General features: G+C 48.2%; 12 protein-coding genes, 2 long non-coding RNA genes, 1 other non-coding gene and 1 pseudogene across 41 annotated transcripts; 10 read left to right on the forward strand and 6 right to left on the reverse strand.

The window, feature by feature from the left end:
• Positions 1-2,250: 2,250 nt before the first annotated feature.
• PLAUR (plasminogen activator, urokinase receptor) lies at positions 2,251-16,609 on the forward strand. Its single transcript, XM_066271887.1, is given in 8 exon segments — positions 2,251-2,411; positions 4,297-4,407; positions 5,518-5,661; positions 12,695-12,847; positions 13,834-13,968; positions 15,086-15,232; positions 16,054-16,211; positions 16,213-16,609. Coding segments are annotated over 8 exon segments (960 nt in total). The 5' UTR covers positions 2,251-2,356; the 3' UTR covers positions 16,270-16,609.
• LOC136332861 (small nucleolar RNA SNORA28) lies at positions 4,138-4,240 on the forward strand (annotated as a pseudogene).
• Positions 16,610-27,235: 10,626 nt separating the features above from the next.
• Positions 27,236-42,324, forward strand: CADM4 (cell adhesion molecule 4). The gene is made up of 9 exons (XM_066271888.1): positions 27,236-27,388; positions 38,209-38,355; positions 38,696-38,848; positions 39,102-39,236; positions 39,623-39,787; positions 39,894-39,984; positions 40,127-40,299; positions 40,648-40,776; positions 41,294-42,324. Exons 1-9 carry the CDS (start codon positions 27,325-27,327, stop codon positions 41,401-41,403), a joined length of 1,167 nt encoding a protein of 388 aa, XP_066127985.1. The 5' UTR covers positions 27,236-27,324; the 3' UTR covers positions 41,404-42,324.
• A 4,502-nt stretch (positions 42,325-46,826) lies between these two features.
• Positions 46,827-57,757, forward strand: ZNF428 (zinc finger protein 428). 3 transcript variants are annotated; one of them, XM_066271907.1, is made up of 3 exons: positions 46,827-47,125; positions 50,445-50,646; positions 56,015-57,757. In XM_066271907.1, exons 2-3 carry the CDS (start codon positions 50,571-50,573, stop codon positions 56,515-56,517), a joined length of 579 nt encoding a protein of 192 aa, XP_066128004.1. In that variant the 5' UTR covers positions 46,827-47,125; positions 50,445-50,570; the 3' UTR covers positions 56,518-57,757. The 3 variants fall into 3 exon arrangements, with proteins under 3 accessions (XP_066128004.1, XP_066128005.1, XP_066128006.1); XM_066271908.1 differs by having other exon boundaries at positions 46,827-47,106; XM_066271909.1 differs by lacking the exon at positions 46,827-47,125 and adding an exon at positions 47,129-47,234.
• On the reverse strand, positions 52,203-53,415 carry SRRM5 (serine/arginine repetitive matrix 5). Its single transcript, XM_066264861.1, is given in 6 exon segments — positions 52,203-52,590; positions 52,592-53,059; positions 53,061-53,214; positions 53,217-53,300; positions 53,303-53,360; positions 53,362-53,415. Coding segments are annotated over 6 exon segments (1,206 nt in total).
• A 5,073-nt stretch (positions 57,758-62,830) lies between the features above and the next one.
• Positions 62,831-66,782, reverse strand: ZNF576 (zinc finger protein 576). Of its 19 annotated transcripts, none has more exons than XM_066271895.1 (4): positions 66,596-66,782; positions 65,736-65,834; positions 63,972-64,028; positions 62,831-63,878 (listed from the first exon to the last, which is right to left on the reverse strand). In XM_066271895.1, exons 1-4 carry the CDS (start codon positions 66,705-66,707, stop codon positions 63,451-63,453), a joined length of 696 nt encoding a protein of 231 aa, XP_066127992.1. In that variant the 5' UTR covers positions 66,708-66,782; the 3' UTR covers positions 62,831-63,450. The 19 variants fall into 19 exon arrangements, 8 of the variants coding, with proteins under 8 accessions (XP_066127992.1, XP_066127997.1, XP_066127995.1 ...); XM_066271900.1 differs by lacking the exon at positions 66,596-66,782 and adding an exon at positions 66,194-66,579; XM_066271898.1 differs by lacking the exon at positions 66,596-66,782 and adding an exon at positions 65,955-66,579.
• A 12-nt stretch (positions 66,783-66,794) lies between these two features.
• Positions 66,795-76,951, forward strand: IRGQ (immunity related GTPase Q). Its single transcript, XM_066271891.1, has 3 exons — positions 66,795-66,941; positions 67,219-67,750; positions 70,360-76,951. The coding sequence occupies exons 2-3, from the start codon at positions 67,221-67,223 to the stop codon at positions 71,699-71,701; spliced, it is 1,872 nt and encodes a 623-aa protein (XP_066127988.1). The 5' UTR covers positions 66,795-66,941; positions 67,219-67,220; the 3' UTR covers positions 71,702-76,951.
• A 1,955-nt stretch (positions 76,952-78,906) lies between these two features.
• PINLYP (phospholipase A2 inhibitor and LY6/PLAUR domain containing) lies at positions 78,907-83,285 on the reverse strand. Of its 2 annotated transcripts, none has more exons than XM_066271905.1 (6): positions 83,152-83,285; positions 82,150-82,246; positions 81,165-81,281; positions 79,721-79,873; positions 79,335-79,478; positions 78,907-79,143 (listed from the first exon to the last, which is right to left on the reverse strand). In XM_066271905.1, the coding sequence occupies exons 2-6, from the start codon at positions 82,217-82,219 to the stop codon at positions 78,989-78,991; spliced, it is 639 nt and encodes a 212-aa protein (XP_066128002.1). In that variant the 5' UTR covers positions 82,220-82,246; positions 83,152-83,285; the 3' UTR covers positions 78,907-78,988. The 2 variants fall into 2 exon arrangements, with proteins under 2 accessions (XP_066128002.1, XP_066128001.1); XM_066271904.1 differs by having other exon boundaries at positions 82,150-82,295.
• A 328-nt stretch (positions 83,286-83,613) lies between these two features.
• On the forward strand, positions 83,614-116,897 carry XRCC1 (X-ray repair cross complementing 1). Of its 2 annotated transcripts, XM_066271889.1 has the most exons (17): positions 83,614-83,764; positions 84,709-84,801; positions 97,627-97,737; positions 107,447-107,605; positions 108,479-108,553; positions 108,653-108,758; positions 109,276-109,385; positions 109,459-109,570; positions 109,721-109,979; positions 110,290-110,406; positions 113,452-113,545; positions 113,711-113,843; positions 114,044-114,098; positions 114,192-114,331; positions 116,075-116,165; positions 116,529-116,604; positions 116,699-116,897. In XM_066271889.1, exons 1-17 carry the CDS (start codon positions 83,714-83,716, stop codon positions 116,810-116,812), a joined length of 1,896 nt encoding a protein of 631 aa, XP_066127986.1. In that variant the 5' UTR covers positions 83,614-83,713; the 3' UTR covers positions 116,813-116,897. The 2 variants fall into 2 exon arrangements, with proteins under 2 accessions (XP_066127986.1, XP_066127987.1); XM_066271890.1 differs by lacking the exon at positions 97,627-97,737.
• Positions 116,898-122,648: 5,751 nt separating this feature from the next.
• On the reverse strand, positions 122,649-126,111 carry ZNF575 (zinc finger protein 575). 2 transcript variants are annotated; one of them, XM_066271893.1, is made up of 4 exons: positions 125,485-126,111; positions 125,131-125,213; positions 124,509-124,616; positions 122,649-123,609 (listed from the first exon to the last, which is right to left on the reverse strand). In XM_066271893.1, the coding sequence occupies exons 3-4, from the start codon at positions 124,585-124,587 to the stop codon at positions 122,951-122,953; spliced, it is 738 nt and encodes a 245-aa protein (XP_066127990.1). In that variant the 5' UTR covers positions 124,588-124,616; positions 125,131-125,213; positions 125,485-126,111; the 3' UTR covers positions 122,649-122,950. The 2 variants fall into 2 exon arrangements, with proteins under 2 accessions (XP_066127990.1, XP_066127991.1); XM_066271894.1 differs by having other exon boundaries at positions 125,430-126,111.
• An 80-nt stretch (positions 126,112-126,191) lies between these two features.
• LOC136332331 (uncharacterized) lies at positions 126,192-128,048 on the forward strand. Of its 2 annotated transcripts, XR_010730627.1 has the most exons (4): positions 126,192-126,333; positions 126,670-126,775; positions 127,622-127,779; positions 127,921-128,048. It is a non-coding gene; the product is annotated as an uncharacterized lncRNA (long non-coding RNA). The 2 variants fall into 2 exon arrangements; XR_010730626.1 differs by lacking the exon at positions 127,622-127,779.
• An 8,371-nt stretch (positions 128,049-136,419) lies between these two features.
• On the forward strand, positions 136,420-152,993 carry ETHE1 (ETHE1 persulfide dioxygenase). The gene is made up of 7 exons (XM_066271911.1): positions 136,420-136,608; positions 136,923-137,067; positions 137,166-137,314; positions 149,260-149,389; positions 152,052-152,141; positions 152,538-152,654; positions 152,793-152,993. Exons 1-7 carry the CDS (start codon positions 136,528-136,530, stop codon positions 152,843-152,845), a joined length of 765 nt encoding a protein of 254 aa, XP_066128008.1. The 5' UTR covers positions 136,420-136,527; the 3' UTR covers positions 152,846-152,993.
• Positions 152,994-156,863: 3,870 nt separating this feature from the next.
• On the forward strand, positions 156,864-179,675 carry PHLDB3 (pleckstrin homology like domain family B member 3). 3 transcript variants are annotated; one of them, XM_066271912.1, is made up of 16 exons: positions 156,865-157,164; positions 157,690-158,045; positions 158,782-158,964; positions 159,084-159,221; positions 164,210-164,338; positions 164,568-164,732; positions 165,649-165,759; positions 165,880-165,963; positions 166,299-166,409; positions 171,727-171,826; positions 171,952-172,042; positions 172,127-172,214; positions 172,458-172,514; positions 177,358-177,577; positions 178,307-178,392; positions 179,265-179,674. In XM_066271912.1, the coding sequence occupies exons 2-16, from the start codon at positions 157,812-157,814 to the stop codon at positions 179,397-179,399; spliced, it is 1,932 nt and encodes a 643-aa protein (XP_066128009.1). In that variant the 5' UTR covers positions 156,865-157,164; positions 157,690-157,811; the 3' UTR covers positions 179,400-179,674. The 3 variants fall into 3 exon arrangements, with proteins under 3 accessions (XP_066128010.1, XP_066128009.1, XP_066128011.1); XM_066271913.1 differs by lacking the exon at positions 172,458-172,514 and having other exon boundaries at positions 156,864-157,164; positions 179,265-179,675; XM_066271914.1 differs by lacking the exons at positions 171,727-171,826; positions 171,952-172,042; positions 172,127-172,214; positions 172,458-172,514 and having other exon boundaries at positions 156,866-157,164.
• Positions 160,153-160,262, reverse strand: LOC136332673 (U6 spliceosomal RNA). Its single transcript, XR_010730839.1, has one exon. It is a non-coding gene; the product is annotated as a U6 spliceosomal RNA (small nuclear RNA).
• Positions 179,676-187,559: 7,884 nt separating the features above from the next.
• Positions 187,560-191,608, forward strand: LYPD3 (LY6/PLAUR domain containing 3). Its single transcript, XM_066271915.1, has 5 exons — positions 187,560-187,715; positions 188,267-188,398; positions 189,074-189,244; positions 189,532-189,693; positions 190,570-191,608. The coding sequence occupies exons 1-5, from the start codon at positions 187,628-187,630 to the stop codon at positions 191,064-191,066; spliced, it is 1,050 nt and encodes a 349-aa protein (XP_066128012.1). The 5' UTR covers positions 187,560-187,627; the 3' UTR covers positions 191,067-191,608.
• Positions 191,609-224,043: 32,435 nt separating this feature from the next.
• LOC136329338 (uncharacterized) lies at positions 224,044-229,237 on the reverse strand. The gene is made up of 4 exons (XR_010730178.1): positions 229,163-229,237; positions 228,839-229,030; positions 225,815-225,914; positions 224,044-224,263 (listed from the first exon to the last, which is right to left on the reverse strand). It is a non-coding gene; the product is annotated as an uncharacterized lncRNA (long non-coding RNA).
• Between the last annotated feature and the right edge of the window lie 33,750 nt (positions 229,238-262,987).

Raw genomic sequence — 262,987 nt, forward strand, 5'->3', positions numbered from 1 at the left:
GCAAGTGGCCAAGCTGGATCTCAAACTGGCCTAGACCAAAACCCCAACATTCTATTTCCCTGCCACACACACATTAACATTTCATTCAGTCTTCACGAAAACCCCGAGAGGGACCCCCTTTTCCCCATGAGGAAACTCAGACTTGGAAAGGTTTCTGTTGGTTCAGTGACCCAGCTAGGGAGTGGTCAGCATGACAACCACTGGCCTCACACTTATGATGAGTCTCCCTTCCCACCTCACAGAAAGGAAACCAGGGCCAGAATCTATAGTTGGGTGCAACAACAATACTAACGACAGTTCCAGCTTCTCATCGAGCACCAAGCACTGTGGCAAGCACCTTGGGTGCATGCTTTTATGTTCCAAGCACAGGAAGTGAGAGGGAGGCACTTATCTTTACTTTCCAGATAAGAAGGTTGAGGCACAGGGGCATTAAGTAACCTGCCCAAAGCCACACAGTTAGTGAGTAACTGGAATTTGAGTCCTCACAGTGTAGGGCCAGCCTCCACACTCTTAAGCCCTACTGCCTCTTAGGATAAAGGGGTTTGTTCGTTTTTTTTTTCTGTATTTTTCTGAAGCCGGAAACGGGGAGAGACAGTCAGACAGACTCCCGCATGCGCCCGACGGGGATCCACCCGGCACGCCCACCAGGGGGTGACGCTCTGCCCACCAGGGGGATGCTCTGTGGGGGCATCGCTCTGTTGAGACCAGAGCCACTCTAGCGCCTGGGGCAGAGGCCGAAGAGCCATCCCCAGCGCCTGGGCCATCTTTGCTCCAATGGAGCTTCAGCTGGCTGCGGGAGGGGAAGAGAGAGACAGAGAGGAAGGAGAGGGGGAGGGGTGGAGAAGCAGATGGGCGCTTCTCCTGTGTACCCTGGCCGGGAATCGAACCTGGGACTTCTGCACGCCAGGCGGACGCTCTACCACTGAGCCAACCGGCCAGGGCAGGAGAAAGGGTTTTTTTTTGGAACTTTTCTACCTTATATTTAAATGATTAGCTTAAGGCTTCGATGAATAAGTAAAAATGACAAGAGTTTCATCATTAGGATAGTGGTAGAGGTAGCTACTCCTTACTTGCTGCCCATTATGTAGCTCCCTTCCCAGTTCTGTTCCAGCCACACTGGCCTCTGGGCTATTCCTAGAAGGTCAGGCATGCTCTCACCTCAGGGCCTTTGAACTGGCTATTTCCTCTCTGGAACTCTTCACAGACTATTTGCCTGACTTCTTTCCTCATACGTTCAGTCTCTGCTCAAACGCCACCTGCTCAGAGAAGCCCCCCTGGATCACCCCACTTACACTGATTGCCTTGCCTGTACCTTGCACCTGCTTCAACCTGGCTTGTTTTTATCCATTTTATTTGTCACTGCTGACACAGTCCTAGATTAGATAACACATATCTATTCCCCATTTTGCTTTGTTTTTTGCTGTGATCCAGTCCTGGACCAGTGCCTGGCACTTAGTAAATATTGAAGGAGTTTGTTGAGTCCCCCACGTGGGCAGCAACTGTTCAGGCTCTCGCCTGCATTAAATTACTCTGATTGATCAGAACCATCCTGAGATGAAGGGACTATCTTATCTTTTGTGTTTTATTTCACTTAAAAAAAAACTTACTATGAATCTTTACAAACACACAGAAAAAGGAGACAAAATTACATATAAATTAACTTAATCTGATGGATACAAATCTTTTGCTATTTTGCCTTTCTTTTTCCCTAAAGTTTATTAAAGTAAATACAGACATCAATGACATTAACTTCTAAATATTTCAGTGAGTTTTAAAAGTTAAGAACAATTTCCCCACATAACCATAAAACCATTGTCATAACTACACTATGCACTTTTTGGCTGAAGTGTTTTAAAGTAAATCAAAGATATTATTTCAAGCCCAAAAAGTTTAGCATTCATCTCAAAATGATAAAGACATTTTCCCACATAACCACAATACCTTTGTCCCTCCTAACAAAACTTAAAAAAAATACTGTTATCTAATAATCAGCCACGAATTTCCCATCGGGACCAGTTTTAATCTCAGGGATGAGTTCACTCGCCCAAGATCGCACAGCAGAAAGAGGCAGAGCTGGAATTTGCACCCGCGAGCTGGGGACAGAGACGTGACCACTGCCGCGTGAGTCAGAGCAAAGCCAGCCCCCTTACTCCGCGCTGGCCACGCCCTGGTAAAGGAAGTTTGGCCGGGGTGGGGGTGGGGGGTTTGGGGAAGGAGGTGGGGCGCCCACGCATCTAGGGCTGACTCGCTCTTTCGCAAACTGTCTGGGAGGAGCCCCCGGGACCACAAAACGCTCTCCTTCCCGGGGCCAGACTCAGAGGTGCAGGGAGCCCGCGCACAGGAGCTGCTGCCGGACATGGGCGTCCCGCTGCTGCTGCCGCTGCTGCTGTTGGTTCAAACTTGCATTCCAGGTAGGGGCTGGGTCCCCAGCACCCAGCTGGGAACTGGATCTGAGGGCGAGGAAAGGAGGGAACGGGAAAAGAGGGAGGACTCGAGTCTGGCGAGCTGGAGGTGGAGTAACAGTTCTGCTACCTGCAGCTGCACGCGGCACTGTACCCGGTACACAGTAGGTACTCGGGAAATAGCAAATAGTTGGGCGAAGGCATTTTAACAATAGCCGCCGTTTCGTGAGTGCGCTTTTTATTCCAGGTCCTCCTAAACTCCTTACTTACTTGCAATTTCGAACTGGGCACACAGAACTGTATTTTAACTCTGTTTCACACAGAAGGAAACTGCGGCGCAGAGAGGTTAAGTAAGTGGTCCGAGGTCACACAGCCAGTCCTTGAGTCCGTGGAATTCTGATCACTGCAGGGGCGTCCCACTGCTCTCTCCACTCTGTCGAACCCCTCTCCCCAAACATCGGCAGAACAGCGCATTTTACACAAGGTCCACAGAGAGTCAGGCTGAGCCCTAGCCAGATAGCCGGGTTCGTTAAGAGTGTCATCCTGATGCTTAGAGGTTTATGGTTCGATCCCTGGTCGGGGCACATGCAGAAACAGGTTGATGTTTCTCAATCGTGCTCTCGCTCGCTCTGTATCCCTCTCTCATCAATAAAATTTAAAAGATTAATCAAAGAGAGTCAGACTGAGCGTTCCTCGAGGATGCTTCCCTTTACCCCCTAGCCACCGAACCCTCTCACCTCCTTTCCCTGGCAGATGTAGAGGGGAAAGAGTTGGCAAAAGTAGAGGAAATAGAGAAGGAACTGAATCAGGGCGGGCTAGGAGGTCGGGAGTGGTTTGGGGTGAGGAGTATTCGTCAGTGAATAACCCGGAAAACTCTCCCAACCGTTGGAGATCAAGAATGAGTAATGACTGTTGGACACCAAATTTGGGGGTGGAGGGGCAGGGAGCCACAGGGGATCCTGGTGGGCAGGGAACAGGCCTTGCAACCGGGCCAGCCTGCGGGCTATAGCCTCCGGGAGGAGCTAGGGGGAGGGGAGAGAACCTGGAGGAGGGAGGGGAGAGAGCTGCGGGGAGGGAGGGGAGAGAGCCTCGGGGAGGGAAGGGGACACTCGAGGGGAGGGAGGGGGACAGCCCCGGGGAGGGAGGCGGACAGCCGTGGAGGCAGCTGTGAGTGCCGCCAGAGTTGCGGTCAGAATCTCCCGAGGGTTAACGGGCGGGGTTAGAACTCCGGGAGGAGCACTGGGGAGAGGCTTTGGAGCGGGCAGAACCCGGGGAAGTGAGTGTGTGTGTGGGGGGGGGTGTAGTTAGTAATGGGCAGGGGGAACGGGGATGAAAGGTCAAGGTCCCAGAGTCTGGTGAGGCGGGTCGCCCCTGGGAGAGCGGGCAGAGTAGACCGAGGGGTGGGAGGGCTGGGGTGGCAGAGCTGGAAAGTCAGGATGGACAGAGAGGGTGGAGCTAGGTGGGACTCCCAGGGTTAGGCCCGGCACACGGACAGATTTCAAGGGAAAAAGAGCGAAGGCAAGATTTTCGGGAAGGATTTGTGGGCAGCGATAGAATCTGAGGAAAGGTGCAGAGATAGAACAAGGAGCTAGAGAGAGACCAGAAGTGGGGCTGATCTGATCTCAGCGTTGGGCTGGCGGAATGTGGGGCACAAACCTGAGGGCCCAGGGTTTGGAGACCTGGTCCCGGTATTGGGACATCAGGGCGCCAGAGGGGCATCCTGGCGCAGAGCTATAATAAACTCTCCTGCACAATTTGAGCTTGCTATACTAACAAAGTCTAACCTATTCGGGTACTCTCTCCTCCATGAGACAAACCTTTCTATATACTTAGACAATGTAAAAAAACAAACAAACAAAAAAACTCTCCCGTTGTCTCCTCCTTCTCCCTACAGCCACCTGGGGCCTGCGGTGCATGCGCTGTACGAGGACCGGGAACTGCCAGGTGGAAGAGTGTGTCCCCGGCCAGGATCTCTGCAGAACCACGGTCCTGCGCACATGGCAAGGTAAGCTCCCCCACTTGGGAGCCACAGGGAATACCAGTGACCAAGAAACCTGTCCCACCAGCGATCAAGAAAATAAAAAAAAGAAAAATAGAAAAAAAGAAAAAAAAAACACAAGGTGACTCTGTTTTATTCTCATAACATTTAAAAGTCTGACAATTGGGGTTGATGAGAATGTGAAGCTGCAGGCCCTGCTTTTAGGGGGCCAAATGGTGCAGCCACCCCACAGAGCGATTTGGCGATATCTAGTGTGTAGATGGAGATTAGAGTACCCTACAGCCAGCATTTCAACTCCTAGGAATACAGAAACACCAAAGAACCCTGGCTGTATGTGCCCTGGGACACATGTATGAGAATGTTCTTAGCAATAATGTATATGGTATGGAAAATTGGAAACACCTTGAAGTCACTCGGCAGCAGAGGAGAAAATTATGGTGCAATCACATAACGCAATAGTATGCAGCGCAGCAGTTTAAATGGGGAAACTAGAGCTGTGGGTATTAATGTGGATACATCTCAAAAACAGAAGGTTGAGAGAAAAAAAGCATGTTGCAGGGTATGATGCCTTTATATATAAAGTGTAAAATATGTCAAACAACAGTGTGTGTTGTTCTGCATAGAATGTGTGAGAATTACCTACTCCAGTGGTTGGCTCTGGACAGGACAATAGGGAATGTGATGGGGGGGGTAGCATAAGGCTTTCACTGTACTTTTTAGGTTTAGTTCACTTTTTAAATATTTGAAACAAATTTAGCAAAATGCTAATATTTTATAAAGTTGGGTGATGAATATACAGTATTTATTATCATTCTCTTATACTTTTGGGTGAGTTTAATGCATTTTCATTAAAAAATTTCTATTAGAGGCATCTCCCCACTAAGATCACTAAGCTGGGAGGGGGAGGTAGATGGATCTAGAAGGTCCCAGTAATAGTGTAGGCTCCCTGTGGGGATGTGCTGAGGGGGGTTAATTCTAGAAAAGACAGGGTTGGACCCAAACAAGAGTAGAGGCTGGGGAATCAGCCACAGGAATGGGTGACCTTAAGACCAGGAGTGTTTGAGGCTGGTTGGGCCCAGGGGAGCCTGTAAGGTGACAGAGATACATTCTGCACAGAAAGTGAAGAGCTGGAGGTGATGGAGACAGGCTGTGCCCACTCAGAGAAGACCAATAGGACCATGAGCTATCGGATTGGCATGCAGATCATCACGCTGACAGAGGCTGTGTGTGGCTCGGATTTGTGCAACCGGCTCCGCCCTGGTAAGTAGGACAGCCCTTGCCAGACCCAACCCCAGACTGTCTCCAACTCAACCCCATCGTCATCCCGGTCCTCTCCTCAATCCTCTGACACCCAACCCCAACTCCACACCTTCCCCAAGTCAAACCCTTTCTTAACCCAAACACATTTCCAGCCCAACCCCATTCCCAACCCCAACTTGGCCTCACCTCCAATCCTATCCCCAATTTCATTTCACCCCCAACACTCTCCAACTCAAAATCATTCTTATTCCAAACATTTTTAACCCCATCCCTAAATCAACTCCATTTTATCTCAAACTGTCCCCAATCCCAACCACAAACTCCTCCCCATCCCTAACCCTGTCCCTTCCCATATGTGTTTGTTTTGATGGGTGTTATGTGTAAGATGCAACACCTACCCTTAAGAGCTACACACACATTCACCCACCTGAGAGGTAGATGTGGTATCTCAATGATGATTTGTCATCTAACTTTTGCGATAGGACAGGGAATGGTTCAAACGATAAGATGCTAAGGGACCAGGATACAAAGACCAGAGTTACCAGAGACTCAAATTGCTTAAGGAAAGTCAAAGAGAAGAGTATCACAGGCTTCTGTGGCTCAGAAAGTTCCCTAGAATAGATGGTCCTTGATTTGGGCAGGGAAAAAGAATGGGAAGAAAGTTCCGTAAGTCCTTGTGTTGAGTTTCGTAGCTTCAGGCTCTGGTCAGTTTAAGAAAAAGACTTAGAAAGGTTTCAGCCTAACCAGACGGTGGCTCAGTGGATAGAGAGTCAGACTGGGACGCAGAGGACCTAAGTTTGAAACCCTGAGGTCACCGGCTTGAGCACAGGCTCACCCGCCTGAGTGTGGGGTCACTGACTTGAGCACAGAGTCACTGGCTTGAAGTCCAAGGTCGCTGGCTTGAGTAAGGGGTCACTCGCTCTATGTAGCCCCCACGGTCAAGGCACATATGAGAAAGCAATCAATGAACAACTAAGGTGCTGCAGCGAAGAACTGATGGTTCTCATCTCTCTCCTTTCCTGCCGGTCTGTCTCTATCTGTCCCTCTCTCTGTCTCTGCTTTTCTCACTAAAAGAAATAAAAAATTAAAGAAAGAAAGAAAGAAAAGTTCCAATTCCCCAAGTGTTCACAGAAGAGGAAGGGCGGGGAAGGCATAGATCACTGTTGGAGATAGTCAGACAGAAATTCTTCTTTCTGGCCATAATGAGGAAGGAAGCTGGTGTAGGCCAGTCCACTCGCAATGCCGTCAGTAGAGGAGAGCTTCTGTTTACTCTGCCTCTTTCTATTTCATCTGTCCTAAGCTCAAACATTTATCTGTTGGTGGGAACTGAAGTAGATGTTTGTTTTCAAGGAAGTGATGAAAGAGAACATCAGCTTCCTTTCCTGGCTAGACATGTTTAAGGAAAGCACTAATAATTGAGTCTGAGTAGGGCTTCTAATAAGAGATAATATTCAAAATATTTAACAATATCGATCAGTACAAAAGGCATTGATCAATTGGAAAAGACCTCTGGAGACCCCCTGCTGGGCCTGGTGTTACAAGCTGATGAATCTTGGAGACATGAAGATTCTAAAGAAAAAGTTGGCAGTGGTCAGGGGTCCACCAGAGAGAGAGCTTGGGGCAGCAGCTGTCAATTTAGAAATTTAATAACTGACATGCCTCTATCAGTCCCATTTCTACTGCGACCTTACCCTGCTTGTGGTGACTAGAACAGTGGGTTAGAGCAGTGGTCCCTAACCTTTTTTTGGGCCATGGACCGGTTTAATGTCAGAAAATATTTTCACGGACCGGCCTTTAGGGTGGGACGGATAAATGTATCATGTGACCGAGACAAGCATCAAGAGTGAATCTTAGATGGATGTAACAGAGGGAATCTGGTCATTTTTTTAAAATAAAACATTGTTCAGACTTAAATATAAATAAAACAGAAATAATGTAAATTATTTATTCTTTCTCTGCAGACTAGTACCAAATGGCCCACGGACTGGTACCGGTCTGCGGCCCGGGGTTTGGGGACCACTGGGTTAAATCACATCCTGTATGGAAATGATACGGGACATTGCAGTGACCAAGACAGCCTTGGTCCCTGCCCTGGTGGAGCTCCCAGTCCAGTGGAGGGAAGGGTGTGACAGACCGATTGCAAGAGTAATCAGAGCTGGGAGCTGGGGAGCACAGGCAGAGAGGTCAGGACCATGAGAGAGGGGACAGAGACCAAAGGGGTCCCAGTCATGGGGAAGCACAGTCCAAAACTGTCAGGACTGAGATGGGGGAAGCAGAGCCTGGAGTGATCAGGGCTGCAGTGAATGTAGGGGCTGTGAGACCCTCGAGGAGATACCTGACTCAGGTTAGGGAAGGTTTCCTACAGGAAGCAACAGCTAAGCTGGATCTTGAGGGATGAGTAGGAGTCAGACTGTTAAAAAGACAGTGGAAAGGGTTTTCTGGGCATAGGGAGCAACAGATACAAAAGTCCACAAGTGGATAGAAGTATAAGTATGGCTGGATGCAGGGGAAAATGGGGCCCGAGAAGCTGTTGAAATTGGCAGGGTCATATTACATAGGGCTTTCCAGGCTGTGGTGTGGAATGTAGACTTCATTTGGAAAATGATGGAAAGATGTTGTGATGGAGGGAAGTGATGATGGAGGGACGCGGTGATGGAGGGAAGTGATGATGAAGGGACGCGGTGATGGAGGGAAGCGATGATGGAAGGAGCAGTGATGGAGGGAAGAGGTGATGGAGGGATGTGGTGATGGAGGGAAGCTATGGAGGGAAGCAGTGGTGGAAGGATGTGGTGATGGAGGGAAGAGGTAATGGAGGGATGTGGTGATGGAGGGAAGAGGTGATGGAGGGATGTGGTGATGGAGGGAAGAGGTGATGGAAGGATGCGGTGATGGAGGGATGCGGTGATGGAGGGAAGAGGTGATGGAGGGAAGAGGTGATGGAGGAAAGAGGTGATGGAGGGAAGAGGTGATGGAGGGAAGAGGTGATGGAGGGAAGAGGTGATGGAGGGATGTGATGGAGGGAAGAGGTGATGGAGGAAAGAGGTGATGGAGGGAAGAGGTGATGGAGGGAAGAGGTGAAGGAGGGAAGAGGTGAAGGAGGGAAGAGGTGATGGATGCGGTGATGGAGGGAGGAGGTGATGGAGGGATGCAATGATGGAGAGAAGAGGTGATGGAGGGATGCGGTGATGGAGGGAAGAGGTTAAGGAGGGAAGAGATGAAGAAGAGAAGAGGTGATGCGGTGATGGAGGGATGCGGTGATGGAGGGAAGAGGTGATGGATGCAGTGATGGAGGGATGCGGTGATGGAGGGAAGAGGTGATGGAGGGAAGAGGTGATGGAGGGAAGAGGTGATGGAGGGATGCACTGATAGAGGAAAGAGGTGATGGGGGGAAGAGGTGATGGAGGGAAGAGGTGATGGATGCAGTGATGGAGGGATGTAGTGATGGAGGGATGCGGTGATGGAGGGAAGAGGTGATGGAGGGAAGAGGTGATGGAGGGAAGAGGCGATGGAGGGATGCACTGATAGAGGAAAGAGGTGATGGAGGGAAGAGGTGATGGAGGGAAGAGGTGATGGAAGGATGCGGTGATGGAGGGAAGAGGTGATGGAGGGATGCGGTGATGGAGGGAAGAGGTGATGGAGGGATGTGGTGATGGAGGGAAGAGGTGATGGAGGGATGCAGTGATAGAGGAAAGAGGTGATGGAGGGATGCACTGATAGAGGAAAGAGGTGATGGAGGGAAGAGGTGATGGAGGGAAGAGGTGATGGAGGGAAGGTAGGAAAAGAGAGACCAGCTTGGAAGTGGGTGAGACTGTCCAGGTGAAGCCAAAGGTAACTGCATTAGAGCGCCAGCCCTGCAGATGGAGACACGTGGATGGACTTGGGCGCTACTTACCAGGAGATGAGCAAGGTTTAGTGATAGATTACACACAGCAGAGCTTTTGTAGTTCTGGTCATGATGGAGTTGATTGTATTAGACTAACCCCCACCAATGACAGCTAGGAAAGTTGTCAAGTGAACAGGTAGTGGAAGTCGCTGGAGGGCAGCAGATGAAGAGAGGAAGTTGAGATACTATGGTCTTTGGACTAGGGAAGCACAAGAGTTGAGTTCCACAGACAAGCTGGAATTTTCCCTGAGCGCCTTTCCAATGTGGGGCTATGATGGGGAATGGAACTTGAATGGAAAGAGATTGTCACTAGGCCAAGAAGACAGAGGCAGAGTCTGGGGCTGCCAGAGTGTCTAGAAAATGAGAGGCAAAACCCTGGAATACTTGGAACCACAGAAAAGGGAGTCCCCAAATGTACAGACGACTTCCTTCAGGCATTGGCAAGCTATGCATGCATACGGTAACTCCAAGAAACTCAGCAGAAAACAGTATCTGGGAAGCTACAGAACTGAGCAGGGATTCCAGCAGGCACGGACGCTGGGGAGACCCAAGTTGCCAAGTTGGCAAGAAAGGCCTTGATAACCAACTCAGGCTTTTCTCCAAGACCGCGCCCTAGGAGTAGGGGCAAATCTGAATTGGAACAGCCCTGAAAAAGTCTGCTTCCCATCTTCAACAGAACCTAACCTTCTTTGGAAGAAGATACATCCTTTAGAGCCTTTACAAATTTTCATCTATAATGTCTGGCATCTAATCAAAACTTACAAAGTAACCTGAAGAAATTAAAAAGGACCTATTGACCAGAAAACCAAGAGAAAAATCCAACAACAGAAACAGACTCATAATGATTCAGATATTGGAGCTATTAGACAGGGAACTTTACAATAGCTATGATCAATCTATTCAAGAAAATAGAAGAAAGGATAAGTTTTAGCAGAACTCTGGAGTCCAATTTTTAAAAGAGTCAAACAGGAAATGTAAGACAGTGACTGAAATTAAGAACTCGATAGACGTGCCTAATAGAGATTAGAAGGAGCAGAGCCGGAGGATTAAAGAGCTAGCGGGCAGGGCAATAGCCTATCCAGACTGCTACCGGGATGTGCAGGGGCAGGGAGCCTACAGGTTTCTGCCCTGGAGGATGGGTGGGACCACCTCCGAGACGTGGAATTCAGGAAAAGGAGTTTCGGTTAGGGTATGTAGAGATTTGGGTGTTTGAGGGGTAGTCGGGGGCCTCCGGGCAGTTGGGTATATAAGTGTGGAGCTCAGAGAGAAGTCTTGCCAGGAGAGATTTATGAGCTCTCAGCAGGTAGATGGAGATGAGGCCGTGTCAATAGATAAACATTCACATGGGAGAGAGTGTGCAGCGTGAGAAATGAAAAGGGCCCAAGACAGAACCCTGAGGACCACCCACATTTAGAAGAGCAGCATAGGAGGAGTCCCCAGAGGAGAGCCCTGGGTGGTATGAGACAGCTATTTGGGCAATGATGGCAGTTCATGTTTTTATTTTTGTGGAATTTCCTGCGAGAAGACATGGGTTGTTGGCCTTTTAGTTACAGTATTTTTCTCTGGCGGGGGGAGGGGGGAAGATTTGGCCTTTGATATAATGGATTTACCTAATTACAGCTGCTGGCTTGCCAGTTGAGAGCCTTGGCTGAGACAGCCCTCTCATTTCTCTAAGACTTGGCCCAAACTCAGCTTGGCTTTCCGGGTTCAGGAAGGAGCAAGCATGCCAGGGTTGGGGACGGTGCCAGCCGAGGCCTGCACAGGGGAAGGAGCAGTGGATCCAGGGCGTAGTAATCCCTTCACTTGGCCTGACCCGGAAGGTTCACATGAGAAGCGAAGTCATCACAGATCAGTCAGGTGACACACTTGGGTAGTGTATTAATCATCTATTGCTGCATTACAAATTGCCCAAAAACTTAAAACAAAAAGAACATGCATTATTTCACAAATTTCTGAAGGTTAAGAATACGGGAGTTGGCTTAGCTAGATGGTTCTGGATCTTTCCTGTGGTTGTTGTCAGGATGACAGCTTAGCCGAGGTCATCTGAAGGCTCCCGAGGCAGCTTCACTCGCATGGGTCTGCTCGCTTGGCTTTGGCAGAGGCCTCAGTTCCCATCATACAGACCTCTCCATAAGGCTGCTTAGCTGTCCTTAGAACATGGCAACCAACTCCCCCTGGAGCAAGGGATCCAAAAGAGAGCTGGGGGACACTTGCAACGTCTTTTACGATCCAGCACAGGAATCACACACCGTCATTTCCACAGAGTCCTTTTGGTTGCCCAGGTCAGCCCTATTCTTCATGGGAAAGGACTGTACAAGGGCATAAATACCAGGAAGCAGGGATCACTGGGGGGTGTCCTGGAGACTGGCTACCACAGGGAACAATAGAAGAGTTTTAAGTAATTATTCAGTCACTCATTCATTCATTCATTCATTCATTTTTTGTTCAATATCCTCTCTGGCCCAGGCATTACCCTGGGTGATGTTGAGACACAGTAGTGACAAAGAATGGCCCTACTCTTTGGGGGCTCAGAGTCTACTGAAGGAAACAAGCCTGTCACCAGACAGGGATGACCCAGAGTAAGCATGGCTGGGATTGGGGAGCCCAGAGAGGCCCTGGAGATGACACCCGAAGAATGAGCAGGAGATGGTTAAGCAGAGAATAAGGGAACAGCAGATGCAAAGGCTAGGTGCTCTGGCATGTATATTTGGAGACTGTGGGAAGTTGTGTGGAAGTAGAGTCTGAGGGGCCAGTGGAGGGAGAGGTAGCCGGGACCCAGTCTGATGAGCCTTGAGTTCCATACTGAGAATTGTGGGTTTTATGCTGAGGGCACTGAGGAGCCCTGGAAGGATTCTGAGCAGAGAGGCAGGGTCAGAGTTGAGCATTAGAAACATCCTTCTAGGGCCACATGGGGATGCGCTGGGGCTGGGGTGAGAGTGGCGAGAATGCAAACCAGGAGGCCAGGGAGGAAGCTGGGTGTTGAGGGAGGTCTGAGCTGGACCTGGTTATGGGACTGGAAAGGAAGGAGCGAAATGGGTTCTAGAAAGATTCAGAAGGGCCAGGGCATGGTGATTGGCTGAAGAGTGGGAGAACGAGCTGGATCTCCAGGGCTCTCCTTGTGGACTCACCCTCTTGCCCCTCCCCAATCAGGCCGGGCTCGTACCTTTCCCCGAAGCCGTTACCTCGAATGTGTTTCCTGCGCCTCTTCAGACCTGAGCTGTGAGAGGGGCTGGGTCCAGAGCCTCCAATGCCGCGACCCCCAAGAACTGTGCCTGGAGGTGGTGACCCACCAGAACCTGGAAGGTGAGCCCTAACTTGCCAACAACTCTTCCTCTCTGCTTTGCTCCTCCCCAAGACTGGCTGCACTTAAATCCCCAAATAACAGGGATTTGAGCAAGTATAAAGTTCTCTTACACACAAAAAGTCCAGTGCTAGGAAGTCCCGGGCCACAAGGACAGTTCCACGGTCTCCGGAAACCCAGCTACTTTCTCATTTCCTACATATTGCTTCCATTCCCAGATTGCCTCGTAGTCCAGAATAGCTGCCCGAGCTCCAGCCTCATGTCCAAGTTCGAGGAAGAAGGAAGGTGAAAAGAAGGGGCAAAAATGGGGCCTCTCCTTTTGTAAGAGTTTTTCTTTCTGGAAGTCCCCTGAACCTTTCTACTTATATCACATTGGCCAAAACTTAGCTACATGACTGTACCTACTGAGGCTAGAAAATGTATCTTTTGGCTAGATTAAGGCTGGCCCGAAGACAATGAGGGCCCTTTAATGAAGGGTGAAGCAGAATGGACAGATGACTGTTGTGGTGGGCAAACCCCGCCTCAGCCCTTCATTGAAAATCTGACCTCTCGGCCCTGGCTGATTGGCTCAGTGGTAGAGCGTCGGCCTGGTGTGCAAGGGGTCCCGGGTTCAATTCCCGGCCAGGGCACACAGGAGAAGCGCCCATCTGCTTCTCCACCCCTCCCCCTCTCCTTCCTCTCTGTCTCTCTCTTCCCCTCCCGCAGCTGAGGCTCCATTGGAGCAAAGATGGCCCGGGCGCTGGGGATGGCTCCTTGGCCTCTGCCCCAGGTGCTGGAGTGGCTCTGGTCTCAACAGAGCGATGCCCCGGAGGGGCAGAGCATCGCCCCCTGGTGGGCAGAACGTCGCCCCCTGGTGGGCGTGCCGGGTGGATCCCAGTCAGGCGCATGCGGGAGTCTGTCTGACTGTCTCTCCCCGTTTCCAGCTTCGGAAAAATACAAAAAAAAAGAAAAAAAAGAAAATCTGACCTCTCTGCTCTGCCCCCCACAGGGAGTCCAAAGGATGAGCCTCACTCCCGAGGCTGTGGCAACCTTCCTGGCTGCCCAGGCCCTACCGGTTTCCACAACAACCACACCTTCCACTTCCTGCGGTGCTGCAACACCACCAAATGCAATGGGGGCCCAGGTAAGGGGCCAGAGAACCTGCGTGAGGCCTGGGATCTTGATGGGCAGGTGCGCTCGGGGACATTGCCGCCCTCTGTGAGGGAAACACGCCCTCTCTAGGTCTCTGTTTCCTCCTCTGAAAGGTGGGCATCGCAAGCGCTTCCTCAAAGGACTTTGTGGGAATTCAATGAGTCTATCAAACTTCACCAAGACCCACACTTGCTGCTTCCTATATCTTTTGATCCATCCACTGCTTACCACCCTAGTTGAAGCCACCATGACCTCTTCCTTAAATTGTTACAGTAACCTCCTCTCTGGTCTCCCTGATATAATACAGCCAATGTGCAGCACAACAGCAAGAAAGATTTTTGTAAACATATATGAGATCATGTCACTCTCCTTCCTCAAGCACTTTAACGACTTCCCCTTGCTCTTAGAATAAAATCCAAAGGCCATACTATGCCCTATGTAATTCCTCGCCCATTTGCCTCAAGGTCTTCATTTAGTTTCTACAACTGCTGAATGCCACCCTGCCTCATGGCCTTTGCACGTACAATACCCTCTTCTAGAAACATGTCTCCCTGAAGAGTTCAGCTGACTGGCTGTTTCTCACTCGGGCCTCAGCTTTAAAGTATCATCCTCAGTGAAACTTTCCCTGTCTCTCTCCTTCAGTATAATCTAGATCCATTGTGTTACTCTGTCTTCATAAAACAGTACAGTCTGACACACTTTCCGCAGTGATGTAAGAGCTCTCTATCTTTAAAGTATGGTTGCCACCACCACAAATAGCTATGGAACACTTGACATGTGAACTGAATTTTGAATATTATTTCATTATTATTAATAATTAAAATGTTGATGCAATCACATGTGGCTAGTGACTACCAATATGGGATGGTGTCGTTCTAAATTGTAAGTTCTCTGAGGGCAGGGACTTTTTCATCTTACCCAGCGTTTGCCCAGTGCCTGATCAGAAAGGGGCACAAGAATTGAGAGAGAGTATGTCATTCCAATGTCAACCACAAGGGGGCGTCATAACACCTTAGGCTCAGAGCTGCCTGTCAAAGCAAGGGAGGAGGACGCCCTTCCCTACACCCCCACCCTGTGTTAATTTTGCTTATCTCTTATCTTCTCCCAAGTCCTGGAACTTCAACACTTGCCACTGAATGGCCTGCAGTGCTACAGCTGTGAGGGGAACAGCACCCATGGATGTTCCTCTGAAGAGATCTCCCTCACCGCCTGCCGAGGTCCCATGAATCAATGTATGGAAGCCACAAGCACTAATGGTGAGGCCCTTTGGGAGACTGGGAGAGGACACTATTGAGGAGGGGAGGAGGTCTGCAAGAGGTCGTCGACTTCCAGTTTAGCTGGACTTAATTGAGGTGTATCTTCCTATGGGACTGCAAGGTCATCGGCTTGAATGTGGGGGTCGCTAGCTTGAGCATGGGGTCATAAACATGATCCCATGGTTTCTGGCTTGAGCCGAAGGTTGCTGGCTTGAGCAAGGGGTCACTCGCTTTGCTGGAGCCCCCACTCCCACCCCCAGGCAAGGCACACATGAGAAAGCAATCACTGAACAACTAAGGTGCCGCAACAAAGAATTGTTGCTTCTCATCTCTCTCCAATTTCTGTCTGTCCCTCTCTCTGTCTCTCTCTGTTTCTGTCACAAAAAGTATATTTATTGTTTTACTTTAAAATAACAATTAAAAACTCATTACACATGAACATATTTTTATGACAAAAAAAGACTACATTTTCCAAAATGAAAAAATTTAACAAGAAGACTGGCATTGTTCTACAGTTTTGCAAATCTCTTTATTGTCTGGCTTGCTGGAAGACAGCTGGATCCTCGTGGCTGCTTCTGCATTCGGTCTGTTGCAAATCACACGTCCTAGTGGTTCTGGAAAACACCACTGCATACTCATGAGAGCAAAAAGCCAAATGATGTTTTATCATTATTATGAGAATAATTCTGACTTCACAGGTCTTCTGAAGCACACCTAGAACTTCTGCTTTTGCCAGGTTATGTCCATCACAAGGTGGCTCATCACCCAGTGAGAAGCTCAGGCCCAAGACCTGGGAGTCTCACAGTCTTCTCTCTCCTCAGGGCCAGGGAACGCACGCTACACAGTAAGAGGCTGTGCAGCGCCCTCGTGGTGCCAGAGCCTCCATGTGGCTGAAGCCTTCGGACTGACCCATGTCAACGTCTCCTGCTGTTCTGGAGATCGCTGCAATGACCCAATGAGAGATATCCACCTCCGCAGGGGGGGCGCCCCCCAGCCCGGCCCTGCCCACCTCAGCCTCACCATCACCCTACTTCTGACTGTGAGACTATGGGGAGGCACCTTCCTCTGGACCTAAACCCCACACTCTCCCTGCCCTGGCTGGATCCAGGGGACCCTTCGCCCGTCCCTCAGCTCCCAGCCCTGATGACTTGCTGTGTGACTTCAGGCCAGTGTGCTGCTCCCTCTGGGCCTCAGTTTTCCCAGCTGTAAAAACACCTGTCCCATAGAATTATAAGAAGCAGAGGAGAAAGCCGGAGAAAGGCTGCAGGCCAGCAGAAGAATTGTCATTACTAATTTTGTTGCAGCTATTGTTATTATTAATTAATATTTGTTTTATTTAATATTTTATACTTATATAAAGATATTTCTACCAATGAATAGGGCCAGGTCTGCTCTTCTCCGTAGCGTCTATTTTTCAAAGGATGTATGGGGGGCACTCCTCCTCCGGCCCCTGGCATTAGGGGTCACATGGGCTCAGGCATTCGAGGCTCCCACCTTGGGAACAGTCTCATGTGGCCTTTACCCTGAGTTGCCTCTACATCTCATTCTGGGCTCTGAATGCAACCTTCGTACTCACCCATCTAAGGACTAACCTCCCAGTCACTTCTCCCAAACTGCAAAAGTCAAGGCTATTCTGTTGTTCTATGGAGACATGCCCGCCTTTCCTGCGGGCTGAGGTGCGAGATGTGTTGGGGAGAACCTGCCTGCCGGAACTCCCTCGATGCACTGCAGTGAGGAACAAGGACGGCACTACATTTCCCCTGATGCCCTGTTGCCAGGAGATAAAGTCTGGACTCTATTTCCTAGGGTCCCCTCAGACTGGCTGACAAAATCGCAGAGCTGCCATTTCAGTGGCACTCTTGGAGCACAATATTGAAGAGTTCGTGTTTTCTGTGGTTCACGGAAGCAACCCCACAGAGACAAAATTACATGAGCCCTATAGCAAATAAAAGAGATACGTCATCTTCCATGGTATTTGGGGCTAGGTGAGGAGCAGGGCTTCTTTTTAGGACCTCGTAGGAACACATATCTCCAACTGTCAGTTTGGTGGCTTAAAGAGACAGGGTCTGTGCCTCTACCTCTTGAACATGACAACTTTGATTAATTGACTCTGGTAGGAGTTGTGCCACGCCATGTTCTGGGCTGGGCTTTCAGGAGCTGTCTGGTTCTGGGGAAGCCAGCTGCCACGTGCAAGTTCTCCTACACTGAGACTGCCAGGCCGTGAGGACTCCCAAGCTGCTCGTGCACAGATGCCATATGGAGAGAGAGTCACAGATGTTCCAGCCATCTCAGCCCGGGCACCAGACAAGTGGGCGAAGGAGCTACCTTGGACATTGCAACCCCAGCAGATGTCTGTGCAGGAGAAGCAGGAACCCCAGCTGTTCTCATTTCCTAGGGCTGCTATACTAATAATTATTACAAACTGATAAACAGGGTGGCCTCAAACAACAGAAATTTATTCTCTCAGAGTTCTGGATGCTGAAATCCAAACTTGAGGGGCCGGCAAAGCCATGCTCCTAAAGTCTCCAGGAAGAAGTCTCTTCCTAGCTTCTGTGTGCAGCTGACAATCCTCTGCATTCATTGGTTTACAACTACATCACTCCCAGCACTGCCTCCATCGTCACATGGCTTTCTTTGTGAATGTGGCTATGTGGCTCCAAATCTCTCCTCCCCTTATAAGGTCACTAGTCATGGGTTTAGGGACCCATCCTAACCTAATATGACCTTACCTTAACTTAATCACATCTGCACAGACCCTATTTCCAAATGAGGTCACATTCATAGATCCTAGGAATTAGGACTTAAACATGTATCTTGACAGGACACAATTCAACCCACAACACCAGTTCACAGCCAGAAGCAAGGTTTCAGATCTATGGCTCCCATGAACTACCCATTCATCTCCAGCTGTTCAAGCCAGCCCATCTGGGCCCCGGGCCACTGGGGAGCAGACACGCACTGATCCTGCTGTGCCTTGCTGAAATTCCCGACCCACAGAATTGCAAAATTAAAAAGTTCTGTTTTTACACCAGTTCTGTTATGCTGCAGCGGTTAACTGGAACAGTCCTTTATTTGTTTGTTTGCTAACTCTCCTCATTATAATCTCCATTAAGGGCAAGGCCTTTTATTGCTCACTATTGTCTTCCCTGTGCCTAGAATAGCACCTGGGACATGGCAAGTGATAAGAGGAGGGAAGGAAGGAAAGACTACATCTTCTACACTATCTTACAACAAAAACTGGGCTAGGGCCTGACCAGGTGGTGGCGCAGTGGATAGAGCGTTGGACTGGGATGCGGAGGACCCAGGTTCGAGACCCCGAGGTCACCAGCTTGAGCATGGGTTCATCTGGTTTGAGCAAAGCTCACCAGCTTGGACCCAAGGTCGCTGGCTCAAGCAAGGGGTTACTCGTTCTGCTGTAGCCCCACGGTCAAGGCACATATGAGAAAGCAATCAATGAACAACTAAGGTGTCACAATGAAAAACTAATGATTGATGCTTCTCATCTCTCTCCTTTCCTGTTTGTCTGTCCCTATCTATCCCACTTTCAGACTTCCTCTCTGTCTCAAAAAAAAAACAACCAAAACTGAGTTAGGACTCTGTCTTGCGTGATGCCCTACAGCACAGATGATGACATTTTTTGAGATGTTCCATAGTTTAAAAAAGTTTTTTTTGTGAGAGGGACAGATAGGAACAGACAGAAAGGAAGAGAGATGAGAAGCATCAATTCTTTGTTGAGGCTCCTTAGTCTCCTTAGTTATTCATTATTGCTTTCTCATATGTGCCTTGACCTGGGGGCTACAGCAGAGCCAGTGACCCCTTGCTCAAGCCAGCGACCTTGGGCTCAAGCCAGTAACCATGGGGTTATGTCTAAGATCCCATGCTCAAGCCAGCGACCCCACGCTCAAGCTGGTGAGCCTGCACTGAAGCCGGCGACCTCGGGTTTTAAACCTGGTTCCTCTGTGTCCCAGTCTGATGCTCTATCCACTGCACCACCGCCTGGTCAGACCCATAGTTAAAATTGAGGCTAGTTTCACCTTTGTCATGATTCCCTCTGACAGAAATTGGAGGCTAGAATTACATCCACCATAGTGTCCTCTGGCAGAAATTGGAGGCTAGCACCACGTTTCCCATGATGGTTTTCAGCAGGAACTGAGACTAGGACTGCATCTCCCACGAAACCCAGTGGCAGAGATTGGAGGCTAGGGTTACACCTCCTATGATGCCCCACAGCAGATATTGAGCTAGGGATAAACTCCGCATAATGCTCTACACCAGAACTTGTAACCAGGACCTCATTATTAATGGCTCCTGAGATTTTGTTCAGGGATCTCACTTGCAAGAAGTAAAATCTATTTAAGCTGACATAAGCAAAAATGACAATGTTATTAGAAGATTAGAATCCAGGCAAAAGCAAGATCTCTAGGCCTCACTAGGGACAGGAAGAAATTGAAAAGCTGTGTATGAAAGTAAGGTTGTCTCCCTTTTGTAAAAGCTCTCTGCATCTCTGTCTCTGTCACTCTGCCTCTGTCTGTGTCTCTCTCTCTCGACTGTGTGACTTCTCTCTTGTAACGCAGGAAGCCCAGACTCAGAAAATCAATCTGGTGTTGTTGTGAGGTCCCGAAGGAAGCACAAGGAGGACCGGATGGAGAAGACACAGCCTTCATTACTTGCATGCGGTGGTAGCACTGATGGCGGCAGGTTGGTGACAGCCCCTCACCCCAGCGAGGGCGGCCAGTTATACAGCTAAGCCCTGGGCAATTGCTCAAGCAAAGCTCTTTGTGTGCAAGCCAGCAGGTGAGCAGGGGGTAGGGGAAGGGTATGTGCCATTCTGTGTTGTCCCCCTTTGTGCATATCTGGTGACTCAGTGCCACTGTTCTTAGTAAAACCTTACAGTTGACCATAGCACTACGTGGCTGGGGAAAGGGAAGGACGATATCCAGTATTGGCCCTACACCTCATGGGCTACTATTTTATTTTTTCTGTCACTCTACAAACAACCTTTTTTTGCTTCACACATAGTAGCCAACCAAAGATGCCCTTGAAGTGTCAAGTAGCAAAAACTACTGGGCCCCAGTTCTACATTTTTAGCAGACTCAGATGGGGTACAGTTTGGGTAAGGGCTCTGCCTGTGACCACCTGTGCTACTATGGCTAGAGAAGTTCACATCAAAGCACTGCATATTGCCTGACCAGGCAGTGGCGCAGTGGATAGAGTGTCGGCCTGGGATGCTGAGGACCTAGGTCCAAAACCCCGAGGTCACCGGCTTGAGCACGGGCTCATCTGGCTTGAGTGCAGGCTCACCAGCTTGAGCAGGGGGTCACCAGCTTGAGCATGGAATCATAGACATGACCCCATGGTCACTGGCTTGAGCAAAGATTCACCGGCTCAGCTGGAGCCCCCTGGTAAAGGCACATATGATAAAGCAATCAATGAACAACTAAGGTGCCACAATATGAGTTGATGCTTCTCATCTCTCCCTTCCTGTCTGTCTGTATATCACTCTCTCGCTTGCTCTCTCTTGCAACAACAACAACAAAAAAAAAGGCGCTGCATATAGCTGTTCAGGTTGCAAACAGGCATCCACTGCTCCTGCAGTTCTTGTGGCATGCAGCTCACTCTGCAGGAGTGGGAAAGCAACCTCTGTGAGAGAGAACTTATCACAAGGATGGGGAACACTGGAAAAGAAAACCATCACTTAGAATGTTTTAATTTGCAAGCGGGGCTGCCTGCCTGGATTCACAGGCAGTATGGTGACCAAGGTTGTATGTAACAGGACACACAACTCAAAATGATTGAAACAGAGGGGAAACTGATGATCTCAGATAACAAGAGATCATGAGTTAGAGCGTTTCCTGAGTTGATTAGTTCAATGCTTCCACTATGTCTTAAGGAAGTCACTTGTCCATCTCCTGGTCTCAAGATGGCCACCGCAGTTCCAGACATCACACCCATATTCAGAGGCAATAACAAAAAAAGCCATCTCTACTTCAGTCTCTTTTTTATTTTTTTCTTTTTTTTTATATATATAGGGTGGGGAGAAGAGGTGGAGGAGGGAAAAGCACTGGTGTGCTCCCAGGAGTGAGAGCTGCCTCTACTTGGGTATCTCTCTCTCTTTTTTTAATTTTTATTATTATTTTTTTTACAGAGACAGAGAGAGAGTCAGAGAGAGGGATAGATAGGAACAGACAGACAGGAACGGAGAGAGATGAGAAGCATCAATCATCAGTTTTTCATTGTGACACCTTAGTTGTTTATTGATTGCTTTCTCATATGTGCCTTGACCATGGGCCTTCAGCTGACCGAGTAACCCCTTGCTCAAGCCAGCGACCTTGGGTTCAAGCTGATGAGCTTTGCTCAAACCAGATGAGCCCGCGCTCAAACTGGCGACCTTGGGGTCTCAAACCTGGGTCCTCTGCATCCCAGTCCTACACTCTATCCACTGTGCCATCACCTGGTCAGGCTCTTTTTTTAATTTTTTAAGAATTTATTTTAGTGAGGAGAGCGAGAGAGAGAGAGCAGGAAACATCATCTCCCATATGTGCCTTGACCTAGTAAGCATGGGGTTTCGAACCAGCGACCTCAGCATTTCAGGTTGACACCACCTCATGCCAGGCAGAGTCTCTTTTTTTTTTTTTTTTTGTATTTTTCTGAAGTGTGAAGTAGGGAGGCAAAGAGACAGACTCCGCATGCACCTGACTGGGATCCACCCTGCAAGCCCACCAGCGGGCAATTTTCTGCTCATCTGGGGTGTTGCTCTTTTGCAACCAAAGCCATTCTAGTGCCTGAGGCAGAGGCCATGGAGCCATCCTCAGTGCTTGGGCCAACTTTGCTCCAATGGAGCCTTGGCTGCAGGAGGGGAAGAGAGAGACAGAGAGAAAGGAGAGGGGGGAGGAACGGAGAAGCAGATGGGTGCTTCTCCTGTGTGCCCTGGCTGGGAATCGAATCCGGGACTTCCACACACTGGCCGATGCTCTACCACTGAGCCAACCAGGCAGGTCCAGGGTCTCTTTGTTTTTGGGTTTTTTTAAATTTATTTATTTTTTACAGAGACAGAAAGAGAGAGTCGGAGAGAGGGATAGACAGGGACAGACAGACAGGAACGGAGAGAGATGAGAAGCATCAATCATTGGTTTTTCATTGCACGTTGCAACACCTTAGTTGTTCATTGATTGCTTTCTCATGTGTGCCTTGACCACCGACCTTCAGCAGACCGAGTAACCCCTTGCTGGAGCCGGCGACCTTGGGTTCAAGCTGGCGACCTCGGGGTCTCGAACCTGTGTCCTCTGCATCCCAGTCCAACGCTCTAACCACTGCGCAACCACCTAGTCAGGCTATCCAGGGTCTCTTTTTATAAACAAATAAATATTATCCCCAAAGTTACAGGCTAACTTGCCCTCATGTTTTATTTGCCTGAGTTGTTGCATATACCCATGGCAACCACTGGAAGGAGTAAAGGAACCATGATATTTAGCAAACTATTCTGACCCCACTCCTAGGCTCCCTCCCCCCATCACCTGGTTATCAAAAAGAGGTGTATGCCTGATTGTTTTAGGGAGGACCAAAGGGGGAGGGAAAGTGTATTAAGGAAAATAAAAACGTCCCATCTTCCTCCTGTACAGGAGAAACACCAGTTCTTCCCTACCGTGTCTTTCTCCTGTGTCACCCTTCTTTCTTTCTTTCTTTCTTTCTTTCTTTCTTTCTTTCTTTCTTTCTTTCTCTCTCTCTCTTTCTTTCTCTCTCTTTTTTTTTGACAGAGACAGAGAGAGTCAGAGAGAGGTAGAGATAGGGACAGACAGACAGGAAGGGAGAGAGATGAGAAACATCAGTTCTTCATTTGCAGCACCTTAGCTGTTCATTGATGGCTTCCTCATATGTGCCTTGACCGTAGGGGCTCCAGCAGAGTGGGTGAGCTCTTGCTCAAGCCAGCAACCTTGGGCTCAAGCCAGCAACTTTGGGCTTCAAGCCAATAAGCATGGGGTCATGTTTATGATCCCACACTCAAGCCGGCGACCCCGCACTCAAGCTGGTGAGCTCGTGCTCAAGCCGGATGAGCCCACACTCAAGCCGGCAACCATGGAGTCTCAAACCTGAGTCTTCCACATCCCAGTCTGATGCTCTATCCACTGTGCCACTGCCTGGTCAGGCCTGTGTCACCTTTTTTTCACACTACTAGCATACACACAACACTTCTGGTCACCAACTGTATGTGTGTGTGGGGGGGGGGTTTCCACACCAAGCAATTCTCTGAGACCAGCGGGGTGTTCTAACCATTTCACTCACTTCTGACACTATCTACCTGGAGATAACATGAGTCCCCATAGGTTAGGGGCCCAGTCCCACAACACCACTCCCCACTCCAGATGTCAATGGCAAGTCCAGTTTGTTGTCTGTACTTCTGACTAATTGGCTATAAATTAGAAGTTCCCATGACTACCTCTTCAGGGTTCATTAACTTGCTAGAGAGGCTCACAAATCTCAGAAAACAGTTATGTTTACCAATTTATTGTAAAAGGACATGTTAATGGATTCAGATGAACATCCAGAGGGAAAATATGCACAGGGCAGGGTGTATGGGGAGGGGCACGGAGCTGCCATGACCTCTCTGGGCGTGTCACTCTCGCCAGCAGCTGCGTATGTTCAGCAGCCCAGAAGCTCTCTGAGCCCCATGGCTGCGGCATGTTTATGAGGCCCCACCACATAGGCCCATAGGTCACTCACTCCACCTTTTAGCCCTTCTTCCTTCTTAAGAGAATGTTGAAAACTCCAAGCTTCTAATCACTGCTTGGTGTTTTAGGTAACCAACTCTCATCCAGGAGCCCAGAGTCACCTTATTAACACAAAAGGCACTCACCACCGAAGAAATTACAAGGGTTTTAGGAGCTCTGTATCAGGAACCAGGGACAAAGGCCAAATACATACTTCTTTTTTTTTCTTTTTTTTGTGTATTTTTCTGAAGTGAGAAGCAGGGAGGCAGAGACAGACTCCCACTGCGCCTGACCAGAATCCATGCAGCATGCCCACTAGGGGGTGATGCTCTGTCCATCTGGGACGTTGCTCCTTTGCAACCAGAGCCATTCTAGCGCCTGAGGCGGAGGCCATGGAGCCATCCTCAGCACCTGGGCCAACTTTGCTCCAATGGAGCCTTGGCTGCAGGAGGTGAAGAGAGAGACAGAGAGAAAGGAGAGGGGAAGGGTGGAGAAGCAGATGGGCATTTCTCCTGTGTGCCCTGGCCAGGAATTGAACGGGGGACTTCCATACACTGGGCCAATGCTCTACCGCTGAGCAAACCAGCCAGGGTCATTCTTTTTTTTTTTTTTTTAATTGATTATTTTAGACAGAGATAGAGGGAAAGAGAGAGAGAGAGAGGGAGAGAGAGAAACATTGATTTCTAGTTGTACTTATTTATGCATCTGTTGGTTGATTCTTTTATGTGCCTTGACTGGAGATTGAACCCACAACCTTGGCATATTGGAATGATGCTCCAACCAACTGAGCTACCTGGCCAGAGCAAATACAGATTTCTATTATCTCACAGAATGAACTGACTAGACTACAAACAAAGTCTGCACCAGCCCAAGAGGAACAGTCAACTGGTGGTATGTAGTACATTCCTTTCCCCTACCCCCCAAATCGTAGACACAGCAGCTGTCTCCCCAGATCATTTCTGTCTGAGACGAGATCGGGCGCGTTCAGGGTGGTATGGCCGTAGACACATTTCTGTCTGAGAAAGCTGATTTTACCTCTGGCCTGAGGGTAGGGAGAGCCTTTGGCCATGTCTAATTTAATCAGCATAGTCTCATTCTCTGGCCACTGATATTGGTTCAGTGATAGGGAAGTGATATCATTTAGACCAATTAGACACAATGAAAGGTTTTCCTGGGGAAAAATATTTCCCCTCTCTCGAGGGCTCTCTTCTCTCCCTTTCTCTCTTCCCACCTCAGGCTCCCTTAGTCTATTTCTCTGTCTTTTTCTCTCTCTGCCCTTCTCAAATGTGAAGGAAAAATGTGGCCCCAGGGGTATTTGCCAGTCATCCTGCAACATGAGGGGAGACATTTATTTTATTGAATATTTTATTTATTAATTTTTAGAGAGGAGAAAGACAGAAAGGGAGCAAGAAGCATCAGCTCATAGTAGTTGCTTCCCATATGTGCCCTGACCAGGCAATCCCAGGGTCTCAAACCAGCAACCTCAGTGTTCCAGGTTGAATAGCTTTACCCACTGCACCACCACAGGTCAGGCAAGGGGAAATATTTATTCTGAAGACAGAGATGGACTAAAGCCAGGCATATCTAAGACACTTTTCATATGTGAAACGATTCTCTTTCTCTTAAGCCAGTTGGGTTGGATTTGCTGTCACCTGCATGGAAACCCTAATGGATAAAGTATCCTGGAGTAGGATGGGAACAGGACCACCACTCTCATAATGTCCTCAGGTGCAAGAAATGATAGGATCCAAAGAAGAGAGATGATAACCAAACCAACATCTTGCAGGGCGCCCTGCAGCTGGAGCAAGAGACATTGGTTAGAGCCATGGGCAAGGAGACCTATAGGTTCTCGCGGGCAGAGACAACTATTAGCTACCCCCTAACCAAATCCAGGTTAGATATCTCTTTCCCACATCTCCTAACACACAGCCCTAGAAGAATTAGAAATGAAACAGCCTGACCACCTCTTTCCCCAGAAAGATAAACTGAGAATGAGAAAGGAATGGAATAACTCAAAGCTGTGGTTTGGGGGATATACAGGTTGATGGGAGATTTGGTCTAAAGGACAGAGAGAATGCTGGGAGCTGGGCACTGAAGTAAGAAATGGTGTCTGGAGCTGAATGAAGTCCCTTGGTGAGCCTGGATACAGAATATTTTGGTAGTGGTGGAGATACGTAACAAGCAGGGATTTTCATAGTTGGCATATCTCAATTTACCTGGTTGTCAAAGGACATGGGAGAGGCTGAGGTCTCCTACCTTCCATGGTTTCTCACTCTCCTTCGGTCTTAAGGATGGTAACCCTGCACCAGGTCTACAAGGTCTCACAGAGGTGGGCTCAGGGAGACCCACTCCACAAGAGACAGGACCCAAGTCTGCAGGAATGAGTCAGCACCAGAGATGGGAGAAAAGTGGGAAGGGCACACAGACAAGGAAGACAGCAAGGAAGAGTAGGGAAGTGGGTAGGGTAGCTGGACTCTAGAGCCTGGGAGGCATCCACAGGAGCCTATCCCTCCCTGAGACTCAGGACTCAAGCTTCTTTCCAGTTGGTTCACTTTCAGGGGGCCCCTCCTGGTCGTGATGCAGAAACACGGGGTTTCCGGGTCACGACAAGAGGGAGGGTGGGATCTGACCCCAGCTCAGCCCAGCCCAACTCAACCCTGCCCTGCCTGGGGAGCTCCTAGCCCTTCCCAAACACGACGCTGCTGCTTTCCCTCTCAAGGTGGCTCAGCTCATAGCCCGTCATGTGACACCTTCCCTCACCTGTCCACAGAACAATTCTCACACTCACCTTTCCCACGAAACCCGCTCACTCCCTCAGTGCTCACATGCTCTCCTCGCACACAGTCTCCCCTTTACACTGCGCAAACACCCAAACCTTCACTCAGGTACCGCGCCTCCCTCACCCACCCCCACACAGCACCCGCCCCTTCTCACAGCCTGCCGACAACACCCTCACACCCTCACTTTCACACGCACACGAACCTTCACACACTAACACTTTCGCACAATATTCTTACCCATGCACACACCTACACACTCTCACTTCTTGGCTCAGCACTCCCATCTCTCCCTCACCCAGCACCTCACATTTTCTCCAGCCCAGTCCAGCTCACACATTCCCCTGCACGCCCCGCCTGGCCGAGTTTTCCCCACCCCTGGGCGCCGCACCTCCCCACCGCCTCCCCGCCGGTGTCCTCTTCCACCCAGTGTCTGGTGGCGGGTCCAGGGGTCGCCATCTCCTCCTCCATCCCCAGCCTGGCCCCGCCCCGCCCGCCGTCGGAGCCCCGCCTCCAGGCGGGCAGGGGGCGGGGCGGGGGCGGGGCGGGCGGCGCAGGCGGTGCAGGTGCTGAACCGGGAGCGAGCGGCGGCGGCGGCGGCGGCGGCACCATGGGCCGAGCCCGGCGCTTCCAGTGGCCGCTGCTGCTGCTGTGGGCGGCCGCGGCGGGGCCAGGTAGGGTTGGGGGCCGGGACCGGCCGGCTGGGCTGGGGCGGGGGGTCGTGCCGCGGTGACAGCCCGGCCAGCGCTGGGCCGCAGAGGCCGAACAATGCGTGCGGGGCCGGGCCCCCCTCCCCGGGACAAAGCGCAGCGCGGGCCGGGAGCCGGGAGCGGGGGAGGGGGCGCGGGCCCTGGCCGCCGTGCCGCAGCTTCCTCACCCCACACAGGCCCCGATCCCAGTGGGGACAAAGGGCCCGAGACCCCCCCCCCCATCTCAGCCCGCCTTCTCCCGGCCGTTCCCGCTGTCCTTCTATCCGCTCTCTGCGTCCCTCTGTCTGCCTGTCTGAGTCCCTCAGTCTCTCCCCTTGTTCCCCTACCCTTGTCCTGTGTCCCTCAGTCTGGAAGTCCTGTCCCTCCTTCTGTCTGTCCCCCTTTCTCCTTGCCTCCCTCTCTTCCACCTCTCTATCCTGTCTTTGTCCCCCACCTCTGTCCCTTGGTCTTGTTCCTTTTTAGTGGGTCACTCTGTCCCCCATCGGACTCTCTATTCCCCTTCTCTGTCCCCTGTTTTTCTGCTCTCCCTCTCTGCCCCTGTCTCATTACCACCCTTGTTTTTCTGTCCCCGTTTCTCTGTCACCCATCTGTCCCATCCCCTTGTTCTCTGTCCCCTATCTTTCTGTCATCTGTTTCTTTAGCCCCCAATGTCACCTGTCTCTCTCATTCCCACTCTGTCAGTCCCACTGTCTCCCTGTTCCCTGTCTCTGTGATTCCCCTCTCTACCCTTACAACCTCTATCCTCGAATCCCCATCTCCATCTTCCACCCCTCCATCTCTCTGTGACCGTGTACCCCTGGAGAGGAATTAAGTCAGGCAAGGCATCCTAAAGGGCCCTGGAGAAATGTGTGTGGGTGGTGGTGGGGATAACTGTGTGGTGAACCTTGGCATGTGGGCACACACGTGGATTCAGCAAATGCCTCCCAAATGCACCCCTTCCCAGCCATTCACTCACCCAGGCCATGACTTACAGAGAAGCCCCCATCCAAAACAGCCATAGAGCCACTCACATACCTTTAACACACTCTGAGAATAGCTGGAGACTTTCAAGAAAGGGTGACCCTGAGACTAGGGACAAGGTCAGGAAATGTAACCCGCACACTCACACTTTCATTCTGTGTGCCTTGAACTTGCCACAGGCCACCTCTTCCCTGGTGGGTAAAGCCACTGTCAGGAGGAACGGAGGATTGGGAGGTGGTGGGGCCGAAGTGGGAGGGCTGGATTCTGTGGAGATTTGGGAGAGGAGTGTAACCAGATGGTACGGAGCTGGGGGCCTGGGTGTAAATCCTGATTCTTGCCATTTGCCACAGCAGCTGATGGCAAGCACCCTCCTCTCTCCAGGGCTGTTTGACTTTCTCTAAAGTATGGATGTTGAACTCAGTGATCTGAAAGGGAAGGAACTCCAGCTTGAACCCCTGACAAGGTGAGGGGCAAAGCTGACCTTTCACGTTCTACCTTGCTTTCTTCTGTAGTCCTCTGCCCTCGCTTCAGAACGTGCAGCAGAACCTCCTTTCTCTGCGACAGACGTGCCACAGTTTCCCAGATGAGTGCTTTGGTACTGTAGCTTCATTTCCATCCAATTTTATTTTCCTTTCTTCATTTTTTAGGCCCTAACAACGAGCCTCATAGAATCCTAGAACGAACAAACCCAGTAAACAAAGAACCAGAGGGTATTTTAGAACATTAGCATCTTTAGGATATAGAATCCCCAAATCTTTAGAATCTTGACACCTTTACAATTCTAGAACCTTGATGGAGTGAGCAGTCTAGCCTCTTGACATCTTTAAAATTCCAAACTCTTGGCCTCTTGGAGATCCTGAATCTTGACATCTCTGACATCTGGAATTGTGTGACTTTGGAGTCTCAGAATCAAAAGATAGAGCCTGACCTGGGGTGACGCGGTGGAAAAGCATTGACCTGGATGCTGAGGTCGCCGGTTCAAAACTCTGGGCTTGCCTGGTCAGTGCACATGTGAGAAGCTACTATACTAGTTAGTGCTTCCTGCTCCTCCTCCACCCCTTTCTCTCTCTCTCTCTCTCTCTCTCTCTCTCTAAAATCAATAAATAAAATCTTTTTTAAAAAGAATCAAAATATAGCCTAAGATTACCACCTACTCAGTTTAAGAACCTTTTTTTCCTTTTTTTTTTTTTTTTTTTGAGAGAGAGTAGAAGGGAAAGATACAGAGACAGAGAGAGAAACATTGATTTGTTGTTCCACTTATTCATGCTGTTATTGGTTGATTCTTGTATGTGCCCTGACCAGGGATCAAACTGCAACCTTGGTGTATTACAGCGATGCTCTAACCAACTCAGCTACCCGATCAGGGCCCAAGAATCTTTATCCAGCACTTCTGTCAGGTAGTTTTACCGGTTTGTCTCTTGTTTATTTATTTTTTTAGTTGATTGATTTTAGAGAGAGAAGAAGGGAGACAAAGGGGGGGGAGGTAAAAAACCATTGATTTGTTGTTCCACTTTTATGTATTCATTGGTTGATTCTTGCATGTGCCCTGGCCAGGAATCAAACCCACAATCTTAGCAAATGGGAACAACGCTGTAACTAACTGAGCCACTCATCCTGTCCCTTGTTTATAGCCACTCTGATCCCTTCTGTAAACTCTCTCTAAATCATGGGGCTTTCCAAGTTGGGAGAGAGCTGGTGTCAAGGAAAACACCCTGGGCTGGGAGATGAGGAACCAGGCCTCTGGTGTAACATTGTATCAGCTCCTGTCCCTCTCTGAGCCTCACTTTCCCTTTCTGCAAAGCATGGGTTTAGGGAGCTGGAGTACATGATCTCAGAGAGTCTTGTCTGCTTTCCTTCCCACCAGATGTTTCTGAATGGCTTGAGCCACTAGATTTCAGGGGGTGTGCATAGTCCCACATTTCCCTTTTAGTCACCCTCCTTCTTCTTTCACCTTGCCCAGCCAGCAGGAGTGGGGATGGAGATGGCATCCATTTGTGTCTTTTCAGAAACGTATTCTCCCTTTCCTGGCTCACTCATCTGCCACGAATAGCAGAAGATGATGAGATTTATGCCAAAAGAAAGAAGGGACCAGGATGGGCAGGCAAGAGGAAGTGAGAAAGAGAGATGGTTTGCCTGCGTAGAGATGCAGGCAGAGGGATGCACAGGCTAGAAACTGGAACAGAAAGGTGCCGAGGAACAGATGTCCAGATACAAAGAAAAGATAGAGAGGCTGTTAGAATTGGGGGCTTTGTGGAGAAGCTTGTTAATACCAAAGAATGTTTTCCTCCCAAGTGACTCCCTTTTCCTTACTAAAGTTCTGACCAGCCTCTCTGAAAACAGGGGGGCCTTCTCCTCATGGTGAGTCAGCCCCGGGTACAGGTCTTGGGAGGTTTCTGTCACTGACCCCCACCTACCCATGAGCCAGATGCCTGAGTCCTTATTACTGGGGTCAGATTCGTCAATGGATTCCAAGACCTTAGACACAGCAGGACTGGGGCCTGGGTGGGTTAATGTCGTGCGAGCCTGGCCTGTCCCCATCTTGGGGAACACAAAGACAGCTTTCTCTCTCTGGGTGGGGTGTGGGGGACTCGGAGACAGTCAGACTCGCCAGTGCCCAATGGCCTGTGGCACCAGGACACAAGCACCCACCAGTTCCTGCCTGTGCAGACCCCAGGCCCCTGGGTCCTCCGGGAACCAGGCACCAAGGCTCCTCCGCAGGCACCCTATAGGGCAAGAGGGCGGCAGCAGAGCCTGGCTCTTCTGGGAGGGGCTGAATAGAAGGCACTGGGGGTGGAGGACAGGACAGTGGACACTCAGTGCAGGCTTGCACCCTTCCCAGCAGGAATTCCTCCCCTGACCCCACCCCCGCCCCAGGGGGAACCTCCAGGACTTCCCCACCCCCTGGCTAGGCCTGAGGCCCAGAATCCAGGGAGTTCCGAATATCCCAGGAATGTGGGGGCCACAGGGGAGACTTTGTGTGTGAGGCTGCTGACTCACCCCTATGCCCCCACCTGATGCTTGGTCCCCAGATAGGAGGGGGACAGAGGGCTGGGGAAAGGCAGGATTGTGGTCCTGGGAGTTCAGGACTATGCACCTGGAGTCAAAAGTTTCTGAGAGAGGAGGGGGCTGGGGTCTTGGACCCCTGGGCCTGCGGGAGGAGAAGACTAGGGGTCCTGGTTATGTGTGTCAGAGGGAGGGGGGTCTGGGGTCTTGGAACCCTGGGTCTGAGGGAGGAGAAGGCAAGGGCTCCTGAACATGTATGTCAGAGGGAGGAGGGACCGGCCTGGACTCCCGGGTCTGAGGGAGGAGGAAGGAACTGCTGGTCCATACTCCTAGGCATTAAGGGAGGGAGGGGTGGGGATACACACTCCTGAGTCCTGAGAGAGGAAGGGGCTGGGGTCCTACTCCAGGTTTCTGAGGGAGGAGGGGCTTGGACCCTGATGCCTAGGTCCTACGAATACAGGCGCCTTCACAAGGCTGAGCTGGGGAAGAATTGATGCTTTGTGCAAGGATGTTCGGACTCCGCCATTGATGGGGGGCTGAGAGGGGGTTCGGTCAGGACGTAGGGATGTACCACTTCCCTAGGGGAGGAAGTTGGGGGAGGAGGCATGATGCCATAAGCCTCCTGGGGAGCAGAGACACCGGGGGTGGTTGTGACCTTCCAGGAACTGTGACCTTGAGACTCCCGTGGGTATTCGCTGACTCAGGACCCAGGAAGTGCTCCCCCACTTCTCTTAGTTTCTGTGGAAACATCCACCAGCTGTGTACCCTGGACCCCTGGCTCCTGGGTCCTGAAGGAGGAGGGAGCTAAAGGCCCAGACTCCTGGGTTTGATGGGGGAGAAGCTGGGGGCTGGGGACTTCCAGGTTTGAAGGAGGAGGATGCTGAGAACCCAGACTCCTGGGTCCTGCTGGAAGAGGGTGCTAGGAGCCTGGACTCCTGGTTCCCAGGAGAGGAGGCCGTGGGGCTGGATTCTTGGGTCTGAGGGAACAGAGTGCTGGATTCAGGGTTTCTACATGTTACTTGCTCAGCCACTGTTTCCCAAACCCTTCTGTGCCTTTTCCAGACACCATCCCATGACGACTCCAGGCTATCAACACAGTTTAAAGGGCCAGTGCCCTAGTCCCAAAAGCTCACACCCTCTCTGACCAGAAAGTCCCGCCTCACCACCCCTCAACCCCGAAACAAAAGCTCCTGGGACATTAATATTCCAAGCACAGACACTGTTGGTTACTGAGTCTTCAGGAGGGGGAGGGAATAAGACAAAAGCCCCCCACCCTCACCCCATGTGCACCCTCAAGCAGAGAGCAGGGGATAAATTTGGGGGGGTGCAGATCCAGAGGTCCTGATGGCTCTCCAGATAGGTTGAGTTTCTGTGACTGACTTATCCGGGACCCCTGAGCCTCATTTTTCACATCTGTAAAATGGGGGGGGGGGGCTAGCATGGGCTAGCTCTGAGGTCCAGGATCCATGGATAGGCTTCAAAATGCTTTTTTAGAAGTGCCAGAATGAGCAGACAGGCCAGTTTTCATGTGCTTGGGCAAGTTTCTGGAGGTTGTAATAATAGCAGCTCTGCAGAGAGGGTTCCCTGAGGTTAATCTCTATGAGGCAGGCACTGGCATCATGCCCATTTTACAGGTGGGACATCTGAGGTTCAAAAGGTTAAGCCACTTGCCCAAGGTCACACAGATGGCAAGTGGTCCAGCTGGGATCAACCCAGGTATTTAAAATGAGAGTAGTGCCCTGGTTGGGTAGCTCGGTTGGAGAGCATTGTCCTGAAGTGCAGAGGTTGCTGGTTCAATCCCCAGTCAGGGCACATTCAGGAACAGACTTATGTTCCTGTTTGTCTCTCTTTCTCTCTATCCCTCTTCCTCTCTTGCTAAAATCAATAAATTAAAAAAAAAAGATGAGAATAGTGATGTCACAAGTTTGTTCTGAAGCTGAAATGAAAGGCTGCCTGACATTTGCCACTCATTCATCAATTTCCCAGACATTTATCAAGTGTCAGGCACACTCCTAGGCACTAGGGGTACAACAGTAAACCCAATGGCTTATATCCTTGCTTCATTGGGGTGTATATTCTAGTGATAAGAGACAGACAATAAACAAGTGGGCAAATTAATAAAATAATTTCAGTGAAATTTCCATAAAAGAAATAAAACAATGGTGATAAAATAGAAAGTGTTCTAAAGGTGAATGATGGGGAGTGAGAGAAAGTCTAGTGTTCATATGAGCAGAGACCTGAATGAGAACAGGAGGCAGTCCTGGGATGATCAAGAGAAAAGAACACTCCAGGCAAAGAGAACAGCAAGTGCAAAGGCCCTGAGGTGGTAACAAGCTCAGCATGTCTGAAAGACATTAAGGCCAGTGAGGCTGGAGTGAAGTGAGGGTGACTAACTGAGACCAGGCCACATAGCACCTTGAAAACCCAGGGAAGTCTAGACTTTATTCTAAGTGTAATGAGCAGTGATCAAAGGGTTTTAAGCAGAGAGGTAAGTTGATCTGATTTACTTTTTTGGAAAAATCCATCTAGCTGCTGTATAAAGAATGACCTGGCAGGAGATAGGCATGGAAGTAAGGGCAGCCATGGGAGCTCTTAAAGGTCTAAGTAAGAGATGGTGTCATTGGACTAGAGTTCTGGTAGAAGATGTAGACAAAGGTGAATAGATTTGGAATATGTTTTAAATGTAGAATTGATAGATCTTGCTGATGGAATAAATGTTAGAGATGAGGGAAAAGGTAAGAACTTGTATGATTCCTGTTTTTTACCTGAGCAACTGGGTGGATGGTTGCGACATTTACTGAGATTGAGAAAACATGCAAAGAAAAACATTTGGATTGAACATCTTAAGCTTGATATTACAGGAGGTCATAGATAAATCCCTAGTAGTGGTTTAAAAATATAAGGCGTTATACTCAAATATAAAAGAAGCCCAGAAGTAGGCAACCAGGGCTTGCTTTTTTTTTTTTTTTTTTTTTTGTATTTTTCTGAAGCTGGAAACGGGGAGAGACAGTCAGACAGACTCCCGCATGCGCCCGACCGGGATCCACCCGGCACGCCCACCAGGGGCGACGCTCTGCCCACCAGGGGGCGATGCTCTGCCCCTCCGGGGCGTCGCTCTGCCGTGACCAGAGCCACTCTAGCGCCTGGGGCAGAGGCCAAGGAGCCATCCCCAGCGCCTGGCCATCCTTGCTCCAATGGAGCCTTGGCTGCGGGAGGGGAAGAGAGAGACAGAGAGGAAGGAGGGGGTGGGGGTGGAGAAGCAAATGGGCGCTTCTCCCATGTGCCCTGGCCGGGAATCGAACCCGGGTCCCCCGCACGCCAGGCCGATGCTCTACCGCTGAGCCAACCAGCCAGGGCCGGCAACCAGGGCTTTAATGGCAGCTCTACACCATCACCAGAGACCCAGGTATCTTCTAGTTCTTGGTTCCACCATCCCTACTGCCCTTGTCCTCATGGCTCAACATGGCTGCCAGAACTCCAGGTATCACCTCCTAGTTCCAAGCAGCATAAAGATGACCTGGTGGACAAGGAACTTGTCCCCCCTTTTAGGAAATCTTCCCCAGATTACCACATGACAATTTCCTTTATATCCAATTGGACAAAATTTTCACATGGCCTCACTTAGCTGCAAGAATATCTGGGAAATATATCTTTCTGCTAGGCATAGGGCAACCATAAAATACAATCAGGGTTCTTTGGCTAAGGAAAAAGGGAAGCATGGATGTCAGGATAGGAAGCTAGCTATTTCTACCTTCATCCCCTAGAATAAATCTTTTTTACCCCCCAAATAAGGTTACCTATCCTTCTTACAGGGAATAACACTTTTGATGGGATAGTACAGTGATTTGTGTCTACCTCCCCATTAATCTTGAAAGGCCCTCCAGAACAGGGACCTCAACTGACTCATTTCTGGGCATCCAGCCCTGGAAAACCTACCCACTGCTCAGGAAATACTCAAATGAATGAATGAGAGACTATAAGAGACATGAAGCAATAGTTAGCCAACAATTTAAAGGTAAATAACCAGATGTGATTATGGCTATTTCATGCTTCAGAACCTCCACTGGCCTTCAGGATAAAACCTAATCTCCGAGGTTGGCACTGGAGGCCCTCCACTAGCACATTCCACAACCCCCACCAATGCCAGCCACTTTGCAGCCAGACGGCCGAGAGTGGATGTGGATCTGGGATACAGAGTCAGAGATCTGGATACAGGCCCTGGCTCTGCCACTCTTGGGCTGTGACTTTGGGCAAGTCATTTTCTCTCTCTGGACCAATTGTCTCATCTGTAAAATGGGGATTGGAAGAAAACTGAAAATTGATAATAATAGTGCCTACCTTATTCAGATATGGTGATGATTAAATGGGAATTATAGGTAATGCCCTTAGCACAGAGTCTGGCACAGCAAGTGCCTAATAAACAGTAGCTATTGTGATTGTTATTTTGAAGATGACACTGACAATAATGATGGTGATGCTGATGATAATTAATCTCAGCTTTGAGCTTTATTCCAAGCTGTTTCCTCTGCTGGAAACACCCCCTTACTAATCGCCTTGTTCCTCTGTGGGGTTAATCAGGGCAGGTTAACTTCTATAATGAACAGCCCTGAAATCTCAGTGGCTTTACAAAAAAGTGTATTTCTCACTCATGTTACAGTTCTATGCACACAAGTCACAAGGGCAGTCAAGCAGGGCCCCAGGCTGCCAGCTTGTGATCCCATCCTCTAGGTTCCCTGGAGTCCCCTCTAGTCAGCATTAAGCAGAATGTGAGTGAGCCCTGGCTGGATAGCTTGGTTGGTTAGAGCATCATCCTGAAGTACAGAGGTTGCCGGTTCAATCTCCAGTCAGGGCACACACAGGAACAGATTAATATTCCTCTCTCTCTCTCTCCCATCCCCTCCCTCTAAAACCAATAAAATAAATATTTAAAAAAAGAAGAAGGATGTGAGTGAGCTAAGGCAGAATAGCTCATTGGTCAGGCCATCATCCTGATATGCAGAGGCAATCAGTTTGATCCCTGGTTGGGGCACATACAGAAGCAGATTGATGTTTCTGTCTCCCTTCCTCTCTTTAAAATCAATTTTAAAAAAAGAAAAGAAGGATGTGTGTGAGAAGAGCCAGTCTGGAAGGGGTGTTTCTCTCTTCTGCCTACACCCCATTGGCCAGAAGTCAGTCATATGGTCTCGTCTAAGTACAAGGGACCCTGGGAAATATAACCTAATTATGTGTTGTAGCATTTAACTTTAGGAGTTTAACAGACTGTCTAAAACTCAGTGGCTTTTAAACAATCATGTTATTTACTCCCAACTCTGGGGTCAGCACTTTGGACTAGATCAGTTGGGCATTTCTTCTGTTGGTCACAGCTGGGGTGGCTCATGTGGCTGCAGTCACCTGGTGGTCTTACTGGGGCTGGATGGTCCAGGGTGGCTTCACTCACATGGCTGGCAGTTGGTGCTAACTGTTCGCTGGGCTTCTCTCTCCATGCAGTCTCTCATCCTCAAGGAAGCTAGTCTGGGCATCTTCACTCAACAGTCTCAGGGCAGCAAAAGGGCATGAGTGGAAGCTACAAGGTCTCTTGAGGCCTATGCTCCAAAACTAGAATAAAATCACTCTTCGTAAATTCTTTTGGTCAAAGCAAGTCACAAGGCCTGCCCAGATCCCTAAGGTCTGAGTGCCTCCTTTAATGGGCGTCGCAGCAAAGTCACCTTACAAAGGGCATGTACAGGGAGGGACAGGAAGAACATTGTGGCTATCTCTGCAGACAAGCTACAACATGTGCCCAGGTGCAAAAGATGGGGTTTGGTAAACACATAGCAGTTCCCCACACCTGGTGAACTGTTTCCTCGAGATCTGGATCCAATAAAGCCCTCCCCAGAACCTTCTCGAGTAAACCATCTCCCTAGTCAGTCTTTTTTTGTTTTTAACTTTTATTAGTATTTATTTTATGCTGAATTTACTCCTGGGCCATAAGTTTTTGTTTCTTCAGTTTCTTCTGGGATATCTTATTTTTTCTATGAACCTCTTCTTCTGGCTTAGGAATAATCAGCTCGTTTTCAGTAAGGACCATCTAACTGTGACAGGGAGAGCTCATATATGGGTTTATCTGCTGTGAGCTCTGTAAGTTCTGTGCTGCATCTTGGGAGTTTTGTTCACCTGGATGTGCTCAATGCCCAGAGGATCTACATCTAAACCCTTAAGTCAGCGGTTTTCAACCTGTGGGTTGCGACCCACAGGTTGAGAACCGCTGCCTTAAGTTATACATTACAAAGTAGAAATGATCCCTGAAAGTATAGTCTTTTAGTTCAGCATTACACTCTGTGTGTGCAGTAAAAATTTAGCAATCTTTTTGGGCCACTGACCCTGTATCCAGCCCCACTGTTTGGCCTGGGCACTGCTCCCAACTCCACCAGGATAGAATGGCACACATTGCTTCTGTACAATGACATCCTTCAGGTACTTGGTGGCTTCTCGAATATGCATACTCTTAATGGCCTGGGCAGTTTCACGAGTGTTCTTAAAGTGAACACGAATATTTGAACCTCTTAATTTGCATAACTTTATAGGGTTTTCTGGATCAAGTGAATAGTGTACCATTGTCAGAAGTCACACATCTGGCCACTTTTGGGAAGAGTCCCTAGTTAGTCTTGGTCTCCCTTTCCTCTGGACTCCAGCTGGCAAGAAATGTTGGATGTGATAAACTGAATGTGAGGGGAAGGAGAGGGATTGGAGGTTTGGATGGAAGAGGAGCAGAGGGAGAGAAAAAAGATTGAATTGCAGCCTTCAACGAGTCTCCTATCCTGTCTCTCTGCCTGTTGGTCCAGGGGCAGGACAGGAAGTACAGACAGAGAATGTGACAGTGGCAGAGGGTGGGGTGGCCGAGATAACCTGCCGTCTTCACCAGTATGATGGGTCCATAGTTGTCATTCAGAATCCAGCCCGGCAGACCCTCTTCTTCAATGGCACCCGCGGTGAGTGCTGGGGTCCAAAATCCTGAATCTTGAAGGAGGAGGGCTGGGGCCTGATTCCTGTGACCTGAAAGAGGGCAGAGCTGACACTCTAGAATCCTGGGTCTGAGGGAGGAGGGACTGGGGGAGCCTGTACTCCTGGATCCTCACATAGCATGGAGCTGGGGGTTTGGATTCCTACTCCTGTGTGTGGGAAAGCCTGAATCATTCTGGGTCCCCAAGGGAGACACATAGATAATGGCCAGACAAAAGTGGCTGAGGGCTGGACTCTAAGCTCCTGGAGGAAGGGTGGAACTCCTGAGGCCAGGATTCCCCAAGTTCACTTCTGGTTCACTCTCTGTAGCCCTGAAGGACGAGCGTTTCCAGCTTGAGGAGTTCTCGCCTCGCAGGGTACGGATCCGGCTCTCAGATGCCCGCCTGGAAGACGAAGGGGGCTATTTCTGCCAGCTCTACACGGAGGACACCCACCACCAGATTGCCACGCTCACTGTACTGGGTAACCACCTCCCCCTCCTGCAACCCATCCTGTCCTCAGTTCTCCTCTGCTTATCCCTTATCCTGAGACCCTACCCTGGCTGTTTTTAACCTCCTGGATATCTGGGCCCAGGCAATATGGCCAGCCTTCCTGACCTCTGGACTCTGTGTTTGACCCTTTTCCCTTGGTCCCTGTAATCCCACAGCCTGGTCGCTTTGAACCCACCTGGATGACTCCCCTGACATCCCCCTTTACCCCCTTATCCCTGAGGCAGTGGCCCCAGAGAATCCCGTGGTGGAAGTCCGGGAGCAGGCGGTGGAGGGTGGCGAGGTGGAGCTCAGCTGCCTGGTTCCACGGTCCCGACCAGTAGCCGTTCTGCGCTGGTACCGCGACCGCAAGGAGCTGAAAGGTACAAGGGGTAGGAGGGGTGCCAGCGAGGGGCGGGACTCGAAAGGAGGCGGGGTTACCAGAGGCGGGGCTTGTGAAGTTTAGTTGTGGGGGCGGGGCTTGAAGAAGAGTGCACAGGTCTGGCAGGCATCAGACAAGCAATATGCAGCTGTTGAACAAATTGATAGATGAGAATACGTGGGAGTGAATGAGGGAGGAGCTTTGAGAAGGCACATGCAGGACTGCGAGCTTGGTTCAGGGAGGGTCGTCGTTTGGAAGACTAAAGGCGAGGCCTGCGGCTTAGGGGCGGGTTTAGCAAATAGACTGCTTTGAGATTGGCTGCGGGGGTCTCCCTTCGGGGGCGGAGCCGGAATCCTGGGCTGAAGCTGTGGGTTCCCGGCGTGGCAGGTGTGAGCAGCAGTAAGGAAAATGGCAAGGTGTGGAGCGTGGCGAGCACAGTGAGGTTTCGTGTAGACCGGAAGGATGACGGCGGTATCGTCATCTGCGAGGCGCAGAACCAGGCGCTGCCCTCAGGACACAGCAAGCAGACGCAGTACGTGCTGGACGTGCAGTGTAAGTGCCTGGCGGGATCCCAACGCCAGCCGCCCTTCCGCGGGAGGGTTCCTGACCTCACGTTATGGCCCTAACAACCACTCTCATATCTCACTTCTGCCCACAGACTCCCCCACAGCCCGGATCCATGCCTCCCAAGCTGTGGTGAGGGAGGGAGACACGCTGGTTCTGACGTGTGCTATAACGGGAAACCCCAGGTGAGCTGGAGCCCGGTACTCCTGGAAAGGGCTAGTAGGGACCCTCTTATTTGGAGATGCTACATATCTAGGTTCCTGAGAAGTAAAAATTGGGTGCTGGCACCTTCGTCCCTAACTCACACTGTACTTTACCCCCGTCCAGGCCAAATCACATCCGCTGGAACCGCGGGAATGAGTCTTTGCCCGAGCGAGCCGAAGCGGTCGGGGAGACGCTTACGCTGCCAGGCCTGGTTTCGGCAGATAATGGCACCTACACTTGCGAGGCGTCTAACAAGCACGGCCACGCGAGGGCGCTCTATGTGCTCGTCGTCTACGGTGAATGCTGGCTGAGGCGGTGTAGGGGCGGGGCGGGGGCAAGGACGGGGCCTCCCGGGGGTCTCTGCTTCAGTTCTCTGCGGGTGGGATAAGGAAAGGAGGCAAAGTGGGTATTAGCAAAATAACTCAGAGGCCTGTGGGGCAGTGAACAAAAACAGGCATTCATTAAGGAAGTGAAGCATCAGGAAAGAGGGAAGCCACAAGTGAAGGACCCACGAGGTTGCAGTCATTTGAGGAGCGTGGCACCTTAAGCGGTGCTGTTAGAGGTGGCGAGCGGAATGGTTTTAACAGGGGCCAGGCAGGGACCGTACTCTGATAACCTGGTCCTGTGCCCTGTTCTTCTGACAGACCCCGGTGCAGTGGTGGAGGCTCAGACGTCAGTGCCCTACGCCATTGTGGGAGGCATCCTGGCGCTACTGGTGTTTCTGATCATATGTGTGCTGGTGGGCATGGTTTGGTGCTCAGTACGGCAGAAGGGTGAGTGGGGCGGAATCTGAATTCAGCTAGGGGTGTGGTTAGTTGTGGGATCGAGGGAAAGGGGCGGGGCCTGGAGCCGGAATTCCAGAGAAAGCAAAGCCTAGAGACCCAGGATTCAAAACCCAGTGGGACCTGAGGCTTAGATTCCAAAAGGGGCGGGTCTTTCGCCCATGATTAAAAGGGGTGAAACATTGAAGCTGAATTAAGGTCGTGGGTTTGAATTAAACGATTTACCTTCCTAATTGCTGGATTCGTCGGGAGCAGAACAAGGGGGTGTCACCAACAAACCAGATAAGGGCTTATCTTTCTGTGAACTTTTGGCATCTTCCTAATTCTGCTTTACCTCTTTCTCTGCCCATTTTGCTATTCCCTGTTCTTGATTCCCTCTCCCTGTGTTGTTTCTCCCTCTTCATTCGTCTGATATTTGTCTTGTCTGTGTCCTTCTTCCCGTATATTTCTGTCCACTTCTGGGTCCACATATATGTGTCCTCTTTCCCGGGGGCCTGTCACCTCTCAGGCTCCTATCTGACCCATGAGGCCAGTGGTTTGGATGAACAGGGAGAAGCAAGAGAAGCCTTCCTCAATGGCAGCGATGGACACAAGAGGAAAGAAGAATTCTTCATCTGACCCCACCTCCATCCCAGGCCTGGCCCTAGGCTGGCGTCTACCACACTGCTAGCTGCAAAGACATTTACCAGAGTCTGGGATGGTGGGCATTTCCCCCCACCACTAACACCTCAGATGTTTGGGCAGGGATGGGAATGTCAGATGCCTGGGTCTCTGCAAGGGCCAGAAGCAAGGTCCCAGAGGTCTGGGTCCCCCATGGGGCAGAGGCCAAAGGTCCAGATCCCCCAAGTCCAGGGAAGGCGGTAGGGATTGGGTTGGGGGAAGATAACTGGGAGAAGGCCAGGGCCCCTAGGCTGCAGAACCAGGTCTTATAGGGAGGGGATCAGATTCTGGGAAGGGTGGGGTGGGCAGGGAAGGGGAACACAGATTTATTTGGGGGTCCCAGACCCCATGCCAGCCATTGTAGGAGTTCCACAGAGCTCTGGGCACCTCTTTGCAAAGCCATGTTTGCACGGTGGGGGTAAGGGTGGGTGGGAAGGGTGTGGAAACAGGGATTCTGTGTCTGTGTCATAACTTTGATGGAGGAGGTGAGGGAGACAGCCCCAGCCCTATTCTCCAATCCCCTTCCCCAGGTTCCTGGGCTCCCTTTCCCTCTACCTCCTCCACCCCACATCTGTCCCACCTATATCTGTCTTTCTGTCCACCCACTCCTGGGGGGCCTTCCCCATCTCTCCTCCAGGCCCCCAGGGAGGGGGAAAGGAGTTTAGGGGATGTGCGTTGGTCTCTATGGTTTTATATATAATATATTAAAAAAATCAAAAATCTGTATAAAATATCAGATTATGCCCCCTCCCTAATTCCTGGATTCCCCCCCCCCCTTTTTGTTCAAAAAAACCCAACCATTTTGTATGGGGCAGGGAGGGGAATGGGGAGGGGGGTTGGCAATCCCACTAACCACCATTAAACCGAGGAGAGAACACATGTTTGGGGTGGCTATGTGTCTGTCCCTCTGCGAGAGCTGCACCATGTTGGAAGGGGGACTGAACTAAGGAGGAGAGTGGGAGAGGAGTCACTGGTGAACAGTATAGGCCAAGAGAAGGTCTTTACCTCCCCAATGGCACCTTGACCCTCCTAGAGAGAGAAACGTGGGTTTTTTCCTAGACAAATCCTTCAGGCAAGTAGTCAGAATCTTATCTCTTCAGTAGCTACTGAGCTACCCTATCCCCACCCCAAGGCCTGGACCCTTCCCCTGGCTTACTCCCACCCCAGACACCAGTCTCCAGGACAGCTTTCAGTTAGTTACATCTCACCCTGATCCTGCCTTTCTCAAACCCTTACCCTATCTCCCCATCACCTCTAGATCAAGTCAAAGCCCCTTAGCCAGGCATCTCATTCATTTCTTTAAATTTTATTTTATTTTATTTTATTTTATTTTATTTTATTTTATTTATTTATTTATTTATTTTGTGGCAGAGAGAGAAAGAGCCAGAGAGAGAGCCAGATAGGGACAGACAGGAAGGGAGAGAGACGAGAAACATCAATTCTTCGTTGCGGTTCCTTAGTTGTTCATTGATTGCTTTCTCATATGTGCCTTGACTAGGGGCTACAGCAAACTGAATGACCCCTTGCTCGAGGCAGCGACCTTGGGCTCAAGCTGGTGAGCCTTGCTCAAACCAGATGAACCTGCGCTCAAGCTGGCGACTTTGGGGTCTTGAACCTGGGTCCTCTACGTCCCAGTCTGACGCTCTATCCACTGCGCCACTGCCTGGTCAGGCTTTTTCTTTAAATTTTAAATAAGTGATTCTAATTGAATATTTAAAAATATACCCTGGGCCCTGGCCGGTTGGCTCAGCGGTAGAGCGTTGGCCTAGCGTGCGGAGGACCCAGGTTCGATTCCCAGCCAGGGCACACAGGAGAAGCGCACATTTGCTTCTCCACCCCTCCGCTGCACTTTCCTCTCTGTCTCTCTCTTCCCCTCCTGCAGCCAAGGCTCCATTGGAGCAAAGATGGCCCGGGCGCTGGGGATGGCTCTGTGGCCTCTGCCCCAGGCGCTAGAGTGGCTCTGGTCGCAACATGGCGACGCCCAGGATGGGCAGAGCATCGCCCCCTGGTGGGCAGAGCATCGCCCCTGGTGGGCGTGCCGGGTGAATCCCGGTCGGGCGCATGCGGGAGTCTGTCTGACTGTCTCTCCCTGTTTCCAGCTTCAGAAAAATGCAAAATAAATAATTAATTAATTAATTAATTAAAATAAAAATATACCCTGGCCAGTTGGCTCACTGGTAGTGTCCATCCATCGTGTGGAAGTCATGGGATTGATTCCTGGTCAGGGCACACAAGTGACCATCTGCTTCTCTACCCCTCCCCTACCTTTTCTTTCTTTTTTCTCCTCCCCTCCCACAGCCATGGCTCTATTGGTTTGAGCAAAGTTGGCCCCAGGCACTGAGGATGGCTCCATGGCCTCACCTCAGGTGCTAAAATAGCTCAGTTGCCGAGCAATGGAGCATTGGCTCCTGATGGGCAGAGCATCGCCCCCTAGGGGGCTGGCCAGGTGGATCCTGCTCAGGGCACATGTAGGAATCTCTCTCTGCCTCCCCACCTCTCACTTATTATTATTATTTTTTTTGTATTTTTCTGAAGTTGGAAACGGGGAGGCAGTCAGACAGACTCCCACATGCGCCCAACTGGGATCCACCTGGCATGCCCACCAGGGGGCGATGCTCTGCCCATCTGGGGCATTGCTCTGTTGCGACCAGAGCCATTCTAGCTCCTGAGGCAGAGTCCATGGAGCCATCCTCAGCACCCGGGCCAACTTTGCTCTGATGGAGCCTCGGCTGCAGGAGGGGAAAAGAGAGACAGAGAGGAAGGAGAGGGGGAGGGGTGGAGAAGCAGATGGGTGCTTCTCCTGTGTGCCCTGGCCGGGAATCGAACCTGGGACTCCTGCATGCCAGGCCAATGCTCTACCACTGAGCCAACTGGCCAGGGCTCCTCTCACTTAATTTAAAAAAACAAATATATATGTGTGTGTGTATATATATATATATATATGTGTGTGTATATATATATATATATATATATATGTGTGTGTGTGTGTGTGTGTATGTGTGTGTGTGTGTGTGTGTGTGTATACACACATCTTAGTTTATGCCAGGTACTGCTCAAAGGTCTAGAGATGCTATGGTGAATAAAACGGGCAAACATTAGGTGTTCCAGACAGCTTAGCATTAATACATGATCCTGTTCAAGGTACTGTGGCCCCAAACTGAAAAAGGGTAACTCCATGTTTACCCTTATTAAGTTTTTACAAGGGAAAAATAACTTAATTTAAGTTTGCCATTAAGAGAAAATGCAGCCTAACCGGTGGTGGCACAGTGGATAATAGAGCATCAACCTGGGATCCTGAGATTTCAGGTTTGAAACCCCCAGGTGGCTGACTAGACTGAGGACTCACCAACTTGAGTGCAGGTTGCCGGCTTGAGCGGGGGATCATGTCAAGGTAGCTGGCTTGAGCCCAGAGGTTACTGCTTTGAAACTCAATGTCGCTGGCATGAGCCCAAAGGTCACTGGCTCTGCTTGAACCCCAGGTCACGGCACATATGCAAAAGCAATCATGTGCCACAACTATGAGTTGATGCTTCTCATCTCGGTCCCTCTCTCTTGCAAAAAACCCAAAAAGCAGAGAAAGGGGATGTAGAATACTATTTTCCGTTATTATGGAAAACTTCAAGCCTGACCAGGTAGTGGCACAGTAAATAGAGCATCAGCCTGAGATGCTGCGGATCCAGGTTCAAAACTCCAAGGTCTCTGGTTTGAGCATGGGCTCAACAGCTTGATCACAGGGTCACCGGCTTGAGCGTGGGTTCATAGACATGATCCCATAGTCGCTGGCTTGAGCAAGGGGTCACTGGCTCGGCTGAAGCCCCCCAATTAAAGCATGTATCAGAAAGCAATCGGTAAAATAAGGTGCCACAGTGAAGAATTGATGCTTATCTCTCTTCTTGTCTTTCTGTACTTGTCTGTCCCCCCGCCCCCCGCATAAAACAAGAGAAAATTTCAAACACAGAGAGAAGTAGAACAGAAAAATGAAGTCCATGCATCCTTCACTCCAGCTTCAGAAACCATCAACTCAGGCTCAATCCTGCTTTATCCACAACCCCACTCACTTCTCTGAAGCAAATCTCGGAGGTGCTATTTTAGAAAAAAACAGGGAAAGCCTCTCAGATTGACATCTGTGCCAAGATATGATCAGTTAGCACAAGAGTAGCTATTCCAGGATAGAGGGAAAAGCATTTTCAGACAAAGGGAACAGTAGGCACAAAGACCTGAATGATAGACAGGGTTTGATGGAAAGTGAAGCTAGTTAGGAACAGATAAATGACAAAGGTAGGTAAGGTCAGAGATAAACCAGACCTAACCAGCTGTGTAGGTCCTGGACCATGATAAAGAGATTGGACTTTTTCTAAGTATAATAGGATCCCACCATTGGAGAGATTTTATTTTAAAATTGATTGATTTTAGGGCGAGGGGATAGAAGCATCGATTTTTTGTTTCACCAACTTACACATTCATTAGTTAACTCTTGGATGTGCCCTGATGGGATCAAATCACAATCTTAGCAAATTGAGATGATGCTTTAACCAACTGAGTTTACTGGTCAGGGCCCCACTGGAGTTTTGAGCTGGAATATTTGTCACTTCCAGGAGTACCCTCAGCATAAAGTCTGAACATAAGGTCACCTGTAGGAGCCTTTCCCTTCTTTAATTCTGGGTTCCAGCCACACTATCTGCTTTCACTTCCTCAATCAAATCATGTATTACTTTTTTTTTTTTCCTTTAGGTCTTTGCCCTTATCTGTTTCCTTTGCCAGAGTGACTCTCAGTCCAGTTGGCTTCTATCAATCCTTGGCTTAAAGATCACCTCCTGAAAGCCTTTTCAGACTGGAGCAGGCACCTCCTCTGGCTCCCACAGCTTCCTATGCTCCATTCATTCCAAGTCTGACCACTCTGGGTTGTGGTTCTCATATGTGAATCTTTTCTTTCACTGGGGCACCGTAAAGATAGGGGCCGGGTATGTCTTGTTTAATGCGGAAACCATAGTGCCTGCTAGCAGAGGGCCTGGCACATAAAAGAGCAGTAAATACTTATCCTGGCTGGGGGAAATTGTGAGAATTGTTAAGGGTCCTGGCCCTTGAGCCGTCTCTCGGGATGCAAATCGATCCCTACTAAACCAAGGTTACCTACTTCAAGTTACTCCACAGTCCTTATGCATACGCGCTTTGTTCAGGCGCACCCCCCCCGCCTCACGAATGCTAATCAGTGGCCTCTCCCGGGGATATGCAAATCATCTCTTTCAGCTCCCGAGGCCTCCCGGGGTCCCGCGCTAAGATTATGCAAATAAACCGGCAGCAGGTTTGGAATCTGCAGCTTCCCCCACCCCCAGCGCATCCCATCTTATATAAAGGGCTTTCCTGCTCCGCACACGCACGCGCGAGCCCTGCAGTGTCCTGTTCAATCGGGTTGCGGGTTGTACCAAGTAAACCCGGACAGCGAGGGGCAAAGCCCGAAACCCCCTGCGCAGGCCTCGTGAATGGCCCGACTTGGATAGCCCCTCTTCGCACTGCGCGCTAGGAATGGTCCACCTCGGTGCGCAAGCGCCCTAGGCTCTTCACGGCCCTAGCGCTCCTTCCTATCGTACTTGCAGCGCAGGCGCCGCGTCCAGGCGTGCAGCCGCCGCCACCGCCGAACCGGAGTGGGGGCCGTCCTCGCCGGTGAGGGTCCGGGATTGAGGTGCGCGGGGCATGCTGGGAAGCGGGCGCTACGGCACCGCTGCATGATGGGAGTGACGGCTCCCGTCACGGGGGAGCCGGCAGCGGTCTTGGGCCGTGATGGCTTGAGGGTGAGACCTAGGCTCCCCTTTCTTTCCCAACACGACTACTCCGTGCGCCCTGGCGCATCCTGGGAAAACGGGACGCCCGGCCCTAAACATGTGGGAGTCGGTTCTCTAGTCGCTATAGATCTAGTGCACTCTGATAAGGATTAGTCTAGCGCCTTGTGGGGAACCGGCCCCTTTTGTTACACCCTCAGCTGAGTGTCTTGGAAACTTGGAGTGCTTCGACGTAGAGTATCTTGAAAGGTGGTCATTACAGTCCTGAGGCGTCCTGGGAAGAATTAATTGCGCAGGACATTATGGGGATTGGCCCTTATTAGGCCGTGTAACGTTTGGGTTTTTAACCCTAAAAAATGTCTGGTGTTTTAACCCTAGTGTTGTTGTTGTTGGGGGGGGGGTTGCCTATTATGTTCACGCAGGGCATCTTGGGAGTGAATTGCTAGAGGCTCAGGACATTGTGGGGTCTCGTTCACGTGGAATGAGGGAGCCTCATTTTATGCCCCTCTAAAGTCATGAGCCAGTCTGACTACTGTAACGGGACTTGTGCACCAAGGAATGCCTATACCCGACATCTAGAATGTTCTGGACGAGGCCTTGAGTGATGTGGACTTGGAGAAGAGTAGGTTGAGTGGTGAGCAATGCCTCCAGGTAATCTCATAGAAAGTCTTCATTGTTCCTAGTGTATGGCTGCCAGTTGAAATACTTTTTTTAAAAAATTCATTTTAGAGAGGGGGGAGAGAAAGAAAGAAGGGAGGGGAAGAGCAGGAAACATCAACTCCCATATGTGCCTTGACCCAGCAAGCCAAGGCTTTCAAACTGGTGACCTCACGGTTCCAGGTCACGCTTTATCCGTTATGCCACCACAGATCAGGCTTTTTTTTTTTTTTAATTGATTTTTTGAGAAAGAGGGGGAACAAACAGGAAGCATCAACTCTTAGTAGTTGTTTCCTGTATGTGCCTTGACCAGGCAATCCCAGGATTTCGAACCTACGACCTCAGCATTCCAGGTGGATGCTTTATCTACTGCACCACCACAGGTCAGGCCCTTGATTTCAGATAAACAAATGTATGCCCCAAATATTGCATGGAACATACTATGTATATTTATTAATTACTTGTTTATCTAAAATTCAAATTTAACTAGGTATCAACTGTTTTTAGCGACTAAATCTAGTAACCTTATCGTGACATAAAGTAGAATTCCCAAATTAAATGAGGCCTTATAGGCAAACAGAGTATTATGAGAACTGTACTCTGCCAATTGTGAATTTTCTCTGTCCTTAAAGCCCATATCCCAGTGTCTTGTAAGTTCTGCTGCTATTGATGCCAGCCCCTCCCATGTCCCAGCCTCCTTTAGAGGTCAGTTCTAATTTTTTTCTCTTTAGTCTCCAGCATTAAACTTGGCCCTGGCAGGGCCAAGCTCAGTTGGTTAGGAGCATCTTCCCAAACCAACAAGGTTGAGGGTTCAATCACTGGACAGGGCCAATGAGTGCATGAGTGAGTGGAACAACAAATGAATGCTTCCCTTCCCTCTCCCTGTCTCTTCCTGTCTCTGAAAATAAAAAAGAAATCAAGCTATGGCTGGATAGCTTGGTTCGTTAGAGCAGTGGTCAACAAACAGTACGATTGAAATTTCTTTTGAGAGCCATATTTTTTAAACTTAAACTGATCTAGGTATGTACATTGTTATTAACTTAATTAGGGTACTCCTAAGCTGGCCTTTGAGCCACACCCAAGGGGCCAAAGAGCTGCATGTGGCTCGTGAGCCGCAGTTTGCCTACCACTGGTAAAGCATCGTTCCAGAGCCCAGAGGTTGCAGGTTTGATTTCCTGGTCAGGGCACAGACAGGAACAGCTTGATGTTCTTGTCTCTCTCGCCCTGCCTCTCTCAAAAATAGTAAAAATAAAAATAAACTTGACCTCCAGGCTTTGAAGGGATGTGTATTTTACACTATTGTATACCTAATGTCCAGCACAGGCTTTGGCATATAAGAGGTGCAGCTGAGGCTGCCAGCACCTTCACTAATTTGTTCTGCCTAGCTGGCTCTCCTAGTTAGGAAGTGCAGTGGGAGGTGAGTGTTGAGTGTGAAGGTATTGGTGAAGAGTGAGAGAAAGAGGAGTTAGGCTTCTTAAGAGAGGCAGGGGTCGTATTTGAGCTGGGAAGAAGTACAGAGGTTCTTATGTAGTAGGTGAGCTTTGGAGGGTGAGTAGAAGTTCTCCAGGCTGAGAAGGGGGAAGGAGGACATTCCAGACAAGAACAGCAAGATTTGCTAAGATGTCAAAAGTCCTGACATGCACAGGAAGAAGTCTGGAATGGCTGAGGTTTATAGACTCAGAAGTGGGAGTAGAAACAGCCACTGTTAATTGAGTACCTGACATATGTGAGCAATTTATATGAATGAACCTACTGAATCGCCGAAAAACATTTTCAGCCGAGGGATCATTTTATGAGAGGTAGTATTATGTGGCTTTAAATCTTAGTTCATGTGCCTACCAGGTAATGTGACTTTGAGCTACTTCTTAATCATCTCTATGCCTCAGTTTCTTCATCAGTACAAAGGAGATGATCTGTTTCAGCGTGGTTATGAGGAATACATGAGTTAAGTGCTGGAAGCCCTTTTTGTACCGAGAAGGAAACAGGCTAGAGAAATTAGATCCTTTGCTTGAAGCTACACAGTGAGAATATGGCAGATTTAGGATTCAGACCTAGATACTATCTTGCCAAGGTATAAATTAATGTAGAATTAGGGCTGACATTCATAGACTAGCACAGCTGTACCAGTTTAAATATTTAAATACTTCTAGACTGGTTGGTATATCATCACTACACCAAGTAATCCATACCCTCTTCTGCCACTTTGGATCCTCCCCCAACCCCACACTTTTCCCATAGTCCAGGAACAGATTAATACCTGGCATAGGACCATGTTCCAATTTCAGTTCTGATTCATGCCCATGGCAGTACCCATCTTTAAATATTTGGAATGTTTTCCTTTCCCACCCCATTGAATAAGAACTACAAACAGCTTTGTTGCCCAGATTGGGAAAGTAAGGTCTGTATAGGGACAGGGCCTGCAGCCAAGGCCCAGTAGGCAATCAGGGACAGAGCTGAGGCCGTCTTTGCCTTGCCCCCATCACTAAGCACACAGCTGAGCCTGGGGAGGCAGATGCTACGTAAAAATTTATTGAGTCACCACAGGCTTTTTCTTTCCCTGTCCAGCATCCCTCTACCTGCTGGCATCCTGCATCAGAGAACTTGTGCGGAACTGTGACTGTGGAAAGCTGGCCAAGGAGGGACGCTGCCTAGCTGCTGCTCTGCTCCTGTCTCCTATCCCCTCCTCTGGCCATGACAGAGACCCGCGAGCCAGCTGAGACTGGGGGCTATGCCAGCTTGGAAGAAGATGATGAAGATCTCTCTCCAGGTGAGGTCGCCTTAGTGGTAGTGGTGTTGGCTTGAATATCATCCTGGGTTGGGATTGAGGCTGCACTGGGAAATCTTTTTTTTTTTTTTTTTTTTACAGAGACAGAGGGATAGACAGGGACAGACAGGAACAGAGAGATTAGAAGCATCAATCGCCCTGGCCGGTTGGCTCAGTGGTGGAGTGTCGGCCTGGCGTGCAGGAGTCCCAGGTTCAATTCCCGGCCAGGGCACATAGGGGAGGCGCCCATCTGCTTCTCCACCCCTCCCCCTCTCCTTCCTCTCTGTCTCTCTCTTCCCCTCCCGCAGCCGGGGCTCCATTGGAGCAAAAGATGGCCGGGCGCTGGGGATGGCTCCTTGGCCTCTGCCCCGGGCGCTAGAGTGGCTCTGGTCGCGACAGAGCGACGCCCCGGATGGGCAGAGCATCGCCCCCTGGTGGGCGTGCCAGGTGGATCCCGGTCGGCGCATGCGGGAGTCTGTCTGCCTCCCCATTTACAGCTTCAGAGGGGTGCAAAAAAAAAAAAAAAGAAGCATCAATCATTAGTTTTTGATTGCACATTGCGACACCTTAATTGTTCATTGATTGCTTTCTCATACGTGCCTTGACCACGGGCCTTTAGCAGACTGAGTAACCCCTTGCTCGAGCCAGCGACCTTGGGCTCAAGCTGGTGAGCTTTGCTCAAACCAGATGAGCCCTCGTTCAAGCTGGCGACCTTGGGGTCTCGAACCTGAGTCCTTCCGCATCCCAGTCCGATGCTCTATCCACTGCGCCACTGCTCGGTCAGGTTCCACTGGGGAATCTTTTTTTTTTTTTTTTTACAGACAGGGACAGACAGACAGGAACGGAGAGAGATGAGAAGCATCAATCATCAGTTTCTCGTTGCACATTGCGACTTCTTAGTTGTTCATTGATTGCTTTCTCACATGTGCCTTGACCGCGGGCCTTCAGCAGACCGAGTAACCCCCTGCTGGAGCCAGCGACCTTGGGTCCAAGCTGGTGAGCTCTTTGCTCAAGCCAGATGAGCCCGCGCTCAAGCTGGTGACCTCGGGGTCTCGAACCTGAGTCCTTCCGCATCCCAGTCCGATGCTCTATCCACTGCGCCACCACCTGGTCAGGCAGCCACTGGGGAATCTTGAGGGGGAATGGCGCCTTGTCTCGCTAGGCTTTCTGTTCAGAATGGGGCTTTCTGCCCTGCTAGGGGATCCTTTCCAGCTTAGACTTCTGGAGGTTGTAGATTGGCTGTAGTTGATCTCCTTGTTAGGGGTTCTAGACTGGCTGTGAGTGCTATCCTTTCTGGGGGTTCTAGATTGGCTATGTTCTCTCTTGCTAGAGGTTCTAGCTTGGCTGTGATCTCTCCTTTCTAGGTGTTCTAGATTGACTGTGATCTCTCTCCTTTTTAGGGATTCTGGAGCTCCTAGATCTGTTGTGATCTCTTTCCTTGCTAGAGGTTCTAGATTGGCTGTGATAACTTTTCTGTAGGTTCTAGGTTGGCTGTGAAATCTTTCCTTGCTGGAGGTTCCAAATCGGCCATGATCTCTCTCCTTGCTGGGAGTTCTAAGTCATCTGTGACCTCTCTCTTTACTGGGGCTTCCAGACTCCTTGCTGGGGGCTCTAAATGGTCTGTGACCGTCTTTGCTGGGGCTTCTAGACTGGTTGTGACTTCTTTCCCTTCTGGGGGTTCTAGATTGGTGCTGACTTTTTTCCTTGCTGTGGGTTCTAGACTGGCTGTGTCTTCTCATCTGGCTGGGAGTTTCCGTTTGGGTACAACTCTTTGACCTACTATGATTTCTCTTCCAACTGTCACTTCTCATCCTGCTGTGGGTCCTCTTCCAACTGCAACTTTTTGCCCTTCTGGGTGTTCTAGACTGGCTATGACTTCGGGTCCCGCTGGAGGTGCTAGACTGGCTGTGACTTCGAGTCCTGCTGGGTGCACTACCCTGGTTGTAACTTGACCATGCTGGACACTTCATTTGGGCTGTAACTTCGTTCCCTGCTAAAGATGATCATCTGACTAGAACTCTTGACTCTCCTCCGTGATGATGGAGACTGGCTCTAACCTACGTTTTCAAAGGGAGTTCTGGTGGGGCTATAACTCTTTGCCCTGTTGGGGGTTTTAGCCAGCCTGGAACTCTTCCTTACACCCAAGGCTTCTGGTGGGCTGTCACTCTTCTCTCTGCTCGTGTGTCTAGGCTGGCTCTCACTCCTTTCCTGCCTGTTGGTTCTTGGCCTGCTCTAACTCTTCCTCCTACTCTGTTTTTGCTGAGAAGTAGTTCTTACCCTGTTGGTTGTACCTTGTTTGGCACCCTGAGTTTTCATCCTGCGGGATGTGCTGGCCCTGCCAGGTGACCCCTCAGAGTTGCGGCTTCCCCTTCTGCCAGGAGTTTGGCTCCTGCTATGTGCGCCCTTCCGCGGATGGCATCTTCCCAGCCTTGCCAGCTTTGCTGGCCCTGGTGTCGGTGCTGGCTTTGCTGGGTGTTCTTGCCCTGCTGCTGGACTAGTAAGAAGGAGCTGTCGTTGTACTTTCCCGTTTGTTGGACTTCGAACTGCTTGGGCCCATGACCGAGTTGGGGCCGTTGATGGCTTAATGGGCACTGGAGAGCAGTTGAGCACTGCTGACTTAGTGGTCTTAAAAGAGGAAGGAGGCTTAGAAGACCCCATGGCATCAAGGCTCCAGTAGGTGCCAGGGACGTGCTGGACTCTGAGGATCTTGTAGATGTGAGAAGGCATAATGGGTGCAAAAGGGCTTATGATCCTGGAAGTCATAGTGGACATGAAAGACCTGGTAGCCCTGGATGACCACCTTTCACGGCCAACTGCATGAAGTCAGTGGCATTGAAGACCCTGGAGGGTAGGTGGGATGAGTCAGAGGTAGGAGGATAAAGAAGGTGGACCCTATCTCAAGCCAGAGATGTTTCCTCTGTTTCACAGCCATTCAGCAAATGTCTCCTAAGGCTAACTTGGGCTCAGCATGGCTGGGGCATAGACCAGGGCCAGGTCTCCTACCTTCCAGGAGTCTCCAGCCTCCAGACCCACATAGTCACTGCTTAGGTGGTCAAGTTGTGTTAGCGGGGCCCCGAGGAGAGAGACACTGGCTGCCTGGGAAGGTGAGTTAGGAGCTGGGGCCTTAGAGAGGAGCAGGAGTTTGCTGCTAGAGATGGGAAAGGTGGCCCCAGCTGGGAGAAGAGCAGAGGCCAAGACCTGGAGGAGGGAGAACTGGGCTTGGGGCCACCCAAGCAATGAGTCAGACAAAGTCCTTGCTTTGGGGGGCAGTTAATAAATGCACAAGTAGATGTTGTATAAAGTAAGTTGAGGAGAAAAATAAAGCAAGTGTTAGGGGCACAGAGTGCTGGGTAGGGATTGCTGGTTAGACACAGTGATCAGGTGTCCCTGAGAAGGTATCACTCACACAGAGATGTGGCAGAAGGGCAGGAGCAAGCCTTGGTCCATCTCCAGAAAAGCTGGCAAGGCCCTGAGGTGGGTGTGTGCCTGGGGTGTGGAGGGACAGTGAAGAGTGAGGTGTGGCTGGCCCCATTGTAATAGGGTCCCTCTGGGCTGCCAGGAGGAACGCAGGCAAGGCTGGTACAGTCCTAGAGGATACTTTTGGCAGGCTCCGCCACTGCACCTGCAGAAGCCCGTATTCCCACACAGCCACCAAAGTGGCGACTCTTCCCTCCTGGACCACTGCTGGTGTGGGCACCTCCCATAGTGACTGCTGATACCACCCTTTCCTGTGCTTGGACTTTAATTTTTTTTTTTTCAACCTAAACTTGTCCTAAGCATGTCCTTCATATGCATGAATCCACAGTACTATATCTATACCTAACACATCTTTTAATTCACTTAACTAGATATTTATATATACCATGCACTACATAATCACACTTTGGTCCCATAAGATTATAATGGAGGTGAAAAATCTTTATGGCCTAGTGACATCGAGCCACAGATGTAGCGCAGTGCATTACACAGATTCCACTGTGTTACAGCTGCCTACAGTATTCCGTACAGTAACATGCTGTGCTGTGTGGCCTAGGAGCTGTAGGGGAACAGAATTTGTCACCGCCAAATACAATTAACTCTTGACCAACGCAGGTCGGCTCAGGCTCATTCATAACTAGGGATTTTTCAGTTGACCCTCTTAGTGTTCAAGGGTCAACTGTAAGTCTCTTTAGCATAAGGATTATTTTAGGCCGGTTATTTTCAAGAACAGTAGTCATGGGAGAAGCTTTATAAACCAACTGGAAGTTACTCTTTATAAAAGGTATTTACATTTGTAAGGGAAATCTCCATTTGTAAAGCTGTCTCCTTTAAGTACCAGGAGGGGGGTGACTTTATCTCCAGAAACTCTGATCACTGCAGAAGACAGCGGCTTAAATCTGTGTAACAACCTAACCCTTGGTTGCTGCTCTTTCTGTAATCTGCCAGCTGACTTCCCCCACCCCCAAGGTCTGTGTCTTCAACTGAAGAAGGTGTTTAAGGTATTGCCTTCAGCCTTTTTGGTGAGTTAGTTTTCCTGAGTCTCTTCTGTGTATGGGGTCAAGGGTGCAATATGTATTACTAGACTTTTCTCTTGTGAGTGTCTTTATTACAGGGATGTCTCAGCCAAGAACTCAGAAGGGTAGAGGGAAAATTATTTTTTTCTCCCCACAGAGCAGTAGCCTGGTGTGTAGCAAGGAAGCTAGGCAGTCTAGATTTGTGTAAGTGCACTTTGTAAAGTTCACACAAGATTGCCTAATGATGCATTACTCAGAACATACCTTGTCATTAAGCGGCACATGACTATATAAAAATCACATAGATATATATATTTTTAAAAGTATATCAAAATACATATATACTGTGTATTTTCATTTTGTTAAATACTTGTACAAATGTTTGTCTCCCTAAAATGATCCAGCATAGGTCATCGCCCATACTTAGCTTTCCCTGTAAGAGCTGTGTGACTGGAGGCCTTACTTCTGTGCCTCGGTTTCTCTGTTTTTCACTTAGGAAGAAAAACATGCATCCCTCACGGGGTTGCTATAAGCATTAGTGAGTTAATACATGACAGTGGGCCTCTTCCAAAAGTGATGGACGCTGCTGCTGCTATTTTTGCTATTCCTACTTTTACTCCTATTTTGTCCTTATGAACTCCCTAAGATACAGTTCCTGCAAGATTTTCATTTACCTGCCGTGCAGACACTGAGCACCTACTGTGTGCCAGGCCCTGTTCTACGTGATGGAGAGCCATCTGGTGGGAAGAGCATAGTTGTGCCCAGGCCACCCTCTCCATCTGGTGGCAAGCCTGAATGGGGCTCGGGGAGGGGACAGCCACTGGGCACAGCCCTCTGTACTTTGATGCCTCTGTCTTTCCCTACCCACCCCCCTACAGGCCCTGAACATTCCTCTGACTCAGAATACACACTCTCAGAGCCGGACTCCGAAGAGGAAGAAGATGAGGAGGAGGAGGAAGAGGAGACCACTGATGATCCTGAATATGACCCTGGCTACAAGGTGAAGCAGCGCCTGGGCGGGGGCCGGGGGGGCCCATCCCGACGGGCCCCCCGTGCAGCCCAGCCCTCAGGCCCCCCAGCCCAGCCCTGCCAGCTTTGTGGCCGCTCGCCCCTTGGGGAGGCCACACCAGGCACCCCACCCTGCCGGCTCTGCTGTCCTGCTGCCACCCCCCAGGAAACACCAGCCCCCGAAGGCAGGGTCCTTGGGGAGGAAGAGGAAGAGCCGCCCCAGGCTGGGGAGGGCCTACCGGCTGGGAGGGAGGAGGAGGACGAGGAGGAGGACGAGGAGGGCACCTACCACTGCACAGAGTGCGAGGATTCCTTCGACAACCTCGGGGAGCTGCATGGGCACTTCATGCTGCATGCCCGGGGTGAAGTGTAGGCAGAGCCCCCAACCCAGGGAGCTTGGCAAGAAGGGGTGGGGTGGGAGGAGGGGGCTGAGGAAATTGGGTTTTAAATGGACCTGGGGACGGGGTTCTGCCGATCTGTGTTGTCTTAGCAGTAGATGTGTGAAGGCCAGAATAAAAGCTGAATTCTGTGTGTGTCGGTCCAGTGTGTGTTGTGTGTGTGTGTATGTGTGTTTATGCTTTAGTATGTGAGGCATGTGCCTGGGCATTCATCTACCCCTCATCCCCCCCTCGGCTCCTTCATGGGGGAACTTTAGGATCATTGTTGCCTAGAAATTAACATTTACTAAACGCCACGTTCAGTGTGGTTTCCGTGTACTTACTTATAGACCCCCTGATGACAGACTCAAACACAACAGAATTTTGTCTCTCGCTCACATAATAGTCCAGGGTGAGTGTTTCGGGTTAGCAAGCAGCCCTTCTCTGTCTGGCTTCTATAGTCATAGCTACATGTTCTGGGTGCTTCCTAGGTGCTAAGTGCTGGTCCAAAAGATTTCTATGTGTTGACTCACACAAGTTGTGCATCTAGGAACTTATAAAAATAGAACCTTAATTATAATCTCAGTTGCCACTTTCCTAGCACTTACAGAGTTCTGCATTTTATTTGCATGAGGTCCTCAGGTCCTCAGAATAACTGCGGTAGGGACGGTGATCCATTAATTCATTTCACGAACACCTTTTGAGGACCTGTATGTTAAGCACTGGGAGTATGCCTGTGAATAAAATAACATCCTTGTCCTCATGGAGCTCGCATGGAAGCAGAAAGGGGCCCTTGGCGGGGACAGGCAGTTAAGCAAGGTGGACAGAGCACGTGCTGGATAGCGGTGACGCTGTGGAGAAATATAAAGTGGGGAAGGGAGCCTAGTTGTGGAAAGGGGTTGCAACTTTAAATAGTATAGCCTTTCCTGGGGTGCTGACAGACTGAAGGGGGGGGGGGGGCCTCGCATGTCTACGGAACACATTCCAGGTGGAAGGAGGCAGGAGTCGACCTGAAAGGCCAGAGACGCTGGAGCAGAGTGAGGAAGGGCAGAGCTGGAGGGATGAGACTGGCGGGGAACACAGGGCCAGCTCCTTACAGCCTCGTGCCAACTTTGGCTCTCGCTCTTGAGATGGGAAGTGCTAATTTGCAGAAGCTTGGCACCAAAGCTGCTTTGAAAATAGAAGTCTAATTATAATGATAGCTACCATTTACTGAGCATTTACTGTGTGCCAAGCCCTGTTCTAAGGCGCTTTACGTGTGTTAACTCATAGAAGCTTGGCAACTAAGAACGTTCGAGAATAGAACCTGAATTACCGTAATGGCCATCATTAAGTCATCGCTCACAGCGGACCAGGCCCTGGGCTAAGCGCTTTACATGGACAATCGCCTCGGATTCTTATGAGGTAGGGACTTTTACTTATTTACTCATTCATTTAACAATTTTTTGAGCACCTCTGAGATGCAGGCACTATTTGGGAAGCTGGGAATAGGGAGGGAACATGAGGAACAAAGATAACTGCCTTTGTGGATGTTATACTGGAAAAGACAGCACTTCATTAGATGCTTATGTAAAATATAAAATATATACTGTTAGAAGGTAGTAAGTGCTGGGGAGGGGTGTGGGGAGACACGCGTGTGTGTGTGTGTGTCTAAGTATAAGAAACAGTTCCAAATAGGGTGGTCAGGAAGACTTCTCTGCAAAGGTGACATCAGTGCAGAGATCTAGAGGAGGGAAGGAGTGGACCTTGCAGCGATATGTGGGAACAGCAAGAACAGAGGTGGGGCCTGACCTGTGGTGGCGCAGTGGATAAGCATCGACCTGGAAATGCTGAGATCGCTGGTTCGAAACCCTGGGCTTGCCTGGTCAAGGCACATATGGGAGTTGATGCTTCCAGCTCCTCCCTCCTTCTCTCTCTCTGTTTCTCTCTCTCCCTCTCTCTCTCTCTCCTCTCTAAAAATGAATAAATAAATAAAAAATTAAAAAAAAAAAAAAAAAAACAGAGGTGGGGGCTTGCTTGGTGTGTTTGTGGTGGAGCACACGGCCAAGAGGCTGTTGCTGAGGAAGGCAGGGAAGAAAGTCAAGGTTACAGGGAGCAGAGGGCCAGGCCACGTAGACCATTTATGCTGACCTTGGCTCTCTCAGTCTGAGTCGTAATCCTTAGAGGCATGGGGTCTGCAATCCTGATCATTTTACAGCTGTTATGAATGGACCACGGAGAATTCGAGTTATCCCCTAGAGCAGTGTTTTTCAACCAGTGTGCCGTGACACATGGTCAGGTGTGAGTATAAATACATTTAGAAATTATATTATTAACTGTATGTATAATATGTACTGTGTTAGAGTGTCATTTTGTGTCACTTTGGTAGGTGGTGTGCCCCAGGATTTTGTAAATGTAAAAAATGTGCCGCGGCTCAAAAAAGGTTTTAAATCACTGCCCTAGAGGTCACAGCAAGTAACTAGCAGAGCCCAGGTTTGATTCCAGACAGCAGAGTAGAGGCACATGTTCTTAGCCCTGAAACCACACAGCGGAAATGGTAGTCTGGCTGTCTCCAGCTACCATCTGACTTGTGTATTTGGTCTCAACAGAGTTACTGAGGTTTTTAAAATCATATTGGTTATGAACATTTAAAAGTGGGCAAATTTCACATAGAACTGGAGGTTTCTGGTTTCTTTTGAAAAATTGTGAGCTCTAGATTGCTGAACCCAAAATCCTATGGGACAATAATTTGCTGGAGCTGAGTAAGGGTTACTATTGTTAATGAGGCATTTCCTGCCATGTGCCCAGTCCTTGTCATCTGATATCTGGACCTCCCTCACACCTGTTTACATCACTGATTTATTGTTACCTGTTTGGCCCCAAAGAGCATCTGCATTTGATGCCTGTTACAGGATCTTAGTCCAAAGCATCTTCAAAACTTGTACTTTTCATCCCAGAAGCTCCAAATCTCAGAACCGGGCATTTATTCACTGAGACTTTCATACCTACTATAGCTTAGTATCATTGAATCTTAGAATCATTAAAGCAGAAATGCACAGCCCATTAAAACAACCGGTGGTTGGAATTTATTTCCTGGGCAGCATGTATAAGCCCTCTTCTGCCCTAACACAAGGCTTTCTTTCTAAGCACAGATGTAGGGAATTATCCATTTGTTTGCAAAAATTTCTAAGGATCCTGAGAGACTGGAAATCAAGAGAGATCCCATTTGCTGCCAGAGGGGTATTCCATTCCTCTGGGCCCTGTCAGTATGGAAATCAAGCTAGGAATTCCAAAGAGAGGATTTAGTACAAGGAATTGGTCACACAAGTGTTAGAAGGCTGGGAGTGCAAGCGTGAAAAAGTCTCCCTCTACCACTGGGATACAGAAAGAGAGGTGAGATTACCAGAACCCAATCAGGTGCTTGGAGGGCAGGCCACGTGCTGCTGGTGCTTAACCCTCCAGAGGGGCATAGTGCCTTATGTGAAAATGGAAGGGTACAGGAAGGAGCCCAAAACAAGGTGAGGCCCTTTTCCCCTCCTCCTACCGTCCTTCTGCCCATGCCTCTCATGGGCAAAATTTAAGGAAGCCAGCTCTCCTAGGCAAGCTGGAGGCCGAGGCAGTAGGCAAACACACGTAGTCAGAGCGCTTTTTTTTTTTTTTTTAATTTCCTTGGTAAGCATTGTCCTAAGGGCTAGGGATATAGCAATGAGGAAGGTGTGACACTTGCCCTCAGGAGCTTGGATTCCAACATAAGGACACAGATTAATGAAATAAGTGTGATAATTCCAGGTGTTAAAGAATGCTGGGAAGAAATTAAATCAGGGGAAGGGTTGGAGGTGTTACTTTAGCCAGTCAGGTCAAGAAGGACCTCTCTGAGGAGGTGGCTTGCAAAGTTCTAGGTAAAAGCGCTCCAGGCAGAGGGGACACTAAATGTAAAGGCTCTGAGGCAGAAGCCAACCTGGCATGTGTCCAGAGAGCAGTGAAGAAGACAGCAAGGAGGGAGTGGAGATTGCTTAGTGGGCTGGGGCTCAGTCATTGTTGGGTTTTGTGGGTCTGGATAAGGTCTTTGGAAGTTATTTATGGGATGCCTTTGGAAGGTTTTAAATAAATGACAGTCTGGTAGGAGAGGAGGGCTGGGGGAGAAGGAATCAGATCCTTCAGGAGTTTAGAAGTAGAGGGTATCATAGTAACGAGATGGCAGTTGTGGAGGTAGGGGGGTGCAGGAGTCATGGTGATTTATTTAAGTTGCGACTCTCATTTGGCATTCAGGTGGCTATGATCTCATGTGGGGGCGTCTGAGGTTTGGGCTAAAAATAAAGATTTTGGTGTCACCAGTGGTGCTATTTAAAATCTTGAGAATCTATGACATCTGCAGAGTGTAGAGAGAACAGGAAGCCAAGGGAGCGCTTGGGCAGGCAGCGGTCTGTCTTGAGAGAGTGCAGGGGATTAGATCTTAGGCGTGGGCGGCGGGGGGGGGGGGGGGGGGGGGGGGGCTGTGGAGTGGTGTGAAGCCTGGCTCAGAAATGCCTGGACTTTCTCCAGGTGCCAGAGGAAATGTTTGACTTTAGTGAAGTTAGTATCTTGGGAAAATTTTTGGCCCACTGACCTTAAACCAGTTTCCCCATAAGTCACCCCAGGAAAAAGATCCAAGCTAGCTAGCACTGCCCAGCGCCTACATGCACATTCCTGCTAGAGGTATTTCCCAGGGCACAATCCTGCATCCAGGCTCAGAGTTGGTTGTATGTCTACTAGTTAGAGAAGGGGATGGCAAGCTTACTGTAATGGACAATATGGTGACTATTTCAGGCTTGGTTGGCCAGACATGCATATCTGCTGTCCTATGTGAAAACAGCCACACATAATGTGTCAATGAACAATAAAGAATTGTTCCAATAAAATTTGTTTGCAAAACCAGGAGACAGGCTAGATTTTGCTGTATTTTGCAGACCCATTTTAAGCTGTAGATTATGCTGCATGCAACAGGGACACACGGCATTTTAAACAAGGTAAAAAGTTGGTGTTCTAGGGCTAATATGATGGCTCTGCTGCATGGAGTTGACCAGGGACCCTGACTCCTGCTATCTTGTTGCTCCACCTTCCCACCTATTGCTCTCATGGTCCAAGATGGCTGGATACCCTGTCCATTTCTGGGCAGCAGGGTGGAGGAAAGGCATGTCCCTTCCTGAAGTTTGAGGATGCTACCCAGGAAGTTAGCCAGAGCTCAGTCACATGGCCACCGCTAGCTGCAAGGGAATCTAGGAAATGTGGTCTTTGCACCCACTTTGCGCCTAGCTAAAAATTGAGAGACAGCAATCATTCTTCTCTACCATGTCCATCCCACCTGTGGGCTTTAAAAACATCCCTCAATTTATTTTTATTTATTTATTTTTTTTTTAGAGAGGAGAGAGAGAGAGGGAGAGAGAAGGGGGAGGAGCTGGAAGCATCAACTCCCATATGTGCCTTAACCAGGCAAGCCCAGGGTTTCGAACCGGCGACCTCAGCATTTCCAGGTCGACGCTTTATCCACTGTGCCACCACAGGTCAGGCCAAAACATCCCTCAATTTAAATGAGTCTATGATTATTGTATACAGAGCATCAGTACAAGGGAGTGAAACCTTTTGATTTTACTCTAGGGGCAGGGCAGTTAATGCAAGGGAGTAAAACTAGCCTCGTGGAATTCAGCTGAGGGTGAGCTTTTCCAGAGTTGAAAATAGGATCTTAATGGGAAGTCGCCCAATATTGGCCAGATACGACAGGAAACAGAAGGTATCTCTGTGGGATCCCAAACCACTTTTCTCACAGGGCCAGGCCGGCTCTGCTCTGAGCTCCTCCAACTCATGCCCTACTTATGTAGCCTGGGAATTCCTGCTGAAAAGCCGGAGTTCCTTGTTTAGATACCCTAATGTAGAGCTTTTCCATCTTTAGATATGATTTCTGTTTGTTTGTGCTATCTCACCTACACATATAAAAAATATTCCATCAATAGATGGTACCTAAAGTTATTTAAATGGGCAGTAATTCATCAGGGGAGGGGGTAAAGCCACCCAGTGCCATGGCCCCTCAAGGGGGAAAGGCTTGCAGAGGGTGGGGAGGAGACAAGGACTTGAACTGTAATTGTCACGTGACTCACTACAGCTCCTCACTTTGCTGCTCATCCCCCAAAGCCCAAGCTGCTGTATGTCTGGGAGCCGCCTGGTGGCGTTACAGGCCAGCAACAGCTTGCCTGCCTGCCGCCATTCAGGCACAAATCCAGGGCAGTTTGCTCCTGTAGCCGATTTCCATCTCAGAGGAATTAAAGATGATTACACAATCCACAGCTACTTGTGATTTCAAATTATTTAATTGGGAATGAGGGAGGTACAAATACTTTTGTTTTTCTTTGGGGGGGGGCAGGAGAGAGAGAGAGACAGGAACACGGAGCTACTCCTGTATGTGCCCTGGCCGGGAAATTGAACCAGCAATGTTAGTGCTCCGGAACAATGCTCCAATGAGGCTCCAACCAACCAGGCTATCTGACCAGGGCTTAATTTTTATTGTTTTTTGTTTAGAGAAGAAGGGAAAGAGGGGAGGGGGAAGGGAAGTATTCATCTGTTGTTCAACTCAGTTGTGCATTCTTTGGTTGCTTCCTGTGTGTACCCTGACCAGGATCGAACCCACAACCTTGTCGTTTTGGGACAACACTCTTAAAAAACTGAGCTAGCCAGCCAGGGCCACTCATTTTTTATTTATTTTTAAACAAAAGATCTCATTATTGTCTGATTTCACTATTTCCCGAAAGTCTTTCTGTTTTCCAAAGACTGAAGATCTAAATTAGCATCTTCTGGGTCCTCTAGGAGCCCTTTGTCTTTTCAGAGTGGGAATCAAATTCCTCCCAGGACTCATCCCATATCAGAGGTGGGTCCCACCAGCCACAAAGCCCCCATTGCCCTGCGGAGGGCTGAAGCTGCACTCAGAGCTCCCCACGGGCATGCCGGATGTAGTGTTGATGTAGCCCAGTTTCCTGAGCAAAGTCCTGACCACACTCAGTGCAGGCAAAGGGGCCAGGAGGGGTGCAGGCCTCATGCACCTGGCGGTGCTGCTTCAGAGAAGTGGCCTGCCCAAAGGTTTTGCCACAGTCAGGACAGGGGAAGGTGGGCTGGGCAGTGGTGGGTGCACCCAGCAGGGAGGGCCTGGTGGCAGGACTGTGGCTGCGCTGGTGGGCGATCAGGGCCTTGGAGGAGAGGAAGGAGCGGGCGCAGGTGAAGCAGATGAAGAGAGCCCCCTGCAGCTTCTGGGCCACGAAGTCCGCTGGGTGCTCCCGCTTCATGTGACGCTCCTGGAACTTGGAATTGGCGAAGGTGATGAGGCAGCGGGTGCACTGCGGGGGCCCCAGATGGCCTGAGGGACGTGGGGAGAGGTCGGGGAAGGGCAGCAACAGTTTCCAGTCCCAAGCCCCAGAATCACGCCAACAGTGAACAATTCAATGCTTACTTTGTGCCGGGCTGTATGTCAGGGCTGGACAGCAGTACAGGCAAATTATTATTGGACCTGTTTTATGGATGAGCAGACTGAGGCTCAGAAAAGTTAGGCAACTTGCCCACAGTGGTGAGGTTAGGAAATGAAATGGAGCCAGGACTGGAACCCAGGAGTCTGTCCTTCCAATAGAGCTGTGTGATTAGAGCACAGCCTCTGGAGCCACACCGGCTCTGCTACTTCCCAGGAAAGTACAACAGTTTTCTCCTCTGGAAAATCGGGTCATAACCGTATCAGTATCTACCTGTGAGGGCTGTTGTAAGCAATAAATAAATCAATGAGTTTATATAAAGTGCTTAGCACACTTTATACAATGGTTTACTGATTATTAAAAATGAGAAAAGCAGCCCCCCAGCCAGAAGCTGGCTTGGCACTCCCAGACTTTGGCATTCTGTCGAGTATAAATTTCACAGACCATCCTCAAACAAGGCCACACTGACAATCAAGACCATGCCATAATAGCATCTGAACACAGATACAACATTAACATTGTATAAGCCACATGCCTGACCAGGCGGTGGCACAGTGGATACAGCGTCGGACTGGGATTCTGAGGACCCAGGTTCGAGACCCCGAGGTCTCCATCTTGAGCGTGGGCTCATCTGGTTTGAGCAAAAGCTCACCAGCTTGGACTCAAGGTCGCTGGCTTGAGCAAGGGGTTACTCAGTCTGCTGAAGGCCCACGGTTAAGGCACATATGAGAAAGCAATCAATGAACAACTAAGGTGTTGCAATGCACAACAAAAAACTAATGATTGATGCTTCTCATCTCTCGGTTCCTATCTGTCTGTCCCTGTCTATCCCTCTATCCCTCTGACTCTTTCTCTGTCTCTGTAAAAAAAAAATTAAAAAATGACCAGACGCCCCCTGTCCTGGCTAATACGCGTAGCTGCTGCTTTCCCAGTCACAGTTTGTGCCTTGTTTTGTTCCTCTACCTTCTAGATAAATTTAATAAGATAGCCAGCCATAGAGTTGCCCTGCTTCCTAGCCCCATCCAATCCAGAGCAAAACCCCTCTTCCTTGGACCCTCTGCAGAATCACCTACCACAAACCCAAACTATAATCAGTCCTTTGTAACACTCACTGAGGTGCCCCTATGATGTGTGTGCTTCCTCAGTGCAGTGACTACAGATGTGTTCCTAAGGGTCTTCGGCTGGAGGGCACTGACCCTGGCTGTCATTGTTACAAATACTTAACCTCTCTGCCTCAGTTCCCTCATCTGAAAATGACAAAACCAATTTTAGGAGGACTGAACCAAGATAACTAGTGCAATGGCTTAGCACATGTACTAATAGTACTCAGTAGGAGCTGATGCTATTATGTCAAAATGGCTACCTTCATTACCCTCAACCTTCCCTTTTTTCTGCTGTTACTGCAGCCCTGTGGGGTGCGTAATGCCAACCCCTTTTGACTGATAGGGAATCAAGGCCCAAGTTGCACTGCAAGTCTGGGACAGGGTGGAACTGGAATTTTGGGGCTCCTCTCCTGGTCTCTGCTGTTTCCTACTCCCAAGTCTCTGGATGCCACTTTGTCTCTCTGAACTGCATTCCATTCAGACTTCTGTGGACAAACCAGGATGGGTACATCTGAGCCTAATAAGGGTAAGAATGGAGAGTAGCCTTTCCTGGAAGGGCACCTCCCTAACTGTCTTGGACATTGAAATGCTATAGAAAACCTTTTAGCATCAGTTCCTGCACCCCACCCTCTGGCCAGCGGTACTCACAGATGTCGACTCCCTTACTGCGGGGACTCCTCTCTTTGGACGAATCCTGCTGCTCCATGGTCTCTTTGGGAAGCCGGTCCTCCATGGTGACTAGGACCCCTTTGGTCAAGAGCATGCATGATAGAATAGTAAATAAGATGAAGTCGCTCATCTGTCGCCAGCCTTAGCCCCCTAAACAGCCTTCAACCCACCCGAGATACCATCTCCTCGAACTCTAACCTGATAGAGCTCTCACTAGAGAAGCTTCAACTCTCCCAAAAGCTTCAATTCTCTGGGTTTGTGACTCTTTTTAGGGCCATCTCACCTGTGTGAAATCTAAGACCTACATCAAACTAGCTCCCTGAACTTAGAGCGCAGAACCGTTGATCTTTGACACCATCCTCATCCCCGTCTCTCCCACGTGTCTTGAGGTAGGTAGTGGTACCCACGCTTTAGCCCCCGTCTTCCCGGTGGACAACCTTCTCTGACATACTGTAGCTCCTCTGTCACCAGAGCCCCCGCCTCCCACGACTGCTTTCAGCGGCTGTGTCGGTAGCCTCAAGCACCGCCCTAGGCTCTCCTCTTCTCAGGCCGGGGGCCCAGGCCTCTGCTTTTCTCAAAACAGCAGTAGGCTGCCTTTGGTTGCTCCTGTCGCTGGTCACAGCGCCGCCACCCGAGGGAAGCAGAGTAGGGCCCACCGAGTCCCAACGTCCAGGTGGTTTCCACGCCCTTCGGCCTAATGAACCTCTGGAAGCCGAGATCCTAGACTGCCATCCGGCAGTAATGGAGTCATGCCCACTCGGTCCTCAATATTGGGAAGGGTCCTTCTCTAAAATAGGGTGCGTTGTGATGACGTTACGAGCAACTCCTACCGTACAGACCTAAGCTCACTGCGCAGGTGTGCTTGGCGCTCCTGGTGCGCAGGCGCTCTGCCTCCTCATTGTTCAAGGTCCTGCGGCAGCTGGAGTTGGGAAGCAAGCGCCCTGGGGCCATTCTGCGCAGGCGCTGCAAAGGGGCTGTGTCCCTGAGATCAGGCTTCCAAGACACACCCCCTTCTAAGAGGAGTGACGTCAGGTTAGAGCCCCCAGAACGCGTCCAGACTTCTCCAAATCCCGGCGCTCCAGCCTCTTTGGCCTCCGTCTGTCCTACTCCAGGGGCGGGGCTTCTCAGCGGCGCACCGACCGGCCACCAGCAACTTTGCCCTCGGTTGTGCCGGCTGTTTGTTCGGTTGGTGACTTGGAAGGGAGGAGGAGGGTCTGGATGCCGCATTTATGAGTTATTAAAGCAGAAAGGGAAACGCATACATAAAGAGAACCAGACAGAACTCTAGGTCTCTGGGGAATAGGGTCTAGGCGCCGGATTTCTAGGTCCTTGGAAATGATACTCGAGATTGGAAGAAGGGGGCAGGGTGGAGGGCTGAAGTCTAGGACCAGAGTGGGATGACAAAGAAAGAAAACGACTGGATGCTTCCTGACCCCGTTCTTCCCCATTGCTTGCTTTTCAGCTATGCCTCCACCGCGGGGTGATGTGACCGCCTTATTCTTGGGGCCTCCAGCCTCGGGAAAGTCCTCTCTGATTGCAGCGCTGTGCAACAAAGATGTGGAGGTGGTAGAGATCCCGGATGAACAGCCAGATCCTGGAATTCCTAGTCTGCGAGCTGCGGGCCCGGGCCTCTTCCTGGGCGAGCTGAGCTGCCCACCCGCAGTGCCAGGGCCCTGGGCAGCGGAGGCTAACGTGCTGGTATTGGTGCTGCCCAGCTCCGAGGGGAACGACGAGCCCTTGGCCCCAGCGCTTGGGGAGGCAGCGCGGGCCGCCCTGGCCCGAGGGACTCCGCTGCTGGCTGTGCGGAACCTCCGTCCTGGGGATTCACAGAGTGAAGCCCAGGCCAGGGATCAGACAGCGGCCTTGCTGGACAGTGCGGGTTTGGGAGCTGTGCCTCTCTACGTGCTACTGGCTGACTGCGGCAGCAGCGACAGCTGCAATGAACTGGAGCGCCTGCGGGCAGCGCTGCGGAGTCAGGCGGAGGCACTGCAGAGGTGAGCCTGGAGTTTCAGGGTGGGTTGGGGAGGCCTGGTCCTTTAGTGTAGACCTCACCCCGGAGGTGCTCATTAAGGTCTTTGAGATCCTACTCTCTGCGAGTTTGGGGCAGGCCTTAAAGGCAGTGGTGGAATTCAAATAATTTAGCAACCGGTTCTCTGCCATAATGACCATTTTGAGTTTAAAAAAGTGATGTACGGAAAGGTAGTTTATTACTTCATGCATTTAATACTTAAATAACAAAAAAGTAAACAAAATTAGATTATAAGAATTTTAAAATAATGAGAAAATATTGAATACCTGACAAAAAAACCCCAATGAAACAGTTAATCAATTTCCATATTGATTCCTTCTTTTTTTTAAAGTGAGAGGTGGGGAGGGAGGAAGGCAAAGAGACAAACTCCCGCATGCGGCCCCACCGCAATCCACCAAGCAAGCTCCTGTGCTCTGCCCATCTGGGGTGGTGCTTTGTTGCTTGGCAATGGAGCTATTTCAGTGCCTGAGGCAGGCCATGGAGCCATCCTTGGGGAGGAGGGGCAACCTGCTCAAACCTTCCTGAGCCATGGTGCCTGAGGGGAAGAGAGAGAGAGAGAGAGAGAGAATAAAGAGGGGTGGAGAAGCAGATGGTCCCCTCTTCTGTGTGCCCTGACCGGAATTCAGAATTGAACCGGGACTTCCACACCTGGGCTGAATGCTCTAGTGCTGAGCCAAATGGCCAAGGGCCCATATTGCTTTTTTTTTTTTTTTTGGACAGAGAGTCAGAGAGAGGGATAGATAGGGACAGACAGGCAGGAAGGGAGAGAGAATCTCTCTCCATTTTATTTTTAAAGACTTGATTCATTTTAGCCTGACCAGGCGGTGGCACAGTGGATAGAGCATCAGACTGGGATGCCGGAGGACCCAGGTTCGAAACCCCAAGGTTGCCAGCTTGAGCAAGGGGTCACTTGGTCTGCTGTAGCCCCCCTGGTCAAGGCACATATGAGAAAGCAATCAATGAACAACTAAGGTGCCTCAACGAAGAATTGATGCTTCTCATCTCCTTTCCTGTCTGTCTGTCCCTATCTGTCCCTCTCTCTGTGCCTCTGTCGCACACACACACAAAAGAGTAAGAACTGTAAATTTATGATTTCCACAATAGGCAGCTGCCCAGGTACCAACCTTAGAGAGAACCTTGATTACCAAGTGCCATTTTAAAAACTGGTTTGCTGAATTGAACAAAAAATTAGGCATCAGTTCTGCTGAACTGGTGCAAACCAGCTGAATACCACCACTGCTTAAAGGGATATCTGCCGGAGGCCCTGCACCTGAATTAAGGTCTCTGCCCTTAGCACAGGGTCAGCAGTGCTCCAGCCAAGCTCCAGTTCTGTGCTTGACCCTCTTCTCACCTAGGCCTCGCCCTAGCCAAGGGCCAACTGGAGGTCCCAACCTGTCATGCAGGTAGGTCCTGCCTCCAGTGAGTGCTCTGAGGTCACAAGCCCCACTCCCAAATAAGAATTCTAGAAGAGGCTAGGACCTATCATCCAAGTACAGCTTTCAGGCAAAAGTTTGAAGAAGGTCTCACCCTTCCACACAACTTGTGATCTTCATGAAGCGTTTACCTGAAGACTTGTAGTCTTGAATCTTCTTCATCTTCCCCATCAGCTTGGTTCTCAAGTGACTACAGTTACCCTAAAGCCAAACCCTCAGTGAGCTTCATTATTTCTGGGTGTCTTCCCACATTACCCTTCTCTGACCTCCTCTCATTTTTGTGCCCACTTGCTGGCTACCTCCTGAATTTTCTATCCCAACACATGGTCACCTCATTTTATAAACTTCAAAATGAGGGTTGGAGTGGGGCAGCCCCTCCTCCAGGCCAACTGCTCAGCCATTTTCTCTCTCCTTTTTTTAAATTTTCTTTATTGATGTAGAGAGAGCAGGAAGAGAGAGAGAAGGAGTGGGCGGAGGGGGAAGCATCAACTCACAGTTTGTATGTGCCTTGACCAGGCAAGCCTGGGTTTTGACCAGCAACCTCAGCATTCCAGGTCCACCCTTTATTCACTGTGCCACCACAGGTCAGGCTGCTCAGCTATTTTCCTTAGCCACGTCCCCCTGGTAAGAACTAGTGAATGAAGTTTCTCCCTTAATCTTTGCTCCCCTCTTTATACCCAGTGTCAGGAAAGAGCCCTCTTTGACCTTGCCCATGTGAATAGGTTGGACTTTCATTTAGTCCACAATAGTCTGATTCTGTTTTTGCTACAGGCCCACTCTCTGTGTTTTGCCCCCCTCCTCCAATGGCCTTTTCTTAACCTTGTAAGTCTTTCAAAAAAGCCTTTCCTCCAAAGACTGTGCCCCAGAGAAGATTTCGCTGGGTTCGGTTTTAGGCTCTGTTGGAAACCTAACCTTATTCAAGCTGCCCGGTCTTGGCTTTAAGTTTCTCCCTTTCCTTCAGAGCTCTGGTTTCTGTTTGTTGGGCCATCAACTGGCCCCCTTCATTTACTGCTCCTGCCTTGCTGCGGATTATTTGGAAAACTCCACCCTTGTCATCATAGCTTAGTCCTGGCCCCCTAGCTAGCTCTCCAGCCTTTAGCCCCTCTTCTGCCCTTGACTCCATCCCTTTCTGTCCCCACAGGCTCCTGCCTCCCGCTCAGGATGGCTTCGAGGTTCTGGGAGCAGCTGAACTGGAGGCTGTGCGGGAGGCCTTTGAGACCGGTGGCCTGGAGGCAGCACTGTCCTGGGTTCGTGCTGGCCTGGAGCGACTGGGCAGTGCACGGCTGGACCTGGCCGTAGCCGGCACCGCTGATCTGGGCCTTGTGCTAGACATGCTGCTTGGGTTAGATCCCGGGGACCATGGTGCTGCGCCTGCTTTGGTGGCCACTGGGCCCACGGCCTACCCAGCCCCAGAGCGCCCCAATGTGGTACTCTGGACCGTGCCTCTGGGCTTGGGCTCCGTGGGCACTGCTGCCACCCCCCACCCGACCCACTACGACGCCCTCATCCTCGTTACCACTGGAGCCCCCACTGAGGAGGAATGGGCCCAGGTCCGGTCCTTGGTACTACCGGATGCCCCGCTGGTCTGCGTGCGAACAGACAGTGAGAGCGAGGATCTGGAGTCTCCAGAAGTAGAAGAGAAAGCGGAGAAGCTCAGCGGCAAGAGCTTAGAGAATGCAGGCAGAGGGGGGTTGGAGGTTGCACGTAGCCAGGGAAGGGAGACACATGACATTGGATCATGGAAAGCAGACGTTGGGGAAGGTTCAGGAAACGCAGGCAGTGAGAATTTACAGCAGGTTGGCATGGGCACGAAGCAGTCGGGCCTTGGGGACTCCGAAGGGGCAGCTGCCTGGAGCCCGGAGGATGAGGCATGGGAGGTGCTGGAGGAGGCGCTACCGCCTGTGTTCCCCCTGCGGCCGGGCGGACTCCCCGGGCTCTGCGAGTGGTTGCGGCGCGCGCTTCCCCCCGCCCAGGCAGGGGCGCTGCTGCTGGCGCTGCCACCCACGTCACCGCGTGAGGCCCGAACCAAGGCTGCGGCGCTGCGGGCTGGGGCATGGCGGCCGGCTCTATTGGCCAGTCTGGCGGCAGCGGCAGCACCAGTACCCGGGCTCGGCTGGGCCTGTGATGTGGCACTTCTGCGGGGTCAGCTGGCAGAATGGCGGCGAGCGCTGGGGCTCGAGCCCGGAGCACTGGCCCGACGGGAGCGCGCTCTGGGCTTGGCGCCGGGGGAGCTGGCGAGGCGAACGCACTTCCCAGGCCCGGTAACACGCGCTGAAGTGGAGGCGAGGCTGGGTGCGTGGGCTGGCGAGGGCACCGCTGGGGGCGCAGCATTGGGTGCGCTATCCTTCCTGTGGCCGGCAGGTGGCGCGGCGGCCACTGGCGGCCTGGGCTACCGTGCAGCCCACGGCGTCCTGCTGCAGGCGTTGGACGAGATGCTGGCAGACGCGGAGGCAGTGCTAGCCCCTTCTGCGCCTGCGCAGTGAGAGGTGGGATGAGGACCAGGGCGGCCGGAGTGCTCTACGTCAGAGACGACTTCAAGTCCTGTTTGGGGGAAGGAGATTTGGGCAAACTGGCATGGGATGTCTAGGCCTCTGAAATGACAGGGGTTGTACCACCACATCTGATTCTGGTTTCTTGAGGGGGATCAGACTGGCTACTGGTTGGGATATGTGACTTCTAGTCACCTGGATTCCTGGGTCTTGAAGGGGAATAGAATCTGGGGCATTGGGTCTCCTGATTTTTCTGAGGATTACAGGGCAGGACCACCATACTGTGCCCTGAAGGGAGTTGAGGGGTTAGACTTCTAGAAAAGGGTATTATCTTAGTTTCCAAGGCAATAGAAATGGGATGTATTGGACATCCAGTTGTCTGGGGGTAGGGGGAATGAAAGCCCTGATTCCTATCGAAGTGTGTCTCCATGGTACTGGGGATTCCAGGATGGAGGAAAGAGTCTGGCTACCCCAGGGAGCTGGGAATCTTGGACTTCTGAGCCACAAAGGGATATAGGGTCTAGAGGTTTTTTGTTTTTTTACAGACAGAGAGTGAGTCAGAGAGAGGGATAGACAGGGACAGACAGGAACGGAGAGAGATGAGAAGCATCAATCATTAGTTTTTCATTACACGTTGCAACACCTTAGTTGTTCATTGATTGCTTTCTCATACGTGCCTTGACCGTGGGCCTTCAGCAGACCGAATAACCCCTTGCTGGAGCCAGCGACCTTGGGTTCAAGCTGGTGGGCTTTTTGCTCAAACCAGATGAGCCCGTGCTCAAGCTGGCGACCTTGGGGTCTCGAACCTGGGTCCTCTGCATCCCAATCCAACGTTCTATCCACTGTGCCACCGCCTGGTCAGGCTAGGGTCTAGGTTTTATAGGGGGATGGGTCTGCACACAGTCTCTCAGTTCCTCAAGAAGCAGTGGACTTTGAACCTTCACTGCGGAGGGACAGTCTCTGGGTCTCAGATTCCTGGCTCACAAGAGTGTGGACCTTGGTTCCTAATTCCTGGATGGTGGGAGGTCTGCATCTAGAGGAGAGAACGGGTTGAGGTGGGGGTGGGGTGTGTGTGCTGTGTAACAAGGTTAGAAACCCTGCAGTCTCTCTTGGGGATTAGAGAGATGTTTAATATTGGACCCCAACTCCTTTCCTAGCTGTTGTGGGGAAGATTGCCACTCAAAAATGAGGGGAGAAGACAAAAGGGGCATGGTTGTCTTTGAGGGTAACCAGACACCAGGGATGAGGCCATCTGGGTATGCAAGGGCAGGAACCCATACCTCAGAGGTGTCTTCTGCAAATCTCATAGATTTGGGTGCTGGAAACTGTCCATCTTTCTGTAACTGAGAAGAGCTAAGACTGCCCCCATTTCATAGGTGCTGAGTGATTTGGGAGCTCTCTGGGTGTCTGTTCCTCTGTCCCACTCTCCTTTAGAGGTTTCTACTTTTGGACTTGGTTTCTTCTATTAAACCTGAACCCTTTTTGGCCTTGGTATTTTGTACAGCTGCCTTTTTGGAGAAGCAGCTGTACTGCTGCACTACTCCAGATGTTTCTATGTTGGCTCCCATGGGCATGCTCAGGAAGCTCTGCCTTCTGGTATGTACAGAGAGTGCCACAGTGAGCAAGGGACCCAAAGGACAGCTGGGCATTGTTCCAGCCTGTGGGAATGTGCCATAAGTGAGGCAGAGACCACAGTGCCTGGAATGTTCTAGGCTGCCACCTAAATGCAGAGGAGCAGCCTGAGGTCAAAATTCTTCAGTGTCAAAAACAGAAAGTGGGGGTGCTGAGAGGCCATCTACTAGAATCTCTTTTTTGATAGTTGAGGAGAGCAAAGTCCAGAGAGGGCAGACTCTAGGCCCAACAGCACACAGCAAGGCCCTCTGTGTGATCGGTCCTTGCCTGTTCTCATTCTCTGCCCCACCCCATCCCCCAACCAGCTTGCTAGATCTTCCTTCTGATGCTTGCATGGGCCACCTTGGGTCCTGCCTCAGGACCTTTGCACTTCTGTACATGCTACCTAGAATGCTCTGCCCTCCAGGTTCCATGAGTGGCTCCTTTCGTCAGTCAGGTCTCAGCCCAAATGTCCCCTCAGGGAGGCTCTCCCTGACCACTCTAACTGAAGCAGCCTCCCCCCCCCCCCCACATTATTTATCTCAGTTGGTCAGTTTTCCTTGTAACAATTATTACTTTAGAAAATTATTTATTTACCTATTTATTAACGATTATCCCCTTATCTGTCTTGTTCTCTGCTCTACCCCCAGTGCCTGGAATAATGCTTGAAACACAGTAAACACTTAGTAAATGTTGCTTTAATTCATTAATGGCGGATCCAGGTCTGGAATGTAGATTGTTGGCTTCTTGTCACAAGATGGAAAAAGATTGAGATGAGAGGCACATCTAATGGGATGTGCCTGTCTGGGAGGTCAGGGGACCTGGAAAACAAGCACAGCTTTGCCACTGTCACTCTGGGTGACTTGGTCCAGTGCCTTATTTTCTTGCCTGTGAAATGAACATGCTGGATGACGACCATAACTATTTCTGAGGTCCTGTTTCCTTTGACAGCTCAAGACAAGGGTAACTGATCTAAGGGGCAGATACTTGAGGGCTGGCTCCTGCATCTCCAGCTTGAACTCCCACCACTGGCACAATTTGTCCCATCCAAATTGAGATGACCAAGATGGGAAAAAGCATTTGGCTCTATATCAAATGGCTCTAGGCATTGTCAAAGCTCTCAGCCTTAGGGGAATGAAATTCTATTAGCCTAGCTCTAGGGTCAGACAGTCCTGCTGACTTTGGGGGTGACCTTGGGCAAGTCACTCGGCAATTGCATCTACCTCTCAGAGTTATTGTGAGAAGTCGGTGCATGTACTTAGGTACATGCATTTTCTCGCATGTCATACTGCAGCCCCTCCTGAGAAACCTGGCACTCTGGGAGCTCAAGAGGTAATTTGGTTGTCTTTGCCCACCTGCCCTCAGCCCTGGTCAGCACCAAGATAACTCTAGTCTGGGCACCTTTGCTCAGAGTGCCCTCTTTTTCTGCCACCTTGACACCATCTCTGATTCCATCCTGTCTGACATCTCTGCTCTGTGCTCCCTGCTCCAGATTCCCTCTGCCCTTAGCCATGGGGATCATCTCTGAGAAAGCAAGACCCAGTTTTATTTGTGTGTGTCTCTGCCATTGGGGAGTGCTGATTGTGTTACTGTAGGTGATTATATATTGGCACTCTTGAGTGTCACAACTACCTTTTGTAGTGGTTGCCTTTTAAACCATGACTTTTGACTTGATGACATTGAGTTTTAGGTTTTTTGGAGACACAAGGTTGCTAGTGAGACATCTGTGTCTGGGAGCATCCAAGCAGAAAAAACAACCTCCCTTTTGGACAGATTATTGGCTGCCATTAGGGTGTTTCTATGTGGCACCTCTAAGCTGAAAGACTGTCAAAGGCAAGAATTCAAGGAAATGTGTGCTGAATCTTGGCATTGCCATCTGCCCGAAACAGAAGAGGCAGAAAGGACTTGAGGATGAGACAGTCTCATCACCTTAGCTGAGTTAACTCATTTCTGGATAATGATGGTGGGACTTGTGTCCATTGGGGTGAACCATGAAGGGGTGAATCAAGGGTGTGGCTGGCCTGTAGTGCTTTTTGGAGGAGTGAATAAAAATGAGTAGAAATGCCATTCTGTGTGTTCTTTTGGGATCTTAACTGGAGCTGGAAGCCTGGACTACTAGATCTGAGGGAGGAGGACATCAAGGGTGGGGCTCTTGGGTCCCAGGAGGGGAAGGACAGTAGGGGTTCTATACAGGAAAGACTCTCTTGGGCTGGAGTCAAGAGACTTTATTTGTATCTGAGTTTTGCCTCCCTGGAGATTGGGGTGGACCAGTGACTGTTTCGACCTTGGAAACTAATGATGGTAAAGCATCTTAGATCTGGAACCAGCTTGGCCCATTTATACCTCCAGTTTGTTCAGCCTCTCTGTAACCATGCCCTTGGATGGTCCCTGCTCATTCTCACTCTAGACCTGGCCATGTGATTTGCTTGGCCTCTGGGACATTAGGAAACATGATGCAGGCAGAGGCTTGGGAGGTGCTCATGCGCAGGGCCTTTCTCTCTTGCTGCCCTGGGAACCCCTGCCATCACTGCTATATCAGGAAGTCCTGGCTGATCGGCTGGGTGATAAGAGATATGGCCTAGTGGCCTTGATACCCAAACCGACAGCCAGCCAACCCTCTGAAACAGAGCCGCCTAGTTGACAGGCAACTGAACCCAGCAGCGACCAGCAGAAGTGCCCAGCTGATCTTAGACCAAATTGTCAAGCCATAGAATCATGAGCAAAATAAAAGGTGATTGTTCTAAGCCAATAAATTTTAGAGTGGTTTGTGACGGAGCAAAAGATAACTATTATAGGGAACTATTGTTTCCTCTGTGTACATAACCAAATAAATAAAATTTTGAGCTCTGCCACTTTTTAGCTGTGCAAGCTCTAATGTAACATCCCTTCTCTGAGCCTCGGATTCTTTTCCTGAAAACAGGAATGAGAATAATAGTGCCTATCACATGGAGTTGTGAAGATAAAATGAGAATGAGCCCCTAAGAAGCTGCGGTGCCATTCATGCTGTTTATGAAACATGTCCATGTCAGAGGGCAGGGTTGCCCTTCCTGGCCCCCATGGGCTTTGGTGGGACCATGTGACCAGCTACATCTGATGTGTCAGGTCACTTTTGAGTCGCAGCATTTAATCACCCACGTGAGATGGACAGTGTTCGACTTGGTTGCTGCTCTATGATGATAAGCAGAACACCTGTGGAAGGTGCCGAACATGCAGGTGAAGGAAGAATCAACCTTTTTGTGGGTGGGTATTTGTTCAGCAAATACTGTTCCTCTTTCTTTCATGGGAGGGAGAGAATACTCTCCTGTTCTTGTTGCTTTGAATATATGATTCATTTTACTCAATGGAATGTTAGCAGACCTGACCTCGGCAGGAGGCTTCATACACTTGGCTTTTGTACTCCTTTGATCTGCCAGGGAGCCACTGATCCCAGAAGATTGTGGAACCCCAAAGAGGAGAACTTGAATCCTCCCCAAACTATACCTAAATCAGTCAATGCACAGCCAGAAGCAGAACAGCCCCAGAAACCCACAAACCCTTACAAAAAGGAATGCTTGTTCTTATAAGTGGGTTTTAAGATGCTTTGTTAAACAGTGTTACAGCACATGGATTGACTAATACAACTTTGTCATTTTATTTTTTTATTTTTAAAAATTTTTTTAATTCTTACTTTTATTAATTTTTAGAGAGGAGAGAGAGAGAGAGAGAAGGGGGAGGGAGGAGCAGGAAGCATCAACTCCCATATGTGCCCTGACCAGGCAAGCCCAGGGTTTTGAACCGGCGACCTCAGCATTCCAGGTTGATGCTTTACCCACTGCACCACCACAGGTCAGGCCAACTTTGTCATTTTAAACCACTGAGATTGGGATGTCTTTGTTACTGTAGCTTAATCTAGTCCAGGGGTTGGGAAACTTTTTGGCTGAGAGAGCCATGAACGCCACATATTTTAAAATATAATTCCGTGAGAGCCATACAACGACCCATGTACGTAAGCATTATCCAATAAAAATTTGGTGTTGTCCCGGAAGACAGCTGTGATTGGCTCCAGCCACCCACAACCATGAACATGAGCGGTAGGAAATGAATGGATTGTAATACATGAGAATGTTTTATGTTTTTAACATTTTTTTAATTAAAGATTTGTCTGCAAGCCAGATGCAGCCATCAAAAGAGCCACATCTGGCTTGCGAGCCATAGGTTCCCGACCCCAGATCTAGTCTGTCCTGATCAAGGACAATGTTTAACACCTACTGATTAATAATCATTCAGTAATGACAGCTATTGTGATGATTACTATTCACTCAGCTATATTATCTCTAGAAGCAACACTGTCCCAAAGGTGCAAGGCACTGCATTAAGTACTTTTTCAGTTTTCTTTCATTTGAATCTTAAAATAACTCTATGAAGTTATAACTATTAATATCCACATTTTAAAATTTTTATTTATTTGGCCCTGGCCGGTTGGCTCAGTGGTAGAGCGTTGGCCTGGCGTGCAGAAGTCCTGGGTTCGATTCCCGACCAGGGCACACAGGAGAAGTGCCCATCTGCTTCTCCACCCCTCCCCCTCTCCTTCCTCTCTGTCTCTCTTCCCCTCCCACAGCCGAGGCTGCAAGCAAAGATGGCCCCGGCGCTGGGGATGGCTCCTCGGCCTCTGCCCCAGGCGCTAGAGTGGCTCTGGTCTCAACAGAGCGACGCCCTGGAGGGGCAGAGCATCGCCCCCTGTTGGGCAGAGCATCGCCCCCTGGTGGGCATGTCGGGTGGATCCCGGTTGGGTGCATGCGGGAGTCTGTCTGACTGTCTCTCCCTGTTTCTGGCTTCAGAAAAATACAGAGCCTGACCTGTGGTGGCGCAGTGGATAAAGCATCAACCTGGAATGCTGAGGTTGCCGGTTCAAAACCCTGGGCTTACCTGGTCAAGGCACATATGGGAGTTGATGCTTCCTGCTCCTCCCCTTTCTCTCTCTCCCTCTCTCTCCCCTCTCTAAAATGAATAAATAAAGTCTTAAAAAAAAAAAAAAAGAAAAATACAGAAAAAAATATATATTTATTTATTTATTTATTTATTTATTTTAGAGACAGAAACATCTATTTGTTGTTTCACTTATTTATGAATTCATTGGTTATTCTTGTATGTACCCTGACCAGGGATTGAACCTGGAACCTTGGCATATCCAGACAATGTTCTAACCAACTGAGCTACTCGGCCAGGGCCCAAGATATACATTTTGCCTACATGAAAACTGAGATAAAAAGAGGGGAAGTATCTCAGGAGAGGTGATTGTGGACTGTAGAGTCTGACTCTCGCTAGCTGTTTGACTCTAGGCAAATGACACCACAATCTGTGCCTGGGTTTGTTCATTTGTAAAATGGGGATAATAAATAATATCAACTTTAGAGTTGTTGTGATTATGAAATGAAGGATAGCATGGAAAATATTATGCACAGGGGCCCAGCTGGGAGTAATCCCTTAATACCAGATAGGGGTTTCCCTCTCTTCCTTACAAAGAGGAGGTCCCTAAGGGTTGAGTCTCCACCTTTCTGCAACCCACCTTCCCAAGATGCATCATGTCACAGAGACTCAGACTTGCTTGATTAATCTGTTTAATTTATAGGCACACAGGGAAGTGCAGGCTGAGGATAACTGGGGACCTCAAGCCACACATTCCTCAGTACTTCACTCAGCCCTGCCCGGGGGTTGGGGGGCTGGCAGGCAGTCTGCTCTGCGGAGGAAGTAGAGATAAGAAGCTGACGGCACCTCAGCCCCCGGCTTGGTGTTGCAGGCGCTCTCTGTAGCACAGCCGCGAGTAGCAAACTTGGTGTTGATGATACCTGGGGGGGGTGGGGGTGGTGTCAGAATGGAGCCAAGGCCCCCAACCCCTCTTTCCTCATGACCTAGGAATTGTGGTCCTGCTACCTCCTCACCAGTTCTCTGGGGTCACCATCTTCCCTAGAACCTGGAAGCATGGGCTTCCAGTTCTGAGGGCCCTGTGCCCCCCTCCAGAGACAGAGGTGCCGCTCACCAGCCTGCACGTTGCCAGCGAAGTAGATGCAGTGGGTTTCCTGGCCAACACAGCGGGCTGCCTGGGTCCCGGGGCACGTCTCCTGGAAGGGTACGATGCAGGCAGGACACTGGAGGCCATTCTCAGTGCGATTGTTCTCAGGAGCTAAGGATGAGGGTGGATTATAAGGTGCAAAGAGACTTTGAGGTGCTTCTCCCAACTTCACAATAACCCTGGGGGACAGCGGTTGCTCATGGACACTGCACTCACAGGAGCAGAAACAGGCTCGGCGAGCAAGGTGCTTGCTCAGCATCATAGTGCACAGCTCACGGCTGGTGAGGGCATACACAGTAGGCTTGTGGGGCAGGCTGGAAGGGATTTCCCACTCGGGCTGAGCTGGCACTTACGGGGCACGGAGCCGTGGTTGCAGCCGTCGCTCTGGCAGCAGTGCGTGTTGGACACCATGTAGTCCCTGGGGCCCATGGTGGTGGATACGAAACCTGAATAGCAGTCGCTGAACTTCATGCAGGCCTTGTAGGTATTCACTGAGTGGTGACCCTCTGCAGGATGGGGGACAGGCGGGGAGGGCTTGGGTAGTGTTAACCCCAATTGGGGTCTCTCCCAATTCCAGACCTCCCCCACCCTATGATGGTCAAAGATGGTCTCTTCCAGCCCCCCTAAAGCCATAACCCCTTATCTGCCTGGGGTACAATCTGGAGTGGTGTGTTAGGTAGCTCTCTTCACCACCTCAGTGCCCTGGCTGCTCCAAGCCTGTGTGAGATGCTCTCTTCCAGCCTGCAGAGGCTGGGGCGTCACTTCCCACAAACCATGGGATGCCAGCCTTACATAACCACTCTGCAGCACCCATATCCCTCTCTAGACCAAGTGGTCTCTCCCAGATTTCCTTATGGTCACTCCCCAGACCTCTAACTGATGGACTCTTGCTCCTCTTAGTCTAACCCCAGATCTTGCCTTAAGTGGTTTCTTCCAGTCTCCACTGCCTTCCCCTTCCCCACCTGTGGCTTTTTCCAACCCAATCTAAAGGTTTTGCCTCTCCACCCCACCAAAGGATGGTTTCCCATCCCCACCCCACCCCCCAGCTTTCTCTGCCCAAACCCCACCCCCAGGGTCTGTATCTCCCTCCTATACGGGGTAGGTGTCTCTTCAAGCCTTTCAGCCCCCCCCCCACTCGCCAACGCTGCCTAAGTAAGCAGTGAGGTGGTCCCTTCCATTTAAGTCATCCCCTCCTCTAGCATCGCACTCACCCGCCTTCCCCCCGCCCCATCTCTACTCCTCCATGCTTCGGGACTATCTTCCCTCTCCTGTCTGCTGTTGTCCCTCTCATTTCTCTCCTCTTACCCCAATATCATCCTCTTGTCAGGAATGGTCGCTTCCAGCCCCCACCCCGGATCCCTGGGTAGGCTGTTCTTCCCTCCCGCCCCCAATGTCCGCGCCCAATGTCTGGCCGGATCACATTCCTCCCAACCCACCCCAGCATTTTCCTTCTCCTCTATTCGCCACCATTTCTTCCTCCCCCTTTCCCTCTTGCAATCCCCACACTGTTGCGCCCCCACTCTTGCCTATTCTATTCTTCGCCTCTCACTACTCTGCTCCCCGTGTCCTTTCCTGACCTGCTCCTGCCTGAAAAAGTCCCTGTATCTGCCCCCATCTTCTCTTTTGGAGGGTCTCATTTTCAGAACCCCCTGACAACAACAGTTTCTATAGCTCCACTGAATTCACTTTCCTCCATCCACCTCGCGACAGTCTTTCGCTCTTCTCTGCCGCCCCCAACCCTGCTGATCCCTCCCGTTGTAGCCCGCCTCTCCAGGGTGTGACGCCCCGCGCTCATACTAGTGCTCGACTCCCCCACGATGATCACGCAGGCGTCCTTGCCGGCCTCGCAAGTCTTCATTTTTCCGCTGCACGTGGGCCCGGAGCCCCTACACACCTCGCAGCTTAGCGGGCACCCTGCAGTGTAGAGAGCCAAGCTGTAGTCCTGGGTGGTGTGGTCTAGGGACCACGGAGGTACGGTTGGGTCTGAGGGAGGTGGGACGGGGTCTCTGTCTTCCTGGGTGGGGCTCTGACCGCTGTCCAGGGAACTGTCCAGCGCTCTGACAGAGGACGCGCTAGTGATGCCAGCAAAGCTGCTTCCTGGGGCGGGAAGCGACTCCACCACGGAGCCTATTTACCTAATTATAAGGCTGAGGACTTTGGACGCGAGTCCTCTGAGAAAGCTGAGGGACAGGGAGGGGTCCTGGCGAAGGTTTCCACCTATTTTTGTGAAGCTTCAGGTCCAGCTAGTTCTTGGATGTGGAACCCTCTTTCTTGTAGAAACCGTGTGTAGGTCTTGTAGTCAGTAGGAGCTCATGAAGGGGCACCCGAAGCGGGGATCTGCATCCCAGTTCAAGAAGGGAGAGGGCCAGGAGGGCTGAGGGCATGAACTCCTTGGGCCTGAGAGAGGGGGCAGCTGGGGACCCAGAGCCCTGGGACCCAGGGAAGCTGGGGCTTGCCTGAATTCCGTTTTTAAAGATTTCCCTTTCTAGTCATGCTCTCATCTAATTTTCTAGAATTCAGATGTCTTAGTTTCAGACCCCTCCTGGGGGACAGAGAATTCAGAGCCCACCATGCCCCATACTTTCTTGGAGATCCAATCACAAGAACCCATTGAGCGTTTTCTCCCTTGGGGCCCCAGGCTTCCTCCTCCTTTAGCCTCTGCTTTTTGACATGATCCTGATTTCACAGGACACCTCCTCCTTCCCTCTGGAGCACCTTGCTGAATGTCTCCTAGTCCTTTCCTTCCTGAGGATACCAGGAGTCCAAGCCTCTGGTCACTTACCGAGACCGAGCAGGGTGCAGAGCAGTGCGAAAGCCAGCAGGGAAGTCCTGGATGTCATGGAGGGCCCCATGGTGTATGACCTAGCAGTGCTTGGTTCCTGCAATTATAGGAAGCTGAGGCGGGGCGGGTCTGGACTCACCTTCACCCTGGGGTGAAAAATATTTGAGGTAAGACCTCAGAGCAGGCCTCGGAGGCTCTGGGCTGGGGAGGCGGAACCAGAATCCAAAAGGGACATGGGAGTGCCCCCTCCTCCACAGGGACCCTAGGAGTCTGAGCTTCAAGTCCTCTCTTCCATCAGGACCCAGAGGGCACTTTCCTGTTTTCTCACATTCCTCACCCCTTTTTATTCTGGCCTGATGCCCAAGGCCAAAGTCAGGTCACTTAATTCACTACAGGTGTGGAGTGGCTACAAGGACTGAGATCCCTTCTCCCTTCTCCCTCTTCCCAAAGAGGCACCCTGTGTGGGTGGGAGCGCCCAGCATGTCCCAACTAGTCCTGCAGGGGCCAGGGAGCCATGTCTCCCTTCCCTTCCTGGCTCACACTCCTTGTTCTGTGTTCGGGCTGTCTCCAGCCTCTACCCGCCTGGGGCTGTACCTCTGGGTCTCACGGGGGACTGAACAAAGGGGGTGCCTGTACGGATAGGGACAGGGACAGGGACAGGGACGGGCGTGGTAGGAGACAGATGCCCACAGGTCACATTGGAAACTGAGTCATGGATGGGAGCACTTTAGGTTGAGCCTGTATGTCTGATTTGGGATCATGCTTTGTTTTATTTACGCAATATATAAATATGTATAAAAATTTTATTTATTCATTTTTAGAGAGGAGAGAAAGAGAGAGGGGAGAGTCGAGAAGGGAGGAGCAAGAAGCATCAACTTCCATATGTGCCTTGACCAGGCAAGCCCGGGGTTTTGACGGGGCGACCTCAGCATTCCAGGTCGACGCTTTTATCCACTGCGCCCCCACGGGTCAGGCTTATTGAGGTTCTTGACCCACTCTCACCTGGCCTCAGGCATAACCCTGAGAGATATCTCAGATTTATTTTTCTTAGATGTGTGTGGTGGGAAGCTGGCGGGGGAAGAGTGTAGCTGCAGAACCGGTGAAGAGGATCCTGTTGCGGCGGACTCCAGGCTCCCTGCAACAATCCACTCTGGCTTGCTGTCCTCTAGCTTCCTAAACTTCAATTTGGGCGGTGACTGCATCGTCCAATGAGAATGGCGAATTTCTTCTAGGGACCAATCCCGGAGGCCACTTCTGTTGCTAGGCGCCCAGAAAGCAAAACTTGAGCCTTACCTCCTGGTAATCCAGGAGGAGGGGCTAGAGTGGTAGGACCGGAGACAGGCAGAACTAGAAAAAGGTCGTTGCTAGGGAACTCGGCGCCTCTCGGGAGAGAGGCGCGACTGGGCTTGCGCAGGAACGACGCGAGCTCCGGCGCGCCGCGGTTTGAAAGGCCCAAGCCTCGCGCGCTTGCGCACTTAAGCGCGCACAGGGAGCACCCGCCTCCTGCCCCCCAAACTCGGACCCCCGTCAGTCTTCGGGATCCAGGGAAACTCACGACATTGACATGCCGGAGATCCGTCTCCGCCATGTGGTGTCCTGCAGTAGCCAGGACTCGGTGAGGGACTGGCGTGGGAGAGGTTGGAAGAAGCAAAGGAATTTCTGAGTGGGGGAGGGGGTCCACGAGAACTTCTGGAGTGTAAATGGGAACTTCATGGAAATTTAAGGAGGGTCATGACGGTATTTCCAAGAGGTTATAGGGGAATTCTGAGAGTGATGTGGAACGGGGGACTTCGGGGCGTGTATGGGAGGTCCGGAGAAAAAGGAGAATAGGAAACTTCCTTGGAGAGCTCGTAGATGAACTTCCAGGGGAGTGTTGTAGGGCAGTGGTCCCCAACCCCCGGGCCGCGGACCAATACCAGTCCGTGGGCCTTTGGTACCAGTCTGCAGAGAAAGAATAAATAACTTACATTATTTCCGTTTTATTTATATTTAAGTCTGAACGATGTTTTATTTTAAAAAAATGACCAGATTCTCTCTGGTACATCCGTCTAAGACTCACTCTTTTTTTTTTTTTTTTTTTTTTTAAGATTTTATTTAATCATTATGGAGAGGAGAGAGAGAGAGAGAGAGAGAGAGAGAAGGGGGGGAGGAGCAGGAAGCATCAACTCCCATATGTGCCTTGACCAGGCAAGCCCAGGGTTTTGAACCAGCAACCTCAGCGTTCCAGGTTGACGCTTTATCCACTGCGCCACCACAGGTCAGGCCTAAGACTCACTCTTGACGCTTGTCTCGTTCATGTGATACATTTATCCAACCCACCCTAAAGGCCGGTCCGTGAAAATATTTTCTGACATTAAACCGGTCCGTGGCCCAAAAGAGGTTGGAGACCACTGACCACTGCTGTAGGGGACTCGGGGCAGAGTGTGCGGTGATGGGTGATGACGGAGACACTTAAATCTGAGAGTCGCAGAGAGTTTGGGAGGACTCAAAGGAATAATCTGAGAGCTGGGGACCTAGCTCTTGGTACTCTAACTTTCCCTTTCTTGTTCTTATCTTCAGACCCATTGTGCAGAAAACCTTCTCAAGGCTGACACTTACCGAAAATGGCGGGCAGCCAAAGCAGGCGAGAAGACCATCTCTGTAGTGCTCCAGGTGATCATGCCCTTCCCCTATCTCCTTACGAGGAGCCTGGAGATCCAGAGTCCACACTGCTCTTGAGTCAACTGGCAGTGGGTTGAGGCATTTTTCCTCTGGGCTTCAGCTTCCTTACCTGGAAAATGGGTAGCCTGATTGCTGTGCCCCTTAGCAGAGGAGAAAAGTGATCCAAGGACCAGGCCAGGGGTGACCACAGGAATTAGCGTGTGGCTTCTATTTTCTGGGCCTCAGTTTTCTCAACTGGAAGAGAATGAATTATTGTTATGTGTCCTCTCTTCTAAAATCAGGCTGCTCAGGGCTGGAAGGTGTCTCAGGAGATCATTTTAGTCAATCAACCCCATTTTAAAGATTGGGAAACTGAAGCAGAAGGACGGGAGTAGTGAAGTAGCTAGTCTAAACTACCATTTCAGGTCTGACTGATGGTGGCACAGTGGATAAAACGTTGACCTGGAACGCTGAGGTTGCTGGTTCGAAGCCCTGGGCTTGCCTGGTCAAAGCACAAATGGGAATTGATGCTTCCTGCTCCTCCCCTTTCTCTCTTTCTCCCTCCCTCCCCCCCCCTCTCCTCTCCTCTTTTCTTCTAAAATGAATAAATGAAATCTAAAAAATGGCCAGTATTGCAGAAATGGTAGTTTAGATTTTTTATTTATTCATTTTGAGAGAGAGAGAGAGAGAGGGGAGAAGCAGGAAGCATCAACTCCCATATGTGCCTTGACCAGGCAACCAGCGACCTCAGCGTTCCAGATCATGGCTTTATCCACTGCGCCACCACCAGTCAGGCAAGATTTTTCTGAATGAACAGAGAAAAGACTGACAGCTGTCAAAGGGGAAGGGTTGGGCTGGATGAAAAAGGTGAAGAGATTAAGAAAAACAAAAACAAAATAAAAACCCTCATAGACAACAGTATGGTGATCGCCAGAGAGAAATGAGGGTAGGGGAGGTAGAAGAGGGTAAACAGGATAAATGGTGATGGAAGGAGACTTGATTTGGGGTGGGGAACACATAATACAACATGCAGATGATGTATTATAGAATTGTACCACTAAAACTGATATTATTTTATTTAATTTTTAAATTACTGATTTTGCATTCATTGGTTGATTCTTGTATGTGCCCCCACCAGGGATTGAACCCACAACCTTGGTGTATTAGGACATGCTTGAACCAACTGAGCTACATGGCCAGGGCTGAAACCTATGTAATCTTATTAACCGATGTCACCACAATAAATTCAATTAAAAAAAAGATTTTTTGAATGATTTTAGATGGGTAAACATTTCATAAGTCCCTAACATAGTAATAATAATGACAGCTAACATTTATTCAGTGTTGTAACTGCCAGTCACCGTTTGAAACCCCTCATATGGATGAACTCATTGAATCCTCATAAATACCCTCTGACCTAGAGTCTATTGTTACCTCAGTTTTACAGATGAGGAAACTAAGGCCCAGAAAAGTTAGACAGCTTATCTAGATCAAATGTTTTAAACTGAGGGAGATACAAGTTGCTGACAGTTTAGTCTTGGGACCTGGATGCAAGCCCCCAGCCCCTCACCTCTCCCTCTTACGCACTCTGTGATCTCAGGCAAATTGTTCATATTTTTGAACCTGTTTTCTCATCTGTCTGTTGGGAATAATGAGATTGAAGCCCAGGGTTATTATGATAATTCAGTGATGTAATGTCTACAGAAGTGCTCTGTCAACATGTAGGTGTTTCTGTAAAGAGGGATTCATTGTGTTGTTGTTTTTTTGTGACAGAGACAGAGAGATAGAGAGGGACAGACAGGCAGGAAAGGAGAGATGAGAAGCATCAATTCTCATCTCATCAATGTGGCGCCTCAGTTGTTCATCAGTTGCTTTCTAATATGTGCCTTGATGGGAGGAAGCCCTACAGCTGAGCAGGTGACCCCTTGCTCAAGCCAGCAGCGTTGGGCTCAAGCCAGTGACCTTTGGGCTTAAGCCAGCAACCATGGGGTCATGTCTATGATCCCATGCTCAAGCCAGTGACCCCACGCTCAATTTGGCAACCTCGGGGTTTCGAACCTGGGCCCTCTGTGTCCTAGCCCTACACTCTATCCACTGCGCCACCGCCTGGTCAGACAGCGATTCATGTGTTTATTACTGAGTGATCATTCTGCTGGGCTTTCAGTGATCCCAGGAGAATCTCTTGTGACCCGAGGAGAATCACATCCCATTCTGTACCTCACAGATGCAGTGGGAGCAGAGAGACTGAAAGCAGAAGAGACAGAACATGGGGTAAGGGAGTCAGAGGGGCCAGATGAGGCACGGGGTTCTCTGACCTGGGAGGCTGAGGGAGATAGTGCTGCTGTCACTGAAATGGGAAATCCAGAAAAAAGGACAGCTTGAGAAGATGAAATGTCCAGGTTTGATATGACTTTGGGATTTCCAAGGGACGGCATCTAGGGGACTTAGGGACTGGGCATGGAGCTGCAGACAAAGGTATGGAGGTTGTTAGCACAGGGATAGGACCTGTTGACTCAGGAGTGGATGGATTCCTTTGTGCATTCATTCATTCAATAATGATTTATGAAGCACCATCTACAGGCCAAGCTGTTTTAGATACTGGGGCCATATAGCAGTGGACAGCGTAAGAGAAATGTCTGAGTCCTGTGGAGCTTTCATGTTAGTGGGGAAAGTCAAAAATCAAACATAAGTCAGCTGACAGGTTCTGTGGAAGAAAATCAAACAGTTACGAGGAGTGAGAGAAGAGGCAATGTCAAGAGGTTTTTATTTAAATAGGGAGTCGGGATAAGGCCTCCCTGAAGTGACTTTTGAGCAGAGTGAGCTGTGTAGTGAGCTGTGCAGATTTCTGGGGAGGAAGCACAGACTCTTAGGCGGACTGATGCCTGGCCTCTCTGAGGAACAGTAGGGCGGCCTGGGCAGAGAAGTTGGAGGTGAGGTAATACGGCCAGGCCAGGGTGGAGGCCCCGTGACACTTAAGGCCTGAAAGCTACTGTAAGGACTTAGGCTTCTACTCTGAGTGAGATGGGAGCCACTGCGGGGCTCTGAGCAGAGAAGAAACAGAATCTGACTTAGGTTCTCACAGCATCCTGGTTTCTTGATTGGGAGTAAACTGCAGGGGGCAAGAGAAAGGGCAAGCAGCATTGAGTGCAGTGGTTAACTTATCTCATGCCAGAGGTCCTTTGGAAAATCTGATTGCTTTTGGTGGTTCCCAAGATGCACGGTGAGTCTGTATTCACCAAATGCTAATTTTGGTTCTTTTCAAGTAAGTGATGAGGCTGAAATTTCTGGACATCAAGACACAAGGACTAATCTTTGTCTTTTTCTACTGCCCTGTATATTTTTCTCCCAAGAATATTATGCAGTATCTGTGTGTTCCACATGGGTTTGCCACCCCATCCTCTGCTCCCGTGAGGGAGTTTCCATCTCTTTGCTAACTTCTCCTGGACCGGAGGGGACAGCTGGGACGCAGTCCAGGTGTAACTGCAGGCCCCGCTGGAACTGTGTTCTTTAGGAGACTTGTTGAGCAGCAAGGTAGCACACGTTTCTTTTTGTATTCAGTGGTTTTCTAATCACTTGGTTTTAAATTGTTGTGTTTTTTAAAAATCTTCTTTTGATGTGTAACGTGTACAGCAAAGCACACAGTTCAGTGAATTTTTACAGACTATAGGCTGTGTGCACCACACTCAGATCTTGTAACAGGGCACACCCCCACACCCACACCCAGGCTCCTTTGTGCTCTATTTTTTTTTTTTGTGGCAGAGACAGAGAGAGGGACAGATAGGGACAGACAGACAAGAAGGGAGAGAGATGAGAAACATCAATTCTTCATTGCGCCTCCTTAGTTGTTCATTGATTGCTTTCTCATATGTGCCTTGACCATGGGCCTTCAGCAGACCGAGTGACCCCTTGCTCCAGCCAGCGACCCTGGGTTCAAGCTGGTGAGCTTTGCTCAAACCAGATGAGCCCGTGCTCAAGCTGGCGGGCGACCTCGGGTCTTGAACCTGGGTCCTCTGCATCCCAGTTCGCAGCTTTATCCACTGCGCCACCGCCTGGTCAGTCATCCTTTGTGCTCTTTCTTGTCACTACCCCACAAGGGTAACCATGATCCTGATATTTTTTTAAAGAACTCTTTTCTAAAATTTTAATTTATTGATTTTTTTTTTCTTTTTTTCTTTCTGAAGCTGGAAACGGGGAGAGACAGTCAGACAGACTCCCGCATGCGCCCGACGGGGATCCACCCGGCACGCCCACCAGGGGCGAAGCTCTGCCCACCAGGGGGCGATGCTGTGCCGCGACCAGAGCCACTCTAGCGCTTGGGGCAGAGGCTAAGGAGCCATCCCCAGCGCCCGGGTCATCTTTGCTCCAATGGAGCCTTGGCTGCGGGAGGGGAAGAGAGAGACAGAGAGGAAGGAGGGGGGGGTGGAGAAGCAAATGGGCGCTTCTCCTATGTGCCCTGGCCGGGAATTGAACCCGGGTCCCCCGCACGCCAGGCCGACGCTCTACCGCTGAGCCAACCGGCCAGGGCCTTAATTTATTGATTTTCAGAGAGAGAAAGAGAGACAGGAACATTGATTTGCTCCTGTATGTGCCCTTACTGGGGATCAAACCAGCAACCTCTGTGTTATTTAGGGCGACTCTCTAACCAACCAACCTATTTGGCCAGGGCCCATGGTCCTGATTTTTAACAGCATCAATTTGTTTTGCTTGGTTTTGGATTTTATGTAAATGGAATCACGCAATGTACACTTTTGTGTCTAGTGTATATACTATGTGTTTTCATTTCATAGTGTGTTTTAAGTTTCATCTGTGTTGTTAGGTATAGCTATGGATGGTTCATTCTCATTTCTGTATAGTACTCCGTTATTAGAAATAACCACTGTGGCCTGACCGGGCAGTGGCGCAATGTATAGACCATCGGTCTGGGACATGGAGAATCCAGGTTCGAAACCCTGAGGTCACTGGTTTGAGCACAGACTCATCTGGATTGAGCGTAGGCTCAACATTCTGAGCGTGGGTTGCTGGCTTGAGCGTGGAATCATAGATACGACACCATGGTTGCGGGCTTGAGCCCAAAGGTCACTGGCTTGAAGCCCAAGGTGGCTGGCTTAAGCAAGGGGTCACTCGCTCTGCTGGAGCGCCCCCCCTATCAAGGTACATATGAGATGAGAAAGCAATCAATGAACAACTAAGGTGCTACAACAAAGAATTGATGCTTCTCATCTCTCTCCCTTCCTTCCTGTTTGTCCCTCTCTCTCTCTCTGTCTCTGTAAAAAAAAAAAAAGAAACCATTGTGGTTTTGTTAACTTTACTTTTTGAATGGGTATTATATGCATATGGTGCAAAATTCAAAAGGCATGAAAAAGCATAAACTGAAAAGTCCCCTTCCCTACCTGCTTCTGTCCCCTCCTGCCCTCTCGTCAGTCCTGCTACTCTGTTCCTTCCTCCTGAGGCAACCACTGTTAGCAGTTTCTCTAGTTGTCCTCCTGGGTCACCCTGTACACATGTAAGCATATATATGCACCCCCCCTTTTTATTTTTTTTTATTTTTCTGAAGCTGGAAACGGGGAGAGACAGTCAGACAGACTCCTGCATGCGCCCGACTGGGATCCACCCGGCACTCCCACCAGGGGCGATGCTCTGCCGCGACCAGAGCCACTCTAGCGCCTGGGGCAGAGACCAAGGAGCCATCCCCAGCGCCCGGGCCATCTTTGCTCCAATGGAGCCTTGGCTGAGGGAGGGGAAGAGAGAGACAGAGGGGGGGGGTGGAGAAGCAAATGGGCGCTTCTCCTATGTGCCCTGGCCGGGAATCGAACCCGGGTCCCCCGCACGCCAGGCCGACGCTCTACCGCTGAGCCAACCGGCCAGGGCTTATATCCACCCCTTTTTAAAACTATATAGTATTGGCCTGACCTGTGGTGGCACAGTGGATAAAGCGTCGACCTGGAAATGCTGAGGTCGCTGGTTTGAAACCCTGGGCTTGCCTGGTCAAGGCACATATGGGAGTTGATGCTTCCAGCTCCTCCCCCCTGTCTCTCTCTTTCCTCTCTCTCTCTCTGTCTCTCTCTGTCTCTCCCTCTCTCTCTCCTCTCTAAAATGAATAAATAAAAATTAAAAAAAATAAAATTATATAGTATTTTTTCAAATAACAATATATCTTGGAGATCCATTCTCATGACTTAAGATCTGCCTTATTCTTTTACATAGTACATAACATTGCTTTTCATGGACATGGAACAATTTTTTAACAAGATGTCTCTCAGGAACTTGGTGCCATTCGTTTCCCTGTCATGAATGGTGTCTTCCTGGGGAAGGAGCACACAAACCTGGCCACAGATGACAGTTGTCTTGTGTCTGAGCCCTTCTCCAGAGAGCTCATGCGTACTAAAATGCTCCTTTTCTGAGACAAAATTCACATGACATAAAATTCACCATTTCAAATTTTTACTTACTGATTTTTAGAGAGAGAGGAGAGAGGGAGGGAGAAAGACAGAAACACCGATTTCTTGTTCCACTTATTCATGCCGTCATTGGTTGATTCTTTTTAAAAAATTTTATTAACTGTTAAAGATTTTTTTTGTGTGTGTATTTTTATTTGTATTTTTCTGAAGTTGGAAATGGGGAGGCAGTCAGACAGACTCCTGCATGCACCTGACTGGGATCCACCCGGCATGCCCACCAGGGGGCGACATTCTGCCCATCTGGGGACATTGCTCTGTTGCAACCAGAGCCATTCTAGCGCCTGAGGCAGAGGCCATAGAGCCATACTCAGCGCCCGGGCCAACTCCGCCCCAATGGAGCTTTGGCTGCGGGAGGGGAAGAGAGAGACAGAGAGGAAGGAGAGGGGGAGGGGTGGAGAAGCAAATGGGCGCTTCTCCTGTGTGCCCTGGCTGGGAATCGAACCCGGGACTCCTGCATGCCAGGCCGACGCTCTACCACTGAGCAAACCGGCCAGGGCTAACTTTTAAAGATTTTATTTATTCATTTTAGAGAGAGGAGGGAGAGACAGAAAGGGTGGGGGAAGAACGGAAAGCATCAACTCATAATTGCTTCTCATATGTTCCTTGACTGGTCAAGCCCAGGGTTAACCATTTAAAGTGTATAATTCAGTGGTTTTTAGTATATTGACAACATACTTTGGTCATCACCACTAATGCATGATATTTTTATTACTCTAAAAAGAAGCCTCAAAACCATTAGCAGTCACTCACTCTGTTTCCCCTTCCCATGCTGCCTCTGATGTACTTTTTGTCTCTATGGATTTGCCCATTCTGGACATTTCATATAAATAGGATCATACAATATGTGGCCTTTTGTGTCTGGCTCCTCTCACTCAGCATAATGTTTTCGAGGTTCCTGCATGTTATAGTATGTGTCAGTACTTCATTTGTTTTTATAGCTGAGTAATATTCTATTGTTTGCATAGACCATATATCCTGACTTGTGATGGCACAGTGGATAAAATGTCAACCTGAAACGCTGAGGTCGCTGGTTCGAAACCCTGGGCTTGCCTGATCTAGGGGACTTGATGCTTCCTGTTCCTCTCCCCTTCTTTCTCTCTCTCTCTCTCTCATGAATAAATAAAGTTTAAAAAATAAATAGATAGACCATATAATGTATTTCCATTCATAAGTCAGTGGACATTTGGGTTTCTGCCTATAAACATTTTTATCAAAAATTTTTTATTTACCAAAAAGTGGAAATAATGGAGGAGAAGTTGGAGAGCTGGAAGAAGGCTGCTCTGAGCAGCCTTGGGGCCATGTGGCAAGGAATGTGGGTGGCCTCTAGGGACTGAAAGCAGTACCCTGTCTTGAGCAGGGAACAAGAACCTCAGTCCTTCAACCACAAGGAAATGAATTCTGCCAGCAGCCAGTCCTCTTGGAAGAGGACCCTGAGCCCCAGATAAGAACCACAGACCCAGCCAGCACTCTGATTTCAGCTCCATGAAACCCTGAGCAAAGGATCCAGCCATGTTGTGTTGGATTTCTGACCTAGAAACCAAGATAAAAAATGTGCGTTGTTTTAAGCATCTAAGTGTGTAATTAAAAAAAAGAGTGCCTGACTGGTGGTGGCACAGTGGGTAAAGCGTCAGCCTGAGACACTGAGATTCCAGGTTCGAAACCTCAAGGTCACCGGCTTGAGAGCAGGCTCACCAGCTTGAGCGTAGGGTTGCTGCTCTGAGCGTGGGATCATCAACATGATCCCGAGGTTGCTGGCTTGAGCAAGGGGTCACTGGCTCAGCTTGAGTGACCCCTGCCCCTGTCTAGGCCTATGTGAGGAACAATCAATGAACAACTAAAGGGATGCAACTACAAGTTGATGCTCCTCATCTCTTTCTTCCTGTCTCTCTCTGTAAGAATAAAAAAAGGAAGAGGAAATACAAAGGAGTCTATGTGCGTGTAAAGTAGAAGCAGTTAGTTTTAAGAATCATTCATTTAAAATACAAATATATACATCCTATTAGATGTAGGGCCTGGTGCTTCATATTGTAGAAGAGGCAATGATGTGTTTTTTGTTTTTTAATGTTTATTGATTTTAGAGAGAGGAAGGGGGAGAGAGAGAGAGAGGAAGAGAGAGAGAGAAAGGAACATCAAACTATTCTTGTATGTGCCCTGGTCAGGGACTGAACCAGCAACCTTCGCACTTCTGGACGGTGTTCCAACCAGTCCAGCTATTGGGCTGGGGCTGATGTTGTGTTTTTACCTGAAGTACTGAAATAGGGGAGTTGAAAAGGAGTGTTGGTTTATAGTCAGAAAATTGGGTCCAAATTTCTCTGAAAACAGTTCTGTGTGACATGTGAGCTGTTTATTTATTTTACTTATTTGTGTGTGTTTTTTTGTTTTTTTACAGAGACAGAGAGTGAGTCAGAGAGAGGGATAGGCAGGGACAGACAGACAGGAACGGAGAGAGATGAGAAGCATCAATCATTAGTTTTTCGTTGCGCATTGCAACACCTTAGTTGTTCATTGATTGCTTTCTCATATGTGCCTTGACCGTGGGCCTCCAGCAGACCGAGTAACCCCTTGCTGGAGCCATTGACCTTGGGTTCAAGCTGGTGGGCTTTTTGCTCAAACCAGATGAGCCCGCGCTCAGCTGGTGACCTTGGGGTCTCGAACCTGGGTCTTCCTCTCCCAGTCCGACACCCTATCCACTGCGCCACCGCCTGGTCAGGCAGGTGTGAGCTTTTTATTTAACCTGAGCCCCAGTTTCTCCTTCCATAAAACTGATATAGTAGCAGACCTATCTTCCTAAAGTGGTTTTGAAGATTCAGTGATGCCAGGCCCAGCAAGAGCTTCGCCAACTGTGGCTGGCAGAGTAATGGCCCCCTAAAAGGTGTCCACACCCTAATCCCCAGAACCTGTGAATATGTCAGTTCACATGGTAAAGGGACTTTGTGAATGTAATGAAGTTAAGGATCTTTTATTTATTTTATTTTTTTAAGTGAGAGGTAGGGGAGGCAGAGACAGACTCCTGTGTGCACCCTGACCGGGATCCACCAGGCAAGCCCACTAGGGGGTGATAGTCTGTTGCTCGGCAGCCGAGCTATTATTGCGCCTGAGGTGAGGCTATGGTGCCATCTTCAGTGCCAGGGGCCAACTTGCTCTAATGAACCATGGCTACAGGAGTTGGGGGGGAGGGATAGAGAAGCAGATGGTTGCTTCTTTGTGCCCTGACTGGGAATCGAACCCAGGACTTCCACACACTGGGTGAATGCTCTACCACTGAGCCAATCGGCCAGGGTGAAGTTAAGGATCTTGAGAAGGTGAGATTAACTTGTGTTATTTGGGAGAGAAGAGGGCAATATAATCACAAGTGTCCTTAAAAGGGAAAAAGGGAGGTAGTAGAAGCAGAGTCAGAAGGAGATGTGATGGTGGAAGCAGAGGTTGGAATGATGTCCTTGGCTGTCTTTGAAGCTGGAGAGAGGGGCCATGAGCTAAGGAATGCAGGTGGCCTCTAGGAGCAAGGCAAGGACATAGCTTCTGTCCTGGAATCTCCTGAAGGGAGGCAGCCCTGCTGAAACCTTGATTTTTTTTTTTTTTTTTAGCTCAGTAAGACCAAATAGACCCAAATCTTTGAGATGTGTTGTTTTTAGCTAGGACGTTTATGGTAATTGTTATAGCAGCAGCAGGAAACTGATATGCCAAGCACCTGGAATATGAGAGTCCAAGAATATTAGCCATGATGATTCTTCTGTGACAAATGAGGACACTGTGGCAAGGGACTCACCAAAATTACTAGTCAGGGAGAGTAGATTCAGAATTACAACTCACCGCGCTGGCTGAATAGCTTGGTTAGAGCATGGTGCCAAAGCACAGAGATTGCCAGTTTGATACTTCGTCAGGGCACATACAGAAACAGATCAATGTTCCTGTCTCTCTCTCTTCCTCTTTCAAATCAATAAAATAAACATTTTAAAAAAAGGAATTATAATTCATGGCATTTGTTTCTTTAAAAAGTGGTCGTTGGGGGCTTCCTATCCATCTGTTCATTCATCCATCAGGAATGTATTGAAGTCTCCTCTTATGGTAATAGGAGCAGCTGCTTGCTCCATGGCAGACACTGTTCAAGGGGCTTTGTGTGTATTCACTGTTTGAATCTTCACAACAACTATGTGAGGTAAAAGTTATTACTGTCCCCATTTTATAAGTTAGGAAACTGAGTCCAGGGGGTGACAGGAAACCACTTGCTCCAGGATCACCCAGCAGTAAGGGAGCAGAAGTGGGAAGGATCGTATGCTGTTCTTCGCTTTGGGGACACAATAGAATGATCCACATTGTCCCTGCCTTCATGGAGCTTAAGAGTCTGGTTGGGAAATAGATGCTGAACAAATGCAAATGAAAAATATAACTATGTGATATCAAGCGGTGATAGTGAAGCAGGGTCAGGGAATAGAGAAGCACCTGGCAGGAGGTGAAGGAGGCTAATTCGGTTGGTCTGAAGAGGTGACATTTGAGCAGAGACGCGAAGAATGGGATGAGCCACGGACAAGCCAGCTACAGGAAAGTTTGAGGAAGTAGTCAAGGCAGGGGGATGATTGGTGCAAAGGCCCTGAGGTAAGAGGGAGCTGGCCTGTTCTCTGGACAAAAGGAAGGCTGGCATGGCTGGAAGAGAGTCATCAAGTGTGGCAGGAGCCCAAGAAGTCAGGCTGGGACCTGTGTGCCTGGCAGCACGGCTCACCGATGCAGAGCTCTGAGCTGGGAGTGGCATTGGAGGCAGCAGTGTTGCCAGGAGCCCGTGCGGCTCAGCCTCGGTGAGACTCTACCCCCATCACCCTCATCACAGCCTCTCTCCAGCACACCCACTCCACAGCGAAGGAGCTCGCGCCTGCCTGGGCTCCAGTCCCAGTTCTGCTGCTCACCAGCTGCGTGACCGCAGGGAAGTTACATAACCACTTCCTGCCTCCATTTGCTCATGTATAAAATTGGGATAATAATAGCCCTGCTTCGCAAAGACGTTGTGAGGAGAGAAGATGCATGCATTACGTGTCTGGCATATCGTGGGCACTTAGATGGCCTCTGCAGCTGTTATGGTTGTTATTATCTGTGTCGTCTCAGCTCCCTTCAGAAGGAGGGTTATTATGAGGGCCTCTTTCACATGGATTTAGCTGCCTCTCAGAGATACATCACCCAGGGTTGCACCCTTAGGAACGGCAGGGCTGGACTTGAATCCAGGTAATGTTGGGCGGCCTCCTGACTGGGAGGTCACAGGACCCATTGGAGCATCAGATGATCCTGGCCACGGGGTGCAGTGTAGGGTGATGGGCTGGGTACCTTTCAGGGTTGGAATATCTTGTCATTCTAGGATCCAAATACAGGAGCCCCAACTAGAGAGCAGGAGACTTGCCTCAGCTGTTCCCAACCATCTTCCACCCCCACATGGCTTTCTGCACCCTCACTGTCAGAGGGGGATGGCAGGTCCTTTGGGGGAAGCCTTCCTACAGGTAGCTCTTTCTTTTTGACAAATAATTATTGAGCATTGACTAATAATGACCCCTGACTGATAGTGGTAGAATGCCTATTACATACCAGGCCCTGTGGCCATAGTATTTACACACATAGATATGGTTATCATCTCCATTTTACAGATGAGGAAACTGAGGCCATATATCTAATATTTGGCAGAGCTGGGATTCAAACCCAGGAAGCAGTGGTGAGGAAACCAGATGGGGCCCTACCCTCAGGGGACTCCCCCAGAGTCCATTGTTATGGGGGTGGATAACTGGGAGGTGCTAATACCCCCATGGCTGCAGGGTATTAGCTAACTGGTTGAGTCTGGAGGAGCCAGGAAGCTCAGGATTATGCATTCAGTGAAATTTTTTTTTTTTTTTTTGTGACGGAGGGAGAGAGGGGGGGGGGACAGGAAAGGAAAGACAGGAAGGGAGAGAGATGAGAAGCATCAATTCTTTGTTGCAGCACCTTAGTTGTTCATTGACTGCTTCCTCATATGTGCCTTGGTGGGGGAAGTAGGGGCTACAGCAGACCGAGTAACCCCTTGCTTGAGCCAGTGACCTTGGGCTCAGGCTGGTGAGCTTTGCTCAAACCGGATGAGCCCGTGCTCAAGCTGACAACCTTGGAGTCTCGAACCTGGGTCCTCAGCATCCCAGTCCGATGCTCTATCCACTTCACCACCGCCTGGTCGGGCTCAGTGAATATTTTTTGAGCTCTTACTGCTGCATGCATGGAACAGGGTGGCAACACTTTGCACTGGTGACCTGCTTCCCATAGAGTTGACATTGCAAGGAGATTTGGTAGCTCAGATGTGGGTCATCCCACTGCTGAGGCCCCAGAGCGAGCCCAGGGGCGGAGCAGGCACTGACAGCAGGCTTTCCCTTTACTGCAGCTGGAGAAGGAGGAGCAGATACACAGTGTGGACATCGGGAATGATGGCTCAGCCTTTGTGGAGGTGCTGGTGGGCAGCTCAGCCGGAGGGACTGGGGAGCAGGACTACGAGGTAAGCAGGGCCTCTGGGGTGCCAGGCCGGGGTGGGCATGAGTCATGCTGACCACTGCCCCCTGGCGGAGCCCAGTGTACAGAGGAGAAGTAACAAATTGTGCCCAGCAGAGAAGAGACCCAGTTTGCATTGTGGTGGCATGACAACGAGAGGCACATGTTTGCTCTAAGATTCAGTCACTGCTTGAGAGCAAAACTGCTTTGTCTAGCCCCAGGGGCCCCACAGATGTACCTGCAAATTGAGGTTTTGCATTGTGTGGGATGCCTCCGTTAGTCACTTTATTTGCAACAGATGTTTACAAGAAAGAATGCCTTTTGTTCTGTTACGAACATTTAAAAAAGTTGGTACAATCCTTTTTTTTTTTTTAACTGGTTGAATTAATTGGAGTTGGATTGATGAGATCATACATAGTTGGCCAGGTAGTTAATCAACAAAATGTTTTTGGGTAAAAACAGATCTGTGACAAAGAGAGTTTACAATTTTAAGTGAACAAACCAGTTTTCTACAAGATACGTGTTTTTTTTTCTTGCAGTGAGAAATTGGTTTTAATTGAGGTATATTGTACATACAATAAAATGCTCAAATCTTTTTTATTTTTGACAGTGACACAGAGAGAGAGGAACAGATAGGGAGAGAGATAAGAAGCATCCATTCTTCGATGCAGGACTTTAGTTGTTCACTGATTGCTTTCTCATAAGTGCCTTGACTGGGGCTTCAGCAGAGCAAGTGACCCCTTCTCAAGCCAGTGACCTTGGGCTTCCCCACTCCAGTGGGTATTTCCTAGAAACACAGACATTAACTCAGTACAGTTATCAAGATTAGGAAATTATCATTGATAATAGTATTATATCATCTGATCTCAGACCTTATTTGGATTTTCTTCATTGTCCCAATAATAGTCTTCATAGCAAAAGATAATTCCAGCCCTGACTGGATATCTGGGTTGGTTAGAGCGTTGTCCCGATATAGAAAGACTGCCAATTTAATCCCTGGTCATGGCACATACAGGAACAGATTGCCTCTCTCTCTCCCTCTGTCCTTCCTTCCCTTTCCCTCTCTCTAAAAATAATAAATAAAAAGAAAATTCAAAGTACAGCATAGGAAATAATAGTTAATAATGTTATAATAACTGCATATTCTGTCTGTTGTATACCTTGAAATATCAGGGAGAGCAACTTGTAAAGTATGATTGTCCAACCACTATGCTGTACACCTGAAACTAATACAAAATAATATTGAATGTAAACTGTAATTGAAAAAAAATTTGATTTAGCCTGGCCTGCAGTGGTGTAGTTGTGCAACCTCAGCATTCCAAGTTGGTGCTTTATTCACTTCGCCACCGCTGGTCAGGCCACAGAATTTTGGTTTTTTTGTATTTTTATGAAGTGAGAAGTGGGAAGGCAGAAAGGCAGACTCCCACATGCACCCAATCGGGATCCACCAGGCAAGCCCACTAAGGGACAATGCTCTGTCCATCTGGGGCATTGCTCCTTTGCAACTGGAGCCATTCTAGCGCCTGAGGTGGAGGCCATGGAGCCATCCTCAGTGCCTGGGCCAACTTTGCTCCCGTGGAGCCTTGGCTGTGGGAAGGGAAGAGAGAGAGAGAGAGAGAGAGAGAGAGAGAGAAAGGAGAAGAGGGAGGGTGGAGAAGCAGATGGGTGCTTTTCCTGTGTGCCCTGGCCAGGAATTGAACCCAGGACCTCCACATGCTGGGCTGATGCTCTATCACTGAGTCAAGCAACCACAAAATATTTTTTTAATTTAAAAATAATAAAAGAGCCTGACCAGGCAGTGGTGCAGTGGATAGAGCATTGGACTGGAATGCAGAGGACCCAGGTTTGAAACCCCGAAGGTGTGGGCTTGAGCACAGGCTCATCCGGCTTGAGCGCAGGGTCGCTGGCTCTTGAGTGTGGGATCATAGACAAGACCCATGGTCATTGGCTTGAGCCCGAAGGTCACTGGCTTGAGCCCCAGGCTGCTGTCTTGATGCTATTTTAATGATATTTTTATTTTTATTTATTTTTTATTTTTTTGGATTTTTCTGAAGCTGGAAACAGGGAGGCAGACAGACTCCCGCATGCGCCCGACCGGGATCCACCCGGCACGCCCACCAGGGGGCGATGCTCTGCCCATCTGGGGCATCGCTGTGTTACGACCAGAGCCAGTTTAGCGCCTGAGGCAGAGGCCACAGAGCCATCCTCAGCGCCCGGGCCATCTTTGCTCCAGTGGAGCCTTGGCTGAGGGAGGGGAAGAGAGAGACAGAGAGGAAGGAGAGGGGGAGGGGCGGAGAAGCAGATGGGCGCCTCTCCTGTGTGCCCTGGCCAGGAATCGAACCCGGGACTTCCGCACGCCAGGCTGATGCTCTACCACTGAGCCAGCCAGCCAGGGCCAATATTTTTAAATTTTTCAGTCAAATAATAATAACAAAAATAAAATTCATAATCATGCATTGCATTGACTTGCCACATCTCCTTTGTTTCCTGTCATTGGGAACAGTTCCTGCAACTATCTTTGTATTGAATGCAGTTGACATTTTTGAAGATTAGAGAGAGGTCAAGGGATTTTGTAAAACTTCACTTATTGTACAAAACGTCTGATGTTTTCTCAATTTTGAAGTCAGTTGTACGCTTTGGCCAGGACGGCACAGCAGCAGTGTTGTGTTCTCCGTGCAGTAGACTGTGAAGCACATGCCACTTGCTTCATTGCTGATGATGTTGACTGATCATTTGGTTAAGGTTGTATAGTCCAGGTTTCTCTACTGCATAATTGCTATTTTGTCCTTTGTAATTAATAACTATCATGTGAAGAAATATGTATACTTTGAAACTATGTAAATATCTTGTTATTTTTCAAATTGTACTCACTACTTTTAGCATCATTTGCCTAAACAATTGATGCTATTTTAATGATATTTTTAAAAATTTCAGCTTTGGACCAGGCGGTGGTGCAGTGGATAGAGCGTCTGACTGGGATGCGGAAGGACCCAGGTTCGAGACCCCGGGGTTGCCAGCTTGAGCATGGGCTCATCTGGCTTGAGCAAAAAAAAGCTCACTGGGGGGGGGGTTACTCAGTCTGCTGAAAGCCCGCGGTCATGGCACATGTGAGAAAGCAATCAGTGAACAACTATGGTGTTGCAACGAAAAACTGATGATTGATGCTTCTCATCTCTCTCCGTTCCTGTCTGTCTGTCCCAGTCTATCCCTCTATCTGACTCTCTCTCTGTTCCTGTAAAAAAACAAACAAAAAAACAAAACTTTCAGCTTTGGCCAGTTTGCTCAGTGGATAGAGCATCAGCCCGGTGTGTGGACGTCCTGGGTTTGATCTTTGGTCAGGGCACATATGAGAAGCAACCATCTGCTTCTTTGCCTCTCCCTGTCCCCCTTCTCTTTCCCTTTCCCTCTTGCAACCAGTGGCTCAATTGGTCCGAGCATTAGCCTCAGGCACTGACGATAGCCCAGTTGATTCAAGCATTAGCCCAAGATAGGGGTTGCTGGGTGAATCCCAGTTGGGGCACATGTGAGGTTCTATCTCCTCTCACTTAAAAAAAAAAAAAAATCCGCCCTGGCCGGTTGGCTCAGGTAGAGCGTCGGCCTGGTGTGCGGGGGACCTGGGTTCGATTCCTGGCCAGGGCACACAGGAGAAGCGCCCATTTGCTTCTCCACCCCCCCTTCCTCTCTGTCTCTCTCTTCCCCTCCCGCAGCCAAGGCTCCATTGGAACAAAGATGGCCTGGGCGCTGAGGATGGCTCCTTGGCCTCTGCCCCAGGCGCTAGAGTGGCTCTGGTCGCGGCAGAGCGATGCCCCGGAGGGGCAGAGCATCGCCCCCTGGTGGGCAGAGCGTCGCCCCTGGTGGGCGTTCCGGGTGGATCCCGGTCGGGCGCATGCAGGAGTCTGTCTTACTGTTTCTCCCTGTTTCCAGCTTCAGAAAAATACAAAAAAAAAAAAAAAAAAATCCAGTTGATAGCATAATAAAAAGACGTTGATTTTTGTATATTGACCATGTTGTATCTTGTGACCATTGCTAAATTTACTATTAATTCCTTTTTCTTTTTCTTTTTTGACAGAGACAGAGAGAGTGACAGATAGAGACAGACAGACAGGAAGGGAGAGAGATGAGAAGCATCAATTCTTTGTTGCGGCACCTTAGTTGTTCATTGATTGCTTTCTCATATGTGCCTTGACTAGGGGTGGGGAGAGTCTACAGCAGAACAAATGGCCCCTTGCTTAAGCCAGTGACCATGGAGTCATGTCTGTGATCCTACGCTCAAGCCAGCAACCCCACGCTCAAGCTGGATGAGCCTACACTCGAGCAGGTGACCTTGGTGTCTCAAACCTAGGTCTTCTATGTCCCAGCCTGATGCCCTATCTACTGCACCACCGCCTGGTCAGGCACTATTAATTCTTATATGGAATCCCTTGGGGTTTGTGTGGCTCCCTTGAGATTTTCTACATAGACAATCATACTGTGAATAAAAATAGTTTTCTTCTGTTTTAATCTTTATGTCTTTTTTCCTTTTTCTCATCACATTGACAAGGATATTTATTTAGTTAGTTAGTTTTGAGAGAGAGACACACACACACACACACACACACAGAGGAAGGAAGAGAGATGAGGAGCTTCAGCTTGTAGTTGCAGCACCTTAGTTGTTCATTGATTGCTTCTCACATGTGCCTTGACTGGGGGCTCCAGCCCAGCCAGTGACCCCTTGCTCAAGCCAGTGACCATGGAATCATGTTGATGATCCCATGCTCAAATCAACAGCCCTGCACTCAAGCTGGATGAGCCCATGCTCAAGCCAGGGACCTCAGGATTTCCAACCTAGGACCTCAGCATCCAGAGGCAGATTTAACGGCAGGCACACCGGGCGTGCCCTGTGCCCCAACTTCTGAAGGGCCCCTGCAAAACCCCAACTTTACACTTTTTTTCTAATGACACCAAGTTTGGTTTTATATGTGCAATTTTAACATTAATAGTATGTAATATTTTTTATTTATTTAAAAATATGATTAACATGTATTTTTATTTTTTCTCTTTTTTTCCTTTTTTTTTTTACAGGGACAGAGAGAGAGTTAGAGAGAGGGATAGATAGGGACAGGCAGATAGGAATGGAGAGAGATGAGAAGCATCAATCATCCGTTTTTCGTTGGGACTCCTTAGTTGTTCATTGATTGCTTTCTCATATGTGCCTTGACCGCGGCCTTCAGCAGACCGAGTAACCCCTTGCTCGAGCTAGCGACCTTGGGTCCAAGCTGGTGAGCTTTTTTTTTGCTCAAGCCAGATGAGCCCGCGCTCAAGCTGGTGACCTTGGGGTCTCGAACGTGGGTCTTTCCGCATCCCAGTCTGACGCTCTATCCACTGCGCCACCGACTTGTCAGGCTGTCTCTTTTTTTTAAGGGGCCCAATATTTTCTTCTGAGCCTGGGGCCTCAATCAACCTTAATCCGCCTCTGTCAGCATTGCCTGCCGATGCTCTATCCACTGTGCTACCACCAGTCAGGCTTGACTACTATCTTTAATACAATGTTGAATAGAAGTGCTGAGAGTGAACATCTTGGTCCTGTTTCTGGTCTTAGGGGGAAAGAGTTAAGTCTTTCACCATTAAATATGATGTCAGCTGTAGATTTGTTTATAGATGTTCTTTGTTAGGTTGAGAAAATTTTTTTCTAAACCTACTTTGTTTAGAGCTTTTTTTATGAATGCATGTTGAATTTTATTAAGTGCCTTTTCTGTTCTATAAGATACATTTTAACATAATGTTTTCCTTTTTTTTAGCAAGAGAGGGAAAGGGAGAGAGAGACAGGAAGTGAGAGAGATGAGAAGCATCGACTCATAACTGCTTCACTTTAGTTGTTCATTGATTGCTTCTCATACGTGCCATGACTGGGGACTCCAACTGAGCCAATGGCACCTTGTTCGAGCCAGCAACCTCTGGGCTCAAGCCAGCGATCATGGGATCATGTTGACAATTCCACATTCCAGTCAGTGAGCCTGTGCTCAGGCTAGCAACCTCAGAGTTTCTTTTATTTATTTATTTATTTAATTTTTTTTTTTGTGGCAGAGACAGAGAGAGACAGAGAGAGGGACAGACAGGAAGGGAGAGAGATGACAAACATCAGTTCTTCATTGTGGTTCCTTAGTTGTCCATTGATTGATTTCTCATATGTGCCTTGACCAGGGGGCTACAGCAGACTGAATGACCCCTTGCTCCAGCCAGTGACCTTGAGCTCAAGCTGGTAAGCCTTGCTCAAACCCGAAGAGCCCGCGCTCAAGCTGGCGATCTCGGGGTCTTGAACTTGGGTCCTCTGCATCCCAGTCCAAAGCTCTATCCACTGTGCCACTGCCAGTCAGGCCAAATGATATTTACCTTTAACAAACATTCTTACTCTCAAGATTGTATAAGATGTAAAAAGGTAAAATGAGGTGTATTTAATTTTGAAGAGTTGTGGGGTTTGTTTTTTTGTTGTTGTTTTTTAATCTAGTGAGAGGCAGGTAGGCAGAGAGACAGACTCCTGCATGCACCCCAATTAGGATCCACCCAGCAACCCCCATCTGGGGCTGATGTTCTGCTCATCTGGGGCCACTACTCCATTGCTCAACAACTGAGCTGTTTTAGCACCTGAGGAGAGCCATGGAGCCATCCTCAGCTCCCAGGCTGTGGGAGGGGAAGAGAGGGGAGGAGGGCTGGAGAGAGGCATGGAGAAGCAGATGGTCGCTTCTGTGTGCACTGACTGGGATTCGAACCCAGGACCTCTACACACTGGGCCGACGTTCTACCTCTGAGCTACTGGCCGGGGCAAATTTATTTATGCAATTTTTGTGACAGAGACAGAGAGAATGAGAGTCAGACAGAGGAACAGATAGAGACATACAGGAAGGGAGAGAGATGAGAAGCATCAGTTCTTTGTTGCAGCACCTTAGTTGTTCATTGATTGCTTTGTCATACGTGCCCTGAGAGGGGGTGGGTTACAGCAGAGCAAGTGACCCCTTACTCAAGCCAGTGACCTTGGGCTTCAAGCCAGCGACCTTTGGGCTCAAGCCAGTGACTATGTGGTCATGTCTATGATCCCACACTCAAGCCAGCAACCCCCGTGCTCAAGCTGGTGAGTCCACGCTCAAGCTGGATGAGCCTGCGCTTAAGCCGGTGACCTCAGGTTTTGAACCTGGGTCCTCAGCGTCCCAGTCCAGTGCTCTAGCCACTGCACCACCACCTGATCAGGGGTGTGTGTGTGTGTGTGTGTGTGTGTGTGTGTGTGTGTGTTTTAATTAGCGATCTCTGTTCTTTGGGAATGCATCTGTGAGAAATCTTGAAGGACTGGGTTTGAAGTATATTCTTCCAAAGAGGATGTGCCCTGGTGTCAGGTGACACTGTTTACATGGGACCACTTAAATGTTCAATGTGTGTGTGTGTGTGTTGGTTTTTTTGTGTGTGACAGAGACAGAGAGAGGGACAGACACACGGAGGGAGAGAGAGGAGAAGCATCAATTTTTCATTGCGACACCTTAGTTGTTCATTGATTGCTTTCTCATATGTGCCTTGACCGGGGTCTACAGCAGACTGAGTGACCCCTTGCTCAAGCCAGCAAACCAGGGCTCAAGCTGGTGAGCCTTGCTCAAACCAGATGAGCCTGCGCTCAAGCTGGCGACCTCAGGGTCTCAAACCTGGGTCCTCCGCATCCCAGTCTGATGCTCTATCCACTGCGCCACCTCCTGATCAGGCACCTTAGTTGTTCATATGTGCCTTTACCGGAGTGCACCAGCCAAGTCAGTGACCCTTGCTCAAGCCAGCAACCTTGGGGTCATGTCTATGATCCCATGCTCAAGCTAGATGACCCCAAACTCAAGCTTCGGGGTTTCAAACCTGGGTCCTCAGCATCCCAGGCCAAAGTTCTATCCACTGTGCCACGTCCTGGTCAGGTCATACCAGTTTTTTGTTCTTTGGTTTTTGTTTTAATTTTAGTGAGGAGAGAGAAAGAAAGGGGGAGGAGCAGGAAGCATCAACTCCCATTTGTGCCTTGACCCGGCAAGCCCAGCGTTTCGAACCAGCGACCTCAGCATTCCAGGTCAACACTTTATCCACTGTGCCACCACTGATCAGGCCACCAGTTATTGTATCAGAGAGAATTGGTAACTGATGAGACAAGAAGACTAAAGTATGATGAAAAAACTGATGGAAGGATGACGGAAAGAAACTTGATTTGGGGTGGTGAATAATAGAACATACAGATGATGTGTGGTAGAATTGTACACCTGGAACTTACATTATTTTATTAACCAATGTCACCCCAATAAATTTCATTAATTTTTTTTTTTACTTTTATTTATTGATTTTAGGAAAGAGAGACAGACAGAAACATTGATCTGTTCCTATATGTGCCCTGACCAGGGATGGAACCAATAATCTCTGTGCTCCAGGGCAACCCTCTAACCAACCAAACTATCCAGCTAGGGTAAAATTTTTTTTTAAAAGTATGATGAAGGCCCTGGCCAGTTGGCTCAGTGGTAGAGCATCCACCTGGCATATGGATGTCCCAGGTTCAATTCTGGTCAGGGCACACAGGAGGAGCGCCTATCTGCTTCTCCACTCCTCCCCCTCTTGCTTCTCTCTTTCTCTCTCTCTCTCTCTCTCTCTCTTCCCCTCCTGCAGCCATGGCTTGATTGGAGCGAGTTGGCCCTAGGAACTGAGGATGGTTCCATGGCCTTCCCCTAAGGCACTAGGAAGAGCTTGTTTGCTGAGCAACAGAGCAACGCCCCCGATGGGCAGAGCATCGCCCCCTAGTGGGCTTGCAGGGTGGATCCCAGGCAGGGCTCTGCCTTCCCTCCTCTCACTGAATTTTAAAAAAAAGTATGATGAAGAAGCAAGTGCAGGGAGCAGTTGCCACCCCTAGTGTTGGGGGAACAATAGGAAAAGGTTAGAAAGATAGAAACATAGATATTTAGAAGTTGGAGGTGGGGTTTCATAGAGCTGAAACTCAGACCCTGAGGAGAAGGTGCACATCACCTGGTACCAGTGTCCCTGAGAGGGCCTGGAGGAGGCAGGTTCTGCGAGTGCTGCAAACTGGATTCATCTGCTGCCTCGGCAAGGAGCCGCTGCAGAAGCAGAGGTGTACCTGGAGATACTCATAAGATCTTAACAAGGAGCAGATCCCACCATAGGGGGAAGCCCAAGCCATGCTGCCTCTGTAGCTCCCCCTGTTGGCAGAGCCCGATTCGGAGCAGCTGGAGAAGCAGAATGTCCAAGCGGAACAGGATAGGTTTGAGCTGCGAGAATCACTTAATAAATGGTGCAGCCTCCCACCAGTTTGGATTCCACTCTCTCATTTCTGGCCTCTGATAATTCCCCTAGCCTTTCCGCTGACCCACCGTGCGTTTCCAAAAGGTGTTTGAAAACAGTGGCAGTCACTGTGAATCTTCTCTGCTGGGAGGGTTTGTTCCTTCAGCTGTGCAGCCTGCCATATGGCCAGATATGGAAGGCTCTGTGCAAGAATTTAGAGAAGGCTTGTTCAGATCTGGGCATAGAAGGATTCCTCTGGGGCCTGTCAGGGAAGGACTCGCCGGAGGCCCAGAAACAAGAAGAGTCTAGAGACCTTAGGGCATGTGGAGGCACAAGCTGGATCTGGTGATTCCCTATCTTCTTCTCTGGCCCCCTGCTCCTTCCCAGCCCCTGGGATGTGTCATTTAAACCCTGGTTCTCATTTGTGTGCCCTCTCCCAGGTCCTTCTGGTCACCTCATCTTTCATGTCCCCTTCCGAGAGCCGCAGTGGCTCCAACCCCAACCGAGTTCGCATTTTTGGACCGGACAAGTTGGTCCGGGGAGCGGCCGAGAAGCGCTGGGACCGGGTCAGAATCGTTTGCAGCCAGCCCTACCACAAGGTACGGAGGGTGGGCACAGGGCTGCGGGGCCCTGGGCCCAGGTGCGGAGAAAGTTGAGGAGCCAGTACTGAGCCACAGAAGGCTGGGAGCACTAGGCAGCTGGTCCCCAGGGGACTGTGAGGAGGCTGGGTCCTTGCTCTCCCTGCAGTGGGTTTGAGTTCCACCCTCGTGTGAGGCTTTGTTTCCTGGAGGCTGTGTAGCACAGGTGAACTGCAGGGCCTCAGAGGGAAATCAGAGGAGGGGCCAGCTGACTCGTGAGAGAGGTGATCTAGGAGAGCGCGCCAAGGAGTTTGCAGTCAGATGTTGGGTTTAAGGCTGGCTACACCAGTTCTTAGCTGTGTGAGCGTGGGCAACTGACTTAACCTTTCCAGACTCAGTTTCCTGACCCTTCTAGGGTTGCTGTGAGTTATGATGCTAAGCTGTGGTAATGAGACCCAAGTGGTAGGGCACCGCACAGTAGAGGTGTCCTTACCCATGGAACTGCCCTGGGGGCTGTTCGACTGGTTATCCAGGGACTGGGGCTCCTTCCCTATCGTAGCTCTGCCTCCAGCTGGCTGAGGGGAAAGACCTGGAGCACTCTGTGTTCCGAAAGTGGCATGCAGCACGCCTCCCCTTCCACGGGCAGTCCTTCGGGTGTGTGCGCGCAGACGTAGACGCCCAGCAGCTTTGCTCATTGCGTATGAGGCTAAAGCATGTACTGGCCAACCATTAGGGCTCTGTAACAGCTGGATGTTGCTGTTGTCGACCTTCTCATGCAGGCATCTCCCTAGATGAGGTAAAGAGGCAGAGAGGGGTTTCCTTAGGTTAAAAGGGGTGTGGGGCCAGGACTTGGTCATTGACCAGACTCGCTGACTCCCGCCCCTCCTTTCCCAGGACTCACCCTACGGCCTGAGCTTTGTACGGTTCCACAGCCCCCCAAGCAAAGAGGAGGCAGAGGCCTCACCACAGGTAAGCTTTACCCACCCCACCTCCAGAACCTTCTCCCTGCCTCTGCACCCCCACCTGCCAACTGCCCACACTCATTGCACTGACCTTGCGGGACCTTAGAAGGTGACCAAGCTTGGCCAGTTCCGCGTGAAGGAGGAGGATGAGGGTGCCAGCTCCCTGAGACCAGGGGCCCTCTTCTTCAGCCGGATCAATAAGACATCTCCAGGTAAGTGTGGAAAACCTGAGTCTTGAGTGAGTACAGGGTCTGGACCTGGACTCTCCTGGGTCTGTGGGAGGAGGGGCTAGGGGCCTGGACTCCCATGTCTGAGGGGGGAGGCTGGGGCCCTGGGCTCCCTCCCGGGTCTGAGGGAGGAGGCGCCGGGGCCCGGACTCCCGGGTCTGAGGGAGGAGGCGCCGGGGCCCGGACTCCCGGGTCTGAGGGAGGAGGCGCCGGGGCCCGGACTCCCGGGTCTGAGGGAGGAGGCGCCGGGGCCCGGACTCCCGGGTCTGAGGGAGGAGGCGCCGGGGCCCGGACTCCCGGGTCTGAGGGAGGAGGCGCCGGGGCCCGGACTCCCGGGTCTGAGGGAGGAGGCGCCGGGGCCCGGACTCCCGGGTCTGAGGGAGGAGGCGTCGGGGCCCGGACTCCTGGATCACTGGTGGGTTTTGGGAACACCCCTATGGATAGGAGCTGAAGGATCTGAGGACGCAGCCTTCTCATCCTGAATCCTCCTATCCCCCTGTAGCCACAGCCAGCGACCCCGCAGGGCCCAGCTATGCAGCTGCCACACTGCAGGCCTCCAGTGCCTCCTCCTCAGCCTCTCCGGCCTCCAGGGCAGTAGGCAGCACCTCCAAGGTGAGATCATCAGATCTGGTGGGTGGAGAAGGAGGAGAGAAGCTGGAGGCCTCAATTCTTCTTACCACCTCAGCCTCAGGAGTCCCCCAAAGGAAAGAGAAAGTTGGATTTGAATCAAGAAGAAAGGAAGACTCTCAGCAAACCCTCGGCCCAACCTTCACCACCTGCCCGCAAGAAACCCAAATGTGAGCTTTGTTTCCCTAGGGCCTGTGCTCCTGCCTCCCTGGGGCACAGAGGAGGGTGGGCGCTGGGACTCCAGCTCTGAGGGACGGGGCCTGGGGGCCAGGGGCTTGGACCCAGTAGTGCTAATGGAACCTACTCTTTGGCTTCCCCAGTGCCAGCGCCCACCTGTGCCCCAGCCACCACCTCAGCCCCAACCCCAGGACGGGGGGCCGTGCCAGGGAAGCCCCAAGGAGAAGGCACCAAGCACAGGGGACCCCGAGCTGGCCCGCAGGAGCTGGGAAAGATCCTTAAGGGTGTGGTAGTGGTGCTGAGTGGCTTCCAGAACCCCTTCCGCTCGGAGCTTCGGGACAAGGCCCTAGAGCTGGGGGCCAAGTATCGGCCCGACTGGACTCCAGACAGCACCCACCTCATGTAGGCCTGTGACCTCCTCCTTCCCACCTCCCTGCTGCTTCTCCTCGTCTCCCTGTCTCCATCTTGCTGTCTGTCCCTCCCAGTCTGTCTGGCTGTGTCTCTGTCTCTTCAGCTGTTTGGATCCTCTACCTCGTTTTCTCTTATTTGCACATCTTTCCCTCTGTCTCCCTGTGTTGTCTTCTGTTTCTCCCATATTTGTCTCTTTTTCTCTCTTACTCACCTCTCCTCCCTCTCTGTCCCCCTTGTCTCCCTCTTCAGCTTTGCCCCTCAGATCACACCTGACTGACACCCTCCGTTCTGCTCCCTACAGCTGTGCCTTTGCCAACACCCCGAAGTACAGCCAGGTCCTAGGCCTCGGAGGTCGCATTGTGCGTAAAGAGTGGGTGCTGGACTGTCACCGCATGCGGCGGCGGCTGCCCTCCCGGAGGTGAGGCCCCACACGCCCATCTGTGGCACACACATGTCCATGTGTGTGCACATACCGACCCTGCCCCCGTCCCTGTGCTGGGCTGTGCTAGGGATCTGGGGAATGGAGAACAGAGTCAGCTGACTTCTGAGGGCAGGAAGGGCGTGGGCTGGGGACGCAGAGGAGGGAGAGAGGACTTGTCTGGGGGTTCGTGGAGAGCTTCGTGAAGTGTGCTTAGCAGAGAAGGAAAAGGGCGTCGCAGGCTGGAGAAACAGTATGTGTAGAGGCCCAGGGGTGGGAGAATGCGTGTTGGGGCCACTTTAGAGTCCCGGAGCCCCTGCTTGGTGCCAGGCTGGGCTGTGCAGTGCTGGGCACCTAGACGTCAGGTCCTGCCTTTTAACTTGTTCTCTGACTTGGATGAGGGGCCAGACTTGTTATAAAACAGTATGGAGGGAGGCCCAAGAGAGACCACAGTGTGAGTAGCGGTCTTCAAGGGCGAGACGAGATTTACGTACTAGTCTGAACGGAGGGAGAGAGCCTGCTGGACAGAGGAGACAAAGTTGGGGTCGCCTGGCGTCTGTCTGGAAGAGTTGCAGGTGCGGCTCGGCTTGCAGTGGGGGACAGGAAGTGGCAGGGAAGTGAGGCTGGGCAGCAGGAGCCATGGAAGGCTTTGGAGCTGGAGAAGGACAGGGTCCAATCTGAGGCCCATGGATGAAAAGGGAGATTTGAGTTATACTCCATGGGAGAGGAGACAGACCTGAATGTGTTCGGAACTGGGGCGGTGCCTGGTGTATGAGAGCCTATCTTTATTGAGAGGGGAAGTGGAAATGGAGGTGGAGGCAGGGAAGTGGATGGGGTCAGCTCAGAAAAGGCTTCTAGTGCCCGGCCAAGGGGCTGGGCTCCATGCGGCTCCACAGACCCCACATCTGTAGTTAAGAAATCCAAATACCTCTGGAAGCCAGAAGTGTTTTTCTAGATTTAGCACAAACTCACTTGTGCTTCGTGATCTTCCTGAGCTGTTGTGAGGCTATTTATGAACTTTATTCCATTAAGTGTGCAATATTTATTAGAGAAACATCCACGGGCTTGATTTACAGGACACCCCCTCCTCCCCCCAGGGAGTGATACACAGCAGTCTGGATGCCAGGCTCCAAGGGTCTCGGCTCTGTGAGCAGCAGGGAGCTGGGGCAGGTTTGAGGGGCAGGCCCTGCTGTGAGGGCTGGAGTGGCAAGGGAAGGCTGCAGGTGGGGACCCTGGAGGAGGCTGGGGCCTTGAGGTTAGAAATGGGGTGGTCTGGGGGTCTGTTTAGGGACAGAGGAAGTGCATTTGTATCATTGCCTGGGAGAAGTGCAGAAGTGCATGCAAGAAAAGGCAACAAAATGATGTTGGATTTGCAACTGGGTTTTATTTGTTTTTTTCCCCAGAGAGAGAGAGGGATAGACAGGGACAGACAGGAACGGAGAGAGATGAGAAGCATCAATCATTAGTTTTTCATTGCGCGTTGCACCACCTTAGTTGTTCATTGATTACTTTCTCGGATGTGCCTTGACCGCGGGCCTTCAGCAGACTGAGTAACCCCTTGCTGGAGCCAGCGACCTTGGGTTCAAGCTGGTAGGCTTTTGCTCAAATCAGATGAGCCCGCGCTCAATCTGGCGACCTTGGGGTCTTGAACCTGGGTCCTCTGCATCCCAGTCCAATGCTCTATCCACTGCGCCACCGCCTGGTCAGGCGCAACTGGGTTTTGAACAACAACCAAAAACAGAAAAAGAAATTCAGAAAATACTTTATATTTCAAAAAGTTGATGATAGAAGGGAGATTCCAGGGGAATGGCTCTCCCCACAGTAATCATAAAGTGAGTTGGGGTTTGTTTGTTTGTTTGTTTGTTTTTGTATTTTTCTGAAGCTGGAAACGGGGAGGCAGGCAGACAGACTCCCGCATGAGCCCGACCGGGATCCACCTGGCACGCCCACCAGGGGGTGATGCTCTGCCCACCAGGGGCATTGCTCTGCCGCAACCAGAGCCACTCTAGCGCCTGAGGCAGAGACCAAAGAGCCATCCTCAGCGCCCCGGCAAATTTTGCTCCCATGGAGCCTCAGCTGCGGGAGGGGAAGAGAGAGACAGAGAGGAAGGAGAGGGGGAGGGGTGGAGAAGCAGATGGGCACTTCTCCTGTGTGCCCTGGCCGGGAATAGAACCCGGGACTTCTGCACGCCAGGCTGACTCTCTACCACTGAGCCAACCGGCCAGGGCCATAAACTGAGTTTTTAAAACCTTTTAGTTCAAAGCACTTTAAAGAAAAAGCTTAGTAAGCCTACCATTGACTCTTTAATGAACTGCGACACTTTGTAAGTTTCTGAATTTCCCATGAGCCACTGTTTTCCAGAGAGTGTGACTAACCTGGACAGTGGTTCACCATGTTTGGAAAACCAAATTATGTGCAGAATGGTCTTCATGTATGTACTAGGAAAGTAACACCAAAACATTCACTTTCTTCTGCTGCATACTCTGCCCGGGATTGGGGCAAATTAGTTCATCTTTCTGTGCCTTACTTTCCTCATCTGTAAAATGAAGCTAAAGTACCACCTACCTCAGCATTCAGTGACTCCTTATTTGTCAAGTATTTAGAATAGTGCCTGGCATGTAGGAAATGTATATTAGAATAGGAGAGTTCTTTTCTTGGAGTATCAACTGCTTAAGGAACCGTGGATATAGTGCCAAGATCTTAAAAAATGTAATTTGGGAATTTTCCCTTAATTGGTAGGTATTCTAATGAAAAACTGACTTTGATTCTCAAAGGGGAAAATTTTTTCTGATTTTTTTTTTGGTTTCTGAAACGGGGCATTTCTCCCCTACAGAGAGGGCCAGCCTGGCAGTGCTCTGGTCTCCCCTGTGGGTGGCTGGGGTGACGGGATCAGTGGGGTCTTCCGGAGCTGGGGAAGGGGGCGGGCTGGGAGAGTGGCCATGGCTGTGACCCTGGGTATTTAGTGGCCGCTGCTCCCTGAGCACCCCCCCTGCAGGCCCTGGAGGACACACGTGCCGTTTGTCTGAAGCCTGATTCCTCTGCTAGGTATCTCATGGCAGGGCCGGACTCCAGCAGTGAGGACGAGGGGGGCCCTCATGGCGGCGGCAGCGGGGATGAAGCCCCCAGGCTTCCCCAAAAGGTCCACTGTCCCCCTACCCATGTGTGGGAAGGTGTCGTGGGAGGAGGACATGAGTCTGTTGTGGTCCCCAAAGTCTCTGCTCCTGCTTCCTGTGGGCATACCTCCCCACATACACTCCCATCCACCCTCCCCCTTCCTGCTCACAGATTCACCCTTTCTCCTCAGCGCCCCCAGACCAAAACCAAGGCCCCTAAGGCAGCGGGATCCAGCTCACCCCAGGGACCCCCAACCCCGGGAGAGACCAAACCAGCCTCTCCAGGGTCCCAGGAAGATGCCCATACTGAGGGGGAGTTGTCAGGTCAGAGCCTTAGGGAGGAGGGACTGGGTCCCAGACTCTGGGATGTGAGGGAGGAGGGGCTGGAGGCCCCTGATAACTGGCTCTGGAGGGCAGTGGACGTTGGTTGGGGTTTGGGATGCCTGTGTGAGGCCGGACGGAAGGTCACCAGTCTTCCCAGAAGACAGAGCCGATGCCTCAGGGTGACTAAGCTTCACTCACAGAAGGACAGAACAATGGAGCGGAGGATTCTGGGGACACTGAGGATGAGCTGAGAAGGTAGCGTTGGGGCTGGGGGTCGGGGTGGGCCCAGGCTTGGGTAGAGGAACTCTGGTCTGCATGCTCTTCCCCCACTCCTCTTGGCTTCCCCAGGGTGGCTGAGCAGAAGGAACAAAGGCAGCCCCCTTCCCCGGGGGAGAATGGCGAGGACCCATATGCAGGATCCACAGATGAGAACACAGACAATGAAGGTCCCCCAGAGTCTCCCGACCTGCCCATTCCAGAACTCCCAGGTAGGAAATCCTTCCCTCCCCCCTGAAGTGGGATCTTTCCCTCTCAGTTCTCAGCTGTGAGAACTCCAGCTAGCCTGGGATTGCTGCTTCCCACCCTGTGACCCGTCGTCTCCTGGTCTCCCGACACTGCCTGCCTTTGCCACTCTTTGTTTTCTAAGGCTGGCTCCCTTCTCTTCACTCTCTGTCTCCATCCAGACTTTGCCTTTGTGTTGTGAACACCTCCACCATAGCCTAGTGCCAGGCAGGCATGACCACTGCCTTTGGCTGCACTCCGGGTGTGAACAGCCCCTTCGTCATATCGGAGCTTAACCTTCCCTAGGCTTTAGGATCACCTGGAGGCTTTTAAAATCTGCAGATCCCCCCCCTCCCAGTTTAGGTTTGGGCACACAGATGATGTGAGTACTGATCTCTGTTGGGTGGTGCTGGCATTGTTGGTTGTCACCTAGGACATGAATGCAGGGGTTATGGGATTAGGGGGGCAAGAGTTGGAGGCTCTGCTGACAGAAAATGGAGAGAGGATCTGGGTTTAGTGGAGGTCAGGTGCAGTACCCACCGGAAGAAGCCATTCCCACCTGTTCCTCATGGGTGATGGGCAGGAAAGTACTTTGATCCTACAAAGCCCCAAAAGTGGCAGCGAATTGATGGCTTAGAAAGCCAGGTACAAATGGACTGAAGAGGCCCTGGCCGGTTGGCTCAGCAGTAGAGCATCAGCCCAATGTGTGGATGTTTTCGGTTTGATTTCCAATCAGGGCACACAGGAGAAGTGACCATCTGCTTCTCCACCCCTCCCCATCCCCTTCTGTCTCTTTCTCTCTCCCCCTCCCACAGCCTTGGCTCGGTTGGAGCAAGTTGGCCCAGGATGCTGAGGATGGCTCTAGCTTCACCTCAGGTGCCAACAGCTCAGTTGCCCAGCAATGGAGCAACAGTCCCAGGTGGGCAGAGCATTGCCCCACAGGGGGCTTGCCAGGTAGATCCTGGTTGGGCTCATGCAGCAGTCTGTTTCTCTGCCTTCCCACTTCTCAAAAAAATGGACCAAATAAAGAACAGTCCTAAAGGTTAAAACCTAGTCTAAAAGGAATGAGACAGCCTGACCGGTAGTGGCATAGTGGATAGAGCATTGACCTGGGACACAGAGGTCCTAGGTTTGAAACCGCAAGGTCGCCAGCTTGAGTGCGGCATTGTGGACTTGAGGGTAGGATCATCAACATGATCCCATGGTTGCTGACTTGGAGCCCAAGGTCTCTGGCTTGAGCAAGGGGTTACTGGCTTGGCTTGAGTCCCCCCCCCCCCCAAGGCACATATGGGAAGCAATCAATGAACTACTAAAGTGCCACAACTATGAGTTGATACTTCTTATCTTCCCCACCCCCCTCTCTCATGCTAAAAAAGAAAAGGAATGAGAAAAACCAGGTGAAGAAGTGGCTGGCTAATTAGTTTCCAGCCTGGCCAAGCTCACTGGGTGGCAACAACCCATTTGTGACTTACCTCATGCAAGAACACATTACAGTAATTGGAATTGAATTTTTTACCATTAAAGAAAACAAAAAGAAAACGAAGCCCCCCTGAAGGCTCTGCTGGGCCTGGCTGGGAACAGCTGCTTGCCGTCACAGCCCTGCCAGCTGTGCGGGGACACCCCTGTCCAGCTGCTTCCCTGGCTCTCATCTTGCCTCCAGTTATTCTGTGGCCCCTGGCTGGTGCCTTGGCTTTCCAGGGCCTCACCTTGGCTCTTCCACCGTCTCCCAGACTTCTTCCAGGGCAAACACTTCTTCCTGTATGGGGAGTTCCCTGGGGACGAGCGGAGGAAGCTCAGCCGCTATGTCACAGCCTTCAATGGGTCAGTCTCTGGGGGTGCAGCTGGGCGGGGGGGGGGGGTAGGTTGTGGGAAGGAGGGCGATCGGGAGGATGGGGAAGGGGCGTACCCTGCAGGGTGGGCACAGGCCGTGGAGTTCAGTGCCGGCCCTGCTGCATAGCTTCCCCTCAGCTTCCTCTTCTCTGAAGTGAGGCTCCCCACCACCGTTCTGAAAGGATCAGTGACAGTGGGAGCTGGTGGCATTGTGGCTGTGGCAAGACCAGCACATGGGGCAACGGAGGAGCCACAGGCAGCCTCTGGGGGACTTAGGTGGGGATAGGAGAGGGTGGGGACTAGGATGTCAGCAGAGGGGACATTGATTCTCAGCCTCTTTTTTCCTCCCGCCAGGGAACTGGAGGACTATATGAGTGACCGGGTCCAGTTTGTGATCACAGCACAGGAGTGGGACCCCAGCTTTGAGGAGGTGAGTCCAGAGGGGGGGTGGGGAGGAGAGCCAGCCTGCCCTTGAATCCCCTCTATCCCCTCCTCTCTCACCCGTGTCCCCTGCCTTGCTGCAGGCCCTGATGGACAACCCCTCCCTCGTGTTCGTCCGCCCACGGTGGATCTACAGTTGTAACGAGAAACAGAAGTTACTTCCCCACCAGCTCTATGGGGTGGTTCCCCAGGCCTGAAGTATGGCTTGTGCACACACACATGCACACACATGCACGCACATGCATGCGAATTTAATAAAGCTGACTTGGTTTGCAGCCACTACCTCTCTTGGGAGTCTCTCAGAACCTTCTGGAAGCTCCCAGCTGTCTGTTTTATCTTTAGCTTTTGCTTTTCCTCTGAGGGCCAGGTCTCTGTGCTGCCTGAGACTCCTGTCCTGGGGTCCTGGAGAGAATGAGGGGCTCTCTATCCAGGCTCTGCTAGGGAAGGAACTCTTTGTCACTTCTCCCTCATCCTCAGCCCTGTGGTGGCAGGTGGCAGATGCCAAGGAACCGGGAAGCTGACGTTCAGCTCACTCTGACCCTCTGAGCCTGAGCCTGGGTCGTGGTTGTCTCCCTGTGGTCTGCATGCCCATGAAGTGTGCCTCTCTCTTGAAGTCACAGCTCCCTGGCCTTTTTTTTTTTTCTTTTTCTAAAAATTTTTTATTTATTGACTTTAGTGAGAGAGGAAGGGGGAGAGAGACAGACATAGAGGGGAACAATGATCTGTTCCTATATGTGTCCTGACCGGGAATCAAACTGGCAACCTCTGTGATTCAGCACGATGCTCCAACCAACTGAGCCATCCAGCCAGGCGGGGCAGCTCCTTTTCTACAGGGTTTTCAGAAGTAGCTCTGTAACCGTCGCTAGCATGGTTTTATATCACCTCATTTGGGAGATAGAATGGGGGAAGGGGCTTCTTAACACACCCAAAAACTGAAGCCCTTCAAGGCTCTACCACATTTAAGGTGGGAACTGAGCTGAGTGTTAAGAGAATCAGGACAGAGGGTGGCCATCTAGGCAGGGGCCACGATGTGATCAAAGGCCCTGCAGTGGGAACTGGCCTCGTGTCTGGGTAGAGTTGAAGGAGCGTTGCCACCTTTGGTAAAGTGGCTTTAGGGGCAGATCTGGCTGGAAAGGTGGACACAGTCCTTGCAGTTGTACTGTCCGGTGTGGTAACAATGGACATGGGGGCTATTTAAATTACAATGAAATAACAGGAAAAATTTACTTCCTCAGTCACACTGGCCCCATTGCAGTGTTCATGGCCACTGTACCAGGCAGAACATTTCCATCGGTATAGGAAACAAAAGGGCAGGGCTGCCAGCAACAAACAGAGAACCTTGGACTTTTCCTGGGGTGGGTGGTCAGGAAGGGGTTTGAGCAGCGCAAAGGGTTGAGTCATCTGGGTTTGAGATCTGCCCGTTAGGTAATCTTTTCTTGGACATTCCAAGCCCGTTCCCAGCTTTTGCCTCATCAAGTAACCAAGGGCCACCACTCTCCATCCTTTCCTTTTTTTTTCTTTTTGACAGAGTCAGAGAGAGGGACAGATGGGGACGGACAGACAGGAAGGGAGAGAGATGAGAAATATCAATTCTTTGTTGTGGTTCCTTAGTTGTTCACTGATTGCTTTCTCATAAATGCCTTGACTGGGGGGCTACAGCAGAGCTAGTGACCCCTTGCTCAAGCCAGTGACCCTGCTCTCAAGCTGGGTGTGCCCATGTTCAAGATGGCAACCTCGGGGTTTCAAACCTGGGTTCTCTGCGTCCCAGTCCGATGCTCGATCCACTGTACCACCACCTGGTCAGGCTTTCTTTTTGACCTCTGCTTTTTCATCTGTAAGATGAAGGTGGCTTTAGATTCTGCACCTATTCACACAGGTACTGATCACTCATTATATTACTTTATATTGTTGCTATAACAAATGACCACAAACGTAGTGTCTTTTTTTTTTTTTTGACAGAGTCAGAGAGGGACAGACAGGGAGAGAGATGACAAGCATCAATTCTTTGTTGCAGCTCCTTAGTTCCGTGATAGCTTTCTTATATGTGCCTTGACCGGGGGGCTACAGCAGAGCAAGTGACCCCTTGCTCAAGGCAGTAACCTTGGGCTCAAGCCAGCGACCCTGTGCTCAAGCTGGATGAGCCCGTGCTCAAGCCAGTGACCTTGGGGTTTCGAACCTGGGTCCTCTACATCCCAGTCTGACACTGTATCCACTGCACCACCTCCTCCTGGTCAGGCAAACTTAGTGTCTTAAAACAACAAAAATTTACAATCTAGATTTGAAGTCTAAAATGGGTCTCACTGGGGTAAAAAAAGTCAGGGTGTAGGCTGGCCTGCATTCCTTCTGGAGTCTCTAGGGGAGAATCTGCTTTCTCAGCTTTTAGCAGCTGCTTACATTCCATTCCCCTCCCATAGTCAAAGGCAGCAAAGCCAGGCGAGTCTCACGCTTTGTCACTGACACTGACTCTTCTGATTCTTCCACATTTGAAGACTCTTTTATTATGCGAGCCCACAGGGATCATCTGGGATAATCTCTATTTTAAGGTCAGCCAATTAGTAACGTTAATTCCTTCTGCTACCTTAACTCTTCTTTGCCACATACCACATTCATAGGTTCCAGGATTAGGATGTGGATGTCTTTGGGAGTTCATTGTTCTGCCTACCATTGCCACCGTGAGACACTGGGGCTGCAGTGTGAGAGGACACAGGTCCTCACTTCTGGGACTGACTGTCCGCTGGGGAGACAGTGAGTGTGCCCTGCAGCACTGGGCAGTGAGAACTGAGAGCAGATCAAGCAGGGCAGCTGCCCAGTGATGAGGGTGAGCGGGCAAGGTGGAGTGTCTGGAGCCACAGGAGAAGGCGTCTCAGAGGACTCCCACTCTGCAGGGACCTGGGAGAAGGGAGTGTCTCCGCTAATTGGTCCAGGCAGAGGAAAAACATACCAAGGCTCTCAGGACATGTGCAAGGAGCAACAGGGTGTCAGCGTGTGAAGGGACCCAGGATCCACCCTGACTTAGCACTGCCCCATTGTTTAGTTGCAGGCCATCACATCTTGTGGCCTCAGTTTCCCCATCTGTACAAAGTAAGGTTGGACCAGATCAAATGAGTTTGTACCGTTGAAACTTTGATTGTGATGTGGTAGCTTTGGAGGAACTTTTCCTGGACAGCACTGTGTGTATAATGGATATAAGTCATGCTGTCAGGTGTGGAGGGGGGACCCAAATCCTTACCCACCCCCAACACTCCCTCTAGATCTTCCTGAGTAGCCTGTAGTCTGGCGGCCTGCTCATTTCCGTTGACCTGCTTGGTTCCACCCCTTATGCTGGACACTCCACAATTATCTCTCAGTCCACCCTGCACACCTTTCGGGTCTCAGATCAAACATTACCTGCTCCAGAAGGCCTTTCCCAACCTCTATATAACAGTATTTGCTAGGTATACAGTCTTATGCTGTGTCATATTTTAACTTCATTTGATTATGGTCAAACTTACCAGTCTTGCCTGACCAGGTGGTGGCGCAGTGGACAGAGCATCGGATTGGGATGCAGAGGACCCAGGTTCGAGGCCCCGAGGTCACTGGCTTGAGTGTGGGCTCATCTGGTTTGATCATGGGATCACAGACATGACCCTTTGGTTACTGGCTTGAGTCCAAAGGTCGCTGGCTTGAAGCCCAAGGTTGCTGGCTTGAGCAAGGGGTCACTCATTCTGCTGGAGCCCCCCCAACCCCGATCAAGGCACATATGAGAAAGCAATCAATGAAAAACTAAGGTGCCACAACAAGAACTGATGCTTCTCATCTCTCTTTCTTCCTGTCTGCCCCTCTCTATGTCTATCTCTCACAAAAATAAAAAAAGTATTTTCCTGTATAATTTATTCTTTTTATGTCTTAAAGATGCTTTCTGTATCTCTGAAGTTACTAAAATATTCTTCTCTATTTCCACCTAAATGTTTTAGTTTTGTGCTTCAAATTTAGATCTTTATTCTCTAGAAACTTATTTTTGTATATGGTGTGAGGTAGGGATCTATATTACTTTTCTATTGCTGCTATAACCAATTACCACAGCTTAATGAGTTTAAATAATACATATTTATTTTCTTATAGTTCTAGCAGTTAGCTATCCAGACTCAATCTCTGGGCCATAATCATGGTGGCAGCAGGCCTGGGTTCATCTTAGAGGTTTTAAGAGAGAATCATTTTCTTGACTTTTGTAGCCTCTAGAGGCTGCAGAATTCCTTGACTCATGGCCCCACACCACTCCAATCTCCACTTCTGTTGTCACATTTTAAAAAATGTTTATTTTATTGATTTTAGAGGGGGGGGGAATGGGAAGAGAGAGATACAGGAACATAGATCTGTTCCTATATGCCCTGACTGGGAGTCAAACCAGCAACTTCTGTGCTTTGGGATGATGCTCTAACTAGCTGAACTATCCAGCCAGGGTGTCACATCTCCTATGACTCTTGTTTCCACTTTCCCATATAAGGACTCATGATTATGTTGGATCCACTGTAATAATCAGAATAACCATCCCATTTCAGAATCCTTAATCACATCTGCAAAGTCCATTCTACCCATGTGAAGCTAACATACAGGTTCTGGGGACTAGGATGAGGACACTTTTGGGGGACCATTCTGCCCACCACAGGACCCCAATTTTTTTCCATCTCAGCTCACTCACAGGTTAGCCTGTCCTTGCCCCACCCATCTACAGGGGTTGGCAAACTGCAATCCATAAGCAAAATCCAGCCCACCTGCTATTTTTGTAAGTAAATGTTTTATTGGGACCCAACCACAAATTCATTAACGTATCATAATGTATGTGGCGCTTTTGCACTACAACAGCAGAGTTGGGTAGTTGTGGCAGATGCTGTGTGGCCTGCAGAACCTAAAAATATGTACCATCTGGCCCTTTACATAAAAAGTTTGCCAACCCCTGGATCTATAGGTGGGGGTTGTCATATGTCAGGACTAAGGCTCCCTCTTGTTACTCAAGATGGACTAGCTTCTTTACCTTTTTTGCCACTACTTGATTAGTGCCCACTTTCCTTACTAGACCAGCTCTGTCTTGTTACTGCTGTGTCCCTAATACTCTGTGCAGGTCCCAGCACACAGTAGGTCCTTAATGTGCAGAATGAAGAACAGTCCAATGGTAGCTTGACCATCTGATTTTGTGGTGGCAGAAGCTAGCTCCAAGAAGGGAACTGGCTTTACCTGAGATGATGCCTCTTGTGTCCTTTTACAGATAAGGCATGTGAGTCCAGAGAAGTGGCAAAGCTTGTCCAAGGCCCCTCAGCTCTTATAATGTATAATACTTTGGGAATTTTTCCACATTGGTTCATAATAGAGTTTTCCCCCCTACAGCTTCATTTTCCTTTCTATGGCTGTATTGTAATTAATTAGCTGGTCTGATGAACACTTTGGTTGTTTCCCATCTTTGGGCACAGCTATCACCCTGCAGTGAACATCCTTGCTCTTATGCCTGGTTCACATGCTTGAGTTTACTTATAGAATAAATTCCTAGAATAGTTGACATGACAATGTGTGCTTTTAAATATTCTATAGATACAGCCTGACTGGTGGTGCAGTGAATAGAGTGTTGACCTGGGACGTTGAGGTCCCAGGTTCAAAACTCTGAGATCTCTGGCTTCAGTGCGGGCTCATCTAGATTGAGTGCGGGCTCGCCAGCTTGAGCTCAGGATCATCAACATGATTCCATGGTTGTTGGCTTGAGGCCAGAGGTTGCTGGCTTAAAGCTCGAGGTTGGTGGCTTGAGCAAGGGCTCACTGGCTCGGCTTGAGAGCCCCTCTCCCGCATAGTCAAGGTATGTATGAGAAGCAAGAATGAACAACCTAAAGTGCTGCAACTACGAGTTGATGCTTCTCATCTCTCTCCGTGTGTGCATGTGTGTGTGTTTGTGTGCTGCAAAAAGAAAAATTATATATATATATAAAGTCGATACAGACAAATGGCCAAAATGAAGGCACCAGTTTAACTTACAATAGTAAGAAGCCTGTTTCCCTGTACTCCTGCCAACTCAATGCTAGCAGGCCTTTTACATTTGCCAAATTAATAGTTAGGAAAAACTAAAGGCAATTCTTTCACACCACAGATCCAGGGCCATAGTTTGAGGCCCATTAATGCTCTGTGGGTGACACCTTCCCTTCCCTGTAATGGGTGAGCAGAGTTCCCCCACCTTTGAAGTTAGAACCCAGAGTGAGTGGCCAACCTCATTCTGCCAGCTAGAAGAGGCAAGTCCATAGAGCCTGGTTTAGAAATGCCACCACTTTATTTACTCAGGCTGGCGGCAGAGGGGGCCAGTGAGCCAAGGGGAGGGCTCACTCCCGCTCCCCCTGACTCTCGGCCTGGTGATGATTGCGTTGGTGAAGGAGCAGGAGGCGTCTCTGGCCAAAGGACTGGCCACAGCTGGAGCAGTGATGCTGGGCAGCGGCCTGGCTGCCTGGTGCGGTGGGGGGGTCGTGACAGAGGCGATGGGCGGCCAGTTTGGAGGGGAATGCAAAGGCCTTGGGGCAGTGTGGGCAAGGATAGGGGCGGGCATCCGTGGCATGGTGTGTGTGTCGGTGGGCAGCTAGTTTGGAGGGGTAGCAGAAAGACTTGGAGCAGTCAGGGCATGGGTAGGGGCGGGCTGGTGCATGGGTCCAGAGGTGGGCTGCCAGCTTGGACCGGTGGCCAAAGGCCTTCGGGCAGTGTGGGCATGGGTGTGGGCGGGCGCCGCTGTGAGTGAGGCGGTGGGCTGCTAGCTTGGACGGGTAGGAGAAGGCCTTGGGGCAGTCGGGGCATGGGTGGGGGCGGGCACCACCGTGTGCCAACCGGTGCGTGGCCAGCTTGGATGGGTATGAGAAGGCCTTGTCACAGTCGGGGCAGCGGTGCGGGCGCTGGGGCGGGGGTCGCCGGCGGGGTCGAGACGGCGCCCCTGCGGATGCAGCAGACCCTGGAGCCGACTGGTGGGGCTTCTTGGGCGAACCCTGGTGGGGAGCTAGTGGACAGGAGAGCTGGTGGGCTCCTGGCAGCAGCCAACTCCCTAAGTTTAGGCCAGGCTCCCATCCTCCACCCATTCCGTTTTGATATTCAAGTGTATCTGGACACCTCTGGTGTCATACTAAGATTCCTCAAATGGCACCTATTTGCTCTCCAACCCCTGCCATCCATTCTAAGGGGTTCCAAAGTGTTACCTACCTGGATCCCGAAAGCTAAGGCTTTCCCAAAGCTACTTAGGGGTCTGCTTCTTGTATCTTACCAAGTGATCAACCTGTTATCTTCCATGTCATCCTCCCTGTCCCTTCTGTAACTTTCTGAGCCCTAAAAATTATCGCCGAGGGTTCCCCAAAGCCAACGTGGAAGATTCTCCAGAAGGAGGCCCTGGCCAGTTGGCTTAGTGGTAGAGCGTCGGCCTGGCGTGCAGGAGTCCCGGGTTCGATTCCCGGCCAGGGCACACAGGAGAAGCGCCCATCTGCTTCTCCACCCCTCCCCCTCTCCTTCCTCTCTGTCTCTCTTCCCCTCCCTCAGCCAAGACTCCATGGGAGCTAAGTTGGCCCGAGCGCTGAGGATGGCTCTATGGCCTCTGCCTCAGGCGCTAGAATGGCTCTAGTTGCAACAGAGCAATGCCCCAGATGGGCAGAGCATCGCCCCCTAATGGGCATGCCGGGTGGATCCCGGTCGGGCGCATGCAGTAGTCTGCCTGCCTCCCCGTTTCCAACTTCAGAGAAAAAAAAAAGAATTTCTCCAGAAGTAACATTTTGGGGGATCCAAAATTGTCATCACCTTGGGCCCTTAAACTTTCATCCTTAGTTTCATCCTAAGAGAATCTCAAAATGTGCTTCTCTTATCCCCAATTCCTGGAGAATGCCTCCCATCCACAGGCATGGCGGTTCTCACCTCCTTTGGTCACCGACTTCTTGCCTGCAGGACTAGGATCTGTGGCCTCAGCCGCGGATTCCGCATCTCGCTCCAGCATCTTGCTGGCCCAGAAACCTAAAGAAAGGCCTAGGGAAGCGGAGGGGGCGTCGCTGGTGATTATCACACTAATAAGGATAGGGTAGGAGGGCCTAAAATTAGGGATCAGTCTGTACAGGAGCGGCGGATCTATTTTAGCCTGGGATCCTAAACACCCCAGCAAAAGTTGCGGAAAGGCGGAGCCAAAGAGCACCATGGGCGGGACTATGCAAATCTGACGCAGAGATATTCCCTTTGCTATTTACACGCAGGGTTGGAGGCTTCCAGCGGATACGGGCCTCTACAACTTAGCATTTCTGGGCGCAGAACGGGCGGGGCCTATGTCCAGAAGGGGCGGAACCTTCCTTGATCAGAACCTTCTAGGCAGGTTACTTACAGCAGGAATGGACCGAGCTACACAATAGAACCCTCAAGTCCGCTGCTCTGCAGCTCAGACCAAGGGGAGGGGCCTAAGAACTCAGTGGGCGGGTTTCTTGCAACTTTCCCAGGGGAGGGGCCTAAGAGCTCAGTTGGGCATAATTTCACGTTGAAAAGGTAGCTTTACCTGTCTCAGTCCATTGATGCCACCTGGACCGCTAAATTTCATCCCCGGTATGGAGTTGGGGCCGTGGATGGTAGCGGAGAGACCTGGAGGAATACATAGAAAGAATGTGGCGTGTGTTGCGATCCAGATAGTCATTATTGGACCTCTCCCTCGTTATCTCAAACGTCCAGGCCTCAATGCACCCCTCGGGATCATGGCATTCGGACACCAGTGCACTCTCCAAAGTCTTAAGCGCCGATGCAGTCCCTCTGGGACCTATGCATCAGCACCCCAAACGATCCTACTCCGGGAGATCTTACCCTAATCCATTTCCCGAAGACGCAGGAGTCTGGGCCAGGACCCCAGCAATCTCACCTGCGGACTGCCCCTCCCCGAGGGCGGGGCTCCGGGCTCCTCCCGCTCGCGGCAGCTGCGGCCTCAGCCGAGCTGCCCTTGGACACGGCGGAGTTGCACCTCCCGCCGCGCAAACAGCGACAGTAGGGGAGGGCAGCGAGCGCTCGCGAGCGACTAGGCCCAGCCTCATTTCCATCCCCTCCTCCCACGCCTTGTCGGTGGGGGCGTCAGTACGCATGCGCAGTCGCGGTCGGCGGAGGCTGCGGCGGGGCACACAGAATGGAAGGAGGGGGTGGGGGCACTAGGCTGGCAAGTTGGTGAGCAGGCGCGGAGCTCCGCACCAAAGGACAGTAGGAAAATGTATGGAGGTTTGCGGGACCTACGGTGGCTGACTGGAGTCAAGAACGTGCAGGAGTTAACATGGAGAAGTTGCGTTTAGACCTCACTGAGACAGTGCCCATTACAGGCATCTTCCGTTTTCTGTGCCTGTGACCCCTTCTTTTTTAGCTTTCCACTGGAAGCCTGAGTTCCAACTCCACAGGCAGTTTCCAGAGCTGGCGCTCATTACACCCCTGAATGCATTTGCAAAAAGTCTAACTCCTGGAGAGAGTGGAGCGGGGCGGAGCGATTTCCTAGGCGGAACTGACGCCCAATAAAAGGCACGTTATTTGCATAGTACCCTCGCCAAGAATCTATGCCCTTCCCGCTCCTCTGGCTAGACCCGGAGGAGAGGGGACGAGGGCGGGGGTCGCGAGGTTCCCAGGCCGGAGTTCCCGGAGGGGCTGGAGTTCCTGGTGCCACTCCCCAGGTGGCATTCTATTCATCCTTCCCCAAGCAATGACGGTGCACAAGAAGGACCATGAAGTGCACGTAAAAATCCCCTGCATGGCTGGTTGTTCAGCCTGATAACTCATATGGTCTGGAGAGCCCTAGGACCTGTGGGAGTTACCCTAAAGAGTTATTTGGGCTGGGTGTCAGATTGCCTGGTAGCTGGTTTGAAATCTTGGCTCTGCCGCTTTCTAGATGTGTGACCTTGGGCAAGGCACTTCATTTTTCCGGGCCTCAGTTTCCTCATTTGTACAATTGAGGGTTGTTAGGATTAGATTCATTCATAGATGGAAAGTGTTTAGAACAGTGCCTACGTGCCCATTAAATGTTACCAATTATTTGTTCTTAATATTTGTTAAAATACGTTGTTTGTCCTAGGAACAGCAAGTGAACAGATCTGAAAGTAAGAAGGCCCATGCTGTGTTCAGGGCATCTCTCTTATCCCGTCATGCCATGCTCCAGACTCACTGACCTTCCAGTTCTTGTAAGTGCCACAGTTTGTTCTACCACCTTAGGGCCTTTGCATTCAGTATGTTCTCTGTTTCCCCTACCCCCGCCCCAGGACCTTCTTCCATCAATTTGCTTGCTGATCTCCCCCAAACCCGCACCCCCGCTTCAAATCTCAGCTCAAAGATTACCACTGCAGAAGGCATCCCCTGCCCACCCTATCTCGTGGAGCTCCCTTTCCTCCATTACTTTGTTGTCTTGTCTCCCTTCTAAACACTTAACATTGTATAGCTGTCTTTTAGAATGTATGCTCTGTTAAGATGGACAACTTGTCTATCTTGTTCATTTCTCTGTCTCTAGCATCCAGAACAGAGGTAGCACATATTAGCAGTAGTGGGATGCAGCAGGTACGCACTGGCTTGGCAGAACCGATACCTAACTTTTTTTTTTTTTGTATTTTTCTGAAGCTGGAAACGGGGAGAGACAGTCAGACAGACTCCCGCATGCGCCCCACCGGGATCCACCCGGCACGCCCACCAGGAGCGAGCTTTGCCCACCAGGGGGCGATGCTCTGCCCCTCCGGGGCGTCGCCCTGCCATGACCAGAGCCACTCTAGCACCTGGGGCAGAGGCCAAGGAGCCATCCCCAGCGCCCGGGCCATTTTTGCTCCAATGGAGCCTTGGCTGCGGGAGGGGAAGAGAGAGACAGAGAGGAAGGAGAGGGGGAGGGGTGGAGAAGCAGATGGGCGCTTCTTCTGTGTGCCCTGGCAGGGAATCGAACCCGGGACTTCTGCACGCCAGGCCGACGCTCTACCACTGAGCCAACCGGCCAGGGCCCAATACCTAATTTTTTTTTTAATTTTTATTTTATTTATTCATTTTAGAGAGGAGAGAGAGAAAGAAGAGAGAGACAGAGAGAGAGAAGGGGGGGAGGAGCTGGAAGCATCAACTCCCATATGTGCCTTGACCAGGCAAGCCCAGGGTTTCGAACCGGCGACCTCAGCATTTCCAGGTCGATGCTTTATCCACTGCGCCACCACAGGTCAGGCCCAATACCTAATTTTTTGTTGAGTTCTGCAAACTGGTTGTTAAAATGGCACTTGTAATCAGGGTTCTCTCTAAGGTGGACACCTGGGCAGCCGCTCAATGTGGAAATCACTCATTTACATTCCTTACTTTTTAGAGAGGAGAGAGAGAGAAGTGGGGAGGAGCTGGAAGCATCAATTCCCATATGTTCCTTGACCAGGCAAGCCCAGGGTTTCGAACCGGCGACCTCAGCATTTCCAGGTCGACGCATTATCCATTGCGCCACCACAGGTCAGGCTCCTTACTCTTTTTTAATGTTCATCTGCGCAACAAAGTATTCTAAGTGCCAGTAGTAATGTTCATTCTATTCATAGGTTAAAAAATTTGCAAGTGAGGACACCAAACAAGAAGCAATATGGAAATATCTTATTTTTAGATTTTATTTATTCATTTTAGAGAGAGGAGGGAGGGAGGAGCAGAAAGCATCAACTCCCATATGTGCCTTGACCAGGGAAGCCAGGGTTTCGAACCGGTGACTCTCAGTCTTCCAGGTTGCCGCTTTTACCCACTGCACCACCGCAGGTCAGGCTGGAAATATGTTAAATAACAGTTTTATTGTTGTTGTTTTTTTTGCCAGGTATTACTTATTTTTTTTTTCATTAATATTTTAAAACTCTTATAATCTAGTTTTGTGTATTTCCTTTTTGTTCTTATTTAAGTATTAAATGCATGAAATAATAAACCATCTTTCAGTATATCATTTTTTATACTTAAAACAGTCATTAGGGCAGAGAACCGGTTGTTAAATTATTTGAATCCCACGACTGCATATTAGGTACTCAGTAAATCTGTGTCAGATGAATGCTTGAAAGAATTAACAGCCAGAAGCCCTCTGGAATGAGAAAGTAGAATGATAGGGAAAATGAAGAACTGGAGGTCAGGGAGCTGGTGAGAGGCCTAAGCTGAATGAGAAACCAAGGCAGGGTTTTAAACACAGAAAATGACATGAACTAGTTTAAGTTTTCATATCCTTTTTTCTTTAACTGTATTTTTTTAAAAGTATTTTTCTTTATTGATTATTAGAGAGAGGAGAGAGAGGGAGAGAGAGAGAAAGAGGGTAGGGAGGAGCATCAACTTGTAGTAGTTGCTTCCCATAGTGCCATGACTGGGCAGGCCTGGGGTTTCAAACGGGAAACCTCAGTATTCCATGTTGAATGCTTGACCCAGTGCCCACCACGGGTCAGGCCGTGACCGTATTTTTAGGTTAAGGAAAATTTCAAACATACATAAAAGGAGAGGGAGAGGAAGCGTACACCCTTATATACCATCACCCAGGTTCAACATGGCCAATTTTGTTTCATCATTCCCTCAACACCTTTTCTTGAGCCCACTGATTATTGTAAAACAAATTCCAATTATTTCACCCAGAAACACTTCAGTCTGTCTCTAAAGAAATAACAACTCTCGGGGGGTGGGGAGGGGCACAAAGAAAACCAGATAGAAGGTGACAGAAGACAATTTGACTTTGGGGGAGGGGTATACAGCACAATCAAATGTCAAAATAATCTGGAGATGTTTTCCCTCAACATATGTACCCTATTTATCAATGTCACTGCATTAAATTTAATTTTAAAAAAAAGAAAGAAATAACAACTCTCTTTTTTAACCACAATACTGTTATCACATCTTTCAAAATTCAGAGTTGTTTCTATGTTACCACTGAGTCCACAGAGTTCAGCCTTCCCCATGGGCCCATGTGCAGTTGACTCTTGAACAATGTGAATTTGACCTGAACAAGTCAACTGAAAAAATCCGTGCATAAATGGACCCTGCAATTCAAATCCACATTGTTCAAGGGTCAACTGTTTATCTTTTTTTTTCTTTTCCAAGCACAATGCTATATTTTATTTCAAACATTCAGAGAATTCAAGAGGATAATAGAACTGTCCTCTGCATTAATAAAAGAATTGGCCAGCGTCAACAATGATCCGATCATGGCCAATATTCCCAGATGATTTTGAAACTATATGCCAGACATTATAACCTGTAAATACCTTTTTATTACACTTGTTTTGTTTGAATCAGGATCTAAACAAGATCCACACGTTGCATTTGTGTGGTGTGACTCTTCAGTTTCTTTTTCATTGATATTTTAAAAGGTGCACTCTGTTTGCTGCATGGAAAATAGGCAGAGTGGGAGCCAGAATCCAGTGAGGTGGCTGCTATATATTAGTCATAATATAAATTAGCAGCATTTAGTTAGCACTTTTATTTTTTAAAATATTTTATTTACTGATTTTTAGAGAGAGGGGAGAGAGAGAGAGAGAGAGAAGGAGGGAGAGAGAGAGAGAGAAGACGGGGGAGGAGCAGGAAGCATCAACTCCCATATGTGCCTTGACCAGGCAAGCCCAAGGTTTCGAACCGGTGACCTCAGTGTTCCAGGTCGACGCTTTATCCCACTGCGCCACTACAGGTCAGGCTTAGTTAGCACTTTTATATACCAGAAACTGTTCTGAGTGATTTATACGCATCCATTCATTTAATCTTACAGCAACATTTTTAAAGAGGAGGCACTACTATTATCTTCATTGTACAGAAGAAGAAATAAGGCACAGAGGGTATAGGCCACTTATCCAAGGCCAGGATTTGAACCCCTGTAGCCTGGCCCTGGAATCTAGGTAATTTGCAATTATGCTTTGCTACTTTTTTTTTTTTTTTTTGTATTTTTCTGAAGCTGGAAACGGGGAGAGACAGTCAGACAGACTCCTGCATGCGCCCGACCGGGATCCACCCGGCACGCCCACCAGTGGCAACGCTCTGCCCACCAGGGGGCGATGCTCTGCCCCTCCGGGGCGTCGCTCTGCCGAGACCAGAGCCACTCTAGCGCCTGGGGCAGAGGCCAAGGAGCCATTCCCGGCGCCCGGGCCATCTTTGCTCCAATGGATCCTTGGCTGCGGGAGGGGAAGAGAGAGACAGAGAGGAAGGAGGGGGCAGGGGTGGAGAAGCAAATGGGCGCTTCTCCTATGTGCCCTGGCCGGGAATCAAACCCGGGTCCCCCACACGCCAGGCCAACGCTCAACCGCTGAGCCAACTGGCCAGGGCCTTTGCTACCTTTTGACTGAAGCAGAGGACATGATGCTGGGAAAGTGGTCTAATTGGAGAGGTTAACTCTATAGGGCCTAGTGATCAACTGGGAAGAAGTGGCAAGCTGCGGAAGGAGTCGAGGATGGTGATGAAATAATGATAGCCAGCTCCCACGAAGAGCTTGGGCTGTGCCAGGCCGTCCCCAAATCTTCACATGTGTGAACTTTACTGAATCTTCATAATGAGGGAAGAACTATTTTCAACCCCATTTTATAGATGAGAAAACTGAAGCCTAGAAGAAGGTAAGTTTTGAGCCCAAGGTCACAGAGCTGGGAAGGATGATGCCAAAGTTTCTAACTCTTAGAACATCTCAAAGTGTACATACACCTTCAAGGAACAGGTCAACAGCCTGGCAATTCTGCAAAAGTGTCAGGAATGGGTGCCCTGGGGGAGAGGAGGTCTTATTTGGGTACCCTTCACAGTAAAGAGTACCCAAGGGCCCCCATTTTCCTGGTCCATCCCTCCCCTGAGCTCCTAGAAGTCCCTGCACCTCCCCCCCCTTGTTTTAGCCCTGATGTCTGTACCTCTCTCCCCAACCAGACAGAGGACTCACTCTCGGTCCTCCGCTCCACCTAGCTTGGACCAGGCTTGCAGGAGACCTCAACATGAGAAATGAGTGAGCCAAGCTCTCACCTTGACTCGGAGCTTTTCTTTCTGCCTCTTTCTCTCCTATTTGGGTGTCTCCCAGAACTAGGAGAATCTCTCCCTTTTTCTGCACATTTCTCCTTGTTCTAATGTCCCAACATCTCTTCCCATCTGTCACAATCTTTTTTTTTTTTTTTTAACTTTTTTTTTTTTTTTTTTTTTTTAATTCATTTTTAGAAAGGAGAGAGAGAGAGAGAGAAGGAGGGAGGAGCAGGAAGCATCAACTCCCACATGTGCCTTGACCAGGCAAGCCCAGGGTTTCGAACCGGCCACCTTAGCATTTCCAGGTCGACACTTTATCCACTGCGCCACCACAGGTCAGGCATCTGTCACAATCTTTGAGAAGATTGTGTTTGTGACCATATTTCTTTGATGGACGTCTCATTTCAACTCTATATGTCTCCATATATTCCTGAAAGTCTCACCAGGTTTCTCTCTTTGGTATCTCTGAGTGCCCCTCACAAGCCTCTGAGCACCTCCCTTGTCTTTGAGAGGCTCTGAGTCTCTCCCCTTGTAGGAACACCAGGAATACACTAGGAGTTGGCAAAATTTGGTTTGATTGACTTGCTGTAGCTAAGGAGGAAGCATTGGCAATCTCCCCAAACAGAGGGAGAGAGAGACAATTACAGAATTTTTAGAGAAGATGTCACTTACATTAAATTTAAATGAAACAGCCTGACCAGGAGGTTGTGCAGTGGATACAGCATCAGATTGGGATGCAGAAGATCCAGGTTTGAATCCCTGAGGTCGCCAGCTTGAGCGACAGGGGGTCACTGGCTTGACTGTGGGATCATAGACATGACTTCATGGTCGCTGGCTTGAGCTCAAATTTCAGTGGCTTGAAACCCAAGGTCGCTGGCTTGAGCCCAAGGTCGCTGGCTTGAGCAAGGGGTCATTCTGTCTGCTGTAGCCCCCTCGGTCAAGGCACATATGAGAAAGCAATCAATGAACAGCTAAGGTGCTGCAACGAAGAACTGATGCTTTTCATCTCTCTCCCTTCCTTCCTGTCTGTTTCTATCTGTCCCTGTCTCTCTTGCTGAAAAAAAAATTTTTTTTTAATGAAACAAAGTTCGATAGGCAAAGCAGGAAAGGAATTAAAGTGGGGCCTGGTCTGAGAATCCCATCCAGAGTCCATGCCTTGGAAAATGCAGAATTAAAATAAATGTGGGATGTACTGTTGACTCTTAAATAACCTGGGGTGTTAAGCCTAATCCAGAGGGACTCGAAATGTTGAAGACACGAACAAAATCCATTGATTACACATCAAAGCTTTATTGTCTAGCTTGGCCAAGCAGCAACTCCCACACAAATCTGAGGGAGAGCGTGCCGGCCCTTTGTTCTACCTAGTTTTTATAGTTTTGTAAGTGGGAAGTACAGAAGTAGAAATTGCAATTAGGTGCCCTTTACCACTATTGGTTATAGTCATATGTCCTTTAACATGATAGGACCATGTTCAATTTGCAAGCCATACATCATTTTGGAGAAAAAAAATTTACAAGTCAACACAATGGTAGAAAGATGTCTCTTTACATATTAAAAGGCATTCTTATATTTTCTAGTGTTTATCCGCCATCTGTCTGTCCAGAGTCACACGTATTAACCATATTCATTTACATAGGAGAGGTAGTTTCGTGGGGACAAATGCCCGCAAATGGCTCATTACTATAAGAAAAGGTTTATTTTGGCTTTGTTCTTCCTGCACCTGGCTAGCCATTCACCCCTTTCCCCACAGGTGGGGTGGAATGTCTGGGAATCCATGTTTTCCTCCCCTTTGCATTTACAATACAATGCCAAGGGCCATCCTGGTTTTATGCCAATCACACAGTACAGAGATTATTCTCAAAATTTCTCTGCACACCTTAACCTAAATTAATAAAATGTTCTTTAAGCCTCTTAAAATATTAATATTGATTCTGTAGCTTTTGGTACTTTACAACACCTGCGGGTGAGGTGGCGCAGTGGCTCCTCATGGGGTGTTAGGGGTGACCCCCCTATGCAGTAAAAATTCCTTGTATAACTTTTGACATCCAAATAATGTAACTAATAATAACCTACTATTGAATGGAAGCCTTACCATTAACATTTGGTTAACACATATTTTGTTGCATGTATTATTCATAATAAAGTAAGCTGCAGAAAAGAAAATATTATTAAGAAAATCATAAGGAAAATACATAATTTTTTGCATTCATGACATCCCTAACTTTTTCTTAATTTTTCCTGTTTCTAAGCTATACAGTTCATCTGTGAATTTTTAAAATTGTTGCAATCTTCAAAAAATTTTCAGTTTATTTTATTGAGAAAAATCCACGTATAAATGGACCCATGAATTCAAACCTGTATTGTTCAAGGATCAACTGTAGTTGCCAGCATCCTTTTTCTGAAGCCCTGCATTCTGAAGCCCTGTCACAGCTTCTCTGTGACATAGTGACTTAGACCCTCCAAACAAGAGTGGGATGTCCCATTCACACTACTGAGATGATTCCAAGGAGTAAAATTTCTGATCATCTCTGGCTAGACAACACGTTTTCTCATCTCTAGGTCCTTGGTATAAACAAAAGACCTTTACAGAGGTTCACATCCCAACAGAAGCCAAATGACCCAATTACATCTTGGTTTTGCAAGATATTGTTGGGGACCGAATAAATAAACAGCATCTTTTTGCAATCTGGACAGAGGTGCTGGGCCCAACCCCCACCTCACCTGCCTAGTTAACAAAGAGCTACACCTGATTATCGTTTGTCTCACCCGTGTTCTCCCAAAGAGGCTGGAAGCTAGTTTCTTATTAGAGTAAAGTTTGAATGGTATGGTGGGGGTTGTCTTTGAGTTGCCTTAGAAACTTAAGTGAATTGCTAATGGACCACATTTTTTCCATGAATAAAGGCGGATGCGCTTTTGGGAGACGTTATGTCACGGCTCAGGAACAGTAGAGACTGTTTGCCTGTGGTGTCCTCCCAAACCCATCTGTATGTATATATCTTTAAGTCTCTATCATTTATTCAATTTCATACTTTTTCCCGTTCGAGACCCTGTAACAGACTTGTCATGGCTGGATCGCGACAAAATATAATGCAAATTATTTTGTTCTTTATTAATTTTTTTAGAGAGAGAAGAAGGGAGAGAGAGAGAGACATACAGAAACATTGATTTGTTCCTGTATGTGCCCTGACCAGGAGCAGGGATCGTACCAGTATCCTTTGCTTATCAGGATGATGCTCTAATCAACGAGCTATCTAACCAGGGCCAAATATATATATAGTTTTGTTTTGTTTTGTTTTAAGCAAGCAAGAGAGACAGACAGATGGAGACAGACAGATAGGAAGGGAGAGAGATGAGAAGCATCAAGTTGGCCCTGGCCAGTTGGCTTAGCAGTAGAGCATCCACCTGGAAACAGCATGTGGAAGTGCCAGGTTCGATTCTCAGTCAGGCCACACAGGATTAGCGACCATCTGCTTCTTCATCCCTCCTCCCCTCTCTCTCTCTCTATTCTCCTCCCACAGCCATGGCTAGAATGTTTCAAGCAAGTTGGCCCTGGGCACTAAGGATGGCTTCATGGTCTCACCTCAGGCCTTGAAATAGCTTGATTGCCCAGCAACAGAGTAGTGGCCCCAGATGGGCTGAGCATTGCCCTGTAGGGGGCTTACAGAAAGGATCCTGGTGGGGTGCATGCGGGAGTCTGTCTTTCTGCCTCCCTGCCTCTTACTTAATTTAAAAAAATAAAGCATCAACTCATAGTTGTGGCACTTTAGTTCATTCATTGATTGCTTTCTCATACATGCCTTGACTGGGGGGTTACATCTGAGCCAGTGACCCCTTGCTTAAGCCAGCGCCCTTAACGTCATGTTTATGATCCCATGCTCAAGCTTGGGACCTCAGGTTTTAAACCTGGGTCCTCAGCATCCTAGGTCAAGGCTCTATCCACTGCACCACCACCTGTCAGGCCAAAAAAAAAAAAGTTTTTTAATGATTCTTTCTTAGGAAGAAAGAAAGATTCCTTAAAAATTACTTAAGTAATTTTAAAATAAACTTTAATGGGATCAAGTGTTGTTCTGGGAACCACTCACCCACCCAGCAGTTCCTGAACTGTCCTGGAACCGAACATCTTTTTTTTTTTTTTTTTAACAGAGACAGGGAGAAACAGAGAGGGACAGACAGACAGGAAGGTAGAGTGATGAGAAGCACCAATTCTTCGTTGTAGTGCCTTATGCATTGATTACTTCCTTATGTGTGCCTTGACTGGGGGGCTACAGCATAGCTAGTGACCCCTGCTCAAGACAGCGACCCCAATTGGACTCAAGCCAGTGACCATGGGGTCATGTCTATAATCCCACGCTCAAGCCAGTGACCCCTCCACACTCAAGCTAATGAGCCCATGCTCAAGTCGAATGAGCCAGAGCTCAAACCAGCGACCTCAGGGATTCGAACCTGGGTCCTCTCTACAACCCAGTCAGATGCTCTATCCACTGTGCCACCAACTGGACAGGCCATCGTTTGTTTGTTTTTCTTACAATGAGGAGCCGACTACCCTTTTTTCCTATAAAATGGCCCTGGTGACTATGAGTGTATTGGGGCCTCTTGTTGGGTTTCTACCTCACTCACTGTACTTTTCTAAGAGTCTTACCCTCGCCCTTTCAGTGTCTCCGTGTTTCTCATTTTCTCAGTGTCACCTGAGTTTGCGACGTCCCCGCCCCGCTGGCAGTCAGGCCCACCCTGGTTCTTTCTCCTCCCGCGCCGCATTAAGTTCAGTGCAGGCCCCGCCCCCGCGCCAGCGGCCCCTTTAAGCCGAGCCCCGCCCCCTACATTAAATTTATGCAGGCCCCGCCCCGCGGCCCTTTTATACCGAGCTCCGCCCCGCCCCGCCCCCGCGGCCGGGTAAGGCGGGCCTGGCACTGGCCCGTTTCCTCAGGGTCAGCGGGGTGCTCTCGGCTTCAGAGGGCGCTGACCTGGGCTCAGTCCCCGTCCAGCTGCGGGCGCGATGGCGGGGGCCGCACGGAGAGTCGCCTGGCGGCAGCTCAGCCAGCACAGCCGGGCTGGAGCCGCCGTGCTCCTGCGGCAGGTGAGAGCTAGCGGGACCGGAGAGCGGGATCTCTGGGCCCCGTGCGGCGGCAGGGGCGGAAGTCCTGGGTCCTTTCATCCGAAGCGGGCTGGGAGCCCCTGGGCTTGGGGCGGGTTCCTGGGTTCTTCAGAGAAGAGGGCGCTGGGGACTTAGGGAGTTGCTGCTGTCCCTGAATCTTGACCCCGGGGGAAGGAAGCGGCTGTGGCTTCTGCCTGGATCTTAGGAAGGGAATTGGGTCGAGGCCTGGCCTCGCAGGTGCCCAGCGAGTGGGAGTTTGCTCCTGCGCTCTCACCTGTCCCCCAACGCCTTCCCAGATGTTTGAGCCCAAGAGCTGCACCTACACGTACCTCCTGGGTGACAGAGAGTCCCGAGAGGCCGTTCTGATCGACCCGGTTCTGGAGACTGCGTCTCGGGACGCCCAGCTGATCAAGGAGCTGGGGCTGCGGCTGCTGTATGCTGGTCAGCGTGGGGCCGGACTCGGGCGGGAGGCGGGCTGGTGGCTGAGAACGCTGCGTTCCTCCTGTTCCCTCCTGAATCTGCCCTCCTCTCTCTCCCAGTGAACACCCACTGCCACGCCGACCACGTTACAGGTTCGGGGCTGCTCCGGTCCCTACTCCCAGGCTGCCAGTCTGTCATCTCCCGCCTCAGTGGGGCCCAGGCAGACCTGCATATAGAGGATGGACAGGCCATCCACTTCGGGCGCTTTGTGAGTTGATGCTTCGTAAGTTGGCTGCTGGGTCCTCGAGAAGTTGGTGGCCTGGTCATATTGGGCTTAAGGGAAGAGGGGGCTGGGGACCTGGGCTCCTCAAGCCTGGGGTAGAATGGGCCTCAGGCCTGGGTTTCTGACCCCTGAGGTTTTGTCTCTGGGAGAAGGGTGCCATTACTCAGGCGGGGCACTGGGGCAAGAGGCTCTGGGAAGGTGTGTCTCAGGCCAAGCCCCTTAAATCAACAGCACTTTCGGAGTTTCCTCCAGCTTTGGGGCAGCACCTTTGGCCTGGCATCTCCATAAAAGTCGACAGAGGGCTGGAATGCCAAGACCAGAGCTGTTGGAGGCAGTAGCATCCTGTTGCCCATGGTCAGGACTAGGGTGAGGCCAGTGAGGCGCCTAGGGGCAACATTTAAGGAGGTGTTCACTCTCAAAGTCAACACCTTCTGGGGAACTTCCTTAAATGTTGCACCCTAGACACTGTCTTTCCTCACCCTGGCCCCAGCCCTACCATTGCCTCACACCAGATTGGTCTGAAGGTTCCTACCTGCCTTTTCTTTTTTCTTTTCTTTTCTTTTCTTTTCTTTTCTTTTCTTTTCTTTTCTTTTCTTTTCTTTTCCTTTTCTTTTCTTTTCCTTTCCTTTCCCCTTTCTCTTTCTTTCTTTCTTTCTTTCTTTCTTTCTTTCTTTTTCTTTCTTTCCTTTTTTTTTGGCCAGAATTTCAACCTGGGGCAATGCAGAGGGGTGGGGAGGGTGCTGGGGGGAGTAGCACTCAGAGAGGGATCTGGCAGGGCTTTTTTTTTTCCTGATCAGAGTTGCTAAAGATGTAGAGTTTGGCTGACATTGGGGACAGAATGTCAGGTGACAGGGTGAGGTCTCAGCCTCCAGGTTAGAGGGTTTTGCTAAGTGGGAATAGTTTGAGTCAGAGCATTTAGCAGAAATGAGGGCTATGTGTGGGATCAGAGGGTTTAGCTACAGTGTTTATATAGCCTCTTTGTTTCAAGACTTTTTCTGAAAACAGGCAAACAAAATGTGTTGTACATTTATGTAAACTGTACACAATAGTCAGGTGCTAACAAGCATTTCTGGGATTGAGAAGCCTTAACAAGGGTTAGGGATGGTCAGATTTTGTGTAAAAATGAGCCTGTTGTTAAGCTGAATGAGTCATGTTTTCAATGAATGAATGTTGAAGGGTTTAGCTGTGGTAGATTTATCTTCAGTGTTTTCTTTCTTAAACAGCTTTATAGACTTAATTCATAAGCTTCCAATTCACCCATTTAAACTGTGCAACTCGATGACTTAGTATAGTCATAGAGTTGTGAAGCCACCACAATTAATTTTTGAATATTTTCCACACTCCAAAAAGAAACCTCACACCCTTTGGCTCTCACCCAGCCCTTCCCCTATTTTATTTCTACAGCCTTAGGCAACCAGTAATTTACTCTTTTTTAAATTATGTATGGTGCAGAGTTATATCAGTTTATTTTTTTTTAATTTTATTTATTTATTTTAGAGAGGGGATGGGGGAAAGAGAAAGAGAGAGAAAGAAGAGGGGAGAAGAAGGAAGCATTAACTCCCATATGTGCCTTGACCAGGCAAGTCCAGAGTTTTGAACTGGCGACCTCTGTGTTCCATCCAGGTCGATGCTTTATCCACTCACTGCGCCACCACAGGCAAGGCTATTTTATTTTTTATTGATTCTTTTTTAGAGAGAGGAAGGGAGAGAGAGAGAGACAGAAACATCAATGTGTTTCTGTATGTGCCTTGACCAGGGATCAAATCTGCAATCTTTTGCGTATCAGGACGATGCTCTAACCTGAGCTATCCAGCCAGGGCTAAATTACTTTTGGTTAATAGATTTGCCTATTCTGGACATTTCAGAGAAATGGACTTATACAATATGTGGCCTTTTGTGACTGGCTTCTGTCACGGATCATAATGTTTACAAGGTTCATCCATGTTATAGTATGTATCAGTGTTTCCTTTTATTGCTAAATAATATTACATTGTCTGGATATATCACATTTTATTTATCCATTTATTAGTTGATAAATATTTGAGGTGTTTCTATTTTTGGCTATTTTGAATAATGTTGCTAGGAATATCTAGGTCCAAGCTTTTGTGTGGGTGTATTCATTTTCCTTGGGTACATACCTAGTTTGGAATTGCTGGATCATATGATAACTCTATATTTAACTGTTTGAGGAAATGCCAAACTTTAATTCAAAATGGCTACACCATTTTATGTTCCCACCAGCAAAGGATAAGTGTTTTAGTTCTTCCATGTCCTTACCAACACTTGTTATTATCTGTCCTTATGAATATTCCACATTTTGTTTGGTTTACACTTGAGTTTTTTATAAACCTTTGCAGATAGATACATTTTTTCCCTCCCATATTTTCCTAACTCCACTTTTTAGAATTGAATTGTAACATACATATAATGTAGTACAAAGGGCACATATTGTACATGTGCAGCTTGGCAAATATTTACATGTTTACACTTGAATATCCACTGCCCAGATTTAGATACAGGACATGTCCAGCACCCTAGAAGGCTTCCTTGTTCCCCTTTTATGGCCATTGCCACCTGCCAAGGGATCATTTTTTTGTCTTAATCTTAGATCAGTTTCTGCCTTGTTCTGGACCTTATATCCAAGAACCATACCATACAGTGTGTATGCTTTTTTTCTTTTCTTTTTTTTTTTTTCCCCCAGAAGCCACTTCCTCACTGCCTGCGATCCTGTTACTCTGTTACTGGAAAGGGGACAGCCTGTGGCCTGCAGGTTTTTGACTTTGTATAGGAAAGATTTCACAACTCGAGCCCAGGTGATTCTGAGAGGACATGTACCACAGCTGGGGACAGTGACACAAGGAAGTGCCTAGGACAGAAGAAGCCACAGAAGAGAACCTGGGAGCGGGGGATACTGCTGTGAGCTCACTGGAGAGTCAGAGGAAAGGGGCCTTTGGGGACAGGTGCAGGGTTTAGCACCAGACGAGCTGCCGCTCCCCAGAGCTGAGGAGATGGATGCCTGTGGGGGAAGACGAGAGGGAGGGGGGAGGGAGAAACATGCGTGTGCAGAACGCCCCAGTGTGTACGCTTTTGTGCCTGTTTTTTTTCACTGTACATGATGTATGTGGTTGTAGTTCTTTCCTTCTGTTGCTATATAATAGGGCTGACAAACTTTTTCTGTAAAGGAGCAGATACTAAATACTTTCACTTTGCAGATTATATGGTCTCTGTTGCGACTACTCAATTCTCCTGTTGTCATGAAAGCAGCCATAGACGATGCATAAGTGAATAAGCATGGCTGTGCTCCGGTAAAACACAGCCATGTGTTATTTATGGTTACTGAAATTTTGATTTCAATCATTTTCATGTGTCATTAAATAATCATTCATACTTTCATGTTTTTTTCAACCATGAAACGATATAACAACCATTCTTAGCTTTCAGGCCTTACAAAAGCAGGTGGAAGCTGCTCTCCAATGTAGTGCACCAGCCATAGCTTACCAAGCTGCACTCCAATGTAGTGCACCAGCCATAGCTTACCAAGCCTGATGCAGAACATTTCATGGTATGAATTTATGACAGTCTATCTATTCTCCTTTTTTTAAAAATCTTTTATTTATTTATTTATTTTTCCCAGAGACAGAGAGAGGGATAGAAAAGGACAGACAGACAGGAATGGAGAGATGAGAAGCATCAATCATTAGTTTTTCGTTGCGTATTGCAACACCTTAGTTGTTCATTGATTGCTTTCTCATATGTGCCTTGACCGTGGGCCTTCAGCAGACCAAGCAACCCCTTGCTCGAGCCAGCAACCTTGGGTCCAAGCTGGTGAGCTTTTGCTCAAACCAGATGAGCCTACGCTCAAGCTGGCGACCTTAGGGTCTTGAACCTGGGTCCTCTGCATCTCAGTCCGACGCTCTATCCACTGCCCAACCACCTGGTCAGGCTCTATTCTCCTTTTGATGGCTGATTCCAGTGGGGGCTCTTATGAATAGCGCTGCTATGAAGAGTCTTTATTCAAATCTCTTGGAGTGGATTCTCTGAGTCACAGAACTGATGTATGTTTAACTTCAGTAGAAGCTACCCAACAGTTTTTTGAATTCATTGTACATTTTACACTCATAGTGGGCCACATTTGGATGTTTTCATTGTAGAATGAATGTTCTGTTTTAACAAGCAGTCATTGAGACTTGAACATTTTATCTCCCATGAGAGGTGGTAGATTCAGAAAGCCTTTCTTGCTAAATATGTTGATCGAGAGGGGTGCTGTTCAAGAGACTGATTTCCCAGGTCCTGCTTTTGAGATTCTGATTTAATTGTTAGGGGCAGTTAGGGAATTGGGAGATGTCATGTGGACGCACAAGGCTTTCCATGCTTCCTCCTATTTGGAATTAAATATTTAAATTGTGGAACAAATCTTTTATCCCTCAATATTTTGTGGAAAAATTTAAGCGTTCAGACAAGTTGGAAAATATTTTACAGTGTACACCTCTATCCATTCATCACTTCATCTTATTTTGTTTCCACAAAAGAAAGGCTTAGCTGATGGAGTTTCAGAGTATTTAGCTACAGTGGAAAGTGATATTTTGGGTTTTTGAGTTGAGGCGGCATAGAAATAATACATGGTTATACCAAGATTAAATATATACTTTTGAAAAATGGAGTGTAAGAAGACATTTGGGGAGGCAAGGGGGAAGAAGCTGAGAGCTTTCTCGCCACCGGGGACAGTATGGGCCGTGGGAACGGCAAGGTGAGTGAGCTGCAGACTTTTAAGTGTGGGGTTTAGGCTGATTGAGGGTAGTCTCAGAAGTTAGATCATTAGGGTAACAATTTTTCTGACATTGCTTCCCTGAATTGAGTGTGGGGATTTAAATAATGCAGACCCCCTGGGCAGGCATTATTTCCGTTTTTGTTTGTTTGTTTGTTTTAATTGATTTTAGAGGGGTAAAAAAGGGAGAGACAGACTGTTCCTGTCTGTGTCCTGACCATTAGGGACTGAACCAGCAACCTCTGTGCTTCCACACGAGGCTCCACACAACCGAATGATCTGGCCAGGACACATCTGGGGTTCTTAATGGAAGTCTTCTTCTTTTTTTTTTTAAGTGAGTGAGCCAGAGAGGGAGACAGACAGGAAGGGAGAGAGATGAGGCATCAACCCGTAGTTGTTGCCTTTAGTTGTTCATTGATTGCTTCTCATACGTGCCTTGACCCGGGGGCTCCAGCCAAGCCAATCCAGCGACCTTGGGCTTCAAGCCAGTGACCAAGGGATAATGTTGATGATCCCACGCTCAATCCCGAGACCCCGTGCTCAAGCTGGTGAGCCTGCACTCAAGCTGATGGCCTCAGGGTTTCGAACCTGGGACCTCAGTGTCCCAGGTCAACACTCTGTCCTCTGCACTACCATTGGTCAGGCCTTACTGGCAGTCCTGGCAGTGGCTTTGGGGGGTCAGAAAATGTGCATATCTGAGAAGATGGAAACTGCTAAACTGCCCTCTAACATAGCTTATGAGTTGTACCCACATCCCAGGAAATGCAAGGGCTTTCCTTAAACACTATAACTGACCATGGCCAATCTGGTAAGTGAAAATAAAAGTTTTTAAATTTGACTCACTCCCTTCCTTTTAAAGGAGATCATACATCTTTTCAGATTTTAAAAAATTTTTCTTTTATTAATTTTTAGAGAGGAGAGTGAGTGAGTGAGTGAGAGAGAGAGGGAGAGAGGAGCAGAAAGCATCAACTCCCATATGTGCCTTGACCAGGCAAGCCCAGGGTTTTGAACCGGCAGTTTCAGCGTTCCAGGTCAATGCTTTATCCACTGCGCCACCACAGGTCAGGCCAGATTTTTTTTTTTTTTTAACTATTTGTTTCCTCTTCCATGCATTGCCTGTTTTTTTTCTTTGCCCAGTTTTTTCTTTTCTTTAAAAAAAAATTTAAGAGAGGAAAAGAGAGAAGCATCAACTCGTTTCATTTAGTTGTTCCATTTAATTATGTACTCATTGATTGCTTTCCACTGTGCCCTGACCAGGGATTGAACCCATGACCTCGGTATGCCTGGTGGACATTCTATTCATAGAGCCACCTGGCCAGGGCCTGCCCATTTTCTTTTGGGAGTTCTTATCTGATGCTTAGGAGCTATTTATATATTATGGATATTTAAACTTTATAATGCTTTCTTATGCATGTTGCTAATTAATATTGTCTCTGAGGGTTTTTTTCATTGTTGTTTGCTGACGCTTTTATTTTATTTTATTATTTTATTTATTTATTTATTTATTTATTTGTATTTTTCTGAAGCTGGAAACGGGGAGAGACAGTCAGACAGACTCCCGCATGCGCCCGACCAGGGGCGATGCTCTGCCCACCAGGGGGCGATGCTTTGCCCCTCCGGGGCGTCGCTCTGCCGCGACCAGAGCCGCTCTAGCGCCTGGGGCAGAGGCCAAGGAGCCATCCCCAGCGCCTGGGCCATCTTTGCTCCAATGGAGCCTTGGCTGCGGGAGGGGAAGAGAGAGACAGAGAGGAAGGAGGGGAGGGGGTGGGGAAGCAAATGGGCGCTTCTCCTATGTGCCCTGGCCGAGAATCGAACCCGGGTCCCCCACATGCCAGACCGACGTTCTACCGCTGAGCCAACCGGCCAGGGCGCTATTTATTTTTATTTTTTTGTATTTTTCTGAAGCTGGAAACGGGGAGGCAGTCATACAGACTGCTGCATGTGCCTGACCGGGATCCATCCGGCACGCCCACCAGGGGGCGATGCTCTGCCCATCCGGGGCGTTGCTCTGTCGCAACCAGAGCCATTCCAGCGCCTGGGGCAGAGGCTAAGGAGCCATCCCCAGTGCCCGGGCCATCTTTTGCTCCAATGGAGCCTGGGCTGCAGAAGGGGAAGAGAGAGACAGAGAAGAAGGAGAGGGGGAGGGGTGGAGAAGCAGATGGGCGCCTCTCCTGTGTGCCCTGGCCGGGAATCAAACCCGGGACTCCTGCACACCAGGCCGACGCTCTACCGCTGAGCCAACCAGCCAGGGCCATGCTGACGCTTTTAAATAGGTGCTTTTTAACTCTGATTTTGTTCTTTGATTAAGTTAAACTATATGCCCACATCTGTCATTTTTCCTTATGGCCTCTGAATTTCCTATTATGCTTAGAAAAACCTTTCCTATCTCAAGATTTATATGTGCTCCCCATCATGTTCACTGTTTTTTTTTATTTTATTTTTTTATGCTCATTGTTTTTTAAAAAAGGATGACAGCCTGACCCTGAGGTGATGCAGTGGATAAAGTGGCAACCTGGAACATTGAGGTTCTCAGTTCAAAACCCCAGCCTAGTCTGGTCAAGGCACATAGGGCAAACAATCATAAACAACTAAAAGTGAAGCAACTATGAGTTGATAGTTCTTGCCAACCCTGCTCAATCAATAAATAAATCTTAAGGAAAAGAGAAACACTTAAAAACAAGTCTATAAAGAACAAAATGTATATTTAAAGTTAATGAATATATTTTTTTGTTTTATTGATTTTTAGAGAGAGGAGAGAGAGAAAGAGAAGGAGAGAGGGAAAGAGGGAAGCATCAACTTGTATTGTAGTAGCTGCTTCCTGTATGTGCCTTGACCGGGTAAGCCGGGACTTTGAACCTGTGACCTAAGCTTTTCAGGTCGACGTTTTATCCACTGCACCACCACAGATCAGGCAAGTGAGAGAGAGAGGGAGAGGGAGAGGGATAGACAGGGATAACCAGGGACAGACTGGAAGGGAGAGAGCTGCTGTAGCAGGAAGTGACCCGACAGAGGATAGATGCTTAGATAACTTTATTAGAGGAAAATAATTTATTGAAAGCCAGCGGAGGCCTGACCTGTGGTGGTGCAGTGGATGAAGCATTGACCTGGAGTCCTGAGGTTGCTGGTTCGAAGCCCGAGCTTGCCTGGTCAAGGCACATGTGGGAATTGATGCTTCCTGCTCTTCCCCTTCTCTCTTTCTCTCTCTCATCCCACCTTTCTAAAATTAATAAATTAAAAACAAAACAAAACTGGGAGAGCACATGGGGCTAGTAGCTCCAAAAACACGTGCTCCCTGAAGTTGATTTTCTTACGGGTTATATACCTTTTACAGACCACAGGTTTTCATGGAAGGGGCTTGTGGTCCCTTTGTCTAGAGGTACACCTCACTCTCATGACTCCAGGGGGAGACTAGGTGGGTTCAGAGGATAAGTGGTGGAATTCTTAATTAAGGTATGTCAATATTGTCTCTTAAATGCTTTTAAGAAATGAAAAGGGGAAGGGGTTTTCAGATAAGTTCTATCTTCTTTGCTCTGTGTAGCAAGTGGCCCCAGGCAATCTTTCAGAGACCTGTAGGAAGCAGTTAATCCATAACTGGTTGACAGCTACCCCTGCTGGCTCTGTTCCCTTGCATTCTTCTTGTTTCTTCCTCCTCAGGGAGGAGGGGTAAGGGGTCTGACTTCTCCTTCCTTACTGCGGCAGCTTAGTTGTTCATTGATTGCTTTCAGATACATGCCTTGATGTGTGTGTGTGGGGGGAGCTCCAGCTGAGCCAGTGACTTTGGGCTTCAAGCCAGCTACCTTTGGACTCAAGCCAGTGACCATGGGGTTATGTCTATGATCTCATGCTCAAGTAGGCGACCTCCAGGTTTGAAACCTGGATCCTCAGTGTCCTAGGTCGATATTATATCCACTATGCCACAGTCTGGCCTGGCGTGCAGGAGTCCCGGGTTCGATTCCTGGCCAGGGCACACAGGAGAAGCGCCCATCTGCTTCTCCACCTCTCCCCCTCTCCTTCCTCTCTGTCTCTCTCTTCCCCTCCTGCAGCCAAGGCTCCACTGGAGCAAAGTTGGCCCGGGTGCATGCTAGGTGGATCCCGGTCGGGCGCATGCGGGAGTCTGTCTGAATGCCTCCCCGTTTCCAACTTCAGAAAAACACACTAAATAAATAAATAAATAAATAAATAAAATAAAATAAAAAATAAAAAGATGACACTGTAACTGGCTTTGTAACCTACTTTTTGTATTTACTGGATATTAAATATCTGTTTGTGTTGTAAGGCCAGGTGCTGTGGCCATGCAGATTCACACTGGATTTGGGCAGATGGTAATGGAACTGTGGAGCTGTAGGATGGTGGGCCATTCTGTTTATTAGAGTTTTGCAAGGGAGGATGAGCAAATAGGGAAAACCGCTTCTCTCTCTCTCCCAGGACTACCAAGCCAAACAGATAGGAGGGAGGCATTTCCAGCACCAAAGGGCCCCTCCCAATGGCGGCAGGCAATCCACTATCTACAGTCTGCCACCCTGAAGGCAAGCACCCACAGCCTTACATAGACTGTACACACATGGTGCTGCCTGGTGCTCATGCACCAGTCAGGCAGAGTGCAAGCGAGCTAGCCTAACATTTGTAACACACATTTGCCCAACGTGTGTCATTAAATCAGTGGTTCTCAAAGTATGCGCCAGGGTGCACTGGTGCGCCCTAGAAGATTTCTAGGTGTGCCCTATTGTATTCCAGAAAAATATGTGCCTGTTGGAGACCAAAATACCAACAGGGTTTTTGGAGTTTAGATTTTTGGGGGACAGAGGTGTGGGGAATTGTCTGTAAGCTGACAGTCCGCCCAACCCCCCACCTCACTTGCCTGATTAGGTTGCAAAAGGTTGTTCAGCTGTGGTGCTGAATTGTTTACACTACCCCTCCATGTTCCCTGGGGAAAAACTGGAGGCAAGTTTCTTCTATTCTTTGTTTGGTGTAAAGTTAAGATGATATGTATGTTCTCAACACAATTAAGAGTAAAAAGAGAGGAATTCTTCAATGTATTGATGAGGAAATGAGAGTTTGCCTTTAAAATATATGCCTAAACATTGAAGAAATCTGCCAGGACACATCAGGCTCATGTTTCTCATAAATATAAGAATGAAAAAACTTAACACATTCGCACCAGGACCTGCCGAATTTACTAAATCTTACTAAGAATGTATCTATATATATAAAAAGATAACTTTTTTGTCATTTTTTTTATTTTTTAACTCCTCTTTTTTACGAATTCTAAAAAGCATAACTCAAAAAATGTAACAGGGGCCCTGGCCAGTTGGCTCAGTGGTAGAGTGTTGGCCTGGTGTGCAGGAGTCCCGGGTTCGATTCCTGGCCAGGGCACACAGGAGAAGCGCCCATCTGCTTCTCCACCCCTCCCCCTCTCCTTCCTCTCTGTCTCTCTCTTCCCCTCCAGCAGCCGAGGCTCCATTGGAGCAAAAGTTGGCCTGGGCGCTTAGGATGGCTCCATGGCCTCGCCTCAGGCACTAGAATGGCTCTGGTTGCAACACAGCGACGCCCCAGATGGGCAGAGCATCACCCCCTGGTGGGCGTGCCGGGTGGATCCCGGTTGGGCGCATGCGGGAGTCTGTCTGACTGCCTCCCCATTTCCAACTTCAGAAAAATACAAAAAAAAAAAAAGTAACATAAAAGTGTTTTTTAATATCAGAATAAATTTAATTTTGTCATATTTATTTTGTTTAATATAAAAGCATGCTTGGACTTTATATTTTTTTCTTTAATATTTGACTGATTGTAACATATTTCTCAGAAATTTATATATAGTGTGCCTACAATTTGTAGGATTTTAAATGCGCCCCAATTTTAAAAACTTTGAGAACCACTGCATTAAATATTTGTGTAGATCATCATTCAATTTTATTATAATGTTAATTTTTAATGACTGGTTAGTATTCTGTATTTATGTTAGTATGCTTATCTTTTTCTTATTGATTTGCAAGATCTCTTTTTTATGCGGTATGCTGACTACCATGTGGTATATGTGTTACAGATATATTCCCCAGCTTATCTGTTCCCTTTAAGTTTTGTTTATAATGTTTTTGTCGTTGTGAAACTTCAAATCGATTTAAAGTCAAACCATTGATATTTTCCTTAATGATTATGACTTTAGGGATCACATTTGAATGTTCTTCCCTACCTAGGGGTCATATTTTCCATTTGTACTTTTGTTGCTTATTAGAGTTTTATGTTTTTTTTCCTTTAATATTTAAAATTGATTTTAGCCTGACCTGTGGTGGCGCAGTGGATAAAGCATCTATCTGGAATGCTGAGGTCGCCGGTTCAAAACCCTAGGCTTGCCTGGTCAAGGCACATATGGGAGTTGATGCTTCCTGCTCCTCCCCCTTCTCTCTCTCTCTCTCTTCCCCCCTCCTCTCTAAAATGAATAAATAGATAAAAAAAAATTAAAAGAAAAAGAAAAGAAAAAGATAAAACATTAAAATTGATTTTAGAGAGAGAGGAAAGGAGGGAGTGAGAGAAACATCAATTTGTTCCACTTATTTATGCCCTCATTGGGTGATTCTTTTTTCTTTTTTGTGACAGAGACAGAGAGAGGGACAGATAGGGACAGACAGACAGGAAGAGAGAGAGAGATGAGAAGCATCAGTTCTTCGTTGGGGCACCCTAGTTGTTCATTGATTGCTTTCTCATATGTGCCTTGACCAGGGGTCTACAGCAGACCAAGTAACCCCTTGCTCAAGCTGGTGAGATTTGCTCAAACCAGATGAGCCTGCGCTCAAGCCGGCGACCTCAGGGTTTCAAACCTGGGTCCTCCACGTCCCAGTCCGATGCTCTATCCACTGTGCCGCCTGTTCAGGCAGTTGATTCTTGTATGTGCCCTAACCAGGGACCGAACCCACAACCTTGGAATATGAGGTTGATGCTCTAACCAACTGAGCTATGCAGCCAGGGCTCTGGTTTTATTTTCTTGCCTTTAATTTATTTGGAGTTTACACTGGTATGAGATTTGAGCCTGGAAATCTAACTTAATTTTTCACAAAATAGGTTATTTAGATGCGACCCTGGGTGGGGGTGGGGAGGCTCCTGGAGCCAGTTTCACCACCAGGGCAGATCCATTGGATCCTTTGTGACTGTCTGTACTTTCCCTTCCTGCCAGGCCCTGGAGACTCGGGCCAGCCCCGGCCACACCCCGGGTTGTGTCACCTTCGTCCTGAATGATCACAGCATGGCCTTCACTGGAGATGCTCTGCTTATCCGAGGGTGTGGGCGAACAGACTTCCAGCAAGGTCACAGGCTCCTTTCCTCAGCCCAAGATCTTACTGTAGTTATGAGTATGCCAGGGTTTTCAGTATCAGTTGCAAGAATGAATGAAAGAATTTTAAACTTGTAGGGGAGTGGGATTAAACTCAAGGCATTTAGCTGCTGGAGTGGAGTTAGATTCAGGGGTTAGCTGATGAGGAAACAGTCACATTGAGGAGTTTAGCTGTAACCCAACAGTTAGGTTCAGGGGTGTGTAATTATCTAATGCTGAGAAAGAAGTTACCCCAGAACTGAGTGGCTTAAAACAATGATTAACATTTATTATCGCACACAGCTTCTGAGAGTTCGGACTCTGGGATCAGCTTAGCTGGGTGGCTTTGGCTCAAGGTCCCTTGTGAGGTTACAGTCAAGCTGTGGCCCTGGGCTGCAGTCAGCTAAATGCTTGCCTGGGGCTGGAGGTTCCGCTTCTAGGGAGGCTCCCTTGTGTGGCTGGCAGCTGGCCCTGACTGTGAGCAGGAGGCCTCAGTTCCTCCCCATGTGGACCTCTCAGTGAGGCTAAGTGTCTTCACAGAGTGGCAGCTGGATTCTCCCCAAGGGAATGATCAGAGAGACAGACAGAGAGGAGTCCTAAATTTTTTTTCAATGGCCCTGGCCGGTTGGCTCAGCGGTAGAGCGTCAGCCTGGTGTGCGGGGGACCTGGGTTCGATTCCCAGCCAGGGCACATAGGAGAGGCGCCCATTTGCTTCTCCGCCCCCCCCCCCTTCCTCTCTGTCTCTCTCTTTACCTCCCGCAGCCAGGGCTTCATGGGAGCGAGGATGGCCCGGGCGCTGGGGATGGCTCTTTGGCCTCTGCCCCAGGCGCTGGAGTGGCTCTGGTCTCAGCGGAGTGGTGCCCCGGAGGGGCAGAGCTTTGCCCCTGGTGGGCGTGCTGGGTGGATCCCGGTCAGGCACATGCGGGAGTCTGTCTCTCCCCGTTTCCAGCTTTTTTATATAAAAAAGAAAAAAGAAAGAAAAAAAAATTTTTTTTTTCAATGACCTAGGCTCCTAAGTTGAGGACACTGTCATTTCCTCAATATCTTATTTATTAGATGCAAGTCCCTTATCCAAATCATTAAATCAAGGTGAAGGGAATTAGTGTCACATTTTGAAGAGTATCAAGGAGTTTGTGGAAGAGTTTTATTTTTCCATTTTTTTATTTTAATATTCATTTTTAGAGAGGAGAGAGAGACAGAGAGGGAGAAAGAGGAGAAAGAGAGAGAGAGAAGGGGGGAGGAGCCGGAAGCATCAACTCCCATATGTGCCTTGACCAGGCAAACCCAGGGTTTCGAACCAGCGACCTCAGCATTTCCAGGTCGACACTTTATCCACTGTGCCATCACAGGTCAGGCTTGTGGAAGAGTTTTAAAACCCCACTAGTTGCATTGCTGCTGGAGGTGCGGTGGCGGGGGGGGGGGGGGGGGGGGACATGCAGAGTTCAATTCAGGACTTCAGATACTAGCAGTTGTTAGAGTCAGTGGTTTGATTGCTTGGGGGCTGTGTTACATCCGGGGTTTAGCTGCTGAGTGGCACTTAGACTCAGGAGTTTCACTGTGGAGGGGAGTTGCAGAATCTCAGGGTTTGGTTGCCCTTTGACAGTGAGTGTGTGTGTGTGTGTGAATGTGGGGTGACAGTTGATTGGGAGGATTTAGCTGCCTTGCGGGAGAGGACATGACCAGATGCGAGGAGAAGGCCGGGCCACACTGACCTGGCCCTGGGTAAGCAGATCCAGCTCGCCTCTAGCTTCCCCTTCCCTCTCTTCTTCTCTCTCCAACTGCCTTTTTCTCTCTGAGGTTCCTATTCTCATTATCCACTCCCAAAATAGTCATGAAATGAAAGGATTTAGGCTGAGAGAAAAGGTGGAAGAACATTCCAGAGGGTGTCTTGCCCCGTGGACTCAGGGTTTCTTTTTGGAACCATGGCGCCATTCTCCTCCTTGGCTTCATGCCTTCAGTTTCTTACCCTCTAGTCCACCTTCCCTGCCCAGACCCTTCCTTGGCGTCCCTAGAGTGAGGGCCAATCCCTCCGTGCTTTAGTCTCATCCCAGCCTTATTTACAGCCATGCTCAATTTTTCACCATTCCCCAATTCTTTGTTTCTTTAATATATATATATATATATTTTTTTTTTTATTTTTTTTTACAGAGACAGAGTCAGAGAGAGGGATAGACAGGGACAGACAGACAGGAACGGAGATATGAGAAGCATCAATCATTAGTTTTTTGTTGCTCATTGCAACACCTTAAATGTTCATTGATTGCTTTCTCATATATGCTTTGACTGTGGGCCTGCAGCAGACTGAGTAACCCCTTGCTGGAGCCAGCGACCTTGGGTCCAAGCTGGTGAGCTTTTGCTCAAACCAGATGAGCCCTCGCTCAAGCTGGCGACCTCGGGGTCTCTAACCTGGGTCTTCCGCATCCCAGTCTGATGCTTTATCCACTGCGCCACCGCCCAGTCAGGCATTCCCCAATTCTTTGTACATGCTGTTCCACCTGCCTAGAATACCCTTCCCTCTCCTTCTCTACCTTGATAAAGAGGTACTGGCAGGAGATGAGGGAAGAGGGTTTAGCTACCTCTCACTCTTTTCTTAAGGGAAAGGGTTAAGGGGCCTCTTGTCTTTTTGATCCACTGACCTCTGAGCTTTCCCTCCCCAGGGTGTGCTAAGACCTTGTACCACTCTGTCCATGAAAAGATCTTCACACTTCCAGGAGACTGTCTCATCTACCCAGCTCATGATTACCATGGTGAGGACTTCCTGGAAGTGTGGAACCTACATAATTTACTACTGTTTCACAGAGAGCACCAAACTGCTGTAATCCTCATGGGGCATGGGACTACAATTCCCAGAAATTCTTCTGACCAAACCCATTAAGTGTTTATGTGTACTGAGTGTGGATGTAGAAACCACAGCTAGAATTCCAGAGGGTGTGGATTTTCCTGGGACCTCTTTATAGAGTTTAGGTAACTGTGAGAAACTACATTTCCATTACTGCCCATTGAGGAGGGAAAGAAATTTCAGGAACATTCTGGGAAAAGCCTGTTAGTCCCAGGCTAGAGGGGCACCCCAAAGCCTCCTGGGAAATGTAGTCCTGAGAGCCCCAAGGCACTGACCAGATTCCTCCTCCTCTTTTGGCTACTAGGGCTCACAGTGTCCACTGTGGAGGAGGAGCGGACTTTGAACCCTCGGCTTACCCTCAGCTGTGAGAAGTTTGTTGAGGTCATGGATAATCTGAATTTGCCCAAGCCTAAGCAGATAGGTGAGCAGTTGGGAGCCTGGATTCCGGGGTCTGAGGGAGGGGGAAGATCAGGGCCAGAACTCCGGTTTCCCAAAGAGGGCCCTTAGGATTTCTGCCTGCTGGGTCCCCTTTGTTTTACCATTGGTTTCTTCCTTTCAGATATTGCTGTTCCAGCGAACATGCGCTGTGGGATCCAGACCCCCCCTTCCTGACATTGTCCATGGCAGGTGCCCATATAAATTAAAAATGCACTGGGTGGGGTGAGGGGAGAGGTGCCTCCACTAGAGCCTCCCTCCTCTTCCCCTCCCTCAACAGCCCTCAAGCTTCTGAATAAAAAATTTACTTTTTTTTTGCTCTGCATCTGATTGTTGTCTGTTTTTCTGATGGAACCAGCTGGGCTCCTCAGCTGAGGTACCTGGGGTTAGTTCTGGTCCTGGGAGAGGCTGGAGAGTGGGACAGGGCGAAGGTCCAGAGCCCAGAGGAGGACATATGTACCCCCGAGAGCAGAAGTGAACAGGTATCTGCGACAGGGTTTCTTGGCTCCTTGGATTAGGACACCATGTTGAGTTTGAGCCATTTCCCCCATGAGACCCAAGATGAGGTGATTCTCTTCCCCAGGTCTCAATTTCTCATCTGTAAAATGAAAATACTACTACTACTACTAATCGTGTGTTGTGACGATCCAGAGAGTCCATATGTGTGAGGTAGTTGGCATACTGCCTAAACGGCAGGCTTCCTATTAGTGTTAACCACTATTTTATTTATTTATTTATTTTTTAATTTTTTTAGAGAAAGGCAGGGAGAGCGAGACATCGAAACATCAGGCTGTTTCTGTATGTGCCCTAATTGGGGATTGAACCTGCAATCTCTGTGCTTTGGGATGATGCTCCAACCAACCAAGCTATCCAGCCAGGGCTTAATTTTTTATTGATTTATTGATTTTTTTTTTTTTTTTTTTTTTTTTTTGGTATTTTTCTGAAGCTGGAAACAGGGAGGCAGTCAGATAGACTCCCGCATGCGCCCAACTGGGATCCACCCGGCACGCCCACCTGGGGGCGATGCTCTGCCCATCCGGGGCTTCTCTCTGTTGCGACCAGAGCCACTCTAGCGCCTGGGGCAGTGGCCAAGGAGGCATCCCCAGTGCCCGGGCCATCTTTGCTCCAATGGAGCCTCGGCTGCTGCGGGAGGGGAAGAGAGAGACAGAGAGGAGGGAGAGGGGGAGGGGTGGAGAAGCAGACAGGCGCTTCTCCTGTGTGCCCTGGCCGGGAATTGAACCCGGGACTTCTGCACGCCAGGCCGACGCTCTACCACTGAGCCAACTGGCCAGGGCTTTTTTTTTTTTTTTAAAAGAGAGAGAGAGGAAGGGAGAGAGAGGAATGGGGGAAGGGAAACATTCATTTGTTGTTCCACTCAGTCATGCACTCACTGATTGCTTCCCACCCGTGCCCTGACCAGGGATCAAACCCGCAACTTTGTTGTTTTGGAATAACGCTCTAACCAACTCTGAGCTAACTGGCCAGGACCACATTTATTTTTTTAAGGAAGAATAAGATTTTTTTTTATATAAATAAATTTTTATTTTAATGGGGTGACATCAATAAATCAGGGTACATACATTCAAAGAAAACATTTCCAGGTTATCTTGTCATTTAGTTATGTTGCATACCCATCACCCAAAGAGAGATCGTCCTCTGCCACCCTCCATCCAGTTAGATTTTTTTTTTTTAAGTGAAAATGTTAGCATTGTAAGATGTGGGATACAGGAGAAATAGTTGACATTAGACTTAAAAATGAATTTAACAAGAGGAGCCACAATGAGAAGCTGACATTTGTGATTCAAGCGCTCAAAGGTTTAAAATGCCTGGGAAATCTGTTATGGGTGATGGGTGATGGACACAGACTAACCCCTGTGTTCATAGTCAAAAGCAGTAGAGGGTTTAGCAGCAAGGAAGACATGATCATCCATTATGAAATATGAAAAGATGAGGATTTCAGTCCTGGCCAGATGCTCAGTGGATAGAGCGTTAGCCCAGACGTATGGACATCCCAAGTTCGATTCCCAGTCAGGGCACACAAGCGACCATCTGCTTTCTTCTCTTCCCATTCTCCCTTCTCTCTCTCCTGCCCTCCCGCAACCAGTGGCTTGATTGGTTTGCTGAGTGGATCCCAGTCTGGGCGCATATGAGAGTCTGTCTCACTATCTCCCCTCCTTTCACATTAAAAAAAAAGAAAAAAGAAAAGGCCTCACCTGTGGTGGCACAGTGGATAAAGTGTCAACCTGGAATGCTGAGGCTGCTGGTTCAAAACCCTGGGCTTGCCTGGTTAGGGCACATATGGGAGTTGATGCTTCCTGCTCTTCCCTTCCCCCTCCTTTCTCTCTCACTCTCTAAAATGAATGAATTCAAAGAAGAGAATTTTTTTTAACTTTTATTATTTTGAGAGAGAGAAATAGACAGGATAGGAGAGAGATGAGAAGCATCAATTCATAGTTGCGGCACCTTTGTTATTCATTGATTGCTTTCTCATGTGCCTTCACAGGGTGTGTGTGTGGCGGCGGGGGGGGGGGGGGGGGGGGGGGGGAGGGTGGTGGCTCCGGCTGAGCCAGAGGAGAGGGACCTTGCTCAAGCCAGGGACCTTGCACTCAAGCTGGTGAGCTATGCTCAAGTCTGTGACCTCAGGGTTTCAAACCTGGGTCCTTAGCATCCCAGGTTGTCTATCCACTCTGCCACCACCTGGACAGGCAAGAAGATTTTTTTATTTTTTCAGGGACAGAGAGAGAGTCAGAGAGGGATAGATAGGGACAGACGACAGACGGGAACAGAGAGAGATGAGAAGTATCAATCATCAGTTTTTTTTTTTGTTGCAACACCTTAGTTGTTCATTGATTGCTTTCTCATATGTGACTTGACCATGGGCCTTCAGCAGACCAAGTAACCCCTTGCTCTAGCCAGCAACCTTGGGGTCCAAGCTGGTGAGCTTTTTGCTCAAACCGGATGAGCCCGCGCTCAAGCTGGTGACCTTGGGGTCTTGAACCTGGGTCCTCTGCATCCCAGTCTGACGCTCTATCCACTGCACCACTGCCTGGTGAAGCAAGATTTCTTATCATTTGAAATTGAGCTGATGGATCTCTGGGAAATTATTTTACATGGTTGAGGTTTTCAGCAGAAGCCATGGACTTTTTTGTTGTTGTTGTTTAAGCAAGAAAGAGAGACAGACAGGGAGAGAGATGAGAAGTATCAACTCATAATTGCAGAACTTTTTAGTTGTTCATTGATTGCTTCTTACACGTGCCTTGACCTGGGGGCTTCAGCCGAGCCAGTGACCCTGCACTTAAGCTGGTGAGTTTGTGCTCAAGCTGGATGAATCCTCATTTAATCCAGTGACCTTGGGGTTTCAAACCTGGGACCTCAGTGTCCCAGGTCAATGCTCTATCCACTGCACCACCCACCACTGGTCAGGCTAGACCTTTATTTTTTTTCTCACAGCACAATGGATGACAACAGCCATATCAATGCCCACCCTAACTATATTTATTGATTTGTCCTAGGCCTCCAAAGTCCCAAAGATAGCCACACCCTAAGCTTTCTTGGTCACAATATCCACCACCATGGCCTCCAAAGTAGTGTCCTTAATAGGTGCATAATAGAGTCTTGGGAGATAAGGATGAGTGTTAGCTATTATTGTCACTATCATTTGGAATGATCTTCCAGGCACTTCCTGGCTTAGAGTGACAGTATGCCTAATGGTTAAGAACGCAGACTTTTCAGAGAACATATCTGACATTAACATGTATAGACTGTGGGTACACTTGTCCTTCTCAGCCTCAGTTTCCCCAGCTATAGAAATAGACATCCTTTCCTCGCTAGGCTGCTGCGAGGATAAAACTAAACTAACGTATATAAATTTTAGCACAGCTCCTGACTTCCAATTATACTTTTTCACACACCAGTTATTTTCCTGTTTTGCCCAGAGAGGAAAGGGTCTGGCTGACACGTTTGACCTCTCTCTCCACCCATAGCAAAGTGGGGGGCGGGGAACACATTTCCCCCTGTTTCTGGGCGGGTCTCTGACTCAGCTCAGAGCACCCCCTCCCCTTGCCCAGCTCCCCAAACCGGTCGGGGCCCTTCTAAAGGGCTCATTAAAGGGAGAGGCCCCTATCTGCATTCCCTTCTTCCTTTCAGGATTACCAGGGTCTGGGCATTAGAGAAACGTTTATACATATGTGACCAAGACACCTGGCCCTCCAAGGGGCAGTGATGGGGGCGTTGGAGGCAGACTGAGGGGGTCGCGATGCTGGGTTTTCCGAGGGTGGGGCCGGGATGCCCGGATGCCAGGGCCGCGGGCGGGGCAAGCTGGTCGCTCCCTCCTCCCACGGGAGCTGTTGGACCTGTTGTGCCCCCCCCCTCCACTTCCGGGCTGTTGGGGAAGGGGACCGAGCAGCCTCTCTCCTCCCTCTTCCCCAGCCACCTATTTCGGAGGCAGAAACGTCAGCGCCCAGAGTGCAGAAGGGAGCGCGCCGAATCCTGAGCGGGTGAGGGGGCCGGGGCTGCCGAGCAGCAGGGGGCTGGAGACCTGGCCTCTTGGGTCCGCAGGGGTGGAGGAGGTTTGACTTCGGGAAGCTAATTCTGGGGAGGGGCTGAGGACTGGCTCCTGGTTTGTCTAGAAAAAGAAAGACTAGGATCTCGATTCCTGTGTTTCTGGGCGAGGTGGCATGGGCGCCGCTCCCTACATTGGGGTCGAAGCCAAGTCTACCAGACTCGGGAGGTCAGGGGGCGGGAGCCCCAACTCCGGAGTCCCCGAGCTAGAAGGAGATGAGGATGCTGTAAAGTGGTCCAGGAATTGTGGGGGGCTTCTGGGAAGATACAAGGCACCACACCTGGATAGAAGGGATTAGTCAATAGGGGGCGTGCTAGGACCCGGGACTTAAATTCCGGTCCCTCCTCCGGAGGTGTGGTGAGCCATCGAATCCCACCTTTCTGGGAAAACTCCAGGCCACGCCCCCGAAGTGCTCAGTCCCAGCCTTTGAACTCTTTTTTTTTTTTCTTTGAACTCTTAGGCCTCGCCTCCTTGGAGCAGTCTGGCGGAGAGACCAGGAATCTTGGGCCACGCCCCCACGCTGTCAAACCACGCCTCCAGAGCGTCAGGCTCCGCCCATTCCCGCAGGAGCGCGCCACCGCCATGGGTACGCCTAGCAGCCCCGGCAAGGGGACCCCACCGCCGTCGGTCCCAGAGTGCCATGCAGAGGTTCAGCCCCATAGGACGGTCCAGTCCCGGGAGCGCCCCGAGGACAACCGCGAGCAGAATGCTCCCGAAGCTCCAGCAGAGCTTCCGAGTGGCCGAGGAGCTGAGCAGCAGGCGGAAGACGAGGAAGAAGTGGGAGAAGGCAGCAGCACTGAGAGCAGCCGCGACACGGTGAGGGACCAGGAGGGCGGGAACCACGGGGGGACCCAGAGCAGGTGACAGAGACAGCGAGAGACAGGTGTGGAGGGACCAGACAGACAGAGACCCGGACACAGAGCCAGGAAGACTCAGACCTAGTGAGAGACAGAGACACCTAGAGACCGGTATAGAGAGACCAGGTGGACAGACACCCAGAGACAGGGAGATTGAGAGACAAAGACCCAAAAGACCTAGGAACTCCACATAGAGAGTGACCCAGAGATAGAGACTCAGAGCGATGGGTCTAGAGATAGAAACCCAGAACAGGGCAGAGAAGCTCAGAGAAACAGAAATAGAGAGAAACTTTTCTTCCGAGGAAGAAAGAGAAATAGCAATTCAGAGACAGTAGAGAGATACTGAGTGGGAGAGACGAAGCCAAGAGAATCGGGGGCAAAGACTCAGGAAGACCTGGGAAGAAAGAGAGAGCTCCAGGGCATAGGAGGACTTGCCGTCCAGAGAATAGGACCTGACTGAAGAAAAAGAAACACCTTCCTAAAAGTGGCTCAGTACCTGCTCCCAGGACTGTGAGCCCCGGAGGCCTCCTTCTGCTGTCCTGGTCACCAGGCCTGCACCATCCCTTGAATGGAAGCGTATTGGTAGAGTTTGGCCGTTTAAGACCGCCTGAGGGGGTAAGAGATAGGAAACCGACCTATTTAGTGACTGCCGGGAGCAAAGCCTCTCCATTTGATCACACCCTCTCCTATCTCAGGGGGAGGCCCCGCCTCCCGTCCAGATCACGGCCGCGCCTCCCACACCCATCCAGTCTAAAGAAGGAGTGCGAGGGGCTGCTCAGCGGCTTCGAGGGCAGCAGCTGGAGGCACTAACTCGGGTGGCCCTGATGGAGCAGCGAGTGAAGGAGCTACAGCGCCAGAGGAAGGAGCTGAGGATCGAGGTGAGGCTGCAGACCTCATGGGTAGTCTCCCAGTCCTTTCCTCCTACGGATCCAACTCTCGGCCTCCAGCTCCCTCTTTCCCAGACCTCTGGGCCTCAGCCCTTGCATTCTCTCCACAGATGGAGGTGGAGGTGGCCCTGTTGCGGGGTGAGCTGGCTGGGGAGCGAGTGGCCGCCCGGCGGGAAGAGGAGCAGCTTCGGGAGCTGCTGGAGCAGCGAGTGGGCAAGGAGCAAGTCGGCCGGGAGCAGCGGGAACAGGTCTGTTTGTTGGAGAGACATTCCTGGGGTGGGGGTGGGGGGGCTCCTGGGACCAGGGGTTTCTAGGATCAGGGTTACCCCTGTCCCCCAAACGTGGATACCTAGGCTGGTATGGGAGGCAGTGGTGGACAGATGGCCTCAACTTTTTTCCCTCTTGCTCCTTTGACCATGATTTTGGAGCCTGAATCTTGGGGGCCTCTTTCTTTGCTCATCTCTCTTTGCTCTTTAATGTCATATTATGAAAGCATCAAACCTACAGATGGCCGCCATGTGGTGTGCTCATGGGCTTTAGCAGTGATTAACGTCCATTCCTGTTTCATATCCATCAATTTGCTTCCCTCTCCCTAGTTTTGAAAGCCCATCCAGACATCATGTTACTTTTAAATAAGAACTCCTTTTTTAAAAGCATTATTACCATATTATCATACCTTAAGGATCTATAGGTGTTTTTTGTTTGTTTGTTTTTGTGACAGAGACAGAGAGAGGGACAGACAGACAGGAAGAAAGAGATGAGAAGCATCAGTTCTTTTTTTTTTTTTTGTATTTTTCTGAAGCTGGAAACGGAGAGACAGTCAGACAGACTCCCACATGCACCCTACCGGGATCCACCGGGCATGCCCACCAGGGGCGCAGCTCTGCCCACCGGGGGCGATGCTCTGCCCCTCCCGGGCATCGCTCTACCGCAACCAGAGCCACTCTAGCACCTGGGGCAGAGGCCAAGGAGCCATCCCCAGCGCCCGGGCCATCTTTGCTCCAATGGATCCTTGGCTGCGGGAGGGGAAGAGAGAGACAGAGAGGAAGGAGGGGGGCGGTGTGGAGAAGCAAATGGGCGCTTCTCCTATGTGCCCTGGCCGGGAATCGAACCCAGGTCCCCCGCACACCAGGCCGATGCTCTACCGCTGAGCCAACCGGCCAGGGCCCCTTTTTTTTTTTTAATATGGAACGCTTCACGAATTTGCGTGTCATCCTTGTGCAGGGGCCATGCTAATCTTCTCTGTATCGTTCCAGTTTTTTTAGTATATGTGCTGCCGAAGCGAGCACGAGAAGCATCAGTTCTTCGATGCAGCACCTTACTTGTTCATTGATTGCTTTCTCATATGTGCCTTGACTGGGGAGCTACAGCAGACTGAGTGACCCCTTGCTCAAGCCAGCGACCTTGAGCTCAAGCTGGTGAACTTTGCTCAAACCAGATGAGCCCACGCTCAAGCTGGCAATCTCGGGGTTTCGGACCTGGGTCCTCTGTGTCCCAGTCTGACGCTCTATCCACTGCACCACCACCTGGTCAGGCTATAAATTCTTAATATTGTCTTGTTTTCAGTTTTCATGTTTCTAGATTGTCTCAAAAATGCCACTTAACAGTTGGTTGTTTGAATGAAGTCCCCAAAAAGATTGAAATGCCCCATGTGTGTTGTTTCACATCTAACCGTCCCTACCTACTATTGTTTTACATACTATTTGTTGGAGAAATCAAGTCTTCTATCCCATGGTCAGGAAGTGGCCTATGTCCTTTGTTGGGCTCCTCTTCCTGTGGGGAGGTGGGGAGGTGGGGGGATTAAAAGCACAGGTGGGATCAGATTCAGATGTACGTAGTGCTTCCTGTGTGCCATGTCAAGGGAAAGCCATCTCTGGCTGTCCAGACCTCAGTGAGGCCACTCTGATTCCTTTGTAATAATCGCTTACCTAAAGGCTTTAACATGCATCCCTTGGTGGTCACTGCTTGGATTATAGCTAGAAAATGGTAACTTTGTAGTTCTATCCAGTTTTCTCTTTTCACTTATCTTGGTTTTAAAATGTTTACTTTATTTTTATTTTATTTTAATTTTATTTTTATTTTTCCGAAGTGAGAAGTGGGAGGAGGCAGACAGACAGACTCCTGCATGCACCTGACCGGGATCCGGGATCCTCCCCCTCTCCCCCCTGCATACCCACCAGGGGGCGATGCTCTGCCCATCTGGGGCATTGCTTCGCTGCAACGGGAGCCATTCTAGTGCCTGAGCTGGAAGCCATGGAGCCATCCTCAGCTCCTGGGCCAACTTTGCTCCAGTGGAGCCTTAGCTGCGGGAGGGGAAGAGAGAGATAGAGAGGAAGGAGAGGGGGAAGGGTGGAGAAGCAGATGGACGCTTCTCCTGTGTGCCCTGACCAGAAATCGAACCTGGGACTTCCACATGCTGGGCCGATACTTGACTGCTGAGCCAGCTGGCTAGGGCCTGTTAAAATATTTTTTTAAAAAATTCACTTTAGAGATATAGAGAGGAAGGAGGGGAGAGAGAGAGAAAAATCAATTGCTGTGCCACTTGTTTATGCATTCATTTGTTGATTCTTTCTTATTTTTTATTTTTGCATGAGAAAGAGAGACAGACACAGGCGGACAGGAAGGTAGAGAAATAAGAAACTTCAACTGATAGTTGCGGCACCTTAGTTGTTCATTGATTGCTTTCTCATATGTGCCTTAACTGGGGGACTCTAACAGAGCCAGTGATCCCTTGCTCAAGCCAGCGACCTTGGGCTTCAAGCCAGTGACCTTTGGGCTCAAGCCAGCAATTACAGGGTCATGTTTATGATCCCAAACTCAAGCTGGCGACCTCATGCTCAAGCTGGTGACCCTGCACTTAAGCCAGCAGCCTCGGGGTTTCGAACCTCAGTCCACAGTGTCCTAGGCTGATGCTCTATCCACTGAGCCACCACTTGATTGATTGATTCTTGTGTGTGCCCTGACCGGGATCAAACCTGCAACCTTGGCATATTAGGATGACACTCTAACCAACTGAAATACCTGGCTAGCGCTCTTTGCCCTTATCTTGTATGTTGTAATTTCCTTGGACTGGACCCTGGGTCCTGAGTCCTCATTTACCCTCAGAAAGCCTTTATTTCTCCCAACCCTGATTTCTCTCCTGTAATCTAGACCTATGTGTCCTGCTTCATAACATACAGGTTCTTAGCTGTTTTTGTGCCCCAGGACCCAGGAGTCTAGGACTCCAGCCCCTCGTCCTTCAAACCTAGGAGTCCTGGCCCCCAGGCCCCTCCTCCCTCAGACCCGAGAGTCCCAGGCCCCATCCCCTTCTACCTCAGACCCGGGAGTCCGGGCCCTTCTCAGTTACCATAACCAAAGCTGACCTCAGCAACTATTTTTTTACATTGTCCCTGTCTTACCGTCCCTTGGGTCACCAGGACAGAGTCCTGGACTTTGCTCTGTACACCTCCCTACTTTTCACACCCAAGCCTATCAATCAACATGTCCTGTTCTTTCTGCTCCCTGATCCCCTCTTCCTAGTCTTACCAGTTTTGCATCCCCAGGCCGAGTGTAGGGCTCATCCTCATTGCTTGGAGGACTCATGAAGGAACCGGTTTCAGCCTTCCAATCCATCTCCCAGAGGGATAATTCCACACCTGGATCCTACTCTGTCCTTTTGGGTCTTTCTGTGGCTCCTCACTGCCTCGGGATCAGGGCTCCTTAGCTTGGTTGATCAAGCTCGTCATGAGCTGTGCCTGCCTTTCTCTGCATCTCCTGCCGTGCTCACTGTCTCTTTCCTCCACCACATCTTGCTCTCTGACCAGAGCTTGCCCCTAAACTTCCCATACTTTTAAACTTCATGGTGCATTTGCAATGTGCTATTCCAGTTGTGGAATTCAAATAATTTAATAGCTGGTTCTCTGTGTTAATGACTGTTTTAACTATAAAAAGGATATACTGAAAGGTAGTTTATTATTTCATGCATTTACTACTTAAATAAGAACAATAAAAGGTACACAAAACTAGATTATGTTATAAGAGTTTGGTTTTTTTAACATTTTTTTATTATTAATTTTAATGGGGTGACATTGATAAATCAGGGTACATATGTTCAGAGAAAACATCTCTAGGTTATTTTGACATTTGATTATGCTGCATTCCCATCACCCAAAGTCCAATTGTCTTCCGTCACCTTGTTATAAGAGTTTTAATGAAAAAATACTAAATAATACCTGACAAAAACCAATTATTTAAGATATTTCCATATTGCTTCTTGTTTGATGTCCTCACTTGCAATTTTTTTCACCTATGGATGGAATGAACATGACTACAGGTGCTTAGAATACGCTGTTGCTCAGATTAAAGTTTAAAAAGAGTAAGGAGTGCAAATTTGTAATTTACACATTGGGCAGCTGTACAGGCGCCCACTTCAGAGAGAACCCTGATTACAAGTGCCATTTTAACAATAGGTTTGCAGAACTCAACAAAAAATTAGGTATTGGTTCTGTTGGAACTGGTGCGAACCGGCTGAATCCCACCATTGTGCTGTTCCCTCTGCCCAAAATGCCCTTCCAGGCCCCTCTAACTCCCTAGGTCTAAATGGTCTCTGATTTTTGAGACTCATCTTAAAATCCTTCTATGCAGATAACCTTGGATTACCCCAATAGAAATTGCTTCCCACTCTGGGTTTGACAGTCTCTGCATTTTATTGCCCTAATTGTCCCAGAATGTAACTGGTTGTGTCCCCACCTGGAGCCTGGTCACCGAGTCTGACCCCCGTCTCTGGGTCCCAATATCAATCACCCAGCACAGATATGTTTTGCATTTATTCATTTCTTTTTTATAAAGATTTTATTTTATTGATTTTATAGAGAGAGCAGAGAGAGGGCAGCAAGAAGCATCAACTCATAGTTGCTTCACTTTAGTTGTTCATTGCTTGCTTGTTGCTTGTCATATGTGCCTTGACCCGGCAAGCCCAGGGTTTCGAACCAGCTACCTCAGCATTTCAGGTTGCAGCACTATCCACTGTGCCACTACAGGCCTGGTGCATCCATTTATTTCTTGAACAACTGTTTATAGGATGCCTCGTCTGGGTAGGCCAGTACAAGAGTAAACCAGATACACAGGGTCCCTTCCTTCATGCAGCCAACCCCAGGCAAGGAGGGGTCTAAGGTCTGGTGGGCCTGGCCCTTGGGCCTCTGTGTCTGTCCCTTGTGCTCAGGGGGTGGCTAAAAGCCTGCCTGGGCTGTTCTTTCAGGAGCAGAGGCGGCTGAGGCAGGAGCGTGATCGTGTGGAGGGTCTTCGCCAGAGACTCCGGGAGGCCCAGGGACAGCTCGACTCACAACCAGAGGACCAGCGTGAGCGGCTTCTTCAGGGCGTACAGGAGGTGAGGGCCCTGTGTACCCTCTCAGAGATGCAGGGTCCAGGTCCCTACCACCTCAAGACTGAGAAGTCCAGGCCTTCAGTCCCCTTCTCCCTGAGCCCCCGAGCCCCCAGGACTCGAGTCCAGGCCCTCAGCGCCTCCTCACTCCTGGACTAGGAGGCCTGGCCCAGCCCCTTGCTCTCTTGAGCCCTAGGGGTCCAGGCCTCCAGTCCTTTTGCACTTCCATCCACAGATGAGGGAACAGCTGGATGTGGCCCAGCGTGCCTACGAGGACTTGGAGTTCCAGCAACTGGAGCGGGAGAGCCGGCGGGAGGAGGAGGATCATCAGCACAGCCCTGGAGCTGGGGTGCTGGACGCCAAGGCCCAGGAGCTCCAGGCCAGCTTGGCCCAGCACAGGGTGAGCAGGGCTGGACTAGCCTGCCTCCCTCACGGAGCCCTCCATCCTTCCCACCCTGTGTCTGGCCCTCTGTTTCTTTCTGTGCCACGTTCTTCACAATGGTAACAACAGCTGCCATTTATTGAGCATTTACTGTGTGCCAGGCCACCCAGTAACATTTCATAGTTATTTAGTGATTGAATCCTTACATCAATCCTAGGAGGCAAATCTTATTTCTTCCCATTTTATAAAAGAAGAAACTGAAGGTCAGAGTACTCACATAATCTTTTCCAAGATCACCTAGCTTGTAAAGGACGGAGCTGGATTTGAACCTACTCGGTCTTCGTCTCCACACTCTATGCCTGTCTTACCCTAGTCCAAAAGGATGCTCCCACCAGTCCTTTCTGGGAGCTTCACGTGCCAGGGCCTGACAGAGCCTGCTGGGAAAAGTAGTGTTTGGTTATACTTAACACCAAGTTCACTGGAGTTTTGGATTGGAAAGTTTTGATGTGTGTCTCCTTTCTCCACCTCTGTTTCTGGGTCTCTGTCCTGTCACTCTCTTTTCCTTTCCTCTGTCCCCCTCTGTTTTGTTCCTGTCTTGTCTTCTTTCTCTGCATCTCTCTCTCTTGGGATCTGTCCCGGTCCTGTTCTGGTTGTTTCTCTGTCTGTCCCTTTCTCTCTCTCTCTCTGGCAACTCTCTGGGTCTCTGTGTCCCTGTGTTCCTGTCTGTATATTGAATCCTCCACCCCCTCTTCTGGATCCCCTCAAAGGGAAGAAGGCACCAGGGAGCTTAACTCTGAGTACCCCCAGCCCCTCCCAGGAACCTGGGTCTCAGGGTCTCTGTTATGGGGTGCAGCAAACCCCAAGCCAGTTCTGTGGAAGGCAGCTGGGGACCTTGGGGCAGCTGAGTAATGAGGGCACTGGGGGTGTCCTGCAGCGCCGGATCCAGGTCTTGGAGGAGCAGTTGAAGTCACTGGGGGAGCAGATGGCAGCTGAGAGCCGGGGGCTGAGCCGGAAGAAGGAAGAGGCCCTTCAGGCTCTGACACAAGTGCGTGACCCCTCAGTCCTATTGTCCTACTTCTTCCTGGTTCATCCCGTTGCCTCCCTGCTGCTGGGATGGCCCATTTGGACTCTGAGATGTGGCAGTCCCTGGTGTCTTGCCTTCTAGGAACGGAGTCGACTGCTTGAACTTAACTGCCTTCAGGGAAGCCCTGGTGGAGACTTCTCAGAGACCAACCAGGCCCTCACTAAGGTATGGAAATTTTATGCACTTGTCACTCCCCCTCCCTCAAATCCAGGTGTCAGGCCCTTAGAGCCCCCTTCCCTTGGGACACAGGATTCTCAGCCTCTCATCCCTTCTCCCCTTGAGACTCAGGAGCTCTGGCCCTCAGTTCCTCCTCCTCAGGGAACCGGCAGTCTCTGCCCACAGTCCTCACTTAAGCTGGGAGACTGGACAGTAAGATCCCATCCCAGCCCTCTTGTGACTTTGGGCCTTTGTTTTTGCATCTGAGACTTTGGGAGCATCCTGAAACTGGTGGGTCTTCTTGGATCCCTCCGGCTCCTGTAAACTGTCACCCTCTCCCACAGCTCCTGTTCACCCAGAAGACAGACCGTCAGTTGCTGGTGCTCCAGGACCCCGTTGCGCACTCCGCCGCCGCCTCCTCCTCCTGCCTCCTGTCCGTCCACAGCTCCCTGCAGGTGCTCCCCCACGGCCCCACTGGACCTCGTGTCCCCAGAGCTCCCGCTGTGGCTTTCTCTGCCCTGGCGGACAGGGAAGGTTGATCAAGGAGTAGTTTTGGTTTTATCAGGCTCTAGCTTTATTATTTTTTTCTTCTAACACTCCACCCCTCCCCTGGAGAAATGGGAACATATGAACCATGGAGCAAGTTTTAAAAATATCCAAACAGGGCCTGACCTGTGGTGGCACAGTGGATAAAGTGTCAACCTGGAAATGCTGAGGTTGCCGGTTCAAAACCCTGGGCTTGCCTGGTCAAGGCACATATGGGAGTTGATGCTTCCTGCTCCTCCCCCTTCTCTCTCTCCTCTCTCTCTCTCTCTCTCTCCTCTCTATAATGAATAAATAAAATCTTAAAAAAAGCAAAACAAAAATAGTTGAAAAAAAAAAAAAATCCAAACAGGGCATGTTGATAAGAAGGCCTCTCCACCCCACTGGCCCACAGCCCCAGAAGCAGACAACTTCTTGTTTCCTGAGTATCCCTCTTTCCACATCTTCTTAAACGTGAGGGTCCCAACTTATTAGCCCCTTAAGTAGTGAGTTTTTTTAAAAATTATTTTTATTTATTTATTCATTTTAGAGGAGAGAGAGAGAGAGAGAGAGAGAGAGAAGGGGGGGAGGAGCAAGAAGCTTCAACTCCCATATGTGCCTTGACCGGGAGAGCCCAGGGTTTTGAACTGGCGACCTCAGCTTTCCAGGTCGACGCTTTATCCACTGTGTCACCACAGGTCAGGCCAAGTAGTGAGTTTTTTTCATGCTCGCTGACCCCCGGGAGTGAGTTTTTTTTTCTTCAAAAAATGAAATTAGTTCCAGTTACAGTTTTATTAACTTAAAATCATGTTTGTTTGATAACCAATTTATGGAAACAAGAACATACCTTTGCCTTTTTTTAATGTTGCCTTACACACGTACGATTGTACTCTGGGTGGTCAGGAGGCACGAGGAAGTACATGAATGTTCGTACTACTCAAAGGGTTAGTGGGACATAGAGTTTCAAATGGGTTGTCCTGGTGTTTTAAATGAAATAGAGTAGCCAGTGGCAGAGTGTGGTGCCTGAGGTGGGGTGAAAGTTAGATGAGAAAAGTTTTGCTTCAGTTGTGTGGATATGTGGTAAATGCTTACAAATTGGTAGCTCTTGTTATATCATGTAAACATTTTTTACAAAAATGTGTATATTAGGCTCTGGCCAGTTGGCTCAGTGGTAGAATGTCGACCCAGTGTGTGGAAGTCCCAGGTTCAATTTTCAGTCAGGGAGAAGCGACCAGGAGAAGCGACCATTTGCTTCTACTCCCCTTCCCCTCCCCCTCCCCCTTCCCCTCCCCCCTCCCCCCCCCCTCTCTCTTCTCCTCCTCCTATAGCCATAGCTTGATTAGTTTGAGCACATTGGCCCTATGAGCTGAGGGTGTTTCTGTGGAGCCTCCTCCTCAGGCACTAAAAATAGCTCAGTTGAAAATATGGCCTAAGATGGTCAGAACATTGGCCCCAGGTGGGGGTTGCAGGGTGGATCCCTGTCTGGCCTCATGAGAGAGTCTGTCTCTCTATCTCCCTGCCTCCCAAGTAAGAAAAAAAAAAGTATATATTAGTTATGAGTTGCCTTTTATTTTATAACTTAATGCTCTGTTGTAGACTGTTCTCTGTCCATTGATACATTTACAGCTGACTCATCATTGCTAAGGACTCTGTAAATAAAAACAGTGTAAACAATAGCAGCGATACCAATGACAACTGATACTGAGTTTTTCTTATGTACCAAGCACTGTTGTAAATATTTCATGTGATTCATTCATTTGGTTTTGCAAAAAACTCTACGAACTAGGTTCTTATCTCCATATTATAAGTGAAAAAACTGAGGCAGAGAGCTGAAATTACTTAGCCAGCTAGTACAGGGGTCCCCAAACTACGGCCCGCGGGCCACATGCGGCCCGCGGAAGCCATTTATCCGGCCCCCTGCCACACTTCTGGAAGGGGCACCTCTTTCATTGGTGGTCAGTGAGAGGAGCACATTGACCATCTCATTAACTAAAAGCAGGCTCATAGTTCCCATTGAAATACTGGTCAGTTTGTTGATTTAAATTTACTTGTTCTTTTTTTTAATTTTTTTAATTAATTTTTAGAGAGGAGAGAGAGTGAGAGAGAGAGAGAGAGAGGGAAAGTGGAGGGAGGAGCAGGAAGCATCAACTCCCATATGTGCCTTGACCAGGCAAGCCCGGGTTTTGAACCGGCGACCTCAGAGTTCCAGGTCGACGCTTTATCCACTGTGCCACCACAGGTCAGGCTACTTGTTCTTTATTTTAAATACTGTATTTGTTCCCGTTTTGTTTTTTTACTTTAAAATAAGATATGTGCAGTGTGCATAGGGATTTGTTCATAGTCTTTTTTATAGTCCGGCCCTCCAACAGTCTGAGGGACAGTGAACTGGCCCCCTGTGTAAAAAGTTTGGGGACCCCTGAGCTAGTATGTGGCAGAGCTGCGATTTGAACCCAGGCACCTCTGTTTTCACAGCCTATACACTCTCACCCGCTCTGGGCTTCTGTCCCTCTATGGGTGGTGATTTGAGTTTTTAGCAATTTTTGCAGTTTTAGCAATGCTGTTATAAAGATCCGTGTGTGTGTGTATATGTATCTTTGTATACATAATAATAATATATTGTCTAATGTACACATATCACATATGACATATAATATAATATGCAATATATTCTTATTTTGGGAGGAGAGAAACAGTGAGAAAATGAGAGGGACAGACAGGGACAGACAGGAAGGGAGAGAGATGAGAAGCATCAACTTGTTGCCGCACTTTAGTTGTTCACTGATTACTTTCTCATACCCTGGGGCTCCAGCAGAGTGAGTGACCCCTTGCTTAAGCCAGTGACCTTGGGCTCAAACCAGCAACCATGGGGTCATGTCTATAATCCTATGCTCAAGCCAGCAACCCTGTGCTTGAGCTGGTGAACCTGTGCTCAAGCCGGATGAGCCTGCGCTCAAGCCAGCAACCTTGGGTTTTGAACATGGGTCCTCTGTGTCCCAGTCTGATGCTCTAGCCACTGTGCCATTGCCTGGTCAGGCAACATTTTACCATACTTGATATTTGCTTTATTATTCTTTCTCTGTCTCTTCTCACACACACATACACAATCTTTTTATTTATCTGTTTATTTGTTTATATCCAGTGAGTGAGAGAGAGGGAGGGACTGACGGGAAGGGAGAGAGATGAGAAGTATCAATTCTTTGTTGCGGCACTTTAGTTGTTCATTGATTGCTTTCTCTATGTGTCTTGACTGGGGCTCCAGCTGAGCCAGTGACCCCTTGCTCAAGCCAGCGACCTTGGACTCAAGCCAGTGACCTTTGGATTCAAGCCAACGACCATGGGGTCATGTCTATGATCCCACATTCAAGCTAGCAACCCTGCGCTCAAGCTGGTGATCTTAGAGTTTTGAATCTGGGTCCTCAGCATCCCAGGCGATGCTCTATCCATTGCGCCACCTCCTGGTCAGGCACACACACAATTTATTATTATTTTCTAAGTGTGATTCCCTTTTGCATTTAAATACTTCTATTTAATTACCTAAAGTCAAGTGCATTCTTATATATAATTGCAGTACAGTAATCAAACTCAAGAAAGTAAGTTTGAGATAACTATTAAAACCTACAAATCTTAGCCTGACCTGTGGTAGCGCAGTGGATAAAGCATCGACCTGGAAATGCTGAGGTCGCTGGTTCGAAACCCTGGGCTTGCCTGGCCAAGGCACATATGGGAGTTGATGCTTCCAGCTCCTCTCTCCTCTCTCTCTGTCTCTCTCTGTCCCTCTCTGTCTCCTTTCTAAAATGAATAAAAAAAAACAAAAAAAAAACCCTACAAATCTTATTCATATTTTGTCGGTTGTCTTACTAATGTTTTTTTCTAGCAAAAACTAGGAAAAAATTTTTTCGGTCCAGGAACACAGGCTGCATTTATGGTCATGTTTATTATTATTTTTTTAAATCTAAACATTCCTCTTGTTCAAAGTTCAAAGGGCATGGCCCAGGAGGATATTCAGAGAAAAGGTTCTTTCACTATTATTTTCATCCATTCAGATCATCTACTGGGGGTGGTTGGGGTGAGTGATTTCTTGTGTCTTCTTGGAGATAGTTTGTGTTTTTTACACTCTGTCATGGATACACTTCCCTCTTTTGTGCATAGAGAGGTCATCTTACACTGCTCTGTACTTGTTTTTGTGTGTGTGTGTGTGTGTGACAGAGACAGAGTTAGGGACAGACAGACAGGAAGGGAGAGATGAGAAGCATCAATTCTTCGCTGTGGCACCTTAGTTGTTCATTGATTGCTTTCTCATATGTGCCTTGACGGGGGGGGGGGGGCTGCAGCAGACCGAGTGACCCCTTGCTCGAGCCAGCGACCTTGGGCTCAGGCTGGTGAGCCTTGCTCAAACCAGATGAGCCTGCGCTCAAGCTGGTGACCTCAGGGTTTCGAGCCTGGGTCCTCTGCATCCCAGTCCGACACTCCACTGCGTCACCACCCTGTCAGCTGCTCTGTACTTGCTTCTATCTTGAAGATTATTTTATCTCTGGATTTAAAGAGCATCCCCTCCTGTTACTGTATATGCTGCAGAGTTTTCCTTGGTGTGGATGATCTCTGGGTTGCTTACCCTGCCCCCTTCTATGGGCACGTCAGTGGTCTCCAGGCTTCTGAGGGGAATAACCTTGAACTCAGGTCATTTCGCATATGTGTGGGTATATCCTTAGGATCTAGTTCTGCAGTCCTTAGGGTCTGGGGCTCAAAGATTTATGCATTTGTCTTTAAAGAAGAAGTTAAGTTGGCCTCCATAAAAGTTCCAATAGAACCCCTTCCTCAATTTGTGGGAGACTGTCTGGGTTTCTCACATGCCCACCACACAGTGGGGTTATTCTTTGCAGTTGTATCAAAGTATAACACATACATAATTCACCCAGTTAAAGTGTGTGATTCAGTGGCTTTTAGAATATCACAGAGTTGTGCAACCCTCACCACTACTTTAGAGCGTGTTCATTACCTCAAAAGGGACCAGTTACCCTTTTGCTGTCACCCCATCAATTCCCCCTCTTCCCCAGGTCCTTGGCAACCACTAATCTGCTTCCTGTCTCTATGGAGTTGCCCATTCTGGACACTACACCACGTGGTCCTCTGACTGGTAGCTCCCACTCAGCTCATGTTTATAGTAGCTTTTAGACCTGTGCCAGTTTGATGCTGGTTTTACTTGTCAGTCCTCTCCCGGGTGCGACTGAGCATCTCCTTGTGTGTCTTCAGGGCTCCATCGGCCTCCAGAGGACTGGAAGCATGTCCCGGAAGAGGGGAGAGAGATTGAGCCAGAGGGGATCCCCCCGACCTCTGTCTCTCCATTGTACTGGTGAGGACAGCCAGTCCCCACACACCCTTCTCCCCCTCCACCAGCCTTCCTGCCTGTTGAGGGTTAAGTGGAGGGGCTTGAACAAGGAAAAATCCCAGCTCCCTACCCCACCTCTTCTCCCCCAGGACCCCTGGAGGCCTCAGCCCTCCCACCAGAAGCAGGAGACTCTGGGAGACACCCACTCTATCAGCTACTGAACTGTGGCTCTGGGAATAGGTGAGACATAAGGAAGAAGGTGAGGAGATGGGGGGAAGAGGCAGAGCCTCTGTAAACTGCCCTGGTCTCTGTTCCTCCTCCTAGCTGTGGGGCACTCTACCCCGACATTGCCCGCATGGAGCGGCTCCTGCAGCAGGCCATGGCGGAACGGGAGCGGCTGCTCAAGGCCAGGGTGAGACCCCAGACCCTCCTGCGTAGGGTCAGGAGATCCAGCCCCTTCTCCCTGAGACCAGGAGTCCAGCCCGGGGCCCCTTCTCCCTCAGACCCAGTAGCCGGGCTTCCATCCCCTCCTTCCTCAGGCCTGGGAGTCCGGGCCCCGGGCCCCTCCCCCCTCAGACCCGGGAGCCCAGCACGTTTTTTCCCAGATCTTACTGGTTAGCATCTTCACTGACTCCACTCTGAACTGAACCCACAGGAAGGAACAAGAAGGAACACAGAGGGCTCCTCAGGCCCCGCTGTCCCTGCCATCATGGTTAGTCCACCCTCATCCCTCCTCTCTCCTGCTCCTTTTTGCCCCCTGGCCTCTGCCCTTTCTTATCTCACCCTTTTCCCTCAAGTGGCACAGAAAAGTGTCTGCTTGGCAAGGGAAGGGGAACTGAGAAGACCTAGCTTCCGTTTGCATCGTAGCTGTTTGTCCCCACGGCATGTCCTAGCCTAGGGTAACATGCTCTACTTCTCTGTGCCTCAGTTTCCTCTTCTGTAAATGGGGAGTGTCAGCAGTTATTGCAAAATAAGAGCAACTACATCCTGGGGTTTTAAAAAATCATTTCAAGTTTTGTTTTTGGTTCTTTCTTTTTTTCTTCTTCTTTTTCACATGAGATGAGGGGAACTAGAGATACAGACTCCTGAATGCGCTACGACCAGGATCCACCTGCAACCTCCATCAGGAGCCCAGCAACCCCCATCTGGGGCCATGCTTGCAACCAAGCAATTTTTAGTGCCTGAGGTAGAGGCCACAGAGCCACCCTCTGTGTCCCAGTCGATGCGCTCAAACCAATCAAGCCATAGCTGCAGGAGGGGAATAGAGAGAGAGAGAGAAAGAGGAGGGTGGGGTGGAGAAGCAGATGGTTGCTTCTCCTGTGAGCCCTGACTGGGAATTGAACCTGGGACATCCACACACCAGGCTGATGCCCTACCTCTGAGCCAAATAGTCAAGGCCAGTTTTGGTTCTCTTTAAACCATTTCTGTTATAGAAATATTCAAGCATATGCAATGGTCGAGAGAATAAGCCCCGATGTGCCCACCATGCAGCTTCTGTGATTATCAATATTGAATCTTGTTTTAGTTGCCAACTTTGTTTTACTGGTCCTACATCTGCTTTCCACTCTGCAGTGGAGCATTTTAAAGCAAATTCCAGTTATATCATTTCCTCCATACCTCACTATGTATCTCCAATAGATGAATGTGTGTGTGTGTGTGTGTGTGTGTGTGTGTATACATTTTTAGAGAGAGAGAGAGATAGGAAGGAAGAGGGTGCGGGAGGAGACAGAGGAGAAGCATCAACTCATAGTTGCTTCACTTTGTGATTCATTGATTGTTTCTCATATGTACCTTGATTGGGCATCTTAAGCACAGCCAATGACCCCTTACTCAAACCAGCGACCTTGGGCTTTAAGCCAGCGACCTTCGGGCTCATGCCAGCAGCCATGGGTCATATCTATCTATGATCCCCATGCTGAAGCCAGTGAGCCCATGCTCAAGCTGGATATGCCTGTTCTCAGGGGCAGGGGTTCTGTGGTGGTGACATGGGTGGGCAGGAGTGGCATCGAGAGTCCCAAGTCCATCCCTGCCCCCCTGGATCAGGCTGACTCCACCACGTCTTCCCTGGTTGACTTGGAACCTCCTGTACGTACTAGTGAAACCTTGGGGTTTTGAACCTGGGTCCTCTGCATCCCAGTCCGACACTATCCACTGTGCTACCTCCTGGTCAGGCCCACTGTCATATGTTATCAAGACTATTAATAATTCTGTAACATTATAATACAGGGTCCATATTCACATTCCCCTAATTGTCTCCAAAATGTCTCTTTATAGTTGGTTATTTAAATCTGGATCCAAACAAAGTACACAATGTATTTTGTGTGTGTGTGTCTGTATGTGTGACAGAGACAGAGAGACAGAACGAGGGACAGACAGACAGGAAGGGAGAGAGATGGGAAACATCAATTCTTCATCATGGCACCTTAGTTGTTCATTGATTACTTTCTCATATGTGCCTTAACGGGGGGGGGGGGGGGGGGACGGGACTATAGCAGAGTGAGTGACTCCTTGCTCAAGCCAGCGACCTTTGGGCTCAAGCTAGCGACCATGGAGTCATGTCTGTGATTCCATGCTCAAACCAGCAACCCTGTGCTCAAACTGGTGACCTCAGGGTTTCGAACCTGAGTCATCTGCGTCCCAGTCTGATGCTCTATCCATTGTGCCACTGCCTGGTCAGGCACAATAAATTTTTTAAAAAATGTCTCAAATGTCTGATTGAGTCCTTCCTCCTCACTTTTTTTAATGTCATTTTTTCATGAAAAATCAAGTCATTCATCTTATAAAGTTTTACACATTCTGGATTTAGCTGATAGGTTCCTTATTAAAATATCATTTTTACCTCTGTTGATAGCATGAATACATTTTTGTTATAAAGAATGCGACAGCCTGGCCAGGCTGCCCAGTAGATAAAACGTTGGCCTGGGACACCGAGGACCCAGGTTTGAAATCCCAAAGTCACTGGCTTGAGTGTGGACTCATCCGACATGAGCAAGGGCTCACTAGCTTGAGCGCAGTGTTGCCGGCTTGAACGTGAGATCATCGACATAATCCCATGGTCACTGGCTTGAGCCCAAGGTCACTGGCTTGAGCAAGGGGTCATTGGCTCAGCTGGAGCCCTCCGATCAAGGCACATATGAGAAAGCAACAATGAGCAACTAAGGTACCGCAATTATGAGTTGATGCTTCTCATCTCCCTTCCTGTCTGCCTATCCCTGTCTGTTCCTCTCTGTCTCTGTTTCTCTCTCACACTCACTTAGAAAAAAAAAAAAAAGAATGTGACAGTGTGGGAAAAGAGAAGGCCACCCTTGAGCTCCCCTCCTGTTGCACCTCTGGAGGTACAGGTGTTTTCTGTTGTTAAGAAGCCTGTGAATCTTCTATACCTTTCCACATACACTGATCAAACCATATTTTGTGAATTTATTTTTCCTGGAAATGAGCACATTGTTTCCAACCTGCTTTTTGTTTTCCCAACTACTGGTCCTTTCCTTATTCATATCAACAGCTATTTATGGGGTGCCTATTTTGCAGTGGGCCCTGGGTTGTAGCAGTAACCAAAATGACAGCCTCTGCCCTCGGGGAAGCTGGCGTTTATTGGAGGTGGGGGACAGTCAAAAGCCACATCTCTTAAGTAAAACAAGGTGCGGTTCAGGTTGCTGCCAGGGAGTAAAAAAAGAGCCGGAGGCATGGTGGAGCCTGCCGGTTGTCAGGCACAAGTTCCAGCTCATTAAAAATGAAGCAGCCCTGCTTTGTAGCAGCATCATTTATTAAATAGTGTAGCTCTGGGTTTGTGCCTAAAAGTAGAATCACTGGGTTGGAAACCCTGACAGCAGCGAGCTCATCCTTGATGCGGCCTGTGAGGAGGGTGCTGTGATCACCCCCCTGAGCTTCAGTGTAGGGAAACAAGCTCTGAGAGGGGCAGGGGTTCTGTGGTGGTGACATCGGTGGGCAGGAGTGGCGTCGAGAGTCCCAAGTCCATCCCTGCTCCCATGGACCAGGCTGACTCCATTATGTCTTACCTGGGTGACCTGGATGAGTCACCTCCTCTCTAAGGCCTCAGTTTCCTCTTCTGTCAAATGGGAACAATACTGGCAGTCTGAGAGAGGAAATGAAGTGATCACTGATAACTTGGCACAGTGCTGGAGGCCCTGCGGAACCTCCCGTACGCACTAGTGATCAGTAGAATGACTGTTTGGATTTGATGGTATGAGCCATATGCTTCCAGGACCTGGTGGGTGTCCTATTAACTGTCTCTGCCCCTCCTGTGTGTTTCCCCTGCTCTTCCTCACACCTCCTCCTCCTGCTCCCTCTCCCTGTCTCCATCCCACGAGGGCTCATCTGGTTCTTATCCCTTCTTGCTCTGGCCTCGCCTCAATCTTCTCAGACCTGGATACTCCAAGTGTGGTCTGTGGGCCGACAGCATCAGCATCCTGGGTGCTTGTTAGACATGCAGAACCTCACTCCACCTCGGACTCCTCCTGGAATGACTGAGTCTGAGTTTGCATTTTAACAAAATCCTCAGAGGTTCTGATTGCACGCTGGATGGAGGCATGCCCTGGGCCTCATTACTCTGGGGTCATACCATTCTTCTTAGAGATCATTTGGGAAGAATAGGTACCATCAGGCTGAGCCTGGTAACAAGTAGACACCTTGATGGCCTTAATTAAATTCTCCCCTTTGGCCTGACCTGTGGTGGCGCAGTGGATAAAGCGTCGACCTGGAAATGCTGAGGTCGCCGGTTCGAAACCCTGGGCTTGCCTGGTCAAGGCACATATGGGAGTTGATGCTTCCAGCTCCTCCCCCCTTCTCTCTCTCTGTATCTCTCTCTCTCTCTCCTCTCTAAAAATGAATAAATAAAATTATAAAAAAAAAACAACAAAACAAAACAAAAAAAAATACATTTAAAAAAAAAAAAATTCTCCCCTTTATGGCTACCTGAGATGACCACTGCCTGGTGAGTCTTGGTTTCCATATCTGTGAAATGGGGGATAATAATGTACTTACCCCCTAAGAGGGTTTGAGTGGGCAGAAGAATTATGCCTATAAAGTGCTTAGCACAGGTAATAGTCACTAATTTTATTAAAACAACAAAAATAATGGAAACGATGCTCTCGTTCAGTGATCACGTACTATTTGTGATCAAATACCGGGGGTCCCTTACCTCTTTGACAGGCCTCTGGTGTTTCAGAACTTTTAGGGTGAGCTCTTAGGTCAGGAAGCCCCGAGTTTCAGTCCCAGCTCTGCTACCTAGGCTCTGGGTTAGGTGGATTACTTCATCCTTTTGTACCTCAATTTGCTCATCTGTAATAGGGCGCTCATGGTAGCCCTGTCCCAGGGGCGGCAGTGGGGGAGTCAAGGAGTTGATGCTGGTACAGATGGGGCAGTTTATAGGCCATAAATGAAGCTTTCGGGTTCATCATTATGATCGTCATTGTTAAGATTGCAGGACTTGCATGTAAGCCCCTGTGACCGGCTCCTCTGTGGGCTCCAGGCTTCAGGACGGCCTCCTGACCTTATGCCCCTTATGCTGACAAGCTGCCCCTCCTCTTTTCTCCCAGGCCACGCCCACGCTGCCACCCCGCCCTCTTGGCCCACGCGTCTTGGATCTCCGGCAGCACCTGGAACGCTGGGGCCACAACCCGGAAAACTGCCCTCATGTCCAGGTGACTGAGGACTGCTGCCATGGGCCCCTGGTGAAGATGGGCGGCCGCATCAAGACCTGGAGGAAGCGGTGGTTCTGCTTTGACCGCCAGGCCCGCCGCCTGGCCTACTACGCGGGTAAACCTAGCCTGGCAGCTGTGGGCCTCCAGGACCTTGGGACAGCCCATTCCAGTGGCCTTCCCCAGACACCTAGGAACCCTGGCCCGCCCCCTTCTCTGTTAGGCCCTTGGGTCTGGATCCCCAGCCCCTCCCTCCCTCAGGACTCAGGACTCTAGGATACCACTTGCCACTTATCCCGGGGTCCAGGAGTTTGGTCCCCTAACCCACCACAACCCAGGTGTCTGGGCTCCCAGCTTCCTCTTCCCCCAGGACCCAGAAGTCCATATCTCCATCCCCTTCCTCTCACAGAAAGCCTGCCTCAGTAACATGGAAACAGCTTTGTACAATTCTGGCTTCCCAGACCTCATTTTCCTAAGTTACCTAGTAGGAGTCAGAATCCATATTATCAGTGCCCTCCCCCATCTCCACCAGCCAAGAATCCAGGTCCCTCTCACTTTTTCTCTAGGGGAGTCAATGTATCTGCCCTTTCCTTGAGGCTTTTTCCTTGTCAGGGACCCAGGCATGCAGGGACCTGGGATTCCAGCCCCGTTCCCTAGTCTTGGCCAGACTGTACACCAGTTTCCCATTTAGCGTCAACATTTGCTCCCCTCCCCTCCACAGTGCTTTAGGGACCTTCAGACTGTCACCATGCTCCTTGCCCCAGCCCCAGTGACCCCCACCCTGCTGGACACACACACACACACACCTCTCACTGGCTCTTTTTTCTCCCTCACCTCCCTCCCTCAGACAAGGAAGAGTGCAAGCTCAAAGGCGTCATCTACTTCCAGGCCATTGAGGAAGTCTATTACGACCACCTACGCTGTGCCTTCAAGGTGAAGTCCCCACTTGGTGCTGCCCTGTTCTCCTGGTCTGAGCCCCTGCAGTCAAGCTTTAGCTAGTTTTTGGGAAGGGCCACCCCCAGCCCTCCTGTCAGGGTACTCCATCCAGTACAGGGGATCAACAGGTCACTTTACTGCAGGGATCAAAAGTTCAGAGTGCAGCCTCTGCCTCAGCTACTGCTGCTTTTCCTGGAGCAAAAGATTTAGAACAGAACTTTGGCAAACTGATACGAAGCTGGAGATGAATGAAGAGGGCAGGGTGCGGGCAGGGGCAGGTTGGGAACATCTGGAAGACAGTGTTTCCAGCTTCCGCCTGTAGTTGCCAAACGGAAACGAACGGGCCCCATGTCACATATATGTTTTTTCCCCTAAAGGACTCAGGAATTCAAACTTTTATAAAAGTGCAGTGCCAGAAATTTAAATGTTGGCTATTGGTACAGTGTTTAGAGCTGTGGAGAGCAGCCAGTTGGGACATCAGAGAAGTGACTTCTTTTTGCCAGACAGATAATGGATGTAAAGGATTTACTGAATTTGGGTTTGGCAAGTAAGTACTCAATGGTTGTAGAACACCAGTAACAAACCAGGAGGCCTGCATTGTGGAGGGGAAAATATAAATGCTTAATTTTTTAATATAGGAAGAGGAAAATGGGGCATCCTTTTATCTTTCTCCCAAAATTCTAAGCCCCTTCTTGTGTTAATTTAATCCTCATAACCCAATGAGGTAGGTAGCATTACTTTGACAGATGGGGAAACAGATACAGAGAGCCTAAGTAATTTGTCCAATGCCACACCGCCTGTGTAAGTAGCAAGGTTAGGATTCTAATCTATATGTTCTCTTAACACTTCCACTCCACCGCTTATCCTAGAGCCCTAACCCTCGCCTGACATTCTGTGTCAAAACCTACGAACGCCTTTTTTACATGGTGGCGCCCAGCCCGGAGGCCATGCGCATTTGGATGGACGTCATCGTGACCGCGGCTGACGAGAACCACGCCCCCTGAGCGGCCCCGCCCTCTTGGGGGACATCCCAGCGAGGCTCTGCTCCGCGGAAGCCGGTGCCTCGAGCCTCCGCCCACTGCTGGGAAGCCTGGCCCGCCCCTCTGGGACTCAAAGGGGAATTCCGCAGGTGCTGCGGCTCTGCTGGCCGGAGCCGCTGTGTTCTTTCTGGGCTGCAGGTGCCTTTCCCCGACGTGAAGCCAGCCCCTGGGGCCCTGTCCCAGGCAGGAGGAAGATTGCGGGGGCGGGAAAGAACTATTTATTGGTGCTCCTGTGAGACCGAATTAAACATGGAGGAAAAACTGGTGGTGGTTTTTTCCAGTCCGTGCCCATCGGCCCCCTAGGCAGGACATCCGGGTTATGGGTACTTCGAGAGCCAAGCGTCCCCGCTTTAAAAATTGAGGCCTTCAGCTCTAAGATCATGACTGGGAGGTGGGTGCGGAGAGGCATGCATCCCTAGCCTTTGGCACGTGTGTTTTTAGTTTGTGGGCCCAGATGCTTCCACCCCCCTTTTTTTTTTTTTTTTTTGGTGGGCCATTACCTTTAGTCCTAGCTTGCACCCAGCAGGCAAGAAATACACACAGTGTGAAAACACTTCCCTTTCCATTCAGGGCTCCCAAAGCCACTGATTAATCCGAGTTTCCTAGAATCAAAGGTTTCTACCTCACCAGCCTTATTCAGCTCTGTTCCCCATCTCCTTCTCTCTGCACAAACTGCACAAACTGGCTTCTCCTTCAGCACTCCCCCATCTTGGCTGCTTCTCTCCTCTACATGGCCTTCTCTGCTCTCCTCCAGCATGGCCTTCTCTGCCCCATTTTATAGTGTAGGAATCAAAATCTTTAATCCAATATACAAACAAGGAAGCCTCTGATACAAAGTCATTTATCTGAGGCATAATGGGATTCCTCAGAAGAATGCACCACCCCACATCATGCAGCAGTCAAGGGTGTGGGGAAAAGCTTAGTTTTGAAAAGATCTTAGTATTAAAAGGGTGGGAAAGGCTTAGTCTTAAAACTAAGCCTTAGGCTATAATGACCCTGCCTGCTTACAGTCTGTCCTTCACACCCAATGCAAAGTATAAGCGAGCAAACATATAATATTTACAAACTTATTTGACCAACATTCCATCCCTTTTGCTCACTTCACAATCTAAAGCACCAGTATTCCTGCACAAGGAAATTAGGCACATTACACAAATTACAACATGACAAATCATACAATTTGAACAATTACAAGGGTACATTTCACCAGTCTCTGAGCACTTTGCCAAAAGCACAGAATGTCCTCAGCCTTCTTCTAGCTATTTGAAAAGCTTCCTGGGGCAGGGGAAGGGCCTCCAGCAAAGCCGCCCCCCACCCCCATCAGGGTATTTCACATTGTCCAAGATCCGTAAGTCCACCCAACAAAGGAGCTAGTGCCCACTCTGGTCATAGTCCAGAATCAGTCCATGCACATGGGGCCTCAACCACCCCCCTCATTCCTGCTGTCCTGGCAGGTCTTACACTGTCCCAAGAAAGGGCACATGGCAATGGCAGTCAGCATTTCCATCTCAGAGCATGATGGCAGCCACCCCTGTATCCCAAAATCGCAGACCTACCAGGGGTGTAGTAGGTACTCCTTGCTGCTGGGCTCTCATCTCCTGGAGACTGCGGATCTCAACTCCAGCCTGATTCTCCTCATCCTCCAAAGAGGAACTGAAAACACCAGCTCCTGCTGCTAGGCTCGCGAGCCCCAGGCAGCTGCTGCTTTCTGCTCCGTGGGCCTTGCAGCCCGGCTCCAGCCTCCCAACACTGCTGGCTCTCCACAACATCCAGGGCATGCTGCAACTCATGAACCTGTGATTCCTTCTCCAGTGGCTGCTCCATTTTCAAGTGAATCTTGCAAACCTGGTCAACCTCCTCCGGTGCTTGCTCCAGCTCCAGGGTCAGCATCTGTTTCTCCCACATTTGCTCCACCTTTTTCCGCTGCTCAGTTTGCAGGTCCCAGGTAGACTCTTCCACAGAGCTCTCGGTTTCCTCATGCATAGCTGTAAAAGTCAGCCAGCCTATGGTCCCCCCAAAAAACAGCCATTGGCAACCATAAAAGCAGCCAGTCCTCTACTCCACCACTCAAAGGTGGTGGTGACTCCATACCGATCTGTATCAAATCCTGCCACAGACTATGCCAAATGTAAAGCCAGTAGCCACGGCCACTATCACAGCTGCCTGGCCCGTGCAGGTTCGCATTTGATTCAGACAGATGGTAATGAAACCATGAAGCCAAGAACTGGTGGGCCATTAGCTTTAATCCTAGCTTGCACCTGGTGGGCAAGAAATACACACAGTGGGAAAACACTTCCCTTTCCATTCAGGGCTCCCAAAGCCATTGACTTATCCAAGTATTCTTAGAATTAAAGTTTTCTACCTCACCAGCCTTACTCACATCTGTTCTCCATATCCTTCTCTCTGCACAAACTCTACACAAACTGGCTTCTCCTTCAGCACTTTGCCATCTTGGCTGCTTCTCCTCTCCTCCACGTGGCCTTTCTCTGCTCTCCTTCAGCATGGGCTCCTCTGCTCCATTTCATAGTGTAGAAATAAAAACCTTTAATCTCGCTTCCACCCTTTTTGATTTGACTGGGCTCTTGGCATTCCTAGGAGTTCCCAGGCTCCTGTCCTTCAGGCCTTGGCACAGGTTATCCTTGTGCCCTGCTCTTAACCAGCTAGCTCTCCGTTTTTCAGATCTTAGCTGGGAAGCCTTCCTGACTGCCTAGGCTGGGTGGGTCAGGAACCCCTTGAGCCCTGTCCCATCGCTGAACACCTATGTTATCACTGGTAATGGATTTGTGTCCTTATAGACTGGGAGCTCCATGAGGGCAGAGCCAGGGCTGGCTGTCCTGGTAATTACTGTGTCCCCAGCACCATAGGGCACATTTAATTCCATGAAAGTGAGAAAAAAAAAAAAGCTTCCCTTTCCCTTTCATCTCTTAGTCTTAATACTGTTCCCTTTGCTTGTACTGTACATTTTTCTCCACCCAATTCCTACTCATCATTTAGATTTTAGCTCAGATGTTTTCTTCTCCAGGAAGCCTTCCTTGATTCTCGCGGCTGAGTCAGATGCTCCAGAGGCAGAGACTGGAGCTAGTTCATTCACTCCCGAGTCCTTGATGCACAGCAAAGGGCCTAGTGCAAACTACGTGCTAAGGGAGTGTCTAATGGTGACTAAATGGATGAGAAAGATGTGGTGAACTAGGGACAATAGAACTTTTTATCCTTTGGGTCTGATCCAAGGTGTCCTCTACTTCAAGAAGCTCCTTCTGGACCCTGCCCTGGTTGCTCAGTGGATAAAGCGTTGACCTGGTGTGCCCATGTTACAGGTCCAGTCTCTGGTTAGGGCACAGGGCACATACAAGAAGCAATGAGTACACAACTAGATGGAACAACTAAGTGGAGCGATTTGATGTTTCTCTCTCTCCCCCTCCATTTATCTCTCAAATAAATGAAAATTTTAAAAAGAAGCTCTCTGTTCCCAGGCTGTGTCAGGGGCCTGTTCTAGGCTTCCACAGTCTGCTGGGTTCCCCACAGGGACCACGCTCGGCTGTCACTGTGGAGATGTAGCTTCCTACCCATTCTGGAATGAGGCATTCAGTCTCTCTGGTTCCCATCTCCTCTGGACCTGGGCCTCCTGTTTGTCCAGTCTCAAGAGTCCTTGAGGTTCCAGAATTGATACTTCTGAGTCCTAGGATGCTGACACCCTAATCCCCAGGCCTTTGGTGACCCTAGGTGTCCCTTGACCCCTACATTCAGGTGAGAGACATCTGCATTCTTGGGTCAATTCATCCCTCGGCTCTTGTGCAAACTGGGCATTTACTGGGGCCAGCTTCATGACATGTGACCAGTGTAGTTCACAGGCCCCGTGCTCAGAAAAGCCCTCTCAGGATTAATGCTCTGTGGTTGCTGTCTGGAAAGTCTTACTTTGTATATATTTGAATTTGTGTTTTGCAAGTGAAGTCTGAAGGGATGTGAAGTATGAGTTGGGAGATTGGAGCCTCGACTTTACTTCCCACCGCCCCAAGATGGGTTCATCTGCTCTGCCCTCCGTCCCTCCCTGTCCCTACCTGTGACCACTGCCATCCTCCAGCTTCAGCAGGGCCTGTGTATACATGGGAAGCTCAGGGTGAGGCTCGTGTGCCTTATGGCACCTCAGGGCGGGCATGGCAATGGGCTGCTGGTGGAAGAAGGACCCACAACCAGGTTGCTCTAGTTGTGACATAGGGTCTCTAGGCGCCCATGAGGGTCTGTTCTCGCCCCACAAGTGCCTCTGTGGTGAAGGGAACATGACATTAGACACCATGAGAGGTTGAGAGAAATGGTGGAAGAAAGTGTTTCTATTTATAGCATTTTAAATTTTTTTAAATGACCGATTTTAGGGAGACAGAGATAAGATGGGAAAGATAAAGAAAAGCAGTAATTTGTTGTTCCACTTAGTTGTGCATTTATTGGTCACTTGCCTTCTGTGTCCTGACTGGGGATGGGGATGGAACCTACAACCTTGGTGTTTTGGGAGGCTTCTCTACCCACTGAGCTAACTGGCCAGAGCTATTTTTAGTATTTTTAATGGTACTCTTTCCTGCCTCTTGAACTTGATCCTCATATTTTCATTTTTCACTGAGCCCTGCAATTTATGTAGGCAGCACTGCCCAACCCCATCCCTTCTCTGACACATCCAAGACAGTATACTGGAAGGACTGGGTCTGAGACAGGCTGGGAACGTCACTGGGCTCAGAGCCTGCCCTGTCCCAGCGAACAGGAAACCCATAGTGGATATGGCCCCGGGCTTGTCTGAGGCCCTGGTCTGACCTCCAGCGCTGGGGACCGCCTCCACACTGAGCCCTCTGTGCATCCATCTGGGGAACCGGATTCTAAACCTCTTTGCAGGGACCTCTGAGGAGTCACTGAGCAGGTTAAGCAGAGGCCCCACATTCAAACTTTCCTCTGTTCTCTGGTCTGGGGCCAGGAGGGGTCAGCACCCAGAATCTGGGCAGGCCTGAGCAAGAGAAGACTCTCCACCCTGGTCCCATTCCCTCCCAAGACTCGAGTTCTTCTGGTCCAGCCAGTTGTGGTTCCTCCCTGAAACTCTCCCACGCAGCTAGGGCCTGCAGGGCCTCCTGTTTCTGAGCACACAATAGTATTATCAGCCGACCTCCCTCCACCACTCAAGAGATAGGGATTTTCAGACCCATGTGGCAAAGAAGGCAGCCAAAGTTCAGAGAAGGAGACACTACTGTTTGAGGTCACACAGCAAGAGGATGGCAGAGGCAGAATTAAAAAAGTCCAGACTTGATACTTTGCCACTTGATACATGGCCTCGCTCTGCCATGAAGGACACTCCTTCCTTTATTATAAAAGACACCTCAGAGGCTTAGAGAGGTGAAGACACTTAACATAGGGTCACATAGCAAACCATAAGTAGGACTGGGATACCAAGGCTGGGAAGGCAGGGAGGTGGGGGCCAATGCTAAATGATCTCACAAGCTGTCATTCACTTTCTCTCTCAGCATGATGCCAAGTGACCTCACCTATGTGACTGAGGTGCTAGTCATTGTTGGGAATGGGGATGCCCAACAGGGTCTGGGGAACAGATAATATCTTTATGAACACAGCCATTATTTTTACTGCTGTAGATAAATTTTATCTATGAGCCAGGAGAAACAAAGCAAGATTAAAGCTATAACTTTAACATAACATAATATCACATAATAAATATAACATAATACAATATAATACAATACAATATAATATAGGCAGTCACTTATATTAGCCAGAATATGGGGATGCTTAGTCATTTTGTGGTTTGCACAGTGCTCTTGTTTGTTTCTGTGTTCAGACATGGCGATGCAGTAGTCCTGATTGTGTCTCGCTCCATCGTGGTCACAGTGTGGCCCTGTCTGATGGCAGTGGCCTGTGATAGTGTGTTACAGAAAACCATGATCTGTGAATGCCAAGCCCACCCCTGGCCAGCTGTCATGGGCTGCCTTTCTCTTTATTACCTGGAAAACTGCCCAGCCCCCTCCCTGGACTCCGGGCCTTCTCTCTCTCCCCTTTTAGACTCTTCCATTTTTACACAGAGGTCACAGAGACAGTTTTCTTTAAAGTAATGTACATTCAGTGAAAAATGTAAGTACACAGCTTGGTGATTCTTTACATATTTGCACACACATGTAACTACCACCCAGGTGAAGATTGTGGGTAAGAAGCCCCCACAATTGCTCCATTGAGGCAATTTCCAGCCAAAGGTAACTCCTACTGTGATTTCTCTCAACTTGATTAGTTTTGTCTGTTCTAGAACTTCAGATAAATGGAGTTACAAGGTATGTTTAATTTAAGGTTTCTTCTTCAGCTCAACATGAAGGTTTTGAGATTTATCCATGTGACTGAGGCCATTAGTTGTCGTTTTCGTTGCTGTGTAGCATTCCACAGGATTAGTGAACCACTCCTTTTTCCATTCATTATTTCTAAAGATGATTGATTTTAGAGAGAAGAGAAAGGGATGGAAGAGCAGGAAGTATCAACTTGTAGTAGTTGCTTCCTGTATGTGCCTTGACCAGGCAAGCCCAGGGTTTTTGTTTTATTTTTGTGGCAGAGACAGAGAGTCAGAGAGAGGGACAGACAGGGACAGACAGACAGAAAGGGAGAGAGATGAGAAGCATCAATTCTTCGTTGCAGCTCCTTAGTTGTTCATTGATTGATTTCTCATATGTGCCTTGACGGGGGGGGGGGGGGGGGGGGGGGCTACAGGAGACTGAGTGACTCCTTGCTCAAGCCAGCGACCTTGGGCTCAAGCTGGTGAGTCTTGCTTAAACCAGATGAGCCCGTGGCCTCGGGGTCTCGAACCTGGGTTCTCCACATCCCAGTCCGATGCTCTATTTACTGCGCCACCACCTGGTCAGGCAAGCCCAGGGTTTTGAACCTGCAATTTCAGCATTTCAGGTTGACATCCCATCTACTGTGTCATCACAGGTCAGGCCCATTCACTTCTTGCTGGATATTTGCATTATTTCCCAGACTGATCATATTAGAAAGTAAACCTGATTGTGTCCCCAGCTGATTAAGACCCTCTCAAAGGTTCTCCACCCTTCTCAGAATTAATTCAAATCCCTTCTCTGGGCCTGAAATGTGCTAACCCAGTGGTAGTCAACCTGGTCCCTACCGACCACTAGTGGGTGTTCCTGCCTTCATGGTGGCAGTAGCAGAGCAACCAAAGTATAAATAAAAAGATAGATTTAACTATAGTAAGTTGTTTTATAAAGATTTATTCTGCCAAACTTAGCGAAAATCCAACATAAAGTACTTGGTAAATAATTATTAGTATATTCTTTAACTTGCTGTAACTCTGCTTTATAAATTTATAAAGTTACTTCCCTACTTTATAAATCACCATTACTGTGGAACCGGTGGGTGGTTAGAAAATTTTACTACTAACAGAGATACAAAAGTGGGCGGTATTGACTACCCCTGTGCTAAATGATCTGGCCCCTGTCAGGTGCTTCTGTCTCACTTTCTACCTCCCTTCCTTACCCTCTGAGTCCAGGTGCTGTTCTCTTCTCTGAGTTTGAATGGTTCATGCTACTTCCCACCTCTAGGTCTTTGCACCTGCTACTGCTTCCAGTGCTTTGTAATGCTCTCTGCTCCCGGTCGACCTGCTTATGCTTTGAGACCATAACTTGAATCACATCATCAGGGAAGCTTCAGTGACCAGCCTCCATTTCTAGACTCCACATCTTCCTGTAGCTCCCTCCACTCCTTCATTGTCCTCGTTGTAAATAACAATTTGTATAATTATTTGATGAATATCTGTCTCCCCATCAGACTGAGTTCTGTGAGGACAGGCACTGGTTCTATCAACCTCCAGGCCACCCAGACCAAAGTCAGCACACTGTAGGCAATTATTAAATATTTAGTGAGTGCCAAGTGTTGAGTAGACCCCTTTGTGAACCCCAGCACTCTCCCCTCTAACCTCAAGCACACAGCCTTCTCCTGGGAAGTCAGGGAACCTGGACTCCCGCCATTCTCCTTGGTAGCTGTGGGTGACGCACCCAGGGGCGGGTGTCTGCCCCACAGCGGACGCTGATTTGGCCCGGTTGGGCAGGGCTAGGGTTGCCTGAGGGGAGGTTACTCATCCTGGGCTCAGGTAAGAGGACCCGGGTTGGGAGGTGGCACACCGAGGGGGGACACCAAGGGAGCAGGACCGAATCATGCACCCCACCAGGAAAGCAGGGGCCCGGGCAGTGATTCGGACTACACGTTGGCTGCTGCTGCTGCTGCCGCTGCTGCTTCAAGAAGGTGGGTTGACTGTGGGGAGGGAGTGGAGGAGGCAGAGTGAGGGCTCTAGGGAGGAGCCCTCCTACATAGAGGGCTGTGGGAAGGATCTCCACATCCTGAGCAGAGGGCTGAGGGAAAGATCATCTGCCCTGGGCAGAGGGCACTGTGGGGAGGATTCCTGTCCTGGGGAGCTGTGGGAAAAGCTTTTCCAACCTGGTCAGAGGGGACTTGTGGGAAGGGACCCCTCACTGAGCCTACCCATCTGTGGGAAAAATTCTCCCATCCTGAGTGGAAAACTGTGGGGAGGTGCTCCTTATCCATGGCAGAGACCTCCACCTTGGACATATGGCACTGTGGGAAAATTACTCCCACTGTAGGCATAGGGGCTTGAAGGAAAGGGACCCAGTGTATCCCATGACCCTAAGCTTGTGGAAAGATTTTTCTTACTCTTGCCTGGGAAAGGGTGTGCAATAGGATCGTCTCGTTCTGGGGACAGAGGGCGTGGGAAGGACTATTTCTCCTTTGGGGGTGGGGGAGGCTTAAGTAGGGGTCACTCTGTCCTGCATCCCCAGGAGCTCAGGCCCTGGAGTGCTACAGCTGCGTGCAAAAAGCAGACGACGGATGCTCTCCGCAGAAGACCAAGACCGTGAAGTGCGCGCCAGGCGTGGAAGTCTGCACAGAGGCCGTGGGGGCCGTGGAGACCAGTGAGTGGGGCCGCGTGGTCCATGTACCCACTCCTTCAAGCTCCTCAAGCCAGGCCCCGCCTCCTTATAGTCCCACCCCTCCCTCTGAACTTGGTCTCAACCCCTCCAAACAGCTCTATCCTTCCCTTTCAGCCTGGCCGGGGCCTTTCAACACTACCACGCAGTCAGGGCTTAGAGGGGTGAGCGGCTGAGAGTTGCGAACTGGGTGGGGCGATACGAGTGCCGGGATGTGGGACCTCGTCCTATTCGAGCACACACCATATCTATTTCCGCTCCATCACCGAACCGTCCCTACCCATTTCTGTCCCTGTCAGAATGTTCTCCTCTCCAACCAAGCCTCTCCTATCCAGTGGTGATGGTGATTCCTGGAGAGGTCTTCTAGGTTCTCTAGGCTGAGGCTCCGGCGCTCTGACCCCATCCCACCGCTACTGAGCCCACAGCTCTCAGGACGCCCCACCCCTCTCCAATCTTGTGCCTTGTCAGTCTCTCAGTTCCTTTTGAGGTTGCTTTCTGCGGCTGCGCCCTTTTTCTTGATTCTGTTCAGTGTCTGTCAGCCGGCAGCCCCTCGGATTCAGCTTTATGAAGTCCCACCCCTCCGTTTGTCATCTTTCTCCGGAATCGGCTCTTTCGGAGCGCCTCGCCCCCTCTGACTCCGCCCCCTTCCCCTCTCCGCAGTCCACGGGCAATTCTCGCTGGCAGTGCGCGGCTGTGGTTCGGGACTTCCGGGAAAGAATGACCGCGGACTGGACCATTTCGGGCTTCTGGCCTTCGTCCAGCTCCAACAATGTGCCCAAGACCGCTGCAACGCCAAGCTCAACCTCACCACGCGAGCACTCACCCCCGCAGGTCGGTAGGAGCGTAGTGTAGTCGCTATAGGCGATCGCAAGCTGCGGATGCCAGAACGCCGAATGACTGGGGGCGGGGCCACGTTCTGGGGCGGGGCCAAGAGGCGACAGGCCGATTTCACTGCTGGGGACGCTAGGGGCGGGCTCAGTGGGCGGGTTCACAGGGTGGGCGGGGTCAGAGTGCTGACCCGGCGTCGTCGAGGGGCGGTGACAGGGGCTGGAGCTACCCCTGGCTCTGTGATTTGCGAACCTTCTTGACCCCTTCTTTCCAATCTGCTCCCTTCGCAGGCAATGAGAGTGCGTACGAGCCCAACGGCGCCGAGTGCTACAGCTGCGTGGGGCTGAGCCGCGAGGCATGCCAAGGGACGGCGCCGCCCGTCGTGAGCTGCTACAACGCCAGCGACCGCGAATACAAGGCCTGTTTCGACGGCAACGTCACCCTGACGGCAGGTGAGCGAGCCCCGGAGTACGGAGTACGGGGCTGCGGGAGTTGTGGTAGCCTTGCTGAGGCCCCCTGGGCGATGGTAGCCCTTTACGCAAAGGGTACCCCCTTCCAACGCATTGTGGGAAGTGTAGGCTAGCCTAAGTGCTTGTCTTGTCTTCTAGAGCATCCTGAGAATGAGAAATGTGGTTCTATCTCCAATAGAGCATAGGGATAGGGTTGCTTTTTGTTCTAGTTTTGAAATGCACTTCCATAATTTATGCAGATTGCAGGGATGTGCAATAGGAAATGTACTATATTTAAACCTCCAACCTTCTACCCGGACATTGCAGGGAATCTACATAGTTGACTCTTTTAAACTCAAGGGCTTGGGGTGCCCATGTAACTACTTAGGACATGTGTATTTTAGCCTCTTGGCCTCTGCCTCAGGGAATCATGGGGGATGAAATTCTTCAAACGCCATCCTCTGCCAGGTGTATTATTGGAGATGTATGACTGAGACTAAATATTTGCAGTGTTGAGGGAGAGGCATGCGGAAAATGACAGGAGGGAGATGGGAAGGGGATGTTTGTTTTTCTCTTTGGTCGTGAGAAAGGTAGGTGTCGTATCCCTGTCCAAACCTTTCTTCCAAGGCATTGATGGACTTGTATGTAGGTCAGCCTACTTACTTATCCCCTCAAAGTACTATGGGAAATGTGATCCATATGCCAAAGATTGGGACGTTGTTTCTCTAAGTGAGACCTGAATTGAGCCTTTTGGATGAATGGAGCCAGAGCCCTTTTGTCCCCTGTTTTGGAGGCTCTTGCCTCTAAGTTTCATTCTGGCTGTGCCTACCCACCTTCCCTTCAACCACCAACCTACCTATCTGTGCCTTCCTTCTTCAGCTAATGTGACTGTGTCCCTGCCAGTCCGGGGCTGCGTCCAGAATGAGTTCTGCACCCGAGATACGGTGACAGGCCCAGGGTTCACACTCAGTGGCTCCTGCTGCAAGGGGTCTCGCTGTAACTCAGATCTTCGCAACAAGACCTACTTCTCCCCTGTGATCCCGCCCCTTGTCCTGATGCCTGTTCCTCAGCCAACTACTCGGACCCCAACCACCTCTGTGACTGCTTCCACCCCAGCCCCCACTAAACCCATCTCAACCAACTCTACCACCAAATCTACTCCAGCCTCCGCCAGCCAGACTCCTCCAAAGAAAGTGGAACTCGAGACCTCCTGGAAAGAGGAATCTAGCTTGGCTGGAGGTGCTGCTGGCCACCAGGACCGCAGCAATAAGGAGCAGTACCCTGCCAAAGGTGGGACGCACAATAAAGGCTCTACAGCGCCCTCGGCAGGGTTGGCAGCTTTTCTGTTGGCTGTGGCTGCTGGCACCCTACTATGAGCTTCTCCACCTGGAAACCTCCCTTTTGCCCTCCTTCCCAGGTGGGTACCCTCTCTTTCCTTTCCCAGCACTGGACTGGGCTGGCCCGGCCCAGCCCCTATTCTTCCAGTTTACCCCAGTACCCCCAGCTTCTGCTGCACTGGTTTGCGGCTTCGGGAAATAAAGTTACCATTGTATATATATCCTGACGGGTGGTCTAGCTTTTTTGAGGCAGCAAATATGCCCCCCTCCCATTGTTGTCTCTCTCTGTGCCTAGGATAGAGAGTAGTCAGAACTGTCATGGGTATGGTAGAAGAGAAAATGATAAGCTTCCTATTCCCTTTCTCATAGCCAACCTGAATGTGGGGGGCGGAGAGGGTAATAGTTCCTTCCTCTGCTGGCAGCTGGCCCTGCCCCCTCCATCTTTGTGGGAATTGTTTCAGCGTCTGTCTTCCTTACTGGACTGTGAGCTCCTCAAGGGCAGGGATTGTGCCTTATGCCTCTGTGTGGTCAGTTTCTGGAACATAAAGGCCTCAATAAAAGTTTAATTACTTTGTACAGTGTTTTAAAGGAGTCATTTCTATTGCTTTTCCTAACCTCTTGAAACTGCACTAAGGTGGAAATGCCCTGACCTTTAACGGAGGAGCTGAGATCACTGAGGGAAGTCTGAGTTTGAACTCCCTTCGCCTCCTGGGGGTTAGCCAGCTTGTGGGTGATCCCGCTGGGGAGAATCCATTAATCAGTATTGTAGGGTGAATGGGGTCTTTAGCAGTGCTAGGGAGCAGAGGCAGCTTTGTTTAATGGGTTTGTACACTGCCCCCAGGCACTATGCACCTTGCCATCTGCTTTCCTAATTATTCAGTGGGTTCAGCCACTGTGTCCCACTTGTCCAAAGTGCTTGAGGGTGCTGCTGCCAGTCTTTGCTTCCTGTTGGGGACTTGGGGCCTGAGCCCCATCTCCTCCAGATGAAAGAGTAGAGGCCCCATGGAAGAAGAGCCTGGTTTGGGAATGAGAGGAGCTGGCAGGTTTTGGAAATGATTGGTTTGATGAAAGGGAATAAGTGAGATAATAATAATAATGTTGCCGATTTCACTATTAATTGGGAGTAGTATGAGGTAATAACAAAACAATAGTAAATAATGACTAGAGTAACAAGATAAAGAATTAATAGGAGCACGAGCAAAGTACAGTGGTAAAATAGTGACTATAGTTACAAGAATATTGGTCATTTAAAAAAAGTCTTACCAGGTACCAGGCCTGTACTAAGGGTTTCACCTTCTTTACTTTTCTATCTTTCTTTCTTTTCTTTCTTTCTTTCTTTCTTTCTTTCTTTCTTTCTTTCTTTCTTTCTTTCTTTCTCTCTCTCTCTCTCTCTCTCTCTCTCTCTCTCTCCTTTCTTTCTTTCTTTCTTTCTTTCTTTCTTTATTTCTTAAGTTAAAATGTTTTTTCTTTTCATTTTCTTTATAAATTCTCAGCTGGGATGATTTGAAGTGGAGAAGGGCAATATAATTTAACGCACAGCAAGCAATACATTTATTATGTGCCAGGTACTGTTTTAAGTGCTGTATTTGCATTGACATATTTAACCTACACAACCATCCTGTGAGGTAAGTATTAATCATATACATTTTCCAAGATGAGGAAACCAGGCCCAGAGAGCTTGAGAAACTTGCCCTAATAAGCAGTGAAGACCGGATTTGAACGTAGGCAGACAGGGTTTACCGAGTGTGACCAGGATGGCTGTAACTTTTCCTCAGCTTGACTAAACTTTACACAGGCTTCTTGCCTCTCTCTGACCTCCCTTTCACCTGGCTCTTTCAGAATCCAGACATCCAAGTCACAGAGGCCCCAGACTTTCCTCCTCTTGCAGCATTTCACTGCTTTAGAAAACTTGTCGGCCCTGGCTGGTTGGCTCAATGGATAGAGCGTTGGCCTCACGGGAGGCCAGCCCATGTTTGGTCCCCGGTCAGGGCACACTGAAGTGACCATCTGCTTCTCTTCTCCTCCTTCTCCCCCTTCTCTCTCTTTTCCCCACTTGCAGCCAGTGGCTCGATTGGTCCAAGTGTCATCCTGGACACTGAGGATAGCTTGGTTGGTTGATTTGAGCATCATCCCAGACAGGAGTTGCTGGGTGGATTCTTGTCGGGGCACCTACGGGGGACTGTCTTTTTATCTCCCCTCCTCTCACTTAGGAAAAAAAAAAAAAAGAAAAGAAAACTTATCCTAAATTCTTTCTCTGCTCCTTTGAAATGAGTGTAACTTCCTTTAAGAGCCTCTTGCCAGTTTTGCAGCCCAGGAAATGTCTTTCTCAAGGGCCTGGGAATCATCTCTTTGAAATGTAAACATCAAAGGAGGTAGCACTTTCTTGTCCAGTTTCTTTAGGAAAGTGAGCCTAACTTCAGTGGGTGCCTTTCTCCCAGTTGTAAAACCACCTCCTTTCACAAAGGTACAGAAAAGTTCCCTTTCCTTTGGATAATGCCGGTTAGCAAACACAGATGACTTCGATGTCTCTATCAGCCCAGCTCTTAAAAACCCAACTGCTTTCTGTTTCAGCTGAGTTGAATTCACACTGAGCTCTGGCCTCTCTCCCTGTTGCAATACCCTTGAGTAAAATTTTCCTTCACTTGAAACTGACAGAATATTGAATGTCAACTGTAATTGAAAAATAAAAACAAAATTAAATTTTTTTTGAGTGGCGGGAGATAGAGAGACAGATGCCCCCATGCGCCCCTACTGGGACCACCCGGCAACCCCCGTCTGGGGCCCATGCTCAAATCAGTTGAGCTGTCCTCAGCGCCATGGCTCGATGCTTGAACCAGTCAAGCCACTGGCTGTGAAAGGGGAAGAGAGGAAGGGGAGAAGAAGGGGAAGAGAAGTAGATGGGCGCTTCTCATGTGTGTCCTGACGGGACGGAACCCGGGACATGCACTTGCCAGGCCAACACTTTATCCATTGAACCAACTGGTCAGGGCCTAAAAATTTTTTATTTATTGATTTGAGAGAGAGAGAGAGAAACATCAATTTGTTGTTTCACCTATTCATTGATTGCTTCTTGTATCTGCCCTAACTGGGGATTGAACCCGCAACCTTGGCGTGTTGGGATGATGCTCTAACCAACTGAGCTACACGGCCAGGGTAATAAAACAAATTTCAAAAATGTCCTTTTTGCATGTTCCATGTTGCCCAGTGCAGGCTTTGCTTTGATAAGCACGAGCTACTCACCAGTGAGGGGGAACAGCACTGTCCCCCCAAAATATGCCTTTTTGGGATATTGACTGTTTTAAGCTGGTTATTTTTAAGAAACAGAAGACTTAGGAAGAGCCTTTCACCTCCCCCTGTCTGCCTAAAGGAATTCAGTTAGAAAAACCTGCTGAAACGAAGAGAGCCATCACCTTAGGATGAAATGTGAACCAAGTGTGGCAGACAGGAGGGGGGCCTAGCAAGCTCTGTTAGACCCCTCTGGGTTCCATTGTTTCTTGGTGGCCAGCAAGGATTTGTTTACTAAATGTTTGCTCCTTGTCCTCTGCCTATGAATTGCCTACTTTCCCTTGAAATCCAGACCACTGCCCCTCTTTCTCCTTAGCTCGAGATACCATGTGAGAGCCCTGGCTGGATAGCTCTGTTGGTTAGAGGATCGTCTAATACACCAAAGTTGTGGGTTTGATCCCCAGTCATAGCACAAACAAGGATCAACCAATGAATGCATAAATAAATGGAACAGCAAATCATGTTTTTCTTTCTCTCTCTCTCACTTTCTTCCTCTCTCTCTTTAAAAGTCAATTTAAAAAATAATAATAAAAAAAGATTCCATATGAGTCTCAACTGCCCAATTTGTACTTGGGTCCCATATTCTTAGGGAATCACCATTTGTACTTGTATAATCAATGTTTTCTTCTTAAATTAATTGACCTAACTAAACATTTATTTATTTTATTGATTTGAGAGAGAGAGAGAGAGACAGGAAGGAAGAGAAATGAGACACATCAACTTGTAGTTGCTTCAGTTTAGTTTTTCATTGACTGCTTCTCATATGTGCCTTGACCAGATGCTCAATCCGATCCAGTGACCCATTGCGCAAGCCAGCTATCTTGGGCTTCAAGTCAGCGACTTTGGGATTATGTTGATGATCCCGTGCTCAAGCTGGTGCCCTACAAGTTTTGGACCAGGACCTCAGCATTCCAGGTCAATGCTTTATCCACTGGGCCACCACGTATCAGGCTTTATTAATTTTTTCCCCTTCTTTTCCAAGTGAGAGGAGGGGAGATAGACTCCTGCATGCACCCTGACTGGGATCCACCGGCAACCCCTGTCTGTGACCGATGCTCTGCCCATTTGGGGCCATGCTTGTAACCAAACCAATCTATTTTTAGCCTCTGAGGCGGAGGTTCTACAGAGCCATCCTCAGAGCCTGGGGCCGATGTGCTCAAACCAATGGAGCCATGTCTGCAGGATAGGGGGTAGAGGGGAAAGGGTGAAGAAGCAGATGGTTACTTCTCCTGTGTGCCCTGACGGGAATCGAACCTGGGACATCCACGTGCTGGGCCAACACTCTACCACTGAGCTAGCTGGCCAGGGCCAGGCTTTATTAATTTATTTAAAAAAATTTTTTTTTATTGACATTAGAGAGAGAAACATCAATTAGGGAAAGAAACATCAATTTATTTTTTTACCTGTTTATGCATTCGTTGGTTGACTCTTGTATTTGCCCTGACTGGGGATCAAGCCCGCAATGTAGCTGGAGCTAGGAGAAGGGTGCAATGGTAATGGTAGATCCAGAGGTGGGGGCAGTGCTGCTGGTCCCCAGCACAGCTGGAAAGTCAGGCAGATGTCCACATTGGCCCAGAGTCCAGAAGGATGGGTGAGGGGGGCATGTGTGAGCATCTTCCCTAACCTACTGTGACTTCATTTGAAAAGAGGTGGGCCAGCTCCGTCTCAGGGTAGATGCTCTTGGACTGTTTCATTCCTCCCTCTGCCCCTGGGCATCGGAGGCCCCTCCTGGAGCACAAATGATCCCTCACTGGAGGCTTGGCCAGCCTCCCGGCACCTTTTGGGTCTCCTCTCAGGCCTCTGAAGTTTCTCTGGGGTGGAGGGCGCTCCATTGGGAAGGCTTCAGAAGGCATGTAGCTGTAGCCATAGTGCTGTGCGGGTCTTCACCTGGCCTTGCGGTGGCCCTCAGTGCCCTCCTGCTGGAGGCAGTCCTGCAGGGCCACACCAGCTCCAGCCCCAGCCCCACTGCACTCACTTCCCTTGTTTTACCTTTTCCTTTAGTTAAATATCCCTTGATCCTTCCCTCTACAGTAAAGCAAAACTGTGTCATTTCTCTTCTAAAAAAAAAGAAGTGTGCTGGCCAGGTGCTCAATGGATTACAGCGTTGCCTCCATACGCCTAGGTTGTGGTTCTATCCTCGGTCAGGGCACACACAAGAATCAACAATGAGGGCATGAATAAGTGGAAAACCAAAATGATCCTTCTCTCCCTCCCCTGTCTCTAAAATCAATAGATAAAATTTCAAAAAATATTACAACCAGTTCAAAGGAGAATTCAAAAAATACATGCATTTAGGCAATCAGAAATGATGAAATAAATGTATAAGTGGACCTCAAACTGGTTGATATCCAGAGGGAGATAATTGGCTGTAGTTGGCCAGGCAGGAATCTTTTGCATGGCCATTAGTTCACTCTCGGTTTAGCATTTGTGACAGTTTAAGGCAAGGACAGGTGGAGATAACCTAGGAGGCTGTGCTAGACAAGACACCAGGTAATCCTTTCTGTCCCTCACAGAGGCTTTTACCTCCAGAAGACCCCGTGTGGTGGGAGAGGCCCACACACAGTCTGTCCTGATACAGTGCCGTGAGAGTTGGGGTGGGACACTTTGCAAGTACAGGTGAGTGTCAGAAGAAAGTCGCCCTCCAGGTGTGGTTCCCATATGGATGGTCGCACCTCTCTCACCTCCAGAATGATGCGGCAACCCAGTGTTATCCATTTCAGGGTTGCCGTTGCAACATCCCACAAACTGGGTGGCTTAAAACAACAGAAATGTATTGTCACAGTTCTGGAGCCCTGAAGTCCAAAATCAAGGTGTTGGCAGAGTCATGCTCCCTTTGAAGCGTCTAGGGGAGGCTCCCTCCTTGCCTTTTCCGCCTTCTGGTGACCCCAGACGTCCCTTGTTAGATGCATCACTCCAATCTATCATTCACATGAAGTTTTTCTTCCTGTCTATGTCTTAGTTTTTCTCTTTTTAAATGGACACCAGTCTTATTAAATAAAGGCCCATCCAGCCTGACCAGGCGGTGGCGCAGTGGATAGAGCGTCGGACTGGGATGCAGAGGACCCAGGTTTGAGACCCCTAGGTTGCCAGCTTAAGCGAGGGCTCTCATCTAGTTTGAGCAAAAAGCTCACCAGCTTGAGCCCAACGTCGCTGGCTCAGCAAGGGGTTACTGGTCTGCTGAAGGCCCGCAGTCAAGGCACATAAAAAAAAACAACAAAAACCCTGGGCTTACCTGGTCAAGGCACATATAGGAGTTGATGCTTCCTGCTCCTCCCCCCTTCTCTCTCTCTCTCCTCTCTATAATGAATAAATAAAATCTTTAAAAAATAAGCCCTGGCGGTAGAGCGTCGGCCTAGCGTGCGGAGGACCCGGGTTCGATTCCCGGCCAGGGCACACAGGAGAAGCGCCCATTTGCTTCTCCACCCCTCCTCCGCGCCTTCCTCTCTGTCTCTCTCTTCCCCTCCCGCAGCCAAGGCTCCATTGGAGCAAAGATGGCCCAGGCGCTGGGGATGGCTCTGTGGCCTCTGCCTCAGGCGCTAGAGTGGCTCTGGTCCCAACATGGCGACACCCAGGATGGGCAGAGCGTCGCCCCATGGTGGGCGTGCCGGGTGGATCCCGGTCGGGCGCATGCGGGAGTCTGTCTGACTGTCTCTCCCTGTTTCCAGCTTCAGAAAAATGGAAAAAAAAAAATCTTTAAAAAATAAAATAAAAAATAAAGGCCCACCCTGATGACCTCATCTTATCTTGATTAAATCTGCAAAGATCCTATTTCCAAATACAGCCACCTGCTGCTTAAAGATATAGGTATGTTCTGAGAGATGTGTCATTAGGTGATTTTGTTGCTGTGCAAACATCACAGAATGCACTTACACAAACTTAGATGGTATAGCCTACTATACACCTAGGCTGTGTGGTATGCTACCATCAGGTATTCAGTCATTTGTTGACTGAAATATGTTAAGTAGTGCATGACGGTAAGGTCACATTCACAGGTATTGGGGGTTAGGACTTCAACATGAGTTTTTCAGGGGGTACAGTTAACAAAGACAGTGTTGAATTAGAATAGTGGTTCAGAGGCCGGACGTGTGTCTGACAACCCAAATTTCAATTCCAGCTCGGTTAACTACTCTGTACACTGTGCTACTACTACCACTACAGTTTCATAGCTGGTGAAATCAGGCTGTTAATTCTCTAAGCCTCAGTGTCCACATCTAAGAAATGGGGATAATCATAGTTCCTGCCTTTTAAGACTCTTGTGAGATTTAAAGTTGATAATATAAGTCACATACAGAACCTGGCATATAGTAAGTGCTCAGAATATTGGGAACCAGCACGATGTTGAAGTTGATTCAAATGGGTGCAAATATATTTTGTCAGTGAAAGTAGAATACTACAGAAAGACTGCAAAATGAGATTGGAAATTAGTGTCTTATAGGGCAGTAAAACCTTAATCTCCAAGGTTACATTGTGTACTGGGCAGGAATCATTTCCATCAGAAATCATTTGCGTCTTCCTCAGGCAAAAATCATTTGCAACTTACTTATCTTCTTATTTGCAAAGTAACTATTTAAAGTTTATAGAGTCTGGGTCCTAATCAATAATAAATAGTAAGGCATACATTGCTCTATTCCCTCAGAATCAGATCATCCCTGAGTGGGTTCCTTATTAGATGGTGCTGCTGTAAGATTTTGGAAATATATGTGATTGTCCTTTAGCCTTATTTCTAAGTTTTATTTACAATATTTATTTTTAATTGAATTTATTGGAGTGACATTGGTAAACATAGTTATACAGATTTCAGGAGCCCAATTCTGCAACACATCTCTGTACACCATATTATTTCTAAGTTTTAGATTAGCATTGCCCAACAGAAACATATTGCAAGATACATTTTTTTTTTTTACAGAGACAGAGAGAGAGTCAGAGAGAAGGATAGATAGGGACAGACAGACAGGAATGGAGAGAGATGAGAAGCATTAATCATCAGTTTTTCGTTGTGACACCTTAATTCATTGATTGCTTTCTCATATGTGCCTTGACCGTGGGCCTTCAGAAGAACGAGTAACCCCTTGCTCAAGCTAGGGACCTTGAGTCCAAGCTGGTGAGCTTTGCTCAAACCAGATGAGCCCATGCTCAAGCTGGCGACCTCGGGTCTTGAACCTGGGTCCTCTGCATCCCAGTCCGACGCTCTATCCACTGCACCGCCGCCTGGTCAGGCTTGCAAGATACATTTGAGTTGCATATGTAATTTACAATTTTCTAGTATCTACAATAAAAAACTAAAATGGATGTATAGCCCTGGCCAGTTAGCTCATCCAGAAACACCAAGTTTGTGTGTTCAGTCTCCAGTCAGTTCACATATAGGAAGCAAGCAATGAATGCACAACTCAGTGGAACAACAAATGAATGCTTCACTCTCTATTTCTTCCTCCCTCTGTCTCTAAAAAACAATTTAAAAATTTAAAAAGGGCCTGACCTGTGGTGGTGCAGTGGATAAAATGTCGACCTGGAATACTGAAGTCGCCGGTTTGAAACCCTGGGTTTGCCTGGTCAAGGCACATATGGGAATTGATGCTTCCTGCTTCTCCCCAACTTCTCTCTCTCTCTCCTCTCTAAAATAAAAAAATTAAAATAAAATCTTAAAAAAATTTTTTTTAAAGGTGTGGCCCTGGCCAGTTGGCCCAGTGGTAGAGTGCTGGCCTGATATGTGAAAGTACTGGGTTTGATTCCTGGTCAGGGCGCACAGAAGTGACCATCTGCTTCTCCACCCCTCCCTCTCTCCCTTTTCTCTCTCTCTCTCTTCTTCTCCCACAGCCATGGTTCAGTTGGATCAAGTTGGCCTCAGGCACTGAGCATGGCTCTATGGCCTCTCTTCAGGCACCAAACTACACTGCTTACAAAATTTAGGGGATCAAGGAATGTGCAGATACTCCAGTACTTTCAGCCTTTTGTGTAGTGCATTTTCACCAATGAAATAAAAGTTGGTTTTGCATCTCATTTGCATAATTGAACAACTTTCTTTGACTTGTCATTTGCTTTTCTGATGTTCTTGTTTAATAAAAAAAATCAAATGCTTCTTTTTTTTATTGCTTCATATCCATTTTGAAATATCGCCTAATATTTGTGAGCAGTATAGCTCGGTTGCTGAGCAATGGAGCAATGGCCCCAGGTGGGTGGAGCATTGCCCTGTAGGGGCCTGCTGGGTGGAGTCTGTCTCTGCCTCCCTGCTTCTCACTTAAGAAATAAAAAAAGGTGCAATTAATTTTAATAATGTATTTATCCATATGTGCAAACATTATCATTTAAATATGTAGTCAATATAAAAACATTAGTAATGAGACATATATATTTTGTACAAAGTCTTTGGAATTTTGGAATCCCACATGTATTTTATATTACATTTTAGTTTGCATTAGCTTCTTTTCTTTTTTATATGTTTCTTTTTTTTTAAGATTTAATTTATTCATTTTGGAGAGAAGAGAGAGAGAGAGAAGTTGAGAGGATTGAGAAGCATCAACTCATAGTTGCTTTGCCTGGGCAGCCCATGTGTGCCTTGTCTGGGCAAACCCAAGGTTTTGAACTGGCAACCTCAGCATTCCTTCCGGCTTTATCCACTGCGCCATCGCAGGTCAGGCCATTAGCTTCTTTTCAAGTGCTCAATATCTAAAGCAGGGGTCCCCAAACTTTTTACACTGGGGGCCAGTTCACTGTCCCTCAGACCGTTGGAGGGCCGCCACATACAGTGCTCCTCTCACTGACCACCAGTGAAAGAGGTACCCCTTCTGGAAGTGCGACGGGGGCTGGATAAATGGCCTCAGGGGGCCGCATGCGGCCCGCAAGCTGTAGTTTGGGGACACCTGATCTAAAGCTTTGAAACTTGGTATAAATGGAAATAACAGTATGTATTCTTTTGAGTAAGGCTTCTTTCACTTGACATAATATATGTCCCAGGTTGTTTTTCATTCTTCTCTTGATGGACACCTATGCTGTTTCCAGTTTGGGGCTATGAGGAATAAAATTGCTATGAATACTATATGCACTTTTATGAACTCATACCTTCAGTTCTCTTGTGTAAATACTTAGGAGTGGAATTGCTGTGATGTTGTCAGTAGGTCTTTTTTTTTTTAGAAATTAAATTTAATGTGGTGACAATGATCAATAAGAGTACATGGGTTTCAGGGGAACATCTTTTTTTTTTTTTTCTACAGAGAGAGAGAGTCAGAGAGAGGGATAGACAGGGACAGACAGACAGGAACGGAGAGATGAGAAGCATCAATCATTAGTTTTTCATTGTGCATTGCGACACCTTAGTTGTTCATTGATTGCTTTCTCATATGTGCCTTGACTGTGAGCCTTCAGTAGACCGAGTAACCCCTTGCTCGAGCCAGTGACCTTGGGTCCAAGCTGGTGAGCTTTTTGCTCAAACCAGATGAGCCCACGCTCAAACTGGTGACCTCAGGGTCTCGAACCTGGGTCTTGGCATCCCAGTTCGACGCTCTATCCACTGCACCACTGCCTGGTCAGGCTCAGGGGAACATCTTGATAGCATTTGAATTGTTGGTTGTGTTGTGTGGCCATAACTCAAAGTCAAATCATTTTTTGTCATCCTATAGGTCTTTTAAATATTTTCCATTCTCTAGGTGTGTTGTAGTATCTAATTATGGTTTTAATATGCATTTCCCTGAAGGCTAATCAATCATGTTGAGTCATTTTTCATTCTTTTTTTTTTTATATCAAAAGGGACAGTGGGAGTAGCTCTCTGGTGAGTTGAGAAGGTGTGAAATAGAAGAGCTGGACAGTGAATGAACGGTGAAAGTTTAGACCAACTTCTAGGCAGAATTGTTAACCACTGGAGGTTAACAATGAGAAATTTAAAGTAAGACTTTTCAGCAGGGTGTGTGATTTTCCTCCAGCTTTGTTTACATACGTGGGGACAGGCCCTGAGTGGGTGGAGAGTTGAATATTGGAAGACTGCCTTGCTAATAGGACGAAGCCGGGGACGTGAGAGCGTGTGCGGAAGAGTGCTTATAATGATGTGTGGACTTTGAGACTGGGAAGGAGGAAAGTTAAGACCTGAGGGATAGGACAGACAGCTTATTCATTCATTAATTTATTCAACACATTTTTATTTAACATGTACCATGGGTCAGACATCATGCTGAATGGTGGCGATTTGGCTGTGAACAAGAAGAGGCAATATGGTTGCATGGTGAAGAGTTTGGATTCTCCGTTCAGATCTTGGTCTTGCAGCTATATCAGTTTGACTTGGGCAAGATATTCAACTTCTCTGTGTCTCAGTTTATTTTTAAAAACAGAAGTGATCTAGAAAGTAAGGAAATACTCAGAGAATTATGGGGAATGTCAAAAAGACATAGGAAGACAGTTTAAAGAGGCTCCTTATGACCAAAATTGGGACAAGTTGCACCTCAAATTAAATTATGACAGCAAAGGATTATAGCCCTTTGTGTGCTGATGTTGAATTAATAAAAGAGAAGAAAAACTCTTACAGTAAAAAGTCACCTGAGGAATGTAGAAGGAATATTGGAATCAGAATATCTCCATCTGGCAACTTTTATTTTATTTTACTTTAAAAAATTTTTTTAAGTGAGAGGAGGGGAGATAGACTCCTGCATGTGCCCCGATCGGGATCCACCCGGTAACCCCTGTTTGAGGCTGATGTTTGAATCAACTGTGCTATCCTCAGCGCATGAGGCCAACACTTGAACCACGCAAGTGACTGGCTGCAAGAGAAGCAGATGGTCACTTCTCATGTGTGCTCTGACTGGGGATTGAACCTGGGATGTCTGCATGCCATGCCGACGTTCTATCCACTGAGCCAGCTGGCCAGGGCCCCATCTGGCAATCTTTATAATAATAATTGATCCAGGCAAGAATCAATAATAGATGCTACATTGTGATTTGGAATAAGGGAACCTGTTTCTGGCACAGTCTCCTAAATCCCTTGAAGTTTCCCAAGTGATAGGAGTGATAAAGGTGTCTGATGTTCATAACAGCTTCCCTTCTCCACACTTGAGTTTATATTAATGAGGTGACTTTTAAAGAGCACCTAAGATTGGTGACTGGTACCCAAGGGAACCAGTGTGTGATTTGAAGGTGGGAACTTTTAGTCTCGCTCCCCTGGCCTCTGGGAAGGGGAGAGGGGCTGGAGGTTGAATCTGTCGCCAGTGGCCAATGATTTCAGCAATGATGCCTATGTAATAAAGGCTCCATAAAAAAGAAGCCCCAGAGGCCCTGGCCGGTTGGCTCAGTGGTGGAGCGTCGGCCTGGCGTGCAGAGGTCCCGGGTTCGATTCCCAGCCAGGGCACACAGGAGAGGCGCCCGTCTGCTTCTCCACCCCTCCCCCTCTCCTTCCTCTCTGTCTCTCTCTTCCCCTCCCACAGCCGGGGCTCCATTGGAGCAAAGATGGCCCGGGTGCTGGGGATGGCTCCATGGCCTCTGCCCCAGGCGGTAGAGTGGCTCTGGTTGCCCCTGAGGGGCAGAGCATCGCCCCCTGGTGGGCTTGCCAGGTGGATCCCGGTTAGGCACATGCAGGAGTCGTCTGACTGTCTCTCCCGGTTTCCAGCTTTAGAAAAATACAAAAAAAAAAGAACCCCAGAAAGATGGGGTTCAGAGAGTTCCGGGTTGGCAAACTCATGCAGGTGCTGGGAAGGTGGTACTCCTGGAGAGGGTATACAAGCTTGTGCCCTTTCCCCAGAACTTGCCCTTTGCCTCTCTTCTGTATGGCTGTTCCTGAGTTAGGTCTTCTGTATAAAACCAGGAATCTAGTAACTAAAATGATTCTCTGAGTTGTGTGAGATGTTCTTGCAAATTAATCAGCCCCAAGGAGGTGGTTGTGGGATCCTGCCAGTCAGAAGGACAGTGACAACCTTGATTCTTGATTTGACATCTGAAGGGGTGGGAATGGGGGTAGTCTTCTGAGACTGAGCTGTTAACCTGTGAAATCTGAAACTATGTTTAGATAGATGGTATCAGATAGTGTCCGAATTGAATTAATTGCCTGGTGGTGGGAAAAACCTGTGTACCTGTAGATGCTAGAACTAGTGGTAGGTTCAAGTTTGCAGAGTAACGGGATATTTGCATGGTTACAAATGATCTCTTCATAAGATACTATTTACACGATGGAAATAGTGACATAAACAGGAAAAACCTGGCAGCCACCACTATAACTGAGTGATCAAGGTGAACACTAGTAATGGTGCAAACAGATGTCGTGGGCCTCCTGAGATGGAGCACTGAGAAAGGGCACAGTGGCTCGGCTCTTCCGGGATGTTGGGCGGACGTGAACAACTTGAGTCTCATCATATGGAAGCAGCAGCTAAGCCCACACTGAGGGACATACCACACAATAACCAACCTCTGCTCTTCAAAAATATCCATGTCATGAAACAGTGAAGGAGGCCCTGGTCTAGAAGGAGGGAGAATCAGGAGACTGACACTGAATACAGTGCGTGAGCCAGGAATGTTTTTGGTACAAGAGATTACTTGGCCCTGGCTGGGTAGCTCAGTTGGTTAGAGCATCATCCTGGTTCAACAGGGTTGTGGGTTCAGTCCCGGTCAGGGCACGTAAATAAGTGGAACAGTACATCAATGTTTCTCTTTCTCTGTCTCTATCAATCAATAAATAAAAATTTAAAACAAGAGTTGTTACTTAAGCAATTGACAAAAAATCTCAAGAAAGGCCACAAATGAGCCTGACTAGGTGGTGGCGCAGTGGATAGAGCATCGGACTGGGATGCCGAAGACCCAGGTTCGAGACCCTGAGGTCACCAGCTTGAGTGCGGGCTCATCTGGTTTGAGCAAAAAGCTCACCAGCTTGGACCCAAGGTCGCTGGCTTGAGCAAGGGGTTACTCCGTCTGCAGCCCCCCAGTGAAGGCACATATGAGAAAGCAATCAATGAACAACTAAGGAGCCACAACAAAGAATTGATGTTTCTCATCTCTCTCCCTTCCTGTCTATCTGTCCCTACCTGTCCTTCTCTCTGACTCTGTCTCTGTCCCCCCAAAAAACAAACCAAAACAAAACAAAAAAAAAAACAACAACAACAAAAAAGAAAGGCCACAAATGAGATAATTTATATTCTATGTTAATTTCCTGATTTTGATAAATGTACTATGATTATGTAAGAGAATGTCCTTGTTTTTAGAAACTACACACTGGTGTAAATTTAAAGGTGAAAGGGTAACTTGTCTGCCACTTACTTTCAAACTGGTTCAGGAAAAAAATACGTAGAGACAGAGAAAATGATAAATGTGGTAAAGTGTTAATTTTGGGGAATCTGGTTGAGGGTATATGGGTCGTCTTTGTGCCATTTTTATGACTTTGCTATAAATCTGAAATTATGTCGGAAACTTTTAAAAAATTTTATTTATTGATTTTAGAGAGAGAGGAAGGGGAGAGAGAGAGAGAGAGAGAGAGAGAGAGAGAGAGATAGGGAGACAGGAGCATCGATCTGTTCCTGTATGTGCCCTGACTGGGGATTGAACCTGCAACTTTTGTGTATTGAGATGACGGTCCAACCAACAGAGCTTTCTGGCTAGGGCTTTGTCAGAAACTTTAGAAAAATAACAGACAATAATAATATTATACTGTACTAAAAGTAAATGAAAACATACCTCCTTGAGAAGTTGTGAGGATTAAAATGAACTAATAAATAAATAAATAAAATGAACTAATATATACAAAACATGACTGTACCTTGTTTTATTTTACTTATTTATTTTTTCCAAGAGAGAAAGTGAGAGAGACAGAGATAGAGACAGGAAGGGAAAGAGATGAGCAGCATTAACTCATAGTTGTGGCACCTTAATTGTTTCTTTCTTTCTTTTTTTTTTTACAGAGACAGAGAGAGGGATAGACAGGGACAGACAGACAGGAATGGAGAGATGAGAAGCATCAATCATTAGTTTTTCGTTGCGCATTGCAACACCTTCGTTGTTCATTGATTGCTTTCTCATATGTGCCTTGACCATAGGCCTTCAGCAGACCAAGTAACCCCTTGCTCGAGCCAGCGACCTTGGGTCCAAGCTGGCTAGCTTTGCTCAAACCAGATGAGCCCATGCTCAAGCTGGCGAGCTTGAGGTCTCGAACCTGAGTCCTTGGCATCCCAGTCCGACGCTCTATCCACTGCGCCACCACCTGGTCAGGCCCTTAGGTGTTTCTTGATTGCGTCTCATATGTACCTTCACCAGGGGCTCCAGTTGAGCCAGTGAGCCCTTGCTCAAGTCAGCGACCTTGGGCTCAAGCCAGCAACCTTGGGGTTTCAAACCTGAGACTTCAGCATTCCAAGTTGATGTTATATCCATGGTACCACCTCCAGTCAGATTAATTTTATTTTTAATTTTATACTTTTATGATGGTTATAATCTAAAAACAAAACTAGACAAAAATGATGGAAGAATTGCACAATCAGATGGCATGTGTTATTCTGGGAATGCCAGAGGCCTTGGTTGTCAGTCTTGTGCTCATCCTTCTGATAGCAGTTGCATCTTAAACATCTTTATTTATTTATTCATTTTAGAAAGGAGAGGGGGGGAGAGAGAGGAGATAGAGAAGGGGGGAGGAGCAGGAAGCATCAACTCCCATATGTGCCTTGACCAGGCAAGCCCAGGGTTTTGAACCGGCAACCTCAGCATTTCCAGGTCGACGCTTTATCCACTGCGCCACCACAGGTCAGGCAGCAGTTGCATCTTAACAAAAAGCATTCTTTACTGTGTTACGATAATGCTGCTTGCGAGAGTCTCAAAGAGCAGACAACAGGGTGCACTCTGTATGGTTCCACTTAGGTGGATTTCAGCAAAATCAAAACTAGCTTCAAAGCAGTGCTTCCTTCTGTGTCAGGGGATGGGGTGAAGACACTGTTGGCAGCAAAAGGATAAGAGAGAGTTGTTTGCCATGTTATAAATATTTTATATCTTTTTTTTTTTTTCAGAGACAGAGTCAGAGAGAGGATAGATAGGGACAGACAGATAGGAACGGAGAGAGATGAGAAGCATCAATCATAAGTTTTTCGTTGGACACCTTAGTTGTTCATTGATTGCTTTCTCATATGTGCCTTGACCGTGGGGTTCCAGCAGACCGAGTAACTCCTTGCTCGAGCCAGCTACCTTGGGTCCAAGCTGGTGAGCTTTGCTCAAACCAGATGAGCTCGTGCTCAAGCTAGAGACCTCAGCGTCTCGAACCTGGATCCTCTGCATCCCAGTCCGACAATCTATCCACTGCGCCACCGCCTGGTCAGGCTAAATATTTTATATCTTGACTCATGAGGTCAGATGAATGTAAAAATGTGTATTAGATTAATATAATTTTACACTTGATTCATGTACTTTGTTGTATGTCTGTTGCTCTTTTTTTTTTTTCCAATAACATGTTGTGTTTATTTAAAACTTAAGTGAACACTCAAAATCGGTATATACAAAAGGGAAAAGAATCCTATGCTTTTGTATCTTTCTTCTTTTGTTTTCTCTTTTTTTTTTTGAGTTTCTTTTTTTTTTTTTAATAATTTTATTTTTTTAATGGGGTGACATCAATAAATCAGGATACATATATTCAAAGATAACAAGACCAGGGTATCTTGTCGTTCAATTATGATGCATACCCGTCACCCAAAGTCAGATTGTCCTCTGTCACCTTCTATCTTGTTTTCTTTGTGCCCCTTCCCCTCCCCCTTTCCCTCTCCCATTCCCCCTCCCCCCCGTAACCACCACACTCTTATCAATGTCTCTTAGTTTCACTTTTATGTCCCACCTACGTATGGAATAATGCAGTTCCTGGTTTTTTCTGATTTACTTATTTCGCTTCGTATCATGTTATCTAGATCCCACCATTTTGCTGTAAATGTTCCGATGTCATCATTTCTTATGGCTGAGTAGTATTCCATAGTGTATATGTGCCACATCTTCTTTATCCAGTCATCTATTGACGGGCATTTTGGTTGTTTCCATGTCCTGGCCACTGTGAACAATGCTGCAATAAACATGGGGCTGCATGTGTCTTTACGTATCAATGTTTCTGAGTTTTTGGGGTATATACCCAGTAGAGGGATTGCTGGGTCATAAGGTAGTTCTATTTTCAGTTTTTTGAGGAACCACCATACTTTCTTCCATAATGGTTGTACTACTTTACATTCCCACCAACAGTGTATGAGGGTTCCTTTTTCTCCACAGCCTCTCCAACATTTGCTATTACCTGTCTTGCTAATAATAGCTAATCGAACAGGTGTGAGGTGGTATCTCATTGCTGTTTTGATTTGCATTTCTCTAATAGCTAAAGAAGATGAGCATCTTTTCATATATCTGTTGGCCATTTGTATTTCTTCCTGGGAGAAGTGTCTGTTCATATCCTCTTCCCATTTTTTTATGGGATTGTTTGTTTGTTTGTTGTTGAGTTTTATGAGTTCTTTGTATATTTTGGATATTAGGCCCTTATCTGAGCTGTTGTTTGAAAATATCATTTCCCATTTAGTTGGCTTTCTGTTTATTTTGTTATCAGTTTCTCTTGCTGAGCAAAAACTTCTTAGTCTGATGTAGTCCCATTCATTAATTTTTGCCTTCACTTCTCTTGCCATTGGAGTCAAATTCATAAAATGCTCTTTAAAACCCAGGTCCATGAGTTGAGTACCTATGTCTTCTTCTATGTACTTAATTGTTTCAGGTCTTATGTTTAGATCTTTGATCCATTTTGAGTTAATTTTAGTACAGGGGGACAAACTGTAGTCCAGTTTCATTCTTTTGCATGTGGCTTTCCAGTTTTCCCAGCACCATTTATTGAAGAGGCTTTCTTTTCTCCATTGTGTGTTGTTGGCCCCTTTATCAAAAATTATTTGACTATATATATGTGGTTTTATTTCTGGACTTTCTATTCTGTTCCATTGGTCTGAGTGTCTATTTTTCTGCCAATACCATGCTGTTTTGATTGTCGTGGCCCTATAATAGAGTTTGAAGTCAGGTATTGTAATGCCCCCAGCTTCATTCTTTTTCTTTAGGATTGCTTTGGCTATTCGGGGTTTTTTTATAGTTCCATATAAATCTGATGATTTTTTGCTCTATTTCTTTAAAAAACATCATTGGAAGTTTGATGGGAATTGCATTGAATTTGTATATTGCTTTGAGTAATATAGCCATCTTGATTATATTTATTCTTCCTAGCCAAGAACAAGGTATATTCTTCCATCTCATTATATCTTTTTCAATTTCCCTTAACAATGGTTTATAGTTTTCATTATATAAGTCCTTTACATTCTTTGTTATGTTTATTCCTAAGTATTTTATTTTTTTTGTTGCAATCGTGAAGGGGATTATTCTTTTGAGTTCCTTCTCAGTTGTTTCATTGTTGGCATATAGAAAGGTTATTGACTTCTGAATGTTAATTTTGTATCCTGCGACCTTACTGTATTGGCTTATTGTTTCTAGTAGTCTTTTTGTGGATTCTTTGGGGTTTTCAATGTATAGGATCATATCATCTGCAAAAAGTGATACCTTTACTTCTTCTTTTCCGATATGGATGCCTTTTATTTCTTTGTCTTGTCTGATTGCTGTGGCGAGAACCTCTAGTACCACATTAAATAAGAGTGGAGAGAGTGGACAACCCTGTCTTGTTCCTGATTTAAGGGGGAAAGCCTTCAGTTTAGTGCCATTTAATATGATGTTAGCTGATGGTTTATCATATATGGCCTTTATCATGTTGAGATATTTTCCTTCTATACCCATTTTGTTGAGAGTCTTAAACATAAAATTGTGTTGTATTTTATCGAAAGCCTTTTCTGCATCTATTGATAAGATCATGTGGTTTTTGTTCTTTGTTTTGTTGATATGGTGTATTACGTTAACCGTTTTACGTATGTTGAACCATCCTTGAGATTCTGGGATGAATCCCACTTGATCATGATGTATTATTTTTTTAATATGTTGTTGTATTCGATTTGCTAGTATTTTGTTTAGTATTTTAGCATCTGTATTCATTAGAGATATTGGTCTGTAGTTTTCTTTTTTTGTGCCATCCTTGCCTGGTTTTGGGATGAGGGTTATGTTGGCCTCATAAAATGTGTTTGGAAGTATTGCTTCTTCTTCAATTTTTTGGAAGACTTTGAGTAGAATAGGAACCAAGTCTTCTTTGAATGTTTGATAAAATTCGCTGGTATAGCCGTCAGGGCCTGGACTTTTATTTTTGGGGAGGTTTTTAATGGTTTTTTCTATTTCTTCTCTACTGATAGGTCTGTTTAGGCTTTCTGCTTCTTCTTGACTCAGTCTAGGAAGGTTGTATTGTTCTAGGAATTTATCCATTTCTTCTAGGTTGTTGAATTTAGTGGCATAAAGTTTTTCATAGTATTCTACAATAATTCTTTGTATATCTACGGTGTCCGTGGTGATTTCTCCTCTTTCATTTTGGATTTTGTTTATATGAGTTCTTTCTCTTTTTTCCTTGGTAAGTCTTGCCAAGGGTTTGTCAATTTTATTGATCTTTTCAAAGAACCAGCTCCTTGTTCTATTAATTTTTTCTATAGTTTTTCTGTTCTCTAATTCATTTATTTCTGCTCTGATTTTTATTATCTCCTTTCTTCGGCTGCTTTTGGGTTGTCTTTGTTCTTCTTTTTCTAGTTCCTTAAGGTGGGAAGTTAAGTGGTTCACTTGGGCTCTTTCTTGTTTGTTCATATATGCCTGAAGTGATATGAACTTCCCTCTTATCACTGCTTTTGCTGCATCCCATAGATTCTGATATGTCTTATTGTCATTTTCATTAGTCTGTATAAATCTTTTGATCTCTGCACTTATTTCTTCTTTGACCCATTCATTTCTTAAAAGTATGTTGTTTAGTTTCCACATTTTTGTGGGATTTTTTTCCTCTTTTTTGCAGTTGAATTCTAGTTTCAAGGCTTTATGATCAGAAAATATGCTTGGTACAACTTCAATTTTTCTGAATTTGCTGATGTTGTTTTTGTGGCCCAACATATGGTCAATTCTTGAGAATGATCCATGTACACTGGAGAAAAATGTATACTCAGTCACTTTGGGATGAAATGTCCTGTAGATGTCTATCATATCCAGGTGCTCTAGTGTTTTGTTTAAGGCCACTATGTCTTTGTTGATTCTCTGTTTGGATGACCGATCTAGAGCCGTCAGCGGTGTATTGAGGTCTCCAAGTATGATTGTATTTTTGTCAGTTTTTGTTTTAAGGTCAATAAGTAGCTGTCTTATATATTTTGGTGCTCCTTGGTTTGGTGCATATATATTAAGAATTGTTATGTCTTCTTGATTCAGTGTCCCCTTAGCCATTATGAAATGGCCATTTTTATCTCTGAGTACTTTTCCTGTCTTGTAGTCAGCATTATCCGATATGAGTATTGCTACACCTGCTTTTTTTTGGATGTTATTTGCTTGGAGTATTGTTTTCCAGCCTTTCACTTTGAATTTGTTTTTATCCTTGTTACTTAGATGAGTTTCCTGTAGGCAGCATATAGTTGGATTTTCTTTTTTAATCCATTTTGCTACTCTGTGCCTTTTTATTGGTGAGTTTAATCCGTTTACATTTAGTGTAATTATTGATACTTGTGAGTTCCCTATTGCCATTTTATATCTTGCTTTCTGTTAGTTTTGTGTCTTGTTTGATCCTTCTCTTTCGTTTTTCTATCTTTTGTTTTTATTTGGTTGTATTCCATACATCTTTCCTCTGTTGCTATCTTTTTTATCTCATGTGCTTCTGTGGTGGTTTTTTCAATGGTGGTTACCTTTGAGTAATGAAAAGGGTCCCTACCCCGTTCATTGTAGCAAACTATTTTGTGAGTACTTTTGCACTCCATCGTCCTTTGCTACTGTTAATCTCCATCTTCTCCCCCTCTTTCTTTTTGTTGTTGTCACAGTTTAAATTTGGTTTTATTGTGTTCTTCTTGGAGCTTTTACTTGTGGCTCTGTTTTTTTTTTTGTTCTTTGTATCTGATTGGAGAACCCCCTTTAGTAATTCCTGGAGTGGGGGTTTTCTGATGATAAATTCCCTCATCTTTTCTGTATCTGTGAATGTTTTTATTTCTCCTTCATATTTGAAGGATAGCTTTGATGGGTATAGTATTCGTGGCTGAAAGTTTCTCTCTTTCAGGACTTTAAATATTGGGGTCCACTCTCTTCTAGCTTGTAGAGTTTCTGCTGAGAAATCTGATGATAATCTAATGGGCCTTCCTTTATATGTTGTATTCTTCTTTTCCCTGGCTGCCTTGAGAATTTTTTCTTTGCTGTTGGTTTGTGTCAATTTCATTATGATATGCCTTGGAGTAGGTTTGTTGGGGTTAAGAAAACTCGGTGTTCTGTTTGCTTCTTGAATTTGAGGCTTTAGTTCTTTCCACAGGCTTGGGAAGTTCTCATCTATTATTTGTTTGAGTATGTTCTCCATTCCATTTTCTCTCTCTTCTCCCTCTGATATACCTATTATTCTTATGTTATTCTTTTTGATGGAGTCAGATAATTCTTGTAGGGCTATCTCATTTTTTTAAATTTTTGAGTCTCTTTCTTCTTCTCTCTGTTGTGCCTCAAGTTGCTTGTCTTCTATTTCACTAATCCTCTCTTCTATCTGACCTGTTCTATTAGCTAAGCTTGTTACTTCGTTTTTCAGCTCGTGAATTGAGTTTTTCATCTCTGTTTGATTTGTTTTTATAGTTTCAATTTCTTTGGACATATATTCTTTGTGTTCATTGAGTTGTTTTCTGAGCTCCCTAAATTGCCTTTCTGTGTTTTCTTGTATATCTCGGAGGATTTTTAGGATTTCTATCTTGAATTCTCTGTCATTTAGCTCCAAGGTTTCCAATATATTAAATTTTTTCTCCATAGATTTTTCCTCATCTAGCTGTGTTACCTCTCTTTCTTTTGTATCCATGATATTCGATTTTCTCTTCCTTAATGGCATCTGAGGGTGGTTTTGTTGATAGTATTAATGAGATTTAATAAAGAATAAAAAGTTAAAAAAATAAAAAATCAAAAAGAGTTGTTTTTTTTAAAAAAAATTAATAATGAAATAAAGAAAAATAAAATAATAATTTTTAAAAAAAGGAAATTATTCCCCCCCTCCTTTTTTCCTCTCCTCTCCCCTTTTTCTTGAGAAAATCTTGTGGTGAACTGTGAATTATAACAAACAATGCCTGTGATGGAGGTCCTGAATTGGGGAAAAGTAATAAAGGGGCAAAAAAAAAAAAGAAAAAAAAAGGAAAAAAAAAAAGGGGGGGGCGGTATGGACCCACAAAAAGCAAATAAGGAAAAAATTTGGGTCAAGAATAAAATGATTTGCTTTTAGGTGTTGGTGTTGTCTAAGAGTTATGATGAGAGGAATAAGAGAACAGAAAAATGGGGGGACAAATTAAAAAAATACTATTGTATTTAGTGGAACAAGAACTAGATAAAATGGAGAGCCAGGGATGGGAGCACTGCTAGTGAGTTAAAAAGGTGAAGTAAAAAACCCCCAAAATGCCACAAACATAAGTTTGAGTCCCAGATAAGATAATTTGTTTGTTATTGAGGTTTGAATGAGAGGAGATGTAAAGGAGAAAGGAAGAAACTAATATAGAGGGAGAAAAGAAAGAGAGAGAGAGAAAAAAAGAGGGGACCAGTAAAAGAAGAAAAAAGAAAGGAGAGAGAGAGAGTTAAGGGTTTTGGAGTGCAACCCTCATAGAGAGAAAGGAAGAGGAGAAAAAAGATAATGGGAGATGTAACACTTATGGGTAGTGTAGTTCAAGGAGAGGAGAGAGTAAGACCGGCAGAGAGTTAATCGGCCAAATTGGAGGAGGAAAAAAAGTATCAAGAATGAAGAGAAACAAACGAACAAATATAATAAAATGGGATAGGTTATAAAGTCTGCAGATTATTCTTGATTTTGAGAGGTTATCTTCTTGTTTTTTCTTTTCTCTCCCTCTTCCTGGTCGGTGACTCTGTACCCCAGGTTCTGCCCCTTTGGCACGCTCAGGTAGAGGTTTGCAGTTGATAAGTCTCTATGGCAATGTCATGTATTGTGCTTTAGTCTCGTTGGGAGTCAAGGCTCATTAGCTTTCATGGGCTCCGACAGTGAGAGAGTCCGTGTTCCTGGAGCCTTTCTCCTAGTCTTTCCTTCCTCAATTAGTAGCCTGATAATCCAGCTATGGGGTTGTTGCTGCCTCTGCCTGGATAGTAAGAGGTTCAAAGAGCTGGCAACTCCCCACTCTATTTCCACTCAGCACAGGGCTCTGGGTAAGGCTCAGTCAGAGCTGCTAGCATAATCAGGCGGGCTTTCCGCCCACTCAAAGACCTCTGGCTCTGCCACTCTGTCCGGTAACACAGGCGGGCACCCACTTCCGGGGTGCTTGGAGGAAACTCTCATTCACTATCTGCGCGCGCAGACCAGGATATCCGGCCAGTAGTCTCACGCTCTGAGTGAAACCCCCAACCGCATGGAAATTTGCAGCGCTGGAATTCGCTCTCGCTCCGTCCCCGTGCGCGGCTTTTGCAAGGCGCTGGGGCGGCCCGAGATTCCGCTTTTGCCCACACAAAGGCCCCTGACTCTGCCCCTCTGTGCGATAACACGGGCGCGCCCTGCCGAGGCACTTGGAGGAATCGCTCACTTCCTATCTGCACGCGCACACCAGGATATGAGGCCGGCCGCGTTTCCCTGAGTGAAACCCTCACCAGCACGGAAAATTTCCACCGTTGGAATTAGTTCTCGCTCCCTCCAGTGCGCGGCTTTCCCAGGGCGCTGGGGCTGCCCAGAGATTCTGCTTTCGGCCCACAGAAAGGCCTCTGACCCTGCCTCTCTGTGGGGCAACACGGACACCCACTTCTGGGGCTTAAGAAGAGATCTCTCGCCCACTAACTGCGCACCAACCAGGAGAACGGGTAAAATGGCTGCCCCGCTTGTCTTTCTTTGTTTGGGTTTGGCGCGAGTGTTAGCTTGTATTGCCCGGCTTGCCACAGGAACAGTTTTTCCTCTGCTAGGATCTCCGTGCCACAGCCTGGTTCGGCCTTTTGTGCGCGGCCTGGATGTATTCACCCCCTTTGCCTGCCTCAGTTTCTATATTCACAGTTACCAGAGAAAGCCGCCCTGTTTAGGTTAGTGAGGAAGGCGGAGCATTTCTTACTCCCTATTTCCTTCAGGATTTGGTTATATATTTAGCCAATTTTTCACTCGACCATACCTTCGGGTGTATTGTGAAGCATCTGGAGGCTCCAAGTATAGGTTTTTCTGTTTCTGGTTGAAGATCTTGTTGAGTTTTGGGGGAGATTTATCGGTATCACTTCCTACTCCGCCATTACTCTGACGTCATCCTCTGTTGCTCTTGAATACAACATTTTTGTATGTTAATTTTAAAAAATTTATTGACTTTAGAGGGAGAGGGAAAAGGGGAGAGAGAAAGAACATCAATTTGTTGTTCTACTCATCTGAACATTTACTGGTTGATTCTTGTATTTGCCTTGATGGGGGATGAAACCTACAGCCTTTGCATATTGGGAAGACACTCTTTATGCTACCTGGCTAGGGCCAAACATTTTTGGAATTAAAAAAAAAATGAACTAATGCATATAAAACAGGACAGAACCTGACACCTAGGAAGTACTAGGTGTTATTTTTTTATTGTTATATCTCTGGCACCTTACAGGGAATAGTGTTTGCCAAGTTTTGTTCAAAGCACCCATTGTTTCTTTGTGCCAGACACTGTGGTAAGTGCTTTGTGAGCACCACTGAATAGTCAGAGCCTCCTTATAAAATAGTATTAGCATTTTTTTTCAACATTGGTTATGAAAAGTTTCACACCTACAGATACGTTGGAAAGATCATGCAATACACATTCCTTTGCCCTCCACTCAGATCCAAAAACTTTTAACATTTTGTGAAGCCCACGTATCATGTTCCATTTTACAGATGCAAACACCAAGGTACAACAAGCAAGATTAAGTCGCTTCTTCACAGTTTCCCAGAGCTGACTTGGGACCCAGGGAGTCACCCTAGTGGGTGCCCCAAAACAACTAGTTTGCATGTTAGGTGTGGGACACAGCTGGGAAGGCCCTGCCCAAATCTGTGGCTCACCACTTAGTGCCTCACTGTTCAGTATGGTAGCCACCGGCTGTGTGTAGCTGTATACATTTAAGTTTAAATATATTAAAATTGCCTGGCCTGTGGTGGTGCAATGGATGGAGCACCGGCTTGGAATGCTGAGGTCACCAGTTTGAAACCCTGGGCTTGCCCAGTCAAGGCACATATGACAAGCAACCAATAAACAGGTAGAGTGAAGCAACTACTTCTTGTTCCTCCCCTTCCTCCCTCTATAAAATCAATAAATAAAGTCATTTACAAAAATGATTTTATTTATACATTTTAAAGAGGAAGGAGAGAGAGAGAGAGAGAGAGAGAGAGAGAGAGAGATGGGGGAGGGGAGCAGGAAGCATCAACTCCCCTATATGCCTTGACCAGGTAAGCCCAAAGTTTTGAACCAGTGACCTAAGTGTTCCAGTTTGACGTTTTATCCACTGCATCGCCACAGGTCAGGCAATAAATAAAATCTTTTAAAAAATCAATGTTTCTCTTTCTCAAATTAATAAATGCAATTTAGAAAATTTATTGAAATGAAATAAAATATAAAATTCAGTTCCTCAGTCACATCAAGTGCTTAAATAGCCATATGTGGCTACTGTATGGGGGGTGCAGATATGATATCCATTATTTCAGCTCTGGACTCTTGAGGCTGATAGAGAAAAGACCTGTGATTTTAATCCACCTGGCATGGCCAGCCCTGGGGCCTGGTCAGAGAATGCGTCAGCAGCAGATGGGGGAAGAATTTAGCCAGCTGGCATTTCCTCCCCTCATTCTTACCTTGAGTCTGTTTTTTTTTCCTCTTTTGTGACAGAGACAGAGAGAGGAAAGATAGGGACAGACAGACAGACAGGAAGGGAGAGAGATGAGAAGCATCAATTATTCACTCTGGCACCTTGGTTGTTCATTGATTGCTTTCTCATATGTGCCTTGATGGGGGGGTGGGGGGGTGGCTACAGCAGACCGAGTGACCCCTTGCTCAAGCCAGCACCCTTGGGCTTCAAGCCAGTGACCTTTGGGCTTAAGCCAGTGACCATGGGGTCATGTCTATGATCCACGCTCAAGCCAGTGACCAGGTACTCAAGCTGGATGAGCTGGTGCTCAAGCCAGTGACCTCAGGGTTTTAAGCCTGTGTCCTCTGTGTCCCAGTCTGATGTTTTATCCACTGTGACACTGCCTGGTCAGGCTAATCTTTTTTTCCTTTAAAAAATAAAAAAACCACCGGACCAGGTGGTGGCGCAGTGGGTAAAGCGTCGGACTGGGATGTGGAAGACCCAGGTTCGAGACCCTGAGGTCGCCAGCTTGAGCGCGGGCTCATCTGGTTTGAGCAAAAAGCTCACCAGCTTGAGCCCAAGGTCGCTGGCTCAAGCAAGGGGTTACTCGGTCTGCTGAAGGCCCGCGGTCAAGGCACATATGAGAAAGCAATCAATGAACAACTAAGGTGTTGCAACGCACAACGAAAAACTAATGATTGATGCTTCTCATCTCTCTGTTCCTGTCTGTCCCTGTCTATCTTTCTCTCTCTGTCTCTGTAAAAGAAAAAAAAAACAAACCTTTTCTCTGCCCTCATCTGCCTGTTACTTGTTCCTAGTCTCCACCCTACTTCTAGCCTGTCTATCATTAGCATAAATTCAGTTGTTAGTGTACTGTAATCCTAATTGATTTGATGAATATCATAATGAACTTTTCAGTGGGCTGAGTCAGAATTGTTATGCTGGAGTCAGTGTTCCTCCTTGGATTGCTTTGATTATTTATTCAGGGGAAGAGCTAGACGTGGAGTTTGGGATGGGACAGGTCCAAATTCATATTGTCTACTTATTACCTGTGTGGATTTGACAGGTGCCTCCACTTCTGTGAACCACTGTGTCCTCTTTGTAAAATGTGTGTAATTGCATGTGCTTCCTAGGGAAAAAGGAAGATGAGGTCACAGCCCTCGCTGGGCAGAACATTTAGTCATTGATGGCTGTATTTGCAGACACTTAGTTTTCCATTTTGGAGCAGCTCCTATACATCGAATGGCATAGATTGCCAAATGTAGAAGCAAGATCTGGGGTTTCGGGCCTGACCTGTGGTGGCGCAGTGGATAAAGCGTTGACCTGGGAATGCTGAGGTTGCTGGTTCAAAACCCTGGGCTTGCCTGGTCAAGGCACATATGGGAGTTGAAGCTTCCTGCTTCTCCCCCCCTTCTCTCTCTCTCTCTCTCTCAAACTCTCTCTCTCCCCTCTAAAATAAATAATAATAAAAAAATCTGGGGTTTCGGGGCAATGGATTAGAAATTTATAAGGGGAGCCCTGGCCAGACAGCTCGGTTGGTTAGACTAGAGCATTGTTTCATATGAAAAGGCTGCTGGTTTGATGCCCGGTCAGGGCACATACCGAAACACATCAGTGTTTCTGTCTCTCTCTCCCTTCTTCTCTCTCTGAGTCAATAAATAAATTTTAAAAAGAAAAGGAAGAAATTTACAAGGTGAGAATTTACAAGTACCATCAGGTGGCCTGACTACGGATTGAAACCCAAGTTGGGATTTGTAGGTGAATTAATGGGCTTTTCTTTCTGATTTAATTTATATGAAAATCTGACAGTACCACTTCAATAAAAACACAGTTAAATGTGGTCGTTAACAAAATATCCTAGAGAATGTGCTCTTGAATTTGTCCTTTAATTAAAGAATATCCAGATATCCCCGTCCCCCCTCAGAAAGAGTCATTGTCGGGCCCTGACAAAGCGATCCCTAGATGCCACCTGTCCAGCAGAACTTCCTGTGGTGACAGCAGTGTCATCCAGTCTGTGCTGTGCAGTGTGTGCACCCTGAGCATGTAAGCACAAGGGATGAGTGTGAGACACCAAAGTTTCCATTTTATTTAGTTTGAATTCAGTTAAATTTAAACAGCCACATGTGATTTGTGGCTACCATATTGGACAGTAAAGCTTTAAATGGACAGTTGGAGTGTTGGCCAAACTGGAGTGCTCTCTTCTCATAGTTGGGTTCCTGATTTGGTATCTGAGCACTGACATCATTTCTCCCTGAGTGTGTAGGACTGTGCTTGGGGACTAGTGTCTGCTCTTCAGTATCATCATGACCACGGACTGGCTATTTAGCTTCTCTGAGCCTTGGTTCCCCAATCTGTCAAGTGAGTGATGATGTCCCTTTTGCAGGGTGTTCTGAAGTGAGGCTGAAATTCTAAGCCAGCCTCACCTTTTCCTAGCTGTGTGACCTTGGGCAAATTACTTAATCTCTCTTGGACGCAGTTTCTGCAATTTTAAGATAGGCATTAACATTAACCTCCTTCTAAAATAGTTGTGAGGATTAAGCAATATCTGCAAAGTACTGAGAACAATGCCTGGGGTGTGATACAACCTATATATGGGTTTGCCTGTTATCCTTGCAAAAAGACTGAAAAAAGGTGGTAGGTCAGGAAATCAATTTTTTAAGTCTCCACCAATGTCTCTGAGTTTTGTTTCTTTACAATTTCACTTGGACCTTATTCTTCTGTTATGTCACAGTTCTTTTTTGTTTGTTAGTTTGTTTTTTGTATTTTTTCTTTTGTTTTACAGAGACAGAGAGTCAGAGAGAGAGACAGACATGGACAGACAGACAGAAACGGAGAGAGATGAGAAGCATCAATCATCAGTTTTTTGTTGCAACACTTTAGTTCAGGGGTAGTCAACCTTTTTATACCTACCGCCCACTTTTGTATCTCTGTTAGTAGTAAAAAAAATTTTTTTTTTTTTGGTATTTTTCTGAAGCTGGAAACGGGGAGGCAGTCAGACAGACTCCCGCATGTGCCCGACCGGGATCCACCTGGCACGCCCACCAGGGGCGATGCTCTGCCCATCAGGGGCGTCGCTCTGTTGTGACCAGAGCCATTCTAGTGCCTAGGGCAGAGGCCATGGAGCCATCCTCAGCGCCCGGGCCATCCTTTGCTCCAATGGAGCCTCAGCTGCAGGAGGGGAAGAGAGGGACAGAGAGGAAGGAGAGGGGGAGGGGTGGAGAAGCAGATGGGTGCCTCTCCTGTGTGCCCTGGCTGGGAATCGAACCTGGGACTTCCACACGCCAGGCCGATGCTCTACCACTGAGCCAACTGGCCAGGGCCAGTAGTAAAATTTTTTAACTGCCCACCAGTTCCATAGTAATGGTGATTTATAAAGTAAGGAAGTAACTTTACTTTATAAAATTTATAAAGCAGAGTTATAGCAAGTTAAAGCATATAATAATAATTACTTACCAAGTACTTTATGTCGGATTTTCGCTAAGTTCGGCAGAATAAATCTTTATAAAACAACTTACTATAGTTAAATCTATCTTTTTATTTATATTTTGGTTGCTCTGCTACCATCAACCATGAAAGCTGGAACACCCACTAGTGGGCGGTAGGGACCGGGTTGACTACCACTGCCTTAGTTGTTCATTGGTTGCTTTCTCATATGTGCCTTGACTGCGGGCCTTCAGCAGACCAAGTCACCCCTTGCTCAAGCTAGTGATCTTGGGTCCAAACTGGTGAGCTTTGCTTAAACCAGATGAGCCCGCACTCAAGCTAGCAACCTCGGAGTCTTGAACATGAGTCCTTCCGCATCTCAGTCCGATGCTCTATCCACTGTGCCACTGCCTGGTCAGGCTTGTATTGGTCTTGATGTAAAAAATATTTCTTACTCCCAGTGTGCTTAAACAAGTTTTATAATTTTAAAATTTAGTAGGAGGAAGGGAGAGACAGAGAGAAACATCAGTTTGTTTTTCCACTTACTAATGCATTCATTGGTTGATTCTTATGTGTGCCCTTATTGAGAATTGAACCTGCAACCTTGGTGTATTGGGGTGATGTTTTAACTAACTGGGCTGGCTAGGGCTTAAAACAAGTTTTAAAAGTTCTACTTTAATCTTTTTTATTTGAAAAAAATCTCAGAATTACAGCAAAGTTGTTAGTACAAAGGAATCAATTTTCCTAAATCATACGAGAGTAAGTTGCCCATATTATTCCCCATCACTCACCGATGTTTAGTGTGTTTCCTATGAACAAGGAACTTCTATATAACTGAAGTATAACTTCAAACATAAAATGGACTTCATAGTATTAAAGAATAAAAATTCAACCGAGTAAATTTAAATATCCAATTGACTTCCAATTGACTTTATTGAATGATTTACAAATTGGGCAGCATCCCATCTCACAGAAAGAAGGGAGCTCCCAGGGTTGTACAAAATGGAGAGTGTTTTTTTTTGTGTGTGTTTTTTTTTTACAGAGTCAGAGGGAGGGATAGATAGGGACAGACAGACAGGAATGGAAAGAGATGAGAAGCATCAGTCATCAGTTTTTCATTGTGACACTTTAGTTGTTCATTGATTGCTTTCTCATATGTGCCTTGACTGTGGGGCTACAGCAGACCAAGTAACCCCTTGCTCGAGCCAGCAACCTTGGGTCCAACCTGGTTAGCTTTGCTCAAGCTGGCAACCTTGGGGTCTCAAAGCTGGGTCTTCTGCATCTCAGTCTGATGCTCTATCAACTGCGCCACTGCCTGGTCAGGCTGAAATGGAGAGTTTTTATTTTATTTTATTTTAATTTTTTTATTTTTCTGAAGTTGGAAATGGGGAGGCAGTCAGACAGACTCCCATATGCGCCCGACCAGGATCCACCCGGCATGCCCACCATGGGGCGATGCTCTGCCCATCTGGGTCATTGCTCTGTTGCAACCAGAGCCATTCTAGCACCTGAGGCAGAGGCCATAGAGCCATCCTTAGCACCCGGGCTAACTTTGCTCCAATGGAGCCTTGGCTGCGGGAGGGGAAGAGAGAGAGACAGAGAGGAAGGAGAGGGGGAGAGGTGGAGAAGCAGTTGGGCGCTTCTCCTGTGTGCCCTGACCGGAAATCGAACCCGGGACTCCTGCACGCCAGGCCAATGCTCTACCACTGAGCCAACCAGCCAGGGCTTGAAATGGAGAGTTTTTAGAGGCAGATTACCTCACTGGTGTTGATCAGGGAATCCCAGACTGATTGGTTTAAAATTCCCTTCCTGGGAGAGACTAAACCTGCATATTGGGTCTGTTTCTTTTTAACAACAGTGAAGTTTTCAATATGGACTCTAGCATTGCATTTAGTTGTTCTGTCTCTCTTTTTTTTTTGCAATAGAGACAGAGAAAGAGACAGAGAGGGACAGACAGGCAGGAAGGGAGAGCAGTGAGAAGCATCAAATCTTCATTGCAGCTCCTTAGTTGTTCATTGATTGCTTCTCATATGTGCCTTGACCTGGGGACTATGGCAGAGTGAGTGATCCCTTGCTCAAGCCAGCGACCTTTGGGCTCAAGCCAGAGACTACGGGGTCATGATTATGATCCCACGCTCAAGCCAGCGATCCAGCGCTCAAGCTGGTGAACCTGCGTTCAAGCCAGATGAGCTTGCACTCAAGCTGGCAACCTGGGTCCTCTGCATCCCAGTCTGACACTCTATCCATTGCACCACTGCCTGGTCAGGCTGTTCTGTCTCTTTAGTTTCCTTTATTCTGGAAAAAGCCTTTATATTTTCCTTGACTTTCATGACTCTTGTGAACATTACAGGCCAGTTTTTAGGTAGGATGTTCACCAGTTTACATTTGTCTTATGCCTCCTGATCAGATGTAGGTCATGTCTTGTGGGCAGGAGTGTCATAGGAGGGACACACTCCTTACATCCCATCAGGACACTCACTTTGATCACTTCGGATGGGTGGCGTCTTCCAGGCTTGTCCACTGTTAAGTTATCCTGTTCCCGTTTGTGATTAATGTGTTTTCTGGGGAGATGTTTTGGGGCTCTGTAAATACCCTATTCTTCATCAATTTTTTATTTGTTAATTTCTTTAGTCATATCAGAATAGAGTTATAGCATCGATGGATTATAATCTATTATAATTATGGTTTGTTTTGATGTTCAGATTGTTCCCAGTTTGACATGTGGGCGCCTTTGTGAGCTAGCTCCTACGTCCTTTCAACTTGTCTCCATCATTCTTTGAGCAATTTATTTGCTTCCTGGCACAACAAGACATACTGGGCTCACCATGTTCTCTCTCTGTTCCAGTCCTGGAATTAGCCATTATTCCAGGAAGCCCTAGTGTATTTCACTGGAGAACGACATTAAAGGCAAAGACCTGGGAGCCACTAGTGGTCATTGCTATTGGGCTCTTGCTGTCCCCCTGGCTGTCTCAGGGGGCAGAGGTGGGGAATCTGTCTCTCTATATTGAAAATCATGAGTTTACCCTGTCTCCAATTCCAGCCCCACCTATAGGCTTCATTCTAGTTTTCTCCCTTTGCATAATTGCAGCTCATTTCTGCATCGTTGGGAACTCTCTCCCTGAGAGTAGTCAATCTTTCATGGCTGCCACAGCCCACAGCCCGCAGCCCCTTGGGTGGACACCCTGCTCATCCCACTTGAGCTCTGACATCTGTCCTGAGCCCTGCATTCCCAACTTCAACCCCCTTTTCAGTTGCCTACTTGCTTGTGTTAAGGAAGGGGAAGGGAAAGACAAGGAAGACCTTAACGTATTTACAATAGAACAGAGTTATGTTTTGCTTTTCCAGTGTCTACTTCTGAGTTCCCTGCTGTGCTTTCCTCTCCTTTTCTTTCTCATTAAAAATGTCAGATTACACATGACTTAGTGTTCTTTTATTGAACTGCACAGAGCTTTAAGATGTTTTCATTTTATTTTATTTTTTTAAAAATCTCCATTGATTTGAGAGAGAGAGGAAGAGAGTGATAGAGAAAGAAGCATCAACTTGTTCCACTTAGTTGTTCCATTTAGTGGTGCACTCGTTGGTTGCTTCTCTTACATGTCCTGACCGTCCCGTGCCAGGAGGATGCTTTATCTCAGGGGTCAGGAACCTATGGCTCGCGAGCCAGATGTGGCCTTTTGATGACTGCATCTGGCTCGCAGACAAATCTTTAATAAAAAAATTAATAATGTTAAAATATAAAACATTCTCATGTATTACAATCCATTCATTTCCTACCACTCATGTTCATGGTTACGGGTGGCTGGAGCCAATCACAGCTGTCCTTAGGGACAACATCAAATTTTTATTGGATAATGCTTAATGTACATAGGTCATTGTAAGGTCAGGAAGTAAACTTTCCTCCTTTTTTTTTTTTACAGAGACAGAGAGAGAGTCAGAGAGAGGGATAGATAGGGACAGACAGACAGGAATTGAGAGAGATGAGAAGCATCAATCATCAGTTTTTTGTTGCGATACCTTAGTTGTTCATTGATTGCTTTCACATATGTGCCTTGACCGTGGGCCTTCAGCAGACCGAGTAACCCCTTGCTTGAGCCAGCAACCTTGGGTCCAAGCTGGTGAGCTTTTGCTCAAACCAGATGAACCCGCACTAGAGCTGGTAACCTCAGGGTCTCAAACTTGGGTCCTTCTGCATCCCAGTCCGACACTCTATCCACAGCGCCACCGCCTGGTCAGACAACTTCCCTCCTTTTAATCAAGTAGTCAGCTAGCTAATTGCAGAAACCCTTTGGACGAAGAAGATGGCTAAAAGAAAAAAAGATGAGGAGTATTGTACTTTTCAGCAGGAATGGACAGAGGAATTCGCCTTTGTGGAGAGAGCAGGTTCTGCAGTGTGTCTAATATGCAATGATAAAATTGCATCGATGAAAGGGTCAAATATAAAGCAGCACTTTTTTTTTTTTTTTGCATTTTCTTTTCTGAAGCTGGAAACAGGGAGAGACAGTCAGACAGGCTCCCGCATGCGCCCGACCGGGATCCACCTGGCATGCCCACCATGGGGCGAAGCTCTGCCCACCAGGGGGCGATGCTCTGCCCATCCTGGGCGTCGCCATATTGCGACCAGAGCCACTCTAGCGCCTGGGGCAGAGGTCACAGAGCCATCCCCAGCGCCCGGGCCATCTTTGCTCCAATGGAGCCTTGGCAGCGGGAGGGGAAGAGAGAGACAGAGAGGAAGGCGTGGCGGAGGGGTGGAGAAGCAAATGGGCGCTTCTCCTATGTGCCCTGGCCGGGAATCGAACCGGGTCCTCCGCACGCTAGGCCGACGCTCTACCGCTGAGCCAACCGGCCAGGGCTAAAGCAGCACTTTGACACATACCATACTACATTTGCATCGAAATATCCAGTGGGGGACAGCAGGAAGAAGGCATGTCAAGAGCTACTGTGCAGAGTGCAAGCTAGTTAGCAGCAACTCCGTGTTTGGACCCAAAAAGTTGACTGAAATTCGGCTAGCTTTGCTGGTGCTTTAGCAATTGTGAGAAATGGAAAGCCATTCACAGATGGGCAGTATGCCAAAACATTCATGCTTGATGTTGCCAATGAACTTTTTGACGACTTTTCGGATAAAGACAAGATAATCAAACGAATAAAAGACATGCCTCTGTTGGCAAGAACTGTTCATGATCGTACCATCATGATGGCAAATCAAATTGTGGCAACACAGTAAAGGACACAAATGCAGCATCATTCTTTTCTCTCACTTTGGCTGAGTCAACAGATGTAGCCATTTATCCCAGTTCAGCGTGATTGCAAGGTATGCTGTCGGTGACACACTATGTGAGGAAAGTCTTGCTGTTTTGCCTATGAAAGAGACAAGTGGGGAGGATTTATTCAAGTCTTTCACTGAGTTCTCTAAAGAAAAAAAATCTACTGATGGATAAAATTATTTCAGTGTGTACTGATGGTGCTCTGTGCATGGTGGGGAAAAACAGGATTTGTAGTGCTTCTTCGTGAACATGAAAAGAGACCCATCCTAAGTTTTCACTGCATCCTACATCAGGAGGCACTTTGTGCTCAGATGTGTGGCAAGCAGCTTGGTGAGGTGATGTTGCTGGTCATTCGGGTGGTCAACTTTATTGTTGTCTGAGCTTTAAATGATCACCAGTTTAAAACACTGCTGGATGAAGTTGGGAATAATTATCCTGGTCTGCTTCTGCACAGCAATGTGCATTGGTTGTCAAGAAGGAAGATGCTCAGCCATTTTGCAGCTTGTCTGAGCGAAATTCGGACTTCTCTTGAAATGAAAAATGTCGAGCATCCTGAGTTAGCTAACACTGAGTGGCTCCTGAAGTTCTACTATCTCATGGACATGACTGAACATCTGAACCAGCTCAATGTGAAAATGCAAGGCGTTTAAGAAGCAGTGTTTGCATTTGAAAACAAGCTGGAACTCTTCATCACGGACATTGAAACAGGTCATTTACTACACTTTGAAAAACTGGGAGAGTTTAAAGATGCATGCACAGCAAGTGACCCTGCTCAACATCTTGATCTCCAGCAGCTAGTGGGCTTCACATCTAATCTCCTGCAGTCATTCAAAGTGTGCTTTGGAGAATTTTGTGAGCGCACTCATCTTTTTAAGTTCATCACCCATCCACACGAGTGTGCAGTGGACAGCGCCGACCTGAGTTACATCCCCGGTGTCTTCGTCAGAGATTTTGAGCTACAAACTGAAGGCCTCAGACATATGGGTGAATAAGTTGAAGTAACTGAATGAAGATTTGGAAAGACTTGCATGACAGCAAGCAGAGTTGGTGAGCAAACACAAGTGAGGAGAAATGAAAAAACTTCAACCCGCGGACCAGCTGATTGTCTAAACTTGGAACATGCTTCCTGTCACATACCACACACTGCAGCGTGTGAGTATTGCCGTACTGACAATGTTTGGCTCTACAGATGCATGTGAGCAGTCTTTCTCACATCTAAAGAACGTTAAGACCAACCTACGATCACGTTTAATGGATGGAAGTCTCAACGCCTGCATGAAGCTTAACCTCATCACGTATCAACCAGACTACAAAGCCATCAGCAAAACCATGCAGCACCAGAAGTCACATTAATGGTAAGAAGTACTTTATTCATTACTGATTAGCAACAGCATAACAATGTTATTAAAAAGAATTCAGAGACTTATTGTACTTTAAAAGTGTTGGTCTTACATTCTTACATAAAATGTATACATTTACTTGTATTTAGTGTTACACATATTGTATGGCTCTCACGGAATTACATTTTAAAATATGTGGCGTTCATGGCTCTCTCAGTCAAAAAGGTTCTGTTGGGTGGATAAAATGTATTATGCTCACTTTGTTAAAGATGGCGCTGCTCACGTGGAGGCCGTTGCCCAGGTGATATTAATGTGTGTCTCTGTGGGCTGTGGGCAGGCAGAATCCTTGTAGCCTGGGGCTTGGTTTTGGGATTAAGCCTTTCCCACCCTTTTTGATGTGGGGTGTTGCAATCCCATCATGCCTCAGATAAGTGACTTTGTATTAGAGACTTCCCTATTTTGTATATTGGATTAAAGGTTTGGATTTCTACACTATAAAAAAGGGGCAGAAAGGGAGCTTGCTCTCTCGGTTCCTGGGATTATTAGCATTAGAGGAAAGAGCAGAGCAGAGAGCAGAGAAAGGCCACGTGGAGGAGGCCAGGAGAGGCAGCCAAGATTGCGGAGTGTTGAGTGAGAAGCCAGTTTGTGCAGAGTTTGTGCAGGGAGAAGGAAGGAGATGGGGAACAGAGGTGAATAAATCTGGTGAGCTAGATACCTTTGATTCTAGGAAACTTGGATAAGTCAGTAGCTTTGTGAGCACTGAATGTGAGTGGGTTTTGGAGCCCAGTGTGTATTTTACTTGCCCGCTGGGTGCAAGCTAGGATTAAAGACTATGGCCCACCAGTTTTTGGCTCCATTGTTTCTTTACCGACTGTCCGAATCCAATGCGAACCTGCATGGGCCGGGCTGCTGTGACGGTGGCCCTGGCTACTGGCTTTACGGGTTCCCAACTCCTGCTTTATCCACTGGGCCACCCAATCAGGGCAAAATGTTTTTCACTTTAAACAAAATGAAAACCAAACAGAAGTTGAAAGAAGAACCTGACCTGTGGTGGCGCAGTGGATAAAGCGTCAATGTGGAACGCTGAGGCTGCCAGTTCGAAACCCTGGGCTTGCCTGGTGTTGGGCAGATAAAATGTATTATGCTCACTTTGTTAAAGAGGCCGTTGCCCAGGTGATATTAATGTGTGTTGAGAATTGTAGCCTGGGGCTTGGTTTTGGGATTAAGCCTTTCCCACCCTTTTTGATGTGGGGTGGTACAATCCAATCATGCCTCAGAGAAGTGACTTTGTATTAGGGACTTCCCTACTTTGTATATTGGATTAGAGGTTGTGAAGCTACAATATAAAATGAGGGCAGAACGAGAGTTGGCTCTTGGTTCCTGAGATTAGAAGAGAGAGCAGAGGAGAGCAGAGAAAGGCCACCTGGAGGAGGCCAGGAGAAGCAGCCAAGATGGCGGAGTGCTGAGTGAGATGCCAGTTTGTGTAGAGTTTGTATCTGGGATAAGGAAGGAGATGGGGAACAGAGGTGAATAAGTCTGGTGAGCTAGAAACCTTTGATTCTAGGAAACTCGGATAAGTCAGTAGCTTTGTGAGCACTGAATGTGACTGGGTTTTGGAGCCCAGTGTGAATTTTTACTTGCCCACCGGGTGCAAGCTAAATTAAAGACTATGGCTCACCAGTTTTTGGCTCCGCTGTTTCTTTGCCGACTGTCCGAATCCAATGCGAACCTGCATGGGCCAGGCGGCTGCTGTGATGGTGGCCCTGGCCGTGGCTTCTGGCTTTACACCTGGTGAAGGCACATATGGGAGTTGGTGCTTCCTGCTCCTTCCCTTTCTCTCTCTCTGTGTGTCTCTGTCTCTCTCTCCTCTCTAAAATGAATAAATTTTTTAAATAAAAAAAGAAGTTGGAGGAGGAGAAGAGAAAGGAGGAGATGGAGAAAAGACACGAGGGGCGGGAAATCTGGTCAGATGAAAAACAACAGAGGGGGAAGCTGACCTCACCTGCACCCCATGTTTGTCCAGAGTTTGATCCTTGAGGTCCATGTTTGTGCTCCCGAAATGGATTTCAACATCATGCAGGGCTTGTTGGGGACAGGGCAGGCGTGACAGGCAGGGGATAGTGTAGGAGCTTCTGCCTGAACTGGCCTAGCTGGTTTCTGTTCTTCCTGGTTTTGTGTTTTTAATGAAGGGCTTATTTCATTTTAATTACATAAGAAGTATATGAATACCTCCTTGCTGTGAAGCAAGCATTCAAGCAATACAGAGAGGGCAAAAAGCCCTTTTGGGAAATGGGCAGTCATCCAGTGGTGGAGATGGGAATTTGGGAGCAATTTGGAAATTTTTCCACAGTGACAGATGCGCACCACTTCTGATTTGGCAGTTTCCCGCCGAGGATGTCATCGTGGACTTCACCATATGGCTGAACCAAGGTCTGCCCAAGTGATATTAATTCCGGTGGTGTTGGTACTGGCAAAAAACTAGGAATAACCTAGATGTTTATTAGTAGGGGACTGGTTAAGTTAATTATGATACATTCAGAGAGTTTATTACCTTATGGACATTTGAAAAAACAAGGCAAAGGTATTGTGCTAAGTGAAATAAGTCAGAGAAAGACAGATACCATATGATTTCACTTATATGTGGAATCTAAAGAACAAATAAACACAAACAAAACTAAAACAGACTCATAGATGCAGAGAACACGCTGATGGTTGACAGAGGGGAGGGGTTGGGTGGCTGAGTGAAAAAGGTGACGGGATTAGGAAGTACAAATTGGTGATTACAAAATAGTCACCCAGATACAAAGTACAGCACAGGAAATAATATTGTAATAACTATGCGTGGTGCCAGGTGGGTACTGGACATATGGGGGATCACTTAGTAAGTTCCATAATGTCTACCCACTATGCTGTAAACCTGAAACTAATATAATATTGAATATCAGCTGTAATTAAAAAGTTTAAAAAGATAAATGTAACACATGAAAAAAAATACAAGGCGTGTCTATATGTATTCATTCATCTGGAGAGATTAAAAAGTGTTTTTTTTTAATTTGTATTGACTTCAGAGAGAGTGGGAAGAACAGAGAGACATTTATTTGTTGTTCCACTTATTTATGCATTCTTGGTTGATTGTTGTATGTGCCCTGACTTCTGTTCTTCCTGGTTTTGTGTTTTTAATGAAGGGCTTATTTCATTTTAATTACATAAGAAGTACATGAATACCTCCTTGCTGTGAAGCAAGCATTCAAGCAATACAGAGAGGGCAAAAAGCCCTTTTGGGAAATGGGCAGTCATCCAGTGGCGGAGACGGGAATTTGGGAGCAATTTGGCAATGTTTTCCACAGTGACAGACGCGCACCACTTCTGACTTACAGGATTCCACGCCTGTAACTTTGGCATATTGAGACAATGCTCTAACCAATTGAGTTATCCAGCCAGGGCCTGGGGAGAGCTTGCAGATAGTAGTAAGTGAAAATAAGACTGTGCCACCATTGTGTTAAAAAATGATCTCTGTGTGAGTGCTTGAAGATATCTAACATATTTCAGGAAATACAGTACCACAAGGCAACAAATGCTCTTGCCTCTGGAAAGAATATTGGCTGGCCATGGGATGTTGGTGGGAGGGGACTTCTCAGTCTTTCCTGTGTGATCTTGAACGAGCCATGTGTCTTCTCCGAGCCTCAGTTTCCCCCTTTGGAAAGGGAGGGTGATTAAATGAGGGACTGGAATTTCATTCCAGAGCAGGCACAGCACGGGGGCCATGGGACATCACAGGGGACTCGGTCCACTTTGTGCTGCAGCCAGCAGTCAGGAGTCAGCAGCCTTTGCACATTTGCAGCCACCAGTGCAGATTCCCAAGGGGGTTTTTCTAACCCCTTGGCAATCTGTGGCAAGTAAGAGGGAAGATAATTCAATCCTTTCTCATATCTCTTCATCCCACCATGCCCTCTTGCTTGGGTCCAACAGCAGGTTTCCCCTTCAGGATTCTCCAAATCATTGTCGTCTGTCTCTGTTGAGCCCAGCCCCAAGGCCGAGTGGCCCCATGGACTCTCGCTCACCTGTGTTATGTGTGGCCTGTGTAGGTTCCCGTCTCAGCTCTGCACACAGGGGCTCCGCTGCCCGGCTCCAGAGCCCTGCCTCTCCACCAGTGTCTGACTTTGGGCAAGTCCCTTTATCTTTCTGTGCCTGTTTCCTCATCTATAAAAATAGAAGCAATCAATACCAGTACCTAATTCATAGGGTTGTTGTAAAGATACTAATTGGCTGGTACGCCTGTATCTGTCCTGTCCAGTACAACTGCCACTGGCCAAACGTGGCTGTTGAGCCCTTGAAATGTGGCTGGTCTGGTCTTCCTGAGTGCAGGAGCTGGCTGAGGGCGTTCCTGTCTGGCTGCAGTGGTGGGAGGGTCCCGGGGAGGTGCCCTCCTGATACACCATTGCCCATGCTGGCTGCCCGACCCTCTGGCTGCTGCTGTCATGAGTGACACCACAGTGGCCAGTGCCCCCAGGTCAACAGCAACAACATGGTGGGCTGTGTGTTGGGGCCTTTCTTCCTCATCACCCTGGTCGCGGTGGTGGTGGCTGTGGCCGTGTTATGTCCAGAAGAAGAAGTGGATGGACTGGCTTCGTCATCACCTGCCCCTCACGTAGCAGCCACGAGCCGGCAGAGAAGCTACAAGAGGCCGAGAGACTGAGCAGGAGCTCCTCTCTGATGTGGGCGACCTGCAGTGGGCGTGGCTGCCAGAGCGGCTACCAGCACAGTGATGCCCTTGCTGGATGCCAAGACATCTTGCCCTGATCTTCAGACCGTGGGGTCCTGGGGTGTCCAGGGCCATGCGGCTTGCTACCTCCCCCTCCCTCTTGCTCTCACCCAGCCCTGCTGCTGGGCACGGGGTCTCCATTCCTCTTCCCACTCGTCCCAGCCCTGTCCCCTTGCTGTACCTGAGGCCTTTAGTCCTTTGTGTGCTGAGCCTCCTGTCTTCCCGGCACTAATGGGAGCTTTCTCCTTTTGGGGTGGCTGGGAGGCCGGGGGAGCTTTGCCCTTTCTGTGTGCCCCGTCTTTCTTTCTTTTAACCCCCATTGATTTGAGAGAGGGAGAGAGAGGGAGAGAGAAACATCAACTTGTTGTTCCACCTAGTTCCATTTAGTTGTGTGCTCATTGATGGCTCTTTGTATATTCCCTGACTTGGGATCGAACCCACGACATCTGGCACTCCACGTCGACACTTTATCCACTGTGCCACCACCAGTCAGGCTTTTTTTACTTTTTGTAATGTGGCTCCTAAAAAAATTAGAAGTTTCATACGTGGCTCCCATCGTTTCTCCTGTAGGCAGGCTGGCCTAGGAAAGTGCCGGGCACACGTATTATATTACCTTGTGCTTCTGTTTTCTTTTAGGTTTGTTCTCCTGCTTTATTTTTTGGTTGCTTCCCCCCACCCCCTTTTTTTTTTTTTTTTTTTTTTCATTTTTCTGAAGCTGGAAACAGGGAGAGACAGTCAGACAGACTCCCGCATGCGCCCGACCGGGATCCACCCGGCACGCCCACCAGGGGCGACGCTCTGCCCACCAGGGGGCAATGCTCTGCCCATCCTGGGCGTCGCCATGTTGCGACCAGAGCCACTCTAGCACCTGGGGCAGAGGCCACAGAGCCATCCCCAGCGCCCGGGCCATCTTTGCTCCAATGGAGCCTTGGCTGCGGGAGGGGAAGAGAGAGACAGAGAGGAAAGCGCGGCGGAGGGGTGGAGAAGCAAATGGGCGCTTCTCCTGTGTGCCCTGGCCGGGAATCGAACCCGGGTCCTCCGCACGCTAGGCCGACGCTCTACCGCTGAGCCAACCGGCCAGGGCCCCCCACCCCCTTTTTTAAAAATCAGAAACTAGGACAGCTCATCAGCAGATACACAATTCTGTGTGATTCCCAAATGTTTCTCAAATTGATTTATTTCTTCCATCTCCACCACCTGAGTCTAGGCTTCCTTATGCCTTGCCTATGTCCTGTAGTTCTGGCTGCTTCTGTGCTCCTGTTCCATGGTGGCCACAGCTCCTGCTCACCAATAGCCCATCCTTCTTTATTTCTGGGTACTTGGGAGGCTCACTTTCCCACACCCGAAAGACTTCCATGGCTGCTCCACTTGCTGTGACCACAGAAATCAGAGTAGAAGTGACAACTGTGCTCCAGGTGGCTGAGCTGATATGTGTGCTTCTTCATGTCCTCTGCCCTGCTGATGTGACCACCGACCTTTCAAATGGCAGATCCAGGGTGGTAGAGTGAGGACATGTGGAAGAGGGTCCTAAGAGATCTGTGACAAATGCCAACGAGCAAGGAATAAACCTTATTTGTTTCAAGCCACTGAATTCTGGAGCTGTTTGTCACCACAGCATAACCTAGCCTATTCTGACTGGTGCTTTCCCCACTCCCATCACTGGTTCTGCAGTTGGCATCATTCCCAAATCTGGTCAAGTCCTCCGACTGGCTACAGCCCTTTCCTGATATCCAGCACTGTCACAATAAGGTCCAGATGCTTTACTGTGTCTTTGAAGCTGTACCTGCCCTTCAGCACCAGGCTCACTGCTTCCAGCTCATTTCAGCCTCTCCTTGCCCTTGACTGACATTCCTGTTCCAATGGACTGTAAGCATCGTACTCTTCTGAGTACGTCCCAGCCTTTCCATGTTCCTTCTGCCCAGGGAGCTTTTCCCTTGTTGTGCCCTCTCTCTCTACCTGGCTGTCACCCACCCACCCCTTCAAGACTCCACTCAGATATCTTCTCTAGCAGGCAGCCCTGTCTGACCTCCAGTCTGGATCAGGTGCCTCCTTTGGGGCTCCCACTACTCAGCGCTCCCCCCATAATTGTTCTGGTCACTTTAAATTGTCTCTACCTGATAAATGAGCCCTTCTCTGCCACTGGACATTCAGTTCCGAGGGCAAGTCCAGGGCTATGTTTTTAGCACTGCCCACTTCAGGGCCAGGCGCCGAGAAGGGTTTCAGTAAATGTTTGTTGACTGAATAATAAAATGAGTTTAGATGCTAAGCAGATCTCTTCCTCACAGGGTTTTTAAGAAGGCGGTGCTATCTTTGCCTCTCTCTTTGCATTTTTCTATTGACCGGCTTCCTCCAGAGCTGAGACTTGGCAGCTGGCATCATTCCTTCCTGAACACTGTAGGGAAGTGCCTGTGGTTTTTGTGGAAAGTCCCAGAGAAATTATTTTTCTCAGCTCCTCTAACAAATTCAGTCCAAATTTTTGTGCTGACTCAACATCCTCATCAACTTTTATTTTTACATTTTCCAAAACATTTTTTTTATTAAGTGAGAGGCAGGAAGGCAGGCAGACAAACTCCCAAATGTGCCTGCACCAGGATCCACCTAGCAAGACTCTGTGGGGAGATGCTCTGCCCATTTGGGGCTGTTACACTGTTGCTAGGCAACTGAGCCATTTTTAGCACCTGAGGCTAGGCCATGGAGCCATTCTCTGTGCCTGGGACCAACTTGCTCTAACCATTTGAGCCATGGCTGCAGGAGGGGCAGAGAGAGAGAAAAAGAGAGAGAGAGACAGAGACAGAGGGGAGGGAGAGGGGTGGAGAAGCAAATGGTCACTTCTCCTGTGTGCCCTGACCAGGAATCGAACCTGAGACTTCCACAACATCGGGCCAAAGCTCCACTGCTGAGCCAAACAGCTAAGACTTTCCCAAACATTTTTCATGAAAAATGTCAAACATACAGGGAAGTTGAAATAATTTTACAGTGACCACACATGTACCGATCACCTGGATTCTGCAGTCAACAACTGGCTCTTCTTGCTTCATGACACACCTACCTGTCTTTCCATCTCTGTCTGCTCATTTCACAGTAAGTTGCCATTACCAGTACAGTTTCCTTTCAGCACTGTTGCATGTGTGCAATTAATAAGAGTTCAATATTGACTTACAGTTTGTTCTTATTTATTTAGTTTTTACTTTTCAGGTAAAGTGTACATACGCTGAGGTGCACAAATCTTCAGTGCACTGTTAAAAGAGTCATGACCAATATGTAGACCTGTGCCAGCCAAATCACTGTCAGAGCATTATCACCATTCCAGAAGGCTCTCTTCCACCCCTTTCCCGTCGATCTCTGTGTTTCAGAGAGGAGTAGGGGAGTTAGGAGCAATGGAGGTGGGAAGAGGGGGGACGGGCCTTCAAGGACCTCTTAGACCATGACGAAGAATTGAGTAAGACAGTCAATACTATTATTGATATTCTTGTCATCTTAATAATATCAATAATAATAATAATAACAACACGCTGGATCTTTTTTGTTTGTTTCTTCAGATGCACGCTCTCCCTTTCCCTGTCATACTCTGGAGAATGCTGTCATACCTGGGGAGGCTGATCTGAATGGACTGTGTGCGCTGTCCTGACCTCTAGTTTCCGGTTCCGTTTGGTCAATGGGGACACTGATAAGAACTTGGAGGGAGGGGTAATTATCTCCCCAGATCCCTCCCTGATACGGGGGTTGCCTCAGGCTGGCTGTGTCCTTCCACCCGAGGCCACACTTGCAGTCAGGAGGTCCTCTCCACACACATCTGGGTAATGGCTGCCTTGCAGGCCTGGGGGATAGAAGCTCCCATCTTTCCAGCCCCGGGGTGCTGCACCACTGCACTGCCTCCACCCTTGTAAGCAGCCTCCTTGTTAAACTCTCCCTGCCACTTACCTTGAATTTGCTGCCTGTTTCCTGCTGAGACCCTGTGGTGATGCTTCCCCTAACATATGCTCAAGACATCCTGAAAGTGACTGTTACAAACACTATAGGAAACCGTCTCCTTAACCCACCTGACCACCTGACATAGAAATAGAGCTTTGGAGAGCTGATGTCACTAGCACTGAGTATCAGAAGGGAGGACCCAGGATTTGAACCCAGTAGGCATCTTAAATGTTAACCAAAACAACTACCAGCCACTGTCAGCATTTTAAGCTGCAGTCGGGTGGTGTTTTGACAGTGCCCTCTGGCGTCCAGGAGGAGCATTGCCAGCTGTGTTGGGCTCTGCAGTTAATTTTATTGGCTTTGCAGGTACAACATTCAACTGAGTCCTGAGGCAGCGACGCTGACAAATGGACTCTGCCTGGACTCCAGGATGTCTTCCTGGAGGAGGTGACCTTGGAGCAGGACCTTAAAGGTCAAGTGGCAAATGCCTGAGGGAAACCAGCGTTGTTCAGGGAAGCGAGTGTAGCTTTGTCTGAGAGGGAGTTGGGAGATGAGGCTGGAGAATAGGGCCCATCTGAGAAAGAACCTTGGTCTTGGGATGATGCCGGTAGCTCAGTTTGGAGCTTGTGAACCATAACATTTCAAAGACAAAATCGAAGGGTCAGACATGATTGCCAACTTCTTATTCTGCCCCATATTCACTCCCTCTAAAAGCTTTCCTTTAGCACCTGTTGGTATTAGGGAGCATTCACAGGCTGGGTCTGAGTCTGTTCTGTCCAGCGTTGTAGCCTCAGAGTCCAGAGTCATGGAAAGCCCCAAATGGAAGGAATAAATGAAATGAAAGGATTGCTAGGAAGGTCAGTGCAGGAAGTGCGAACTGGGAATGAGGTTGAGGTGGGCTGTACAGTGGGTGAGTTTGAAGAGAGAAAGAATTGAAATGGGAAGTCTTTGCTATTATATTTAGTTTAAAAAACAAGTCATCTTGCCTGACCTGTGGTGGTGCAGTGGATAAAGCATCGACCTGGAAATGCTGAGGTCGCCAGTTCGAAACCCTAGGCTTGCCTGGTCAAGGCACATATGGGAGTTGATGCTTCCAGCTCCTCCCCCCCTTCTCTCTCTCTCTCTCTCTCTCTCTCCCTCTCCTCTCTAAAAATTAATAAATAAATAAAATAAATAAAAATTAAACAAACAAACAAACAAAAAAACCAAGTCATCTTTAGCCTGACCTGTGGTGGCGCAGTGGATAAAGCGTCGACCTGGAATGCTGAGGTAGCCGGTTCAAAACCTGCACTTGTCTGGTGAAGGCACATATGGGAGTTGATGCTTCTTGCTCCACCCCCCTTTCTCTCTCTTTCTCTCTCTCCTCTCTAAAATGAATAAAAAAAAATTAAAAAAGAAAACAAAAACAAAAAACAAGTCATCTTTAAATGAAATCTTGCCATTTGTGTCAACATGGATGGACCCAGAGGGTATTATGCTAATTGAAATAAATCAGACAGAGAAAGACAAGTACTATATTATTTTATTTATACGTAGACTTTAAAAAATAAAATAAACAAAACAGAAACAAACTCACAGATCCAGAGAAAGACTGATGGTTGCCGGATGGGAGGAGTCTGGGGGACCGGGTGAAAGAGGTGAAGGGATGAAGACGTAAACATTTCCAGTTGTAAAAATATCACGGTTCTCCAGCTGCGACCCTCTCCTGGCCCCTTTACAGAAATAAACTAAACAGAAATAAACGAAACCAAACCAAACCAGAAAAACAGGCCCTGGCTGGATGGCTTGGTTGTGGGTTCGACCCCTGGTGAGGGCACATACAGAAACAGGTTGATGTTTCTATCTCTCTCTCTCCCTTCCTCTCTCTAATTGATAAAAAAATTACCCCCCCCCCCCCAAAAAAAAGCAGTTACAGGGAGGTAATAAGGAATAACAGCATATTCCGTTGCCTCTCTTGTGTGCCCTGATGGGGAATTGAACCCAGGAGGTCCATATGCTGGGCTGATGCTCTGTCTACTGAGCCAACCAGTCAGGGCCCATGTTTCTTAAATTATTATTTATTTATTTTTAGAGAGAGGAAGGGATACACTGAGAAAGAGAGAAAGAAATACAGATTTGTTGTTTCACTTATTCATGCCGTCATTGGTCAATTCTTGTATATGCCCTGACCCAGGGTTGAGCCCACCACCTTGGCATGTTTGGAACGATATTCTAACCAACTGAGCTATACCTGGCCAGGGCTCAATTTTCTTTTAAACCAATGATTTTTCTTTTCTTTTTTCCAGTGAAGTTATCATGAACTTTTTAGGAATTCTTTTGCACTGAAAAACTTGTTTAATAGCATATTTGTATCATAGTCTCAAGTTTAATCTACCAGTTATCAAAATTCAGAACAAAGTAAATTCTCAGTCACGCATTTCCTCATATCTGAGAACTACTGTTTCCTGTAAATGCCATGTGTGTTATACTGAAATATCTGATCAAATGTTCTTTAAGAAATATCGCGAGCCTGACCTGTGGTGGCGCAGTGGATAAAGCGTCGAACTGGAAATGCTGAGATCGCCGGTTCGAAACCCTGGGCTTGCCTGGTCAAGGCACATATGGGAGTTGATGCTTCCAGCTCCTCCCCACCTTCTCTCTCTGTCTCTCCTCTCTTTCTCCCTCTCTGTCTCTCTCTCCTCTCTAAAATTAAAAAAAAAAAAAAAGAAATATCGCGAGATGTGGGGTGGAGGCAGAGTGGGAGAGACACAGCCCAGCGGGGCAGGACTGCAGCCGTGGAAGGAAAGGAGAGAGAGACATCTTTCCACAACGTAGGGGCGTGAGGGAAATGAGATACTAATGCGGACCCTTGAAGCACTCCAGTGGCTTCCCTTCTCACTGAGGGAAGCCTGGCACCCTCACTGTGGCCCACAGGTCCCTGTGGGTCTGGCCCCTGCTGCCCTGCCGGCTGTCTGCCTCCCCGCCTTGCACAGGGTGCTTTGCCTGACTGTACTCCCGCTGTGCGTGCTCCTGGTGGTCCTCAGCAACCAAGGCCATTCCCTCAGAGCCTGCGCCTGCTGTTCCCTCTGCCTGGAGTGCCCATCCCCCAGTTATTCACAACAATGGCACGACCACTTAGGTAGTGCCTTCTATGCGCAAGGACAGTTCTAAGCAGTGGGTAAACATGAACTCTGAGTCGCTTCCTCACGTCCTTCAGGTCAGGGCTCACGTGAGGTCTTCCCAGGCCATCCTGTTTCAATACCCCTCACCGCTTGAACACTATTATCCTTCCCTACTTAATTTTTTGTGACACTAATCTACGACTAACCCATTGTACATTAAGCTCTTCCTTGTCTTTTTTTTTTAATTTTTAAAAGATTTTATTTATTGATTTTAGAGAGAGGATAAAGAGAGAAAGGGGGGTTGGGAGAGAAGCAGGAAGCATCGACTTGGTAGCAATTGCTTTTCACATGTGCCTGGATTGGCGCAAGTCCAGGGTTTCAAACCGGTGACCTCAGCATTCCAGTTCCATGCTTTATCCACTGCACCACCATAGGTCAGGTGCTATCTTGTCTTTTATCTGTACTGTCTGTACCCCCCACTGCTGACTAAAATGTTAAGTTCATGGATTTTTGTCTGCCTTGGTCACTGTTGTCACCCCAGTGCCTGGAACGGTGGCTGGTGCTCTGTGAGTGTTTGTGGAAACTAAAAAAAAAAAAAAAGAAGGAAATCTTACCTTTTGCAGCATCATGGGTAGACCTGGAGAGTATTATGATAAGTGAAATAAGCCAGTCAGAGAAAGACAAGTATCAAATGATCTCACTCATATGTGGAATTTAATGAACAAAGTGAACTAACAAGCAAAGTAGAGACAGACTCATATGTAGAGAGCAGGCTGACAGATGTGGGGCTGGAGGACTAAGTGGGGAGGCTGGAGGGATGAGCAAAAAAGATAAAAACCTCATGGGGAGGCCCTGGCCGGTTGGCTCAGTGGTAGAGCGTCGGCCTGGCGTGCAGAAGTCCCGGGTTCGATTCCCGGCCAGGGCACATAGGAGAAGCGCCCATCTGCTTCTCCACCCCTCCCCCTCTTCTTCCTCTCTGTCTCTCTCTTCCCCTTCTGCAGCCGAGGCTTCATTGGAGCCAAGATGGCCCGGGCGCTGGGGATGGCTCCTTGGCCTCTGCCCCAGGCACTAGAGTGGCTCTGGTCACGACAGAGCGACGCCCCAGAGGGGCAGAGCATCGCCCCCTGGTGGGCAGAACGTTGTCCCCTGGTGGGCGTGCCGGGTGGATCACGGTTGGGCACATGCGGGAGTCTGTCTGACTGTCTCTCCCCATTTCCAGCTTCAGAAAAATACAAAAAACCCCAAAAAACCTCATGGGGAGAGGGGGGTGGGCAAAGGTGGAGGAGGGTACGGAGGACAAGTGGCGATGGAGGGAGACTTGACTCGGGGTGGTGAACACACAATACAGTGTGCAGATGATGTGTTGTAGAACTGTGCACCTAAAACCTGTATAATTTTGTTAACCAGTGTCACCCAAATAAATTCAATAAAAAGGAAAACCAAGAATATTTGTGGAACAAATTTATGGAGTTCTTCAGTTCTGGGTGCCCTTCATGAATCATTTTATTTAATCCTTTCATCTAATCTATGAAGTAGGCTCTTATTTGGGGGCCCATTCTACAGGTGGGAAAATGGAGGTCCTGAGAGGTGAAGTGGCTCTCCTGAGGATGCACAACTTGCAGCAGAGCTTCTATACTTGCTGGGGTCATCTGGCTCCCAAACCAGCCATCGAGACGCTGCTGCCCTTGTTGAGGGGGCAATGTAGCAGGGAGGGCAGTTCAGCGTGGAACCGTACCTGCAAATGCTTGGAGGTGGGACTGGGCACAGTGTGACGGTGTGGAGAGCACCAGCTTCTCAGAGGTGGGTTGAGGTCTGCCCAGCTCTTTCTCTGAAAATGGTCTCTGGGAGGAATGAACATGCTTCTCAAGTGAGGGTTTTAGGGACAAAGTGGGGTTTTAGATTTCATACTAGTTTATAAAGACAGGAGTGATTTTTTCCAGAAGACTTTATTTCTAGTTATATTTGTGTTTTTTTAAAAGATTGAAGTAGGTTCTGGCCAGTTGGCTCAGTGGTAGAGCATCGGCCCACTGTGTGGATGTCCCGTGTGGAATTCTGGGTCAGAGCTCACAGAAGTGCCCATCTGCTTCTTCTCCCCTCCCCCTTCTGTCTTCTCTTCCCCTCCTGCATCCATGGCTCTACTGGTTCAAGCAAGTTGGCCTCCAGTCCTGAGGATGGCTCCATGGCCTCCACCTCAGGCACTAGAATGGCACAGTTGCTGAGCAACTGAGCAGTGACCCCAGATGGGCAGAGCATCGTCCCTTAGTGGGCTTGCCAGGTAGATCCTGGTCAGGGCGTATGCAGGATTCTCTGCTTCCCCTAGTGTCACTAAAAAAAACAAAAACAAAAAAAAAGTGAAATAAAATTCACACAATATAAAATTAACCACTTTAAAGTGTACAGTTTAGTAGCATTTAGTGCATTCACCATGTTTTGCAACCACTCACCTCTATCTTGTTACAAAATATTACCATCACTTTAAAAGAGAAGTCCATATCCATTAAGCCAGGGGTCGGGAACCTATGGCTCGTGAGCCAGATGTGGTTCTTTTAATGGCTGCATCTGTATTTGTCTTGCAGACAAATCTTTAATAAAAAAAATAATAACATTAAAAATATAAAACATTCTCATGTATTACAATCCATTCATTTCCTACTGCTCTTGTTCATGGTTGTAGGTGACTGGAGCCAATCATAGCTGTCCTCCGGGACAACACCAAATTTTTATTGGATAATGCATAATGTACACGTTGTTGTGAAGTCAGGAAGTAAACTTCCCTCCCTTTAATCAAATAGTCAGCTAGCTAACTGCAGAAACCCTTTTGAGGAAGAAAATGGCTAAAAGAAAAAAAGATGAGGACTATCGTACTTTTCAGCAGGAATGGACAGAGGAATTAATTTACCTTTGTGGAGAGAGGAGGTTTTAATATGCAATGATAAAATTGCATCACTGAAATGGTCAAATATAAAGCGGCACTTCGACACACGCCATACTACATTTGCATCGAAATATCCAATGGGGGACAGCAGGAAGAAGGCATGTCAAGAGCTACTGTGCAGAGTGCAAGCTAGTCAGCAGCAACTCCATGTTTGGACCCAAAGAGGTGACTGGAATTTGGCTAGCTTTGCTGGTGCTTTAGCAATTGTGAGAAACGGAAAGCCATTCACAGATGGGGAGTATGCCAAAACATTCATGCTTGATGTTACCAACGAACTTTTTGACGACTTTTCGGATAAAGACAAGATAATCAAATGAATAAAAGACATGCCTCTGTCGGCAAGAACTGTTCACGATCGTACCATCATGATGGCAAATCAAATTGAGGCAACACAAGTGAAAGACATAAATGCAGCATCATTCTTTTCTCTCGCTTTGGCTGAGTCAACAGACGTAAGCCATTTATCCCAGTTCAGCGTGATTGCAAGGTATGCTGTCGGTGACACACTACGTGAGGAAAGTCTTGCTGTTTTGCCTATGAGTGAGACAACAAGAGGGGAGGATTTATTCAAGTCTTTCACTGAGTTCTCTGAAGGAAGAAATCTACCGATGGGTAAACTTATTTCAGTGTGTACTGATGGTGCTCCGTGCATGGTGGGGAAAAACAGAGTATCGTAGCACTTCTTCATGAACATGAAAAGAGAGTCAATCTCAGTTTTCACTGCATCCTACATCCGGAGGCGCTTTGTGCTCAGATGAGTGGCGAGCAGCTTGGTGAGGTGATGTCGCTGGTCATTCAGGTGGTCAACTTTATTGTTGCCCGAGCTTTAAATGACCGCCAGTTTAAAACACTGCTGGATGAAGTTGGGAATAATTATCCTGGTCTGCTTCTGCACAGCAATGTGCGTTCGTTGTCAAGAGGCAAGGTGCTCAGCCATTTTGCGGCTCGTCTGAGCGAAATTCGGACTTTTCTTGAAATGAAAAATGTCGAGCATCCTGAGTTAGCTAACACTGAGTGGCTCCTGAAGTTCTACTATCTCATAGACATGACTGAACATCTGAACCAGCTCAATGTAAAAATGCAAGGTGTTGGAAATATAGTCTTATCCTTTTAACAAGCAGTGTTTGCATTTGAAAACAAGCTGGAACTCCTCATCACGGACATTGAAACAGGTCGTTTACTACACTTTGAAAAAGTGGGAGAGTTTAAAGATGCATGCATAACAAGTGACCCTGCTCAACATCTTGATCTCCAGCAGCTAGTGGGCTTCACATCTAATCTCCTGCAGTCATTCAAAATGTGCTTTGGAGAATTTTGTGAGTGCACTCATCTTTTTAAGTACATCATCCATCCACACGAGTGTGCAGTGGACAGCGCCGACCTGAGTTACATCCCCGGTGTCTCCGTCAGAGATTTTGAGCTACAAGCTGCTGACGTGAAGGTCTCAGACATGTGGGTGAATAAGTTCAAGTCACTGAATGAAGATTTGGAAAGACTTGCATGACAGCAAGCAGAGTTGGTGAGCAAACACAAGTGAGGAGAAATGAAAAAACTTCAACCTGCGGACCAGCTGATTGTCTAAACTTGGAACACGCTTCCCGTCACATACCACACACTGCAGCATGTGAGTATTGCCGTACTGACAATGTTTGGCTCTACGTATGCATGTGAGCAGTCTTTCTCACATCTAAAGAACATTAAGACCAACCTATGATCACGTTTAATGGATGGAAGTCTCAACGCCTGCATGAAGCTTAACCTCACCATGTATCAACCAGACTACAAAGCCATCAGCAAGACCATGCAGCACCAGAAGTCGCATTAATGGTAAGAAGTACTTTATTCGTCATTGATTAGCAACAGCATAACAACGTTATTAAAAAGAATTCAGAGACTTATTGTACTTTAAAAGTGTTGGTCTTACTTAAAATACACACATTTACTTGTATTTAGTGTTAAACATATTGTATGGCTCTCACGGAATTATATTTTAAAATATGTAGCGTTCATGGCTCTCTCAGCCAAAAAGGTTCCTGACCCCTGCATTATGCGGTCACTTGCCATTCCTCCCGCTCCCCCTCAACTTACCAGCAATCTACTTTCTGCCTCTGTGGATTTATCTATTCTGGACATTTCATATAAGTGGAATCCAGAACATGTGACCTTGGTGTCTGGCTTCTTTCATTTAGCACAATGTTCTCAAAGTTCATCTATATTGGATCATGGATAAGAATTGCATTCCTTTTTGGGGCTGAATAATATTCCACCGTAAACATGTATCACATTTTGTTTACCCGTGTATCCAGTGATAGGCATATGGGGTTGTTGTTGTTGTGTGTGTGTTTTATCACATAAATAATGCATGGATTCAGTCTTGTTGTGGAAATTCAAACCACAGTGACTCAGGCAGAGTGAATGTCCACTTGTAAAAATTCCCCAGTGAACCTTGTCTCCTTAGTTCCAGGAAGAGGTAACCATCCTGTGGGGATTTTCCTCCTTGGTCCTCAGAATCATTTTGTGGGTAAAAATGTCAACACTAGAGTGAAAGCTGACACTGCTGAACACACCCTGACCCAGGCACTGTCCAGAGCTCTTCCCACATATTAATTCACTTCATTGCCATAGCAACAAAAATGCAAACTCTTTATTCCCCATGGTCCTGTCACTGCCTGCCTCTCAGACATCAGCTCCTGCCACTGCGCGTGCTCACTATCTGCTCCAGCATAGCCTTCTTTCCATTCTTCATAACACACTGGCCTCATGCCTGCCTCCGGGCCTTTGCACTGGCTGTCCCCTGCTGGGAAAGCTCTCCCTCTCCACCTCTGCGTGGCTTCCTCTCCCTCTTCTTTCCTGTGTCTGCTGGATTGTCACCTCCTCTAAGTGGGCTCCCTGACCACCATCATAAGCAGCAGCATCTTGTCTCCTGCACACCTGGCTTCCTTCCTTTACTCTGCTTTCCTGCTGTTCACATTGCTTCTCTCTACCTGACATTGTATGGTGGATCTATTTGTTATTTATTTATGTATGCATTTATTTATGAGAGAGACAGAGAGATAAGCAGAGAGAGACATGAAAGGAGAGATGAGAAGCATCAACTTGTAGTTGGGGCACTTCAGTTGCTCATTTATTGTTTTCTTGTACATGCCTTGACCAGAGGGCTCCAGTTGAGCCAGTGACCTTGTGCTCAAGCTGGCAATCTTGAGCTCGAGCCAGTGACCTTGAGATCATGCCCATGATCCCACACTCAAGCCAGCAACCCTGTACTCAAGCTGGTGATCCCATGCTCAAGCCGGCAACCTTGAGGTTTCGAACCTGGGTCCTCAGCATCCCAGGTTGATGCTCCATCCACTGCACCACCACTGGTCAGGGTCTGTTTGTTTTTTATGCATTTTGCCCCTTGAATGTCAGCTCCATGAAGACAGGAACTTTGTCTTACTGTTGTTTCCTTCTCGCACAGAGCTGTTGGAGCTCAATGAACATTAGGCCTGATGAAACAGTTCTGTTGGGCTAGAATTGCTCTCACCCCTTTTTACAGATGAGGAGTCGAAGACACAGAGAGGTGAGGTCGCTAAGCAGACAGATGGTGATTCACAGCACACAGCCCCGCTTAAGGATTTGACCTGGGACCTGCAGGTTTCAGTATCATTTAGCTTTTGCTACAATGTGGGTGGGCGGTTTAGGCTGGGCTTGGCTGGGTGGTTTGGGCTCTGCTGTGCTTGCTCAGATGTCTGGGGTCAGCTGTTAGCTGGTCTGGCTTGCCCTTGGCTGAGATGGCTGGGACATTTGGTTTTCTCCACTTGTCTGTCACCTCCCGGGAGGCTAGCCGGGGCTATTCTTGTGGGGGTGCAATGGGACAGGTGGAAGTATGCAGGCTGCTCGATTGAGCCCTAGGCTTGAAACTGGTACCCTGTCACTTCGACCTCATTCTGCTGGTGAAAGCAAGTCACACTGCCAAGCCGGTGTCACACAACTAAAGTTATCTGGTGAAGAGCTCGGACACAGGGAAGGGTGAAGAATGGTGGCCTGGGGTACAATCCAGCATAGCTCCCACCAGTTCAAAGTTCTGGGGCTCCGCTCCCAGGCCACAGAGGCCAGAGGCCATCTGGGGAGGGCCGCAGGGAGCTCCTGTGCGGGGATGGGGTTGTGTGGGGGAAGGGAACAGCGGGAGGGGGTGGTGCAGCAAAGAAGCTCTTGTATTCGCATTGCTCACTTGGGTGTGGTTGTCTACTGGAGGCTGCAGGAGGCTTCCACAACGCTCCTATTAGCTGGCTGATGGGTGAATGCCCTCACATTATTTGATTGTTCTCACTGCCTTACCAGTTTTGGGTTTTTTTAATCTAGATAGATTAATTTAGCTCTATCTATCTATCTATCGTCTATCATTTATCCATTATTGGTTATACATTGATTTGTGTTTTTCTTAATTTTTAGCTTCAGCTCAATTAAACATTGGTTCATAAGTAAAAGTGCAGATGAGGATTTTATGCAGCCCGAGAGAGAGAGGAGAGAGAGAGTGAGAAGCATGAACTTATGGCTGCTTTACTTTAGTTCTTCATTGATTGCTTCTCATATGTATCTTGACCGGGGGGCTCAAGTCGAGTCAATGACTTCTTGCTCAAATCTGTTAATTTGGGCTCAAGCCAGTGACCTTAGGATCATGTGGATGATCCTGTGTTTAAGCCAGTGACCCCTTTGCTCAAGTCCATGAGCCCATGCTCAAGCTGGCAACCTTGGGGTTTTGAACTGTGGACCTCAGCTTTCAGGGTCTATGTTTTATCCACTGGGCCACCATCACTCAGGCTTGAGTTCATTTCAAAATCTCTTCTCATAGTTCTTGTATAGACCAGGCCTGACAGCCTGACCAGTGGTGGCAGTGGATAGAGTGTTGACCTGGGATACTGAGGTCCCTGGTTTGAGACTCCTGAGGTTGCTAGCATAAATGTGGGCTCATCGGCTTGCACAGGCTTGCCAGCTTGAGTGCTGGATCACTGGCTTGAAGCCCAAGCTCACTGCCTTGAGTAAGGCGTCACTAGCTTGGGTTGAGTCTCTGGGTCAAGGCACATATGAGAAGCAATCGGTGAACAACTAAAGTGATACAACTACGAGTTGATGCTTCACATCTCTCTCCCTTCCTGTCTGTCTCTCTCTCAAATAAAAATAAACAAATAAATAAAAACATCAGGTCTCACAGACCTGCCTTTAATCCTGGTTCCATTCAGAAGCCACTCAGTTGTCACAACAGCTCTATAAAGCCAGGACGATGGTCATCTCCATTTTACAAATGAGCCAATTTCCCAGGACTTTTGTGCTTGTAAAAATAATCAGACCCAGATGGTTCTAGAACTTCTCTGATAAAGTGAGGTTGACTGGGCTGTCGCCAGCAGAGACAGCTGTCTGGCCCAGGGCCTGGGGCAGGGATCAGCACATTGCCACGTCCCCAGCAGCAGTGACGTGGGGCAGAGGCTTTCCTTCCGGTAACTGTGGGGATGGGTGTTTCCTGGTTGCTGGTCTCCTGGCGCGGCCTCCTCATCCTTGGGGCTCACCGGCTTTGAGAGGCTCAAGTCTGTAATAACACGATGCTTTTGTAGCTAATCTAGCACACCTACACACCTAGTCTTCCACATTTGGAAGGTTCATTGTCCCTTGTGGTACATTTGGCGGGTTAATTTCCCTGTGTTTTACCAACCAGAACTCAAGTTTTCTAGTCCTTGGGGTCCGAGCACTTATTCTGGCCCAGAGCTAAGAGCCCAGATCACATGTTGAGCTTTTGCAGTATCGGAGTTATTCCTGGCTTCCCCCATTCCCAGGACCATATGGGCTTGTCTAACACTGACCATCAGGCCAGAAACGAAGTCCTATCCCTGGACTTGGAGCTAGCAAGGACATTATCAACCCCATACCCTGGCAGTCTCAGCCTGTGCCCACCTGCCTCCTGAGAGGCTGCCCATGTGTAGAGATGGCCCAAGGACTAGAAAGTGCTTCCAGACAGGGCGTTGAGTGCTGGCCACTTGCCGTGTGGGTCCTGAGGGTTCCATATTTCCGGGCTGCAAGGGGGCAAGCTTGCCGCTCCCAGGCTATGCCCCACTCCTGGCCTTCCACACTTCCTATCCTTGTAGCTGAGCCAGACTGCTTGGGTTCAAATCCTCGTTCTGCACTGGTAAATACGCTTTAGCATCATCTTATTTAGACTTTCTGCGCCTCAGTTTCCCATCTGTAAAGTGGGGATAATAAAAACACTGATATCACAGTGTTGTTGTTAAGATGAGGTAAGTTGACACTTATAAAGGGCTATAACCCTGCTGTGCTGTAAGCGCTCCATAAAATATGACTATCGATTGTATAGTTATTTGCAAGGGATATTGATATTCCTCCCCACTGTGAGTTCTGAGGAGAAGGAGTCTGGACCCAAGGTAACTATGTATGAGATAATGGGTGTATTTATTTATGCATTCTACTGTTGACAGGCGTTTGGACTGCTTCCAATTCTTGGACATTGAAGACAGTGCTGCTAGGAACATTCTTGTAGAGGCCGTCGGGTGGACATACGTTGCTTTTCTGTTGAGCACATAGGTCGGACTGGAATACAGGGTCTCAGGTTAGGCATGGGTTCAGCTGAATGCTGACAGTTTTCCAAAGTGGTAGTATGTACTTAGTGAATTTTGAACCATGAGATGGTATTTTCTATTTATTCATTTTTTAGAGAGAGGAGACAGAGAGAGAGAAAGAGAGACAGAGAGACAGAGAGAGAGAAGGGGGAGGAGCAGAAAGCATCAACTCCCATATGTGCCTTGACCAGGCAAGCCCAGGGTTTCAAATTAGCGACCTCAGCGTTCCAGGTCGATGCTTTTACCTATTGCACCACCGCAGGTCAGGCAGTATTTCCTATTTAAATACATAAAGCAAATTAAGTTGTGCAACTACAAATGCCACAAAGTCACCCCGACATTGCTTGATGTTGAGTGTATTAGTTTCCAATTGTTGCTGTAACAAATTACCACCAACTTAGTGGCTTAAAACTGTACAGTTGTGTTATTGTACAGTTCTGGAGGTCAGAAATCTTAATAGGTCTTACAGGGCTAAAATCAAAGGCTGTGTGCCTTATAGTAACTCCAGGAGAGAAACTGCTCCTTGGCTTTCCAGCTTCTAGACGCTGCCTGTATTCCTGGGCTCCTGGCCGTGTCACTCTGATATGGTTCCACTGCCATGTCTTCTGACACTGATCCTCTTGCCTCCCTCTTGTAAAGACCCAAGTGGTTACATTGGACCTTTCTTTATAATCCAGGATAATCTCTTTATCTCAATATCTATCCTTAACTTTATCATACCTGCGAGGCAACTTTTGCCATGTAAGGTAACATAATCACAGGTTCCAGGCATTAGGATGTGAAAATCTTTGGTGTGTGTGTGGGTGCATTATTCTGTCTCCCACACTGAGGGACATGGCTTTGGTACAGAGAGAGCCATGAAACTTTGTGGGTCACACATCTAGACCGGCTCTGGCTGTGGTGGCTGTCAGTTGGTCATCAGGTTCTGGAAAAGAACACAGAAGCCAGAATGGGTTTGAGCTCTCTTCTGTGTCTGGTGATGTTCTAAGAGCTTCATGAGGATCAGCCTGTTTCACACTTACAACAACAGCCCACCAGAAACAACCACACCATGAGTTATGCACTATTATTATTTCCACTGCACAAACTGTTAGGTTTGGGTTCAGGGCTCCTTTAAATTCAGAGCCCCTGTAAAACTCAAATTCCTCTCACTCAACTTCCCACTAGGGCAACTTCTTCACTAAACATCTCCTTCACCCAACCTCCCCTTCTCCTTAAGCAACCACTTCCACCCTGGGAAAATTCTGAGAAGTGTCCTTGGGACAAGGCCATCATGAGGGACCTGAGGGTTGGGAAAGGGAGACTATCTGTGACCAAGGCCACAAACCAGGATATGCTAATCTGAGCATGACCAGGTGCACCAACCCCATGCCAGCGAATGCCTGCAGCAGCCCTTATAATACTCCCTCCCGCAGCTCGGCGCTGACACCCTTTGCTGGTCTCAGCCCACCTGCACCCAGGCTTTTTTAAAGTAAAATTTCCTTTTGGAACACACTAGCCTCGTGTTTTTGGTTTGGCCCACAGTTTCTGCCTTTCATGAAGGAGGTGTGGAGGCAAGAGAAGTTAAGGGACACTCCCAATGTCACACAGCTAAGAAATGACGGAGCTGTGATCCAAGCCCTTGCCTTGAAAGGGTTACACCAGGGGTCCCCAAACTACTGCCAGCGGGGCCGCATGCGGCCCCCTGAGGCCATTTATCCAACCCCCACCGCACTTCCGGAAGGGGCACCTCTTTCATTGGTGGTCAGTGAGAGGAGCACATTGACCATCTCATTAGTCAAAAGCAGGCCCATAGTTCCCATTGAAATACTGGTCAGTTTGTTGATTTAAATTTACTTGTTCTTTATTTTAAATATTGTATTTGTTCGTGTTTTGTTTTTTTACTTTAAAATAAGATATGTGCAGTGTGCATAGGGATTTGTTCATAGTTTTTTTTATAGTCCGGCCCTCCAATGGTCTGAGGGACAGTGAACTGGCCCCCTGTGTAAAAAGTTTGGGGACCCCTGGGTTATTTACTCTCTTCTGAGGCTGGCGTCATTACACAGCATGCTCACCCTAGGCCCAAGCTCCATTGCGGAAGCAGGCAATCCTTCTCCACTGACATTTCTGAGTGGGCAATGTTATCTTTAGCTGGTTTTCCCAGAGGACTCGGACTTGAGGGAGGAGAGAGAGCCACCTAGTGGCGAGAGAGGGAATCTGAGAACCTGGGCCTGATTTTCCCAGTGTGAGCTCCGCCCGCTAGTCTTGCATTCTGGTATTTCCTGTCTTGAAACTATTGACCTACTAGTTGTTTATTCTATTTTATTGAAAGTTTTTACAAAGTTCATATTTTTACAGTGGTATAACTTAGAGCAAAAAGCTGAAGTGTGCATCTTGATGAATTTATAAATGCATACGTCGTGTAACTACCAGGGTATTGAACATTCTAGTCAGTCCAGATGGTTTCCTTATGTCCCTTTCCAGTCAGTACCACCCAGGGTTAATCACTTTCTGATGTCTCTCATCACGAGTTAGAGCCCGTTTCTGATATTTATATAAAAGGAATTGTACTCTTTTGTCTCTGACTTTTTTTACTCAACATTATGTCATGAGATTCAACCATGTTGCTGCATGTAGTAGTATTGGTATATTTTGAAATAGCCACAAAGCATTTCACTTTATGAATATATAATATTTATTTACCCAAGTCTGTTGTTGACAGGCATTTGGGCTGGTTCAGTTGTTAGCTACCATTAGCGTTCTTTCACATGGATGTAGGCAATCATTTTTCTTGGTTGTGCACCACATGTGGAATTGCGAGGTCAAAGGCTGACTTATATTTAGTCTTTGTAGGTACTGCCAAACATTTTTTTTCAAAGTGCATACTGGTATTGTTGATTCTGTGATATAATTATTTTGGTATTTTCAAAAGAGTCAGAAATCTGAGTCATTTATGTTGAGACACACCCAGAAAATAAAACACTGTGTTTGATATAAAGTTTGCTCATTTCTGGTTATTTCTTTGCTTTGTAAAGCTGCCAAGATAACTTGTTTTAATTTGCATTTTTTGGATTGCTAGGGAGGGGAATTGAACATGTTTTTCAATCTTCTAGCACACAAGATTATTTCTGGTTAATTCCATTGTATGAAGGCCTGGGTCTCACCCCAGAGGCACCCCTCACAGAATTCTGCTTCACAGGCCATCATTTACCACTGCAGACTTCTGGGTCAGGGCCCTCCCTTTGTCTTCCCTTAAGATAATAAATAACTTAAAAATCAAGACTTTTTTTTGGTAATTATCTGATCTGGGTCTTACACCTGAATTTGAACTCTGGACAAATAAATAGTGTCATGGCCGACGAGACTGTATGGAAGACAGTGGTGACCAAAGTCATTGAGTAACTACTGAGCACCTGTGCTGTCCCAGACACTGTTCTAGTCACTGGGGCTGTAGCCAGGATCAGAACAGACAGAAATTACTGCCCTTGTAGAGCTGTGAGTTATAGAGCTTGCTGGTGCCGTTTAGTCTTAGGAAGACACAAGAAATACTATGAACAAGCATGACACATGATGGCAATAGGTGCAAAGAGGAATTAAAAAGGTGGGGAGGACAGTGTGCCTGAGCTGGGAGGGTGGTTGAACTTTTAAGCCGGATGGTCAGAGAAAGCCTTGTTAAAAAGGGGACCTATGTGTGGAAACTCAAAGGAGGTGGCACCATGGAAGAGAGGAACCAACGAGTGCAAAGGTCCTGAGGTGAGAGCGTGCTGGTGCGCTGGTGGAACAAGCAAGAGGCCAGTGTGGCTGGAGCAGAGCGACCTACGGTGTGTCTTAAGAAAGGTCAGAGGGAGGACGAGGTGCTACAGAGAGTGGAATACCTTGAAGGCCACTGTAAGAACTTTGACTCTGGTGAGAGAGCCATTGTAGGGTTCTGGGAAGAGGGTGTAGACTTATATTTAAAAAAGGATCATCCTTAACCGAGCAATCCCTTTACTGGGTATTTACCCAAAAAACTTGAAAATATTTGTATGCAGACATATTCACTGCAGTATTATTCATGATGGCCAAGACATGGAAACAACGAAATCCCTTGATAGAGGATTGGATAAAGGAGATATGGTTCATATATACAATGAAATACTACTCAGCCACAGGAAATGATGAAATACTGCCCTTTGCTACAATATGGATGAACATTGAGAATATCATGCTAAGTGAAATAAGTAAATCAGGAAAAACTAAGAACTATTTGATTTCACACATAGGTGGGATATAAAACCGAGACTCATGGACATAGACAAAAGTGAAGTTACCAGGGGGAGGTGTATGGGGGGAGGGGACTAAAGAGGGACAAATACATGGTGACAGATAATGATTTGGCTTTAGGTGATGGACACATAACACAATCAACAGTTCAAATGCTATGGAGATGTTTACCTGAAACCTATGTGTTCCTATACATCAATGCCACCTCATTAAACTTAATTTCTAAATAAAGTTTTTTAAAGGATCATTCTGGCTGCTATGTTGAAAATAGAACGGTGGCCCTGGCCAGTTGGTTCAGTGGTAGAGCATTGGCCTAGCATGTGGAGGTCCCGTGTTTGGTTCCCAGTCAGGGCACCCAGGAGAAACGACCATCTGCTTCTCCACCCTCCCTCATCTTTCTGCAGTCATGACTCATTCGACCAAGTTGAGGATCTCATCATTGCCTTGCCGCAGGAGCTAAAATAGCTTGGTTGCTGAGCAATGTAGCAATGACCCCAGATGGGCAGAGTATTGCTCCCTAGTTGGCTTGCCAGGTAGATCCCAGTTGGGGTGCATGCGGGAGTCTGTCTCTCTGCCTCTCTGACTTTCATTTAAAAACAAAGAAAATAGAATGGCAAAGTTGAAGAATAGAGACCATTGGCTTTTCAGTATCAAGGTGGGAAAATGTGGCAGTGGAGGTAATGAGAAACGGTCAGATTCTGAAGGTAAGATATGCCAATTGATTGGATGTATAGCATAGGAGATAGAGGAAGATCAAGTATGACTCCAATATTGTGATCTGAGTAGACCACTTTAAAACCCCTTTTATTATACATGATTGTAAACATACATAAGCAGGCAAAAACAGTATAGGAAACTCCAGGTAGCTACCAGTGAGCTTCAACACTTATTACCTTCAAATTGTTACTGGAACAAGCTGGTATTCGTGTTGTCTGTTGCCCTTTTTTTGCCAGTTTCATGAGAGACAGGCAGAGTAGGCAAAAGAGTGTCTTTAATTCAAATTGCAGCAACTTAAGAAGGCAGGGGACTCCTGTCCAAAAGAACTGCCTTAACAGTCTCCTGGTGCTGGTGGTTTTTATAAGGTTCAGGGGCTGTAAATAATGATGTAAAAAAAAAAAAAAAAAGTCTGGGCCATAATCATGGAACAGTGTGTGGGAGGTGGGAGTCTGGTTTGCAAGGATGCCGTTCAGGAAGTCCTTTTAACTCTGGCATGGGTCTATCTGGTGTCCTGGATGTTGCTCCAGAACCGCCAGGTCTGGTGTCTCAGAGAACTTTCTGCAAGAGAACCCCCTGTATTTTTTTTTTTTTTCTGAAGCTGGAAACAGGGAGAGACAGCCAGACAGACTCCCGCATGCGCCCAACCGGGATCCACCCGGCACGCCCACCAGGGGCGACGCCCCGCCCCTCCGGGGCGTCGCTCCGCCCCTACCAGAGCCACTCCAGCGCCTGGGGCAGAGGCCAAGGAGCCATCCCCAGCGCCCGGGCCATCCCCGCTCCAATGGAGCCCCGGCTGCGGGAGGGGAAGAGAGAGACAGAGAGGGAGGGGGTGGAGAAGCAAATGGGCGCTTCTCCTATGTGCCCTGGCCGGGAATCGAACCCGGGTCCCCTGCACGCCAGGCCGGCCAGGGCCCTCCCTGTATTTTTTAGGCAAAAAGTAAAGATCAAGGTTTGTGAACTAAGCTTCTAGTTATCTACAGTGCCTTAACCCCTTACAGGAAATTCTGTGACGGAAGCCTTACAAGAAATTATTGCAACTTAACCCCTCTACTCATTACAACTAAAAGCTACTATTACTGAAGCCAAATTTCTAACTTTTGGATTCCCCTGTCAAAATCAATGCCCCCACTGACTTTCCATTGCATATTACAGAGAAGCAAATCTCAGGCTTTATGTCATTTAATATATATATATATATATATATTTCAAAAAGATAAACCTCCCTTTTAAATAAGCATGCCACAAAACTATTATTATACCTGTTAAGAGTTGACTCATAAAGACCACCAGAGTTTTCTCCAGGACACCAAGGGAAAAATTAAACAAGGCAATTTGAGATGGGTTTTCTTAAAGAAAAAAAATTTTTTTAAGTGAGAGAAGGGAAGACAGAGAGACAGACTCCCGCATGTGCCCCTACTGAGATCCACCCAGCAAGGCACCTACTGGCAATGCCCTGCTCATCTAGGGCCATTGCTCAGCAACTGAGCCACTTTTAGCACCTGAGGCAGAGGCTCCATGGAGCCATCCTCAAGTGCCCAGGGCCAGTTTGCTTGAGTCAATCAAGCCATGGCTGTGGGAGAGAGAAAGAGAGAGAGAGAGAGAAAGAGAGAGAGAGAGAGAGAGAGAGAAGGGGAGTGGAAGGGGTAGAGATGCAGGTGATCACTTCGCCTGTGTGCCCTGACCAGGAATCAAATCCAAGACATCCACATGTCCAGTTGGTGCTCTACCACTGAGCAAACCAACCAGGGCAGAGATGGGTTTTCAAACCAAGGAACTGGCTGGGGCTGGGCAAGGATTATGACACAATAATTTAAGATTGATGAACATGACAAAATGGGGATCTTGGAACAAGTCTTGATGTGCAAACTGTTGTCTAATAAGTGTGCTTTTTGCCCTGGTGAGCAATCTGTTATCCTGACAGGAGAGCTATTTGCCCAGGTAAACAAACTGTGTGCCCAGATCAATTGGCTTGCAGGACTTTCCTGGAGCAAATAATGAGTTCTTTATTGTTTTATAGATATAACCTTCTTGGCAAGAATTAAGTCATATTGAAATACATGATCTCAGTTCTCATATTTAATAAAATTTAAAATACCTCGTATGGTTAAATAGCCGATCAATGGGTATATTTCCTTATTTGCCTCATACAATTATTTTTCCTGGTTTTTCAAATCAGGATCCGAGTGAGGTCCACACATTACACTTGATTTTGTGTGTGTTTAAGCCTCTTAAACTTTAGCTTCCCCCATTTTTTTCCTCTAAAAATAATTTTGGACAAAGCCACAGTCTGGATTTTGCTCAGTGTGTCCCCAGGGGGTCATTTAACATGAATCTTTACCCCATGAATTCCCTTTACCTTGGTAGTTGGAACTACTGATCTAAGCTATTCAGCTTAAAAAATGTGACGGACAGTGGGGCGACTGCAGAATAGTAAACCCCAGGAATCTGTCTCCCCGCAGAGCGAGCAATTGTACTGGTGGAATCTATCTGATTGTATGAGAACTCTGGAGTCTGTTGAAGGCTTGCAACTTCCAGGGGAAGCCTTGGACTTCAACTGTTGCTAATTTTGGTCAGTTCCAGCTCTTGACACAGTTAAAATGCTGCTACCCACCCCCTCCACCCAGCCCCTGTGCTGCTGTGCTGTTCCTGGATCCCGCTGCCTGCCGCAGCTTGCAGGAGCCACAGCGCGGTAAGCACCCCGTGCCCCGCGCAGCAGGGACCTGTGCTCTGATCGCTGCTCGGATCACAGGTGCAGCCGGAGCTGGCAGCCTTTGTTGATGTGTTTCTCACATCGTTGCCAGCCCATCTCCCTCTAGCTGAAGTGACTTCCAGGGGACTTAAAGGGCTCCCTCATTCATTTTTGTTTCTTTCTTTTGGTGAGTCAGACATTAAAGACTAGAACATCAAAAAAACTGTTACATATATGAGAAAAATTAGAAAGTAATTATGCATGACCAGGGAAAGGTTCAGAGAAGACCTTAAGTTTACATCTCAGGCACAGAGACAGCCTACAACAACAAAACAACAAAACCTGGGGAAGGGGAGAGGATCATGTAGAAAATTCTAAAGACTACACACAAAAATATTGCTAGGCCCTGACTGGGTAGCTCAGTGGCTGGGCCTTGTCCGGTGTGAGGAGATCGCAGTCAGAGCACGTATGAGAAGCAATCAATGAGTGCACAACTGAATGGAACAACTAAGAGGACTGCTGAGTTGATTCTCTCTCCCCCTTCCCTCCATCTCCCCCCCGCCTCTCAAATCAATGGAAAAATAAAAAAAATTTTTTTTTGTTAGAACTATAAACGAATTCAGTAAAGTAACAGGATACAAAGCCAACACATAAAATCAGTTGCATGTCTATATATGAACAATGGACCATCTGAAAAGGTAATTACAAAAATAATCCTATTTGCAATAGCATCACAAATAACAAACTTAGGAATCAATCAAGGAGGTGGAATATTGTTCAATGAAAACCACAGAACATTGCTGAAGAAAGAGAATGCTCCTGGCGTTCCTTGGTCTGTAGCTGCATCACTCCAATCTCTGTCTCCTCCTCACATGGCTTTTTCCTCTGTGTCTCTGTGTGTCCTCTCCTTTTGTTATAAGGACACCAGCCATTGGATTTAGGGCCCAGCCTAATTCACTCAATGACCTTTTCTTAACTGATTATGTCTGCAAAGACCCTATTTCCAAATAAGGTTACACTTTGAAGCTTGGGGTGGACATGAAGTTTGGGGGGGACACTATTCAACCCATACAGCTACCTTGAATAGGTGTTGCAAATACTGGGCGCATTTATGAATTTTTCCACAACCACAATTTGAACTATTGAAAGAAGAAAGAAAGAAAGAAAGAAAGAAAGAAAGAAAGGAAAGGAAGGAAAAAAGAAATAAAGAAAGAAAAAGAAAGGAAGGAAGGAAAGAAGGAAGAAAGAAGGAAAGAAAATGAAAGAGAAAGAAAGAGAGAAAGAAAGAAAGAAAGAAAGAAAGAAAGAAAGAAAGAAAGAAAGAAAGAAAGAAAGAAAAAAAAAGAAAGGGCTTTTCACTGCTAGAAATGAGATTACATTATTGTAAGGTCGGTGGATGAGGGATGGTCACATAGGAACTCAGACCCGCCCACTTTGGCTAGGACCGCCTACAATCAAGCCCGCCAAAGGAAGCTTCCCAGGAACCATTTGGAAAGAAGCCATCATCTGCCAGCCAGTGAAATTTCACCACGTCATAGTAGCTCCACTTCCCTAGAGGGACCCTTTAAATATCTCCCACGCGGTTTAATCCGTGCAACTTCCCTAGCCTCCATCTTTCTTTCCTCGGGGCCAGGGAACCTTGCCGGGTGGGATGTGCGCTTTGTACTCAATAAAGCCGTTTATTATTCCACACTTTGCGGCTCTGGCCCCGTTCCTTCCTTCTTGGCGGGGAAAAATACCTTACAATTATGCAGTAACCTTTGATGTTCTTTCCTCTCTTGCTCTGCCTCTCTCATCCTTCCCATCCTCCAAAGTTTGACTATTCATCTCTGGCTTTGATAATGGTTTAGCTCACAAGGCTTCCTGGTGTTAGTTTCAAGGTCATAAGGAGAACATTTCCCTGAGTCCTGACTGGGTTCGACACAAGAATGGACATTTAGGGCTCAGGGTTATACTTGTTCACCTAAAACGAGAAGCTGTGGTGAGAGGCAACAAGCCTGTGTTTGAGATCCAAAGGAAGAGCCATCAAGGAAGCCCTGATTGCGGCAGAAACCGAAACAGTGTTCTGAAGGGAACAAAGGAGGGCAGGGTTTTAATTTTTATTATTTTTAAGACTTTTATTTATCCATTTTTTCAAGAGGAGAGAGAGAAAGAAAAGGGGGGGGGGCAGGAAGCATCAACTCCCACGCGTGCCTTGGCCAGGCAAGCCCAGGGTGTTGAACTGGTGACCTCAGCGTTCCAGGTCGACGCTTTATCCACTGCGCCCCCACAGGGCAGGCAGAAGGGCAGGATTTTTAAAGACTCAGGCTGAGTATGCAGTCCTCGATCCAATCTTCTTTATGTAAATAAAGGTTCTGGCCAAGTTAGTAAGGATTGGGTGAGTCCAAAAGGCAAATGAAGATGCAGGTTGGCAAAATAGTTTGGCTTTCAAAATAAGAAAAGCAGATGGTCTGGTTGCCATGGTGAGGAAGAGATTAAGGTCCAGGCATGGCAGGGAGTTCAGAAGTTGATGGAGAAATGTGCTTAGTAGAACATGTGTGAGACAGATTTCTTCATAACCTTCCAGCTTCAGGTTAGTTATCCTGACATAAATGAGTCCTCCTTGGCCATCTCTGTTCACATACTGTACCACTGTTGAGTGCTAGGTCATGAGTGATAGCCACTCCTATGTGACTTTAATTTTTTTGTATGTGTGTGTGGGGTGTATGTGTGACAGAGACAGAGAGAGGGACAGATAGGGACAGACAGAAGGAAGGGAGAGAGACGAGAAGCATCAGTTCTTTGTTGCGTCTCCTTAGTTATTTGTTGATTGCTTTTTTTTTTGGTATTTTTCTGAAGCTGGAAACAGGGAGAGACAGTCAGACAGATTCCCGCATGTGCCCGACCGGGATCCACCCGGCACGCCCACCAGGGGCGACACTCTGCCCACCAGGGGCGACACTCTGCCCACCAGGGGGCGATGCTCTGCCCCTCTGGGGCATCGCTCTGCTGTGACCAGAGCCACTCCAGCGCCTGGGGCAGAGGCCAAGGAGCCATCCCTAGCGCCCGGGCCATCTTTGCTTCAATGGAGCCTTGGCTGCGGGAGGGGAAGAGAGAGACAGAGAGGAAGGAGGGAGTGGGGGTGGAGAAGCAAATGGGCGCTTCTCCTATGTGCCCTGGCTGGGAATCGAACCCGCGTCCCCCGCACACCAGGCCGACGCTCTACCGCTGAGCCAACCGGCCAGGGCCTGATTGCTTTCTTATATGTGCCTTGATGGGAGTGGGGGGGCTACAGCAGAGCGAGTGACCCCTTGCTCAAGCCAGCGACTTTGGGGTCCTGTCCACGATCCCACACTCAAGCCAGTGACCCCACGCTCAAGCTGGTGAACCGGTGCTCAAACTGGATGAGCCTGCTCTCAAGCTGGTGACCTCGGGGCCTTGAATCTGGGCCCCCCACATCCCAGTCCCACATTCCATCCAGTGCACCACCGCCTGGTCAGGCCCATGTGATCTTAGTTGTGTGTGTGTGTGTGTTATGTTTGGAACACTCTGTACCCTCTTGCCTAAATCTTGCCCAAGAAAATAGACATAACTAAATATAGTGCATGGTCCTAGGTTGCCTTTGAGTAAAAAGAAAAAAAGTTTTAAAAAGACATTTGTGAAACAATTGGGGATGTTTGAAGAGAATAAATGGTTAATGATATTATGGAAATGTTAACTTTTTGTTATTTTAATTTGATGATTATGCTAATTTTTCTTCTCTTGCCATTTTATTTTTTGCATTGCTTATGGAAGATGGTTTCTGTTACCAAGGGTAGAGCACTAATTGCCAAGTGTTGACCTTAAAAATAAAACAGCCAGCCTGACCAGGTGGTGGTGCAGTGGATAGAGTGTCACACTAGGATGCAAAGGATCCAGGTTCCAATCCCCAAGGTTGCTGGTTTGAACCCAAAGATCACAGGCTTGAAGCCCAGGTCGCTGGCTTGAGCAAGGGGTCACTTGCTCTGTTGGAGCCCCCTAGTCAAGGCATGTATGAGAAAGCACTAAGTGAACAACTAAGGAGCCACAACGAAGAATTGATGTTTCCCATCTCTCCCTTCCTGCCTGTCCCTATCTGTCCCTTCTCTCTGTCTCTCTCTCTGTCTCTGTCTCTCTCGCTAAAAAAACCAAACAAAAACAAAAAAACCCAGCCAGTTTTCTTACGAGCAAAATGGGTTGGTTTGGGAATAGCAGAGGAATTGCATCTGGGGACCCACAAACTACACCAAAGACCACAGGCAAGTCCAACCAGCAGAATGTTACTATGTAGAGGAGGAAGTTGTGAGGGGTCGTTTTGAAAAAAAGTCCACTGGAGGAAAGTGAGAGGTGGTGATGGTTTCTCACTGGCTGAATTGCTGAGCAAGGAAGGAAATATTCCATCCTCCTGCCGAAGCAGTAAAATAGTATCCACTTGTGCTCCTGTTCTGGTCGCAATTGACCCTTCTCACTATTGTGGTCTGTAATTGGACTAGAGTGGTGAGAGCTCCCCCTTCTGGTCTCCTGGCTACATTTTAAATAAGGTTTCTCTTTATTAAGCTTCACAGGAGTACCAACCTTATTGTGCCTAAAGTAATGGAAGCGAGACACTTATTTCAACGAAGCATTTATAGCGACTTATATTTCCAGAGTCTTAATTTCCTTATGTACAATAATGGTACTGTGGCTATATAAAAGATTGTCCTTGTTCTTGGAAGACACGTTAAAATGTTCAGGGGTGAAAAATCATGGTGTCTGAAACTTATTTTTAAAAAAAGTTTGAACAACAACATAAGTGAAGAGAGAGAGAGAGAGAAAGAGAGAGAGAGAGAGAGGAAGCAAATATGGCAAGTAGTTAACAAATTTTGAATCTAGTTGGAGAGAGTATATGTGCTTGTGTTGTTATATTCATTAAACTTTCCTGTGTGTTTGAAAATACTTAAAACAAATTTTGGAGAAAAGGATTATAAAGGAAAAAGGCCATTAAAATCGATGGAATGGGTACAGGCCATTATATATTTGTCCAATTCCTAGAAGGTGACCAATCACCCTTTTCCAGATGAGCGTGCAAACCAAATACCCCTGACTGTATATAATGGTGACAGGGTGGGGGTTGGGGTGAGAACTGTCCTTAGCACATTGTTTAGAAACAGAAGAGAAAAACCTTGAGAATTTAAAGGTTAGTGCTTCTAGAATTTGTCAAAATGTCTAGGACCTCTAAGAATGGTGTTTATTGTCTCCTCTGCACCCCCAAATATAGCACTCATCCCTTTGTTTATTAGGTGTGTCGACCAAAGGTGTTGCTGCCAATTTAACTTCAACAGAAGCCCCCAATATGGGGTGCAGTGGAGAGGAGGGGAGACTTGGCTCAGTGAAAAAAGCTAATTTGTGATACAGCTCAATTGTGGAACAGCTCGACTGTGAGACAGTGGAGTAGAAGAGGCCCAGGCCGGACTGGCGAGGTAACTGTTGTTATGGTTCCATCAAGCTGGGGGACCACAGGGAGAGAGATAAGGAACATCAACTCATAGTTGGGGCACTTTTAGTTGTTCATTGATTGTTTCTCATACATGCTTTGACCAGGTGCTTAAATTGAGCCAGTGACTCCTTGCCCAAGCCAAAGACCTTGGGTTTCAGGCCAGCAACCTTTGGGCTTAAGACAGTGACTCTGGGGTCATGTTAATGATCCTGTGCTTAAGCTGGCCAGTCCATGCTCAAGTTGGATGAGCTGGCACTCAAGCCACTGACCTCAGGGTTTCAAACCTGGGACCTCAGCGTCCCAGGTGGATGCTCTATCCACTGCACCACCACTGGTCAGGCAGAAACCACATTCTGATGGAAACTCAAAGCCCACACTGTTGAGGTAAAATTGGCTTTTATAGAAAAGAGTGCCTGCCACTGACTTGTGATTGGTTTATTTCTATGCAAATGTGTGCTCCAAATTCTCACAGTTTGATTGGCCCAAGTGGCACTATCCTGATTGGTTGGAATAGAGTTGCTCTGATTGGTCAGTGAAGATGAAAATGAGATGAGAACCTACCTGTGCAACCCCTGTTGGCTGGGGCAGGTCTTCAGCCCATATGTGGATTTGGGAGTGGAGGAGCTCCTTCATAATGGTAGGTTCAGATGGCAAGAACACAGGGCAGGAAGCGAGCCCGTCAGCACAGCTTTATCCTGAAGTGCAGAGAGAATTAAAAGTCCCTGTTTAGCAATGACTGTCATACTCTGTTTAAAAATTTGAGTGCAGTTACCCCTAGGAGGCCTTCTTAGTGGCTATTTACTTTCTCAAGGTGGACAGGTACACATTTCCCTAATACTGAGTCCTGAATACCCACATAGTAAGCCAGAACTCTTTGTTCTTCAGGAGCTCATAGCCAACTAGCAAAAACTAGACAGGTAAATATATAAAAAATATAAGATAGGTTAAAAAAAAAGTTAGAAGGACAAAGAGATATGGTGATGATAAAATCACTCCTCTCTAAACAGAACATTGTGTAAAGTTAACATGATGTTAACATAAAGTTAAAAGCCAAAAAAACTAACTAAATGTATTCTTAGTATTTTATCTTTGCTTTGAACCTATATGCACTATGCTTCTGTATTCCATGCTAGTGACTTATACCAATTTTAATAAAAGGTAGTGCCTCTGTTTTAGAAACTTGATCATTTGTTGATTTTGCTTTAATAATGACATTTCTTGTGTTTCACCATTAACTATGACGTTGGCTATTGATTTGGAAAATATATTTCTTAGCAAACTAAAGAACTATTTTGTTTCTGTTTTGAGGATCATTATTAATAATGGGAAGTTATTTTAAATTTATCAGTATAGTATTTTAATAACCATTGAGATGACATACACATTTTTTC

Source organism: Saccopteryx bilineata, chromosome 3 (genome assembly GCF_036850765.1).
Source record: "Saccopteryx bilineata isolate mSacBil1 chromosome 3, mSacBil1_pri_phased_curated, whole genome shotgun sequence".
Taxonomy (NCBI): Eukaryota; Metazoa; Chordata; class Mammalia; order Chiroptera; family Emballonuridae; genus Saccopteryx; species Saccopteryx bilineata.

Excerpts from the sequence above, each read along its gene's own strand:
- ZNF428 (XM_066271907.1), top strand. The coding sequence starts at position 50,571 with ATGACAGAGACCCGCGAGCCAGCTGAGACTGGGGGCTATGCCAGCTTG. Across the intron at positions 50,647-56,014 it reads TGATGAAGATCTCTCTCCAG|GCCCTGAACATTCCTCTGAC; the intron begins GTGAGGTCGCCT and ends ACCCCCCTACAG.
- IRGQ (XM_066271891.1), top strand. The coding sequence starts at position 67,221 with ATGCCTCCACCGCGGGGTGATGTGACCGCCTTATTCTTGGGGCCTCCA. Across the intron at positions 67,751-70,359 it reads CAGGCGGAGGCACTGCAGAG|GCTCCTGCCTCCCGCTCAGG; the intron begins GTGAGCCTGGAG and ends CTGTCCCCACAG.
- ZNF575 (XM_066271893.1), bottom strand. The coding sequence starts at position 124,587 with ATGCTGGAGCGAGATGCGGAATCCGCGGCTGAGGCCACAGATCCTAGT. Across the intron at positions 123,610-124,508 it reads GAAGTCGGTGACCAAAGGAG|CTCCCCACCAGGGTTCGCCC; the intron begins GTGAGAACCGCC and ends CCTGTCCACTAG.
- PINLYP (XM_066271905.1), bottom strand. The coding sequence starts at position 82,219 with ATGGGGCCCTCCATGACATCCAGGACTTCCCTGCTGGCTTTCGCACTG. Across the intron at positions 79,479-79,720 it reads CAACCACGGCTCCGTGCCCC|CTCCTGAGAACAATCGCACT; the intron begins GTAAGTGCCAGC and ends CCTCATCCTTAG. Across the intron at positions 79,144-79,334 it reads CGCTGGCAACGTGCAGGCTG|GTATCATCAACACCAAGTTT; the intron begins GTGAGCGGCACC and ends CACCCCCCCCAG.
- PHLDB3 (XM_066271912.1), top strand. The coding sequence starts at position 157,812 with ATGGGTACGCCTAGCAGCCCCGGCAAGGGGACCCCACCGCCGTCGGTC. Across the intron at positions 158,046-158,781 it reads CTGAGAGCAGCCGCGACACG|GGGGAGGCCCCGCCTCCCGT; the intron begins GTGAGGGACCAG and ends CTCCTATCTCAG. Across the intron at positions 164,339-164,567 it reads TTCTTCAGGGCGTACAGGAG|ATGAGGGAACAGCTGGATGT; the intron begins GTGAGGGCCCTG and ends TTCCATCCACAG.
- ETHE1 (XM_066271911.1), top strand. The coding sequence starts at position 136,528 with ATGGCGGGGGCCGCACGGAGAGTCGCCTGGCGGCAGCTCAGCCAGCAC. Across the intron at positions 149,390-152,051 it reads GCGAACAGACTTCCAGCAAG|GGTGTGCTAAGACCTTGTAC; the intron begins GTCACAGGCTCC and ends TTCCCTCCCCAG. Across the intron at positions 152,655-152,792 it reads GCCCAAGCCTAAGCAGATAG|ATATTGCTGTTCCAGCGAAC; the intron begins GTGAGCAGTTGG and ends TCTTCCTTTCAG.
- CADM4 (XM_066271888.1), top strand. The coding sequence starts at position 27,325 with ATGGGCCGAGCCCGGCGCTTCCAGTGGCCGCTGCTGCTGCTGTGGGCG. Across the intron at positions 38,356-38,695 it reads CTTCTTCAATGGCACCCGCG|CCCTGAAGGACGAGCGTTTC; the intron begins GTGAGTGCTGGG and ends CACTCTCTGTAG. Across the intron at positions 40,300-40,647 it reads CTATGTGCTCGTCGTCTACG|ACCCCGGTGCAGTGGTGGAG; the intron begins GTGAATGCTGGC and ends TTCTTCTGACAG.
- ZNF576 (XM_066271895.1), bottom strand. The coding sequence starts at position 66,707 with ATGGCCCCAGGGCGCTTGCTTCCCAACTCCAGCTGCCGCAGGACCTTG. Across the intron at positions 65,835-66,595 it reads CACCTGCGCAGTGAGCTTAG|GGGTCCTAGTCACCATGGAG; the intron begins GTCTGTACGGTA and ends TCTTGACCAAAG. Across the intron at positions 64,029-65,735 it reads CAGTAAGGGAGTCGACATCT|GTCCAATAATAATTTGCCTG; the intron begins GTGAGTACCGCT and ends TCCATAAAACAG.
- XRCC1 (XM_066271889.1), top strand. The coding sequence starts at position 83,714 with ATGCCGGAGATCCGTCTCCGCCATGTGGTGTCCTGCAGTAGCCAGGAC. Across the intron at positions 113,546-113,710 it reads CCCCCAGGCTTCCCCAAAAG|CGCCCCCAGACCAAAACCAA; the intron begins GTCCACTGTCCC and ends CTTTCTCCTCAG. Across the intron at positions 114,099-114,191 it reads ACTGAGGATGAGCTGAGAAG|GGTGGCTGAGCAGAAGGAAC; the intron begins GTAGCGTTGGGG and ends TGGCTTCCCCAG.
- LYPD3 (XM_066271915.1), top strand. The coding sequence starts at position 187,628 with ATGCACCCCACCAGGAAAGCAGGGGCCCGGGCAGTGATTCGGACTACA. Across the intron at positions 187,716-188,266 it reads GCCGCTGCTGCTTCAAGAAG|GAGCTCAGGCCCTGGAGTGC; the intron begins GTGGGTTGACTG and ends CTGCATCCCCAG. Across the intron at positions 188,399-189,073 it reads CGTGGGGGCCGTGGAGACCA|TCCACGGGCAATTCTCGCTG; the intron begins GTGAGTGGGGCC and ends CCCTCTCCGCAG.